A 202847-nucleotide genomic window follows, 5' to 3' on the forward strand; every position below is an offset into this window, starting at 1 on the left:
ATAAAAGGCTCCGTCTGATCAGGCACTTGGTGCTGTGGCACCACTTGAAGCCCCTTGCACCACAGGACCATCCTGGGTCTGCTCGTTGTACAGCTCTTTGAGAAGGCAGAAAAGTTGTCCAGAGCTCGGGTGTGTGTCTGGCTCAGCGTGAGCAGTGCCATGACTTCTGCCTCAGTGCCCAGATGTGCCTATGGCTGGTGGGGAGCATGCTGTGCAGGGGGCAAGGCAGTCCTACTCAGGGCTGGCTGCAGGGAGACGTCTGTAACAGGATGCTCAAGCCCCTGGGAAGAGGGAGGAAGGGGCCCTTGGGAGGAGTGGCTGCCTGCTCCGTTGTCTTCAGGTAGGGACCATTCCCTGCAGGGTCATTTCAAAGGAACCCAAGGCCCGTGCATGGCCTGCAGCTGGAGCAGGAGCACTGTGGTACCACCTTGCCTGCTCTGGGCACTCTGGGTCACTCTCTTCTCTCCTCCCCCAAGGCTTGACGTCATGGTCTGCAACCTCCTAGACCAGGGTGGTCAGACTCTGGCACACAGCACCACCACAGTGTTGGCTGGAAGGGGCTGCTGGAGGTTTCTTATCCCTCCCCCCTCGGAGCAGGACTGTTGCTAAGTCGGACTGGGCTGTATCCAGCCAAGTCCCAAAAAACCTGCAAGGAAGTGGCTCCACACCATCTCTGGTGAGCCGATATAGTTCTGCACTGCCCCCCGGGAGAGGAGGCTCTCCTAGCATGCCATTTGAACCCCTACAGGAAGACCATTTTGGGTGTTAATCTCTTACTGTTGAGTTTCCTGTGGAAGGCTGAAATTCATTGCTGCATTTTCTTTCCACTCCACTTCCCAACCTACATGCACACAAACCACATGCAAGCAAAAACCCCACCCAAAGCAGCACCTCAAGTGTTACAGGACAAGCGGGCATATATAAGCCAGCGCAATTTCTTCTTCAAAAGATCATCAGAGTAAGCTTTTCCCAGAACCTTTTCAGGGTTTGATAGGCAGAGCAGTATGCTGCAGAGAAGAAAGCGTGAGCTGAGGATTTTATTCCAGTTAGTAATACCAGACTTGGAATCTCTACACAACAAGGACAAAAATCCTGGTTTAAGTGGCACACAATCAGAGCACTGATACATCTTCACAATGCTGGGAGGACCTGGGAGATATGCATATGGTACATTATTCAGCACAACAGCTTATTTGAGGGTGTAACATATGCCAAGCAGAATGACATCAGATCTCAAGAATCTACATTGCACATTGCTGAGCTGATAACCATGACAGTTCTGAAAAGTGGGAGGAAAAGGATAAATAGAGTTTTGAGCAGAGGGTGGCAAATGAATTTCAACAACTGGAATATAAGAGAAGAAAAAAGTTTACTTGGTGAAATGAGGGAACTCGAGTAGCTGAGGAGTCTGTCTTCTCGGGGTGTCAGAAAATTGCAGGCATCTAGAATGGGGTTTGGCCACTGTTGCAGAGACTAAGCTGTGTGTTTAACTGGCTTGTTTTCAGTGAAGAGAGATCTCATTTCTTATGGTTAGCATAAGCACGAGTAACCTTTTCAAGAACTAAACATTTACTATTAATAACGTGTTGGAGTTACTATAGATCTCTGTCATGAGCTGCTGGTATGTTGAGTAGGACACTATAAGCCCTACGCTGTGTTTTACAATGAAGTATTTTCCAGTTTTGCTGGCTTGCTCCCTTCAGCATGGATTTGTTCAGCGTTGCAACCCCAGTAGTGATGGTAATAGCTTCCACTGAAGTGGATCCAAGTATATGCTACGTAACATCCTTTCACCCACCACTGGGTGTGAAATAAAGGAATTGTTCAAGTGTATGAAGTAACTATTTAAATCAGATTTGAACATGAAATGAAAAATCATTCTGTAGCCAAGTGAAACAGCGTGGAAAGTTTGCAGAGCTAGATGGTAAATGCCTGAATTGGAATCCAGCCGGTAAATCCAAGCTAACATCCTGATGCAAAAGCTTTACTAGACACTCACTCCTACAGAGAGAAAGGCAATCCTGAAATGGGAACAGCAATAAGCAGTGAAGACTTCTCTTTCATGCCTCATGTCAAAGACAGCATCACTTGCAGCACACTCCCATCATGCTCTTTCAAAGCAGACTTTGCTTATTCAGCCAGTGCCACCACAAGTTGCAGCATGCAAGTTGTCCTTGGAAGGCTCTCACCCAAATACTCTCCTGCTTCATCTGCAAGACATGACAAGTGATGGGGTGGTTGCTATTGACATAAGTAAGTATTACTACCTTGCACAGATGCAGTCCAGCTGAAATAGCTTGAAACTCTAGCAGCTCCCAGTCTGGAGAGAGGCTAGGTGGAGGCACTTCCTCAGGGGCAGCACTGCCCAAGGAATTCTGTATGTGGCAGGCAAGGCTGGGCTCACATGAAACACGCTGGCCGAAAGCCAGTGCAGAGCTCCTCAGGCAGCTGTGCTCTGCTGCTTACTAGACACTGAGCTTCTCCTTTTGCTGGAGCAGCTCTGGCAGGTGAGAGTGAACTCATTGCAGAACCATTTCAAAGTGTGGCTCTCACCCAAATGCTCAGGAGGCCAGACCAGCAGGCAACCTTGGACATCCTTTGACATAATGGTCATCACATTACTCCCTGGAAACCACAAAGACCGCAATGAACCTGGGCTTTCCTCTGAAATGCTTAACATAGGTATGATCATGCAGGTTCACACACTGGCTTCATGACAACACCGGGACTCCCACACGGTGAAACTTCTGGGCCAGCATGTCTATGTCCAGCCTGCTAACCATGTGGGGCGGTGCTGAGCACACAGCTAAGATCCTTCCTAATGTGGGTTTTTAGATGCTGTTGCCTCTTAGATATTATGTCGGCTTCATCTCATCTCTATTCTAATTTTCATCTCCCATTGACAGTGGAGACATCTAAATGACACTCATGGTGGCACACACAGCCAGTATTCATGGCCCTGGAAGCCCCATATCAACCTCTCAGTGTGGCTGAAAGCCATAAGACACACACCACACACAGTGGGGAGCTGAGGTGTGGTTAAGTGACTGGCAGGGAGAGGATGACCAAGGCTCACTGCTTAATTATAGGCTGGGGCTATGCACAGAGCTGCATCCCAAGCTGTGAGATCCTGCAGTCCTTCCTGCTGCAGATCCAGGCCACCCAGCCACTGCACACCAGAGCACCTCCATGAGACCAAGCCTCCTGTTTGCACAGCTGTTCGTCCAGAGATGTGGCCAGCCCTCCCTGCCTCACAGCATTTCAAAACCAGCATGACAAGCTCTCACAAACTAGCAGCTAAATTTCGCTGGTTTCACACATTTTTACACAGTAGAATTCCTCCCAGGAGACAAAGCAGCAGCTCTAACCCTTGTCTCTACTCTGCTCCATTGGCTTCCCAGTTTGCCTCCCTGCTTCTGGTAATGTTCACTCCAGGCAAATGGAAAAGAGAGATCACCTCCTAGATAGCACAGGGGGGAAAAAAAACAAAACCCAAAGACGAGGTTCATGCTCCACTTCAGGGTGCTGGCTTCCCTGTGGCTGCTGGTGAGGTCCCCAGGGCCTCTGAGAGTGCACAGAGAGCACTGCAACATGTCACATCTTCTCCTTAGGGACAGCATGTCTTCCTGACTGAGAATCAGATTAAAGATTAATCTTTTTCTGAGCTGTTTCCAGAAAAGGTCCAGTTCACCTGAGCACCAACCTCCCTGCCTACTGAACTTTGCTGGTCTGTGCCCAGAATGTGCACCGTTCACTGGAGGGCTCTGCTCCACGATCTGGACAGCTCTGTGGTATCAGAGAGGCATGGGTAACACTGTGGCTTGCAGGAGGCTGCATTTCATGGGTTGTCAGGTTGGGAGTTTAGGCACATTTTAATTCACTTGGTTCTTTTCAGCAATTGCTGTTCTGACCGACTGAGCAGGGATCTCCATCCTCCCTAGATTAGACCTCTGCTGGGAGATCAAACAGGACCCCAGTCACCTTTTTCCATGCAGACTGAAAAATGTGAGCTGGTGGCAAATAAGCATTTAACACTGTCTGTGGGCCTAGTGATGCTTTTGCGGGGACTTTTGGTCCACAGCATCAGCAAGCAGTTCACACTCTTGGCACATGCTTGCAGGACCCCAGGCTCAAACTCACTTGAGGCTAACTGTGCTCTTGTTAGAGCACAGCATCAGGGGCTGATGCTCCCCATCATCAGTTGGCTACAGTTATAAAGACCACTGGTGTGATTTAGAGGTACCTCAGCCTATAGATTCAAAAAAGAGAAGAAAAAATGCAATAAAGAAACTATTAAGGAAAGAAATAGAGGAAGAATTTATTATCAAGTGGAAAGACAACTTGAGGAATACAGAAACTATATTCCTACTGCAGTCCTTTGGAAACCAGAGATGTTTCAGAGCAGTTAGAAGTTACACGTGTTATTTAAATGGCAGTAGTGCTTTTCTTACGCTCATGTTACCCAGTCAAGAAAAAAGAACTGACACCGCACCTGAAGCTGACAGTGCCTGGCTTTCCAGAGGCTCCTGGCAAATATTTTTAATTCCCTGTTGTCTACCTGGTCTCTTCTTCACGCTGCTGGCGGAATCTCCACAGAGGGATTCTGGAGGCTCTCCTATTCTCAGCGGGCTGCCCCATTCTGTGAACAGGAGTGGGGCTCGTGGTATGGGATGAATTGGTTATGTCAGGCAGCCTTTTCCCTCCAGGTGGAGACAGTGACCAGTTTTGGGTTGTTTTTTTTTTCTTTTTCAAATGGTTCTGGGGACAAAATGTTGCTGTTATGACTGCATTTCTGTCAGTCTCTGAAAAAGCAGATGTGCCATCCGAGCAGGGCTGATTGTTGTATAAACATTCAGCATTTTCTGACAAAAACACCCTTTGCTTCCTCCTAAACAGAACCACTCAGCTGTGTCCCTGCCGCAGGCAGGAACATCAAACTTCTCAAACATCAGCAGTTTTTGAAATTTTGGGAAGTTAACACTAACTGAAAAGGCAATCCAGGTGTTTTCATAAGGTGATCTTAAGTATATGCCTTTGTATTACAAGCCCTTATCATTTCTCTGACAGAAATATAGGCCAATATTCATTTTGACAAGTCTGTCTTTCCAGTCTAGTTAACTTGATGGGACACTGAGCTAAGGAAAGGTAAATACTCTTTTTTTCCAGGTCAGGATTGCTTTGGACACCATTGCAGAGAGTTTATAAACAGTGGAGCTAGTGAGTCCTTCAGCAGCAAAGGAAGATGGGGTGGCAGATCTCCTGGTGGTGTCCTGCCCTGCCTGGCTGAGACTGCAGTGCCCCACAGCAGCCCTCTCCCTGTACCCAGCACATTCCTCCATCCCCAACCCAGAGCTCCCCATCCCCTCCTACAGCAGACATGCTCTGTCTCCATTGCCAGAAAACTCGAAGTGGCAGGGTTTGTCTTGCTGTTCATCGCCCTGCAGGGCATGGTAGGGTCTGGGGATCAGTGCTATGGCAATTTTGCTGCCTCCTCCTGCAAACCTTCTCCCTGGGGCTTTAGATGAGTTGTACTGTACGTAGCAGAGAGTAAAACCTACTGTAAATTCAGTGTGCTGGGCTTGACCAACTGTGGATTTAAAACATGAGCAGATGGAGAAACCCTCCATATTTACTTCTAATTACTTCTCACATTGTTAAAACCCTCCATAGAAAGCTAAATTAGAAGAGATGGTGAGAAACATGAGATTTTAGATTTTACAAGGCACAAAGAGCCTCCCCAGTCAACATGGCTATATGACAATTTTTTCCATCTACCTCAGCATTTAAGGATTATCACTCTTGAGCTAACCAGCTGCTCCATGACCCCACAGTTTGGAAACTGCTATAATAGGAAGACACACATATACCTGTGTACAATGTCGCTTACACTGGGCTGTGTCCTACTCTGTTACACTTGGATTTCGCACCAGCTCTGTGTGCTGTACTTCATTTGACAGTACTGTATCTCAAGGGTTTCTCCAGTATGAATAGGCCAAAAAATAGCATGAGAGTGTTGTCACATACTCGAGATGCCTTGAAAAAGGGAGTTCATGCCTTTTCAGCTGGAATTTCCTCATGGCATTGCTTCTTGACTAGATGAAGACCCAAATAAGCCACTTGAGCAAAGTCAACAGCAGTTCCACTTTTTTTCCCACCTCACCAAAATACTCAGCTACCTTTTTATTTCATCTGCTGTCAGGTGCAGGTTTTACATCACCTGCAGCAGCTCTGAGCTTCTTCCCTGGAGGTGATACAAGGGCTAAGGCTGACATTGTAAACTAAGTGAGGCCTTTCATGGCCCTCCTTATACCAGTTCTACTCTGGTAGAATAAAAACAGATCTGAGCAATCCTCTAGGATCCCAGCACTTCACAAAGAATGAGAAGCTGGTGATGAGCCCCTGTTGTAGCAGTATTAAGGCACCATTGAAATAGCAGTTAATATTGATAACTGCTGACTGCGGAGATCCCACCCTCCTCCAACCCAAACAGCCCTTCTGCTTCAAGATGTGTAATGCAGAGAAGACGCTCAAACCTGGCAGCTGTAGGTAGTTAGCTCTCATAGCTCGGTCTTCACACTCATCCACCCCAGGCTTGGCTCTTTGAAACAGACAGTCCTTCTCTCCATCTGGCCTCAGAAATCCAATTGTCCTGCAGGAGATGATTGTCCTTCATATGGTGAGCTGATCTCCCTTTTGCTTTTCAAGATCCAGACCTATCTCCTGGCTCTGTGCCAGGGTACAGGACTACACTGGTGCCACAGTGCACAGCAGGAGTGATTTCCAGACCACCAAGTACCCTCTGACGTGGCACCTGCTGACAGCTTAAGCCCAGACCAAGGCACTTTCAGCCACCTCACTCAGCCAGGACTGGGGACTCAGGACTCCTGTCCCTTTTGTAAAGCACAGGCAGCTGATAACACAGGAGACAATTTAATAAGAACCTTCCTCGCTCCTACCCAGGTCCTCAGGGTCCAACAGTCCAGTAGCTGTGGAAGATATTTATTTTTCTTAGAATTAATCCAGCTGTGAGCTGGATTAACTGACACAGAGGCCTCTGATCACCACCAGATGTTTGCAAAGTACCCAAATAGCAATGTGCCTCTGCTTTTAAATCTGGTCTGAATTCCTGAGGAAGAGGAAAGAGGGGGATTAATTTGACCAGTGTTGGATTTGTGTGGTTAAGATGATGGATTACAAATTTTGTTTCTGCATCCCCAAATCCAGGAAATGGTCCTTATGACCCATGGCTTCTTAGAGTTTTTTGTTGGTTTTTTTTTTGTTTGTTTGTTTTTTACCCTAGAAAAATGTGATATTCAGAGTCCAAGTCTTTGCTGATGAAAAACCTGTGCAGGCTTATTAAGTCAACGCAGAAGTACTGGTAATGGTTTGAACTCATCTTCAGATGCCTACTGCTTCTTGTCCTGCCCCTTAGCTGGTTATTTTACCTTAGCATGGCCAATGTTCCCATTATTTCTCATCACAGGTTTTGCCTACCTGTGATCAAGTCTCAGGCAATGTATTACTACCTGAGAGCTGTATTACAAAGGACATGCATGGGTTGCTAAGGGAAGGTATGCTACAGTTCCTACTAGAACCAGAGATAAAGTTCCCCTTGAGTGCAATAGGAATGGGCCATCAGTCCCAGGGACTATAATTTGCTACAGCTTTGTGTAATGCCTAGTGCGAAAGGACACCAGCCTAGCAGATGCTCAAGGCACTATTGCCATGAATAATATTGCAGCAGCAGGAGTTTCTGATTAAATGAGACACATCCCAAAATAGGTAAGAGCTTGTAGTTGTGTCAGAGTCATTATGTGGTAATGCGTATCCCTTCAACAGTTGGTGCCAAGCAGCCCAACCTGTCTCGGGATACCTCTTTCAACATCCCCCCTCTCGTGCCATCGAGCCAGGGGAGGGGGAAGGCCTGCACCAATTACAGCAGTTACTCTCAGCGTTAGGAGCAACAGGATTTTCTTTGCGTTAGCCTCCCTTCATCCACTGCTTATAGCCTGTTCGCTCTGGATTTACAGGATAACCTGGCAAACCTGTACCAGTACTGTATGTTCTTAAATAGCAAATGTTGTCCATTTTGGGATACCAATGTCCTTGCCTTACTGATTTCATCATTGAAAAAATTGTCCCATTACCTTGCTTTGGAAAAAGCTCGCTTTCGCTCTCCATCTGTTAACTCCTGTCAACATACACAGTGTAAAAGCCTTGTGGTTTAACACAGCTGTTTTAATATTGATTCAACATATGTCAGCTGGGACTGGATCTCTACCCAATTCATCTATTTGCCTGTCTTATACATCTGTCTATAAATCTAATTTGTTACGCAGACGTTTCATTCCAATATGGTCTTAATATATACTAATGGAACAGCCTTTGCTGATCCATGCTCCAAGCAGAGAACAGCACTTGTGTTTTCAAAAGGGGTTGCAGCCAACAGGGCAAATTGTAGATAACAATAGAGGATGACAGATGAACCAATACCTAAACACAAGGAAAAAAAAAGAACAGTTTTCTTAAATCTCAACAGAAATTTGAGAGTTGATGGAGATAACAGCATGTGGCTGTGCAACATTCTGGGTTTGGCTGTTAAAATAGCCTTGCATGTATTTCCATTCAAACTATTGCAGTCTTTAATACATTATGAAGGTAGTGACAACAATAAAAAATGAGAATAAGGCATACAGTGACACCTTCCACACTAGATTTCTCCATTGTTTTATTTGCTTAATAGCCCATTACACAGAATAAAGAGTGAGCTTTCAAAGCCATGGATTTAGTTAGCCAATCACTGGAGATTTAAAAGGCAGAGATATAATAAATGCCTGGCCAGCATTCTTCAAATGTAACCCCCAGAGATTTTAATTAAAAAAGCTGTATCAAGAGCTGGCCAAAAAAATACTGGAAAGAGTTAATAAACCAAATTATAACATTAACATTTTCAATATTAACTGTTTTATAAGAGTGAAACTATTTTAAAAGATGAGAATGTAGTATATTCCTCCTTCCTGGAATTAAAATTGTTTGTTAGGTTATTATTGAAACATCAAAATAAAAACCAACACTTAAAATCAGTTTTTCAATAAACAGTACCAGCTCAGTTCTATTCCTTTTATTACAAATAAAGTTGTCACAGTATAACCCCAAGATCTACTACACATCTTTGCACGTATAGCCTCTCCAGCATTTGTTGATAGAAAAAGGAGCAAAATGTGCCTGTTAGTCTACAAGCTTTAATTAGCTCAGATGAACAGCACATCCACAGGATCATTTTAAACACATAGGAATAGTAGGTTTCTGAAAGAAGCAAACCAAGGATGACATTTGGATGAATTCTGATGAGAACTCTCTGGGAGCTGAACAGACTCAAGAAAGTCCATATAGCTCGTTCTGCTTTCCACAGTTCTTACACTCATGCTGATACTAATTAATTCCTTTGGTAGTCAAAAGGCAAATGAGAAAAGACATTGAGGTATATTTTACAGACTAATTCTGCAAGGTGTTTAATACCTTAAAAAATAAAGCATTACTGAATCTAGAATGGCCTTTGAGTATATAACACACAATTGAGGCTACGCCAGTTGCAGAGATGGGCTTGGTTGTCATTAGCACAGCAGTCATGGCAACCTAGCGCTTACTAAAGAGCCTGGGTGAGCGCGGCAGTGTTGAGCCCACACGGTTAGCTGCTGCAGCTAACCGGTTAGCTAACTTAAAACGTGTTTCCGTGCACCTGCAGAGGAAGTTCAAATGCTTCAGCTGTGCAAGGTGGCCATCCCTGTGTCCATGCACTGCCTTCCATGGATTGTGTGGGGGCAAGAGCCGAGGAGAGGCTCTGGAGCAGATCCTGCGTGCCTGTGCCCACATTCACTGTAAACAAAAGCACCCTCTTCTCCATCCGCATTACTATGCACTGTCCTCTTTTGTAACAGTCCTTAGGCTCAGCCAAAATGGCAGCAGCTACAAGAGAGGGATAAAAAAGAGAAGGAAGGAGCTGAAGAGTAGTCACCCTCCCTGCTGTTCCTGGACTGAATAACTAATACTCTTTTTATATTCTATCACACTGCCTGTTAGCAGCACAGATGGTAAAAAATACCCCCGAATGCAAAGGAGTGCAAAATAAAGATATAACCATGTGGAACCTAGACAGGCTGACTGTGTGGGGTAAGCAAACAGAGTACATTTAAATACAGCTAAATGGCAAATCATCCATTGAAGACTGCAAAGCATAGTGTAGGTCTGCAGAATAAGGGAACTCATCCCAGCGGTTTGAAGAAGGACGTGGGGTCATGCAGACACTTAGCTAATCGCAAGCTCCCTGTGTGACATGGGGGCCACAAGGGCTAAAAGAAGATGTGAAAATGGCCCTGCATCCAGTTGCAGAGAAGTTGCCACATGTTTGTCTTTGACATTTGGTGCAAACCCTGGAGTGCTCAGCTGGCTCCTGTTGCCTGCAGTTCAAGAAGGATGCTGGTGAATAAAAGGCTGTCAGAGCAGAGCAAGGAATGATTAACAGATCGGAAAATGCCTTTTAGTAAAGGACTGCAGGAGCTCATATCTGTGCAGCTTAGCAATAAAAGAGGGGTTTGGATGTTCTTGATGACAGTCTAAGAATTCTTGTAAGGGCACAGAAATAGGATGTTAAGTTTCATTATTCTGGCGGAGAATGGTATAGGCAGATTCAATGGCCAGATGTTGAGGTGTGATAACCTCAACCAGAAATATGGCACTGTATTCTTACCAGCGAGAATATTTAATTTTTTGGGACCTCTTTGCAATGTTGTGGTGGTTCCACACCCATGGAAACTGTAAAATGGAGAGGGCTGGTTTTCCAACTGGTCTGCTCCAATGCAAGCTGAAATGAATTCAGGATGGTTCTCTGGCCTGAATTTTAGAAAAGCTCGGACTGGATGGTCACGGCATCTCTTTTGGGTTTTCAGCACTGAGACACTTGCATCTTCCCTGGCCCAGTTCATCTGCATGCACATTTCAGCCATACAATTAAGGCTTGGTCCTGGAAGGAGATAGCTCAAGGGATCTGGCCTGCAAATCAAAAGGTTTCAGTGCCTGAAATCAGATATTGCTATTGTCTGTAGCAGCATGCAACTTGTTTGCTAATGAGCTCATTAATCCTTCGCTCTCTGAAGATCTTGCCTTTGAGGTTAGATAAAAGCTGTTCTCTGAGGAGACTTCCTCTTCCTTGGCTGCTTTTCTTCCCCAGGAGCAAAGATGAAGCCCGTGCAGAAGGGTGGGTGTGTTTCGAGTCAGGAGTTTGGCATTTGTTGAAGAGGGCAGCTAGGGCATTCCCTCGACATCCCAAGTGGTGGTAACGTTGGATAATTTCTGATCTTAGCCCCTGAAAGATTTACTTTGCTTAGAGGGGGTGATCGCTGAAACTGTTCAGCAGCTGGAGGGGAGCTGAATCGCATTTGTGAGATCGTGGTCATACTCTTGCCTCCTAACCCTGAAACTTGGATGGATCACAAGATTGTGTTATGGGGCCCTGGGAGCAGGTGATGCAGGAATAAAGCCATGTGCATTACGGACACCAGTATTTCTCTCTGCTGTATCAAACATTAAGAGGAATCCATGTGATTGTTTCCAAAGCCCTCATCAGGGTTAGCTTTTACATGTGGCCCGTTCATGCTGCTGCATTTTTGTTGCCTCCTTTTTGAGGCACTCCAGAGGCCAGAGGAAGGCATATTAGCTGGAATCCAGTAAGGGGAGTGAGACTGCGGTCTATACAAGCCCAGGGACTCCACAGAGACAGGGCAGAGCTGCTGAAGATCTGTACACTGAGAGCTAAACCCCTTACCTATGTTTCTGTGGGCAAACCTGATGTGATGGCTTTGCTACTCCCCAACAACGTACTTGTGTTTCCCTGAAGGGGAGGTTTCTGGCTCTAGATTTGGGGTGTGGGAAGGAAAACAGTTGCAATGCTTTGATGGGGAAGAACTCATCAGTGAAGACCTGATCTTTACGTTGGGGTGGAGGTGGGACTGAGAGGCAGTAGGGGAGAGAAAACCTCAACTATTTTGATACGTTAAAGGTGGCAGGTGCCTATTTTCTGATATTATTACACAACCATTTTACATATCCCTTTTTTCCTGGCTCTTAACATATGGGAAGAACATTATTTCTTCCTTTTTTAAAACAGATGGAGGCTGCTGGTCACCACAGCTCTGTCGAGAGTCAGTTCACTATTTGGAACATACATGGACTTGGTAAAATATATTCCTCTTATGAACTGGCTAATCTTTGAAACTTAAGTTTCCTGTACCATCTTCAAAGAAAAGCAGTTGATGCTTTTTTCCCCCCTCTCAACAATCATGCTCTAGAAGTCAAATAACTCAGAAAACAGGAAATGAAAAGAATTACTGCAAAATCCTGCAGACGATTCTAATTTTGTTTTTACAGCTAATAAAGATAATATGTTTTTATACAAAACTGTAGAATAACTACACTGCTAGAATTTTTTTTCATGTAATCTATTAATTTACACTATTCTTAGCGTCAGAGTCCTTTTTCTGTAACCTTTATTGATAATAAAAGAAAACGGGTATCTTTCATGTAAGGTCTTTGGAGCCTATGTCTCACAAGGACTTCATCACAACACTCTCTGGAAGCTCGGCAGCTTGTCAATGAAATCTTTTGAGCTCAGTGTTCAAGAAATACGCTTCTACACACATACCAGCAGAAACAGGAGCAGTTTTTAAATAAAGACAGGCCCAGTAATGATTCCCAAAAGATTAAGGCAAGAGACCAAAAGGATGGAACTTCTTAAAGAATGAAGAAAGCTCTGCTACCAGATTGAAAGTATTACTACTAGCTGTACCACTCAAACATTTCTGTTTGCTGAAAATGATCAGCATGCCTCTGCTGGGCTGGAGACAGTGTGCCTGTCCCTCAAGGGACCGTTTCGTTATGTATGTGGCATGAGTTTTGTTGGTCTCAACCTATGCAGGTCTCATCTAAAAGGCAGTCATGTCTGCTTCATATCCTGGCTGAAGCTCCAGCAGAGAAGCCAGTTCTGGATGTACACAGCAAATGAACCGACCTGACGTGTGGCTTCCTACAGGCACACTCCTCCAAACTAATTTTCGGTTGTTTTTCTTGGAAGAGACCATCCTCCTCAAGGCCTAGCACCTTCCACAAGTATCAGGAATGTATGGCTTCTTAAAGAATATAAAATGCTACTCAGTATTTTGTGGAAACATGTAACAGTGAGATACCCAGAGTGGGGTTGTATTGGCATTAGCGTGTGACATGGGACTATGCTTAGTTAGTGAGAAAACCTGCCATATGGTATCCCTTGAAAATCTCCACCCCCAAGCTATCCTGATACCTACTGGCAGGTGCAGAGATTTGTAACTGAAATATTACAATTCCAAGATAAAGTGGAAATATGTGTGTGAAAGCATGAGAGAAAACAACAGAGCAAGGGTTAAAAGAATGGCCTGTACTCATAGCCAAGGACATAACTGTAAGTGATAAAGCTGGTAAACACAGAGGAATGTGTGGTTTACACCAAGACCAGAGAGCCTGTGCTCTGATAAAGCCACGCTCTGGTGCCAGGAGGATGACAACAGAAGTACAGCCTTGTGGACCTATCATTCTTCTTCCAGCTCTCCCAACAGGACAACAGACCACAGCTGCACAGATACCCAAAACTGAGAAAGAAAACAGTCAGGAAACATGTCTTGCTGCTTTGGAGTATGTGCGTGTGAGAGTGTCAGTGGATAGAAGCAACTTACACAGAGATTTGTGAAATAAAATCCCACTCCCCTTTCACAGGGTTTTGTGCTTAGTCTCCTTACACTAATTTCCTACACAGACAGTAAATAATACTTTAATTTACAACTGGGAACTTCACCTAAAGGAGCCCACCCCTGAAGCTTTCTTAAGAGGTACTTGCCTTTCTCAACATTAGATCTCAAAAAATAATAATTGACAACCTATTATACCCAGAGTCCATGGGAGCTAGCTCCCACCTGCAAGACATTTTGACTGTCTGTTGCTTAAGAAGGATGACAGAAGGTGGGTTTAAAAAAAAAGTGCATATCTGCACTTTCAAAATGTCATTAGTCAAATGGCTGTCTAGACCTGTAACTCCAAACATGTAAATCAATGCCCATTTGGGAGCTCAGAGCACACACTTCTCTTTTCACCTTGTAGGAAATTACCAGAAGCAGTCAGAAGGAAAACTCCCTGCTGTTCCTGACCTGGAAAGAATGCTGGGGCTGAAATGCTATTGCCTGAGGCGCCAAAACAAATAGCTAGGGGGAAAAGTCAGCCCCACAGCATGGAGGGGTGGGAGAGGGGACAGGATGGGATAAGTTACTGCAATAGCAGAGAAAAGATTCAACACTGCAGAGTTCTGTTCCACTAGTTAGGAAATGGCTTCTGAATGAAGTGAGAGTAAATAAAATGCCAGAAATCAAGCTTTAAGCTTGATATCCCTCATTACTAGCAGGAAGGTACAAAGGCACAGAGAAAGTGCTTATAAAGAAACAGGAAAAGTGCTCATACTTCAGAAAAACAAACAGAAATGTACTTGCTAACCGTGAGGCAGGTAGTCTGAAGTAAGCAAGTAGCAGCAAGGAAGGGAGCTCACCCTGGAATCTGACTCTCTTAGCACTGAGATGTATGCAGAGCAAGTGCTCTGAATCTGGGAGCAGGGCAGAGGCAGCTATGCTGAAGAGCCCACAAAAGGTGAGGTCTGTCCAATCACCAGAAATACAGGAGTGACCCCACTGGAAGACGAAGTAGATCAAAGCAGAGGAAATAGATCCCAAGCAAAGGTGATCAGCATGTCATTCCTGAGATCACTGCTGAATTGCAGAACTCCTCAGGAGAGGTGGCGTCTATAGCTATAGTATCTATAGTATCTGCAATACTCTTTTTATAGTCAAAGCAAAGCTTATGCCAGCTGGATTATAACAGGAAACCTGGAAACTTTCCCAAAGATAAACCTCAGCCCATGACTGGAATGGCTATGGGTCGCTTTCCTCGGTAGCTGAACGGGCAGATAATTCACCTAAGATGATTCAAAACCCTTGACAAACTGCAAAGGCAAGACACATGCTAGGTCTGTACAAAGTCTGTACAGATTTAACCAGGACCAGTGAAACAGAACGGAGGTTTTGTATTGCCCATTTGGCATGAATCCCATTTGTGCACAATATCTATGTGTCACAGGGGTTTCAGAAACTCTTCAAAGGAGTGCAGTTCTCTAACACCAAGAAGGGACTGGACCTCTGTACGTATGTTGTTTAGGTAAGGGAAACCATCACATCTGTAACACGGAGTTAGAAGACAGTTGAGGATGCTGGACTAGAATTATGTGAAAGAAATGCACATCATCCAGAAAAACCAGCTACTTAGGCAAAGAATATTTAGGGAACATACCTATAATTTAGAATTTAAGAATAGTTTCAAAGAAATAATCTCTACTGCTATTGCAGAGGGCACTCAAATGCCCTAGTCATGGAGCAGGGCTCTGTGTGGGGCAGATGTTGTACAAATGCAGACAAACACCAGTCTCCAGTCTCTGTGCCCTCACCCTTGCCATAGAGTATCCTGCAGCCCACGGATACCAACACCTCATCTGACTAAGACCCTTGCTCTGCACCAGAACCATTAGGATTTTTTCAGAACCCTTAGGGTTTTTCCTGTCTTGCCTACAAGCCCTTGTGGTGTGTCCATTTCTAGACCCTCTATCTAGGTTCAGGTTCTTCTGAACGAGACATCTGTTGAGGGGTGAAGGCCTGACTCAGAGGAACTCGCAAAATGGTGTTCAGACAACCTTCCCAGGCACTATCTTGCTCAAGAGATGTGGAACCAATACCGCATGTTCAAAACGGTCATTATCCTTGGGTTGCTGTGAGTTTATATATCATTACCAGTGTCAGTTCTTGTCTTTGTGACTTAGAACAGCATTTGGGTTAAAATTGTTTAAAGGCAAAAATTTATGTGCTACGACAGGAACTGAATCTCTAGTGGTAGTTTTTAAAAATAGCAGATATTCTATCATCCACTATGTAAAGACTCATGACAACTGGAAAAAAACGGAGCAGAATTAACTGCACCCATGGTTTGCAATAAAATCCCATTGTGGATATCAGACATCTGCAGTCATTATCAAGAAGTAGGACATACTATGGCTAAACTCCTCAGCAAATTCCAGACCACAATCTTCATAATCTCCCAGTTTTTCCACTAGGTGCCTGTCAATAAAGCCTAGGGATCTGAGAGGATATGCAGATTTAAAATTGCAATTTCTATTGCTTTAAGCCTGAAAGGTGATACATATTTTTCTAGCATCTTGTAGTATCTGGAATTCTCACTGGTGATCTTTCTGGCACAGCCTTTCTTGGCACAGGATTTATTTGCTGCCAGACTGCCACAGTGAAATTTCAGCTATATATATGCGATGAAATCTAGCCTTTTCATGCATCCATTACCAGTAAGAAGGCAAAACCTGCCCTCCTGAGGGATTCCTGCATCTTCTTGTTATAGAGTCTCTTGCCCACTCTGGCCCTTTCTTAAGTCTAGTACAAAAGCAGTTTATAGAATACATTAAGTGCAAAAAAAGTTCCTTCTCCCTTATCTTTCTGATATCCTCTGCAGGTCTCACAACTGAACGAAAATTGAGACCAGTTGCTATTGAAGACAAAACCCATTTATCTTTTAGGCTCAGAATAACTCCCTCCTTCTCTATTTGCCCAGATGTATCTTTTTCCCATACTTTCTCATCTTCTCTCTCTGATGGCTTATAAATCCAGGTCATTGATTACTGCTATGTTTATACATTCTGTATGGTATAAAGACAGCTAGCACACTAGCACATTACATTTTTAAGGTTTATGACTGGATGGGATTCAACGTGGTAAGAAGCAAAGGGTAAAGGCAGGAAATCCAACCAGCAACTGGTTGGTGGCTGAGGCAAGGGAACATTTCTGCAGGGAGCAAACTAAGAGATGGCACAGGGCTTGAGTTTGCTGTAGCATTCCTAAAGAGAAAGGCTTGGTCAAAATTCCCTCAAAAAGTGGAATAAAAAAGGTTAAAATCTAGACACCGAATATATTTATGTCTGTGCTAAGTGGACAACAAATACAAGATGCTGATCTTAACATTTCTAGGTGTGCTCAACTCTAATACAAATTCTAGATGGTGTGAGTGGGCTGGTGCCCTTTCCATGGTACAAAGGTTTGCAGGAACTTTTAGTTTTCAGGCTCAAGTTTTCCTTGCTTGTGCTCAGAAAACAGCTTCCCAGCAGACCACACTACCTGCTGGCCATGACACAGAGAAGGAGGTCAGGTGAAGAACAGGTCATCATTTTGAACATTTTGGCTCCATTAGGCTCATGTCAAAAGCAATAGGTGATCCAGATAGATGCTTATTGCTGGTTGTTTGAAAAGGGGAACAGAAATTCTCCTTTCCTCTTAATTGCAAATTATGTCCAGAATATTTTCCTATCATGGATGGTGAAATGGAGTTAAAAATCCCGCAACGACCCTTAGATCAAGCAGATGGGTAACAGCTAAAAGCTGACTCGGCAGAGAAAGTCTGCATGATCCCATTCCTCTATTCCCGCTTTTGCTTGGCTTAGGTAGATGTGACAGAGTAAGGGCAAACCACAGCAGGATCCAAGGCAGAAGGGGGTTTGCAGCAGGAGAGCATCTTTCTTGGCACAAATCAGAGCCAAGAAAGAAAGAAAAAAATAAGTAGAGCTCACAAAGGGGATGCATTTTACCAGAAATAGAAAAAAGAAGCGAGGAAGCTCCCCCCATTTCATGTGTGCAAGGAAAGGCTCATACTCAGAGGAGCCCTGTTGCTTGCAAAGCTTTGTCACACCACAGGGGCAAAAAGATGACCAGTTATAGGCTTTAGCAAGGACCCTGGGTCAATCTAATCCAATACAACAGCAATAGAAGGAGTTAGTTAAAACAGAGTACTCACAAGCTAATCAGACTAACCACTTAGGGCTAAGCATGCTTACTATGACACTCTCTCACTTCTTCACCGACCCTTCATCAGGCAGTTTCTCCTTGTTCCTTTCCTGCGGAGCCTCCAGTGTGTCTTCCTGGGTGACCACACTGGGAGCGAATGGTGTTCAAGCACATTTGCTCCTCCATCCTTGCTGCAGTTCCGGGCTTAGCTATTCACTGCTTGGTATGTGATGCAGAAGCATTGGTATATTCAAATTGCTTTCCAAAAGCAAGAGCTATCCACACATTGTGCTGCCATGCACATGCAAAATGATTATCCAGTCATATCAAGTATAGTTTAGCCATCCAGGTTATTTATGTCTAGACTTCAAAGACTGCCTGACTGGGCAGGGGATATTCAGTGGTCTCTAGAACTAGTTATTTAAGTGTTTTCCTTTGAATGCTCTCATTTGACTACTACAAACCCATGAACTATAATGAGACAGCTGTTTGAGGCTGCTACATCCCCGTACTACTACAAAGGATCCACCTTTACTTCCCAGCATGAATTCCCAGCGCACAGTGACCTGTACTATATATTATGAAAGTCAGTCATTTGGGAACACATGCAAAGAGGAAACACTTTGTAGCTTTCTGCAAGCCCAGGAGTATTACCAGACTATGAGCACCAGATTTCTCCACTAATGTACAGACCTCCAGACTGATGGTCCATGGGAAGCCTTAGGTGTTACTTTGGCAAGAATTGGCTTCCAAGAAAAAAAATCAGAGCTCTTTACTGCAATGGCTCAGTAATGAAGAGCACAAGAAAATACTTGGTAAACACATTATTCATGTGGAAGAAACAGCTCTTCCGCAGTTCTGGGAAAAGAAATTATTTAGTCTAATTTTGATGTTGGAGTCTGCAGACAATCACTCTAACATAGTTCCTTTTATCATCATAATAATATGTTTTTTCTTTCCTAGTGCTTATTTTTCTCCCTGGTAGGTGTGACGTATTATGCTCTTGGGCTTCTTTAAGAGCTCTTTTTTTTCTCTCAGTGCTGGTTTCTAAAACCATTCATTTTTATCCTGTCCTCACTTTACTGCTTAAGCATTTGTAATGTTTTAGCATTCTATCTATTTTAATTCAAAGCTTAGCCAATCCAATAAAGGCTGTTTTCTCCCTGTTTAGACTGATGATGTGGCAGGATTAGAATCTGATCCAGGCTGCTATGGGGTAGCTGGCTTATCTTGGTGGGAGAGCTGGAACTCAGTGTTAAATCGCTGTGAGAAGAAACTGTTCCAAAGCCACGCAGATTCCTCACAGCGCTTCCTACTCCAAACATCCTCACTCCCACTGGAAAGAAAAACAATGCAGAAAGGTGGCAGTGCTCGTAAGCTGTGCAACTAGAGTAGCATATTCTCAGAAGAACAGCCTCTGAGTGGCCTCTGGCTCCACCGACTGGCGTATGATACCCCTAATAAAAGTGAAGCTATGAGTGGGCCCTGGCTGATATGGGATGAGGACTTTCCCCCTTGATCATATGTAACTGGTATAAAATCTCCAGTTTAGCGGCCTAGCACTCATAGCTGGTGCTGAATGCACAAGAGAGGAGCTTTTCTGCCTGTCCTGGGGTTGAGGCAAGCTGGAGAGCTGGCATCTGAGGAGCAGAGAGCAGGAGCCTCCAGGAACCTGAAGCACCATCAGGAATGGGAGACGAACAAAAGCCATAAGTGGCTGGTGTTCCCATTTAGCACGGCCCCATTAAGCAGTATTCTTTGCTAGAAATAGCACCGACCTCAAGTATCTGTCCTTGGGAAGTATTCCAGTTAGAAACTTTTCCCAATTAAGTGAGGAAACCAGGGTGTTAAAAAGTGCCCAGTCTGGGCAACACTCAAGTAAAAAAAGTGATGTTGGTGTGATTTAAGCTGGAGAACAACAAATAAATAAATAAGTACAACAGAGACTGTTCACTTTTTAAAAAAAAAAAAACCAAACTGTTTCTCCATAAGACCACCTTTGTGAAAAAGACCTTTTTGTAAAGGGCCTGTTGTATATTGTACCAGTTCAAAGGGAGGAGCAGTTTGCTCCTTCACTGTGTTACCACTTGAGTCAGTGTCCCGTTCGAAGATAGGTACATCAGCAATTTAATTGATATGCTGTGATTCATCAAGCACAACAGTTTGGAGAGAGCTCAGCATTTGGAAAAGGAAGGTTATTCAAATGCTGATGCACTCTAGCTCCAGATGCAATCCCTGTCTGAGGGTGTTGTCTGAAGGTATCCAGACAGAGGAGCTGTACTGAGGTTTTTCTAATGCCATGATGATCAAGTCAGGATCTGATCCCCAGAGCACCCACTGTTCTCACTTGGAGGCTTAGCTCAGCTCTCTGTTATTGTTTATTCTGCTCTTCTGAACTGCCCAGCATCCCAAGACTTTAACCCAGTGAATAAAGCGAAGGAAAATATTTCTCCTTCAAGTATTCCCATAAAACTCTAGCTGACTTCTTAACTCCAATGTGGCATTGGGTAAATAAAGTACCTAGCCTCAGGTATCCAGCATACTGATGTAGTAGGCTGTAGTAGGAGTACCTCTCTATTTTCTCCGTCTGAGTTTCCAGATGGTCAAACATCCTGCACATAGTGGATTCAAATTCCTAGAAGCCAATCTTCTATTTTCCAGAGGGATATGAAGCATTACCTTAGGTCATAAGACACACTCCCTGCATAAGGAACTTCATTCCATGGAATAGAGTTAAAACATATCCCAAGCCAGATACTCATGGACAACAGGTTTGAACTTGGCCTCTTCCAAATGAAGGCTGCGAATAGACAAGGGGTTATCTCAGTACATTACTTTGTTAACTTGACTGTGTCTTAGTTTCCTATGTGACTCCTTCCTTTTTTTTTCCCTGAGGAGTGCTTTTTTTTCCCTCAGTCTTTTGGGGATCTCCACTTGTCTTCATGTTAAGGTGCAAGCTTCTTAAATTACTCATGGCACCTGCACCCCTGCAACTCTTGAGATGTCCCATTTTGAACAGAAAATTAATGCTTTCAGCAAACAAAATCTTTTTGCCTTCTGGGCAGAATATATATATAAAAAAATCTGCCTATTGTTATTTCTTCTTAATATTTTTTCAAAAGAAAACCCCAGTAAGATTCCAGGTCCACATCTGTCAAACATATACACAAACCAGAACCATGCCTGAACAGTAAGCTGTTGAAAAAACTTACTTTCAAAATTTTCTTAATGCATTAAGGCATTAGCTGATATAAAAAGCTTTCCACCTAGCCTGGACACAATTAATTACACCATCAGTAAAAACAAACATCATTTTTCCAGTCAAACATAATGAGTTCAGGCAAGTCCACTCATTTCTGCTTAATAAGGATCCCAAATTGTTTTGCAAGTATACTGGTTTTGTCTTAAATCCTATCAGTGCAAATAGGCAGAAACCAATTAGCAGTTTATTAGTGTGTTAAGGTGTTAGTAATTCTTATTATATAATGAATCAATGTTGCTGCATTAGCCTTTGGTCACTGATTAAGCAACACACTTAAACACAGACTTAACTCCAATTATGGGAACGGTCCTCTGAAGTTAGGCATGTGTTCCAGCATGTAAATTATAAAATGAATGTCATGTTCAGTTTAAGAGCTATAAAACCAAAGGCACTCTGAAGCAAGGAAAAATTCAAGCTGACATGTCTCCTACTGTTGTAGCTTTTCAAAAGGTACAGATACTTCCATTTCTGTTCCTGTCCCCACTACCATGTTGTTAGTTAATGGTAAGTCAATCCAGAATAGCCTTGTGGGGAGAGCAGCAGAGAAAATTGCTGCAGGCCCTAGAACAGGGTGTTAGGTAGCAGTGCAAAGTACACAATGTAACGGTAGTAGCAGAGCCCCTTGCACATCTGCTTGGAGCCCCTTGCACTACCATTGTGGCTCTGAGCCACCCGTGTATCAGAGTAAGCTGAGCAAGGAGTGCCCTAAGCCTGTAGCATGGTAAGGCATGAAGAGGGTACTCTACAAAGAGCTCTGTCTGAATTTGGAGATAAGCAGTATATACTTCTCACTGAGGTTTCAGGCCTCCAGCCCACGAAGAAGACAAGCAGAGCTGAGCAGTGCCTACGGAGCAGTTATGACTCTGGTCAACGCCAGGTCAAGCCAGTTGCTTTCCAGCTGACCCAGCAGAGTTCACCACCACCGATGGTAGGATCTGCAGTCTGGTCAGTCCTGACACAGGCAGCATGATTGCCTGTAGGGTTTCTGTACTACCACACTAGCAGCCTGCCCATATCCATCCCCGCAAAGGGCGGGATGCAGGCAGCCATTCAGAGTTGAGAACAACAGTACCACCTTGCATATGTCTTTTACTTGTCAAAAATGACTGAAGCAGGCAAGTATTACTTTTTTTTTCCCCAAAAAAGAAGAGCCAAAAGATTTCATCTTCTCCCTGAAGTGATTAATTCTGGCAAGTTTTATCCTAAATGCAATAGCAGACATTTAAAGATAGGTAACATTTGCTGTACCAGAGAGTTTCATTGCCTGCCTTTATAGCACTGCCATTTCTTGGTGTTGTACTTTATTGTACCAGTGACCTACTAAATGATACCAGATTAATGAATTACAGTAAATTCATTGCTTTAAAAGCCCTGAACTTGACAGAAATCCTTATGTGAGCAGAATAACACATTTTGAACTAAATAACTCATTTTAAACATGCTTTTCTTATGCCAGTGAAAGGTAGTACCTATTAGAGGACAAAAAAAAAGGTACAACTCTTATCCAGTACTTTCTCTTTGCCATGCCTGTGTTGGCTCTATTTCCTCACTTTGATATTTTTGGGGTGGGAGAATTTGACTCCACTTCTGTATCCACTGGAGAATTCGTGACCTAGCTGATATTCTTACCAAGAGGTAAAAATGGGTTGACTACGGTCAAAAGGGATTTCCTCTGTGTTACTGCTGAAGGCACTCTTTATCGTCTCACTCATTTTCAGAAGAGGGAGGAAAGAAAGCTTCCTTGTCCCCTTAAATCTGTGTTTTATCCACTTAACCAGCAAAACATGATATAGAGGACCACTGAGTTCATCATGTGTTACCCCCTCACCAGGCTCTGAAGCCCCTGAAGGCACTCAAGCACAATGCTGGTCCCCATGGAGACTAAGTGGTTGAAGCACACAGATGCCTGTGCCGCTCAGACCCTCCGAGTCTGGCCCCTTGCCCATGCTTCTGATGTTTCTACGCTTCTTCCACCATAACTCCCAATCCTGCTGAAATGAGAGGAGCACAGTTAACGCACTCACTGCCTCCATCAGTTGGGTTAGCAGTCTGCCTATTAGTAACCCACAGGTGGATAAGCTTCATGGTAGCACGGTGCATCTCTGGCATCTTCCACCTCAGAAATGTCCTTCCAATCCCAAAGTGGTGGGAGGTGGTGTTGGATGGGGAAGCTCTTCACACAGTTCTTGGGAGCCTGCACCACGTTAGGAGTGGTGGAACTGCTGACGATCACCCTGTGTCTGGCATACAAAGCAATTTCATCACTTTGCACCAACGCTTGCCCTCCAGAAAAGCCACTGACAATGGCAATGTTTCAGTGGAAACACATCTTACCTCAGCCACATCAGTTTGGTTTTTATTCCTCTATCACCAACACCCTCTGATTTTGCCGACAACCAAAACCGAAAATTCTTGTTAAAGGCTCTTTTGTTTTTTGACTGTCCCATGATATAAGTACTCAAGCTGTAGTCACAAGGATCTCCTCACCAGATCCATGGTTCTTTCCTCCTGCTACCAGCTCCCTGCGCTGAGCAGCATGCTGCAGAAACACATATGTATGCAAGGGCAGGTGCAGTGCCCACTGCCTGTATTGGTGGCACAGGGTAACTTGCCGCTTTCCTTTCTCATTACCAGACCAAAATTATCACAAGTATCTTGTATGTATGGTTTTTTTCCAGACAATTGTTTTTCTTTCATGGGCTCAAATCAATTGCTTCTTTGACAATAAAATAAAAAATAAAAAATCAGTGAGATGCTTATTAAATCTACCGCTAATCTAAGAAGCATTGCAAGGCTGATAGGCATTGCCATTTTGGGGTCCTGCAACACAGTCTTTTACTCTGTGGCTGTGTCCACCTCAAGATAATCTTTCCCAGTCAGGAGTCAGAATATCTTCTCTGGAGGCCTACTTCAGTACCTCGGAGATATAATAACTATCTCTGTTTCATGAGGTATGACTTTCTCAGGAGCCGGTCTCAGACCCTGGATGTTGCACTTCAGCCATGCCAGGAGCTAGGGAGCATCTCAAAGTTCAATGGTATTTACTCAAAGTGTGAAGAGTGTTTTTTAGAGTTTGCCTTCTCTGATGTGAATACACAGCAAAATCAAAGCAAAACAACCTCCTCTAAACAAGCCTCCAGAGCTCACCAGACCATAAACCGTGATCATACAAGTCTCTCCCTTTGGCAGAGAGGGTGACATATACCATAACTGTTAATTTTCTTTTTCATCAGTTCTGGAAAGTGTTTGGGTGTCAGAGCAGTGCACAGCAGGCTCAGATGCAATGCTAAGTCTATCTCAGCTCACTGGAGGAATGAGGTGGGATTAATTTTTATGCAAACATTCACATCACAGTTACTTGTTACTTGTTTTCACATATAAATAATCAATATACTCTTGGAGGAACTTGCACAGCCTCACTTGGACACCTATCTTAGTGCCTAAATTGGGGATATAGACTTGGGCTCATTGCCACCTATCTTTAATTGTCTGGCTGAGGTGATAAGGCTGGGAATACAAGTGCTCTTTGACTTACTAAAGGGACTGGGGGGAACCTGCAAAGGACAAGTTGGCCCAACTGAAAGCTGAATCATCTTCTCAGCTGCCACCTTTCTCCACTCACCTCACATATATCTCTGGGCAAACACACTTCTAACTTAGGCATCTCAGTCAAATGGGCTTTGCATCATCCATATAGCTCTGTACAGACAGTAGTGACGTATCCAAGGACATGCCTTTAATTGCTTGTCATCAAGCTTTGGGATCAACACCACTAATCTGTGCCTAAATCTTAACCATTACTGTGCATTAAATCTGTGAGATGCAATATATTCTCTTGCTAACAATCTCCTTCTGTCTTGTTGTTGACAAGCCTTCCCTATGGCCTCCTTAAACTAGCACAGGTTAAATATATACAAACTATTTTAAAATAAGAAGCTTTAAGAAGAAGGAAATCGGAGCCTATATTACTGTGGCAGAACATATATTCAGCTGAATGCAAGCAGAGAGCTCATTGCTGTGGGAGGCGCAGCACCGTAGCAGCTACTTGCCTTTCATATGAACAAAGTGCAACAAGGGAAGGCTTCTGTACAAGACATGAGACAAGACACTCTCCGGTGTGCCAAATCTCTGTCCTGAGCCCAAGTATGCCCAGAGGCTGCAGCACTGAACTTGAGATTTAAGAGAACTGCAGTGTGAGGACTGAGGAGGCTTAGGGCACTTTTTGAAGTGGTAGAGCAACCAAAGGTTGCGGAAATGTCCCACAGGTTGATTCAGAGCATCCAGGTCAGGAGCTTCACCCTCTTCACTGAATTGACAGGAAACTGAAAGGGAGAAGCCTGGCTTTAATCTGGATGAGTGTACTTCCCGATACATTCATGTATCTCTGGAGTGCCCATTTCTCATACGAACCTTATTTGTTTTTCTATCTCATGCTCTTTGATCTGTAAAGGATGGAAAGTCCTTGACTGTAGGGCCACACTTCAGCTATTTCCTCCCCATGGATATGTATGGTATGACATTTACAGATGTAAGCATTATGTGCATGCTTACGTGGATGGGAAGTCAGTGGCTAGGCTGAGACACACCTGGAAGTGTGTCCTTACTCTGAGCCCATTTTCTGCCTACACCCCTTTTCCTTTTTGGCTCTCCTGATGATTTCACTCTGATACTATTTTTGGTTTTTAATGTCTTTTCTCCTCTTCCATCCAGTCCTTTCCTTTCATTCACCTCTGTTTATTCTCTAAGCTCCCTGAACACCTTTGTTTCCCACACAGAGGTGGCAGCATAGGGGTTGCTTGTCTATTTTTATTTCCCTTTTGATTTTTTTCCCCCCTCTCTCCATTATGTGTTTTTCTTCTTTTAGTTCCCCCTCCTGAATCACTTTTCTGTTTTGGTCTTTGCAGAACTATTATCCTCTGAATCGTCTTTGCTCTTGACTATTCAACACCCTCTGGGCTGACTCAGCCCAGGCTGTGTGGGAACTGATTGGGAGTGAATCAGCAGCTCAGTGCTCAGAAGGGAATTAACAATCTATTTACTCTCAGATGATTCCTGTCTCTCCACCTCCATCTCCAGTGACCATTTTCCAAATAAAACTATTTATAATCCTCGGATATATGAGCAGGCAGCATGCTAGAGAGGGGCTGGAAAAGTTGCGTTAAGGCAGTAGGTGGCTGAAACCATTAAAAGTTTTAAGTGGCAACAGCTAAAATTAGTCCAAGTGGAGAGAAGATTATTAGCTGGGGGACTTAAGGGTCCTACGCAGCAGGTGGTCTGTTTCCAGAAATCAAAATGTTCTAAAAAACAGCAAATATCTTTCACATTCAAGTGTTATTTTTATTCAACTCTAATTACAAAAATGGTCTTTCCTCATGTAGAAGTATCACAAAGCAGTAACAGCAACAAGTACGTATACAGGGTGGGAAATTTTATAGTATACAGAAACTTTTTGTGATAATGTTTTGAAGTACAGTTTCCGAATACTTCATTTCCAGCACAAAGGCCCTTTTCAGACATGTACTTGGAGAAGCCAAAGGATGAAAACCACAGAACGTGCAGAAGCTATTCTTCAGCAAAGCCAGATTCCTCTACCTCTGCCTCTGGGGAAATGTTCTTGTTAATAGGAAGATTCCTAATTCTTTTTCATAGTTTAACATTATTGTACTGTCTGCTGTTCCCACTACATTGGATGTGTGAACATGCAGGAATATACGGTCTACTGCTGACAAGAGGATAAACCAGGCGCTAATCTATTAAAGTCAAGGTCTTATAATGGCATAAAGGGGATATAAGCGATCAGAGGACTGATTCTGCAGAGGAGAGGGAACAGTTTCTGAATGGCTATTTCTGTAATGGCTGCAGTCTGAATTTGACAGCTGGTCCTCCGGATGAAACTGTGAGGTCTTTCCCTTGTTTGTAATGCAATTGGAATGAACTTGTTCTGGTTTGTTCCCCTTTAAAATTACTGTGATCAGGGGCTCAGAAGCAATTAGAAAAAGCAGAGCCTTGTCATTTCCCTGAGTTTTTAGGCTTAGAGAACAGGATGATCATCCATGAAAAATGCTTCTTGAAAATTCAACAAGACTCTTGTGCTTTGCTCTCTGTGCTTTGCCTCAGTTGAACACATGTCCATGGCTGGCCTGTAATTACAGTACTGCCAAATGAAACAAATTGAAGGGAGAGTACAAAACATAATACCAAAGCTGGAACAGAAAGCATTTGCTTTGAGGAAGCATCCTTCAATTTATGAGATGGAGGGTCCAAACCCTTATTTAGGAGGAAACGCCTCAAAATATTCTCCCTTTGGCATCTGGTAAACATTAAGTTTTTAACCAGTTCAATCTGAAATGGGCTTTGAATGTTAGTTCTAGAAGCAACCCTCCTTGTAAATACACTGTCACAGGCCTGCCACAGAAGAATGACGAGAGACCAAGCCAGCATAAATTGCTAATAACCCAATTACTTGAGATAAAAATGTACCACAGGAGAACCACTTGCTTAGCTTCCACTTTCAAAATGATTCCCAGGTCATTAGAAAGCAGCTTAAGAGAGCTGTGAATACAGAAGAAAAAGAAGACAATATGGTTTGGGTTTTTGACAAATTTTGTGGTGCCCACCAAGACAGGTAATACACTGACTTCAAGAAAAGTTTAGCAGAGAGTTGAAGGAATTACTGGTCCTTCAGTTACCACTTGTGCATCATTAGAGGAGAGGAAAGAGAAATGTTAGGTTTTTGAAGCAGACAAATAATTTCTTACAGGTCAAACCCATTTCAATGTGTTTTACATTTCTGATGCTAAGGTTTTAGTTAACAACAACTGAGCTCTACAGAGCAATCTCTGGAGGAGAACAATTCAGCTGTTTAGAAGCACACTGACCTGCTAAGCAAGTGTCTGGAGGGCTGGAAATAGAATATATTTTAGGGTCAAGAAAATAAGAAATCTTACTATTTTCCTTTTTTTCTTCACTACTTTACTCGAGGAACAATCCCATTACAAACATCATTAGAGAGAAATTGTCTAGCTCTTGCACAAATATATTATTAATGAAAATGTATCCTAAGAAGGCCAGCTAAGGTTTCCAACTGACAGTGTGTTTCAGTGTCACAAAATGTGATTTTGTTGCACACTGGTTACTGAGAAAAAAATGAAAAGAAGGGACTCTGAATTAAAAAAACAGACCTGTTTTCTCAGCAGACAGAACCACTAAGGGATGGACATTTCCATTCAACAGGATAACCAATTGCATTAGACTTTCAGCTGCTCATGGTCCCAATGCAGCAGAAGCAGGATACAGACTCATTCCAGGCTCTTTTCTTCTGCCTGAACGTTTTTTTTGAGGACCATCTGTTCTGCATATCAAATTCATAAGAGAAAAATCTTTTCAGTTTTAGAATTTTAAATCACTTTATCTCCCTCTTCCCTTTTCTTAGTCTTCTTGTTAGTTCTAATTTTAAAGATATATTTGATATTAAAAGTCAGAGAGTATGTTGAAGTGAGCAGTTGTGTAGCCAGTTAGGGAGACTGTATACACTTAGAGTTTAAGAATACACCTTCGGACCTGAGTCCTTTAGTGCTCATTCTGCCATAGCAGAGGCAGTGTCATGGGGCCAGTTCACAAAACCCCACACATAGGTCTCCTGAGGCCCACTGTCTCACATCCCGGTGGGAGGCAGGGACGTGTGTAGCCATATGTGAAGCCAACTAAGAAGCAGCAACTACCTGCATAATGTTTTACTGGGGCTAAAGGTCCAGGCTAGGCAGTACAAATATGAATCCACCATCTCTTCCCAAGGGCTCAACTTCTGTCAGCACAGAGCCTGGCCTGGATTTTCTGAGGCATTTAATGACAAGTGGCATAAGAGAAAAGTCAAATGGAGAAATAAATCAGAGCTCCACTGGTGGTGGCTGCTGCTGCCTAGAAAGGAAGAGAGGCACAGAAGAAAAGAGGTTTAGGCTATGCAGAGGGGAAAGGACATAGAGACTAAAATATCTTTTTATGCACCTGCAGCATTGGGGCATAAAAGAGTCAACTGTCGGATGGCCCATCCCAAGCCTCGGGAATAGGTGCTATGCTCCACACCAAGCTCCCCAGCCCCATGGAATGGCAGAGTAATTGCGAGGTCACTCCTCTCATGCTATTTTTCGGCAAAGGATTGAATTTGTTTTCTCAAAGAGATGATCAGGACTGACTCAGACTGCCTGGTATTTGAATGATATTGGGAAGCTGGCCTCTGTAGAAGCTAACAACTTTAGTCATTAGCATAGTGAAGGTATTTTTTGCTACTGTTCCTGGCATGCATTCAGAAACATTACCATACCACCAAAGTACTTAAATAGTACAATTTGCTCAGAGTGGACTTTCAGATGACAGCAGCTGGAACCAACCAAAACCTATTAGAGACTCGCTTAACAGGTGCAATTCCTGACCTCCAGTTCACAACCACTGTCCTCAGCCAAGTGGATCTGGATACTGACTTTTTCCTCAGATCTTTCAGTCTGTGTCTAACAGAAAAGAGGGTGAGACTGCCAGGGTCTCCTCTGCATGATTTCCCTTCTGGAACTACCACGCAGTGTCTTTTCTTGCATATCACATACTACACGCTTTTCAGGACAGGGAATGATCACTGCTGTCATCTGACAGAGAATGATGTAAACGAATTGTGTGAGTGCACATCACTGTGACACACACAGGACCGCACTACCACTTTTGCACCAAAAAAAAAATGACATGCCATGTCTAGCACAGGTGGACGCCCTGGGTACTGCATACAGAAGAGTGCTATTGGCAGTGCACTGCTGTGTCCCACTCCAAGACTGCGGCACAAGTAAAGGAAATAGGATATGGATGGAACATCATCTTCTGGCTAATCCCAGCTCTTGGGTATTGCTGGCAGCTGGCCACAAAGCTTCTTTATTTTGTGTGAAGGATCAGGCTGGTCCAAGAATGGCAAAGTCACATATGAGCTGGGAAATTATCTTTGCCTCTCCCAGTTCCACACAGAGCACTGCTATGAGAACATAAAGGTGGATTAACTGCCAGTGAGCTGATTTAGATTTCCCTTTCAATACCACTGAGAGGATATTCCTCCTGTAATCTCATTAATTTCTGATAAACTTCTTTTTCCAAAATTGTATAGCTCCAGCTGAACAGTATTTTTGTACTAGTTCTTGATATGGCATACCAGAAAGGAAAAAAATGTTGCCCTGTTTTCTCACAAATAATTTTTTTCTCACCCTCTATGGGAAAGCAAAATATAAAACCAGCACAACTGTCCTAATCGAAGGCCATATTTGTGCAAAATTAAATGAGCTTCTCAACAGCTACCAGACATAATACTCTTTTTGAAAACAATAACATCGTAGGGTTGGGATCCTCCAAATTCCTTCTCAGATGAAGAAAAACAGTGGGAAAAGCAAAGATACACCTAATCTTGGGTCCTGACACCACTTTCTGTGCAGTTCAACAGTTTTGTTCTTCTTGCCATGCATTGCCCCCTTATGGAAAACAGGTGACCAGAAACAGCAACAAAACAGATTCTTGAAAAAACCCTATTATTTATAAATTATTATTGGAAAACACGTTTCTTATCTCCAAAATACCCAGATGGAAGAAGGATTACCGTAAGAAGAAGGAAGTGGGGGCCAGGAGAGTTGTTGTGAATCCTGCTATTCCAGAGCAACTTCAATCGCTTAGATGCTGGAACAGGAGCCTAGGCAAGAGCCTGATGACAGTCACAGTGACACAAGGCTGTTGGAAGACAGAAGCAGAGCCCAAAATGACCCTAATAATAGGAAGAAGGTGAAAATCTTGAAGAACAAGAAGAAATACTCTGAACTTAGGTAAGAAATGTAGTTACGCATGCATAGGATGGGAACAATTTGTTTTGCAGGAGTATTTCAGGAATGGCTCTGTAGGTTTCACTGGATCATATGCTGAACAGCATTCTGCTATTGGACAAAAGGCAAACATTTTACAGGAGTACATAAACATAAGTAAGACTTAAGGAAAAAAACTCTTCTTGACTCAGTACTAGATGGCATTCATTTCTTGTATTAGGCAGTAGATGTCAGAAAAAAAAAATGCAAAAAGAGTAGACCAGTTGGAGAGCATCCAGAGAAGGAAAAGTCGCTCTTCAGAGGTGTAGAAAAATATAACTTCTGAGAAAATAGAATAGAAATTGGATTTAAGCAAAGAAAAGATTAATACAGAGACACAATAATGTAAAAAGTATCTGCAAACTGGAAGGAAATAGATCTTTCTGCATGTCACTTGTGAGAAAGGTCACTGCTTATAGCAAGGAACATTTACATTTGGCACAAGGGAAAATTCTGGAGACACGAGGAACATCAAGTACCAGATTGCTTGTCGGAGAGGTTACAGAATTTAAAATCTTATTGGACACAAGAACCTCCAGGAGCAAAGCGATGATGAATTCTGCACACCAGCCTTCAAGACTGTGGGCCTAAAAATAGCTCCGAAATGTTGCCACAGAGACCATATAAGATGCTAGTTAAGACTGCCTTAATATTTATAGAAGGAACTCCAAGGCAACTTCTTAATATTTACAGAAAGGACCCTAAGAAGTGGCAGAGCAATGTAAGTCACACATCAGAATGGACCTATTAAAGGATAATGAAAATGACAGAAAAACTGAGACGTGTGAGATAAGTTAGCAAGGATGCTATCAGAGATTTAGAGTCAGTTTTTAACGTAGAGAACATCTGAAACACAGCTGAGAAGCACACTTTTTCCTTTTGTCTCCTCTTCATATACAGTGTCTCGTTTTCATGTCAGGGGAAGATGCAATAAGAGGGACAAAGAAAGAGCACATATTCTTTACCCTCCAGAAAAGGTGCAAAGTATCAATGGGAGTCCAACTTCAGGCAGTATTGATAAACCAGGACAAGCGTCTCTTTGCCAGTGATCCTGCAGCTGGAGCATACTCTGAATGGACTGTGTCAGACATCTCTGGAAATGCCCATTACTCACTGGAAAACAACTGTTGCTCCCAGTCTGGCTCAGCAATTGCTCCTTTTCTTCATCTGTCTCTCTCCAAGGCCAGTTCTAGAGCTCTAGAAGATCAGTAGGCACCGCACCTTATGGAGCAGGTCTCCTGTGGTAATTTTACAGGTGAGGGGACAGATTCCCACTACACCAAGCAAGTATTGAGCCTCAGCTGGCCCCAGCTCCTCACTAGGTGCATGGCCAGTATTTCTAAAGGCTGGGCTGATGCTACCTGGACTGAGGAAATGAATAAACTTCACTGAAGTGTATAAAAGAGGACAGACTTTCAGAACAGCCTGGGTTCTGACAGCAGGACTCCTGTTGCAGACCTATAAGCAATAATCTTATTGAGGAAAGAAGTGAGCCTTCCTCATGTCCCCAGAGCAACGGGGAAGCCTGCAAGTCAGTGGCTGGCTCTGAGCTGTGCTTGGTTCAGATAATGACACAGATCATGGTGTGAGGAATAAAGCCATTGGTATCTTCTTGGAGATGAATGTGCTGAGAGCCACTCACTTTTCAGTTTCAGATCTCCTCCTCCTTCCTGGATGGAAGTCACAACAACCAACTGCCAGGCTGCAAAGGATTTGCTTTCTCCTGAAGAAGCTCTTGGTTGCTAAGCAGTAACTATGTGGGCATTAGACCTCCACAAAATCTTGGGGATCTGCCTCACCAGAATGTCATGGTGAAGCTCAAACATCCCACTGAGGTGTGATTACATGCTAAGTTTCCATTATATAGTGCTAATTTTACTGCAGCAGCTTAAAATAGTTTTTCTGAAGGGGTTAGAGAGGAGACTTTTGTTGAGAGCTTGAGCAGGTGGATTCAGCATGGTGATCAATGGTGTGAAGTCTAGTTGGAAGCTGGCAACTAGTGGTATACCCCAGGACTCAATACTGGGTGTAATATTGTTCAACATCTTTATTAATGGACTGGATGATGAAGCAGAGTGTACACTCAGCAAGTTTGCTGATGACACAAAACTGGGATGAGTGGATGATATGCTAGAGGTCAGGCTGCCGTCCAGAGGGACCTTGGCAGGTTGGAGAAATGGGGTGAAAGGAACAATATCAAGTTCAACAACGGGAATTGCAAAATCCTGCTCCTGGGGAGGAACAAGCACCAGTGTATTCTGGGGACTGACTGACTGGAAAGCAGCTATACAGAAAAGGACCTAGGGGTCCTGGTGGTCCATCAGGACTGTGGACCTCCACCTGGAGTGCTGCCCTTGTGCAGAGCCTTGGCTGGCGGGGGTGCTGCGGGTCCCACGCGGCGGCTCTGCCGTGGCTGTGGGCACCACTTGAAGACTCCCAGGCAGTTCCTTCGCCTTCCCTGACCGACTCCTTCAGGTACCCTGTGCTAGCTCGAGTTGTGGGGGTTGTCAGTGGGGAGCGGAGGGGGTGGGGGGCGTTGGACTGTGGGCTGTGTCCCTGGGGGGAGCCGCGGGGGTCAGGCAGGTGAGGAGGGGGCTGGCTGTCCCACAGGGCTGATTCTGCTGCCACTTTTCAGCCCACAAGGAGACCCTTCGGGAGGCCCTTGCCTCCCCTCTCCCACTGCTTTCTGGGACTTTGCTTTTCTGTTCTCAGCACCAGGAAAGCTCTGAACATCTCTCTTGGCAGGACATGGTGTTGGGTGCTGAGGAGGCTCCGGAGCAGAGCGGCTCTGCTGCGATGGCCACCACCAGCCAGCTGCAGCGGGCAGGGCGGTGGGAGGCAGCAGCAGACGACCCATGCTCCATCTGCCTGGGCGAGATCGACAACGCAGCCTACGTCGACGGATGCTTCCACACCTTCTGCTTCGGCTGCATCCGGCGGTGGGCCGCCTCGAGAGCTGCGTGCCCGCTCTGCAGGCAGCCTTTTGACCGCGTCCTGCACACGGTGAGGGCGGACGACGACTACCAGGAGTACACGGTTGGCTCGTCTGCCCGCCGGCAGAGGACCGCAGCCAGGGAGCGGGTGCGCAGCAGATCCCCACAGCAGCGCTACCACCTGCGCGCAAGGCCCACCAACGACGAGCCCGCAGCTGGGAGAAGGGGACCTGCGGGGAGGCACCGAGGGGCGCGGGGTGACGCAGCTCCAAGGTCCTCCAATGCCTCCACCCGGCAGGCTGCAGGCCAGCGCCCGGCCAGCCCGGCGGATGCACCCGTCCTCCGCTACGACCTGCTGGCGCTGAGAGCACGGCTGATTGGCTTCATGGAAATCGAATAAAGATCCAGAAGCTTTTCGGGGCACGTTTCTTTCAAAACCCAAAGCACAAGCCACTGCAGGGCATGCTTTCCAGCAGGGTCACAACAATGTAGGAAAGCAAAAGGGGAGAATTTCCTGGAGTGCGCTGTGAACTTCCTTGACGTGAATGCTGCAACAGAGCCCCTTTCACTCACGCTCTCCACGCCTTCCCCTTCAAAGCACCAGGGCAGGGCTGTCCATGCCCCTTGGCCATCAGCCAGGCTGCCTGTCCTGAAGACCTGCGAAGCAGGGTGCCATGGACAGAGGCCACACTCACAGTCCTGTCCCTGCTGGGCCCTCCTGCCGGCACCTCCACACCCAGACAGCCCCTGCCATCCTCCAGTCACAGCCCCCTGAGCCCTTCTGTGACACTTCCCTACAACAGCAGCCCAACTCCTCCAGCCCCGAGCCCCGTGGCCGTGTCTGGGAGGCAGAAAACATCAGGAAACACTTTTTTACCTTGAGGGTGATGGAGCAATGGTACAGGTTGCTTAGAGGGCTGGTAGAGCCTCCGTACTTTGAGATCTTCAAAAGCCACCTGGACATTGTCCTGGGCAACCAGCTCTAAGTGGCCGTGCTTAAGCAGGGGGGTTGGACAAGATTACCTCCAGAGGTCCCTTCCAACCTCTATCAGTCTCTGATTCTGTGATTCAGGTGATGGAGCTTGTAGATTGGTAGATCTTTGGGATTCAAGAGGAAATGGCACTGTTTCCCAAAGCAGCATATATAATGAAACATACAGACCCGTCTTGTTCGAGTTACTGAGTAACTCGCAATTATAAGGCTCAGAAACATTACCCTGTCTTCTGCTGTTCTCCCTGGAAGTTTCACACAGCCTATTTTTCTGAAAATGAAATACTTTTCCTATCCTCTCAACCTCAGTTACAAGAACTGGTGTGCTGGCATAAAATTGCCCAGATACTCATCGGGGGCACCAGGGTCATTCCAGGAGTGAGATCAGAGAAAACTGTTTTAAAAATTCTTGTGAAGCCATACTTGCATGATGTACTCCCACGCATGCATACTTTGACTCCATAGACTAAAGTAGGATAAAGTGAGAGCACTTCTCACACTGCTGCAGTCACTGAATTAGACACTTGCAAAAACAGAAATCAGTGCTGTCACTATAGGCTGCAGGAGAAATGAGAGAGAAAATGTGATACTTGCTATGGCTGCTAGTTTGCTTACTTGTAGATGTTACTGGTTGTAGATGTTACTTTTGGTGGGTGCAAGGACACTGCAAGCAGAGTATAAACATTTTAAAAGTAAAAAGCAATCATGTACTGGCTAATCCATGAAAGGTAGGTAGGATTGAACAAGCTATCGGGTGACTGTTAGTATGCTTACCACACTGGTGAGCCAACCAAACAGTCTTTGCTAGCCAAGCAGGCATCATTCAGGATGGATGATATACCCTGTACTCTGGTGCCATACCAGAGCTGGTCTGGATTCATGTTACAAGTACCTTCCCCACCTCGGAAAGAACGGGGAAGCTCATAGAAGGGATTACAGTGTGCTAGTTGCACACAGCAAGTTAAGAATTTCCTTATGAAGCAGTTTTTCATTTTAAAAAATCGCCTATCTGTCAAAGCTGGACTGTGCAAATTTCAGTGAGACTTGCAGAACAATAATTGCACTCTTCCAGAATTACCGCAAGAGACACGTAGCTGTGAAATTGCTGTGAGTCAAGTGTACATCACACTTAGCTGCCATTTTCGGCTGCTGTTAGGAGTTGTTGGTTTGTGGAGACCAGCTGTTTCATGTGCCAGCACATTCTGTACTCTTTCTGCCACCTGATTTGAAACTTGCCATTCTGTCATTCCTGGTTTTTTGTTCCCCTAAGTGTAGAAGCCAGGGGTTGAGTGGGGTGATTCAGCAGTTTGCTGCACCTCTGCAGGGCTAAGAAAGTACAACTGCACTCCAGCGTCACGGTCCTTTGTGGTGGCCCCCTTGGTGGCAGTCCTGAGAAAGCTGGCCCTGTCTTTCTTCTCACTGTTAGCCTTGTTTTTGCAGTTTTATCCTCCTTTGTCTACAAACTAGACTGGAAGCCTCAGCTGAAGCATGCAGTGAATGGAGGATGGCTGTTCCACAGCTCTCAGCTGCAGGGGGTATCCAAAGAACCAGACTATGTCAAGCTGTAGTGTGGGAACTGTTGCTCTGGATTCATTTCAGTGCCATGTGTCTGACATAACTTTTGCTTTTCCAACATGTATGTATGCTATCCATTGGGTTCATACACAGTCTAGTTAACTGTACGTTAAAAAGAGGAGTTAGACGTGCTGTTACATGTCTATTGCAGGTTGACAAAAATAAGCCCCTGGTCCTAACATCCAGCATATCTCTCTTGCCTATTTTCTCCTTTCTTAGAATCATAGAATCGTAGAATCATTAACGTTGGAAAAGACCTCTAAGATCATCGAGTCCAACTGTCAACCCAACACCACCATGCCCACTAAACCATGTCCCTAAGCACCTCATCTACTCGTCTTTTAAATACCTCCAGGGATGGGGACTCCACCACTTCCCTGGGCAGCCTGTTCCAATGTTTAACCACTCTTTCAGTAAAGAAATTTTTCCTTACATCCAATCTAAACCTCCCCTGGCGCAACTTGAGGCCATTTCCTCTCGTCCTATCACTTGTTACTTCGGAGAAAAGACCGACACCCACCTCGCTACAACCTCCTTTCACGTAGCTGTAGAGAGTGATAAGGTCTCCCCTCAGCCTCCTTTTCTCCAGGCTAAACAACCCCAGTTCCCTCAGCCGCTCCTCATAAGACTTGCTCTCCAGACCCCTCACCAGCCTCGTTGCCCTTCTCTGGACACGCTCCAGCACCTCAACGTCCCTCTTGTAGTGAGGGGCCCAAAACTGAACACAGTATTCGAGGTGCGGCCTCACCAGTGCCGAGTACAGGGGCACGATCACTTCCCTACTCCTGCTGGCCACACTATTTCTGATACAGGCCAGGATGCCATTGGCCTTCTTGGCCGCCTGGGCACACTGCCGGCTCATGTTCAGCCGGCTGTCGACCAGCACCCCCAGGTCCTTTTCCTCTGGGCAGCTTTCCAGCCACTCTTCCCCAAGCCTGAAGCGCTGCATGGGGTTGTTGTGGCCGAAGTGCAGGACCCGGCACTTGTCCTTGTTGAACCTCATACAGTTGGCCTGGGCCCATCGATCCAGCCTGTCCAGGTTCCTCTGCAGAGCTTCCCTACCCTCGAGCAGATCAACACTCCCGCCCAACTTGGTGTCATCTGCAAACTTACTGAGGGTGCACTCGATCCCCTCATCCAGATCATCAATAAAGATATTAAACAAGACCGGCCCTAGTACTGAGCCCTGGGGAACACCGCTCGTGACCGGCCGCCAACTGGATGTAACTCCATTCACCACAACTCTCTGGGCCCGGCCATCCAGCCAGTTTTTGACCCAGCGCAGAGTACACCTGTCTAAGCTGTGAGCCGCCAGCTTCTCGAGGAGAATGCTGTGGGAGACGGTGTCAAAGGCCTTGCTGAAGTCCAGGTAGACCACATCCACAGCCTTTCCCTCATCCACTAGGCGGGTCACCTGGTCATAGAAGGAGATCAGGTTGGTCAAGCAGGACCTGCCTCTCATGAACCCGTGCTGGCTAGGCCGGATCCCCTGGTTGTTCCACTCATGCCTTGTGAGCGCCCTCAAGATGAACCGCTCCATAATCTTCCCCAGCACCGAGGTCAGGCTGACAGGCCTGTAGTTCCCCGGATCCTCCTTCCGGCCCTTCTTGTAGATGGGCGTCACATTGGCAAGCCTCCAGTCATCTGGGACCTCCCCCGTTAACCAGGACTGCTGATAAATGATGGAGAGTGGCTTGGTGAGCACCTCCGCCAGCTCCCTCAGCACTCTCGGGTGGATCCCATCCGGCCCCATAGACTTGTGAGTGTCCAGGTGGCATAGCAGGTCATTGACTGCTTCCTCTTGGATTATGGGGGGTTCATCCTGCTCGCCGTCCCCGTCTTCCAGCTCAGGGGACCGAGTACCCTGAGGATAACTGGTCTGACTGTTAAAGACTGAGGCAAAGAAGACATTAAGTACCTCAGCCTTTTCCTCATCCTCAGTGACAATGTTCCCCCCTGCATCCAATAAAGGATGGAGATTCTCCTTGGCTCTCTTCTTATCATTAATATATTTGTAAAAACTTTTTTTGTTGTGTTTAATGACAGCGGCCAGATTGCGTTCTAGCTGGGCTTTTGCCTTTCTCATTTCTTCTCTGCACGACCTAACGAGATCCCTGTACTCTTCTTGAGTTGCCTGCCCCTTCTTCCACAAGCGGTAAACTCTCCTTTTTTTCCTGATTCCCAGCAAGAGCTCCCCGTTCAGCCAGGCCGGTCGTCTTCCCCGCCCATTCTTCTTACGGCGTACAGGGACAGCCTGCTCCTGCACCTTTAAGACTTCCTTCTTGAAGATCGTCCAGCCTTCCTGGACCCCTTTGCCCTTCAGGACCGTCTCCCACGGGACTTTCTCAACCAATGTCCTGAACAGGCCAAAGTCCACCCTCCGGAAGTCCATGGTTGTGGTTTTGCTGACCCCCTCCTTACTTCACCAAGAAGCGAGAATTCTATCATTTCATGGTCGCTAAGCCCAAGACAGCCTCCGACCACCACATCTCCCACCAGTCCTTCTCTGTTTGTAAACAGCAGGTCGAGCGAGGCACCTCCCCTGGTAGGCTCACTTACCAGCTGTGTCAGGAAGTTGTCTTCCACACACTCCAGGAACCTCCTAGACTGCTTCCTCTCTGCCGTGTTGTATTTCCAGCAGATGTCCGGGAAGTTGAAGTCCCCCACGAGAACAAGGGCTAGCGATTGAGAGACTTCTGCCAGCCGCTTGTAGAACGCTTCATCCGCCCCTTCATCCTGGTTGGGTGGTCTATAACAGACTCCCAGCAGGATATCTGCCTCGTTGGCCTTCCCCCTCATCCTTACCCATAGACACTCAACCGTACCATCATCACAATCGTTGAGCTCTATACAATCGAAACACTCCCCAACATACAGGGCCACCCCACCGCCTCTCCTTCCTCGCCTGTCCCTTCTGAAGAGTCTATAGCCATCCATTGCAGCACTCCAGTCATGAGAGTCACCCCACCATGTCTCTGTGATGGCGACTAAGTCATATCTCTCCCGCTGCACAATGGCTTCCAGCTCCTCCTGCTTGCCGCCCATGCTGCGTGCATTGGTGTATATGCACTTGAGCTGGGCTATCGATTTCACCCCCGGCATCGGCACGCCACCCCTCGGCTCATCTCTTGCGAGCCTGGTTTTATCCCCTTCCCCCTTCGAACCTAGTTTAAAGCCCTCTCAATGAGCCCTGCCAATTCATGAGCCATGATCCTTTTCCCCCTGTGAGACAGCTGAACTCCGTCTGTCACCAGCAGGCCTGGTGCCATGTAAACCTCCCCATGATCAAAAAAACCAAAATTCCTCCGATGGCACCAGCCCCTGAGCCACGCATTGATCAGGTGTGTTTTCCTGCTCCTTTCGGTATCCTTCCCTGCCACTGCAGGGATAGAGGAAAACACTACCTGTGCTCCCGATCCTTGAACCAGTCGCCCCAGTGCCCTGAAGTCCCTTTTGATCGCTGCAGGACTTCTCTCTGCAACCTCATCACTGCCAGCCTGTATAACCAGCAGCGGGTAGTAATCAGAAGGCCGTACTAAACCAGGGAGCTTCCTAGTGATGTCTCTGACCCGGGCCCCAGGGAGGCAGCAGACTTCCCTGTGGGACGGGTCCGGTCGGCATATCGGGCCCTCTGTTCCCCTCAGAAGGGAATCGCCTATGACAATTACCCTCCTTTTTTTCTTAGCAGCGGCAGTCATAATGCGTGGGGCTGACTGCCTCACCCTAGGCAACCCCCCGGATGGACCTTCGTCTACATCCTCGCTTGCCTTGCCCTCAAGTTCCAGGGCCCCATATCTGTTGTGTAAAGGCAACCGGGAAGGTGAGGGAGGCCGGGCGGGGGTTCGCCTGGCACGCCGAGCAGGGACCCGTTTCCATCCCCCTCCGTCGCTTAGGTCCCCTCTTTCTACCTGGTGGCAAGAAGGCAGGGGATCCTCTGCTTCTCGCGGAGCCTCCTTCTGCTGCCTCTGCCTCAGGGACGGTAGGGTGCAGCTCCACCAATCTATCTCCCTCTCACACTCCCGGATACTCCTCAACCTTTCCACCTCCTCCTTCAGCTCTGCCACCAGGCCGAGCAGATCATCCACCTGGTCACACCGCACACAGGTGGTGTCTCTGCCGCCCTCCGGTACAGCTGACAGGCTCAGGCACTCCCTGCAGCCAGAGACCTGGACAGCTGTATGCTTGCGTGTGAGCTCCGTCTGGGTCGCCACATTCCTTCTGGCGACAGCTTTCGGCCGAGTGGAAACCATAGCCGGTCCTCTTCTCGGAAGCCGACGATTACCAGTTGAGTTGGCCTCTGGAGCCAGGAGCGGGGCTGCGCCTTCCCTGCACGCCCTGCCTGCGCAAACTGCCGCGCAAACTGCCGCGCCACGTCCTTCTGACGCGCCACGTCCTGTTTGCCCGCCCTGTTCGCCGCGCTCCAGGTCGCTCGCGCTCCCTGGGGCTGCTCTTCTCAAGTTCTTAAATTATTTCTAGTCTTTTTTGAAAAACAACAGTGTAATAGTAATGACAAAGACAGAGCTCTGTATAACTGCTTGGGATTTCTTGCAACTCGTTTTGCTGTTAGCAGAGATCCTGCTTTTTTTAAAGACGAGGAATACACTACAAAGCAGTCGGAAAGCATGCTTTCGGTAGCAGAACAACAAATGCTTCCTTACAGTGGACTGGGGAAGAGGACTTTTTTTTTCCCCCTGGTAAATTGAATGTGACCTACATACCTTTATCCTGTTAACTCAAGCAGAAGATGTACCTCAGACATGATTAAGGCCCAAACATGAACGTTTCTTGCAGCAGAAGTACTGTTCAGATGCACCTTAACTGCCGTACTCCTTCCGTGGAGATTTCTAGGGTCCAGCAGCCATGGAAAAATTGCTGGAAGAAAAGCTGATGGCATTTTTTCCACTGTGGGTATGCAGGTGTCCTGGGAATCCCACACTTCAAGGAATTGTCCGATTTATTGGTCTTTAATTGCCCAAATGAGTTACATGTGATCAGCAAGCCCAACCTATTCAGGCTCCACTGAACTTACTGAACGTGTGCAACAATAACTGCAGTGCCATGCAGCAAAGCTGAGTCTCACTCCATTGCAATCACAGAACGTAGCATCAGTTTCTGCTGGAGAAGCATATAATAGAAGTATATGGCCCTGAGCAAAAAAATGCAATTTTTCACTTGGGCTCAGTGACACAACAGGTTTTATTTTTTTTTTAACCACCAAGAAATGCCCTGGTTTAACTTCCAAACTCTGCTTTGGTACTCTAGAGAGTAATGCCCTTTCTGTACCTGGGCAGGCTATTAGCATGTGTTCCTGTGTAATTCTGCTATGACTGAACCACATAAAACTCTTTACCTATCTCAATACACATTCTTTGCTTTGAAAGGAAAACCCTCGGTACATTAAATACCAATACAGATTACTTCCTAAGCACTAGCAGTCATTTAATAGTTATTTATACTGCTAGTTGCACATCTTGCACATAATATTTTTATTAATATGTTTTTCAGATGAAAAAGCCTTCATGGATAAAGAGAATGATTCTGGTAGCCAGTGTGGGACACCAACACCAATGGATGTGTTGGAGTAGCATGTAAAGCTCCCTCTCTTGTTTCAAAGTATTCAGGGTTTATTTGTATTTTTTCTGAAGGCTGTGCTTCATTCTACACATATCATTTTTCAGTAATTTTCTTTTTTTTTTTTCCTTTAAAGCTATCAGGAAGCAGACAGACATATCTAAAACACAATTACAGCATTAGGTAAAATAAATTCTCTTAATTTTACTTCAAAATGTAGTTTTCTTCGTGGAGAATATGAAAATAAGAGTTGTGGGACTACATAGGCACTGTGCCTTCTGAGCCAGGCTCATGAAGTAACGTGAGACAGACTTTTACAACCTTGGAAGGCTGGGCTATATAAAGGGATGCTCAGATAAAGGTCTCCTTTTGCCAGCCCCAGCATTAAAAGCCACACTGGCTTCTTGCCTGCTCAGCAGAAGCCAGTTCTCTCCTGTACCTGTTGTGGCTGGGGTCCAGCTCTCCATTCCTCACTCCTCAGTAGCATGGTGACTGTCTGGCAGGTTGAAATTCAGCTGACCACTGCATTAACGGTGTATGACAAGATATGGGTGCCTTCCACCTCTGCTTGCAGCACTGTTTCTTCATGGTTGAGAAGAGTATGATTTAGAAATACATCTCTGTAATACAAGTCCTGAAAAGGAAGGTGTCATTTCTGCACAGGTATTTTCCAGAGTGGAACTGCACTTGAAATGGTGCATTTTCTAACTGTTGACAAATCATTGCAGGTCTGGGGTGGACATCTGTTCCATTTCCTTCCAGGTTGTGATCCTGTAGGAACTGCAATGCAGAGTGGTCTCTGGATAGCAAATGCTACTTTCCACTACGGTAGAAAATTGGACAAACTCAACATGAAAAATGAAGGTACTTTTCTCATTCAATCTCCCTTCCACAGCATGTGGCTGGAAGTAGAAGAGATGTTTTCACTTTCTTGCTGGTTGTGTGACTATCTGAGCATACTGAGCTTCTTGATAGATAGTAAATCCATCAGCAAAATGACAGTAATGTAATCATGATTCCACCACAGAATGTGATTTTTCAAATCCAATTTAAACCTCAACATGGCAGAGGTCCTATTTATTATCCTGAAATGAGGATGATTCAAAAAGACCATAATTTCATATTATTCTTAAATCTATCTTTACATACCTATTCAAAACCCTACTGTGCTAATAGAAATCATACTTCACATGTATATAGCAGACAGTATCATGGTACTGTGGATTTAGCAACAGTTTTTTTGGTACTGAGCCACACTGGGTCTATGTCTTACAACAGGCTTAGTGATAACATGTAGTTAAGTTCCACAACAGTAGTGGGGAGGGGCAGGTTTTTAATGTACCTATTTCTAAAATAAGGCATCACTAGACCATTTTCAGTACAAACAGTTAAATTTCAGTGACATTTTCCTTTTAAAAATAGCTAGGGCAAGAGCAAAGTTGTGCCTGCCTGCATGCATGCACTGCAGTTTGCAGATGCATTGCCGAGTTCCTCCACCTGACGTTGCATGGAAGCATTAAACTCTCTCTGGAGCAGAAAGACCTGAGCAAGGTTTGTGGATCAATACTACTAATACTAGCAATATTCCAGTTCAGCACTATTTTGACAGTAGAAATTAATGTTTCTCTTTTTACAGTGAGGCCTATATTCTCATCTCAGTGCACAAGGGTTTACGAGCCTAATCTAAAACTTGCTGAAGTGAAAAGAAATCGTTCCTTTTAATGCAATGTATTTCAGATCAGTCCAAATATTTATTAACAATATTTACAGTGTTAGGCATCAGCTTTTGTACGTTCAGGATGAAAATAAACCCCAAATTACTGGTGAACTCTTTTACAGTTCTTTGCGTAACTCTTAAAATGTATTTCTATGTAATTCTAAGCATGGAATGATGATCAGACTGTATACACACACACCACACAACCCTGTCAGCATTTGCACAAAGTCTTAGTTACTATCAGCCAAGCTAACTAACATCCTTTGCTGAAAAATAAGTCACACTGGTTTTAAGGTATTTCTAAATGCTAAACTCATCAAGCGCAAGAAAAATACAGTGACTGGAAGTTTTTTGTCTTTCTCTTCTAGTATATTGTTACAAACTACGATGGCCAGAAAAAAATGGATGCAACAAGCCTCAAAATCTCAATTCATCTGAATGCAAAGTCATATGGACTGCACTGTACATTCAAGCGTCTGTGGATAGTTACCTTCTGGAAAGTGAATTCCTGAACTTGGTGCCACTTTGTGCCCATCAGGCAAGTAAAAGATTGCAGTAGATATACCTCTAGGCTTTCCAAGGGCAGGAGAGTTTGCAACATGTATTATAAGTCCTACCAGCTTAATTGTGGCTTTCAGGATCTGCTTTCCTCACTAATATGAATTTTCTCCCTTTACTGAATCTTAATTCTTGTATATTGTTTTTTGTTTAGTGTGCACTTTGTTTCATTTCTCCAAACAAGCCATTCTCTCCAGGCATTTCTTTATCTGGCATAGCTTAATGCAGACCAGATTTAGCCATTCAAATCAGTACTGTTTAGACTCTTTGACTGACATTTTCAATTTCAAATAATTTATCCAGCTTTCACATAAACAGTAAATAGACTTTTTGATACTGCTCAATCTAAAAGCTGAACCTTGTACAAAAATTAGCAAGAAAAGAGAGTCAGGCAGTTTTTCAAATTGAACCAAATATTTCTAAGAATGAGGTGCCTCCAATAAAAACATTTTACCAAGCTCAAATGTTGCAGTAGTACCTGAGTAATAATGCGTGGCAATAGATGAGGCCTTTGCTTTCCATATTAAGACCGCTATTTACTAATACGCAGTTACCTTCGACAAGGCAATTGCTTCTTGCCTTCATTGAAAAAGCCACCCAAATAATTTCATGTCATTTTGCTCTCCTTCTCACTGGCTGTCCCCTTGGCAATACATCATATTGGTGTCCATGAAGCAATCCCACACTTGGGACAGCAGCGACCAGGGCGAGGAGAACGCAGGTAAAGTTGCCCCAAAGCTGGGTTTTTTCAGGTTTAGTTCAAAGCACCACCTTAAGCTCTGGAGATAGCCAAACCTCTGGTGAGCTTACTGGCTGAGGGAGCCTGAGGAACACACCCTGCCAACACCACTGACCCACCTCTTAGTTTATCACCATCCGCTCTGTGTGAGTTTCCAGCCTGCCTTCTGCCTCCTCCTCCTCAGCCTTCATGGTAACGCTACCCTCAATACCCTTTCTGTCTGTCTTTCCCAATTAATTCTGGACCTTTTTCTCACCATCCTGCACACCTCTACAAAACACTTGCTTGAGCCAACAGGGCACTGCCTTGCTTTTTCATTCCCCTCTCTCCCCAGTGGGGACTCAGAACTGGCACTCTTTAATTGAAATGCCAAAAAGAGCTCTAACTCAAAATACATGGTCACAGGATCTTGTTTATCTTACCATCCTGCCCGAGCCTGCTATGACAGTGTGGAATGTGGCTCCTCTGGGACACCAAGCATACAGCAGGCTAAAGCAGCAAGCACATGCCTTGGTGGTGTTAAATCAGAAATAAAACAGCAACAGCAGGCACCTCCTCTGAGCATAAAAAGCAGAAGCCTCCCTGTAACTCATTTAAGTCCTCTGTTCAGAAGCAAACCCTCTCTGTTAGACTCCTGAAATCTGCTTTACTTCAGGGAGTACAGCTCTTCAGCTGAGCTCAGAAATTAGTCTGGCAGTGTAGTCCCCTGCGGCAGAAATCTCCTGAGCAGGGACAGCATGAAAAGCATTGCCCGCCCGCCTTAAAATTAATTTCCCTCCAGCATTCACTGGAGTTTGGCACCACTGGCACTCGTGCGTTCAGCCCTTGGGGCAGGCGAGAAGGCAGCCATACCACCGATGTGTGAAGTGCTTGCAAAAACAGATTGAAAACGCCAAGGGGGAAAATCAGCGTCCTACTCCTCTGCTGGCACCAGCCATTTTTAGCCTGCCTGTGTTGATGGCCCTGAAACACTGTGCCTTGCTGCTGTGATGCTGGTGCTGGTGTAGATAACAGGAAGGAGCAGGGCAGATGCAGGAAAATGTCCACGAGCCTGAAAATAGGAGCATCAAATTGGTAAGTGCAAAGGTAAAAAGCAGTGATGGAAAAGGGGTGATCCACAAGAAGGTCACTGGCAATTTGACTCTTCTTTAAGGTCCCAGGTGGCAACCTTCCCTTCACCATCGAAACCACCTAGCCAACAAATTGAGGATGAAAAACATAGGGAAGACTTTTACCACTACTATCAAGTTTCCTCATACATGTGTTTCATGAGTACCTATTTACAGGTACAGATATTTACTGACACAAGCAGGTAGCTGTCTGTTAGTCTGCTGTGAGCAGGGTAGGTAGGTGTTGCATACTAAAACTTTACATGACTGGTATGAAAGCTAGTCTGGGACTCACTCATTTTGGAAACATGCAGATTTCTAAGTTTCCAAGTTTTCATAATTTGTGCATTTAAAGAAAAGAGTTGGCAAACAATAACACAAGATATATTAACCTGCAGAATGGTTCAGTTGTTGAAATTTTTGCACATTTTTCAAACGTATCATCTTGGATTCTGGCTCCAACTGTCCTGGCAAATGATGAAATGATGGCTTTCATGTATTGCAGTGAGAGATGTATTTATTTTATACACAGGCTCATCATCAACTTTAAAAAGACAGCTAGCACCGTCATTATTTTGGGAAAAGTACATTTCCCCCCCTCTTAATGTTCATATCTAACAAAACTCTTTTTTCCCCTCAAAAGTACTGCTGTGTATATCACTAGGTGCATGCTTTATCTGAAGGAGTCAATTTTCTCTCCAGGCTCAGGGTGATTACGTGGCTGAGCACTAACTACAATTACTGATGACGTGGGGGAGAGCTCTGTGTGTGGCATTCATTGGTGAAGACTAGACATCCCTCCCTGACAACCCCCTTCCCCTCCCTGTCCCCTGATGCTGTAATTGTCGGTTTTCCTGAAAGTGTGAAGCAGGGGATTAGCTGTGCTTCACGAACTCCGGCAGCTCCATGCCTGTGTGCAGGGTAAGTGCTCCAGGCTTCTCCAGGGCAAAGGCCGGGTGAGCAGCATCAGTGAATTTGTGCCTGATGGCGAACAGCACCAGTCCTCTCTCTGCATTGAAGAACAACAGTCTGCCACCACTGTAATCCAACAGGATGCCGATCCTGGCTGGGTGTTCTGTCACACAGACATCGCTCATCACACCGGTGTGAAGAAATCTGTAAAGAAAGCTACAGGAAAATGGAAACCAGAATACAGTGAGCCTCCTCATGGTGATTTACCAGAAATAACCTACAGCTTAATTCCCACCTATTAACAGGTGGCCGCATACAGCAGCGTATCACGTGGCAACAGCATTTTGCTCAGTATGTAAGCAAAGTGAATGTGGCATCGCTTCAAAGCCCTGCCTGGCATGCTGATGAGTCCTTTCACTTGGCATTTTTGAACTCTCAGGATAAAAGCAGACTTGCTGTAATCATATTAACCTATATCTTCCTTATTACATGTCTTTGTGGGGATTTAAGCATGAGTTCTGCTTTGGCAAAACCCTTTGCATCTCAGATGTTTTATTTAGGTAGTTATGTTCATACATCTATATGATGTCACACTAAAAAAGCACACTTGTTTAGATCAAGAGCACCTTTACACCATTAAGAGGGTTATGCCTTACAAACCTCCAAGCAGCCTGGCACTGGCCTACTGAAGACTACCCCAGTGCCTGGCAGTCCTGCCACAGTGGCAGGTGGGTGCCTGTTGCTGTGGAGGACAAGGCAGGAGAAGGCATTCCCTATGGAGGCTTGACATCTCCTGCAGATGGATATAGATTCTAAAAAGACTGCATTTATGGAAATAAATACACTTGCTGAGATTTTGTGAAGCAGTTCAGGATATGAGCCTGGAATGACAAAGCAGTGGCAAATAAGTTTTTTAAGTTTTATTCACTGGCTGGGTGAAGGGCAGTAAATTGGTCTGTTTGAGATTAATTCTATTTTTTAAGGTGCTTTATAAGATTTTTTTAATTAAGAGGAAGTCTGAAGTACCTTTGTAGTTGTCCTTTTCTTATTACTCAAATTTGCGGAAAGAAAGCACACAGATCCTTTCTGCTCTCGTGCTTCTGGAAGCTGGCCAGCTTTATTCACGTGAAGGACAACTAACTTCCTAAGCAGCTAGACTGACTCAGCTTTACCTGGTTTGTGTAGGACAGCACCGCATGCACCAGGAGGTATCACTCAGCCCCAGGATGCTGCTCTGTGATGTTGCCTTGTAGCAAATCCCAATCCTGTAGCTTCTGCAGGCAGAGACAATGGTTTCCCAGTAATGACATCCCCGAGCAGGCAGCAGTTCACCCAGGACTGAAGGAAACCTGTTTGTGGAAGAGGTGTACAGTAAAGTGAGTGTGGTGGTAAACCAAGCATATTGTGATATTCCTTATAGTCATGTCACGCAGCTGCATCTAAAATTACTAACGGATTGCACTCTGTTCTTCTAACTGCAGGGGTTTATCAAAGATTTGAATGTTGTCACTGAGAGTCATTTCATCTTTACACTGAGATGGACTCATCTTGAGGACTGAAAACTATGCAACTTTACCCAAAATTATATGAGGCTAACAAAAGGTGGAAAAGGTGACTTTGGAGGCAAAAAAGACCAAGTTTAGCCGGCTTTTTCAAACTAGAAAGCATGACTGTTTTAAGTAGACATAGTGACAAACATCTTGTGTGCATTCAGCTGTAACAGTTTTAAAAAGTGCTTAAACCAGTAATACCTCATTACCTTTTAAGAAGTCATATCAGTATGGCACAACTTATACAAGTGGACCTGTGCTTGTGATGGGACTGATATCAGAACGTCAGAAAAACCCATGTTTGCAATGGATGGAGCTATCTTGGTATAACTGTTCTAAAATATCCCAGGAGCACTTCCTAGTTCGCAAAAGCCACAGATGCTTTGGAAAACATTACCAATAATGCCCTCAGTAGACGAGCAAAGTAAAAGGATGGATTACTTCTACCCACAATATTTTCAAAAGTAAGCCCACAAATCCGGCCTTCTCGGGGCAGCAACAAGTTGCTTTGAGATTGAAGTGCTCTGAAGGATTAAGCAGTGATCATGAACTGAGGCAAACCCAGCAGTCCCAGTAGGTACCACTGCCTTTGACTTTCTGGAGGCTCCTCAGTGTGACACCGAACTCTTCCCAGCACCTACATCAATGCTGCTACTGGCTTTACTGAGATATTGCAGTGCTTGAAAGGGGGGTCAATGACACAATGTCCAGGGGTTACATGACTGAAATGATTCAGTTCTACAAAATTAGTGCCATGTGAAAGCTATCTATAGGCAAAAATAAGAGTGAGGGACCCATCCTGAACCCTGCAGGGTGGTCATGCTCATCATGCTGCTACTCACCCAGTGAATTTGGCTTTCTCAGGAAGGCGGATCACTGTTGCATTGGAGGAGATTTGCAAAGCAGGATGGGCTGTGTTGCTCAGCAGGCAAAATCGAGTTCCTGGTACAATTCATGACAAAGAAACACCAGTTCTGAGAGGCTGGCAGTGTTAACACGAGATTAATCATAAAATGTTAAGCAACAATTACTGCTATCTTAGCTGGACAGAGTTGTGTCTGCTGGTAGGTAGGAGTGGCAGAAAATTGGGTGCAAATGCAAGGACTCTCCAAGCTGTGCCCAATTGGGACGGCACTCTATTACTCAGAAATGTAGCTAGGTGATAAAGAAGTCTTCAGTATTCAAGAAGGTTGAATAATTTTCAATCAATTGCTTTTTCAAAATAGCAAATTTGAATTTTGAGGCTGGTTTGGAAGAACCATACATTATTTAACACTATTTATCTGGAAAACTTAAAGTTTAAATGATCTATTACATTTTAAAGCTGTTCTGCATGCTTCCTCATCCCTGAAACCCAAAGTCCATAAGGTTTTAATTGCGGGGTTTTTTAAAGATCATGGCATCTTTTATCAAAATGTGCTCTGCCAAACTCAAGCAAACTGAGATCCCTGAAGAATATTTAACCATTTTGTTTCTCTGACAGAATTAAATGTTTTTGCTTCTGAGGTCACATCAGTTTTACATTGACATAAACCTACCAACTTCAAGAGAAGTAGTCCCTGATTGTGCTGATCTTAAGCAGATAAAATACAATCCCTTTCATCTCAGTAACTTGCTTACTCCCGTATTGGAAAGTTCAGTTATGATTTCCAGAGGAAAATGCCATCTTTCGCTGCTTTGCCCCTTCATCCCATTGTTTTGACATCAGAAAATGGTGATCTACCTTTAGTTGAGATAAGAGCTGCTTCACTTTGTTCACTTGTCCCAAATGGGTTGACAGCCCTCAAGTAGAAGAAATAGTTCACATTGGGCTCCAGGGATACTCTCAGTTCAGGTTTCTTTATACCAGCAAAAGATCTGCAAATTTTGAAGATTTTCATACATGAAAATGTATGCAAATATCCAAACCAGGACAGAATAATTTATGCAAACAGCTAAGCCACCTAACAGTATTGTTAACTACCAAAACAACAGGCACCATAGAGAAACTCCAAATCGGAAAGGCAAATGCTGTTTTCACAAACAACTGGGTTATGTAGGAGCTTTAGCATTTTACTTGAGGTATCCTCCTTACTTCGTCTGACAAATTTTCAGGCCTTTGTTCCTGCGTCACCTTCTCACTCAGTGCAGCCATTTGGTGTAATGCTCACTTCATGTTCATTTTGCAGCATAAGTCATCACATAAAATGCAAGCAGCACAGAATCAAATTCTCATCTGCCTCCTGTAAAAAGGCTGCATTACAAAATGAACAAACTTCTGAAGAAAAAAACCCTTGTAATTAATTCAGTTGCATGATAGTGAATGCGCTTGTTGTGTTTGTACTGATCCAAAAGGATGGATACCCTTATCTGAGACCGCACAGAAACTGTGCACTTCTTATTATTAACGTCTTGCTCACAAATTATTCATCAACAAAGCCTTGGCTCTGCCTCCCTCATGGTGCTGTGCACTCTAACAGGCTGGTTTTGCAAGAGGCAGCAGCAGGGGAACTGCCTTTGCACAGTGCCCTGCTTTGTCTAAGCCTCCCCTTTGTGGTGCCTCAAAAGCTCCAGCCCTCACATCCTCCGCTGCTGATGTCTTGACACACTGCAGGAAAGCTGCTTCACAGGTGCTTTGAAGTGCCAGTGAAAGTACTTTGGATGGCTAGAAAGATGCCAATTTTATATTCTGTATTGTCAGAAGTATAAAAGATTGGCTTAACAAATTCTCATACACTGAATCCTCATTTTCCTCATTTTTGCCTCATATGATAACGGCAAAGCTGGACAGTATATACCCACCGCATTGTATGCCTGCAGGTAAAGACTATTTATCTGTATAAATCAGATCATTTTCTCCCAGAAATGCTTATAGGAATCTTCAGGGTAAGTATTTAAATTTTCAAGTGTAATGCAGGTCTTCTGAGATAACCCCCCTGTCCTCTGCGCTGAAAGACGATAACCGCAGTAGTATGAGGAAGGGCTGAACGCTCTGCTCTCCAGCAAATTCACGAACAGGAGATATGCCTTTGGAGAGCATGCAAGGCACTTTCCCTTCCACCTCAGGTTTGAGAGTGGAGCCCAGGATGGTCTCCCTCCTCCAGGTAATGTCTCTATGGGAAGCTAGATTAAACAAATTACCTTTTCCAGCACTAATTACTGTGACCCCAGAGGAGGTAAGGCAGGCAAGTCAGCAGTCAGGTCAGATCATCGCTATTCATTTGTAGTGACTGTTTTTCCACATATGTGCCACCAGAGAGCAGTACAATCTGAAGAATAATCAGTGCTCATCCAACAGGATTTTTCACATGCCTCTCCGCTGCATTTATCACATAAAGGTAAAATCCCACAGCCCTACACACACCAAATTCCTGCAAACACCACATACAGCTCTGCGTCAAGGAGGATGGCATCCTGAGGAAAGACTGGTGCATCATTCTTACTGGTCTGTAACAGGTATTTTGTACTGACAGCTGTCATTAAAAGTGATTGAAAGCATTGAGAAAAAGCAGTGGGTGCTCCTGTGATCTTTTTTTTTTCAATTTGAAAGAATTTCAGAGAGTTTGGGGCCGTTGCGTGATCAGTGAGGGGCCATGCCACCTTTGGGGAATGTGTTACATTAATGCTGGAACTGATGCAGTAAACAGAAGGGGGTTGCCCAAACATGGTAGCAATTGCACGGTTTGCTTCATCCTCATGACTAACCAAAGCCCCAACCACGAGAGCACTTCAGCAAGGCACTGGGAGTTCAGCAGGCTGGTTGGTTCTTACTGAAAGGTTCAGGGAAGAGGTGCAAGCTGATGAGTTGCCTGATGAGAACCTGAGATCTTTAGACTTGAAAGAGGGGAAAGGCTCATTTGAGTATAGGGGACGAGAAAAAGGAAAGATGAGTCAAATAAAACCACAATATGGGAACTGAGCAAGGAGGCAAATATAAAAGAAGTGAGGGAAAGGAAAATGAGGATGGATGCAGAGTCATGGGAAAAGAAGTGGGCACCTAAGCTTTGAAGAAATTTGTTCATGCTTCCTAGACAAGTCTCGCCCAATCTGTTCCTTAAAAGCACCATCCTAACATTTTTGGTATGAATCTGAAGCACAGACCACTAGAAAGAAGTTTTGAGCCAACAATTACAAGTGAGATGAAGGGAGGATACACTAAGCTATTCATCAGAACTGTTTGTGGCAACATGTAGATCGTGTCTTAAGCACAGTGATCCCCTATATATGGCTCTTTCTTGTCTTCTGGAAAATGCCATGTAAGCCAGTGTTCTTCCAAAGAAATTAGGAGATCTTCTTTTTCACTATGTGCTATTTAACTGATGGCTAGTTAATAAAACACAAAATTCTTTCTAAATCCAAGTAGAAAGGTACATTCTGGTGTAATGAGTGGACCTGGGGTATTCATATTCTGGAGTCTGGATCCCAGAGCCTGGGTATTCAGAAAAGAGTTTGGGTCCAGCCAATTGCAGAATAGGGTCAGCCATCAAAGTTCAGAGTTGGGTCTCTTTCATATCTGAAATTCTCCAAATCAGAATTTGGTTGCATGTTTAAATCTGAGAGCAATAGCATGCCTCTTATAAGTTGTAATAGTGAGACAGAAAAGTCTGGACTTTAAGCAGATCTGGTCAGTAAAACTGATCAGATTTTCAAATAGCATTGTCTGCTTGGTAATCTATTTTAGCCAGCTTTAGGCTGCCTAAGAGTAAGACCCCATCAATTTTAGTTACGATTAAGGCTTAAAAAACAGTCCCGCTGCTGCCAGCTAATGAAAGAGACTATGCCAACAAGAAGGAATCTCATTTGCAACACTGAGCTCACAAGAGGCTCCGTGAAAAGAAGAAATAGATCTCGCTATCGCCTCTCTTCCTGTTTAGAGGATAGGGTGAAGGGGGAAAGTGAATACTGAGGGCTCCCCAGCAATTACTGTAGTTTGTCATGATTCAGGTTGACCCTGCAATCAGTGATAAAAAAGCAAGGATGAGGAGAAGGTATGATTACTGCTTAGCTTACAGCATACAGGTAATGCATAGGAGAAGGGAAGAGAAAATGCATCCTGTCTGTCTTGGGGGAAAGCCTGTTTCATTTCCAAGTTCTTGTAACAACCGTTGCAGATAGATCTTCCTTGAGCTCACCTAAAGTATTGAAGTGTGTAATTTTGGTCATGAAAGAAAGAGAAATCCACCTACACAATTTTTTACGTCAGCTATTTTCTACTTTAAATACACCTGCCCACTTTATAGATGATTGGAAATGTAATAATGTTATTATCAAAGCATGAGGCATCCTAGCCTTTAGCCTAAATGTTATCATATTTGCACTGTCCCCACAATGTCTTGGTATCATGATACAAAATTCAGTGCACAGAAATTCAAGAAATACTTGAAGTTAAATATTTTAAGTATCTCCTCTTAATTCCTCTCTTATAAGAGGAATCTTTAAGTCTCAAAATCCAGTCTCCAAATTTCAGGTACATGCTATTCAAAGCAGAACAGAAAGGACTTACATGTTTCTTTACCTTTAAATTGCCAAGGAATATTATAGTAGCAGTTGTCTGTTAAAGTTGTGATTTTCCTGGGTTGAGGAAAATCTGATGCTGTGTTTTGATGCATATTTCTCTCATCAGCATCCTCATTTATTTCAAGGAAACAATGTCTAGAGCATATTTTTTAATATTGCATGAACCCAGCAAATGATACACCTCGCAGTGATTCAGAACACCGTCTGTGCTGTAATTGTCATCTCCACCCCCAAGATTCTACTGAAGCAGCACCCAGACCTGTGCTGGTACCACTGATGTGGAGTTAGAGCTGAAAGCATGCAAGCTTCTCAAGATATGTGTAGAAGCACACAGAAGGGTTGTACCATGGGCAGAAAAAAGCTCTTGAAGCTAAAAATAAATAACAAACAGCTCTGAGTTTGCTCCCAGCTGTGCCACATGCTTCCTCTCCTCTGTCCCAGCTCTGGCTGTCTTGGGGTTAGATCACCAAAGCACCACCTGCAGTGGTCCTCGCTGCTATCTCAGACAGCAAGCCCAGCACAGCCAGAGGGGAGGAAGATTCCCTATTTTCCACACATTGTTTCCTGAGCTGGCAGAACAGTCATGTGGGCAATGCAACAGGAGGGAGGCTTGCTCTCCTTTTTCCAGCGTTAGACCTGCTCTACGGGTAGACAGAAAATTTTGGTTGCTAGCAGTGCCAGTCTTGCATTGGCAGAGAGGATGACACTCAGTCACTTCCACTTTTACTAACTCAACTGCATACTGTACTAATTTCTGCCTCCCTGAGTCTTACAGATTTCTCATGATGTGATACATGGTTTCCACCCGAACAGCCCACACACCTAATCCCTGGACTACATTTCTTGCAGTTTTCCATCTTCCACCCACAGCACCATTGACTTCTCAACACAAAGAGGCTGAACAGGGAGAAAATAGCAGAGCTCTGGAAACTGAAAGAAACATTTCAAAGCCTCATAAGGACTCTGGAAACAGAATCAACCCAGGAAGGAGCTTTAAAACCACAGCAGCAGGCCAGGGACTCCTTGTTGCAGAAGATTTAAGATGGTTTTATACAAAAACCATGTCCCTCAGGTGGCAAGCTGGCAAGGAGAGAGAACCCAAAGGGGAAAATATAAATTTTTCTTATGGTATTTAGAATGAAACTTTTTATGAGGATTTATTTCCAGACATTCTTCAAATTCTCTACCTGGGGAGCTGGGACTGCTCCAAGGACCTCCTTGGAGATACTCAAAAGCCACCTGGGCAACTGGCTCTAGGTGGCCCTGTTTCAGCAGGGGGGTTGGACCAGATGACTTCCAGAGGACCCTTCCAACCTCAACCATCCTGTGATTCTGTGGCATACCGAAAGCTACAGCAGGCCAGCCTAGACCAGGGTCTCCACACATGTCTCTGGCTGTTCAATGGGGCATTTCTCCCTGCCTGCTCCCTTGGCGGTGTTCCTTGCCTTGGATGAGCTCCCAGAATGACATGTGCAAAAGCAGCCTTGTGGGATGGGACCATGCTGCTTTCTCCAGGACTTCTCTTGGATGTCCTTCCCCCACCTCTGCTTTCCCGCTGTGCCCCCACCACCAGTTGTATGAACTTTCCAGGGCTGCTGAGAAATGTGTTTGAACTCCCACCTGGGGACTGGGAAATTGCTCAACTACAGGGCTGCTGCAAGCATGAGAGGCACAGGCTGTCTGTCAAAGGGCTCCACGTTTGGCTGGTCCCCAAGATGACTATTGCTCAGGAAACCTGTGAAGGACAAACTCCAAGCTTTCAAGGAAAACAACCAGAAGCAACTACAGCATTTCCAGGCCCAAATGCTCCTAGGTGTGCATAAAGACACAGTTTTATTCCACCTGATATAGGTACCAGTCACAGGAACTCTAAGCTCCCTAAGAAGGCAGCTTCTCACTGTATCAGCTACGTAAGGAATTGATTTCTAGTCCTAACTAGCACCTTGGGGGCCTTGGATGGGAGCAATACAGGGAGTAGAATCATAGAATCATAGAATCATTGAGGTTGGAAAAGACCTCTAAGATCATCGAGTCCAACCGTCAACCCAACACCACCATGTCCACTAAACCATGTCCCTAAGTGCCTCATCTACACGTCTTTTAAATACCTCCAGGGATGGGGACTCCACCACTTCCCTGGGCAGCCTGTTCCAATGTTTAACCACTCTTTCAGTAAAGAAATTTTTCCTCACATCCAATCTAAACCTCCCCTGGCAAAACTTGAGGCCATTTCCTCTCGTCCTATCGCTTGTTACTTCGGAGAAGAGACCAACACCCACCTCGCTACAACCTCCTTTCAGGTAGCTGTAGAGAGCGATGAGGTCTCCCCTCAGCCTCCTTTTCTCCAGGCTAAACAGTCCCAGTTCCCTCAGCCGCTCCTCATAAGACTTGCTCTCCAGACCCCTCACCAGCCTCGTTGCCCTTCTCTGGACACGCTCCAGCACCTCAACGTCCTTCTTGTAGTGAGGGGCCCAAAACTGAACACGAGGTTTGAGGTGCGGCCTCACCAGTGCCGAGTACAGGGGCACGATCACTTCCCTACTCCTGCTGGCCACACTGTTTCTGATACAGGCCAGGATGCCATTGGCCTTCTTGGCCACCTGGGCACACTGCTGGCTCATGTTCAGCCGGCTGTCAACCAGCACCCCCAGGTCCTTCTCTGCTGGGCAGCTTTCCAGCCACTCTTCCCCAAGCCTGTACCGCTGCATGGGGTTGTTGTGGCCGAAGTGCAGGACCCGGCACTTGGCCTTGTTGAACCTCATACAGTTGGCCTGGGCCCATCGATCCAGCCTGTCCAGGTCCCTCTGCAGAGCCTTCCTACCCTCGAGCAGATCAACACTCCCACCCAACTTGGTGTCGTCTGCAAACTTACTGAGGGTGCACTCGATCCCCTCATCCAGATCATCGATAAAGATATTAAACAAGACCGGCCCCAAAACTGAGCCCTGGGGAACACCGCTCGTGACCGGCCGCCAACTGGATTTAACTCCATTCACCACAACTCTCTGGGCCCGGCCGTCCAGCCAGTTTTTGACCCAGCGCAGAGTACACCTGTCTAAGCCGTGAGCCGCCAGCTTCTCGAGGAGAATGCTGTGGGAGACGGTGTCAAAGGCCTTGCTGAAGTCCAGGTAGACCACATCCACAGCCTTTCCCTCATCCACTAGGCAGGTCACCTGGTCATAGAAGGAGATCAGGTTGGTCAAGCAGGACCTGCCTCTCATGAACCCGTGCTGGCTGGGCCTGCTCCCCTGGTTGTTCCGCTCATGCCTTGTGAGCGCCCTCAAGATGAACCGCTCCATAACCTTCCCCAGCACCGAGGTCAGGCTGACAGGCCTGTAGTTCCCCGGATCCTCCTTCCGGCCCTTCTTGTAGATGGGCGTCACATTGGCAAGCCTCCAGTCATCTGGGACCTCCCCCGTTAACCAGGACTGCTGATAAATGATGGAGAGTGGCTTGGCGAGCACCTCTGCCAGCTCCCTCAGCACTCTCGGGTGGATCCCATCCGGCCCCATAGACTTGTGAGTGTCCAGGTGGCGTAGCAGGTCATTGACTGCTTCCTCTTGGATTACAGGGGGTTCATCCTGCTCGCCGTCCCTGTCTTCCAGCTCGGGGGGCCGAGTACCCTGAGGATAACTGCTCTGCCTGTTAAAGACTGAGGCAAAGAAGGCATTGAGTACCTCAGCCTTTTCCTCATCCTCAGTGACAATGTTCCCCCCTGCATCCAATAAAGGATGGAGATTCTCCTTGGCTCTCTTCTTATCATTAATATATTTGTAAAAACTTTTTTTGTTGTCTTTAACGACAGCGCCCAGATTGCGTTCTAGCTGGGCTTTTGCCTTTCTCATTTCTTCTCTGCACGACCTAACGAGATCCCTGTACTCTTCTTGAGTCGCCTGTCCCTTCCTCCACAAGCTGTAAACTCTCCTTTTTTTCCTGATTCCCAGCAAGAGCTCCCCGTTCAGCCAGGCCGGTCGTCTTCCCCGCCCATTCTTCTTACGGCGTACAGGGACAGCCTGCTCCTGCGCCTTTAAGACTTCCTTCTTGAAGATCGTCCAGCCTTCCTGGACCCCTTTGCCCTTCAGGACCGTCTCCCACGGGACTTTCTCAACCAGCGTCCCGAACAGGCCAAAGTCCGCCCTCCGGAAGTCCATGGTTGTGGTTTTGCTGCCCCCCCTCCTTACTTCACCAAGAAGCGAGAATTCTATCATTTCATGGTCGCTAAGCCCAAGACGGCCTCCGACCACCACATCTCCCACCAGTCCTTCTCTGTTTGTAAGCAGCAGGTCAAGCGAGGCACCTCCCCTGGTAGGCTCACTTACCAGCTGTGTCAGGAAGTTGTCTTCCACACACTCCAGGAACCTCCTAGACTGCTTCCTCTCTGCCGTGTTGTATTTCCAGCAGATGTCCGGGAAGTTGAAGTCCCCCACGAGAACAAGGGCTAGCGATTGAGAGACTTCTGCCAGCCGCTTGTAGAACGCTTCATCCGCCCCTTCATCCTGGTTGGGTGGTCTATAACAGACTCCCAGCAGGATATCTGCCTCGTTGGCCTTCCCCCTCATCCTTACCCATAGACACTCAACCGTACCATCATCACAATCGTTGAGCTCTATACAATCGAAACACTCCCTAACATACAGCGCCACCCCACCGCCTCTCCTTCCTCGCCTGTCCCTTCTGAAGAGTTTATAGCCATCCATTGCAGCACTCCAGTCATGAGAGTCACCCCACCATGTCTCTGTGATGGCGACTAAGTCATATCTCTCCCGCTGCACAATGGCTTCCAGCTCCTCCTGCTTGCCGCCCATGCTGCGTGCATTGGTGTATATGCACTTGAGCTGGGCTATCGATTTCGCCCCCGGCATCGGCACGCCACCCCTCGGCTCATCTCTTGCGAGCCTGGTTTTATCCCCTTCCCCCTTCGAACCTAGTTTAAAGCCCTCTCAATGAGCCCTGCCAATTCATGAGCCATGATCCTTTTTCCCTTGTGAGACAGCTGGACTCCATCTGTCACCAGCAGGCCTGGTGCCATGTAAACCTCCCCATGATCAAAAAAACCAAAATTCCTCCGATGGCACCAGCCCCTGAGCCACGCATTGATCAGGTGTGTTTTCCTGCTCCTTTCAGTATCCTTCCCTGCCACTGTAGGGATAGAGGAAAACACTACCTGTGCTCCCGATCCTTGAACCAGTCGCCCCAGTGCCCTGAAGTCCCTTTTGATCAGTATGCTCCATCTACCAGTGGGTTCCTTTCTCCTTGGCTTTATGCAAAAAAATTAAATAGAAATCTTAAAAAAAAATTCTCCATCACTGAAACATCATCACCATTATATAAACTTTTGAGGTTAATGTCAAGGGGCTGCTTTTGGAAAAGGAAAGAGGGGCATTGCTTTGAGGGAAAATAAGTGGTAAAAGATAGTCTTTGACACTGTAAAAAGAGGTCAGAGCCATTCTACAAATACAGAAATTTAAACTACAGCAATTCTGAGAAAATTCATGATTTTGTCCTGTGGGAATTTTTCACTTATAGTAAAAGGCCAGCTTCTGCCCACAGGGAGGCCAAAAAGTCACATGTGACTCAGTATAATTACAAACATGTTAGATTTTACACAAGCTCACTTGAGAAAGGGAACGGGTCAGTTCTGGGAGCTTTTTGCCACAGTTATCACCACACAAGCAAACTGCTTGGTGTTATTGACACCTCACTTACAGATTAGAGAAACCAGCACACTTTCTGGTTCAGTTCTGAGAAAAAGAGGTAATTGCAGTTAACAGCAAAGAAACTTGAGGGTAAACACACAGCACAGGTTTTGGGAGCAGCTACATTATCCCCGACCAACAGTGACTTTGGCAGATTGACAGGGACCTGATGGCCTCATGAAATATGTATGAAACAGAGCAGGTAATGGCTGCTCTCTGAGAGGCAGGAGAGCTGGGCAAGACCTCTCCTTGACTGCATTAACACAGCACACTAGTACTACACGGAAAAAACGGTCTCCCAACCCCACAGAAGTTTTTTATTTCAATTTTATCCTACTTTTCTAAGGAGCAAGGTACGCACAGTTTCACTGTCGTACTTGTCTACTAGAAACCCGTGCACACTTTAGTCCACTTAACTAATTTTGATTGCAAGTGGTGGAGCTCTTCCTTCTCTGCCACATCTCCATGAAGTCCATGTGAACTAGCCCCCGGGTGAAGACCCTAATAAGGCTCCCCTGGAGGTAAAGACAAACTGAGCTGGGATGAGGGTCTTCCACAGGGTTCCATATGGCAAGTCACCCCCCAACTCCCAAAGCTTCTCAGTCCTCTGCAACTGTATTTTGCTGGAGTATTGTTGTCATTGTTTTTAAAAAACAACAACAAAAAAAAACCCAAGCCCCAAGGACATACAGAGCACCATATAATTTTCTCTGCATTTCAACACAGTGCATGGTTTCATGGCTCAGCGGTGTCTATGTCCCTCCCTGCCGTCTCCTCTACACAGCACAGACTTGTGTAGGGGAAACCAGAGAAGGTCTGGCATAAGCAGACGCTACCCCCAATTTCAAAGCTGCTCTTCAGGTTGCTTTTTGACGCCTCTGGCATGCCTGCAGAGCCAGGCAGCGCTGGGCTCAGATGTGCTTTGGGAGGGATCTGCCCACACATCCACACAGTGCAGATGGGTCACCAACACTACCGGGACACCCGTATCACCCTCGCTATGCCCCAAGCTGGCTCCTACCTTGTTCACCACAAAGCAGAGGACAAACCCAGCCAGGCTCCTCCACCCTGCTCCTTCCCATGGAGCTCAGCTGCCCTCCCCTGCCCTGCCCGGTGCTGTGGCAGCTGTGGGGCAGCTATTGCTTCCCCAGCCAGCACAGCCCTGCACCTTCTGGTTGATTGCAGACAGCACAACGTCTCCAGGGTTTTGGCCCCAAATGAAAGGGATTGCCCAGTTAAGCAGAATGAAAGGGAAGTACTTTTATGTCTCAGCCTAATCTCATAGATTAGTGTCCGTCCTGTAAGTTCCTCAGCACGCAGAAGCAGATTTCTTCCTTGCGCAGTTGAAGGCAGAATAATCTCTTGCGTAACGACACACAGGCTGGGGGACACTCATTAGCGGCTGCCTAATGCAACCGAGTGGTGCTTGCAACCACGGCACTGACCTGAGACCCTCTCCTTCTGGCGAGTGCTGTCGGCAGTACTCCAGGGTGAAGGACTCTGCCGACGCTGAGCCGGTGCGCCAGCGGACGGTGGCCATGTCCCAACACACCGTGCAGTCCTCGGCCTTGATGGTGGGGACAGCGGGCGCTGGGGACACAGGGACACGTTAGCCGTACCACAAGGAGGGTGCCAGCAGCTGGCAGAGGATGCTCATGAGGGAAAGGAAGAGTCACCTCCCCAAAAACCCACGGGATAGTTAGTTTTGCCCATCCAGCAATGATCTTTTGCTTGTTTGTGTTTCAATGGTAGAGGGCTACATTATGGGGGAAAAAAAACAATGCTGGGAAAATCACTGTGAATATTTGTGCATTTCTGCACATTCTTAGAATGCCCGTGTAGATTTTTATGCCTTTCCTCAAGCACACTTTCCTCATTTCTGCCAATCTTCAAGGAGCAGAGCACCAAGGCAGTACTGCCTACAGCTCTCCCCGCATCACCTCAATCCTGTCCTCAGCAGTCCCTGCATGAACTGCACCAGAAACAAATGGGCTGCTGCAGAATTGACGGGGAGATGCTGACTTTCTGCTTAATTATGTCCTGTTTATTTTTGCAATGCTAAAATTTGGTCCTCTGATTTCTCTTTTTTTGGAGCCTCAGCTTAAGAACTACAGGCCCAACTGCAAGACAGAAAACTGAATGTAAAACAATGCACTGAATGCAAGTAATCAAAAGCTATTATGTGAAATTGCACATCCAACATCATAGGCTGAAAGTGGATTAGTGTATTCACTTGCTCTTTCCCTTTCCAGGGAATAGCAACATAAACGAACCTTACAACCTGTTGTGGAAACTCATAGAAACAGTCTTAACACCAATCCTTAAAAGAAAGATTATTAATTAAAAAAAGATCATAGAAAGTTATTTTGCTTTTAAAGAGATTGGGTTCCAAATAGGAAGCCTAAGACAAAAGTAGAAATTAGACAGTTTTATGACAAGATAATCTTATAGAACTGCAACCAGCATTCCAGATGCATTCTGTTTTGTAAGAAAAATACTTTCTTATTAGTAGAAAAGGAAAGAAGAACACCCACAAGTACATATTGATTTCCTGGTTTAGTGAAAATCAGGAGGTTAGCAGTTCACGATAAGATGTACTTGATGTTTTACAACAGAAACAGCTAATCTAGGTATTCAGCAGAAGAAAGAATCTGTGGGATAGGTTCTCATCTGGTAATAAATCTCTGTAGCTCCCTTAGCAATAATCCCTTAATGCTCTTCTAACATATTTGATTATTGTCTGTTTTAAAATGCCTCTGTTTCTAAAGAATAAAAAATTAATAGCTAAATCCCCTAATACCCACATTCAGCAACTGACATACATACCCACATTTATGTATGTGCAAATAGTATGTCACAAGACATCAAGCATTTTTTATTTATTTGAAATTATCTGTCTAAAGAGTAGATGGAGTCAGCATACCAGAAAAAGTTGTTACTGTGCTTCTGAGATTTTTTTAACAAATTAACTGCAGTTAGAATATATATCTGATTTCCTGGTAATATTCCAGCACTCATATAAGTGATCTTATAAGAGGCAAAGAGCCGAAAAGGGTAAGTTCTTACTCTGTCCCTCAGATACAGGGTGAGAATCACATAGGTTTTGAACAACAGAAGAAGGTGCATACACTCCTATGTCTTTAGGATTGCAAAAAGCCTTCATCTGGAGATCAGCTTGAGAGTGACAGGGAGGAGGGGGGGTAGAGGGATACTTGCTGCCTTCAGCATCATTCCCTCACAGAAAATACTGCCTGGAAACAGCCTGTTCCCCAGGGGAGGGGAGGACAGGCTGTGAGTTTGGGAGGTGGAGGAACAGGAGGCGGGAGGTGCTGGGGGGATGCTGCCACCCCAACTGCCTGCGTTCCCCAAAACTTCCCAGGCCCACTGCCACCTCCACGGATGCACTCCCAACAGGGAAACCTTGTGGGAGTTCCCAACACCTGGAGAGGCACAGCTTTGATCCACTATTAATGTGTATGTTCCTGTAACTGCATATACCAGCAAATTATTTTCTTGTATGTGCCAACTTTTGATCTGAATTACTAAAAATAAACTCTCTAAACTCTTGCTTCTGAGTTCATTGGGCTACTTGAAGAATCAAAGTATTCTAGCTTTATATCAAGGTAGCCGGGCTCACACTGAAGAACTGGTTTCCATTGCCGGTGCTCATCTTTCTGCCTCTGATGTTAAGGGGATGTAGCAGTTTTGCATCAGTCAGTGCTCAGCAGTGTCCCCACAAGTCCATCTGGGGCTCAGTGCACTCTGGAGGGAGTTCACCTCAGCTCGAGGGAAAGTGTTTAATGACCCCTTATTTGATCTGGTTTATTTGTTTTCTTAAAGAAACAGGCAAAAGGAAGGCATCAAAGGCTCGAGGAAATTAACTTCTTCAGAAGGCTACAGTTTTGGGAAAAAGAATGGTGAGCCTGATGCCAAAAGGCAAAGGCAGTTCTTAAAAATAACAGCTTCAGAGAGGTGAGAACCCCTTTTTAAATTATGATTTATTAGCTACTAATAACTCATTATTATTTTACCATTTTGCAGGAATTCTGCACCATGCTCACAATTACATTGTTGAGGACATAAAATTTGAATGTCTACTTTGAATTCTTTTGAAAATCATCTTTGATTAAAATATGAATAGCAAATTGAATATCAAGGAGAATTATCAACAAATTTGAAGTCTAGTGGATTAAGAAAAAGGGTTGAAGTTGTGGTTGCTGCCAAGTGATTTTAACAATACACTCAGTGTTGTACAGTGTTATTTCACCACAAAATTGTTAAATACCCTTGTCTGTATCTTGTGACTGCAAGAACGGAATGATTGTTTTTATCCTGTAGCACTAAAAAAATTGTCTGGCAAGAGGGCCTCAGACACAAGAGGCTTCACCTTGCTCATAATTCAAGAAGCAATAGTTTTGTCAATACAAATTATTAAAGAAATTAAAGCTCAGAAAAATTAATCAGTTAAAAGGAAGCTCATAAACAATACTCATCTAATTACTCATCTTAATTTATAACATTTAAACAGCAGCAGAGCCTCTCAGCCACACCTGAGGTTTGTGTCCCACTGAGCTAGACACAGCATGTAACCTCAGTAAAGCAGGCCTTCCCCTGAAAAGTTAATTATTTAAATCAATGAAACACAGATGTATTTGGGAGGATGGCAGAGAGGCAAAAAAAGCAGCCATCACCTCATTTTCCACAGGAGAAGCAGCAGCAAGGAGCAGCTGGGTGGCTTTCCCAGAGCTGCCCCAGAGCATTGCAGCGCACACAGAAGAGAAATTCATCATGTGCTGCCGCAATGCCCCAGTCACAAGGCCTGGAAACGCCTTCAAATCTGAGTGCCTTCAAGTTTTGTCCCAGGAGCAATTATGCCCCTATCTCTCAGCAAAAAGGGAAACGACCAAGAGTTGCCTGCTATCTGCCAGATGGGCTAAATGAAGCAGTTGCTTCTGTTTCAGTAACACTATGGACTAGAATTGGCCTAAGGACCTGAAGCTTATAATAATCAAATGCCAAAATAATAATTAAATGCCAAAATATGTACATACCCGTTTTAAAAATGGCTTTTTCACTTGGTAAGCTACAGCCTGTGCCATTCACAGCCATGACCCACACACTGTAGCTGCGGTCCGGCTCCAGGTCCTCCAAAATGCAGTGGCTCTCCTTCACCGTCACTCTGTACTCTTCCACCAAAGCTAGGAGGAACACACACATGCACAGGACATCACACACATGTTGCACTGGTACGGCCTATGATTGCACCTCTTAACTAACACGTAAAAACCAGTCAATTAAAAAAATCCAGAAAGCGTTACTAGCCAAGATCTCCATATTTTACTCTGACTCAGTTTTGACAGAAAGTTTCAGACGTGCCCTTGAGTTGAGTGCACTCAATCCCCACTGATGGCAAGGGGACATTATGGCTCTCAGTCCTACTGAGGACTGGGCTGCAAATTTGGGACATACAATCAGCAGTTGTCAACCCTGGTTTCACCGCTCTATAACGTAACAATTTCTCATAATGGACTTTATAGCCCTGAGCTATAAATTAGCTATTATAAAAAGCCCTTAGCATCCATACATACACACATGCACCCACATACACACATGGATTTGTGCAGAGCCCAGTTGCTTAGTGAATTTATGATCGGTCTGAGCTTTTTAATGAATGAGCATTTCAATCCTCTTTTCTCAATTTCATATTTTACATTTCAAATATTTTAATGTCGTTTTGAAAAAAAATCTTTGTCTACATGTGGAAATACTGTGGAAATACTCATTATCTTTTCCTGTCTTTTTTTTTTATTAGGACACATTTCCAAAGTACATGCAGGGCCCTAAAAACCTAATGAAGCCCGTCCCTTTGGGAGCTCTATCTGCAGTCCCCATGAGTCCCACAGGGCAGCATGGACACATCCCCTCTGAAGGTCAGGCTACTTCATAAAAGGGCACCTCAACAGGGATGTTGCTGCTTCTCTGCAAACAGCTGCCCTGCACTTTACAGACCATGATATTTATCTTGCATTTTGGGGGACAAAGGGAAGGAGAAGGAACGGCATCTACCTCACTCTCTCCTCCACCATTACCCATCCTTAGTCCTACACATGATGTCATCACAGCCCCTCTTCTTTCTGCATCCTGGGCCCTCCCCTGCAGTTTGGCCTCTGCTCTACTGACCCCAGACAAGAGCAGAAAGGACTCCTGCGGCTGTGAACGCAAGACCTTACGCACCCCCCGCATCTTTGCTGGCTTGCGGCTCCTCCATACAGTAGACCTGGAAGCAGTCGATGGCATCCCCGTTGTTCACAGCCCAGTAAATGGCAATGGAGGTGCTGGTGGCTGAATTTGGTTCCTGAGGTACGACAGTCGGTGTCTGTGGGACTGAGAGGAAAGTCTCCCGTTGTTATTCACACTCCTGTATCTTCAGCCAAATTACCTACAGGTTCGTGACGCAAGCTGGTTGCTTATTTTCACTCAGGTTGCTTACTTCCACAGAACAAGTACAGCAAGTACATGAAATATAGATAATACTGGTGCAGTTTTAGAGCAATGGGTCCTCCTAAACTAGGAACAGAAAAGTTAATTGCTCAGCATTGGAATCTGTCCATTTCCCTCACAGTCTGGACAAAATAAGATCCAGTCCCAGTACTGGGACCACCTCAACCCTGCGCAAAGCATGTGCCCACCACCAGCGCAGCTCTTGGGGTCCCTGCCTATGGGGCAGGACCATCACGCAGATGAGTCATGACACGGCTGCTCATTTCCAACCTCTGGCAGGGAGGCTCCCAGGGCTGTGGTAATCCTGGACATCCAAAGCTGTCATACAGCTCCAGTGACCCCTCTCCTTTCCCCAGGAGACCTACTCTCTTCAGTCACAGGGAGAGCTCTCCAGCCCTGCGCTCCACTTCGAGGCACACGTGCTGATGAAACCCCAAGAGAATCCTGATAACTTCAGGCCACCTCCTCAGAAAGGCCTGAAGACCCTGGAGCTTAACACAGGCTCCTTTGAGTGACCACCTTCTCCATTACCTGACCTTGCCTTGCAGCACAGGCACCAGAGGAGAGGACACCCTATGAAGAGGATGGTCATGAAAGCGGAAACTGAAAGCACTTGTTGGTAGCAAACAGCACGAGATAGCTCACTGATGGGGAGAGGGAGCTTGCAGAAGAAGAAAGTTTCCTCCAGAGGCAGACGTATGTAGCTGATCCCAGAAAGGTAGGCAAGGGAAAGGACCTGCCACGCCAGGAAGGGATTCATGCAGAGTGTCAAATCCACTGACATTTACAGGAGCAGGGATGTGCTTTAGGTAAAGGAAGGCTCAGAGCTCCTGCACTAACAGCCTGGGGAGCAGGAAGTTCCCTGCAGCCTTGGGTCCACCCCTGCCCAGAGGTGGACTCCTACTGCAGGTGTACTACCAGGTGCTCCCGTTTGGCATGGTCATTTTCCCCACAGGCCCAGTGGACAGAGGATCGTTGGTGCGCAGGTGAACCCAAGCTCTGCCAAAGCACCTGAACCTCATGGGACAACCAGGAGCATCCTTCACAAAGAGTGCTTCAAAGACCTCCAAGGTGCCTCAGATTTCATATAAACTTTGTCTCCTGATCGGCACAGATCCACCCCTGATGAGATATTGTTCCCCTCTATGATTATGGCTTAAAAGAGAAGGAGGGGAAAGAAAGAAGCAAAAAGCCCCAAAAGATGTTCATTGTTAAAGTGATTGCAGGGAGCGAAAATACATGGTTCTATTTCTTCACCCAGCAAATTTCCATATTGCATGAAATATCTTAGAATCTCAGCAGAAAGCTTTTGCTTTTTTTCAGTTGTCTTCACAGTAATGATGATGATCCCCTGTGGCATGAACAAGGCAAATGCAGATGCTGGCTGTTTCCTTATGATTTATACAGAGAGCTACCAGTACAGTAGGATTACATCTGCTTCCCATTGAAAAAAATTATCCTTCTCATTGCTAAAAACAATCTGCATTTTGTCTTTTGACTGCATCTAGAGTTGGTCAATTTAAAAATTGATCATCTTTAGGGAAAGACTTCCTTTCAGTGGACCCAGTGGGGAAACCAGCTTTTTTTTTTCCTGTGAAGTTGCCTAGAAACCACTATTTATCATCATAGAAACCCCACAACTGCGAGATTTATTATTATGCCAAATCTGAACGGAAGCTTAATGAATGAAACTTCTGAAAAAAAAGTTATAAATCAAAATTCAATTTGTTAACATTGAGAAACATTTGATTTCAAATTTCCTGTTGCATAATATGAAAGAAACTTTTGAAAGGAAGTCATTTCAAAGCAAGAAGTTGAAATATTCTCTTCAGAAACAGAACATTTATGTGTTATCAAAGTGCTGGCCCCTTTTTAAATGAATTCTAGTCAAAGAAATGAGGTATTTGTACCACACGTTTGACTAAATCATATTTTTCAACAGAAAAGTGTGACATTTTCTGATCAGTTCAGTTTTCATTGAAGTGCTGCGGTGTAAAAGCAAGCTTTTCCTTCATGCTACCTAATCTCCACATCTCCCAGGAGAAAAAATAATAATCCTAAATATTTTATGGATACTTACCCCTTTCCAGTGTAATAAGAAATAATATTTCCTTGGCTTTGTGGACTTGAAGAAGGACAGCAGTTACATTCCTCTGTGACTTTAATGGAAGACTGTTACAATCAGCAAAGGTCCTCGCCTTCTGGTATAAAAGGGCAGGGCTCATGGCAGGCTTTGGAAATAATCATTTTTCAATTTTTAAATTTTACCCACTCTACTTGTGGCACAGCCTGCATTCCAGCATGCTCAATGGCATGCTGCAGGGGTTTTTTATGCTTACACATTTGTTAATGGGGTGGCTTATGTGAAAGGAGGAAGAATTTGATGGAAAAGGGCTTTTCATTAGTGGATATGGAAAATCTGGAAATGGAGGGTGTTTTGAAGGAAAGATGTTTCTGAAGTGGTGAAATAAAAGTTCTATGAAATCGTTCAGTAAAAGACTATACTTTCTGAAGGAAAAATATGTGGATTGGAGTATTTCATCAAATGGCTTCAGTCAAAATAAATTCTGAGAGTGTCTATCATTTTCCTCCAGTATGTGATAAATGATGTACTCAAGGTGTTCAATTCCAAATGAAGTTTCGTGTAGGCATTTACCTATTTTCCTTCAGGAAGGGTGTAATCTTGAAAAAAAAAAAAAACATATATTTTTTCTACTGCTCACCAAAGTAAAAATCACAATAGGAATTGAAATACTTGGCAGTGGAAATGAAGAATGAAAACCAGGTATTTTAGAAAAAGAAAGAGAAGAAAGTATAAAGGATGAGGAGCTTTGAAGGTTGCTTGCTAATGGACAGCCATTCATTTCCAATTTGTGAAAGCAAACTGGTCTGAAGCCATTTGGTGTTAAGCAAACACAGTAGCTAATGCAAATCAAACTGAAAAGCAGATCTCTGCAGTTTGGGGAAAAACATGTTGGAACGACTAGTGGGAAAAGGAAATACAGCATGACAAAATGGGTCTGTCCTCCTGGATGACCTTGCAGGTAGGTAGCAGCCCAGGAAGAAAGAATGGTTGCACCCATGGGACTGCAAGAGGCAGTTTAGGAACAAAACCAAGACACATAGCACATTTGCACCACTAAGTTAACTCTGGCTGAGAGTGGATTACAAAAAAGATCTTTTTATCTGACTTCCTAAAGAAATGAGGCTGAGATAACGCTGCATGCACAAGTGCCTGTCCAACCTCACCTGAGAAGCTTTGAATGCTGCAGGCAAATTCATACAAATCTGACAAGGAACTTAAGGTCTCAGAGATATTCAGTTCCTCTAGGTCTAATAAAAGTAGCGGTGCGGAGGAGAGAGACGATCTCCCCACAGTGACACTGCTGAGTGTACTCAGCTCTTATTAGACACCGGAGAGTCTGCACAGGATGGCACTTCTCCAATGTCCCATTAGGCACCTGAAAATCCAGCCAGCAAACAAAGCACCTTGGGAAAATCGATGCTTTAGTTCCAGTGCTCAGGGACCAAACACATGAGAAAGAGACATCGCTTGAAAAGCCAGAGAGTGGTTATGGCAGCGGTGGTGCATGTGACGGTGAATGGGAGGTCACAAAGCATGACAGTGAGATGCAAGCTCCCAAAACAAACCTTCTCTTCAGAAAGAAGCACTGGAGTGAGACCCAATTATGAGGAAAATGAATCCACAAATTGGTGCTGACAAAATCTTCATTGACAGCTGTCCAGATCCAGATAATTTCTATAGGTATATGTACAGGCAGAGCAGAAAGCCCACACAGGCAGGCTATTTACAGCATATGAAATATCAGATAGAGATGAATAAACCCCTTTATCATGTGCAATTTTCACTGCTGCCCTCTGAAGCAGAGCCTGTTTCCAGCTACAGTTAACTACTTTCCCTTCACGTCCCATGGGGGTTTCAGGCGCCTCCGTTCACCTGGCACAAGCCCAGGGACCTCTGCCGTCAGCCAGACCCCCTGCACTCCTCCCCATGCCAGCAATGCTGGGGCTGCCCCCCTTGGAGGAAGAGAGCTCAGGAGTCCTTTTGATTGCCTCTTCTGTCTCTGCCTGCAAGGGAACAGCAACTTCTTTAGCCCTGGGAGATTTACAGACAGAGACCTTCTGCTAGGCTGAGGTACAGATATCTTAAATGATGCAAGAATCCCCCGCTTTAGCACTTCTCCCTCTGTTGCTCATCTTAGTGTCCTACTATAAGCCAAACACTTGTGCACAATTAGACTTCATTTTACATTCAACGCTGATTGCTAATTACATGGTTTGCAAATTTATACTTCTCAAATAGATTCTGTTTTTAACTTCATAAAATTTCCAAAGCATTGCCAAAATGTTAGCTTTTGTAAAGACAATATTCAGAGATGCTTACCAGCCACATGTTTTAAGGAGTACTGGTTGCTCTGTCCTGGACTGTCCGCATAGTGCTCAAACAGTGAAAAAGCACTGGGCACCTTTTCTAAAGAGAGATTAGTATCCATTGCAGAAAGTAACCTATTTGGAAGAAAACACATAGCTGTAAAAATCCCTTGTGGCGTCACATAGTTTCCAAAGACCAGAAGACCATGCAATGCATGCTTCTCTAAATATTTGCCATGAACTTGAGGACAACGTGCAAGGAGAAGCTGTTTCCCTGATTTTGAACATTTAGAGCATACTGTGATTTCAGATCAGGAGTGCAGGGAGAGTGCACACGGTCTGCACACACTTGACCCCCTGAGAACACGAGGATTTGAAGTTCACAGCAAGACTCCCAAGAGCACAGGGGTTTGGACTTACCAACTCAGTGCCTTTAAAGGTTACAAACCTTAGAGCTAAACTACCGCAGCTGACTCCAGAGATGTAATGTAAAGCAGCTGCTTGTGGCAAGCAAAAAAACACATGAGAAGAAAGATGGATTCCACTTAATTAGCCCATATTTGCTGAGTTAATTATAGGAAAAAACCCAACATATTTTTAACTCTGAGGCAGAAGCAGCTTCAAGGAAATGAAAGATTTTTTTCTTTTTTCATGGCAACTGAATTTTACCTTTCTCCCCTTCTTTTTTTCAGTCACTAAAGTAGTTAATTATGCATAATCTTAACAAAGCACAACAAATATAAAATATACTTTCTTTAGAAAAACATGCATTGTTACGTAGACTTTTTCTTAACCTTTTTTAGCAAGTCAGGTATTATCAAAGTAATAACCAAACTCATGCACAAAACAGAATAAACTTTAAGTTTAGTGTGTAAGTTAACAAATAAAGACCAAGTATACAGAAAGCCTTGGAAAATCGTTTCGTCACATTATACCTGCTCTATTCTTATGCAATAAACTACATGCAGATATGTGGCCAGACGGTCACATTTTGACTTAGAACAGGGGAGTCCAAATGTATAGTCATAATTCTGCAGACTAATGGGAACCATGAAAGGGTGTTCGGCACATTCTCTTCAGACCACTCTCCTGGGGTTGTAATTTGACTGAGAACTGGAACCCTCACGTCATTCTTATACCCCAGTCCATCAACTTCACACACGTGTCGCTGTGATGGCTGAGGCAGCACTGACAAGGGTATGTTTGATGTACACCACTCAATATTCGGGCCCTTTGGGCAAAGTCAGTGGTGGTGGTGTGGGCAAAGCAGGTTTGGGGGCTTGCATAGGAGAAGCCTGCAGCCAGCCTGCCTGAATATTTGTAGTTCACCTTGGAAAATTTATTGGAGGAATATGGGCTTATAATTGAACACTTCTCTCATAAAGGATGGGTCTCACCAAAATGACTCCCTTGAGGAAATCACACATGGCAGAGAACTGTTTGTGATTGCATGTATTTACTGGTATGTGCAGGTGCGCCAGGATGCAGCTGTGATGAGGCAATAGCCCTCTGACACATCCTGAATCAGGCAGTGCCGGTGAAGAGGTATGGGAAAACATCAGCCCACAGTCTCCGGGTAAGCTTTTAAAAGCTACTTAATCTCATTTTCTTCTGGAATTGTGTTCATAAATACAGCCCAACAACTCAGCCATGTGAGTGACACTTTGCATTATAACCTTTCCGAGAGCAGGTAATACAGAACCAGACTAGTGAAAAAAGAACACACCAGTGATGTCTAAGAGATGGAAGCATGGTCAAAAAGTTTTTTTAGTATATGTGTGTATAATAATAACAACAAGACACATCTGTTTAAAAATGTCTGTGTAGAGATTTAAAATTGAGCTGACATTTCAAAATGCTACTTGCTTAATTGATGTACTACAGAACACGTGCAAAACACTTCAAAACCAGTCAGTTACAGCAACAAGTATAAAACCTCTTAATTTCATTATTTGTAAGGTTTATAAAAGTAGCTATGAATATTAGCAATGTGTTTTCAAAGCTTGTAAATACTAAATGAAGCATCCAGCATGCTAGGCCTAGTACTCACTACGGTGCACTTAACCCATACTTCATATACCTTTTATTCAATTCTTTAGATGACTAAAGGAGGAAAAAAAGAAATGCATTAGCAGTTTTCAAAACCCTGAAAATGTTGAAGAGCCACTCACAAAATTTCTTTACTGAAAGAGTGGTTAAACATTGGAACAGGCTGCCCAGGGAAGTGGTTGAGTCACCGTCCCTGGAAGCATTTAAAAGATGTGTAGATGAGGCGCTTAGGGACATGGTTTAGTGGGCATGGTGGCGTTGGGTTGACGATGATCTTAGAGGTCTTCTCCAATCTTAATGATTCTGTGATTCTACGATTCTATGATCTAACAGCCTTGCTACTCTCCACAGACATAAAATACACATGGCTTTATTGACTTGATGTTGTCTGGGATGCTGCTCATTCACACCAGCAGAGAATTTGGTTCTTTAAGAATATTCCACTTCAAAGCTCTGGCTCAGCAGGCTATTAGAGTCTAAACCTGGTTTTAAACTCCTGAGGGGTCAGTATTCAATATCCAGGTTTAAAGACCAGAGCACAAATACTTTCTTAAACCAAGGCTTTTACAGAAAGAAATCACTTGTACATTAAGAACACTTAGATCCAAATTCTGGCTAAAATCTCCTTCACAACTTCTGGTTCGTAGAACCTGTATGAGATTTGTACTCATGGAGTGAGAATTTCTTCCATGCTCCATGAATCTTCAGCTAACATTTCCTGACTCATTGACAGAGAAGTTCCTGTCCTCTATCACTAACAGAAAGGGGCAGGGAATCTAGTAATTTTCCCACCCCACAAAAGAATTTCAGATTTTGCCAAAGCACTGATCCAGCACCTCACAAAGTCCAGAAAAATAAGATATATTTCTCATCCACCCCGAAGTAGGCAGTCTCCCATGGCATTCACTTGGTTACAGGGTACTAAGACACTGCGTAGCTTGGAGCAGGGGAGAAAGCCAAATATTGCTCCATCATTTCCATAACTGCTGGTATACGGGCTGGGGGCTTATACTTAGAAAGCTGTTTTATTTTGCATGAATGATCAGTCTTTAGACAGTAATTTGAACTTTCCATTTCTTGCACCCCAGGATAGTTTCTCTGCAACTTCCAGACTACATGCTAATTCCATAACGGTACAAGATTATTGTCCCAGAAATCCCATCCCCTTCAAGACAGCTGATAAACTTCTATAAAGGAGAAAGTGTCACACCTCACTTATGGACAAGTCTTGCAGCACAAGAACAATCTTGGAGGACCCAGGCCGTTAATGATTAACCTGCAAGACCCTCTGACACCAGCTTATGACTGACGACTGTATGAGCTAGGTACCTCAAGTCATGCAGATTCACTCTGGATGTTTTTTACATCCAGAATGGACCATTACAGACATGCACTTCACATGCACATTCCTAAACCTAGCCCATTGCCGTGGTTTAACCCCGGCTGGCAACTAAGCACCACACAACCGCTCACTGTTCTTCAGCAGTAAGCATTTATCACAGCCTCAGTAATTTGAGTGCATAACTACTGTCTGTGTCTGCTCATTAAAAAAAAAACCAAAAAAACCAAAAAAACCCCACAACTCAACAACTCTGTTTCCAGTTTAGATAATTTTCAATTACACTTTCTTGTTTCACCTTTATTTTTCATACAGTAAAGTACCTTTTACATAACATTTATTAATCCTCAGTGGATAATTAATTCTAGATAAATTATCATAGTGTCTCTTAGACTTCTCTTCACAAAACAAACTAGAACCATTTTAATGGCACAAGGCACGTTTTCATCCTATGCGTCATCTTTGCAATTCTCTTTGAGCATTCACATGACAAAAGCAAATGATCTAGCAGTTTCAGAGTGGAATAGCTGAACTTGCAGGATTTAGCTATCTTAAAAAAAAAAAAAAAAAGGAACGTAAATTACTCATTCTCAGCCTAGGTACTGTGTAAGTACTTTCCTAACTAGTGTCATAAAAGCTACAGTATGAAAGCCATTTTTACTTACATTTAGGAAAACAAATCCATCAAGTTCTTCCATTTCTTTTACTGTTGTCTCCAAAGTTTTCTTTGCTGAATCAACAGTTTGCTGGAAGTTAACCATCTGCTCATACAGGTACTCCATTTTCATCTTCTTCACTTCCTCGAAGTTCTCAGATTTCTCATCGTATTGTGCTACCACTTTCTTAAGCATCTCTTCATTCTGGTTTTCCAATAACTCTGCATTTTTCTTACAGTTTTTCTGCAAAGTAAAAACAGATGCAAGTTGATCTGCAGAATAAAATCACAACATTTAATGAATACACAGAAACTCTCAAGTACCCATGCATAAGCCATCCACCAGACTCCTTCTGGCATCCTGAGAATAAGAGAACTTTATTTCTGTAAGCAAGCTCATCTGGGAGAAATAACACTAGAGAAATGCATTAAAAATAATGGCATTTTTTTTTCTTTTACTATTAGTGTTTAAAATTAAACTTCTCTATTTAAGCATTGCGACAGGAAGTCTGACTGCAAAATAGCTAAAAATCCATACTTTCAAATGAAATTAATACAGTCCTCAAGGCTTAAGAACTAGGGCATTAAGAAGGTAAGACATTGGGCACAACTCATTTAGATGCTTCACAGAGGATTCTAAATAAAGGCACATACAGTGTGAGCTATTTATAAGCATAAACAAAATTAAGGGAACTTTTTCCTCCAGTTCTTGACAGTCACATAATCCATTTTGCAAAAATGTGCAAAAACCCAATCTTTTCCTTCCCCTAAAGTTAACAACTTCCAGTGGGAGAGGTCAGTTTAAGGACTGGAGAAACAGCCTGTTTTAGTGGAAGCAATAACGCTACAAAACAAGGCAAGCATATCTTAGAAGTAATTTTGTAGATGGAAAGAAAACTAGTGCGATAAAACTCTGGACTTACCTCAACAGAGTTAAAAAGCAATTCAATATCACTCACAAACTCTTCAGTCTTCATTGACTTTTCTTCCAGTGCTATTAGCAATTCACCTAAGTGATCCTGAAATTTAAAATGTTTCAGTAACATAAGCACATTACTTTATAAAGTTTTTACATGCAACTTATTTGGGGTGAATATTTTTGTTTTGCCATGAGCCACCATTGGAACAATTGCTAAATTAAGTTCAAGTATCTCCCTGGCTACGAAGACAAGCACAGAAATAGCAACTGGAACAGTCACAAAACTGTTTCCAAACCAAAAAAAGTGAGGTCAGTTCAACAAGGTGCTGAGTGTCTATACAAGTTGTTGAACGCTATGAATTCCAGTGCAGCTTTGCTAGAGACTGAGGGTACTCAGAGCCTCATGAAGGTCCTCGAGAGATCGCAGAAACAAGCCCATAAAAAGGAAGATAATGCAGGTAATTATGAGGCTAATAAATTATGCAGTGTTGTGCTTTTTTTCATTAGAATTTTAAAGATATTTCCTATAAACTAGAATTCATCAAAATCACTGGTTGAATTAGATGTGGAAACAAAAGCAGTCCAAGGGACAACAGGCGTCACAGACAACTAATTTTTTTCTTAGTCCTTCTTGACCTTTCGTGAAAGCAAGCTGGTCATCTGCTCAGGTGCAATTTATAATTTATAAAAATACTTAGTTTTAATTAGCTGGCATAAATCTAAAAGGAAGGTTAACTTCCTTTGGTAACAGCTTCCTATTATGGCAAACTTCTACAGCTAGATCAGGATGCTGGATCTGCTATCTGTCGTAGCATACGACTTTCCATTAATTATAAAGTCACTTTGGACTGTACAATTGAAGGCTCACTTTATAAATATTTAGGGCCAATCACCAAGATTCAGAGGCAAACTTCTGTTTGTCAAGATAACCTATAAAATCTGACAGATGTCATCCATAGCTCATTTCATTTCCTGTGAAGCTATGTTCCTACAGTTAAAATTCAGGCGACAAGCATTTTGCTATCTTAATGTTTTGTCAGTAGTGATACAGAAGTAACAAGAAACATACAAATGCCATCTCAGAGTAACCTGAGCGCTAGAAATCATGTGAAGCCAAGCCTGTGTTGTGGCCAGATTTAATATTGGCTTCATGTCCATGCTCCACAGCCAGGGAGTGGTGTCATGGGATGTTTATTTGTGGCTTAACTTGACTCGCTGCAATGGAGGTACATTAGAGGGACAGCTGGGGACTGTGACTTTATTACTGACTTACTGGTAGCTTACTGGTGGCTAATTATCACTTCTAAGTCATGCATGTATGGCCACATAGAAAAAGCAACTCTGCTGTCATACATCTGCACGTCATGGAGATAGTTTGTACATACTGATATTTGAAACTGCCACAATGACTCTCCTACTTTTAATTTCTCTTTCTTGCATATGAGTTAACATAAAGATGACAAATACCATCAATACAAGCGCTTCTGGAATTATAATGAAATTACACAAGATCTGTATTACCATCAACCAAACATGTGCCAGGAAAGAGACCTCACCTTTCAGATACTGTGGTGAGATTAAATAGCTGGTAACCAAGAAAGGAACATCTATATACTTGTACATCAACAAATCTGATATGGGAAAAGTGAGACGTCGCATGCTGTTTTCACAAGCAGAACTGCAATTTAATGAACAGCTTCCACAGAAACGAAAGCATTTTCACTAGTATTGATAGCAAAGGACTAGGCTACTGAAATGGAGGGCATTTTTATCTATCTTTTAGAGTGGTACAGCTTAGAGATAGTGGGAAGAAGTAGGACTTGCTAAACTCTTACCCGCGCTACAGCTAAAACACTATTGGCATAGATGAACATGAACTGAACAGAAAATAAGGATGGAGTTTCAACAAAACTGTGTAGCGTAAACTGTGTAACTCGTCTAACATCTCCAAGCAACCAACACACATAACTGGGACGGGGAACAATTTATGATGATACTGGTCCCCACATATGGAGGTTTCTGTACCTTGTCAAGTGAAATGAGCTGCTGTTACTAAAATTTTCTTTTCATAGAAACAACACTCTTCCCATTTTTCCCCCTACACATACAAACCAGAACAAACTTAAACAGGTGAGCAGGCTAAAAGATGGAAAGTCTAGTAACAGCTACATATAAACAAGGTCATTGAAACTTATGAACAAATAAAAATATCAGCTTAGCAAGCCTAGGACTCTAGAGAATACCTTAATAAGTCTCCCTTCAAGATCTCTTACAGGTGTTTGGGAATAGTTTTTATTTTATAGATACTGTGATTTAGCCTCTGGACTGCTCTCTGAAGCCTCTCCCCTGACAACACAGGAGGTCTAGAGAAATTAGCTTCAGTAGCTCCTTCCCTCACCCAAATTAATTCTTACCTTCATCTTGGTTGCAGCATCATCTAGTGTTGTGACTTCATGGTCTTTATGTTCTCCAAAAATCTTGTCAATAGCAGATATTGGGCATTTGCAGTGGTAACAGTATGTGTCTGCTTGCACTTTCTTCAGTTCTCTTTGTGGGCTCTCAACTTGAGAAATGTTTGTTGCTGATTTTTCAGGATACATCACCACAAAGCCTGAATCTTCAAGCTCAATGGGTCTTCTTTGCTCTGGCGCATTAACAAATTCATAACTATCACCAACATGCTCAAAAGAGTCCCTGTCTTCAAATAATAGCTCCTCATGTGTGAATTGAGATGATATTTCATCTTGCAAAAGTTCTTCTTGTGTAATCACATCATAGTCCATTGACTCAGCAAGATCTTCATAAACATCGGGGTGCTGCTCTTCTCTTTGCAAGTCTGGCTTCTCTGTTTGCTGAATGGTAGGGACACGTGAAAGATTTTCCTGGGTATACTGATCATCTTCACTGTCTTCAACAGGAGTCCGGACATAGGGGACATATTTTTCCATTTCAGGAATTGCTGTTAATTCTTGCTGTTCTTCCTGCTTATTACTAGCTTCTTGATATGCAGCTCCCTGATAATCCACTAGTTGACTATACAACACGTGATGACTTGATTGCTCTGGCAACTCCTCAGTTGTTTCTACAGGTACATTTTCTTCTTCTCTTTGTTCAGTTGTATCACTTCTTGCACCTGAAAGAATGACTTTGTTTCCAAAAGGAATGGCATGCATTGGTTTACAAATTGTTGCTTGGATATCACTGTCAACATGGACTTTCTCTCTCTCCACAACACCCCTTTCTGGCAGAACCTCAGTTCTGACACGTTGAACATCACCAGACCCCTGCTTGTGTTTGTCCTCTGAACCCGGAACTGAAATTCCTCCACTAAAGGACTCATCCTCTGGTATCTGATCCTTTTGAGGCCCTATGGCCTTACTTGGAATTTCATCTTTAAGAATGTATTTTTCAAAATATATTCCTGTTCCGTCATCTGTGTCTGAATTTCTGCTAGGGAAAGACGCATTAGAATTACCACTTTCCTCATCAGAAGGAGACTCATCCTTTGTCTTTTCTCCTACTGCTTCTGCATAGAGGTCCTTGTATAAAAACGACAGAGCAGGTGGCTCCTCTAGAAGCTCTGGATTAACTGCAGCAACAGTGGTAGGGAACAACAGAGATCGTTCTAGCACTCCTTCTTCTGAATCAAAGAGTGGGGTTCCTGGTGACTTCCGTTCATCTTCTACATTTGTAAACTTTTTACTGCTAATATCAATTGATTTCTGCAGAGGTAAAGGTTTTGGAGCATCTGCATAGGACTGCATTTTGCTTTCTCCTTTCACAGTACCATAAAAGACTTCATCCAGATCCTCAAGTAAGGAAAATTCCTCTTGAAAAGTATCTACCTCAGCACTTTCTTTAAAAGACGTGGCTTCTTCCACAGGTTCATTGGGATCTTCTGTCACAGGAAACAATGAACTTGGTCTTTCAAAATGTGGCTTAATTGGGGATTTGTCATCAATCAATGTATATTTTTCAAAATAATCCATATCGGCCATACCATTATTAGGATCCAACACTGCATTATTATTGTTTTCTGGCAACACGGGATTTTCTTGTGTTTCTCCAGTTTCCTCAACATCATAATTTTTGACAAATTCTTTTAGTTCATGGCTTGCAGGCTTTCTCAACACTGAGCTTTCTGAAATTTCTGTGGTTGTTCCAGAAGCTAGGGCTCTATGGCCATCATCAGCTAATTTTCTTTTAAATGAAGGATTTGTTTCCAAGTATTCTAGTTTATCTGGCATGTGTTTACTTTCTTCTTGATCAACAGAAGAAATATGTGTAGGAGCATGAATATTGAGTATTTCATAACCTTCTGAAATTATATTAAATAGATCTTTTTGTTCAGTAGGCTCTGGAGCATGCTGACTGTCTTCTACAGCGCTCGCATGTTCCATTTCTTCCTCTTCTCCTCTCAGGTAATGTTCAGGCACTTCAGGCACTTTGTCTACCTCTGGATGCTGCATTGCTTCCATTTTTGTAGGGTTTCCAATTCTAGGTTCACGCTCTGGAACTTTGTCTGGACCTGGATTATCTCCTCCCAGAGATGATAAATCATACCTTTGTGCTCTGTGACTAGTTTCTGAGGACACTCTGTGGGAAATTTCACTTGACACTGAATCAGAAACTCTAAACATATCTCCTTTATTCTTTGTAGCATCATGAACTGTAAGTTCTGTGCAACTTCCAGCTGGGAATTGTTTTGATCCAAAATCAGAAGCTTCATTTGGAGAAAGTTGAATTTCTTGCCTGTTTACTTCTGTAGCTCTTATTGGACTAATTGAGCGAGCTTTCGCCTCTTCCACCAGCCAGCTAGCTAGCCCAAAAGATGGAATATCTGGATTCTGCTTTTCATCAGAACTAGAGCTAATGGACTTCATCTCTGCTGAAGAAAGGCTGCCCCATTCACCAGAATAATGCTGAGTTTTGTGTGTCACAGTTTCATAAACAAGATCTGATGAAACAGCTCCCAGATGCTCTAAGGATGTATGCTTTTGGTCTGCAAAATATGGTTGCATTTCATGTCTATCCTCTCCTTCAGTATCAATGCCTGAAACTATGCTAGGTTGCTTTCCAAGCATGCCTACTACATCGGATGAAGATGATGGAATATTTTGTTTCTCTGCATCATCAGTGAAAACCACTGATACTGACTTTTCGGGTAATGTACGAAAGGGTAGAAATGAATCTGATGACACTGCTTGCCGGTCTGCTACAGCAGTCACTTTTGACTCTGTGGTCACTGACCTTGGCACTGTCTGCACATCAGGTTGTATTTCTTGCTTATCCTGCTCAGTAGTGAATTTGGGGGGACTTCTTAGCTGCTCTGATGACAAATATTTTGTGTCCAACAAACGATCTTGAGATTCTTGCTCGTCTTGTTCTTGTGCGTGTGTTAGAGACATACTCTCCAACTGCACTGTCTTCAAGCTTGCTGATTTAGGTGAATAGAGCTGAATTTTTTGCAATTCTTTTTCATCATGTGTTGGAATTACACGTTTACGCTCTGATTGTGCAGACTGGGGAATAAGTGGCTGCACGCTTTGCTTTTCTTGTTCAGCAAGGGACCATGTGGGAACCAAATAATCAGAGGCTGGTTTTAAAGAAGGTGGAATTTCTTGCTGACATGTTTCATCAGCTGAATAAAACAGAACGGAAGGTTCAGACTCCAGTTTTGAAGATACAGTTAAATAATCTTGACTTTCTAGAGTTTCTGCTTTATCTGGAGAATATGAAAAATTTAATTGTTCAGATTCTAATTGCGCAGCTGTGTGGAAGTAACGTGGAGTCTGTTGTCTCTCTGTTTCAGGTAAAATTACATGTTCAGCCTCTGACTGTGCAGCCACAGGCAAATGTAGATGAATTTTTGTATTCTCTGCTTCTTTTCTAGCAAAGAAGAAACCTGATGCAGGCTGGGCAGTTTCTGTCTGCTCTGTTTTACAGTGGGTGTAAGATAAATCTAAGTGCTTGGGGGACAGGCCTCCAGTTACAGGTGAAGACTTTGGACTTCCTTCTGGTTTTGTTTCAGAGGCAGAATGTGAAACATCCAAAGGTACAGACACTGTTTGTTCAGTAAGAGGTGAATATGGTTGGCTCTCTGCTTCCGCAGTGGAAAAGGATAAATCTTGTTGTTTAGTTTCCAACTGAGCAGTTAGAGATGAAGTAGCCACAGTGTCTCGCTTTTCTGAACGCCCTGCTCGAAGCAGGGCTGCTTCATGCTTTTCTGCTTTGTCAGCAGGACTTAATAAATCTGATTGTTCAAAGTCTGGTTGTGCAGTTCCCTGCTCCTCAGTCCTGCCAAAGGTATATGATACAGGAGATGTTTCTGGTTGCTCTGTTTCAACAACAGAGCACTGCAAATTAACGCACTGCAGTTCAAGTTGAGCCCCATCCCTTTGCTCCATTTCACCCGTGAAATATGATGTCTCTGGATGCTCCAGCTGGGCACTCTGTGGTTGCTCTGCTTTGCCATAGGAGTGCAATAAATCTGGTGGTTTCATTCCATAAGTCTCTGCTTTGCCAAGAGAATATGACAAATCTGGACATTTTGATTTTAGTCGTTCCATTTGCAACTGCTCTGCTTTTCCTGTGGAATATGAAAAATCAGAAGGCACGAACCCTGCTTGTGCAACTTCCTGTTTTTCTGTTTTGCCAAGCGAATGTGATAAACCTGGTTGCACTAAGTCTAACGGTGAAGCTGGTTTCTGCTTTTCTTCACCAAGGGAGTGCAAAAAGCCAGGCTGGGCCATTCTGTTTTCCTCTAGTTTGCTGAAGGACTCCAAAAGCTCTGGCTGTTGCAGTACTTTTTGGGCAGGTTGTGAGTGCTCTGATTTGCCAACTGGATAGGATAAATCCATTTCTTCCACCTCTGGTTGTTCAGTTTCATGGTGCTCTTGTCGACCAATAGAATATGACAAATATTTTGATTTCTGTTGTGTAGCTTCCTCTTCTATTTCTCTAACAGGGTAAGATAGCTCTGGATGTCGCAACTCTGGCAATACCATTTCTTGTTCTCTTTTGCTAGAAAAATGCAACAAACCTGTATGTTCCAGTTCACCTTGCACAGTTTGCATTTCATCTGTTTTACCAAGGGCATGTGTTAAGTCTTGTTGCTCTAAGTCCATTTGTGTTGCTTCTTGTGACAGTGTTTTGCAAATGGAATATGATAAATTGGGAAGTTCCTGCTCTGGATGTGCCATTCCTTGTTGCTCTGTTTTTCCAATGGGATGGGGTGTTACAGGCTGCTCTGATTTCTGTTGTGTAGCCAGTGGCTCCTCTACTTTGTCACTGGAATACGACAAATCTGGATGCTCAACCTCTGGTTGTGCTGTTCCTTGCTGTTCTGTTTTGCCAGTGAAAAGCAGCAAGTCCTGATGCTCTACTTCCACTTGAACAGTTTGTGGCTGCTCTGTCTTCCCCGGGCAAGATGATAAATCTGTTTGTCCTAACCCAAGTTGTGTGGTTTCTTGTTGCTGTGTTTTATCAGTGGAAGATGATAAATCTGAATGCTCCAACTCTTGTTTTGCCATTTCTTGTCGCTCTTTTTTGCCAGAGGAATACAAGAAGTCTGGGAATTCCCCTTCCAGTGGGGCCCTATTTTGTTGCTGTGCTGTGTCACAAGTACTTGACAACATTGGCTGTTCCAATTTCAGTCGTACTGTTTCCTCTGGGTGTAATGCACAGCTTCCCCTCTCCTGTTTGACCTCCGGTTGTGCACTTTGTTTTTCTTCACTAACAGAAGAGGATAAATCAGGGTGCGGTACTTTGCCCATGGCATCTGAGACGGCTGGATGTTCAGACTCCAGTGGGGCAGACCGTGATGGCTTTGTTTTGACAAAAGAATGCAACAAATCGTGTTCTTTCAACTCTGGCTGTGTTGTTTTATGAGGTTCGGCTGTGCCAACAGAGAATGACAAATCTGCATATTCTGATCTTGCTTGGGAATTTTGCAGTCCTTCTGTTTTCCCCATAGAGCACTGCCGCTCAGGGTGTTCTGCCTGCATTCCTGCACCTTCCCATTGCTCTTCTTTGCTGAGAGATGATGAAAAATCACCCGGATGTTCCTGCTCTGGTTGAATCTTTTCTTGTCGCTGTACTGTGCCAGTGGAATGCAATAAATCCGGATACTCCAAACCCAGTTCAGCCATTTGAGGTTGCTGTGTTTCACCAATTGAACATGATAAATCCGTTAGTTCTGCCTCTGGTTGTATGATTTCATGGTGGTCTAATCTGCCAGCAGATAAATCTGAATGGTTTGATTTCGCATGTGCAGTTTCTTGTTCTGCCTCAGTAACAGAATAAGATAACTGTGAATGTCCCAATTCCGGCTGTGCTTTCTCTCCTTGTGCAGCTTTTTTGAAGGAATACAGGAAGCCTAGCGGCTCCTCTTGGGCAGTTTGTGCTCGCTCTGTTTTGCCAGGCCAAGATGATAGATCTGGTTTTTCTAACCCCAGTTGTGTAGTTTCTTGCATCTGCATATTATCAATGGAATATGATAAATCAGGATGCCTTGGCTCTGGTTTTGCCATTTCTCTTTGCTCTGCTTTTCCACTATGAGATGATGCATCTGGAGCTCCTAGTTTCTCTTTTGCAGCTTGTGGATGCTCTGCTCTGCTGACAGACTGTCCCTCATCAGGGCGTCCCAAGGCTGTGTGCTCCATCCCTCGCTGCCCCACTTTGTTGGTGGGGGAGGCCAAGTCTGTGTGGCCCAGCTCCAGCTGGGCAGGTGGGAGTTGCTCTGTTTTGTCACGAACATACAACACATCTGGCTGTTCCAACCCCAGCTGGGTCGTTTCTTGCACTTTGTCAAGGGAGCATGCTAGACCAAGGTGTTCGGGTTTCAGCTGTGCAGTCTGCAGTCCTCCTGCTTTGAAAATGGAATAAGGCAAGTCAGGATGTCCCTGCCCTGGCTCTGCCACTTCTTCTTCTTCTGCCATACCCACAGAATGGGCCAAATGTGGAATTTCCATTTCTGGCTGAACCATTTTCTGTTCTGCTTTTCCAAAGGGGTAAGTTAAACCTGTTTGCTCTGATTCTCGTTGTACTCTTCGTCGCACCTCTGCGTTGTCCAGAGAATATATCACATCAGCGTGTCCTGCCTCTGGTGGGGCCATTTCATCATCCAGCCTGTCAATGGAAAATGATAAATCTGGTTGTTCCAAGTCCTCCTGGGCATGTTTTAATTGCTCTGTTTTACCAGGAGAATGTGATAACTTTTCTTGCTCTAACTGCTGTTTTGTGGTTTGCCATTGCTCTTCTCTGCCAACAGAAATTTTTCTGTGTTTCTGATCCAACACTACTTCTTGTTGGTTTGTCTCATCAGTGCAACGTGACAAATCAGGATGCTTCATTTCCCATGGTGCAATTTCTGGCTCATTTGCTTTGCCAAGGGAATATGTCAAATCTGGATGTTTTGACTCTATTTGTGCAGTTGCTGGAGAAGGTCTTTTTCTGGCCATTTTAGGCAATTCTTGATATTCTGGATATTTTGAATCCAATTGTGAAGTTTCTTGCTGGTTTTTTTGGCCATCAGAACATGTCAAATTTGAGTATTTAGATTCCACTTCCATACTTTCACCTTGTGCTGCATCACCCAGGGTTCCTGGTGAGTCCAAATGTTCTGACTGTCCTTGCGTTTCTCCCACAGAGTGAGAGAGTTCTGGATGTCCTGACTCCTGCACTATGGTGTCACCTGGTTTTGCTTCACCACTGTTGCACGAAAAATCTGGATGTTCCATCACCAGTGGTGCAGTTTCTTGTTGCTTCAAACAAAATGGTAAGGTTGGATGTTTCAACTTTTTTTGTTGTTCAGCTTCGTGAAAGGAATATGACAAATCTGGATATTCTGAACTCACTTCCATTTCCAGTGGAGCTTCTTTTCCACTGGAAGATGGCAAAAATGTTTGCTCCAGCTCTGGATGTACTATTTCTTGTTGCTCAGTTTTGCCAGTAAAACTTGAAAGAAATGGTTGCTTTGATTTTTGTTGTGTCATTTCCTCCTGCATTTCTGTACTTACATAGAATGTCTGTTCTGGATATGCTGGCTCTGTTTGCATTTCTTCTTGCATTTGTTCACTGAAAGAATATGGCAAAGACAGATGCACTAACTCTGGTTGAGCTGTTTCTTGCTGTGCCAAATTAATTTGTTCTATGACCTGTGGCTCTTCTTTCCCCCAGGTTTCTGACAAATCTGAATACTCCATTTCCATTTGCATAGCTTTTTGTTGGGCTGTTTCCTGCTGTTCTAGCTCTCTCTGTTGTTCTTTTTGTTCCATTCTGCCAAAGGAATACGATACATCTGGCTGGGCCACATCCAGTGGTGTGGTTTCCTGTTCCTGACTACCAGCAGTGGAACAGGAGGGAAGCAACTGCTCCTGCTCCAGTTGTGCCATTTCCCAGGTCTTTTCTCTGTCAGTCGAATGGGAGGAGCCCAAAGATCCTGACTCCACTCCTTCTTGCATTACTTCTCCAGTGGTAAATGAGAAATCCTTATTTTCTGAAGCTAGTTGTACATTTTCATGTTGCTCTGCTTCACTAATGAAACATGATGGCTCTGGACCTTCTAAGTCTTTTTGTACAGCTGCTTGTGCTGTTTCTCCATGGGAAGATGGCAAATCTGCTTTCTCCAACTTTGGTTGCAATATTTCCTGTTGTTCTGTTTTGCCAGTGGAATATGTCATCTCTGGCTGTTCTGTCCTCAGCTGTGAGGTTTTATGTTGCTGGTTTTTTCCTGTCGAGTATGATAGAACTGGATGCTCTGAACGCAGTTGAGTAGTTTCTCCTTGCATCCCCTTGGCACGGGAATACAGCTTAACTCCAGGTTGTGAATCCTTCTGTACTGGCTGTGGCTGTTCTCCTTTGTCACCAAAATATGACATAAGAGAATTGTCCACATCTACTTGTGCCAATTCTTGCCGCTTTGTTTTATTTGTGGGATATGGTAAATCTGAACGTGCTGTTTCCAGATACCCAGTTTGCTGTGTCTCAGCTCTTCCGGTGGAATCAGATATATCTGGATGTACCAACTGGAGTTCTGTAGTGTTTTCTTTCTCTGCTTCTTCCATCAAACATGAGAAATCTGAAGGTACCAGCGCAAGCTGTGCTGTTTCTTCTTGCTCTGCTTTTTCAGCGGAATAAGACTCTGGCTCTTCCAGTTCAAAAGGAACAGATTTTTGTTCTTCTGTTTCTTCCCTGGAAAACAAAAACTCCTGGTGTTCCATTTCCAGTTGAGCACTCTCCGATTCCTCTGTTTCTTCCCCAGAAAAAGAAAAGTCGGGATGATCCATCTCCAGCTGTGCACTCTCCAACTCCACCATTTCTTCTCTGGAGTATGACAAATGTGGGTGCTCTGTCTCCAGTTGGGTTCTCTCCAATTCCTCTGTTTCTTCCCCGGAAAAAGAAAAGTCGGGATGATCCGTCTCCAGTTTTGCACTCTCTGATTCCACGATTTCTTCTCTGGAGTACGAGAAATCTGGGTGCTCTGTCTCCAGTTGGGCACTCTCCAATTCCTCTGTTTCTTCCCCGGAAAAAGAAAAGTCGGGATGATCCATCTCCAGCTGTGCATTCTCCGACTGCACTATTTCTTCTCTGGAGTATGAGAAATCTGGGTGCTCTGTCTCCAGTTGGGCACTCTCCAATTCCTCTGTTTCTTCCCCGGAAAAAGAAAAGTCTGGATGATCCATCTCCAGCTGTGCACTCTCCGACTGCACTATTTCTTCTCTGGAGTACGAGAAATCTGGGTGCTCTGTCTCCAGTTGGGCACTCTCCAATTCCTCTGTTTCTTCCCCGGAAAAAGAAAAGTCAGGATGATCCATCTCCAGCTGTGCACTCTCCAACTGCACTATTTCTTCTCTGGAGTATGAGAAATCTGGGTGCTCTGTCTCCAGTTGGGCACTCTCCAGTTCCTCTGTTTCTTCCTTGGAATATGAGAAATCCAGGTGCTCTGTCTCCAGTTGGGTTCTCTCCAATTCCTCTGTTTCTTTTGTGGAAAAAAGCAATTCTGGATACTCTGTCTCCAGTTGGGCACTCTCTGATTCTTCTGTTTCTTCCCTGGAATATGAGAAATCTGGGTGCTCTGTCTCCAGTTGTGCTCCCTCCAATTCCTCTGTTTCTTTTGCGGAAAAAAGGAATTCTGGATACTCTGTCTCCAGTTTTGCACTCTCTGATTCCTCTGTTTCTTCCCTGGAATATGAGAAATCTGGATGTTCTGTCTCCAGTTGTGCACCTTCAGATTCCTCCATTTCTTCCCTGGAAAAAGAAGAGTCTGGATGCTCCATCTCCAACTGTGCACCCTCCAATCCCTCTGTTTCTTCCTTGGAATACGAGAAATCTGGATGCTCTGTCTCCATCTGTGTTCTCTCCAATTCCCCAATTTCTTTGCTGGAATATGAGAAACCTTGATGCTCCACCTCCATTTGTGCACTCTCTACTTGTTTGGTTTTTTCAACGGAAAAATCAGGGTGATCCAAATCTACTCCTTTATTTACAGCTGAACTTTTCTGAGTTTCTTGTGTTTCTGTGTGAACAGGATATGAAATGCCAAAATATTTAGAATCTATCTTTTCAGGAATAGGTAAATTTAGTTTAATTCCTTGCTCCTCGGATTCTGTTTTCTTCTTTAAGTGAACATTTTGGGTTTCTGGTGGTGGGGTCTTTTGACTCTCTTTTTTTTTAGCAGAATACAATAGACCTGAATGCTCAGTTTCTGACCGTGCAGTTGTTGATGAATGACACTCAGTTTCTTGCTTCTCTGTTTCATCTACAGAATGCGGTAATAGCACATATTCAGACTCAGATTGTGGAGTTTCTGATGACTGAGGAATATCCCCCTGTCTTGTTTCAGCTAGAGTAGAATATTTGGGTTTAGCTGATGGAGCACTAGGTAAGTAAGACTGAACTGCTGACTTCTGTGCTTCCCTCTCAGGATGTTCTGACATGGATGCTGTAGGAAAAATAGGTTGGGTGCTTTGTCTACCTAATTTATTAATAAAATCTGCTGAAACAGACTGTGGTGCAGAAGTGGGCTGAATTTCCTGCTCCGTTGGTTCATCCAGAAGATCTGATGCTATCAGCAGGGATTGGTCTGGTTTCTTGTTTGCAGTTTCAGCTGAAGGAAGCAGCACTTGTTTCTCTGATTTAGCATCAGACTCCAATGAAATGGAGGTTGATTGCTCTGTTATTGACGCTTTGGCTGCAGGTGAATAACTTTGCTGCTTCCTGGCTTCTTCAGGAGGGCAGGACTTCAGTGACTGTCCTGATACCTGATTTGGAATCTCCAAAAGAGACTGTCTGTCTTTTCTTTCTTCATGTTGAAGTGCGGTTTCTGCACCAAAGCTTGAAAGTCTGCTTGGTTTATCTTCCATTTTAATGGGTTTAATATTTTCAGATGAAACATGATCTTTATTAGTAAGCTGTTTTTCAAGAGGTGTTGTTGGTGAAGAATAGCTTTGATTTGCATGTGCTGTGGGTTGCTGTCTTTGCTTCCTTCTTCTCTCCGATGGTGTTTCAAGATTTCTACTTCTTGCTCTCTGGAAAGGTTTTGGATGTGTTGCTTCTGAAAGTAAACTGAACTTCTGCGATCTTTCTTTTACTGATGTTTCAAGGAACTCTTCAGAATCTCCTGAAACTGAGCTACTTCTCTGGATTCTGGCTTTCTCCAATGTTTCAGGGGCTGGCTCAGTCCCTCCAAAAATTGAGTTGAACAGCTGGATTCTAGCTTGTACTGGTCCTCCAAGGATCGGCCCTACTTTTCTCAGTTTGCTTTCTCTAAATATTGATCTTATCGGAGCACGCTTAACTGGCTCTTCTGTGATGTTCTCTAGATCTTCTTTGTCCTCCAACATTTCCTCATCTGTGTCTTGTGCTTCCACCTGTTCAATGTTCAACACGGAGCCCTGCACATCTCCTAGAACAGTTCTCGGTTCTTGTCTCTGCATTCCAGAAGAGTCACGTTTCTTACTGCCCTGGCCTCCCTTCAGGTTTGTAGCCATCAGCACCCTATTTGAAGACTTACGCTTCCTTTTCCGAACAATCTTACCTTCATCCATAATAAAGATAACTTTTCCTGGAGGAGAACCTACTGGTGAACTTTCCATACTGTAAAGATCAGAAGTTGTACTAGTTTCTGAGGCCCAGGGAGTAGAAGATCTGCTTGAGCAGGTTTCCCAGGTTATCCCACTATCTTCACTTTGAACTGTTACCATAGAAAAGGAAGGGTTAGTCATGATGTACTGCAGCTTGGGTTTCACATCTTCGCTTTGGATAAGATCTTTTAAACTGAAAAAAAAAGAAAGAAAAAAGAACAAGAAAAAAAAGCCATAAAATCACACAACAAATAAAATTATCGCAAATCTAAATTTTTGCATTAAAGCAAAAATACTTTTCAAAGTTGTAAAAATACTGCATGTGCATAAATTTTGAAACACAAGCATAAGCAAAGTCATATTTCATCTGACAAATGTATTTTAGATAACTTTTTGTAAAGCTGCATGTTGCAAGGTTAGTTCAATGAAGGAAAGGGGTTTTTACATGCTCTTGACAATGCAGGAAAAACAGTCTTTGATCTGACCTTGTTTTGCCAGTGTGAGACTGAGCTGATTCGGGGGCTACTCTCCAGTGCCTGGTAATCTCACAGTATAATTTAAACCTTGCATTAAACACAAGATACTGTGTTTTAATAGCGCCCACACTTGCTTTGCCTAAGTGTAAATGATTATACAATGCTCAAAGGGGTAGAGAATCTATCCACTAGTTTGTTACCAAGTTCTCATGTGTTTCATCCTCTAAGCACTCTACATATTTAACAAAGTAATTTAGAATACATTCAACAATAAAAATATACTAAGCCCTCCCCAAATGAAATAACAATGTTTTATTAAATCTAACCTTAAACCTTATGATGTGCAATCAGTACACCATCATATGCTGCAATTAAATCTCTCTCAGTTAAAAAAAAAAAGGCTGGAGAAACGTTTTCTAGGAAGCGTTAGGAAAAAAAAAAGTCTTAGAAATAAGAGTGTAAAGAATTGCAAAAGCAATTAAAAGACATAATATTATTTTTTAAAAAGTATTTTCAGGGTTACAACAATTACTTCAAAAAAGCATAGAAAAGGTAATCATAACACTCAACTCCAGTATTTCTTGAGTAAACAGTAGTTCATTTAGGGAAATCGTGTTAGTAGCTGATGGAAAGAAAGGCAGAGTATCTGCTGGCAAAGGCAGAGGCCTCAGTACAGCAGAAGAAGTAGTGAAGTCTCTGTCACTCCCATGGAAGGATGCAAACCTACGGCCACACAAGGTCCTACTTCCACTGAAAAGAGGGAAGGGTCACTTTCCAGGTGATTAGGATAAAGCACTTCTTCAGGAAGAGTGAAGAAATCTGGCTCCTGACCATGGGATCAGAGAAGCAGAACCTGTCTGACTGACTGCCACAGGCTGCGACCCAGCACCCCGCGGGAGCCAGAGATGCCTGCAGGCTGCAGAGGTGGGGGACACCCCTGAGGAGCAGTCCAGAGGGTGCCAAGCACCTGGCAGAAGGCAGAGGTTTTTGAAGGAGGAGCAGAGGAAATCCTGAGGAGAGCCATAATCACTCCATCAAGCAAACTCTCCGAACTGTAAGGTTTTTGTAAAGGGCTCTCAGCAAAACCGTCAGCGCCTATCAGAAACAAAAAAGTAATCCTGATACTAGCAGTGCTGGCCTTATCTTTCCATGAATTTGCTCTCCAGAGCACAGCACAAGAAGGGCTGCCCTGGGCTGAGCCCATGCTGAGGTCCATGCAGACTGATGCACACAGCATCTCATCTCTGGTGTCCTCAGTGCCAACTGAAGACTGAAGTCACCCTGCGGGACAACAGCCCGACCAGGAGGTTGTGGGACAACACGGTATTAAAGTCCAGTGATGGCACTTAAAGCCAGTTGTGGTGACTGGGCTGGCCTGGAGACTGGGACTAGCAGGACAGCTTGGACTAAAGCCCACAATTCAAAGCAAGTCTGACAGTGCAATACTAAATAATCACATCTTAGCCAAAAAAAACCCCAAGACCAGCCCTCAAACAAATACAAAACCTCAGCATGTACAGCTGATTATCTGCCTTGGTGTAGTACTCTATAGCAAGGCTAGCTCCATAAGGTAAGATTTACAGGTTCGAGGAAAAGGCAAAGCAAATAAATCTATACCAATTTTGCTGCTAGCTTTTTCTTTGCCAGTTTCATAGCTTGGCATTAGGTTGACTTGAGCATAGCAAAATAAAATACAATAAAATAAATCAATAGCAATAGTACTAAGGAAGCTTTCCGGTCTTATTCGAGTCCACAACAACAGATGCCTAATTTTTTTTAGATTTTTCAAGTTCTAAATAACCCTCATATATTTTTTAACCTATTTTTCTGCACTACCTGGTATTATTAAATAAAACCCCATGCAGAACAGAGCAGCACTCCCACTTCAGCTGATATTAGTGAATAAGAATGGGCTGCCCTCGTCCTGCCTATGCAAAAAGCTTGCATTAGTCACATCATTTCCAAGGTTGCGGTCACAGTCCATATTCCTCTATAGTGCAATGAAGTGGTGCTTTATATTTTTAAGACCAGAATGAAAGACACGTAATTCAAGCATTTTCTCCCAATATACTTCCACATGCTGCCCTAGTTTTGTATACAATTTGCACGCTGTGCAGTAGTAGCTGAAAGACTGCCCCTCTAGTCAGAGGAAGTGTCTGCTATTGCAAAAAGACGTTCACAATGTTTCAGCTCCATAAATGCAGATGTGAAGCCACTGACATCCAGGGGGGAAAGCCAGTGCTGCCTTTTTTCCACATAGATATTTCACACCCAATCCTGTCGGCACGCATGCCATCAGTCTGTTATTTCTGTGCTAGGACATTGGCTCAAACCTTTTATAATTCTTGAAGACGTTGACAACTGGTTTTGTGCTTCCTGTCATAATAGCTCAAAACCAGATTTTTCTTATTGCCTCTTCCTGCTTCTCACATTCCTCTGCTTCTCACTACGACTTCCGTGCTGTGTCTGCTGGGATTTCAAGTTTCCAGTCTAGCCCGGCAGGCTGGGCACACGTTCCCTTATATATCATACTAGGGAAGAGTTTTCACCTCCCCAGCTGCCAGAGCAATCGTGTTCAGACATGCTGAGTGAGGTCTGTCCATCTGTGCTACACTAGCACCATCGCAGAGAAGTACAGCCAGCCCATCAGCTTTCTAAAATCCTCCAGAGCCTCCCTTCATCCACTTCACATCAGACCTTGTCACTCCTGGTATCATCAAAACTTGTTGCTGTTTGCTGCGTAACACCTTGCAAGCTGAAAACACCACAGATAAAATGGCCGAGATGTCAAGCTGTGGCGATGGCCTGCACTGACAGGACCTCTTATCCCCTGAAGGCTCCTACCTGAACCCTGCAGGCACAGTGCAGGGGAGGTGGAAATCGGTACTGGCCAGCTTGCCTTCCCAGTTGAAGGAAATATTTTATTTTTCTGTGTTTGTGTTTTTGTTCTGTACATTCCTGTAGTTTCTGCCTTTACCACGCTGCCCCTTTTCCCTGCAGCAATCAGTATGCTCAGCGAGGTCTCTATCGGTCTGCATTTCCCAGGGCTATAGCTCATCCATCTCCTTCTCCAGGGTAAGAGAATTAGGAGCTACAGAAAGTCACTATTTTAAACCCAGCCTTTCACTTGTTAACCTACTGCTAACTTCCTTCAGTGTTAATAAATGCCCCTTCTGGCAACACAGTGGCTCATGCATGTGTCCAAATTCAAATGAATAATTATCTAAAAGCAGTAAGACTGCTGCTTGCACTGTTGCAAAGCTGATTTTTGTTAGGAGTAGCTGGGAGCTGGGCCCGTCTCAGACATTTTGTTCCATCCTTGATGCTTGCAAATGCCTGGGAAGAGACGCAACCCGCTGCGGTGCTGGTCTCTTTTCCAGACGTCAGGTCATGGCATGGCCTGGTGGCGTTGCCGGTCACAGCTTCACAATGCTGCTTGAGAAACCACAGCAGCTCCGTGCCTCCGCTGTCTGCCTTGCTCCTGCATTCTGGATTCTCCACTGTACAGGTCGTGGAGGGAGAACAGGTATTGAACAAACACTTTGGTCTCGGTGGGAGACTTCATTTACACAGTGATTTAATCACTTTGTTGAGACCTAACAGGGAACTTCTTAAAGTCTGAGTGTTATTTTAGATCCAAACTGCAATCTAGACCTTTACCAGGGATTCAATATTATCTAAAAGGCTGAAGAGAAACAAAACACGGAGTGAAGTGTATTTCCTGGTTGCAGCTGCCAGCGGGGGCTGGGATGTGGGGTGGGTTCACCAGCTGCACCTCTCCCCGCTGCAACGCCCCCACCTTGACGCTTCGCCCCGTTCAGCAGCTCCCGGTGCCCTGTAGCTTGAGCCTCTGCCCCGCTGCACGGGGCGCTGGAAAGCCTCTGCTTCCCGCTGCTCTCACCTTCCCCGTGCACACGCCTGCAGCCGGCGGCGGACAAACAGCCCTGCCAGCCCCTTCCACCCTGGCCCCAGGCAGGCGCTGCCTCATCTAGGAAACTAAAATCACACACCCTTTCCCCCCGTCTGTCTTTCTTTGCTTTGGAGAGAGTATGGCAAACTTTTCTTTGGGAAGACAAATCCCCAGTGGCTTCCCTTCCCATTTGCCATCATTCCACTCCTTCGCTCTCCTGGATGCTGCAGCATCCCCCACGTGGCGGGCTGCCCCCTTCTCCGCTTTGCTTCGCTTCCCCTTTCATCCTTTTTACCACTCTTCCTAAGCTAGACTTGGCTCTGAAGCTTCCACACCTCTGATATTCTTGTGGAAGGACTGCTTCATTTAAAAAAATAAAAAAAATAAAAAAAATTTCCAGAACTCCAGGACTTTCTCCCCATTTCCTGGTCTTAGGTTATCACTAAATGAATAGGTAACATCAGCCCCATACCCATTCCAGGCAAACCAGGTACCTGGGAACACATACAAATTGGCTGCAGAGTCATTTTTATGTAAGCCCTGCACACAGACACATCCAGAGACCTTCCCACTACAAAAGGAAATCAGCTGGGAACGGTCCAAGAGACAGAACTGTGTCAGAGCAGCTCACCCATCACGTAGTTGTTAGAGACTCGGATATTCCAGTGGTTACATAAACCAGTTAACCAGTAAAGTATCTTCCTGTAGCTAGACTTTAATCTCACCATTATCAATACAAAAATACCTATTAACTTCATACTCATTTGCCTTAAAACACACAATACATGCTTTCAAAATATTTTCCCCGTTTAGATGATTAATTCTACATGGAGCCTGAAACAAAAGACATCATGCTTTCAAAATATTTTCCCCGTTTAGATGATTAATTCTACATGGAGCCTGAAACAAAAGACATCTGCCATGATCTGTCTATCTCAGATAGTAAAATGCCCAAAGGCAAGAAAATATTGCATGAACCCTCTGAAGATCAGTGGGTTATTCATGCTGACAAGGACATGATGCCTTATCCCATCTTTGTAATAGGTTCTGATGCCATGTGTTAGTCTCATTACTTGCATAAAAACCTATGTTAGGAAACCAAATTATTTGAAGATTACATCAAAAGGGTAATAAAGATGTGAAACACAAACTTTTCTGCTTTTTATGTGCATGCACCATAATTTTGGAGCAAGTCATAAGTTCTGCTGCAGCTTTTGGGATTTTACTCCCTGCAGCTGCTGCAGAGGAACCGGTGTGGAAGCAGAGTGGGTCCATCAGGGCGCAGGGGTTAGTGTCCTGGGGAAACACCAGGGTCCTTCTGCTTCTGTCATGGGCACTTGCTGACCTTGGGCCAGACATCTTGCTGATAACTCTTTTATAAAATAGGAATGAGGATATTTAGCATGCTTGAAAGATGGAAATAGGAGCCAATGGGGAATTTCCCCGCTGACTGCAACGTTGTACAACCAGGTGCTGTTCAACTGCATGCAGAGGAGGAAGACAAGCAGCAGAGAGCTTGGGGTTGTTAAAAATAAATCAATGACGGCAGGGTGCAGGACAGGCTGTCTTCAGACAAGTTTGCATATTGGTTACATCTCCTCTAAGCCACATTTTCAACACACACATGCGCGCACTCTCTCTCTCTCTCTCTCCCCCCCCCCCCCCCCCCCGCAACAGGGACTTGAAAACCTGTTTGTCAACAAATAGTTAGCTTACAGCCTGAGTAAGTACGTCTCAGAGGCTTGGCCCGGCTGTTTGTGCTTAGCCAGCACCTCCCAGGAGCTCTGCCCAGGCACTCAGGCCGTAAGCTCAACAACCATGCTGACATTTGCAACAACAAAATTTAAGCATTTAAAGAATCAGTTTCATTTAACTTTACTAAGCTATTACTGAGCACTTGGTGCAGCTACAATATCTGTGCCAAACCCCAAATTTAACACCTCCTTTAGCCTAATTAAAATAATAAAATGGATTTAAATATACTCAGTTACCACTGAGCACAGCTGCTAAAAACCTCTCCAGTAGACTCTGACCTCTGTTATTAGTAAGACAGTTAAGGATAGAGATGAACTCTGCAATTCTTAATATAACTGAAAGCTAAAGGGAATGGTTGCTGTGATTTAATTAAGCGGTGAGATGCAGTACCCAAGTTTGCATTGCAGAGGCTGCCAGCCAGAAGCAAGACCTAGCTGTGGGGAGCTGCTAACAGGCACCCATGGAGAAGCCATCCTCCTAGCGCGAGCAGCGAACAACTGCAAGGCTACATAGATTTTCCTCCCTTTAAGGGAAAAGTTAGCCATTTCCACTTATGTTTTACAATTTCAGTTTTATTATTAGCCATTTAATTGCACATTGCATTTAAAAATATCCAGTCAGTTGAGTTTTAGCTGTCTGCAGTGAGTAGCTCCACTCCACTGCCTTCAGCTGGTTTTCTTGCAGGGTTGCACCCATGTGCAAGCAGCGTTTATCAGCACGTAACCCCTCTCTCTGCCGGTACAGGACTGAAGAGTCAACATCTCCCTCAGGAGAAAAGCAGTGTTACACACCAGGGGTGTCCCCTGACTTCTTTGGAAAACCAGCTCTCTCTTCCCTCTGCGAGGAGGTTTTCCTACAGTCCCGGGCTACATTTCCCTGTTTGACTTTCATTCCCGCAGCACTCGGGGTGGTTTAGCCTGCACAGAGCCTCCCCGCCTCTTTTCTGCCATCTTTTTGTCTCCCAGTGACCATCAGCAATGCTAGAAAGCACTTTGAACTATGATACACCCAGAGCGGTTTGTCGACACAGGATGGCTCCACAGCACTGAGGTTTTAGGAACTGTATGACCCAAATTTCTTAAAAAAATGGTTTCTGGAAATACTTTAAACTGTCAACATTAATGTCTTTGGTTCTTCCTACAGTATCCACCCAAAACTGATAGGCTTCACTCAAGACAAGGAAGAAATCTTGCAACACAATACGTGCCAGGGGACTCTCAGGCCTCACGGTCTCTTTTTGAAACCACCAGCGCTGGCACGGCCAGAGGAGTCCACCTGCGTGGATCAGGTTGCAGACGCCTCCGCATCCTGCGCAGGACCAGGGCCATGCGCTGGGCACCGGGCCACTGTCTTGCTCGTTATTTTCCTGATGGTAGGAGTGCATTAGGACAACAAACTGTTTCTGTGCAAGAGTTATTAAGAAAAAAAAATTTTAAAAAAATCAAAGTGATAAAATATTCCTCATCGCAACCCCAAAAATCAGCCACACAAATCATGATGGGCGGTGGCGAGCACATACAACAAGATTTTCCTTTTTTGGGGAAGAAGAAACTGAAGAGGGAGGGACAAGCGGGAAGGGAGAAAGGGCCATAAAAAGGAACAAATTTCAATGTGCCATTACAATCTTTGACCATTTTCTCCCTGACAAGCAAATCTGCAGAGCATTTTAGATCGATATGTGACAAAGAGTCAGCCAGAGAGGGAGGAGCAGAGGGAGATGCCACTTGAGCTGGCACGCCAGAGGATCTTTAAATAGAAAAGCTTTCAGGGAACTCAGGGCAGGCGCTTACTGCACAAAACCTAATTACCTCCATACCCATCTGAAACACCCCCCATTAACAGCCGCCCCCCCCCCCCCTTTTTTTAATCTGCAGCAGCTGGGGAAGGGAAGGAGGAAAGGCACTAAAACCAGCACCAGCCCCCAATCCTGGCATCCCCCCTGGCTTGTGCTTTGGGATGAAGCTGCCAGCTCCCCCCAAGGCTGCGAGTGCCTGGGGAGGCAGTACCTGTTAGTCAGCTCTTCTGCTTCCTCCGGATCCACAGCCTCCTCCTCCTCTTCTTCCTCTTCCTCCTCCTCCTCCTCTTCTTCTTCATCCTCTACAAAGGACGAGGTCTCAGAGGCCCTGTCACACTCGGCGCCGCGGTACCCCTCCATGCCCTTCCCAGCTCAGGCCCTCGCCGGTGATTTTTACCCCCGACCCTGTCCTCCCCAGGGTTGCCTGAAGCAACTGTCATCCCCAGCAGCTCTCGCTTCTCCTGACTCAGGGCAGTCTTTAAATAGAAGGCAGCAAACTTACAGCGCCAGGTCGCTGCTGGTCCTACCCTGGGTCCTAGCACCAACCGGGTGCCAGGACACGTGGCAAAACCCGATGGCCATCTATCCAGCTGCTCGCCCCCTTGGCCTGCCCGCCGCTGCCGATGGGGTGTTTTTACAACAGAGATGGTGCAGCCAGGCAGCAGCAGTGAGGAAGGGGCTGGGGCCCCAGCAGACCTTCCCAAGCCACTTCTAGCCAATTTGGGGTGGACGGCAGAGATGAAGCGGAAGGAGAGTTTTCTTGTGGCCCCAAAAAAAGGTGCATTTAGCATGTTCAAAAGCAAGTTTCAGCCCTGAGCACACCAGGGGACCCAGAGTGCCTCAAATTTGAGCTAGAGAAGTCAAATACAGTTACAAGTGGATGAGCCTAGGGGACACGCCTGTAGTAATTAATACTGTACCGTAAGAGGTATCGGAAGCACTGTAGTTTTTAACAACACAGAGGGAATATATTTGACCACCCAAATTTGTCGATGTGTTGAACCACAGGACATTTCAAATTTCCTCTTTGAGGAATTGTTGACTTGAACCAATTTTAATTTAAAGCAAAGACAAACTACATTACCATGTAGGGTTTAGGTTAAGCCATGTTTACCCTTTGTTATTCTGCATTTCACATAAAATGCAGTGCTTTTCACAGACAAAATGGAAGTATTTCCAACCTGTACTAGCCAAAGTAATGACTTTTTTTAAAATTATTTTTTAGAAGAGGGAGAGAAGCACCAAAACTGACTCTAAATAAATAACTTCCAAGTTATTTCAGGTATAAAACATTGTATACACTGTATAACTCTAATCCCATTTTTTCTTTTTTTTGTTCTTCAAATAAATAGCTGGTTATAAATCAATCAGTGAACTCTTCCTTGTGTTATAAGTACAGAAACACTCAAGCAGGTATTTCTGAGTACAAGCTTTCTCTGCAATGCTAAATTAAAATTCTACTGACAGATTCACTTGAAGTAAAATATTTCCTAAAGAGTACGTATAGATAAAACTTGTCTGCTTTCTTGACCTACTCACTGAGGTACACAATTTACAAGGTCAGAACATAATTTCTCAAAGAAGTGTACTTGAAACAGATACTAACTTAAACTCCAGATTTTAACAGGAGCACAGAGACAGTGTACACAGCACAATGAAATTTAAGGTAGAGGACTTCACATTCTTTACACACGGAAGACAAGAGCATTACAATCTTGTAGAAAAGCTTATATACGAAGCATACATATATTGCACAAGTTTTGATTCGGTCTTCAGCACAGCAAGAGGAAGGTGAGTACCCTTTTAGCAGAACCTCTTCAAATTACTTCCAGACCTAGTGCTCTCCCTTCTGTACTTCCCACAACTTAATTTGACCTATAAGTTGACCAAAATAGCATATTCTTTCATGCTCTTCCTATAAGCATCATACTGTGTAAAATCAATGAGGGAAAGATTTATATCAAAACACACAAGGATTAGAGAAAACAAGACAAACATAACAAAAACAAACACTACAAAATACACGTGAGATAACCCAGAGCAAGCAGAGTCCATTAAATCAAGACTGACATTCTCTGATGGACTTAAATTTAACACCAAATATACTGTGAATTGTGTCCACTGACCCAAGATCAAGTAAAGCATTGGTTTCAAATAAGCATTTGGGACAGTATTGACAAACACTAACTTCAGGTTATCTACAAATTGTCTTACATCCTTTTATCATGGCTGCCCATTTCTCCCAAATAAGCCTGTCACCCTTCAATTCGAGTCTTAAAATTGGTTTATATTGAATTTTTTGTAAGGGATTTCTTAAAAATAACCTCTCATACTGTCAGAACACCCTAAGGTACAGAGAGTACACTTACACAATCACATTTTAGGAGAAGTGAGAGCAAGAGAGCTAGAAGAGAAACTTCAAGTTTCACAGTATACAGCCTATGCCAATTCTGGCACTGCTGTTACTGAATCGGAAGCTCTTGCTAACGTTTGGTGGTCCTATACACCTCTGAGCCTGTTAATTAAAAGCACTGTAGAAGACTGAAGAGAGTTCCTAAAATCCTAGACAAGATACTAGTAGTTTCTGACGTTATATATGTCACTTCTGACAGGTGAGAAATGACAGGCAAACCCAATGCCAAAATGAGTAGTCAAAACTAGTCCTAAAATAACAAACAGAGCTGAACTAAGGCATTTTTATTTCAAGGCAGTAAGAAGCCTCAGAGAAACTAACATCTTGCACACATGCTGAAAACCTTGGTCAACCATGAAAAACACCTTTTACCTAAGGTCTCTCAGGAAAATTTCCTGCTAGGGTGTACGCCAAGGAATAGGTGTGTGAAGGTTTTTGTTTTGAAGCTGAGGAGAAAGGAGAACTTCATGCTAACACTAAGATTTATCATAGCCTTTAGTGGATTTCTCGCTCTGGATATCTGCCCAGAGTAGATGAAAATCCAGGTCATTAAATCTCTGAAGAACTTCAGACTATGCAGAACTGAATCCAAAGTTAGTTAAAGTTCAGATCCTACTCACTCTCCCCAAACTACTTATTTTGTGGTATTTTATCTGAAGTTTTCTGATGAAAGTTGCAGCCCACCATTTAACAAATATCATGTTCACTCACCGTTGTTCCAGTTGTCTGGCACTTCCATGGAAAGTGATGCTGCTCTTGTTTGCCTTGACAGGAGAATAATATAATACACCTGGGGTATTATATTATATACACCTGGTGAAATCTGTTTTCCAAACCTCTCAGATTAATATTTTTTTAATATGTGAGAGCACTGCCACTTTCCGTGCATTTGCCAGACTACCCACTAGCTTCTTTCACTATAAGCTAAACCAAGTTACACCACCTTGCACCTTGCTTAGCTAACACAATAAATAAATGGGGAGTTTTCCATTGTTAGAGAGGATGCAACAAACAGGCTTTTCCCCAAACAGTTGGCGAAAACTACCATCTAGACTTAAAATATTTCTGACTATAAACGTAGCTTATCAGAAGTACATAAACGTGAGAAAAAAACTGCAAAAGGATTCTTTTAAAAGACACAGGCCATTGTGGTTACAGATCTTGGCTTGTATTAAAAAGATCACTGAGTTGGTGGGTCAATTTTTACAGAGTTGCACGGAGGTACCACAATTTTTTTTAACTATTTTACAACAGTTAGGAAGAAGTGGTTTCAAACATAAAGCAGTAATTTAAGGTGTGAGATATGTTGACACCTTAGGTGATGCAATGCAAACTTTTAAGAGAGAGACGTGAATGAAGTTTTGTACCATATATCCAGCTCACTTGAAATACATTTTTGCCAAGTTTAAACATGTATGTCCCTTCTCAGTTAACCCTACGTTGGGAAAGTTTTACATTTTCTACACAAAGAGATAGACAGCACCTTTTTAAAAAAAGAGCAGCCCTCCCCTCTCGCCAAAACCCATCTAGGGCTGGTAGAGCATGTTTGAATCCAGACATCATCCTGTACTAAAAACTTGTGCTTCCATTTTACATAAAGCAGGTCAAAGTGAATTTTTCACTGAGACCAAGTCTACCATCTTATAAAGAGGAAGGGCAGTGAGGGGGAACATACACACGGAGAGAGAACATTTTAGTGGATTGCTAGAGTCGGATTAAAACTGAAAGACTGTTTAAATTGCAGAAGGAAGCTGTTTTAAGAAGCCAAAATCTTACATAGACTAGATCATGAAGTATGTAGTAAGTAACCTTTCAGCAGGCAAATAGTTTACAGTTTCTACAACTTCTAAATTGTAGAACTTGAAATAAATTAGAACTTTAAAAAGTTTGCACAAGAAGAGATAATGCTTGTTATTTTACACAGTTATAAGGGTTTTCACAATCTTGTTAGAGATGGCAATAGATGAAACTTTTACCTGTACACAGACGCAGTGCAGAATAGCCATATAGAAGTTTATGATTTGCAACAGGGGCCTCACCTTTACAGGGCATTTCCTTTTCTACTTAATTATAGGAAATATTTTAAATATGCAGTACAAAATAACATAAACTGGAAAAATAAACTGTATCTTCCATATATAAATTTTATTCCACTGGACACCATACAAAATATTAAACTTAAAAAAATGAAAATATGAATTTGACATCAATGGTAAGTACAGTTTTAACAATGAATTGGTCTTCAATAACAAATATATGAGAGGCACAAATTGTGCTACAGCAGGTCTAAAAGAGGCTTCACAACTTCTTTTTGGAAAAGCTAAAATTTTCAAGATTACTTATTTAAATTCAATTTACAGTAGCTGACCAATTTACAAATATTTACACAAAATCAAAACAGAAGCCTAGCTTATTGTAGCAGTGGTAGTGTTGTGGGGTGTTTTGGTGTGGTTTGGGGTTTTTTGTTTGTTGGTTTTTGTTGTTTTTTTTTTCCCAAAGCAGACATCACTACTACTTCAAATACATAAAAGGAAGCACTAAAAAGTACCTTACCTACTCTGTATGAATATGAAGCATTTATGTATATTGATTTGTCCTTTTCTATTTCAACTTCTTTGTAGTAGAACTGTTGCTTGAAAATTCCAGTTTACAGTTCTTGATATCCAGAACACTACCAACCATAATCTAGCTTAATTTTCATAAATTGTTGCTTGTTGTTCCATGTAAAAGGGAAATAAAACTGGAAAGTGCCAAGTTGAGCAAAAGTGCTTACTGCAATTAAGCAGATGTAAAGCACGGGCTGCCTGTTCATCAAGAAGTGGGTACTGTATGCAATGCCTTAAGGACATAGTCAGACTTGCACATTGTTTAGCTCTGAATGTCTTTATTTCATGGTTAAATGTGTCCAAATTAATGATTACACAGATTATGGAAACAAGTCGTCAGTATATGCCCATACTTTCCTTGAAATGGATTTATTCTTGTGGTTTGCTGTTTGATTTTCTTCTAGAAGTCAACAACGCAAGCATTTTCAGAAAACGTATCTTTGAATGAACAGCTGTATTAACAAATGTCGATAATAAAATATGCAATCTTTCTTATAAACATTTCCTTAACAAAAGTTTACAGAGAAAAACATGTCATAAAAAACCACGGGGTAACTGCCTCTTGATTTTGATACTGTTCTTTATTTCAGCAGGATCCAATAAGAAGGAAGTGAAAGAAGTTGGTTATCTTTTCTGCATGGTTGTTCTTAAAGGTAATATACAGTTCAGGTCTTTCTTGTCTCGTAATACCTGCCAAGACTGGGGGAAAAAGTACAAGGTTTTAAAAGGCTAAATATCTTTGCCATTCATACTTAAATACCATTGTAAGCAGTAAGCCTCACAGATCCACAACAATAAGGTTGACATTTTTCCCCTTCTTGAAAAAGAGAGGGGTTTTTTTGTTGTTTTAAGGGAAGAAAAAATCCAAAAGGTACACAAAATGCAATGAACTATTGAGGAACGTACAGCCTTTCAAGAAGAGACTGGATTTGTGGAGACCAAGATGTTAACGTTATTTAAGCATTACATTGATATTCTGACTGCAAAATAATTGTCTCAAATTCACACATGTCAAAGTTCCTGATACAAGATGTTATACTCTGACATTTCCAGAACTTAATTGTGTCTTTAAAATAGGTTATTTCAATTTTTTTCTGTATTCTAGTGTGAAATCCAGGACACATCTGTCACATCTGTTAGGCCATGAACCTGCAAATAACTGCAGTGACCCTCCTGTCTTTACGCATAATTCATTTAAACCACAATGTGTAACAAAAACCACAGGAAGAATAATCTCTCGAGGGCAATGAGACAAACAGATTCCTCAGGCTTCTTTAAAAAAGTGCAAGATATTAATAAATACTTGCAGTTTTAAGCAACTGTCATTCCTTATGGTTCCTAGTAAAAAGGAAATTTTTTCAGGGCCGTAACACTCTAGTATATAAGGCTTCCAGACAGCTAGCATCAAACAACTGCTTTTACATTTTTCAGAAAACCACACAGGTTTGAAACATACTTTTTAATTGAAAACTCTGAAAAGAGAAGTTCTCACTGATTTCACAGAACAGTGAGAAAGCCCAAAGTACTTTGTAAACCATTGCTTTAGCAGATTCACAAAATCAAATATTTTATGTAAAAGTACGTGAACAGTTCAGTACTTTGTATGCTAGCATGGTTAAATAGAAGGAAACTGACATTTCTGAACAGAATTACAAAGCAAAAAAGTTATCCTTTTCTGACTAAGGCAACACCTTACAGCATTTGTTTTATTACAAGTATCTGGCATTGATTTCCTTTTTACTGGAGAAGCCCTCAAGATATTTAAGGACTTGATTAACTGGACTAAACAGGAGCCTCCAATGACAGCGTAACAGGGGAGTCTAACTGGTTAAAGGTGGAAGCCAGTTCTGTGCACTAATCCCTAGTCATAACTACATTATGAATAGTCAGAGATCTCAGAAAACTAGAATTTGAGCTGCAATTCCAAATGCAATGCCTATGATAGGAGACAAGCATAAAAGAGTTGGTAGCAAGGATTTTTAGAAAAAGGATGTTTAACCAAGGCCTAAATCTTTGCTTGCTTCGAAGTGTCCTTGCCTCCTCCGCTGACTGGAACAGTGAAAGCTCCAGTTTGAACTACTCATGTTCTAAAATTATGAGTGTGGTCTCCCTAAAGAAAAGTAGCAATTTAATTCACTTGTCAAAAACCAGCAGAAAACCATTGGTGGCGATACTTGTTAAAAAAGGCATAGTAAGAAGTATAAAACATTGTTTATTACCAGTCAAATTCATGTAGGAAGAAATAATGAATGAAGATAAGGTTGTAATTCTAAAGCTATTAACTATCATTAGAATTTTACACACAAAAGAAAAATCTAAGACAAAGGGTTTACTATTTCAAGTATCCATTTCAACTCAAGCCTGATGCTTAATGGCAGACGTTAAATAAATTTTCCACAGAATTTTTCAAAAATACATTTCTATTATTTATATAGTACAAAGCACAAAAATATTCATAACACAAACATCAGGAACGGGCAGGTTCAATGACTAGCATTTGTATAACTATCTTGAAAACCAAAGTGACCGGTAAAATTAAATGAGATGTACTTTTTACCTTCAGAAATTCACCTCTGATAATATCAAACTTCTGTTTTTCATGTACAGCTCTAGCAGTGTTTGTCCCATCGAAGGGCTCTGCAAGATCAAACACATACATTAGAAGTGTTAAAAAACCCTAGAGCTAGGCTGTCTTCACTGAGCAAGTAATCAGACAAAACCCAGAAGAGTCAACATATCATTGCTTCCCAAGAGTGTTTTGAGTGGCTGATTCTACTTTGCTCCTCAATCTTTATTTCTACATAACATTCATCCAAAAAAAGCCCCAAACGCTGAATGGTCTAATGGTATGTAATCCATAATAAAGTCAGGTTATTATAACTACTGAAGCACACTATAGTTGTCCTGAATTTATGCATCAGTAATTATTTGTTACTGCTTAATAGTCTGTGATGATGTATCAGAATATGATTTTGCATATTAAAATGTTTTGAAACTTAATACACATGTGCCTCTTGGAACTGTTCACTTTAGATTCATCTCATTCAACACCTTCTCAGTGAAATACAAGGAGTACAGTAAAATATTTACTATAACTTTTTATATAAGATGTATCAACTGCTGTAAAAATATATTTTATCAGTTCATACCTATTCTACAATATCTATTCATAAGTTAACAATTTGAGGCTTCCCCCTTCTAACAGACTACAAATTTATGTGGTATTTTCCTTTTTTTTTTTTTTTTTTTTTTGCTAACATAATTAATACTTTGGAACTTTTTGGGGGTTTGGTTGTTTTTTTTTTTAATTGAAGGATTAAAAAAAGTACTCCTTGCTACTGCTGGGTTGCCAACATTAAAGCAATAGATACTAAAAAATTATGATGCAGAGACTATGCATTACAATGCACTACTAAACAGATTTTATAGTCTTTTTTGCCTTACTAGAGAACTGCTTAAGTAACACAGTGTATTTCACACTGGCAGAATGTATGAAAGTCTTTAAGGGCCAGAGAACCACAGGAGCATTTGCTAGATCAGGTAGGTTTTTTGTTTAGTTGGTTATGAATTGCTTTTATTCAGATAGGGACATATAGTAAAATAAAGCATTAAACAGACATCAGAAGGGCTTATGCCATGATGGAGACTGGGACTTCAAATTTGGAACATTCTCCATGGCATTGGGGTTTTATTTCTGGAAGCTATTTAAATTCGCAAAGAAATTGTTTCATGCAATAAATGTTGTATTTCGCAGGTTTCTAAAAGGTTTCTCTTCAAACTACCTATAAAGTTTTCAGTGGATGTTTACAGGCAGATTTATTTTACTTTAGAATGCATCGCACATTTAGATTGGAACAAAAAACTGGCACTCAAATAGAAAAGGTACATAGTCCTCTAAAGTTAGTGACATAATTTAACACAGTGACCTACTGCCACTAAGAATTCCCTGTCCCTTACCATGTGAGGCAGTACAGTATTTTTTTTGTGTGTCTTAAACATGGTGTTAACCGTTTCTTTAATGCCAGGACCTTTATGTACTTTATGTTGAATCAAGAGATATGTATTTTTTAAAGCAACAAGAGCAAAGCTGTACAATCTTCTGAAACCATCAGCACGAAAAAAGGTAGTCACAAAAGCTGACTCACATCTTCCCTTTATTCTTCCTGCATATTTACTGACAGTCAAAAGACAAACTCATTCCCTGGAGTGCGGCGAGAATAATTTTGCAATCAGCTACCATTTACACCACTACATTTTCTAACCATCAAGACGGTGAGAGTCCATCATAAGTCATTTTGTTCACACACAGAGATGAGAATATTAAAAGAAAAACACTGATGCTTGAGGGAAAGGCTAAAGGGGATCATCTTTCCAAATGAAAATACAAGAAATCACAAAACTTCAGAACTGCTGCAAACCAAGCCCTGAGGAATTTTCTTTAGAATTATTTTTTAACATGTGGATCTGAAAGATTTGAAAGTGCAAGCATAAATCAGGTGCAGCTTAGACAGCTTCTGATCCAGTTTCCCTAAATGACTCTCAATTTAATTGTCTCACAAAATTGCCATGTTTCTAGCTTTTCCAAGCTGTGTCTTTTTCAACAGGAGAGTGATGATATTATTTGATATAAACAAGATTTAAACTGAAACTGGAATAGCTGGTAGCAATTTAGAGTTTCTGACAAGGAATGTTCACAAACATTAGCTAAAAGCAACGTTCTCTGTATCCCTATAATGGTAATAGCCTGCCAGATTTTAAACTGTCTGAAATGAGCATCTCTGCTATATTTGTTTCTCTAACAGCAGAAATACAAGTGAGAATCAGTCTTAAGGCCAATAAAAATTAAAACAGAACACAATTTTTCTTTGAGCGAGCCTAAATACAGTGCTACATGCAGAATTATGGTAACTTGCAGGCACAGACTTGTATAATCTATCAACAAATATATTTAAAATATAAAAAATATATGCAATAATACCAATTACTGAAATTTTTGTCCACTAACTGGAAAATCTGACAAAGACTTGGAAATCAGAATACATTGACATGTTTAGCTAGCTTTTAAAAAGCTTCTTCTCAAAGTACACAGAAGTTTATCTACATACTTCGTTAAACTAGTGCAGCTTAACAGCTGTTAAGGAAAAATCGTATGTAATCAACCCCATTTAATACAAATTCTAAAATGCCTATTTTGTATGCTGATGTTCTATTTTCCAATCTGACAGAAAATCTAATTATTCAACCACTTTGTAATGTCATAAAAAAACCTGAGAGCTTGAAACACACAGCCCCCCCGCAACACAGCAGATCAGCATCATGTGACAGCAGCAGACACAGCTGCCCAGCATTCCCACCTCCCACATTCGGACCAGAGCCTTGGCAATGCCTGCATTGCGCTATCCCGAATCATTTCAGCTGTGCAGATACTCTTAATTCTCACATTTCTCAACTCTGAGACTGCAGAGTCAAGCGTGCAGTCATCTTTCAGTGTGTTTTTTTCCCTATGACTGGTAGTTGATTTTTTCCCCCAAAAGTCAAATGAAGAACAGGAATCCCATCATGTGGCTTCACACTGCCGTCCATATGATTACAGCCAAGCTGGTGAGCTCTGGGACAGAGAATAACTAACTTCACCAGTAGGTAATTATTCTCTGCACAGAGCAGCACAAATGCAGTAAACTACGGGCACACACGCATGGGTGCACTCCCACCCCCAGCAATCCTGAGCAATGTCTGTCCAGCCACAGGACTTCTGCCTTATCCCCCTCCTCCCCCAGCAAAATTCTCCCAGTCTGTAACAACTCTTTCCATACCATTTGGCTCCTGTCCAAGTTCTATTCCTCTTTTATCCTAAAACTTCAAGCCTTGATAACCTGATCCTATTAGCTTCCATTTATTTACAGCCGGGGCCCAGGCCACCTCTCCCATTTCACACCTTCCCTCTTCACCCCAGTGTCCTAAACCACCTACTTCTAATTCTGCTCCCGTTCCACCTTGGTTCCTTATCCACGGTCCCTTGTCCAACCCATTCCCCTTCACCTGCTGCATTCTGATTCTCACTCCCCGTTCTTATCTCTTTGTGTTAACTGTTTCCAGTTACACAGCACCTCTCAGACCCTTCCCTGCTTTTCTTTTCATTCTCTTAACGTCTCACTCCTTCTCTTGGTCTACTATCTTCTCTTTCCCTGGTCCAAGCTTCATCTCCTACACATACTAACTGTTCACTTTCTCCATGTAGATTCCCCACAGCAGTTGAAATGCATCAAAAGCACATGAAGCAGGTTCCCTGTATAGTGCTACTGCCCAGTTCAGCCTGCACTAAGGCGGCTGAGACCTGCAACCTCAAAAGGGAGCCTGGGTTTACCCTCCAGTTCTGGAGGGCATCATACAGACTCTGCAGAAACTGTACATTCACAAGCCAGCCAAAAATAGTAGCCACAAGGGTATGGACATACGCATAATATAGTTACTGCTAGGACTTGGGACATCAGAGCATTTCTAGAACAAAGAATATTCTTAGAGAGGAATCTGAATATGTGCCCACTATGTTTTTTCAGCAGCTCAATCTTGGCAAAACTGACAACTACTTTTGCAGAGCAGGAAAACACACGCTACTGTCATAAAGGCCGTTCCTTGTCAAAGTCCTAATCCCTGATCCAAAAGTAACAGGGCAATGAGTGCTCTTGAAGAAAAGGTCAGGAGAACTATTTTTAAACACTATAGAACTTAAAGCTTCCTTCTCAAATGTTTTTGGCAGGACTGTTTCCAAAACTATTTATGTTGGTTAAACTTCAATTTCTACATAAATATATTATATGTGTGCATTATTAAAACACAACTAAGGAAAAGTCTAATTGACAGATTTATGTATTTAGTGTCTTAACAGTTAAAAATGATAATGCAGCTTTACATTTTACCTTCTACACAAATAAATTTGTTTCTCCATTCAATACCATCAGGTCTTGGAATAGCTTTGGCCTCACGAACTGAAATCATTTGATGGCTCCAACTAGGGAAAAGGAAAACAATTTGCAGAACTTTTAACTCATTATTCTAAATTAATAATATCAGTTTACATTAAAAAATTGTCAAATTGCTATGTCATAAGCCTGGATAACACAGTACTTTATAATAATGAGTAATTTAGTGTAACAGTCTAATCTTCATAACTCACCATATAAGAGTAAGGAATGATGCGTAGGAAACAAGAAAAATTTTCCACAAACAGAAGTTTATTTACGAAAACATTTGCAAAACAGATCACAGGTACTCGTGAGTAACACATATTCATGACACAATAATTTTTTCAAAAAACAATGTCAACTTGAATATGGACACCTACATTTATTCTAAGTTCAAAAGAAATTATAGCCTCAAATCTATCTTCCAGAATTTTCTGTGGGGAGAAAAGGAACGTAAGGAGTTTAAGTGCAGATGAAGTCACATACTGCATTCCATTAAAAAAAAATTTGACAGTATAAAGATATATAAAGATAGCTTGCTTACAGGCCAGCATTCCTGGTGCAAGGAACCTATTATCAGAAAGCACTAACACTTTGTATATGCTGAATTTTAGATCTCCTACAAGAGTAGCAACAGAGCAACAACTCAAATACGTGTTTGAAGATATTCTACTGCTTCCTGCACACAATTTTACAACAACAAAACCATAGGAAACGATCACACTGACAAAGTTTACAGGGCAATATTTACAATGTGCCAAGCATCTTTATGATCTTTATGATGCTTGGCACAATATGCCAAACATAATGGAAGCCAAAAGCAACCACTTGCAGTTTTATGTTCTTACCTACCCATCCAGTTTTCAGCTGCTCTTAACTAAACCAGGGAACTACCATATCAGCGAAACGCCTGGATCACCAACAATGTGTCACCATATGCCCTGACTAAATGGAGCTTAGAAATAGCTGGGTAAGGTGCTGCTAGCTGTACTGGTGTTATGTACACCTGACGTGATCTCCTGACTGAATCAATCTTTTGACATAATGCAGAGCGGAGCTTGGCTGGGTGCATCAACCACCTGCAGTAAATCTGTAAATATCAACTGTAAATCAAAATACAGTCTATAATTCATCAGTTAAATTTGGAGGAACTCTGTGCTCCCTAGGCCACAGATCAGCTGTCATAACTCCATTAAGTCAGCGGTGATAAGACAATTTACACCAGCTAAAAATCCGTGCTTGTAATTCTACAAATTCTCTTGGATACAACTCATGATTAAAACCACTTATGAAAGTGAGCTGTTTGAATAACTGTACTTCCATAGAACACGTACATTATTCTTCTATTTAAGAATATGAATAGGGCCTATTTCGAAAAGGTGCAGGATACAGCATATAAGGCATAGTTTAGGATATCTCAGATTACTTACCCACTGCTGTGTACATTTAGGTTTCTCTTGATATTTTCTTTAGAAAATTAGTACAGGTGTTGATCATTTCTAGCATTCAATAAAAACTAAAGCTTTCAGTCTAACCCATCACTCTCCCTCTCCTTAATTCCCACAGTAGACTACTTTTGCAAGAATTAGAGATACTGTGAAGCACCAAATACTTTCCTATCATGTCTTTTTAATAAACTACCATCAACACAAGTTTAACAAGAAATTCAGATGAATTGCTCAAAAAAAAAACCAAACACAAGAAAAGACAAAAGAGAAAAAGCATGTGACTGGAGCATCAAAGATGCTTAAACTGGAGCTCCAGAACATTGGTCATGAGCAGAAGAAGCTGACAGTTCAACTCTTCTGCTTTTTCTAAAAGCTTATTTAAAAATCAGAGAGATCCAGGCCAACCGGGGGGGTTGGGGGGGGGGGGGGGGGCAGAAGTCACACAACAAAGTATTTGATCTGTGTTTGGTTAAACCAGGCAATATTGTTTCACTTCAAACATGTAATTCTTCTCGACTTCTTTTTCTCTAGGTTATACTTGGCTTGATTCTTCAGCAAAAAGATAAATGTGTTTATAATACACTGGTTTAGCAAAAAGCAACAAAAAAGGTGACATTTCTAGCTATTTAAACAGCTTTTTATTTAAACTTGAAAACAACTACTCTGTCTAATAGTCTCACTAAGCCTTCAGTAACCCTGCCTTGGTACCGAAATCAGCCTGATTTAGAGATTATTTACCAATAGCAAATAATTTGTGTATCAATTTTAACCATTTTGGCTTGCACACAGTAACTTCGTTATTGCCAACACAAAGCAAATATTCTCTGCATACACACTTTCAATCCATAAGTTAACAATAATGTTAACATAAATGTAACGACATTTAAACAGCTATTTCAATTATCAGTCATTTCAGGTGTCACTGCCCATATTAGGTGTGTGCTCCTCATGGAAAAGGGAAGAACTTGAAAGAAAAAGACCAGGCATATCCAGGTTTAAGTGTGTATGAATACACTACAAACAGATTAAAAAGCTTATCTTTTCCAGAGTGTTCTTATATGCCAAAGCCACTTGCATAAACACACTAAGATGGGTACAAATTGCAAGCATATTTAATTCAATATACTATTAAAAAATGATCCCTTTATTACCTGACCAATTCTACCCTGAAGAGAGCTGTGAGCAACTGTATTTTATATTTTGTCACAATAATGTAACCAACCTTTTATGACGTCCACCAAATACAACTTAATCAGTTGCTCATATGCTGCTACATAACTTGAAACAATAAATTTAAGAGAAGTACAGTCCCAAAGGACAATCTCTAGATTCCATAGCAGTAACTTCAGGGGAGCAAGGCCTTGCTTCAAGGTCTCACTTTGTAAAGAGACAGCCAAGTGAAAACCTGCTGCCTTCACTCACGGCTGCAGAAGTGAAATCAGACACTCTCTCCAGAGGGCCTGGTAAACATGGACCAGTTTCCAAATACTTTCTTTTGAGAACACCTCCGTACATTTTTTACTTGGACACATTCACTGTGTGATCAGTGGACCTTTGATAGTTCGAAATACTTAAAATTAAAATGGCGTTATACTTTTAGCTAGCTGTATCATGCAAAACATTATACAGACCTGAACTGTTACGGCAAGCTAATTATACAACCATGTCAGCAAATCAAGCTTTGCCATATGTAGTGTGTAAGTCCAATATATGCAGCAATTTCCAAATCATATTTCTGGTAACTTATGAAGGGGGATAAAAATTACTTCTTATGGACACAGCAAAAATCTCAGAGTAGGACTGTGGAATATGCACTGTATAAATACATGGTAATCAGCAATTTTCTGAAAGAGCTTATATTCTAAATAAATAAAGCAGATTAAAAGCATATGGGAAAAAAACACAGCACAAGGAGATAAACTTATTCATGGCTGCACAGCACGCAAGGTTCCTGTTTCTTCTTTTGTGCCGCTCCTGTTTCTTCCTTTGTGCCCTACTCTTTGGGTCCATCCTGACCTTAAATATTATTCACTACATCAAGTAAAATAAAACATAGATTTTAACTGAAATACCTACTGGCCTTTGCTAGACTGAAGGGGAAGTTTAAAACAATGTATCTCTATCTTCCCTTCATCTTCCTGACCAAGACATATAAAACAGTTGATCAGTTACGCATTCCAGGGAGGTGGTGTCAATGACTTATTCTGTCCAAAATGATGATCTTCACACATGATCTGATCATTTTTGACTGCATGCTGTTCTTTCAGCAAAACAGATCCTGTGTATCAAACCTGGCAGTGTTGTGTCCTACTCCATAGATAGGAATCTACAAAAGTCACTTTTATGAAAATTGAAGTAGTATTCTCTTTAGTAATCTTTTTATCAAACACATTGCAGTTCAATAGTGAAAGTACAGGTCATTTAAACGTGACCTAACTTAATAATCACAATATCTGAAATACAACGTCAAAACTTCTGTACATGAAAACACTAGTAAATGTTTTACAGGGAAAGCAAACACTGAAAAAAGAATATTGATTACAGCAATGAAAATATTCAACACATTCAGGAGTAAAATACAAGTTCCTTCCATGAAAGGCAGAACTAACAGAGTCCTGTGTTCTGTGTATTTAACTCTTATCCTCACTCCCACCCAGCTATAACGTTGTTTCCATCAGCAACCTCAAAGGAAAGATAACAGATACTGTGGATAGCGTGACACTGTACTTGTTCTCATTGGCTGGCTATCACACACACAAAAATCTTTAAATACTATGTTCTGCCCGCCTTTTCTCCAGCATGGGCATTAATTTGGGTTTCTCTTCTCCAACCAATTACCAGTTTTTATGAAACTAGACGGAATTTTAGTATCTTCAGAACACACACCCTGCTCTGAAAGGATTTACAGTTGTCAGGGATACACAGATGATCAAGTAAACAGTACACCTGACTAAGTTTTATTTCTGTAGCAGAAAGAGTTAAAAATAATATAGCTTGCTGCATTAGGTGCGTCATTGCCTGATATGACTTCTCAGCTATGTATGTTTCCAATACAGGAATTCTAATGGCTCTTTTTTACAGTTGTCGTTATACAGACAAGTCGTAAAGGATGCATCTAGTGTCCCACATAAATTAGGAACTTGAGGATATCCTCCAGCAGTGTCTTCTAATTTACCTGTTTAGCAAACAGCACCTTGCCAGCTGAAAAGACAGGTACTCAGGAGAAACTTTTAGGACAAAAGACCATTCCCTTATCTGCAGAGATCATTGAAGGAAAATCTCTAAGAATCAGGCTTAAGCATGCACAAAGTGCAATTAGTTCATGAATTGCCACAGGCCATACGGATTTAGCTTACATACTCCATATGTGGTGCACACCCCAATGATGTTTTCTTATAAGGATTTAATGATTGTTCACTTCTTACATTAAAGTAAAATATGAACTCTTCAAAAATTATGAGTATCCAGCAGTTATACATTTTGTTCCCCTTCCAGGAAATGGATATGATGCAAATACACAGGACAGCAACGTGTATGAACCAACTGCCTCAGAAACAAGTTCTTTAGAAGTTCTTTAAGCTTATTGAAATACAACCATTTAATATTTTATAAGGACAAGCACATTTTCTAAGAAATTCTCGAGTGACAATTTGGCAAAATATTTGTAATCCACAGCCTTCTCAGATGCCCTCCCAACTTCAGCTTCTCCTTCTCTTCTACAAGAAAGTCCAGATGCCAAAATTAAACCCAGATTCTAGCAAACCAACAAGGCTAGTGAACCAACTATATATGGGAGAATTCTTCATTAGGTGTGGCCTATATCGATGTATATTATAGTAAAGTAAGGAGCCAACTGGTCAGTTACCTCCATTGACTCGGGGTGACAGAAGACAAGCGCAGCTATGAAGGTCCAAATAATTCATATCACAATCAATACCTTAAACTACAACTAAGAAGAACAGATTTTTCTCACCCATGGATAGGCAGTTTTAGAATAGTGTAATATAACAAAACCCAGCTATTTTTAAAGGACAAAGCTCTCTAACTTCTGGCAGCTATTTTACAGGATAGGATGCTTGGCTAAGCAAAAGATGTCAGACACTCTTTATCTGCATTCCTGTTGGTCCTTTTTTAGTCTTTTCACCCATTTCCTCTCTGTCAGTTACCACTCCTGCATTACTGCTATTCTTTCTCTTGAAGGGTTATAAAAGTGTTGCTATATTGAATAGAAGGAATCAAAGTTTTGCATATTCTAAAACACTAAGATGAGCTTATTACTTACTCAAATTCTGTGGCATAATATTTGAAGAAGCCTATTAGCAAATCTCCAAGGCTTGATCCATTTTTTGAGAGGTAAGGAGGAATGGTACATGGAGCTTGATGAACAAGATGCAACTGCATAGTAGGATCAAAAGATTCCTGTCAAAATAAAATCAGAGAGTATGTATATACACACACACACAGCGCCTTAATCTAGGTGCATATATTTTTCACAAAAAAGTTGCCTATGATTTGCTTATTAGAAGTTCAAGGACACCTTACAAGCAAAGGACTCTATTTCTCTCGTGGTCCTCTGTTGGATACTAGTTACTCCCCCTGAACTCAGGTAGAATCATCTTGCACAGGAGTGTCCAAGACCATCCCTTGCCTTCTGTTTGCTAAAGAATTTTAACATGGGAGAATCTCTGAACTGGACTTGCATTTACATGCTAGTAAGACCACATGAGCAGAAGCTGATTAAGATAGCCTGCACTTGAGCTGGCTGCAGTTGAACTGAGATAGGGTAGGTGAAGCTAATGAACTTATCGCCAAGTTCCCATAACTGTGGTACGGAAACAATCCTAAAGGAAAGCCTGATTTATTTTTCTCACAGCACAGAGTTGAAATTGCATATCAAACCCACTGGCTCTAATATGAACCTGCATCCTCCCACATAATGAGTTCAAAGACTGCAGCAGCACCTCCTCTAGCCAACCTATCTGAAAGAATAAAAAAAAAAGTTATACAAAAAACCTGAATACACAGAATGCAGCATTTAAGCTGAAGTATGCTTTTCTTCGGGGGCAAGGGGATGGGGGAAGTCAGGTTTGCTATAAGCAAAAGTCACTATTGCCAGCTTAAAAAGGAATCTACACAAGACTAAATTAACATGGTTTTAGACCTGCTATACTGTTTGGGTGTCCATTGCATCTTTTACGTTATTCTGAGAGACTGGGGTACATGGAGAAAAACATATCTTCTCTTGCTAAAGATACAATTTTTAAAACCTGGTAATACCAGGATACTACATTTTACAGCAATGTTGTGTATTTTAAGGAAAATGAACCCAAGATAGAAAAGAGCAAGCTTTACATTCACATAAAGAAATAAATCTGTGTAAATTCAGGAACCTATTCAGTCATTAGTGTATCTCCACTCCCACTACTTTGTTATTTTAAAAAGCAGTGTCAGGCATAACTCAAACTTTCTAGTACTAAATATCACTGGAAGCACTATACACTGTAATACTATTTCCAGGTTCACAGCTGGCAGTGTCCCTCTGAGAAAAGTATGGTTAGCATACTTAGCTAGCAATCAAACCAGTAGGACTGGAAAGTTTGGGACTCCCGTCCTCTTTTGCCAGTTCTGGCAAAACTTCCTGGAACCTTGCACAACACCTTCTGGGAAAAAAGGCCATTCTTCCAGCTATGAAAAATTTCAAGTCTTCTTCTCACGTGATACAACTTTGCATATAAAGTATTATTATAGTTAGCAGAGCTCAGAATTTAACAGCTCACAATCCAACAGAACACACCAAAAACACGGAGACAGACAGACATAAAAAGCAGATATGCAGCATATAAAGATCTAAAAGGGGAACAGTCTTTCCTATGTTATACAGTATATACAGTTTTAACCCCAAAGGTAATCAGACATGTATAGAGTGAAAGTCACTCCTTGCCCATCCCCACTCTTCCCATAGAAGAGTCACAACAAATGAATTTAGTACTAGCAGTATAACAGCTCACGAAGAAATCGACACAGGGGGAAAAAAAAGAATGAGAACAAGGGCTGCTGATCTCCAAACAATACAAAACAGAAACACAATGATATTACTATAACAGATGTCTGCTAAGACTAATAAGTAAATGTTTGGAGGCAGCAGACATTTTTGAAAGGGAAAACAAGATTTTTTTTTTTTTTTTTTTTAATGCTTTGAATGTTCAAATGCCTGAGAACTTCTCAACTGCAAGAAAAATCTGCCACCACAGTGAGGTTGGCATACTGAGCAGCTAAAAAGTTAGACTTTGGGATATTATTTTTCAGAATAATAAATAAGCTATTTTCTTTAGCACTATTACTACTATATACTTAGAGAGGATGTTGCTTTTTCTTATCAATCTTGGCCTTAAGTACATTTTATTTATGTTTCATATATTGATCACAATTAATTAATTTTTATAAGTGTTTGTACATCATTTGAATAAGAAAAAATAAATCAACAGTTACACTAATAGCAAAAGACAATAAATCAAATATAGTTGTAATAAAACTTACAGCAAAAAAAGGAGAATACATATGTGCCTGTGTGTGTATGCTTACATCCAGAAAAAATGAAAGGGCAAAAGGATATCAAATACAACTTTATCCAAAGATATTTTTTCAACAAGATTTGTTAGCAGTTAATGAAATAGGAAGTTACAAAACCTTGCAGAGTTTTAAAATCACAAATCTGTATTTTGAAAAGGGTGATTATGATAGAAGCATAGTCCAGATGAAGGCATTTTTCAGGATATTTAGTTTGTCTGTTTCTCCACTGAGTTTGCAACTGATCAAAAGTCATGCAAGCAGCAGTGGTAAAACTGAAAGACTCCTCATTTGAGGAGCAGGAAATGCACCACATTCCAAAGATTCCCACCCATGGCAGAAGAGATAAAATTCCTAACCTGCATTAGAAGGCAATTTTCTAAATCTTCATCTAGTAATTAGGATTAAAAAACTCTTCAATTCTGCAATCTAAAATTATGATGTTTAGGGTTTTTTTTTTCCAAAAGCAAGTTCAATTTCATGAAACCTACAGTTCCAAGTTTTACCATGTATATTAAATACACTTGCCTCACAAAAGTCAGGCAAATCAGTTTGCCTTACTCAGAAAGGCAAATATTCAAAAAATAAACACATATTATTCTATACAAGTGCTCTAGTCAAAACGCAAGTTACAGTCTATAGCAGCTAATAATTTAAAAACCCAACCACCTAGTTTAAGAGACACACATATAAATAATTCCCATCTCCACTTGTTTTAGTGCTTATACCACTATGAAAATGACTCTTAAAAAGACAACCAAGTATTACAAAATGGAAAGCATGATTGAAACTACTTTTCTGGAAGAAAAGAAGATTTTTTTATACTAAGTAAAGCAAACTGTTTATCACGTTTCTGATATTGTTAGTCAACTTATTTTTTTAAATACTGCAAGTTGCTGATCACCACGTGTAGAAGGAAAAAAAAAAAGGAAGTGTTTCATCTTTCTGAAATACAGAAAATTTGTTATGGAAGAAATTGCTATTACCAGATTAGAATGCTTTACATGTAAAACCAAATTAATTATTACTTAAAATTGAGTATGGGGAAGATTTAATGAAAACTTCTGTCAAGATATACCAATATTCAATATATCAATAACCAACAATGTAGTTTGTTTAAAGTCATTTCTTAACAAAGCAATCACTCAGTGTCCAGTGAACAAGAGGTCAAACCAGCCACAGGATACCTAGGCTCATTTTTCTGCTTTGCCACAGACGACCCATGAAAATCCATTACACTCAACCCACCCTCGTTCACCTATTGTAAAACAGGGATAACAGTACTTTTCTTCCTGCCAGAGGGACTCAGGGCATAACTAGATAAGCAGAACAAGGTACAGCTTATAGATTCTGCACATAAGGGAGGTTGGTAATAGAATTACAAAGCATCCTTCAAACTAGCTTAATTTTGAGTAGACCTTCCCTGTAAGCTTTCCCTTCTTAACTTGCTCTAGAAGGCAAAAAATTCAGCTTCTTTTAAAACTAATCCCTAATTTGCTTGCTGTGTCTTTGCCTCATGCCATCTTAAGAAATGGAAAAGAAATTAATGATCTGATTGAGCAACAAATACAAATGAGCTATCCATGATTTCAAAATACCCCAGAAAAAGGGACCCCAAAATCTTTTTTCCTTTTCTGCTAGATCTCTAATCTTTACTTTGGTGGGCTGATTTCTCAAGGAAACACTAGCATTCAGCAACATGTTGCTAAGCTACATAATGCTTACACATATGCTCATTCCATCTTACACACTGGCAAGTAACACAAGTGTACATAAAAAAAATTTACATTTGAATATCTTGATGTATAATGAGTTTAACTCTGACTGTACAAGATTCTTCCTTCAAAAAAGTTTACAGTGGCAACATCATTGTAGTATCTTGCCATTTTTGATAGGTATCTATATTTGCAGACATAAAATAACCTTCCCCAGTATTACAAATGGACATTTAACTCATATTTGTACTTTAAAAAAGTGCAACTCAGAGTGAAGCAAACTGTGTCTGTCCAAGGACTGACTCCCTTGCATGAAGGACTGTTGTGGTTTAACCCAGCAGGCAGCTAAACACCACGCAGCCGTTCACTCGCTCCTGCCCTCACCGCAGTGGGATGAGTGAGAGAATTGGCAGGGGGGGGGAGTAAAATTTGTGGGTTGAGATAAAGACAGTTTAATAGGACAGAAAAGGAAGGGAAAATAATAATAACAATAACAATAACAATGATAAAAGACTATACAAAATAAGTGATGCACAATGCAATTGCTCACCACCCGCCAAACAATGCCCAGCCAGTTCTCGAGCAGCGGTCACCGCCCCCCAGCCAACTCCCCCCAGTTTATATACTGAGCATGACGTCACATGGTATGGAATGTCCCTGTGGCCAGTTTGGGTCAGCTGTCCTGGCTGTGCCCCCTCCCAGCTTCTTGTGCACCTCCAGCCTTCTCAGTCGGTAGAGCATGGGAAGCTGAAAAGTCCTTGACTAGTGTAAGCACTGCTTAGCAACAACTGAAACATCGGTGTGTTATCAACGTTATTCTCACACTAAATCCAAAACACAGCACTGTACCAGCTACTAGGAAGAAAATTAACTCTATCCTTGCCAAAACCACGACAAGGAGCTACAGTAAGCACCATCCCATCTTCTGCCCCACCCTTTGCAAGATATGACTGCTCATGAAGCTGAGGCAGCAGAAACAAAAATGTGCCCATGCTGGAGTCCACAAAGTTCACAGTCCAGAGCACTAGTGGAGACCCACCTCCATCTGGATTTAAGCTAGTACACCAGGCTGCTCTGGAACATTGGAGACTCAGGCACACATTCCCTTCTGACTCGCAGTTGCAGCAATGTTCACCTCTGGCAAACACACAGGCAAAACAACCAGAAGCCACAGTGGCCTAAGACACCACAGGTTCTCCAGAGCTCATTTGTAAAAGTCCTAACTTGGAGGCAAGTTCTATATAGACTTCAGAATCAATCACACATTTTGTGGGCTACTCTCATCTACCCCATCTGGCTGGGGGGGGGCAGGAATCCAACCCCACATCTGATATGGTCTAATACTCCCTTTAAACTAAAACACGTCATCTCAGTGCCAGCTGGAGGCTCCCCCATGGCAACCGAATGCATAGGTGGGCAGATCTGGTGGCTTTCCAGGACTTCTCACCCTTCACATCTGCAGTAGGGATACAATGAGTCACAGAATCTGCCTTTTGTTTCTCGCTCAAGGTAAGCATGTCTCTTTTACACAGCACCTACAATTTAAAACAAGCAGTTTCCTTCAAAGTGCAGAAGTATTTTCAGGCTGCAGAAAAAGCTGCAGATTTGATTTTGAAAAAAACAGATTGTATGTAGGGTGGTTTGTTTCTGAAGGGGAGAAGCGGTATTTCTGTGTAGTACTAGGATGGAGACACAGCTTTGACCAGCTACAACCACAAAACACATGGTTTCTTTGGATACTGACATTTGCTCATGTTTTGTAATTATTACTGCAAGCTACAAGACCAGAGTTGTTGTGGTGTATTTCTCATTTTCATTTTAAATTTCTTCGCAATATCAGTATTCAGAAATTGTAACTTTCACAATTTCTAAACACTTAATTATTTTCCTAATGGAGACAGTAGACCAAAAATATATTTGCAAATTTCTAGCATAATTTTTTAAAAATCTTAATCCATAATTTTGATTTGGTTTTATAGTAAGCATGTATAAAATATTCTTTTTATTTTATTAACAATACTAGAATATTTAGTCCATCCTCCAAAGGCAAGATAACAAACAACAACAAAAAAATCTACGTTGACACAGGGTAAAAAATGTTATTCTTAAGCAGTGTTCTAGAAACACAGGAACCTGCAAGTGATTTACCACTTCCACATGACACAAGATAAAACCTTACATTTAGTACAAATTCATTAGATTTTTCAGCTTATGGTATTGTATACTTTTGCTTTAATCATTTAAGCCATTAATATTTGTATAGTGCTCTGAGGGCCTTTATACAGTTCAAACACTACAAATATAAATGTATGCATTATTATTACAAGAGTGAAAAGTTACCAATTCTTAGCTGTTTTCTTTAAATTAGATGCTACGCAAAACTTAAAATACTACAGCATATGAGCTTTAAGCAAACATAAGTAACAAATTTAGCAATTCAAAAAACCCATCAGATAAAGCTAAGTGTACAAGAAATTTAAAAACGGCTTCACATGCTTTTGAGCACTAACAATGAAGAAATTAGAAGGTATATAGCACAGTAAAAAATCAGAGGGAAAAATAAAGACCATAAAAATTTAGCACAGGTATGCCTGAATAGGTTTACAAAATAGAAATAAAACTGCAGTGTACTATAGCTCAAAGCTTTCTTCTGCATCTTGATTATCCTAATTACCCCAAATGGCTGACACCACAGTATTCTCTCCCTGATGTACAGTGTCATCAAATATTCCCATTTCAGCGTTATAGGAAATATATGCAAAAGAAAGACAGGCTTTCTGATACTACCTCAGCACAATTATCAGCAACACTAAAACCCATACATAGACAGGGACATCAAACTATGGAAACTATGAATAAAGAAAAATTTAAAAAGTGACACATGAGAGGAAAGGTAAGGAGGAAGGAATTGAGGAATTTCTGTAAATAAGTTATAGCATAGAACTATTCCGCAATAGCTCTTTTATTCCCAGACAAATATTTAAGAGGGTAGCTCTTATTTCTAGATAATCTTCCTTAGATTAAGTCTCACTAATTACAGTCCTAATTCTGCAGAGGATCAAAGGATCACAGAGTTCTCTGGAAATCAACAGAGTATGATCTGAACATAACAGCAAAGTCCCAAAAAGGTGTTTTCTTGTTGGACTGAAGCCCAATTTTGTAAGGTCTCAAAAGTCTCCTTAGTAAACACATATCATTCACCCTCTGCACCCAGAAATATCAGGCATCTTAACAGCTGTGGGAAGTATGGAATTCTGAAACACCACAGTTGGATGGAAAAACTACTTAACATATTAAGAAATAAGAATCAGAAAGTTACAGATGACACAGGGATATTTTCAGGCCAGCATAAAGAGAATTAGGTCAGCAGCTCTCATTAGCACTCGTTTCCAACTGTGTGTGAAATCTTCTCATATATAATAGACTGTTTTCACTAAAGAAATTATCAAAAGCAGCAAATAACCTTTTTCAGGCTTATGTTTAGTGTATCAGTGACCAGGCTTACAGACTGTGTTTAACTTAATCTATTAGAGATACTTAAGATTTCATATATTTTAGATAAGCAGCTTCATACACATATATGATGTAGTAAATTCATAAGAAACACTTACTGGGTAATTTTTTTGAAGGGATGGAAGGATGGGTTCAGGTAGGGCTATAAAAAAAAAGTTTAAAGTTGCTGTGATTCATGTAATTCACAGGAAACAATATCATATCAACTACAAAGGGCTGGACTGAAATTCCATCTCAAAAACATCTATCAAGAACGTCACTTTCATGCATTTTGTAAAATAAAGGTTATTCACCAAATCTTTCTATTACTATATTTTGTACATAGTAGTATAAGGAGTTAATTCAGCTAAGTGAAACTGTTACTAAGATACTACTATTTGAGGAAGACATGAAAAATTCTGCAGCAGCTGGGTATGACTTCACTTTTAAAATTCATATTAATTCATGGCTATAAGAAACTCATCTAGATTTGCTAAAGGAAAAATCAGAGCTTCACTCTTTTTTTTCCTGTATCTAATACAATATAATTCTGTCACAGCATAGGAAGTCTCCAGATACTGCAAAAGTACACATTCTTCAGCTGCAAAATATTACATACTGAGTCGCCGAAAGTAACGTAAAGATAAAATGCCCAACACATTTAGTAGGCATTGCTAGCAAAATCCCCATAAAATACCTAAATACAGTCTAATGCTGTTAGCTGGTTTACTAAATGGCAAACAGGTTATAAAGATTATGCAGACATTAATGATACTAACAAACACAAAATTAACTAAACAATTACAACTTTTATGAAAGTCATGGATAGGGAGAGCATCTATTGCACAATACAAATGACAGGGAAAAAACCTTATCTCCCAGGTTAGGTGGTCCTACAGGTAGACAGAAAAAAAATCCCAAAGTATTCACATCCCACTCAAGCCTTAGAGCAGCTACAGAACTGTCAGAGCATTCCTCATACTAAAACTTTAACATCATGCCTTCAGCATATTTTTTTTAAATAATTGGTCTACATCATTCACTGGGGAGAATGATAATTAAGTTCAACACACAGGACTTTGACTTGGGACTTAATTCACCCTTCAGACAAGGTCTCACAGGGGATGAGATGTTGCAGAATCCTTCTTCCATAGAGACTAAGAATCAGAACAGAATTCTCAGAACATGCTTGGGATATCTTCAAAGAGTATACTATATTAACCAGCAGGACTGCTAAGAATATGATCACAGCTGCTTTAACAATATTTTTATTTTGTTTGTGGGTGTTTAGAAATATGCAAAAGCATCTTATTTCTGCAACATCTTGGATAATTTCCAGTTCTCTGCCACACTAAAATAAAAGGCAACAAAATCTGAACAATACAAGCAATCGATATTTTATCTGGGTCTGTATGCTATACTAAAGTTAAAAGAAGTTAAGGGGAAAAGTTACCACTTACCACTAGCATTCACCACATGCGTTTTCCTTTTGTTAGTGTACAAGATAGTTGGACCTGTTACCTGGAGGAAAGTTCATGTACAAGACACTGATGTATCTACAAAATAAACTCAAGCTGCACTAACCTTAGGTCCAAGACATACACACGAGTGTAAGACTATGGAAATGGATTAAGTAGTAAAGGAAATAAATTTGCCTAGTGAAGACAGAGACACTATGTACTGCAAAAGAAAGCTTTTGGGTTTTTTTTCCCCTCCCAGTAACATCAACAATAGCTCTATTAGAAATTCTATGACTAGGACACAAGCTAGTTTGCCGTAGCACCACATCCATGTAGCAGAACTAAAAAAAAAAAAAAAAAAAAAAAAAAAAAAAGTTTAAAATCTGCACGAATAAAACATCAGAATCTAAACAGCTGATACTAGATACATGTCCAGAGCCACACTTCAGCCTTTTTTAGCAGAAAAGACTGATGAAGCACAGGTAAAAGGCTTCTCTTTGGTCTGTGGAGTGCTGATCCTTCCCAAGCAGCTGGCTGATCAGTTTTGCATGAAAAGGATAATTTGAACTTTTTTTTCCCTTCCCTAGACAGCTGTGGCAACTGCCACAGATGACTACAGCAAATGCCCTCATGCTTGCACGGCTGTTAACATTCTGGCAAGCCTACACGCTTATACTTCCTTGTAACTCCTACTCTCTTCCCTTTTGTGCATTACTTTTATGCACAGCTCAGTAACTGGCTATCCATGACTGCACACAGCACCCAATACAAGTCTCTAGAGTAATTGTGATACAATGAAAATAGATTTGGAGAATAAATTTCTAAGTGAAAAGGCTTGTTTCCATTAAAAGTGTAACACTAACTATCAAATGCTTCTTATCAAATCACTGTTAAGATGGTCACTAATTGCTAGACCACGTAAAGATGCTTTTTCTCCTCTCCTGTTTGTGCTTCACCTTTGCATAGCAATCTTTACATCCAGTAGTTCCCAACATTTCCAATCTTATATCTAATAATCACTTTGGCATTTTTAAGTTCATTGCCATTTCATCTCCTCCAAAGCAACATTTTTTGTTTAATTGATTTTTTTTCCCCCTCTTGTGTACTAAGGATCTACATTGAAGTACTCAGTCACCTACAGTACGATTTCAGAGCTGTGACAACAGACTCGGCCACATTTTCTTTTCTTTTCTTTCCACAGAAACAAAGAAATCCATGGAATTCCACTATAGTAGATGGAGAGGAAAAAAAAACCCCATAGTCACTGGATAGACTAGCTTATGTCCTACTGTCCTCATGATTGGTACATTAACAACATGCACACACTATGGGCATCAAAGAATTCAGAAGTAACCCAGCCAACTGGATCCCAAATACACAAAACACCCTCCTAGATCCTCTACTACAGATATTGTTCAGCTGAAAGAAAGCCACCAGCTTGAGTCAACTATCATAAAAAGCTTTCCACCCTAGTACAGAGTGGGTGTAGCGTGATCTTGAAACTAATAAATAGTTGGCTACCCACTCTACAGCAAGTGTCTACATTCCAGGCCAAACAAGCTGTCAGACAAGCTAAACACTGTTTCTACCTGCTTTTAAAAAAATTTTTTTTCTTAAAACGGGAAAAGTCTAAAATGAGAGCCTATGCAATTTGTCCACAGATATGGTCATAAAATCTTAAGAACCAGTTGTCATTAAAATAACATGAAAAAGAATAATCAGCACAAAATCAGTTACCAAAAAAATTAAAACAAAGGTGTAGAATGAATACAAGCAGCAAAATACACAGTCTACACATGAACTGACAGGAATTAAGAAAATACTTCTACAGGCTTGTTACTCCACAAGATGTACACTTCAGGGGTTCCTTGTCTTTCTTGCTAAAGCTACTTATCTCCCAATAAAGAACCAAGAAACTCATACTGAGCTAAATGATTTCTTAAATGATAATCCTTAAGTCTTAAGCAAGAACTGCAAACTACAAAAAACAAAAGTGGACTTTCTCTAATGAAAGAAATAAATAGGGGGATAAGCTCATTTCAACCTATTCCTCGAAAACATTTCTGCATTGCATGGGAATCAACAGGGATTCTCAACAGGGATCTTTAGTTTCTCAGGTAAAGCTCTCCAGCTCCATACAGATGTTCAATGTTTCAATATATTGAAGTCACAAGAAAAGATACTGCCACTGGCAGTCAAATATCCCAACTTCTAATGGTCTTCGACATCTGTCACCTTACAGAAGACAGTAATCAGCGGAAAAATCTAACCACATGGTATTGCTTTCTTGCATATGCACCTCACCCATGTTCAGTCCTTTGCTCACCAGAAGACAGAAGAATGACCCCACAGCATTTGTTGTCCCTTTGAATTTTCTTGGAAGTTCCCAAATAAAAAACAAACAAACTACAAACAAAAACACAAACCAAAAACCACTGAAATTATGTTTAGGTTTTTGCCTTTGTTAAAAGGCAGATTTCCATTAACTAGAGCTTGAGTTTATTTTCCCTTTGTTAAAAGGCAGATTTTTGTTAACTAGGCCTTGAGTTTATTTTATAGTTACACAGTGTCCTGCAGGTACATTGATTTATTTTTTTTTTTTAACCTTTTTAAAGCTGGTAACTCTGCCTCCAGAGAAGAGGTCCACTTGTTAAAGAAAAATGCAGCACTAAGGAAATGGAGTAAACCCACTTTATTCTCAGATTTTTCTGTGTGGAAGATGACTCCTGCTGGTGTTTAATTTTATTAAAGAGGAAAACTACACAAATATGAACTTAAAAGGGACAGTTTCAACACGTTAAAAAATACTTACTCTGTAGATAGTGCAAAACCATCAATACAAGACTATAGCTGCTTAAAGTACCACGACTGGCATCATTTATGTCATGAAAACTCGCCCACTTCTTAACAACAAGTACTAATGGACGAACTCGATTCTCAACTGCAAGTAAAATAAATACATCTCAAAAAAAGCACATTTAACTAGACAGCAACCAATCAACATTTGTTCCTCCTTGATCAACATGATACTCTTGTATTCTAAGGTTACGTTTTGCAACCATTTTATAGAATTTACTTAGTTATTCTACAACTACTATCCATCTTGTAAAAATCAGAAAAAATATTTGCATTTGCAAACAGTCTTTTAAGTAGTAAGATCCACAGACACATTACAAGGGGTATGCCAGGTAACTTGCAGATAAGACAAAACTGGAGGCATCAGTCAACGCAGCAGTGTCACATTCTACTTTTAAGTTCTCTCCAGTTCATTGTAATAATTTTCCCTGAATTAACTTGCTGCCAGGACAGACCACATCTAATTTTTTATTTATTTTTTTATGTTATATAAACTTTGAGGACAGAGAAAAGAATTCTCCTGGTTGGAGGACACAGAGCTCATTGTTAAATTTTCCTCAGGATCCATGAAAGCAGTAACCCCTGCATACAAACACTAATTTTAAATTTGCCTTGTCCTAATAGCTTTTGATGGAGATAAGATGTTAGATACAATAACTCATTAAATCAAGACATATGCTTTTCATGAGGAAAGACATAAATACAGTCATATTCCAGGTATGATCTTCTGAATTTCTGGGGAATGTAGATAGCCTTCTAATGAAGGTAGTAATGTGTTGTAGGGAGATGTCACTCACCACCACCTCCTAGGGACCTTGCAGCATACTTATTATTTGCAGATATGTGGAAGCAGATCATCAGCTAAGTCAAATGCCTTATGATGGCCTTACAATGCCTTATATGTTCTGGAGTATCTTTTCTAACCCAACAACATTGTGCAAAGCTTTGTGTTCTGCACATCAGGACAGGAATGTATCAATAGGTAATCACTTCATCCAGGACAACAGACATCATACAACAGCACCAGTTGGGGTACTCTCTGTTATTCTGAAAATCCTATCAAGCATGTGACTTTCTCACAACCGGTTCACAGTGGTTCAGCACACAGGTCCCTGTAAGTGGTACTCTTTTTCTCAGCATGAATGTCCTAGATCTGGAAGACCTCTTAGAAACAACAAAGCTGCTTAAAAGCAGTCTCCTCATTCCCAACATTATGCACCAGTGGTTGAACTAAAAAAGTATGTTTAGTACACTAACTCTGAGATGCAGAAGAATTACTGTACGGACATCATATGAACATGCATTAACTGAAATAGGATTTTTCCATGAGAGAAAAATGCAAGTAAGCTAAAATTCCAAAAAGGATTCTTTTGTGTGTGTGTGTCACAGTAGAAAAGACACTTTTTAGTTGACCTTATCCTGAGAGAAGGTTTTCTCTCTGCTAGTGCCTGTAATTAGTATATAAGAAAGTTAGTGTGCAACATGGCCAGTGAACTTTTCCTGATACTCTTTCATCAGTCAACAACCTACCCCCTCAAGAAAATGCTCATTTGCTCAAAGGTCCAGCTTCCACTAATTGAAAAATACCTACCATCAATTGCTGATTTAATTGCAGACATGCCTCCTTAGGCAAACAACTGACAACACAACAGCATAGATTTCAGTTTCTAGCTCTGCTTCATCTACCTACATTTTCTGTGGACATTCTGCTTCACTTTGCCATATCATCTTTGATGTTTTCTACAGCACCTATGCACCAACATAGAAGGACTGATTTAAAAAAAACCACAAAGGCATCCACAGAAATATTTATGAATATTCTTTTTTATCATGCCCACTAAGATAACCAGTCCCTTGTTTGCCTGAGCATCTAACTTGTTCTAATGGAACAGAGAGACCCATACATCTTCCACATGAGAGGTAATTTGATCTTTTTTTTCTCCCATGCAGGGTGAAGCCCTTCAGCCACAAATTTAAGTTACTGGGCTAATACTTTTAATGCTATCCACCCTGGTTGATATGCCTTCTAAAAGTATGTAAAGAGACTGTCCGATAAAAGTTTCCATTTACTTTTGTTTGCCTTATGTCATCTGAGAGTTTTCTGGTCCAAAGAAGACAAGACAGACTACGCTTGATGCAGTTTGCCTATTTAAGAAGGTATAGCACATTGAGAAGAATCTTTTCAATCACAAGTCTCCCTTAGCTACTAACTCACTCCTTGACCTGAAGAAAATTACAATATTTGTCCTTCATCAGGAGACATAAAGTTAATTTTGCTGGCCTTATAAAAGTGGGCACCAAGGCAGAATGGAAGAAAAGGTGGGAGACTAGGACCCCTTCCACTGCTCTTTTCACATCTGGACTCTTGTCTGCCCTACAGTGATTTGCTGAGAGGAGTAAGGGAAACCTGTGGCACAAGTTAGGAACAACTATATCTACATTAGACTTGGTGAAGTGACCCCTCACCTGTAGCCATGAATGACAAAGATTATCTCCCTAACCTTTTTAAGCTTGGAAGGAAATCCTTCTCCAGGCACATGCCTTCCTGGATGTATGAAGAAGTTACAGTTAACCAACTGATGCGGAGCAAGTTGTAGAATCTCCTAGTAACGTGAATATGGAACACTGAAACTACTCTGACTGAAATATTAGCAAAAATTCACTAGTAAAGGTAACTTCTACTGATAACTTCCTATGCTAAATAGAAAGGAATTCCTGTATGCAAGAACTGAAGAAGGTGGGAAAGGAAGAATCGCAAATGGAGTAGAAGAATTAGCCTGAGGTCCACTCCTGATGTATTTATCTGCCAAATGATGCTGTGATGCTAAGTAAGAAAACCCTAGTTTAGCACTAAGTGTGCTGTTCTTATTACTTCCCCTTCAGAAGTCTGTTTCACAATCTCTCCCTAAAATGCAAACTCCTGAGGAGATAGAAACCAGTTTTGTTTTGGGGTTAGTATAAAAACTGAAGCAGTATTTTAGGTTTTCCAAGGAAAGACTCTGTAGCAGCATACAGACACAGCTAGCTATCAGCCACACATACCTATCAGTGGCTGTAAGGAAATAAAAGAAACTGGAGATTATACCACTAGATAATCATTAGTATAATGATCTCGTTATCTGCAGAATACTGAAGCAGCCCTTGTAGCAGATATGTGGACCTTAATATGAAGAATCTTCATTATCTTCTGAATATTATAATATTGGATTAAAAACATACCTAGCTGATATATCAGTTTTCTCCATATGTTTAGAGTGAGCAACAAGAAGTTATCTTAAAGCTATCTAATGCAGCTCATTAGGTACTTATATATATAGTAACCTAACATATTCAACTGACTTTTAATAGTCTATAAACACCAAAACACAAATTTAAAAACCAAAGTTTATAGAAATAAGAAAATACATTAAAAACTTACTGTATGCATAGGTTCTCAGAAGGAATGTATTTCTTATTCCTACAACATTGTTTACATTCAAGTCAAACTCCACACAGCTATTGGGGAGGAGAAAAGAAAAAGAATCAAGTTTCATGGTATTCAGTTTCAGGATATGTATTACCTACTTAGTGACAGAGGTGGAGAAACGTAGCTTTCAGATAATACTCTAGAAACTTTCTTCAAACAGAGTTTTGATGCCGTGATTTCTACTCTGGTTTTGTTTATAGTACTTGAATTGCTTGTAGACTTGAATTCCATTGTTTTGGATTGTACATCCAAGTGTACATTACATTTACGTTCCATGTAAAAATGTAATTGTTGTTTTATATAGAGAATACATGTAGATCCAAATTTAGACCTTAGGACAACTTAATATATCTAATACGTTTTGGATTTTTAACGAATCTTTCTCCAAACTAGAGTTGCACTACATGATTTACTATGGACAACTTTTGATGCCAGGAAGGATTCTCTGAGGTATCAGTTTAGGAAATCATGCCAATGAACTGAGAAGGAGAATTGGAAGAGGTCAAAAGGTAAGAATCTCTTTTCTGCAATGATGGTCAGAGATAATCAGCAAGCACTTTGAAATGAAAACTGTTTATTAGTAAACACTGGATGTTTTGTGATAAAACAGTTTTAATAACTGTTTCATGCTGTTAACAGCAAATAAGAACAAGGCAAACAAGCACTACCTATGTTATTTATATCACACCCCGCCCCAAAGTTTGAATTTCATACTGCATATAGAGCTTAACTACTCACAATACTCAAGAAACGATATTAAATTCATAGTTAATAAGCTATAGCAACACTGTTAACTCACAAGATGAGCCTATTACTGACAAAGAAGTAGCTATCTGCAGTGTACAGCTATTTCCATTTTATACATCCAAGCCTCATTCACATAGCATTTGTTTGCCTGAATATTCCTTTGGATTTTCTTGAATTATTGTAAGGGGAACATGGACCTGGAATTTATTAAACTAGATAAAACACATTAATTTGATGTTTACAAAAGGTTTTTGACATCATTAACTACATTAAAACATCATCAATGCATCAAAAATATTACATAATTTTAAACCTGAGTTAATATCAAGTATGACTTTTTAGATGTTTTAAGAGCATAGTACATAATAGCACAGGAAATAAACAAGCTTGAGCGACTGCTTAATAGTTGTAAAAATAAGCATAAACACCAGTAAGAATATTAGTTGTATGTGTTAATATAATAAAGAAATATGTCAGGCTGCATGTGTAATTCCAATTAACCCCAACTGACAAGATTACTATTTACCAGATGCTGATTAAGCAAGTTCTATTGCAGTTATTTTGTACTTTAATATGCACATATAATAGATGTATGGTAAGTGAAATTATGGTAAGTGAAAAGGGTTTTGTACTGTTGGGACTCAATTTCTACCAAAAGCACTAAAAGAGAGAAAGAGTCAACTGATATCAAATGTAGCAAAAGAGGAAGCTTTTGCATCCTCTGTAGTACAGAAATCTTGTTAATTAATCAAAGGCTTGTCTGGTAGCAGAGCTGGCATTGGAATTATTTCCTGGGAAAGACTACAAAAATAAAAAGATAGTAAGTCTTTAAGTGCAATGGATCTTCCCTTACTGTTACAGCACTAAAAAACCCTTTAAGAAGAACAAACACAAACTGAATGCTTTCTTGTTCTCCAAATCTAAGTAAGTGGGAAATGGCAACTTTCAGGTATATATGGACCATTGGCAACACATTAGAATCCAGATGCAGATACCACCCATTGAATTCTACCGTCTTCTCCCAGCAGCCGGGCATCAAGAAAACTGGCTTTCACAGGAAGCTTGTCATGTTTAGTTTCTGGTTTTGGCTAAAACAAACTTAGTGCCCTGGTACAGAATATCCAAACCATTTTTCAAGAACTCTGTGAAAAAAATGAATGAGTGTGCATGTATGTATATGTATGAGCCTATGAAAGACAGAGGCCAATAAGAGATTGGAAAGAGACAGGCGCTTAAACAAAAAGACAAAACATGGGTGGAGGTGACAAGTTACCTAAGAGAAAAATAACTGGAAAGAGATAAAACAAACAAACAAACAAAAAACTCATCCCAAAGTCATGTCATTCCCCCCCGCTCCCCTCTTCCAAAAAAACAACACAGGAAACCAGATGGTGAACAGTACTGTTTTTTTCTCTGAAAAATGTAATGGGCAGCTTCTAGTCTAAGAAGATTATACTTTGATTTAGTAGGAAATAAAGAATTCTTTAAATCTTGTCTGTAAGGTATATGAATATCATGACTGGTACTTTTTTTGCAAGTGACCATAGTATGGACTATAAATGTCTACAAAAAGACACCAATCTTCTGACATAATCACTTCCATACTTAAGGTTACTTTTTAAAGTTTATTTTCTGATTTTAAATTGGAAAAAAATATTCTTGCTATAACTCCATGATATTCAATATTTGTACTAGGAATTTACCATTTAGTGTATCTATGAAAAGACTAGCATTGTTATATGTAGCTAAACCATTTAACCCAAATTTTAGCTTGACAAGTTTAATACTTTCAGAAAGCATGGGAGAAACAACCTTCTGTACTGTCACAGGAGAAAGTTACTAGATAAAAATTATTCAAAATTTTAAAAGGTAGGCAAGTATACAGAAGTAAATATGGGATTAGGTGTAAATGGAAAAAAAGTATAAAGCAAAAACCCTAACAAGTGTTACATAATCTCAGATGCAAGAAAAGCTTAAATGGATGATATTTATTAGTTCAAATTGTAAACATGACAGATTCAGTTTTATCACAAGAGGGTTTCTGCCCTGATAAAGGTATGTTGTGATAAAAGCACATTGTGATATGCTTTTATAAAGAGAGGCCAGAGAAGTGGGCTTGTTTGTTTTTAAAAGACAGGGACAGGGTTGCAAAATTTTAGAAGCGTATAGGCAGGATAAGATAGTTAGATACAAGAGAGTTGTTCAAAGTCCTATTTACAAAGAATAGTCAAGCTATGTTATTACATGAAGGTGATCCACATAAGTCTTACAAAATCTAAGCCCATAAGTATAGGAAGATTTGAACATTACTCAGACTCCCAACCAATTTGAGTGCTTTGCACAGGTTTTTTTAATCACACACAATAAGAAATACATTGTTCTCTGTCCTAGTACATCCCTTTTGATTATTCATTTTCATGTCTTCATAATGAAGATACAATGAATACAACAACATACAACACATCCACTTCTCTCCAATTACTTCCCCCTTCTAAAAAAAAAGTCATAAAATTAGTACCTAACGCTGTGAATAGAACACGTAATACTACTTTGTTAAACACAGAATACGTCCCTAGAAGACAGCAAAATATACTCTTCTAAAATGGACAAAAATTTTTTAATCAAGAAAACATCATCACAAGAAACCGAAGTTTTAGTGTTATTTGTATAGTGTAAATGCTGCAAATTAGTCCTTAAGTAGCTCAACAGTTATGTTTGCACAGCAAGCAAAATTGTCTTTCACAATAGTTTTCTTCCCACCATTGTTTTTCTGTCATGAACCATTTGTCAACTGGAGTCCACTATGTACAAATAACCCATAGAAATACATTATGTACTGCTACTAATTCACATCACAGAAACTAAACAGCACCTCAACCACAAGAGGTGTTTCAGGCCATCAAGGAAGTAAGCTGACTTGCCACTGCACGCTAGCTGTACAAATTTGCAATACAACTATAGTACGACACAAATAAACAAAGCATGACTTCAGTGGGACTACTCGTATGGACAGTACATACATACAGTACTTAACCATGTCAGAGTCTAAAAAACAATGTTGAACACAATACTTGCCTGACTTTATCCCTGAACTTCACTATCGGCACTTTTGCTCGAATCAGCTGAGGTCGCTCAATGTAGCTTGCTAAAAGGGAGAAAAATATGCAATTAAGTTTCATGTAAGATGCTGATCTTAAAATAAGACCCTAAAGTGGAGTCATATTGACTGATTTATAGCAAATAGTAGCTTATTAAATTTAGCAAAAATATTCTCAGAAGGGTTGTGCTAAACTAAGGAACCTTTAGCAACTGCAGCAAAAATACAATCTAGGAAAGTGTGTGGGAAAAAAATGCACTAAACATTAGAGAAACACATTAGTGGAAGATTTTTCTGTGGGAAGTATATTCAAGAAATTTGAACATAAGGAATGCAGTTCTAAAATGCTTTCACTGAGCAGTACTTGTAATAGAAATCCTGAATAGATGTAATTAAGGTTCAAAAAGAAGGTAGCAAGAACATATCCATCCAGGATGGCCAGACACTTAAGCCCAGCACTACATTGTAGCAACAGGCACATGATCAGCTGCATACTTTTTAATCGTGTCTAGTTGTCTACAGTTGAAATTACGCATTTCACTGATCAAAAAATATTAACATAACTGTATCTTCACTATGCACTGATTATGCTTAAAACGTCCTTTAAAAACTGTTTATTCGACTGATAAAGTACATACCAAGAAATACATTTCCTATCAAATTGTTACTGAAAACAGGACACCACTTTCCATCAAAGATGGGATAAGCGTTATTTGCCTTTTGCTTTAATGGTGGTAGGACATGCAATAAATAAACAATCACAGGACTGCACCTCAGATGATTATCCACACAGTACAGACACACAGGCTCAATGCCAGACCATCCAAATCCAAACATACTAAGCTCTGCCAGACTCATACAGCACCACCAGATGCACCTTCGCACTCAGCTCCCCAAAACTGTTGGGTCAGTCATGTTATCTGTGATTTCCCTATTCTCGACGATATCTCAGGCTATATTTAGTAGTTGCCCATAATCCTGAAGGAGAAATGCACCCAAGAAAGTAATGGAAAAGACAAAGAAAAGCAGAGCCCATAGGTTACATGGTATGAATTTGGGCAAAAAGCACTATTTTAGTAACTTCTTCTGTTGCAAAATCTAGGACCACTTGAACTTGCCCACATGTAACATCATACATTTTCCCCTTGCTTCTATAAATTAACCTCAAATTAGCATAAGTAAGTATGACAAAGCTAGAAGTAATACAGGCTAAAAAAACCCTTAAATAAAAGCTGATCTACTCTTTCTGGGGGAGGAAAAAAAAAAAAAAAAAGAGGTATTTCTATCAGTTTGGATAGCAACCTTGATTAAACAGTGTCATCTCCATTGCATTCAGATGACAACTTCAGGTTTGGTAAAACCCTACCGTGCAATATTCAATTAAAACAAATTTTACCTTTTTTTTTTTTTTTTGAGACTTTCTGAAAGTGTTTTATGGATACGCACATTTAGATAGATTTGATCTCAGGTAATCCTTTATCTGGATTTGAATGCATTGTATGATCCTAAGCAACACACAGACTGGCACTCAAAAAAAGAGATAATCTTATTAAACTTACTAATTTTAAAGGAAGAATCTTACAGAACTCCAATCCACGTTGACTGAACATACAATCTAGTACAACTTACACAAGCATCCCCTCTTTCTAGCTGCATCTACAGACACATCCAAGCATCACTCCTCCAACATCCCAGAACATTCTGAAAGCGAAGCTATAAAGTGTGTAGAGCTCTCTGCCTTCTTTCCTTTCACCACCAAATTTAAGACAAAGATGCCCAACGCATTAGCACATGGTAGACAATGGTGGGTATCTATCTTCATGCCACAGCAATTCAACTTTCCACTATGACCTTCCTCAGGTGCCCTTCAGAAGTTAACTGAACTCATTCTAGTGGCAATCCACTTGCAAACACATCCTTGTCTGCAAATGCCTCCCATGGATGGATGGGATGGATGCTTGTGCCAAATTAGTTGTCTAAGAAAAAAAAAAAAAAAATCCCAGAACATAATCCCAATCTGTTTCCCAGGGTGAAACAAAGCAAAAAGGATGTTAGCAGGCAGTTAACTTGCTGCTGGCACCCTCTTTCTTGGCTCACACCGATGACACTGTTAGCAGAATCTCTATTGTACGTTAGATTGTCATACATACAAGGAAAGAAACAGTCAGAAACACAGGATGTGGAATTCTGAAATACATACAGGTTGAGTAAGTGCCTTAGTAAACTGACTATCTGACCTTGAAGCTATGACCAGAGGGGCTACACCAAAATACACATAATGAATTCCACATTCAACTCCTCCACAGTTTTGGGCATATCTATGAAAAAGTCACAAATGCCACTTCAGCTGTAGTGGAAAAGAACATAACCACTTCAAAGAAGACTAAGCAGTTTCATAAATAACTTACTCATGCAGAATTTCAGATTAAACAGCTTAAGTCTCTCTTTTCTTTTACAGAATAAAAGATTAAGCAATTGTACAAAATATTAATCCCAAACATGGTATATGCCAAAAAAATCTTTGGCATCCTGCACGTGTAGCCTGCTCTCATTGATAGGGTTATACTACAGAAAGAAAAACTGGGCGACACAGCAGTCTGAATCCAGAGTCACGAAGAATCTAGGAGGGTACAACCCAGCACAGGATGAATTAATTGTTGATGTTTGGAATTCACTCACCCACCTACACAGTCCTTCAAGGTCATTCATATGAGTTCAAGTTCCCTTGCTTGTCCTAGCTGTTGCACGTTCCCCACTAGACAACTGTTAGGCATATTCCACTCTGATATCCTAGTCTCAACACTACTGCACCTCTATGTATAACTAAGAGAAAACGAGCTCTTTGTTATTTATTTAGATAATAAACACCAGTCAACCCAGTACTGCTAAACTGTTTTTCAAATGAATCCTGCCTAGACGAATCTGAAGAGAGTAATCAGTTTGACGTTTACTCTCAGTGGTTTGGATTATACTCTCTTCAATATGTTGTAACAGTTATCACCCTAAATTCGTTTCACATTTCACATTTCTAAAAGACATTGGCTTGAGCATACAGGTCTGGGAATGTTAGCCAATATTGTAAAAAATAGGTATGTGCAGGTATCTGAACAAGTAAGTGAAAAAGTTACACATACTCTGCTAGTCTTTGAAACAGAAGATATATTATTGCTAACCTTACATCTCTCTACTCTAGAAGAAACACAATACATGCCTTTAAGACTAACATGTCCCACAAAAACAGTGAATAAATATCAGAAGCTTTTTCCTACTTTACTCTGTGACTAGACTATTCAAAAAAAGAACACATCTTCATTTCAGTCGGTATTCTAGATGCAGAATGACAACACAGAAAAGCCTGTGCTCTAAGACTTTAAATCTGATGGGCTCAAATTCCTTGCTCACACTTGTTACCTTTTGCAAGCCTGAAACTGAAATAAGCTGGAGTTTAGATAAATTTTGAATCCACTTCCCAAACCTTCTAGAATGAAACACTAATCTAACAATCACAGTTAACTGTATATAAAGAATAAAAGAGATGGCACTTAAAGTTCTGAAGATGATTTACCTAAAAGAAATTGTGAAAGACACTGATCTAATCTGCACTTGGAATGCTTCCTAATTTATCAATCAATCATGGAATTAAGGTGAAATAAGCAGAGAATCACACTGTTTTTATAGCCCTGATTTTGGAACGTACAGGAACACCACAGAGTGCAAGAACAAAGAGGAAGATCTTAGGAGAGTGTCGTTTAACCCCGTCGGCAACTAAGCACCACACAGCCGCTTGCTTACCCTCCTCCTTCCCCCCCGGTGGGATGTGGGAGAGAATTGGAAGAGCAAAAGCAAGAAAATTCGTGGGTTGAGAGAAGAACAGAGAAGCACAGCTAGAAAAAACTTGTCCCAACTTTCTGAACTGAAATGATCTGAAAAAAGGTTAAAAAAGTTCTAGAACATTACCTATTCCACAAATCTCCTCCTTATTTCTTTTTGTCCTTTAGCTCTTTCACAAAACCAGCCTGAGAACTTCGTTTTAAATAACATCTTATCTTTCCTCCCCCTTCTTGTTTCTCTTACATCTTGGCACATACTTCATTAGCTTTCATGTTTGGCCCAAACTATGTTTATTTCTGTTCTCTTGTGTGAAGCAAGGAATAAGTTTAATGACAGCTCACACACTTGTTGAGAACATGCTGCAGTCTTTCTTCTACAGAAGAAAGAAGGAAGGAAATACTTAACTAGTGTTGTCAAAGAGCAATTACCTTAAGATTACAGATTAGCATCATACGCATTAACTGGACAACACAAAACTTAAAAATAATGATCAGAAGAAGGTTCATACCTTTTAGGCTGTTAAAAAGCACATGCAGTAAAATACAGGATACTGTTGGAATGAAATTGCAATTCTTAAAGAAGGTTGGTACAGACAAGTCTTACACTTGCTCATACACAGCAGCAGCATACATGCACTGCTAACCCTTTAAAAAGTTGCAAATCTAGAATTCTGGTTCAAGTTGAAGTAACATCTCAAAAGAATTACAATTTCTGTAGGCTTTTTATTTAAATGTATGTACTTGTAGATCCCCTCCTTGATGGTTAAGCGGCAGCTGACTTCTGAAGACAGTAGAAGGTAGGAAACCACTTAAAAAACTGCAGTTCTATTAAAAAAGAACTTAGCAGCCAATCTGAAGCTGACAATGAACAGTCATTTCTAAGCATGTAAACTTGACTCCACAAACCAGCAGGAGTGCCAACAGGACACCACTGAAGCGCATATTGCTAAGATCGTTTCCCCAGAGGCAAAGAAAAAGCATATGAATCTATTAGCTTCTGAAGTCTAGCCTGGGGGGACTCCCTCCCCACCCCCAAGCAAAACGAACCCAGAAGCTACTTTGAAATTATGGACGACAGCAATTATATTTGCCTAAATAAGCTTTAATCAAAATAACTGGGCGACCCCCTTGTTTCAGAAGTACTGAACCTTAGCATAGTTGAGCTACAATTGGTAAATGAACTAAATCCAAATGGAAAGACCCATATGGCAAAGCCTTTTAATTTTGAATCAGTGAACATTTTCGAACAACTTTTGTCTATCAGTTCTATCCACAGAACATCCATACACAGGCACAAGGACAGATGGCTAGGTGTAGGAATTCAGGCCCATAGTGATGTTAAGATTATGAAGAGATGATCTAAGAGGTCTACATACCACAACTAAGAGAGTCTGACAGGAGCAGTAGTATCAGCAGTGTTTTGTCCTGCCTCACCTTCCAAAGAACATTTTGATTAAATGAAGCTGACCAAAGGCACTTGCAAGATAACAGAGAATTAGGAAAGCATCAAAAAGGAGCAATGGCACAAAGAAAAACCTTCAGGGATCGCTCCCACATGACCATCATGTCTTTCTGATACTCATATTCCCTGGCAAACAAACTTGATTTTGTCTAAAGCTCTGTCACAGAACACAACCTCTTCAAAAAAGAAGAGGGTGATAGCTTATTTAGATGCTGCCTTTCTGATCCCTGAAAACACAACTGTTTTAATCGCTGTGCATCTCAGAAAGCACTGGAACGACTTGCATCCTAGGCAAACCCAGACTAAGTTCTGGACTCCTTATGCAATCATCAATATACAGTAGTAATAAGCCATTAAATATCAGATGCCTACTCTGTGATGGATCTATCAAGTCTGTCTTCAAGCAAGCTCTTGAAATCTGGGTATGCACACTTGCCAATGAAGAAATTTTGAAGTCTGCATTTAAACTTATGGTTTGTTCCTTTTACCATTGCAGGATTGTTCAGAACAGCAATATAAGGAGCAACATCAAAGAATGTATCACAAGTCTGAGAGGTAGGGGGACAGAGTCATTGATACCAATAAATGACAGGGTCTTTCATAATTCAAAGCATGGTACAAAAGCCTCTTTGAAGTAGGAGGCTTTCACATTTAAGTCAAGAACTGCCCACGTGAATTCTTCATCTGAAGAGAGTCTAAGCAACAACTTATAAGAACTATGAATTGACCTGTTTCTCCTATATGTGCTGGTACTGTCAACATTTAATATTTTCTTCACTAAGCACCTAAGTTAATTATTTCACTGGTATCAAGGTGTCGTCCCCCCCCCAAATAAATTCTACACTGTCTACTGTGAGTGACATCTTCTTTTACAAATTCTTAGAGTATTGTCCGCAGGAAGGCACTGCAATCTAAAAGAGTAGGAAGAGTTCACTAACAGAGGTTTCCCAAACAGAAATCAACTTCCACTCCACCACCCCAAATTGTGGTTCACAATTCAAAAGTCATTTTAGATGCTACCCGTTCCTGAAGTCCACTAGTTTGCAAGGCAACCATTATGTTTTTCTAATTACTATCCATCAGCACCAAGATAAGTAACATTACTAAATATTTATAGCTTTTCTCCAAACAATACTGTGATTAGAAGCTAGACAAGATGCAATTACATAAATTAGTCACAACTGTGCATCAATAGTTCTTCCAGAATTGCCAATAATCTTACCACCTCACTGTAGCCAGGAACTTACAAAGTTTAGTACTGAAGAGTTTTTGGACTAAGCTGAGTATGTGCCTTGCTTCAGTCTTCTGATTTACCTGAAATACGATATTAAAGAAAAAAGTTGGTATCTCTCATTTAGATGTTCCAAGTAAGCATGCTTTACTTTTCAAATAAAATCAATTCTCAGAATAAGACATGAACACGTATACCAACACATTCCACAGCCTACACATACATTTAGTGCAGCAAAAGCCAGACAGAACAATTCATATTCAGTACACAAAGTAACTATCAGACATTCACAGATCATAGAACCTGATGAAAACCTATCCCCACTTATACAAAAATGTCCTTTCCTTCCTTTTCAATGATGCTTCAATTCTTTTAAAATTATGCTCTATTTAGATTTCTTTTTTGTTATGTATTTTCTCTCAACCTAAATTTTCTCTCACCAAAAATACTTAAGAAATTTTGCATGTCAAAATCCTTCTTATGCCTGCTCGCTAAAATTAGTGGCTATGAATCTAAATAACGAAATAAAAAAAATTGTACTTCTTTTAAAAGTTGTTCCTGAATCTAAAATGAGTTAGAGTTCTCTAAACAATTTTCTTCATGATTCTAGGCAATTTACTTCGCTGCTTTGCTGTGTTTTTTTCATTTATGGAGTGAAGGTAATGCTTATTTTTTTAATGTTTTCTTGGTTTAAAGGGTTTATAGGGTTAAATTCGTATTTTCAACATTATTGGGCCCACAGTTCATACCTATTTTGAGTGCAAAAGTATGTTATTAAATCAAAAGGGTTTGACCATTTGTTTCTCATTTCAGAATCCAGCCTTATAAAATCACATATGTTTTAAAAACAGACTTTGTTTTAACTATATACGTTTTAAATTACTTACTGGTTCTTCTTTAACCACCAGGCACAAGTCACCATCACTGCTACGAGTGCCAAACCCATTCAGCGAGGACCCAACCAGAAAGAGCCTGCTCTCTGTAATAGAAGAATCACAGAATAAAAACTGATGTGACATATCATAGTTTACGAGGAAGGAAGAACCGCGAACCTGAAGAACATTCAAACTGATATTAAGTAATCAAATTCAAAACATACGTGGAAAAATTCGCTGAATTTCTCTCTGGAGTTCTGTTCTGCAGAGCTCTTTTCTGTTCAAATCATAGGTCTGTTGCTGACATGCTTGAAACAACTCCAAAACCTGCTGACTTAACTTGACAAACACATTCAAAAAGTAAAGATACAGAGAATTGAGCTTTCTTTCCTGCCAGAGATGCAATTACATGAAACACAGAAGATGGCATTAAAAAAAAAAATCCAGCATCATTTCATGCAACCTATTGCATTGTCTAGAGTTTTACCGTACTGGAATTCATACTGAACTTCGCAGAAGAAATTTCTGCAAAGTTTTTAAATTTAAATTTGTTCCATCTATTATAAAATGTCTATCCATAGAAAATAATTTTTGCCTCTGTTGTGGTTTAACCCAGCAGGCAGCTAAACACCACACAGACGTTTGCTCACTCCCCCTCCCCAGCGGGATGGGGGAGAGAGTCAGGGAGAAAAAAAGTAAAATCTGTGGGTTGAGATAAAGACAGCTTAATAGGACAGAAAAGGAAGGGGAAAAACAATAATAATAATAAAAGAATATACTAAATAAGTGATGCACAATGCAATTGCTCACCACCTGCCAGCCAATGCCCAGCCTGTCGCACAGCAGCGGCGCCCAGCCAGCTTTCCCCGAGTTTATATACTGAGTTCATTAATCTAGGTGATTCTTGCTGTAATACTGTTGATACGGCATATAGCCACCATAGAAGTGATGATATACAGCATTATACAGCAATTAACATCATACAGTTTAATTTATTGGCTATTCTCACCCAAAATCAAATCCCCTTGAGGTACACATTGGACTTCCCCAGCCTCTCACATCACCCACCAAGTGCACCCACAATGTGGCAGCCCAGATGGGTTTGCCTCTGCGCTGCCAGTTCTGGCTCTGCTTCCATTGCTGCAACTACCCCCACAGGGCATTTGCCACCATCCATGAGTCAGTACAGAGATAGAGCACTGGCCACTTTTCTCGGTCAGCAATGTCTAAAGCCAGCTGGATGGCCTTTACTTCTGCAAATTGGCTCGATTCACCTTCTCCTTCAGTAGTTTCTACAACTTGTCACATAGGACTCCATACAGCAGCTTTCCACCTCCGATGCTTTCCCACAAGACGACAGGACCCATCAGTGAACAGGGCATATTGCTTCTCATTTTCTGGTAGTTCATTATACAGTGGGGCCTCCTCAGCACGCGTTACCTCCTCCTCTGGCGATATTCCAAAATCTTTGCCTTCTGGCCAGTCCATGATCACTTCCAAGATTCCTGGGCGACTGGGGTTTCCTATTCGAGCCCGTTGTGTGATCAGTGCGACCCACTTACTCCACGTAGCATCAGTTGCATGATGTGTACAGGGGACCCTCCCTCTGAACATCCAGCCCAGCACCGGCAGTCGGGGTGCCAGGAGGAGCTGTGCTTCAGTGACGATCGCTTCCGAAGCAGCTCGAACCCCTTCATATGCTGCCAATATCTCTTTTTCAGTTGGAGTACAGCGGGCCTCGGATCCTCTGCATCCCCGACTCCAAAACCCTAGGGGTCGACCTTGAGTCTCCCCTGGTGCTTTCTGCCAGAGGCTCCAGGTAGGGCCGTTCTCCCCGGCTGCGGTGTAGAGCACATTTTTTACATCTTGTCCCGCCCGGACTGGCCCCAGGGCTACTGCATGAACTGTCTCCTGTTTAATTTGTTCAAAAGCTTGTCGTTGCTCAGGGCCCCATTTAAAATCGTTCTTCTTCCGGGTCACTTGATAGAGAGGGTTTACAATCAGACTGTAATTTGGAATATGCATTCTCCAAAAAACCCACGACGCCTAAGAAAGCTTGTGTTTCCTTTTTGCTAGTTGGTGGGGACATGGCTGTTATTTTATTGATCACATCCATCGGGACCTGATGATGTCCATCTAGCCATTTTGTTCCTAAAAATCGGACCTCCTATGCAGGTCCTTTGACCTTACTTTGTTTTATGGCAAACCCGGCCTTCAGCAGGATTTGGACTATTTCCTTCCCTTTCTCAAAAACCTCTTCTGCTGTGTTGCCCCATACGACGATGTCATCAACACACTGCAGGTGATCTGGAGCTCCACCCTGTTCCAGTGCAGTCTGGATCAGTCCATGGCAAATGGTGGGGCTGTGTTTCCACCCCTGGGGCAGTCGGTTCCAGGTGTCCTGGATGCCCCCGCAAATGAAAGCAAACTGTGGCCTGCACTCTGCTGCCAAAGGGATTGAGAAAAATGCGTTAGCGGTATCAGTTGTGGCATACCGCTTGGCTGCCTTTGACTGCAGTTCGTACTGAAGTTCTAGCATGTCCGGCATGGCAGCACTCAGCAGCAGTGTGACTTCGCTCAGGCCACGATAGTCTACTGTCAGTCTCCACTCTCCATTAGACTTTCACACTGGCCATATGGGACTGTTAAAGGGTGAGCGAGTCTTGCTGATCACTCCTGGGCTCTCCAGTCGACGAATCAGCTTATGGATGGGAATCAGAGAGCCTCGGTTGGTGCGATATTGCCGCCGGTGCACCACTGTGGCGATCGGCACCTGTTGTTCTTTGACCTTCAGCAATCCCACAACAGAGGGGTCCTCCGAGAGACCAGGCAAGGTAGGCAGCTGTTTCATTTCCTCCATCTCCAGGGCAGCTATACCAAAAGCCCACCGGTACCCTTTTGGGTCCTTGAAATACCCTCTCCTGAGGTAGTCTATGCCAAGGATGCACGGAGCATCTGGGCCAGTCACAATGGGATGCTTTTGCCACTCATTCCCAGTTAGGCTCACTTCGGCCTCCAATACAGTTAGCTCCCCCCGTCACTCCAGAAATACAGATGGGTTCTGCCCCTTTATAGCTTGATGGCATTAGGGTACACTGTGCACCAGTGTCTACTAGAGCCTTATACTCCTGTGGGTCTGATGTGCCAGGCCATGGAATCCACACAGTCCAGTAAACCTGTTTGTCCCTTTCCTCTCCCTGGCTGGAGGCAGGGCCCCTATAGTCCTGGTCATAGTATCTGTTACTCACTTCTTGTAAATGTGAATCAAAAATCCCTTTATTAAGATCGGAAGTAAAATCAGCCCTTCTACCCTGTCTGGGGAACTGCCCGCTGGAAGCTGGAGCAGCAATTTTCCTGGAAGAGCCCCTTTTTGTGATTGTTTTTCCTTGTAACTCACATAACCATGCCTCTAGGGTTAAGGTAGGTTTTCCATCCCACTTCCTCATGTTCTCTCCGTGGTCATGCAGGTAAAGCCACAGGGTGGCCCGTGGTGTGTACGCACTATATCCTTTCTCTTGAGCAGAGGGACGCTTACTCCTAATGGCTGAGGTACTGGTCTGTACAGGTGGGGAGTAGGATATATCCTCTTTGAATTGGCGGAAGTCCCAGGACAGTTTTTCAGACAGTTTCTCCACAGCCAAGACACAGGCCCGTAGGGAGGAAGAGAGACTTTCTTCATATTGCCAGAGTTGGCCAGCCACTTCATTCACCGTTTATTCCTCTCCGTCTTTCCAAGTCATTACTGCCAATGAGTTGGCATATGATGATGGTGCACCCCTTACAAACTTCCACCACATGGGTCATGTGCACTGGACTTCATCTGGATCTTTGGATAACTGCTCGTTGTCCAGGTCATCATAAATCACCTCCAGCACAGCTAATTCCCTCAGAAACTGGATACCTCTCTCCATGGGGGACCCCTTGCCTGGGTGACATATAACATCATCCTTGAAGGGATACCTTTCCTTCACGCTTGACAGGAGTCGCCTCCAAAGGCTGAGGGCTTGTGCCCCTTTTCCAATTGCTTTGTCAATGCTCCCTTCCCTGGAAAGGGATCCCAGCTGCTTGGCTTCCCTACCCTCTAATTCCAGGCTACTGGCCCCATTATCCCAGCATCAGAGCAGCCAGGTGACAACATGCTCGCCTGGACAACAACTGAAGTCTTTTTACATATCTCGCAGCTCACTCAGGGATAGGGATCAGGTGGTTACCATCTCATTTATGGGTTCTACCTCTTCCTTCTCTTGTTCTCATGATGGCCCTGGTTCATCTTCATCCCTTACTAAATGAGCTGATTTTCTTGTGTATTTCTTCTTGTGTATAGGGGCGACTGATACCGGCATGGGTTGGTTCTTTGGTTCAGCCGCAGTGCCTGTCACAGGGGTTGGTGTAGCTGCAGTGCTTGTTGCCGGGGTAGATCTCTGGATGGTATTCTTAAATAGTTGTTTAATGCTAAACAAGGCCTGAACCACATTCAGGAGACATAGCAACAGAAACATGCTGGTGTAAACATCCCAAGGATATTCAAAATTCTCAAGACCTATTGTAACTAGCCTGGAGGAGAAGGGGAAGGTAAAGGAGTGGGGGAAAGTGTCCCCCACTGTCTTCCCCATAGATTGGTTCTCCGAGGAGAAAAGGTAAAGAGTGTAATTATTAATAGTTTCCAAGAGGTGGTTCCCGAGGTACGGAGATGACAGCAATGCTGAGTACAAATACCAGATTAGCCTCACAACCAGCCATTTTATCATATCCTAAGCCAGTGCTACAAAGTACAGCAAAATGATAACCTTGACCCAGCTCCCAGAGGTGATAAACAGCACAACAGGGAACATATACCGCAAGTAAGGTGTTAAATAACACAACTCTGAGAGCAAATAAATCAACATTGTGACCATCGACTATTAACCTAATATAATGAATGCTTACAACAAATTTGCCTTAACATGCTCTGGTCAGATCTGTCGTTATCTCAACCCATCGAGCCCCACGTTCGGCACCAAAAGGACTGTTGTGGTTTAACCTGGCAGGCAGCTAAACAACACAGAGCCATTCGCTCACTCCCCCCTCATTTTTTTTGTTCAGCATGACATCATATGGTATGGAATATCCCTTTGGAGTGTTTGAGTCAGCTGTCCTGGCTGTGCCCCCTCCCAGCTTCTTATGCACCTCCAGCCTCCTTGCTGGCAGGGCAGTATGAGAAGCTGAAGAGTCCTTGACTTAGTGTAAGAACTGCTCAGCAACAACTAAAACATCGGTGCATTATCAACTTTGTTCGCATTCTAAATCCAAAACACAGCACTGTACCAGCTACTAGGAAGGAAATTAACTCTATCCCAGCCGAAACCAGGACAGCTTCATCAGTATCTGCAGCCTTTCAGGGAATAAGCAGTGAAAGACCAGAGATACCTTTAACATCAACAGTTTGCCTACCAGTAATAGGGAGAAAAATAAATATTAAACTGATTTAAGTTAGCTTTTTTTATTCCATACAAACTATTAAAGAAGTAGTCAGATCTTTGGTGGAAGGAGATATTATCTCTTTCTCTTCACAACACTGTTATATGCTATAATCAACAGGCATATTTATACTAAAAAAATCTTCTGTTATTTTGGTGCAGATGAAGTATGGAGACTGATTAGCCACATGCCTTTTTTTTTTTAATTACAAAAGAACAAAAACCACAGTTCCAACTCCACTGTCCACCTAAAGAAGACATCCTCTTCTATATTCCAGAACAGCTAGGACAGTAACTTTTGTCTCCTTCTGAAGAGAGGCAGAGGACATTTTTACAGGCTCAATACTGTATTTTTTCAGAATCGGCTTCTCTCACATTACTAGGGTGGGGGTTTTTTCCCATCAGGATTCTCCCTGCCCCCCATCATGTGACAAATGGACCATCCCTCCAATTTCTACTTCCTGGAGCAGACATGTAGGTTTCCTGACATTAGTATGGAAACCAAACAACACAAGCAAACACCACACCTACCCCCAAAAAATGCTCCAAACTCAAACACACACAAGGAGGCTACACAGGACCCTACTGGCAGCTACATTTATTGATATTCCTTCTAATGATAGTTCAGCGATAGAGACCCCATGACACTGTCAAAGAACCTTGCAGAAATTTTTGTGGTCTCCCACAGCACCATTGGACCCTACCTACTCAGAAGGCAGATGTAAAGCACAGGCACAGAAAGGTATTACCTTATCTTTGGCCACAGGGAGCGTGGTTTCTATAGGGTCTGGAAACAAAGTATCTCGCAATGGAGGGACACATCCAGTTAAATCTGGTATGTAATGTGCACGGAACAGTGGAGATTGAATTGATCCTGGGAAGGAGCATCTACGTTCTTCTGGTAAAGGCACTGCTTGGTTAACTACAGTTGTTTCAGAATGATGTGAATGAAACCGCTGCCGTTTGACATCATGTGGAATACTTTGTTCACTTAGTCTCCTAAAAACAAAAATAAAAAAAAAGAAAAGAAAAAAAGAGAGAGACAGTAATTCCTCTAGTTTGCAAGCTCCAACCTATGATTAAAAGACAGTTGCTACAAAGTACAAATGCCAATGCTTAATTATGTGACTATTTCACTAAAAGCAAGTATTCTACAGAACAAAAGGCGTGCCCATCCTAGATATTAGGTGAAATAAACTTGGAATGGGAAAAGAGAACACACAACTGCAAAAATGCAGCGACCCTTGGTGAATTGATACAACTGCTTTACAAGAGTGTCTGTATTAACCAATTGAAACCTAAATGGCAAGTTCGGTTAAGCAGGACAGCTCAGAAAGCTGGTCATACTATTTCAGTGATAACATAATTTAAAAAAAAAAAAAAAGATACATACAGACTATGTAAGACTATAAGACTATATTTAAATCAATGTAAGTGCAATGAGAAGTTTTGTGAGTTCTGAATACCCAGTGATGAAAAAAATAAATTTGGTAGTGGGGAGGGAAGAAAAAGAAACTTATCACAATAACCATTCAAAATGTAGCATTTGTCTGTGTCTTAGATTGTACAGACAGTAAACTGTAAGCTGGGCAAAAAAGAAACATTATTCATTTGACAAATCAAACTAATGATTGTATTAAGCTACACAGGTCATAAACCTAATGTCTCATTTTCAAACACTAGTCTGTATCTCCTCATTAAGTCATCTGTCACAGGAATTCAAATATATTTGAAGAGATATAGTGACCTTACAGACAGCCCCCCCAGATCTTACAGAACACTTCATCAAGAAAAAGTTGTACTGAAAGCTGACCAGTGGTTGAATACGGTGGTCCATCCACGGTAAAGAATAAGAAAGGACATTCGTGTTTTAGTTATACATCAAGTATTGCCTAAAGTTAATCAGTGTGGGGGTACTCACACATTTTTTTAATTAAGAAGCATGAAATCAAATGTTCATATGTATCAATGAATTAACTATTCATAAAACTACAGTCATTTCTTGTAGTCAGAAAAGCTGGCATCAAAGTAGTTTGGGGACCTGGACAGATAGTATTATTAATAATAAAAATTTAACTGAAGAGACCTGAAGTCATCATTTTAGTTTGCAAGACTGAAAGAAGTTCTGATAACATTACCTATCCGCAATCTTAAAGGAACTCGTAACGTTAAATCAAAACATAATACTGTTTCAGCCTATTTTGACTGAGAAGAACTTGCATGAACTCGTGTTCAGCAAAAATACCTTCAGAAGAGTCGACTCAAAATCTAAGGATTAACTAGTTGACTGCAAATCTCCCTACACAGCATAGCTTTCCATAAACCAGGCTGGTCAAGAGGAAAACATGCATGCAGCATAAAACCAGGAACTTCTTTAGTTCATGTGATAGTTATATATTCAACTATGACTTAATACCATATATTTAATTGTACTTATTTTCTCATCTGTTAAAACTGGAAGAGAAATAGAATACAGGAAATAGCTTTGAAGACAGATTACATAAAGCTTCCTCCCTATCAGCTGGTTGACAGAATTATTACAAACACATATCAACTACTATTTCTGAACTGATGAGGAGAAGTGATTTTTTTCAAGAACGTTAAAAGAAAATACAACCATACATTCATCTCAAATTCCTCTTTCTGTTGCAACAAAGGTAACACAGGGAGTTATCTAAATTCAAGTAAGTTTAGTTTTTTGAAAAGTAGAAAAACTATGTTTCCATAAAATTCCTCTTGAAAAAAGAACTTACATATGCTTGAATTTAGCACTTTGTATTTTAAAAATAAAGCATCACATAATTAAGAAAATCAGGAGAAACATCTAGTATGTCATCAGAAAAACATCACAATTCCCATAAAACATGAAGGGTGCGGTCTTACTCTTAACTTGACAAATTAACAGGAAGAGAACACTCAATTTATTGACACAAACCCTCTTATAGTCAAGCACACACAGACCACAATCCATTATAGTATTAAATAAAACACTTAAGTCACAGTTCTGTAAGGCTACGGCTGTTGGAAGAGAGAAACTACACATTCTAAGTCACTAAAACTCACAAAAGCAGGTACATGAAGGCTTTAAAGAGCCACGACATGCCCTGTTTCATCAAAAAACATTTTATTCAGTATTCTTGCAATTTCTAACAAAATTCAGGTTGCACAAGAAATTGGTATTAGACAAGCTTCGCCATGAGTACATTACAACCAGAATTAATCACACACACAAAGAACTTACTTTCTTCCTCGGAATAACGTGGGAGCATCAGACGTATGTACTGGACTGCTATTTCCATACGTCATCGGCTGCGGAGTAACAGCTGGAATAGGTGCAAGGTTCCGACTCAAAAGAGCCCTGGAAAGACTATAGTCCATAAATGTTATTCATATGATAACTAAGATGCTTTTTATGGGTTGGTAGTTTTTCTTAAGTGAATATGGAACTCAGCAGGTCCTGTTATTTTTTTCTTAGAAGAAATACATATGTCTTTTCTATCCAAAATGAAGAGATATTTCAGCACATAATATATTTTTCATTAAAAAAAATGAAGATGGTAATTCTTCACAGCACACGTGTAAGAAGAGGTTAGCAAACAAATTAACTTAAGGCACTGTTAAACTTAAGAGCCTAAAGAACACTATGGTGTCTTCAAATCTAGCCCCAAGAATAAATGTTTCTTCTCCTTCTCATCTCCTCCCTGTTTTCCCCAGTAAACAAATACAACTGAAGATCTTTAAAGCTGAACTGTGGATTATTAACTCTAATCAGCGCAATGGCATCTCATGCACTATGCATAATGCAGGAGAGCATTAAAACTTGCAGGTCACCAACAGAAATGATAAAGCTCTGGTTTACACATAGACAGCTTCCTATTTTTTAAAGTTTAATGCAGTTTAATGTCAAAAACAGTGAAAAACATCCTCCATAAAAAGAAATACTTTCAAAAGACCGTTAACTCTCTTTTTCAACCCAATCCCCACTATCAAATCTTACTGTACTTACGCTGCATTCTGAAAATTAAACTGAGCATCAATAATTTGCTGGTGAGAGAGAAGAGTAGGTGGCATATTCAGAGGAAGCTTATTGAAGAAATTACTCTGTTGTTGATGTTTTGGAGGGAAGGGTGGACGACCCAAGTTGGAGGAATTTGGGAACATGCTCCTTTCTACTTGAAGTGAACATGTATCCTTTTACCTACATTTAAAAAAAGAAAAAAAAAAAAGAATCAAAATTAGGCAACAAGAAATACTAGTTACCTTTTAAAATCTTGGTTTAAAAATTCAAATAATCTAGAATGTATTTCCAGAAATTGTTTAAAAGAATTGTGATTGTGGGCTAGTTTTATCTCCTTTCAGGACAACACACTAAATAAAAATACTATATAGTCTTAAGTTTCACAATTACTACTTAATTTATTTATGTTTAAAAGTGAATTTTTATTTGCTCCCCTCCATTTTAATTTTAGAAAAATTACATGGCACAAAGGTTTTCATCTCAAGGAAAAGTAACATATTACAGTGGAATATGTTTCTTATTTCAAACATTCCACAATGAGATTCACAATATATGGGAGGAAACACTTGACTACATCATAAGAACATGAAGATGCAGCTGATCATGAACTATAAGTAAAATTAATTTTTTTTTCATGATATGGTATGCAAAGAACCAGCCAAATGATGACAGCAATTGGGAAGTAATCTACTCATGCTTTAAGAATTTCATATATATAGTGTCATTTTATGCTTATACTTACTGAATGGATTCTGTGGTAGAAAAATGTAGGTTTATTATCTTTTACATTTAAAATTGGTTCTGGCACAACTGACTGCTGTTTGATTTTGTATCATTATATGCATTATACATTAGCAGAAAGGTTGGATGAAAAAGAAAATCTTTGCCTCTACAGTAGGTTAAACTGTGTATTGCATCCATTTTGCAGATCATCACTATTTTACCTTAAGCTCAACTTATATGTTGGAAACAATGAAAGTTCAGACTTTACACTGGAAAAACCGTATCAGAAGATTTTTAAAACCAGTTATCAGTACTGTACATATCTCTCAGCTGCAGTGAAAACCTGACATTATTTTCAAGTTTCTTCATTTGTTTTTTACTTCAGTCTTAAATAAGAACCCTGCAAACAAAGAAGATGTGTCACTGACAAACACAGTTGTATATGATTGATCTCACTACTCTGCGTATGAATATTTATCCAATTAGCGCAATACAGGGATTCGAATACAAGAGGAATAAGTTTTTTCAAACAACTTTTAACCGGAACATTTACAAGTCATAAGAGCAACGGCAGTATTTCCCTAATTATTACATAAAAACCTTTTTATCAACCCAATGCTTCAGTAATACAGTTGGAAAAAGTACTGATAGATCCATGCCCCAGCATGGAAATCCTATCACCACACAGTAGTCTAAGTTTGGAATAAAATTAAAGTATCACTTTTTAGGGTCTCTCTATGAAACTAAAAAAAAATAAAAAAAAAATGTTCTATATATATAAAAAATTGTATTAACAGTTACATTAATAGGCATTCTCTCATACACTGAAATAAAATCGGTTATTCCTAACTTTACTGTAGTAAGGTCTCACTGTTACCACAGCCTTGAAGCCTTCTTTCACCTACCACTATGGACTGTTGTCATGTTTTAACCTCTTCAGACAGCTCGGACTGTCATTGCAGGCAGCATTAGCACGGAACATAGGCAAATAAATACCAAGGAGTTTATTTGCTCAGGTCTGACTTCGTTCCTTACTTCCTGTGATGACAACCCACACTAGTGAAAAGCCAGGACTACCTACATGGACATTGCTGTACTAGCTCCAAGAAAGAGCTGTCAAGATTAATGCTCTCACAGTTTTTCCTCTTTTTTTTTTCTTTTGGGGGGGGGGGCAGGGCACACAGGGGAGAGCAAGTATTATGTATTAGTGAAAGCTATTTTTGGGATGTTTACTTTCAATTCTGCTGAAGAAACAAAACCGAACTGCATGACAAGAAAGTCACCTGACATTTACATTTAATCTGAATGATATTTATGTGCAGTCTAAATTTTTCCACTTCTAGTACAGACAGGCTATGTAGCAAGTGTTGACACACCCCATTCATCTCTACGCAGCCCAGGCACTCTCGGCATCACGCACCGTATACATAAGCAGTTTATGGATATAATTCACCAGTAACAGAACCGTGCGTCTGAATTGAAGACTGAGTTGCAAAAGTAACGCGTTCTTTCTAGTCTTTGATGTTGTAAACACCAGAAAGAAAAGCAACGAAGGAGTTACCTTCCTTAAACCAAACCAAACCAAACCAAAGCAGCGCAGTAATGCTGCTGTCTCACAGTAGCGATCTATAGCGGCGTTTACCGTGACTTTCCGCAGAGATTACCTCGGCGGCATTGCCAGGCTCTCCAAAAGGAGCTTCATAATCGTTACAATTCAGGTACGCTTGTCCCAGTGGGCACTTTTTCCAATGGAAAAAGCGTGTACTTTACTGTTAAGCGTCTACTTTCGGGGGAAGCACACAAGCAAATGCCGGCACGCTTCCCGCGTAGGCAAGCCCAAGCGCACACGCCGCTCCCGCGGCGACCGGAGCCCCTCCAGCCCCCCACCTCGGCCCCCGGCGGCCCAGCGGGAGGCGGCCGGGGCCACCCTCCACCCCTCGGGCCCCGATCCCCCCCCCCCCCCCCCCCGGCGCCCCTCCCCGCAGACAAGAGGGGACTCACGCCGGGCCTGGGCGGAGGTAGGTGGGGCGGGCCCGCCGGCGGCACCGAGCGCCCACCTCGCCCGCGGTCTCCCCGCGGCGGCGCGGGCCGGAAGCGGACAAGGGCCGCTCCAGCTGAGCGCTGCCCTCTCACCCGGATGCAGAGACGCCGGCAGGAAGTGGCCGCTCCGCCCGGCGCTGGCGCCGCTTCTTCCCCGCGGCGCGCCGGGCCTCCCTCCCCCTAGCGGTACGGCGAGGCGCGTGCGCAGGGGCGGCCCTGCGGCGGCGCGGGGCGCGCGGCCACGGGGTCGGCGGCCGTTACCGGCGGCCGGCCGGCCAGGGCGGCCGCCTCGCCGGCAGGCTGGCGGCGTGCGCGGCCCCCCGGCGGCGGGTAGGCCCGAAGCCGGGGCAGCTGCCCGCCGAGGTGCTGGCGGCGCTGGGCGGCGCTGGGCGGGGGGGTAGCGGCGTGCGGCCGCCCCGTTCCCGCGCAGTTCTGTCAGGCTTCGGGGGGTACCGGCTCGGTCCTTATGCTGGGGCTGCGACAGCATCACGTCCCCGTACGGGCGGAAACCGAAAGCCCGGCCTCACGGCCTGTCTTTTCTCTGTCCCCGGCTGTCATGATTCGCAAGTGGCTTGTCTGACAAACACCTGACGGCGTTTCTGTGCTGGCGAAGGAACAAAAGGCAGAGGTTACAGCTCACGGTGCTCCATTGACAACCAGTTCTGGCTAAGGCCAAACGATAGGAATGACAGTGCAGGTATTTTGCTTTCTAAAGTTACTGATTGCAGTTGAACAGTGTGTCAGTTCAGAAGTGTGTCAAAAAAGATAATATTTGAATAAGTAAGTTAGGATTTGGCCACCAGAGATGGTGGGTGTGCTAAGATAAATCCAAAGTCAAGAACGGGCTGAAATGCTTGCACCCTGAAGGATCAAGAGTTCAGAAGATATGAGCCAAATCAAGATTTGATTCCTTCCTTTGGAGAAGGACAGTTACCATAAGTGAACTCTTGGCATTGAGAAGGTACCAAAACAATGAGTCTGTGCACACACAGAGACACTGTTGAAGCTTCTGTTTTTTTAAAGGGAAGTGGTAGGTTAAGGGCTTGCTCAGCTGAGAGCTTCTTGCTTGAGGGCGTGCTCAGCCGAAAGCAGGCCACAGCCGGAGTTGTCATGGCTTAAGGCTCTGGCCACTCATAGACAGACTTGATGGATAAGAAAGAGACAAAGTGCAGGGGCCCAGGTGAAGTGGGGCTGCAAACGGACCGGCAAGGGAAGGTTTGGACTGCCAAAAGATCCTTCCCTCAGGACTTTTTCATCTTGGCCCTTGGGGTCCTTGTATAAGGGTCAGCCCATGGCTATGGTTAGCATTACATTATGAGAGACAAACCCTAGTGGCATATATGGAGTGAAGCTGCAAAGGTAGTGCCAAAGGGAAGTTTAGCTGCAAATAAATGTCCCTTAACAATTTTTTATTTTGGCGATTTTTATTATTACTATTACGTTGTTGTTGCTGTTGTTGTTGCTGTTGTTATTTATTTGAGGTCTTAGGGTTAGGCTCAGCACATGCCTTGGGTTAAGGCTAGGGTTGAGTTCGGAGAGAGACAAAGCCTAGGGGTCTTGGTGGAGTGGGACTGCAGAGAAGCTGCCAAGGGAAGGTTTCCGTGGCAGAAAGTGGGTTCCGGGCAATTTTAGGATTAGAAGAGAGACAGTTCCTAGGGGTCTGGTTGTGGTGGATCTGCAAAGGGGCTGCCTAGGGACAGTTTGGTCTGCAGAAGCAATGCCCTCAAAGACTCTCATCAGGGCCATGTTTGGGTTTACCTGGGGTTGAGGCCCTGGGCACATTTAAGGTGAGAAGAGAGGCAGTTCCTAGGGGTCTAGTTGGACTGGGGCTGCTGGGGAAAGGACTGGGCTGCAGAAGGAATTCTTTGGGTACTTTTTTATCTGGGCCATGTTTGGGGCTGTCTGGTGTTAAAACTCTATGCGCTTCCAGCATTAAGGTTCAAACAGAGACAAAGCCTAGGGATCTAGATGAAGTGGGGCTGCAGACAGGCTGCCAAGGCGAGGTGTGGGCTGCCAAACCAGTTCTCTCCTCAGAACTTTTTATCTGTGCCATGTTTGGATTTTCTGGGCTTAAGGGCTACCTGGCCACTTTTAGGGTTAAGATTAGAAGAGAGACAAAGCTGAAGGGTCCTGCTGTGGTGGGACTGCAGAAGGGCTACCAAGGGCAGGTTTGTGCATCACAAAGAATTATCCCCTGAGAATTTTTCCATCTTGGCCATGGTTTGGGATATTTGGCTAAGGTCAGCCCACAGTTAAGATTAGGGCTAAGGTAAGGGATATGGTTTATAAATGTTACAAAGTCCTGGTGTGAGTTGTTTGGGGGGCAGGTGCTGATAAGGATTTGAAATGGGAAGTATTGGGATGAAGAAAGAGTTCTCCCCTGCAAAGGAATTCAGTCCTGAGAGATCCTAAACAGAGGATGAGTAGTATAACAGATCTTTAGTTTCATGAGAATCTTACCAGTGCCCAGTTATGCAGGACTTCGTGATTTTAATCTGGAACTCAGCCCTCTTTATATGCTATTTGTTTGGAATCAAAACTTAACTTTCCAGTTTCTGCTCAAGGCAGAAACTTCATGTCTTAACTGTTAAAGTCAGTGATATAACTCCTGATAGCTGGAGTTCCCCATTTGACCCATTCAGACAGTGTTCTCCAGACCATTTGACCATTCTTCTCACCATAATATACCCATTAACCAATAACGTCATTCTTCAAGGTTTCTCATATTTGCCATGGGGCCTACAATAAAGGTAACCCGATACAATCAATATGCCTGGTAACAGGCAATGTTTATAGCAGTGTATTAAGCATCAACATTTTTTGTACAGCAAACAAGAAAAAAAAAGATTGAGAAATACATTTATCTGATCAAAGTAACTTGTGTTGCTATGTTTTTCCTTGTCTCCTTTTCCTCCGCTCCTTGGCACAAGGCACCCTGATATTTTGTGTTTGCCTTAATCTAGATACTAAACCTAACCATTTTTTTTGGTACAGGCTATTTATTCTTAAGGATTTTTCCCCATGTCTTGCCTGCATCCACTTGTCAAAATAGCTACACGTTTCAGTGAGGCACCTGAAATAACCTGATGTTTTACAAATCACCAACAGCCTTCTGAGACAAATCTCTGTGCTTTGACGTGCTGAGAGCTATTTTTTTCAATATGTGCCGCCTTACTTCCTGACCCTGACTGTGATCTCAGAAGGTTAACAGATTAGATTCTCTCCTATCAGAAAAGACCTACAAAGCCTTGCTTCTGGTTTTAGTCATTCAAGCAAAGAATCAGACCACTGGTCAAGAGATACTCAGATGAACAACTGTACAACAAGGAATTTGAGAACTAGCACTAAAGATTCCACCAGATCTCCCAAAACAGAATAGGATTAGGACTAGTCTTGTGTTTCTGGCTCCGAAGAGAAATACTGCTTTAGAATAAAAATGGTATACTTACTGTAGCAGAACATTTTGTAAAACTAATTTATTGGAACATCAACAAAGAAACTGAATTACCAATGAAAGAAATTTATGATCTATAATAGAAGCAGAGGCTGAATTCAACCTCTAAAAACTATAAACAATATTTAGTTCTGATGGGTAGAAAAGAGAATGGCTTCCAGAAGTCATCAGCAAAGAGGTCTCTGATAAACCAGCTGCAATCTCTCTCATAGAATGGAAACAATTATGCAACATCGAAGTTCCTGTTTGGTGCTATTTGCAATTTTCTGAAACTTTTAGAGCTGAAGGCCTCCAGGTATAGTTGCTGTCTGAAAGTAAACAGTGCTGGAAAGTTTGGTCAAAGCAGCTCAACGTTCGATAGTTCAAGGAGAAAAAATGAAGGAAAAAGCCCTATTGCTCTATGGAAACCTTTGTCTAATCTTAAAAAGTCTATAGGCTCTTTTCTCTATCTCTTGGCACCAGCGAAGGCCTCTGGGAACGGAGACAGGTGTGTGTTTAGAATGTGCTTTACCATAGCAAACAGCCTTATGAAAGAGCATTTGATACTACCGCTTTTAAAAGTGTTATCTGATTAAGGGTGATTAAAAACATGTACTCGTGTACTCATGCTTTCCCTACTGGGAAATTACTCAACTTACTTGAAACATTTCTCAGTTTCAAAACCAGATGTAATATATGATCATTTATGATGATGTTAGTCTCCAGGACCAGGTCTGAAATAATGAATGAAATGAATGAATGCATGAAAATGAAACTTGTATCAGTACAGTGCTTCATTTTAAGTATGCCATTTTCATATTTTGTACTAAGACCAAACATGGCAAGTATATTAAAATAAGAAATGTAACTCCAATGAAATAAATGGAGCTATAACAGGGATTAATATGGTGCAGGATCTACAGTGAAGACTGCAGCTTTTTAGTGATGATACCCATATGATATGCTTTGCAGTTTGTTTAGAAACCAGGATATTCTGGGATTGAAGCCAAACCAGAGACTTAGGTCTAAAATAAATTTTATGTACCAGGCAAAAAGCAGCTTTCCTCAGGAAAACAATACAAGATTTTAATAATAATACAAAGAACTTAAATTAGACGTACATTAAGAAACAATATTAAAAAGGCATAAATCAATTGCTGAAGGTTGGCAGGTGTCCATGTAAATATCCACCGCATTAAAAGCAAAATTCAAAAGTTTAGCAAGTAAATACTGAAGGAAAAATTAATAATTTTCTTAATTAAACAAATGCAGTATTTTTTCCCCACTGTGCAGCATCCTAGTTCTGATGTTCAACGTTCAGCCAGGTTCAATGATGTTCATGTATGCCTTTATATCCTTTCTTCAGTGCTTTTTGAGTGAGAGATCAGTTCATATATTTAAAGTACAGTATTTATGAAATGTCATTAGTGTATCATAGGCATTGATATGAAAATGTTAAGTAACTATGCAAACATGTATGTTGTATCTATGAATTCCAACTTAAAATTATAAAATACAGATTTTATAAATCTACTGTGCTGATTTATAGCAAAATATATATTTACAGTTATCTTATTTGGGATGATCTAAAAACATGTCTACATACGAATGATCCCTGTATCTGTTTCAGATGAGTTGTTTGTACTATGCCATTTTAGTTTACTGTTGAAAAGACAGTATTTGTTTTTGATGACAATTAAGGCTGTTGTGATAAATGGTTAATGCTATGCACTGGTTAGATTAATGAGTGTATTTGCTAGTAATTTCATTACTTCAGTGCTTTGGTTTTGTAAATTTTGTAATTAAACTCCTTTAAATACAACTTTTTTAAAGGAAGGTCTAAGTTCTGGGTTTTCCTAAACTTTAGTATTTTCTCTTTTGTGTGAATCAAGACAAGTTTTAAAATAAATAAACAGGGTCGTGAATTTTGATTGAAAACAGTGGATGATGCCAATTAATTCTGCACAACTCTACAAAACTGTTTTTTTCACTTAGTTTTGTTTTAATCCATTGTACTCTTGGGAGGATATTCATGTGCCCCAAGTCCTAAACTAGTCAGTAATGTTTTTGAAGGTTTTGCCTGATAAGTCCGTTTCTGAGAGTTAAGTATTTAAGAAGGAATTTGATTATTGTTACAAAGGTCTAGTGGATATTTCACTGTGGCCCAGTTTTTATCAGTGGCTGGGAAAAATTGATTTAGGGTTAATGGCTCTGGAGGCAATACCTACTTATTAACTTAATTTTGTGCATATATTAGCATCCCCAAACTGGGGAACAGACAGATGCAAACTTTTTTCTCTCTTGAACTAAGCATTTTATAGAAACAGTAAATATTACCTCTATTTTGTACTTGACTTTACTAAATTAAGTATGCACTTAGAAGTTACGAGGTCTCAACGAGCCTATTGAGACTTGAACAAGTTGGGAAGGTTCTACCATGAGTTAATAAATAAAATATAACTTGCGACCTGCTGTCTTTTTTCCTAACGTTTCCTATGTGCACTGCCAAAGGTTGAGTAGGGTGCGAGAGCTAATTGTTGGTGGTCAGCTTAAATTCTGTTGTATTACATTTCTTCTCTGTCCTCTTCAGGATTTCATGTCTGGTTTTGATTGCATCCTTGTTTGTGGAAAGTGCATCTGAACACCCAATTTATTTGATTCAGGAGTTTTCCCATGTTTAAGAACTAAATTTTGTCAGTTGGATGTAAATGATGACAGTATTTTATGGAAAAAACCTTTATGTAGTGGCTTTGCTGGCAAACGTGTGTGCTTATTGACTAAGAAATTCCTTAATCTTATCCCCCCGGAGCAGATTAGTAAAGATATTACTATTCTGGGTATTACAAGTCTCCTTACGCAAAAGCTATTGTAAAGTTTGCCAAATTTCAGATACATTTTGCAGAATGAGGAATATTTTCATGTACCATAAAAACTTTGGAATAAAATGTACTAGTGTTTAAGAGTTTTTACTCAAGAAATCAGAACATTTTTGTTAACAGGTTTAAAGATCACTTTAAACTTTACAATATGTGTAAATGTGTTTTTTTCAGGGCTTTTCTATGAAGCCTTACAATAGGAATAACTAAAAACATGGTTTCTACTTAGCATTTAAGTAAAGCAGCCTACAAAGAGTTGGACCTGTGTACTTTGGCTTTAAAAACCCAGGTCCCTCTCTCTCAAGTTGCTAGCATTTATGTTACTAGTAAGCTATAAAAATGACTTTCATTTTAAGATGCAGGCAGCCAAGAGATGGACACATATCTGTGTGCCCATACCCACTCTTGCTGAATTCAGTTACAGAAGTCTAATCAAAAATTATAGGTTCAAAATTGGAACAATTCTGTCTAATGCAGCAGTAATCCACAGCGTTGCTTTTATTCACAACCAGCATTTTTCCAGGTGCACTTGGTATATGTTCTTTAATGAGTTGTAATTCAAATAAAGTAATTTTCCCCATTTTACATTTGCAGACGTGTTCCTTCTTGCCTTCAGTTTTAATCTGGCATTTTTCAGGCCAGTTGATAGTTTTTCAGCCAGTGTCATAGAGGAAATGAAACGGGGCTCCAAAGGGAAGCTGCCAGCACCTTACCTATGAAGAGGCTACCACATACCCATAATACATTACATCAGCTTGAGGCAAGTTCAGTCTTTGTTGTGAGCTATGTATTAGTACAGTTTCTTCTGAATAATTTATAATGTTGCTGTGCAAACTGGGTTAGTATTAGGAGCCCTAGAAATGTCAGGTTTCAAAATAATCCTTTTATTGGTAAAAGTATTCAGTGTGAAATACTATATTAAAGCAACACTGAAGCTGAGCTTTTGAAATCACAAAAGGCAGGAAATGCAGAGTTAAGGTTGCCATGGAAACCTTAACTCTACACCTTTAGGTAGGTAGTATGCTTTATACAACTCTATATAGGTGTTCTCCTTTTATTATGTGAATTCTAATTATATTGAATGCTACTTATAATACATAGTAATTGCACTGGCTACTCAGCAAACATTAGAAATCAGGCGTTAGCTGTGGCTGACTGTATCTTGCACTCTTAATATTAAGGTGATTGTATGATGTGTATCTAGAAAAGAATATTATGGCTAACTTATTGGCCAAGGTATTAAAAAGTGCTTTTTCTGTGTTAGAATTGCACAATGTGGCCATCACATTAGAGAGTATCATCACAAGAAGAGCAAAATCTTAGAAATCACAGGCAAGTTACAGGAGGTAAACTGAAAATGGTACTTTATGGAAATTTAACCAGGATGATGGTACGATTCTTCACCAAAGCACCAAAATACAGCATTAGTGCTTTACAGATGTGCATTGTTCCCTCCAGTACTTCATCTTGTACTTCACAGTGCATAGCTCTTGCTCCTTCTCCTCCAGTTTCCTTCCCAACAGCTTGGTGAGCAGTATGAAGCCTCTGCAAAGTTTGCATTAGGCTACAAACCTGAAAATTCTCCAGCCCAATTCAGAATTCCTGTATCTACCTGCTAAAGGAGCAGATTTATATGAAGTTTTGTCTTCATTTAATTAGCCCTTGGCTTGATTGACATGCAAGGAATGCCCAGATGTTGAACATTAGGAACCTCAAGTCGAGAGACCTGGCAGCAAGCTAACATCTTTAGTATGGTATCTTGAAAGGTGTGGCAAATTGTATGGTACATTGCTCAGAAAAAGTTCTCTGTCCATGACAGCAATTCATATGATGCCTGGGAGACTGTTTCAGTAGAGGGCATGCTTGCAACTAAAATTTCCAGTACGTTCATTAAAGTTTGGAAGATTGTTGAAACAAAGTCGGTACCGAGCCCACACCTTCCGATGCTCCTCACAGGAGGAGGCCCAATCGGGACGGTTTTTCTGAGATAAATAACTCAATAACAACTAGTTTGTTATTAAGCAGGCATTCTTTAATACAGCGCTGCACAGCACTGGGGATAGCTCCGCCATGAGTGCTCCAACAGGTTAGCAAAGTACATCAGTTTCTATACAGAAAAATCATACATATTCATCAGATTTCCTGGAAAAGGTGATGAGCGATGAGTTCCCGGAATTCATTTACATAGTCCAAGCATGTGCAGTAAAATTAGGGTTAGGGTCTTTTCACCCTCTGGTGGTCATCCATAGTCTTCCTCACTCTGTCCGCTAGTTGAACTTTGGGCTTCCTTTGTCCATATATAGTCACTGAATTAGCTTATCAGTCCTTCAACTCCAGGATGTTACAAGGGGGTCAGTTTAAACTAGTTTTTTGGCACTTATCTTGACACAATTGTCCTGAGTTCCTGTTATCAGTGATTGACACAGGAAGCTTAACGAGCTAGCTAAAGGCCTGTTTAATCTTGTCAGGCAAGAAGTTACCTTTCGAAATGTCCCACCATCAACTTCATTGACAAGTAACTAAAAACTATGGAAGTGAAGCTTTTTGTGTATCACAGCAAGGTTTTGGCCAGGGATTGTCAGGGATTTAACCCTTTCATTGTAATAAAAGTAGTATAAATAAAAGGATGCACTGTGAGAAAGATGTTAAAATGAGCATCATTAATTCTTCTCAAACTGCTGGTAGCTCTTCTGGCAGCACTGTTCGGGTAATAGTAAATGTATTTCTAGAATGTATAAATATTAAAACAGGTGAGCATGATATTCAGGTAAAGTAAAATCTTTATATCTACAGTTTTCATTGGCAACTACTTCCTAGAAAGCCAAAAAACAGGCTTTAAATGTGAAAGCATCTCACTGCGTCCTGATGGCCAGGGTGGCTGCCCCTCCGAGCCCGCTGCCAGCCGCCTCACCAGGAGGACCTGACAGCCATGTTGAGGCAGGCCACGCGTTTGCCCACGGCATTGTCGCACCAGTCATCTGCTGGCGGCAGCGGCTCAGCGCTTAGCCTTGCTCCCGCCCCTCTTTTAAAGCGCTAAGTTTTCCGGCCTGGTCCGTCATGGCCACTTTTAGTACAGAGACCGGCGGGGGCTGGCTGCAGGGGTGGCCTCTGCGAGGAGGGGCTGGGGCTGCCCCACGCTGGACACGGCCGGTTCCAGCCGGTTCCAAGGGACCCACCCCAGGGAACAGCTGAGCCCCTCAGGGAAGCCAGTGGTGCCTGTGTGAGGAGGTGTTCAGGGAAGGGCACAAGGCTGCCCTGCCCCCCGGAGCGTGTGTGGTGGGGCGGTCGGTGCGTTTAGGAAAAGAGTTTATTCAGCTGTAGAACCGCAAGAACTGGAACGGTTTAACCCCGGAGGTCACTGCACAGCATCATTGCAGGGTATGTATCAAAAGTTTTAGATTTCCTTCTGTGACAAGTACCAGGGTATCTGTTGTGTGGTTAATTAATACGCTGGTTCCGAAAATGGGATTCGGCCTTCCAGCTCGGATTTTTTTCTCTTAATTTCTCAGAGTGCGAGTTGCGCTCTTCATGGTGCTCCCCGTGAGGCAAAGACATAGATTTACACAAGAAGGCCTCCTAAGGCTTGTATAGTTCCTGTGAAGTACGTGAATCTGCTGTCAAAATTTAAAGGGCTAACTGCAGTAGAAAGCCGGGTGGGAAGGGGAGGGGTTCTTCCCTATGGCATCTCTCAGGGTACTGCGGCCTGTTTTAACTTTCAGACTACATGTACTGGTCAGTCGGTGTGTAATGGAGTGTCTGCATTTAAACGGCTAAAGTTAGTATTGAGCAGCACCCAATGAGATTTAAGGCTGGAAGGTGAGTACTTCGTAAAGGTGGTTCAACCTGCGCTGTCCTGGCGGTTTGCACTGATTTTGAGCACTTCTGCCTGAGGTGATAGTGGACAAACAAGGGCCTATGTGTCTGGCAGCCTGCAGGCCCAGGAGAAGGCATGCCTCGGCCTTTGGGGCTACATCTGGCTGGCGACCGGTCACCAGCGGTGTTCCTCAGGGCTCAACTCTAGGGCCAGTTGCGTTCAATGTATTTACCAACGATCTGGCTGCAGGAGTTGAATGCACCATTAGCAAGTTTGCCGATGATACCAAACTGGGAGGTGCTGTTGACTCTCACGAGGGACAGGCGGCTTTGCAGGGGGATCTAGATAGATTGGAGCATTGGGCAATGATTAATGGGATGAAATTTAACAAGTCCAAATGCCGGATCCTGCACCTAGGACGGAGTAATGCCAGGCACAAGTATAAATTGGGAGAGGAGGGCTGGAGAGCAGCCCTGCAGAAAGGGACCTGGGGTGCTGGTCGACAGCAGGCTCAGCATGAGTCAGCAGTGTGCCCTCGCAGCCAAGAGGGCAAACCGCATCCTGGGGTGCATCAAACACAGCATAACCAGCCGGTCAAGAGAGGTGTCTGTCCCACTGTATTCAGCGTTGGTGACTGACTGCTATGTGTCAATACAAACAAACTTCCTGCAAAATCATAACCTACAAATAATTACTAATGTGTTAGTGATTGATTGTATGAAAGGTTGGAACATGACTACAGGATATAAAATGGCAAATTCAAATTATTTTCTTGGTTTCAGCTTCTCTATCTTACAGGAAGAGTTCATATTTCCTTAATATAACCATTACAGATGCTGGGGAATTACAAGGTGAAAGGACGACGATAAGTGGTCAGGCTTGCATGCTGTCTCTTCATAGCTTCTCCTTCCATTTTTGAGACAGAATAAGGGGTAGGTGGACTGCTGGTCTGTTCTAGTGTGGTATCCACTATGCTCTTAATCTGTACTATTCAGTGGCTCTTTCAACAAAGATGAATTGCACCAGGACTTCTGCTGTTACAAGTTGACGATTTCATTCATTTCAATTTCATTGATTTAGTTTCTGTTTCAACCACTGATGCCATGTCAAGCTTAACTGTAGCTACAGCCCAGATTTTGTACACAGGAGTTTCATCTAGATCTTTTCTTAATAACTCAGAAAATGGGACAGACAGATTTTAATGGCCATACAACTTCACCCTGTATAAATCTTTCCAAGTCATCTGTAAAGAAAATTTGCTAATAATGAACAGTTCAAAAATGGCTGAAAAGGCAGATCCAGTTATTAATACGTTGTTTCCAGTTATCAAGATGAGGCTCAGAGAAAGCCTCATGTCTGAAAAATTCTTTTTAATATGATAAAATTACAAATCTGAACCAGATCTGAGCAACTTTCATGGAGCTCTTGAGTCAGCAAGGCAGTGCACAGATGTAAGCTGGCACAAGGACCGTCCAAGCAGTGGCTAAGACTGGCACCTGCTTCAGGAGCCCTTCAGGTTGGCGAGGCACCTGACAGCCAGCACGTGAGCAGAACAAGGGAGAAGACTGCTATTATCTGTAGTCACAAGAGTCCAAGTACAAGCGATCCTCCATATGATATGTCAGTCTGACTGAAGACAGTCCTCCTCTAGGTTAATTTATTAGAAAGGGAAGGGCACCAAGTTGGTATCTGACCTTAGGCTACAAAATTCACATGAAATCTGGTTTGCATTTCAAGTGTCATAGTCATTAACATGGAATCATGAGAAAAAATCACAGCCTGAATCTTCTATAGTTAAAAATTACTGTTAAGGAAAGCACCTGGGCAAACTGTAAAGTGGGGATTTTAGAGCATTAGTCGAGCACTAACAACATTTGACTCCCAGTATTCCTCAGCAGAGTAGATTACTTGTAGTAGAATCTTAGGGCAGCACGAAGAAAATATCAGCAAGAAACAAATACCTGCTAGGTTTCGCTATTCCCTGCTGAGAGCTTGCTATGTATCAGCGGAGGGAAAAGCTTAAGAGTGCTAGAGAGGATTTTATTAAAAGAAGGATCTTGTTTCCACTTTTCTTGCTAGCAAATGTTGGGTCAGAAGTTGACATCTCCCCACAGAGATACTGCTTCTTCACAGTATCTACACAGTCTCCCTTATTGAGCACTACTGCTATATTCCTTCAGGGGACCAAGTGCGCTCTTCGGTGCCCAGTCCTGTCCCAGTAGAGATCCTGTTGGAATACACCATTGCTCCTTCTGTGTCTGCACACCCAGATTTCCTAAAGAAAACCAGAGCAACTGGGGCAAAGAGGGAAATGTTGCTTCCCAACAGGTATCTGGGCTGTGGCCAGGGGACATGTCTGCCTCCTAGTGAGATCTAGGAAGTTCTCTCAAATCCCCCAGTTTAGATATGTCCAGTGGCAACGTGAAGCACCTCCATGGAGCCTCTGAAAGAAAACTATTTCAGAAAGACTAGTTTCCCCATACTGCCTCTGCAGTTAATGTATGTTTCTGTAGAGCAGAAGGCTAACATAGCTCCATGTTGTGAACTTCATCCATGGCAGGATTACCTTCTGTCTGTAAGCATGAGCGAGAATCTAGAGAAATAAACTTCCCTGAATTTATGTAAACTTACAGAAACATTCACAAAAACTAACAACAATGAACCAACCTATACTCTTATTACCTTGCCAGACTTTACAAAGTATCCAAAAAGTTTTATTACTGCAAATGCCCTAGAACCCTACACTAACCTTTGCCTATTTTGCTTTTATATTTAATCAGATATCCCAGAAATGACATCTTAAGCTAATAATAAAACAGGCCCTTCAAAATATTCCGTGTAAGTGCATGTCGTGGTTTAACCTAAGCCAGCAACTGAGCACCACACAGCCGCTCGGTCACTCTCCCCCTGCCTGCAGTGGGATGGGGGAGAGAATTGGAAGAGTAAAAGTGAGAAAACTTGTGGGTTGAGATAAGAACAATTTAATAATTGAAAGAAAATAAAATAGTAATAATAATAACCATAATAAAGAATATACAAAGCAAGTGATGCACAAGGCAGTTGCTCACTGGATCTCCTATGCAGGTCCTTTGACCTTACTTTGTTTTATGGCAAAACCAGCTTTCAGAAGGATTTGAACTATTTCCTTCCCTTTCTCAAAAACCTCTTCTGCTGTGTTGCCCCATACGATGATGTCATCAACACATTGCAGGTGTTCTGGAGCTCCACCCTGTTCCAGTGCAGTCTGGATCAGTCCATGGCAAATGGTGGGGCTGTGTTTCCACCCCTGGGGCAGTCAGTTCCAGGTGTCCTGGATGCCCCCGCAAATGAAAGCAAACTGTGGCCTGCACTCCGCTGCCAAAGGGATTGAGAAAAATGCGTTAGCGGTATCAGTTGTGGCATACCGCTTGGCTGCCTTTGACTGCAGTTCGTACTGCAAGTTCTAGCATGTCCGGCATGGCAGCACTCAGCAGCAGTGTGACTTTGCTCAGGCCACGATAGTCTACTGTTAGTCTCCACTCTCCATTAGACTTTCACACTGGCCATATGGGACTGTTAAAGGGTGAGCGGGTCTTGCTGATCATTCCCTGGCTCTCTAGTCGACGAATCAGCTTATGGATGGGAATCAGGGAGCCTCGGTTGGTGCGATATTGCTGCCGGTGCACCGTGGTGGTAGCGATTGGCACCTGTTGTTCTTTGACCTTCAGCAATCCCACAACAGAGGGGTCCTCCAAGAGACCAGGCAAGGTAGGCAGCTGTTTCATTTCCTCCATCTCCAGGGCAGCTATACCAAAAGCCCACCGGTACCCTTTTGGGTCCTTGAAATACCCTCTCCTGAGGTGGTCTATGCCAAGGATGCACGGAGCCTCTGGGCCAGTCACAACAGGATGCTTTTGCCACCCATTCCCAGTTAGACTTACTTCGGCCTCCAATACAGTTAGCTGTTGGGATCCCCCCGTCACCCCAGAAATACAGATGGGTTCTGCCCCTTTATAGCTTGCTGGCATTAGGGTACACTGTGCACCGGTGTCTACTAGAGCCTTATACTCCTGTGGGTCTGATGTGCCAGGCCACCGAATCCACACAGTCCAGTAAACTCGGTTGTCCCTTTCCTCCCCCTGGCTGGAGGCAGGGCCCCTCTAATCCTCATCGCAGTACTCGTTTCTCATTTCTTGTACATACGAGTCAGAAGTTTCTTCATTAAGATCAGGAGTAAGATCAGCCCTTCTACCCTGTCTGGGGAACTGCCCGCTGGAAACTGGAGCAGCAATTTTCCTGGAAGAACCTCTTTCTGTGATTGTTTTCCCTTGCAATTCACGTACCCGTGCCCCTAGGGCTGAGGTAGGTTTTCCATCCCACTTCCTCATGTCCTCTCCGTGGTCACGCAGGTAAAGCCACAGGGTGGCCTGTGGTGTTCACCCACTATATCCTCTCTCTTGAGCAGAGGCATGCTTACTCTTAATGGCTGAGATACTGGTCCATACAGGTGAGGAGTAGGACCTATCCTCTCTGAGTTGCTGGACCTCTCAGGACAGTTTCTCCACAGCCAAGACAAGGGAGGAAGAGAGACTTTCTTCATATTGCCAATTCATTCACTGTTTATTCCTCTCCGTCTTTCCAAGTCATTACTGCCAATGAGTTGGCATATGATGATGGTGCGCCCCTTACAAACTTCCACCACATGGGTCGTGTGCACTGGACTTCATCTGGATCTTTGGATAACTGCTTGTTGTCCAGGTCATCATAAATCACCTCCAGCACGGCTAATTCCCTTGGGTACTGGATACCTGTCTCCATGGTGGTCCGCTTGCCTGGGTGACATATGACATCTTCCTTGAAGGGATACCTTTCCTTCACGCCTGACAGGAGTCGCCTCCAAAGGCTGAGGGCTTCTGCCTCTTTTCCAATTGCTTTGTCAATGCCCCCTTCCCTGGAAAGGGATCCCAGCTGCTTGGCTTCCCTACCCTCTAATTCCAGGCTACTGGCCCTGTTAGTCCAGTATCGGAGCAGCCAGGTGACAATATGCTCACCTGGACGACGGCTGAAATCTTTTCGTATATCTCGCAGCTCACTCAGGGATAGAGATCGGGTGGTTACTGCCTTGTTTATGAGTTCTTCCTCTTCTTCCTCCCCGGCAGTGGCCGGCTCTCCTCCTCCTGTTCTCGTGATAGCCCTACTCCGAGGTAGTCTGCCTTGTCCACTTCTTCCTCTGGCTCCCTTTTAGAAGAAGCTTCTTCCTCCCTTACTAAACAAGCCGACTTCCACTTCCAAGATTTCTTCTTGTGTACAGGGGTGACTGATACTGGCACAGGTTGGCTCTTTGGTTCAGCCGCAGGGCCTGTCACCGGGGTTAGAGTGGCTGCAGGGCCTGTCATTTTGTTGTCAGATCCAGACACCTTCTCTTCCCTTTGAGGGTACTGAATGGTGTTGAACACGGCTCAGTAGGCATGGGCCAGGCCCCAGCACGTTGCAGTGATCTGTGTCTCTCTGGAGTTGCCAGGGTGACAGCATACTTTTTCCAAATATTCTACTAACTTTTCAGGATTCTGCACTTGCTCAGGGGTGAAGTTCCAAAACACTGGGGGTGCCCACTGGCCTAGGTACTTGCCCATGCTATCCCACATACCCTGCCACTCATAACTGTCCAGCCTTGGGGCAGATCTCTGGATGATATTCTTAAATTTCTCATTAACCTTAGACAAAACTGAAACAATATTCCCAAGAAATACCAATAGAAGAATCGTAACTACCCAAGGATGTTCAAGATACTGAAAAGTTATTGTAATGAAGGAGGAAACATCATAGAAGAAGGTAGTGATGCTGCCATTCTGTATTTCCTCCTTTAAAAACCTCTCAGAGGAAGAACTGTAATTGCTAATCATCTCCACGAAGTGGTACCCGAAGTACAGTAATGGCTTCAGTACAAAGCTCAAATACCAGATTAAGCTCAAGGCCAGTGTTTTAATACCAAACTCCCAGGCAAAACATCACCAATCACTGCAGACCACAGCAAACTGCAAAAACCAACACTAATCTTTAGCATGTACAGCAAAAAATAGAGCATGATGCAGATCAGATAAACTACTATCAAGAACAGATGAATCAATATTGTGACCCACAACTGTTAACAGATATAAATTCCTTAATGCGCACTGGTTAATCTGTTATTATCTCAAACCCTTTGTGCCCCACATTGGGCGCCAAAAAGGACTGTCGTGGTTTAACCTCAGCTGGCAACTGAGCACCACACAGCTGCTTGCTCACTCTCCCCCTGTCTGCAGTGGGATGCGGGAGAGAACTGGAAGAGTAAAAGTGAGAAAACTCGTGGGTTGAGTTAAGAACCATTTAATAATTGAAATAAAATAGCAATAATAATAACAATAATAATAAAAGAATATGCAGAGTAAGTGATGCACAATGCAGTTGCTCACCACCCACTGACCGATGCCCAGCCAGTCCCCAGGCAGCGGCCCCCTGGCCGGCTTTCCCCAGTTTATGTACTGAGCATGACGTCATATGGTATGGAACAGCCCTTTGGCCAGTTTGGGTCAGCTGTCCTGGCTGTGCCCCCTCCCAGCTTCTCGCTGGCAGGGCATGAGAAGCTGAAAAGTCCTTGACTAGTGTAAGCACTACTTCGCAACAACTAAAACATCGGTGTGTTATCAACATTATTCTTGTACTAAATCCAAAACACAGCACTGTACCAGCTACTGGGAAGGAAATTAACTCTATCCCAGCTGAAACCAGGACAGTGCACCTAAGCTGTTGCAGTTCTACTGGTCTATTCAATGTAACCAAACAAGATCAAGACAGTGAATGCACATCCTGTAATGTACTGCATTTTGTGTAGATAATGCACCACTCGACTGGTGGTGATGTGCATACTTCTCTTTCTGAGTCTATATCCACACATTTTCACAATCAGCACAAAGGATGAACTAAAATAAAACATTTGCTCTGTATACCTTTTGACACTAATTTCCTTGTACCATAATAGATTTGTTTCTTTGTAGTGAGATTAAATGGATCTAAACTTGGACACGATCCAGATGGTTTATTGTACTAATAAAATTAAAGAGAAACAACAAAGAAATAATACCAGCAGTGCACACATCAGCAAGGAAAAACATTTAAAGAGAAGTAGTGTGGCTGACTTCACAGGCCATTAGTTTGGGCCTCAGAACACAAGGGCCATATTAGTAGACCTGCTGGTTTCTGATGACCTTGGACAGGGTTATTCATTCTGTGATTTTTTTACCCTGACTATCTGTTACATGGGATAGTGATACTTAATCTAAACGTCTGAAATTTCTTAACCTCTGAGCTAACAGCCACATCTAAGAAATATTATTGGAAAATGTAACTGAATTATGTCATGATTTGTATTTGGAAACAAATATGCTATTTCATCTTTCTTCTTAGTTTCCATGGGACATTAGTAAGGATTACAGAAAACATGAAGTTTTATCTTTTATTTCTTTTTTTACCTAATCCACTATATGCTGACTAACATCTTGAAGCTAAGAATTTTTTTGGTTTTTTACTTCTCTTCCCCTGCCTAATCAATATTAGAAAAAACATGTATTTTTTCTTCCCAGAAGAAACTGTTGCACCTTTGTGCTTCCATAATAACGCACTTACTGAAACCCTAGCCCACTTAAGTCAGTAGCAAAATTTCAGTTTAACAGGCTAGTATTCTCCTTAAGACTGTCTTGCTCTGGAGGGAGAAGAAAGATAAAAAGTTGTCAAAGCCTTTGAGTTCTCAGAAAACTATGGAATATGTTTAAATATAAAATTAATTGAGTCAGCTTTTCTTATAAAGTTATACCAATTTTTGTATGAAAAAAATTCCAAGATTGTTGATAAATAGCTTAGTTATTTTAAAATTTAGTTTGAAGAACTTTGTTATCTCAGCAAGGTTTTTCTCTTATAGGACACCGTCCTTCATACCATCACTTCAGGCCATAATAAATAGCCACAGTGGAAGAAAGTATAAATACAGTCCAATTCACCATGACTAAAAACTGTGCTTACAATCTTCATCATCTCCTGCTGAAAGGCTTGAGGGTGGTGGGGAAAATGGGACTGGAAGAGGAGAAACAGTATTTTAAGTGATACTTCAAGGTGAGGAGCCGTTACAGCTAACTGCAAAACTGGTATTCTCCTCCCACATTGTAGTGCTGGAGTTATTTTTTGGCCCTCCTGCTGAGTACTGAAGGATGTATCAGAGGTTCTTTTGTGTCCTTCCATGCTCTTTCATATCAGCCAATGCTTACAACTTTGTTTGTAATTCATCCATGAGCTGCTTTTTCTATTCCCATACACTGAATAACCAGCTGAGCAGGTATGTATCTAGTTTCTTTCTTTTTATTCTTTTTTTCTCTCTCTTCTGACAGTGGACAGTGGAGGTTGCTCTTTTCTTTTTTATACGGAACTGGCAGCCTGTCCTTGTTTCCTGACAGAAGCAGGAAAAAAGATGCCTCTAACCCTTTGCCAAATTCAAACCCTTTTCTTTCTCCAAGGACAAATACTTTGAAAAGGTCTACCTGAAGTTTTCACAATTATTGAGACGCTTCTTACTCATATATAGGATCTAATGCAGCAGTACTCCAACTTTAAAGGCCTCCTTTTCTGTAAGAACGTTCACCCACCCCTCTGGTATTTATACATATGCTCCATCTTCTGCCCTTGCCCAGGGTTTTTTCTCTCACCGTGTCGATAACTGTCTCTATTCTCTGGTCTGCTTTCTACCATGGCGGCATGCACTTCAGTACTCTCCTCTTAATGTAACTCTCTCCATCACCTTTTCTCTCCCCAACATCCTCAAAACACCAACCCACTAATATGCAAAACTTTCAGTAAAGTCTATCCTGATGCTGTTCAGTTCAAAACCTGTGCTACCCACCCCAGTTTCCAGCAGATGATCAGCTTCTTCTACTCCTAGTAACAAACACTTTCCTTGCCCCCACTGAAATCCTACCTGTTCCACCTGTCAGGCCTCCTTCTCTGTACTCTCAACCTGCTCCTCTGCTCATAACACCAAGTTACCCCAAATGAATCAGTTTAATCTCTTTTCTTTTGTATCAGAATGAATTTTTCAGATGTCTCTGTTGCATCATACTTAAAAATTAGATCTTCACTTATTTATTATTTCCTTTCCATCCAGGCTACCTTTGGTTACCTAGGCATGGCTGGAACAAATGTTCTACTGTCAGCCAGTGCTTGTCCCACAAGATAAGAAACAGAGAAAAAGCTAAGAAACTTCAAATCACATGGCTGTGGAGTCAACATGAGGACTGAGAAGACCATCTAGCAGTGTACCCCGGGGTCAATACTGGGTCCAATATTGTTTAACATCTCCGCTTATTAATTGGATGATGGGGCACAGTGTTTTCTCAGCAAGTTTGCTGATGACACAAAACTGGGAGGAGTGGCTGATACTCCATGAGCTGCCATCCAGAGGGACCTTGATGGGCTGGAAAAATGGGCCGAAAGGAACATCATCAAGTTCAACTAGTGGAACTGAGAAGTCCTGCAGCTGGGGAGGAACAAGCCCATGCACCAGTATATGCTGGGGGGTGGCTGACTGGAAAGAAGCTTTGCAGAAAAGGATCTGGGGGTTCTGATGGACACCAAATGGAAAACAAGACAGCAATGTGCCTTGGTGGCCAAGAAGGCCAACCGTCTCCTGGGCTGCATTTCGAGCAGTGTTGCCAGCAGGTAGGGGGAGGAGGGAGCTGGGGCTGCTCAGCCTGGAGAAGAGAAGGCTCGGGAAGGATCTCATCAAGCGGTACTCTCAGCCTGGAGGGAGAGCGTAAAGAAGAGAGAGCCAGGCTCTTTCCACTGGTGCCGAGTGACAAGAGGCAACGGGCACAAATGGAAACACGGGAGGTTCCTCCTGAGTATCAGGAAACACTGCTTTACTGTGAGGGTGATGGAGCAATGGCACAGGCTGCCCAGAGAGCTGGTGGAGTCTCCATCCTTGGAGATCTTCAAAAGCCACCTGGACATGGTCCTGGGCGGCCGGCTGTAGGCAGCTCTGCTTGAGCAGGGGGCTTGGAGAAGGCGACCTTCAGAGGTCCCTTCCAAGCTCTGGGGCTTTCCCGTGGCAGACAAGGGGCGAGTCCTTCTTCCCTGACAGCCCTTGGAGGAGCCCAGTCTCAGGGCACTCCATTGGCACTGAGGAGGCCACCGGGGTTCCCTGCCTGCATTACTGGGCTGCCCATTGCCAGGTTTGGGGGGCAGCCCCAGAGACTCCTGTGATGTCACTTGGGGGCAGCTGTGACAGCCCCAACCTCACTGCTCTTCAGCAGCCGCAGACTCTGTCCCGGCGCCTTTGGTCCAGGGCTCCTGCGAGTGCACACGCACAGCGTGCAAGCTCCGTCAGGACTGTGGACCTCCGCCTGGAGTGCTGCCCTTGTGCAGAGCCTTGGCTGGCGGGGGTGCTGCGGGTCCCACGCGGCGGCTCTGCCGTGGCTGTGGGCACCACTTGAAGACTCCCAGGCAGTTCCTTCGCCTTCCCTGACCGACTCCTTCAGGTACCCTGTGCTAGCTCGAGTTGTGGGGGTTGTCAGTGGGGAGCGGAGGGGGTGGGGGGCGTTGGACTGTGGGCTGTGTCCCTGGGGGGAGCCGCGGGGGTCAGGCAGGTGAGGAGGGGGCTGGCTGTCCCACAGGGCTGATTCTGCTGCCACTTTTCAGCCCACAAGGAGACCCTTCGGGAGGCCCTTGCCTCCCCTCTCCCACTGCTTTCTGGGACTTTGCTTTTCTGTTCTCAGCACCAGGAAAGCTCTGAACATCTCTCTTGGCAGGACATGGTGTTGGGTGCTGAGGAGGCTCCGGAGCAGAGCGGCTCTGCTGCGATGGCCACCACCAGCCAGCTGCAGCGGGCAGGGCGGTGGGAGGCAGCAGCAGACGACCCATGCTCCATCTGCCTGGGCGAGATCGACAACGCAGCCTACGTCGACGGATGCTTCCACACCTTCTGCTTCGGCTGCATCCGGCGGTGGGCCGCCTCGAGAGCTGCGTGCCCGCTCTGCAGGCAGCCTTTTGACCGCGTCCTGCACACGGTGAGGGCGGACGACGACTACCAGGAGTGCACGGTCGGCTCGTCTGCCCGCCGGCAGAGGACCGCAGCCAGGGAGCGGGTGCGCAGCAGATCCCCACAGCAGTGCTACCACCTGCGCGCAAGGCCCACCAACGACGAGCCCGCAGCTGGGAGAAGGGGACCTGCAGGGAGGCACCGAGGGGCGCGGGGTGACGCAGCTCCAAGGTCCTCCAATGCCTCCACCCGGCAGGCTGCAGGCCAGCGCCCGGCCAGCCCGGCGGATGCACCCGTCCTCCGCTACGACCTGCTGGCGCTGAGAGCACGGCTGATTGGCTTCATGGAAATCGAATAAAGATCCAGAAGCTTTTCGGGGCACGTTTCTTTCAAAACCCAAAGCACAAGCCACTGCAGGGCATGCTTTCCAGCAGGGTCACAACAATGTAGGAAAGCAAAAGGGGAGAATTTCCTGGAGTGCGCTGTGAACTTCCTTGACGTGAATGCTGCAACAGAGCCCCTTTCACTCACGCTCTCCACGCCTTCCCCTTCAAAGCACCAGGGCAGGGCTGTCCATGCCCCTTGGCCATCAGCCAGGCTGCCTGTCCTGAAGACCTGCGAAGCAGGGTGCCATGGACAGAGGCCACGCTCACAGTCCTGTCCCTGCTGGGCCCTCCTGCCGGCACCTCCACACCCAGACAGCCCCTGCCATCCTCCAGTCACAGCCCCCTGAGCCCTTCTGTGACACTTCCCTACAACAGCAGCCCAACTCCTCCAGCCCCGAGCCCCGTGGCCGTGTCTGGGAGGCAGGAGGGGGTTGCTCTTCTCTTCTGGGGACAGGCTGCCTGCTTCCCAAAAGCCATTGCAGGGGAATGAGGCCCATCTGTTGATCTGTACACCTTGGCTTGGTCTCGGTCAGGAAAGCAAAGCTCCAAACCCCGAGCATCCTGGGATTTCAGCAGCCATCCAGAGGCAGACTGCCATTTGAGCTAAGCACGCTTGTGCCACGGGCTGAAACGCACTGCTTCTCCCGCATCCAGCGGGACCCATCCCAGTCTCCCACCTTTGTGCCTTCCCCCAGGAACCCTGGCATGAGCCTTGCACATTTCCACAAGCCCCTGAACAGCACCCCCTCGTAAAGTTTGGGCACCCCCAAGTGCTCTTGCCCCCCATCCCACAAAAACTCCCCCAGCCCTGCAGCCAGTGGCCCCCTGCAGCCTGCAAGGCCCCTGCACTGCGTTTCTGCAGGTGACCCATCTCAGCTTTGCAGAAAAGGACCTGGGCGTCCTGGTGGACACCAAATGGAAGATGAGCCAGCAGTGTGCCCTGGTGGCCGAGAAGGCCAACCATCTCCTGGGCTGCATTTGGAGGAGTGTTGCCAGCAGGTCGAGGGAGGTGATCCTTGCCCTCTGTCGTGGTTTAACATCAGTCGGCAACTAAGCACCACGCAGCCGCTCGCTCACTCCCCCTCCACCCCCGGTGGGATGGGGGAGAGAATTGGAAAAGCACAAGTGAGAAAAACTCGTGGGTTGCGATAAAAACAGTTTAATAATTGAAATAAAATGATGATAATAATAGTATGATAATAATAATAATGCACAAAGCAAGTGATGCACAGTACAATTGCTCACCACCCGCCGACCGATGCCCAGCCAGTCCCCGAGCAGCGGCCCCCCCCCCGCCAGCTTTCCCCAGTTCAGGTACTGAGCATGACGTCACATGGTATGGAATGTCCCTGTGGCCAGTTTGGCTGTGCCCCCTCCCAGCTTCTTGTGCACCTCCAGCCTTCTCAGTCGGTGGAGCATGGGAAGCTGAAAAGTCCTTGACTAGTGTAAGCACTGCTCAGCAACAACTGAAACATTGGTGCGTTATCAACTTTGTTCTCATCCTAAATCCAAAACACAGCACTGTACCCGCTATTAGGAAGGAAATTAACTCTATCCCTGCCGAAACCAGGACAATATCCACCCCTTATTCTATACCATCTGCGTCATGCTCGTCTCACATTTTCCAGTACATTTTCATTAATCACCACCCCCTTTTTTTCAATATATATATATACACACACAGAGATATCATTCCCTTAGTCTGTGGGCCATCCCTCTAAAATGTTCGGTGAGTTCATTTAGTCCATGACTTCGGGCTCCATCTGTCGTAATAATCTTTCAGGGCAGGAAAGATGGAGATGGTGTGTCGTGTTGGATTGTTTCATGTTGAAGTCAGTTCTGGTACCATCATCACTGTGCTTTGCTTGGTTTCACTGAAGTTATTCTTCATTAGTCTGGGTGATTCTTATTATAATAACATTAGTATGGCATATAATATTATTAGTATTATTAGTATATCTGTGTATTATTAGTATAACTATGATAACCATAATTAGTGCTTAACATCACATAATTCAGATCATTGGCTATCCTCACCCAAAATCAAATCCCCTTTAGGTACACATCGGACTTCCCCATCCTTCCGCATTATCCACCAAGTGCACCCAGGTCCTTGAGCAAAAGCAATCCCACGGATGCATTTGCCTTTGCCCAAGGCAGGAATAACCCAAACTGTTTTCCCCAACATATTTTTTATGTGCACTACAGGGACTTTATTCCCATCTACAGCACGTAAAAGTTCTGACTGGGCAGGGCCAGCTCGATTGGCAGATCCCCTTGTGTTCACTAACCAGGTGGCCTTTGCTAAATGCGTATCCCAATGTTTGAACGTCCCGCCACCCATTGCTCTCAGTGTAGTCTTTAACAGTCCATTGTATCGTTCAATTTTCCCAGAGGCTGGTGCATGACAGGGGATGTGATACACCCACTCAATGCCGTGCTCTTTGGCCCAGGTGTCTATGAGGTTGTTTCGGAAATGAGTCCCGTTGTCTGACTCAATTCTTTCTGGGGTGCCATGTCGCCGTAGGACTTGCTTTTCAAGGCCCAGGAGAGTGTTCCGGGCAGTGGCATGGGGCACGGGATATGTTTCCAGCCATCCGGTGGTTGCCTCCACCATTGTAAGCACATGGCGCTTGCCTTGGCGGGTTTGTGGGAGTGTGATATAATCGATCTGCCAGGCCTCCCCATATTTATATTTCAGCCATCGTCCTCCATACCAGAGGGGCTTTAACCGCTTGGCTTCCATACAGCACATGTTTCGCATTCATGGATAACCTGTGCAATAGTGTCCATGGTCAAGTCCACCCCTCAATCAAGAGCCCATCTGTATGTTGCATCTCTTCCTTGGTGACCTGAGGTGTCATGGGCCCATTGAGCTATAAATAATTTAACCCTTATGTTGCAAGTCCAGATCCACTTGAGCCACTTCAATCTCAGCAGCCTGATCCACCTGCTGGTTGTTTCGATGTTCTTCAGTGGCCCGACTCTTGGGTATGTGAGCATCTACGTGACAGACTTTTACAACCAGGTTCTCTACCCGGGCAGCAATATCTTGCCACAATGCGGCAGCCCAGATGGGTTTGCCTCTGCGCTGCCAATTGCTCTGCTTCCATTGCTGCAACCACCCCCACAGGGCATTTGCCACCATCCATGAGTCAGTATAGAGATAGAGCACTGGCCACTTTTCTCGGTCAGCAATGTCTAAAGCCAGCTGGATGGCCTTTACTTCTGCCAATTGGCTCGATTCACCTTCTCCTTCAGCCGTTTCTACAACTTATCGCACAGGACTCCATACAGCAGCTTTCCACCTCCGATGCTTTCCCACAAGACAGCAGGACCCATCAGTGAACAGGGCATATTGCTTCTCATTTTCTGGAAGTTCATTATACAGTGGGGCCTCCTCAGCACGCGTTACCTCCTCCTCTGGCAATATTCCAAAATCTTTGCCCTCTGGCCAGTCCATGATCACTTCCAAGATTCCTGGGCGACTGGGGTTTCCTATTTGAGCCCGTTGTGTGATCAGTGCGACCCACTTACTCCACGTAGCATCAGTTGCATGATGTGTACAGGGGACACTCCCTCTGAACATCCAGCCCAGCACCGGCAGTCGGGGTGCCAGGAGGAGCTGTGCTTCAGTGCCAATCACTTCCGAAGCAGCTCGAACCCCTTCATATGCTGCCAATATCTCTTTTTCAGTTGGAGTACAGCGGGCCTCGGATCCTCTGTATCCCCGACTCCAAAACCCTAGGGGTCGACCTCGAGTCTCCCCTGGTGCTTTCTGCCAGAGGCTCCAGGTAGGGCCGTTCTCCCCGGCTGCGGTGTAGAGCACATTTTTTACATCTTGTCCCGCCCGGACTGGCCCCAGGGCTACTGCATGAACTGTCTCCTGTTTAATTTGTTCAAAAGCTTGTCGTTGCTCAGGGCCCCATTTAAAATCGTTCTTCTTCTGGGTCACTTGATAGAGAGGGTTTACAATCAGACTGTAATTTGGAATATGCATTCTCCAAAAACCCACGACGCCTAAGAAAGCTTGTGTTTCCTTTTTGCTAGTTGGTGGGGACATGGCTGTTATTTTGTTGATCACATCCATCGGGACCTGATGACGTCCATCCAGCCATTTTGTTCCTAAAAATCAGACCTCCTATGCAGGTCCTTTGACCTTACTTTGTTTTATGGCAAAACCGGCCTTCAGCAGGATTTGGACTATTTCCTTCCCTTTTTCAAAAACTTCTCCTGGTGTGTTGCCCCACACAACGATGTCATCAACGCATTGCAGGTGTTCTGGAGCTCCACCCTGTTCCAGTGCAGTCTGGATCAGTCCATGGCAAATGGTGGGGCTGTGTTTCCACCCCTGGGGCAGTCGGTTCCAGGTGTACTGGACGCCCCTCCAAGTGCAAGCAAACTGTGGCCTGCACTCCGCTGCCAAAGGGATTGAGAAAAATGCGTTAGCGGTATCAGTTGTGGCATACCGCTTGGCTGCCTTTGACTGCAGTTCGTACTGAAGTTCTAGCGTGTCCGACACGGCAGCACTCAGCGGTGGTGTGACTTCATTTAGGCCACAATAGTCTACTGTCAGTCTCCACTCTCCATTAGACTTTCACACTGGCCATATGGGACTGTTAAAGGGTGAGCGAGTCTTGCTGATCATTCCCTGGCTCTCTAGTCGACGAATCAGCTTATGGATGGGAATCAGGGAGCCTCGGTTGGTGCGATATTGCCGCCGGTGCACCGTGGTGGTAGCGATTGGCACTTGTCGTTCTTTGACCTTCAGCAATCCCACAACAGAGGGGTCCTCCGAGAGACCAGGCAAGGTAGGCAGCTGTTTCATTTCCTCCATCTCCAGGGCAGCTATACCAAAAGCCCACCGGTACCCTTTTGGGTCCTTGAAATACCCTCTCCTGAGGTGGTCTATGCCAAGGATGCACGGAGCCTCTGGGCCAGTCACAACAGGATGCTTTTGCCACCCATTCCCAGTTAGACTTACTTCGGCCTCCAATACAGTTAGCTGTTGGGATCCCCCCATCACCCCAGAAATACAGATGGGTTCTGCCCCTTTATAGCTTGCTGGCATTAGGGTACACTGTGCACCGGTGTCTACTAGAGCCTTATACTCCTGTGGGTTTGATGTGCCAGGCCACCGAATCCACACAGTCCAGTAAACTCGGTTGTCCCTTTCCTCCCCCTGGCTGGAGGCAGGGCCCCTCTAATCCTCATCGCAGTACTCGTTTCTCATTTCTTGTACATACGAGTCAGAAGTTTCTTCATTAAGATCAGGAGTAAGATCAGCCCTTCTACCCTGTCTGGGGAACTGCCCGCTGGAAACTGGAGCAGCAATTTTCCTGGAAGAACCTCTTTCTGTGATTGTTTTCCCTTGCAATTCACGTACCCGTGCCCCTAGGGCTGAGGTAGGTTTTCCATCCCACTTCCTCATGTCCTCTCCGTGGTCACGCAGGTAAAGCCACAGGGTGCCCCGTGGTGTGTACGCACTATATCCTCTCTCTTGAGCAAAAGAATGCTGACTCCTAATAGCTGAGATACTGGTCCGTACAGGTGAGGAGTAGGACCTATCCTCTCTGAGTTGCTGGATCTCCCGGGACAGTTTCTCCACAGCCAAGACAAGGGAGGAAGAGAGACTTTCCTCATATTGCCGGAGTTGACTAGCCAATTCATCCACTGTTTGTTCCTCTCCATCTTTCCAGGTCATCACTGCCAATGAATTGGCATGTGACGATGGTGAGCTCCTTATAAACTTCCGCCACATGGGTCGTGTGCAGTTGACTTCATCTGGATCTTTAGATAGTTGTTCATTGTTCAGGTCATCATAAATCACCTCCAGCACAGCTAATTCTCTCAGAAACTGGATACCCTTCTCCACGGTGATCCACTTGCTTGGGTGACATATGACATCTTCCTTAAAAGGATACCTTTCCTTCATGCCTGACAGGAGTCGCCTCCAAAGGCTGAGGACTCATGTCCCTTTTCCAATTGCTTTGTCAATGCCCCCTTCCCTAGAAAGGGATCCCAGCTGCTTGGCTTCCCTACCCTCTAATTCCAGGTTACTGGCCCCATTATCCCAGCAGCGGAGCAGCCAGGTGACAATATGCTCACCTGGACGACGGCTGAAATCTTTTCGTATATCTCGCAGCTCACTCAGGGATAGGGATCGGGTGGTCACTGCCTCGTTTATGAGTTCTTCCTCTTCCTCCTCCCCGATCAGCAGCCGGCTCTCCTCCTCCTGTTCTCGTGATGGCCCTTCTCCAGGGTAGTCTGCCTCGTACACTTCTTCCTCCAGTTCCCTTTTAGAAGAAGCTTCTTCCTCCCTTACTAAACGAGCCGACTTCCGCTTCCAAGATTTCTTCTTGTGTACAGGGGCGACTGATACCGGCACAGGCTGGTTCTTTGGTTCAGCCGCAGGGCCTCTTGCTGGAGTCTGAGTGGCCGCAGTGCGTGTTGTTTTACTGTCAGAGCCAGAGACCTTCTCTTCCCTTTGAGGGCACTGAATGGTGTTGAACACGGCTCAGTAGGCATGGGCCAGGCCCCAGCACGTTGCAGTGATCTGCATCTCTCTGGAGTTGCCAGGGTGACAGCATACTTTATCCAAATATTCTACTAACTTTTTTTTCAGGATTCTGCACTTGCTCAGGGGTGAAGTTCCAAAACACTGGGGGTGCCCATTGGCCTAAGTGCTTGCCCATCCTATCCCACACACCCTGCCACTCATAACTATTCAGCCTTGGGGCAGATCTCTGGATGATATTCTTAACTACCCAAGGCTGTTCAAAATACTGAAAACTTACTGTAATGAAGGAGGAAACATCATAGAAGAAGGTAGCGACACTGCCATTCTGTATTTCCTCCGTAAAGAAACTCTCAGAAAAGTCACTGCAATTGCTAGTTGTCTCCACGAAATGGTCTCCGTGGTACAGTAACGGCTTCATTGCAAAACTTACATACCACACTAACGTCAAGGTCAATGTTCTAAAAACAAACCTCACAAGCGAGACATCACTAATCACTGCAGACCACAGCAAACTGCAAAACCCAACACCAATCTTTAACATGTACAGCAAAAAAAAGAGCACAATGCAGATTAGACAGATCAATACCGAGAACAGAGACACCAACATTGTGACCCACAACTACTAACAGATATAAGTTCCTTAATACACTCCGGTTAATCTGTTATTATCTCAAACCCTTCGTGCCCCACGTTGGGTGCCAAAAAGGACTGTCATGGTTTAATCTCAGTCGGCAACTAAGCACCACGCAGCCGCTCGCTCACTCCCATCCCCCCCACCCCCGGTGGGATGGGGGAGAGAATTGGAAAAGCACAAGTGAGAAAAACTCATGGGTTGAGATAAAAACAGTTTAATAATTGAAATAAAATGATGATAATAATAGTATGATAATAATAATAATGCACAAAGCAAGTGATGCACAGTACAATTGCTCACCACCCGCCGACCGATGCCCAGCCAGTCCCCGAGCAGCGGCCCCCCCCCCGCCAGCTTTCCCCAGTTTATGTACTGAGCATGATGTCACATGGTATGGAATGTCCCTGTGGCCAGTTTGGCTGTGCCCCCTCCCAGCTTCTTGTGGACCCCCAGCCTTCTCAGTCGGTAGAGCATGGGAAGCTGAAAAGTCCTTGACTAGTGTAAGCACTGCTCAGCAACAACTGAAACATTGGTGTGTTATCAACTTTATTCTCATCCTAAATCCAAACCACAGCACTGTACTAGCTACTAGGAAGGAAATTAACACTGTCCCTGCTGAAACCAGGACACCCTCTCCTCAGCACTGCTGAGGCCACACCTGGAGTTCTGTCCCCACCCCTGGGTGCTCTGGTACAAGAGAGGCATGGCCATACTGCAGGGAGTTCAGCAAAGGACCACGAAGGTGATGAAGGGACAGCAGACCCTCCCATAGGTGCTCCCATAGGACTAAAGGCTAAGAGAGCTGGGGCTGCTCAGCCTGGAGAAGAGAAGGCTCGGGAAGGATCTCATCAAGCGGTACTCTCAGCCTGGAGGGAGAGCGTAAAGAAGAGAGAGCCAGGCTCTTTCCACTGGTGCCGAGTGACAAGAGGCAACGGGCACAAATGGAAACACGGGAGGTTCCTCCTGAATATCAGGAAACACTGCTTTACTGTGAGGGTGATGGAGCAATGGCACAGGCTGCCCAGAGAGCTGGTGGAGTCTCCATCCTTGGAGATCTTCAAAAGCCACCTGGACATGGTCCTGGGCGGCCGGCTGTAGGCAGCTCTGCTTGAGCAGGGGGCTTGGAGAAGGCGACCTTCAGAGGTCCCTTCCAAGCTCTGGGGCTTTCCCGTGGCAGACAAGGGGCGAGTCCTTCTTCCCTGACAGCCCTTGGAGGAGCCCAGTCTCAGGGCACTCCATTGGCACTGAGGAGGCCACCGGGGTTCCCTGCCTGCATTACTGGGCTGCCCATTGCCAGGTTTGGGGGGCAGCCCCAGAGACTCCTGTGATGTCACTTGGGGGCAGCTGTGACAGCCCCAACCTCACTGCTCTTCAGCAGCCGCAGACTCTGTCCCGGCGCCTTTGGTCCAGGGCTCCTGCGAGTGCACACGCACAGCGTGCAAGCTCCGTCAGGACTGTGGACCTCCGCCTGGAGTGCTGCCCTTGTGCAGAGCCTTGGCTGGCGGGGGTGCTGCGGGTCCCACGCGGCGGCTCTGCCGTGGCTGTGGGCACCACTTGAAGACTCCCAGGCAGTTCCTTCGCCTTCCCTGACCGACTCCTTCAGGTACCCTGTGCTAGCTCGAGTTGTGGGGGTTGTCAGTGGGGAGCGGAGGGGGTGGGGGGCGTTGGACTGTGGGCTGTGTCCCTGGGGGGAGCCGCGGGGGTCAGGCAGGTGAGGAGGGGGCTGGCTGTCCCACAGGGCTGATTCTGCTGCCACTTTTCAGCCCACAAGGAGACCCTTCGGGAGGCCCTTGCCTCCCCTCTCCCACTGCTTTCTGGGACTTTGCTTTTCTGTTCTCAGCACCAGGAAAGCTCTGAACATCTCTCTTGGCAGGACATGGTGTTGGGTGCTGAGGAGGCTCCGGAGCAGAGCGGCTCTGCTGCGATGGCCACCACCAGCCAGCTGCAGCGGGCAGGGCGGTGGGAGGCAGCAGCAGACGACCCATGCTCCATCTGCCTGGGCGAGATCGACAACGCAGCCTACGTCGACGGATGCTTCCACACCTTCTGCTTCGGCTGCATCCGGCGGTGGGCCGCCTCGAGAGCTGCGTGCCCGCTCTGCAGGCAGCCTTTTGACCGCGTCCTGCACACGGTGAGGGCGGACGACGACTACCAGGAGTGCACGGTCGGCTCGTCTGCCCGCCGGCAGAGGACCGCAGCCAGGGAGCGGGTGCGCAGCAGATCCCCACAGCAGCGCTACCACCTGCGCGCAAGGCCCACCAACGACGAGCCCGCAGCTGGGAGAAGGGGACCTGCGGGGAGGCACCGAGGGGCGCGGGGTGACGCAGCTCCAAGGTCCTCCAATGCCTCCACCCGGCAGGCTGCAGGCCAGCGCCCGGCCAGCCCGGCGGATGCACCCGTCCTCCGCTACGACCTGCTGGCGCTGAGAGCACGGCTGATTGGCTTCATGGAAATCGAATAAAGATCCAGAAGCTTTTCGGGGCACGTTTCTTTCAAAACCCAAAGCACAAGCCACTGCAGGGCATGCTTTCCAGCAGGGTCACAACAATGTAGGAAAGCAAAAGGGGAGAATTTCCTGGAGTGCGCTGTGAACTTCCTTGACGTGAATGCTGCAACAGAGCCCCTTTCACTCACGCTCTCCACGCCTTCCCCTTCAAAGCACCAGGGCAGGGCTGTCCATGCCCCTTGGCCATCAGCCAGGCTGCCTGTCCTGAAGACCTGCGAAGCAGGGTGCCATGGACAGAGGCCACGCTCACAGTCCTGTCCCTGCTGGGCCCTCCTGCCGGCACCTCCACACCCAGACAGCCCCTGCCATCCTCCAGTCACAGCCCCCTGAGCCCTTCTGTGACACTTCCCTACAACAGCAGCCCAACTCCTCCAGCCCCGAGCCCCGTGGCCGTGTCTGGGAGGCAGGAGGGGGTTGCTCTTCTCTTCTGGGGACAGGCTGCCTGCTTCCCAAAAGCCATTGCAGGGGAATGAGGCCCATCTGTTGATCTGTACACCTTGGCTTGGTCTCGGTCAGGAAAGCAAAGCTCCAAACCCCGAGCATCCTGGGATTTCAGCAGCCATCCAGAGGCAGACTGCCATTTGAGCTAAGCACGCTTGTGCCACGGGCTGAAACGCACTGCTTCTCCCGCATCCAGCGGGACCCATCCCAGTCTCCCACCTTTGTGCCTTCCCCCAGGAACCCTGGCATGAGCCTTGCACATTTCCACAAGCCCCTGAACAGCACCCCCTCGTAAAGTTTGGGCACCCCCAAGTGCTCTTGCCCCCCATCCCACAAAAACTCCCCCAGCCCTGCAGCCAGTGGCCCCCTGCAGCCTGCAAGGCCCCTGCACTGCGTTTCTGCAGGTGACCCATCTCAGCTTTGCAGAAAAGGACCTGGGCGTCCTGGTGGACACCAAATGGAAGATGAGCCAGCAGTGTGCCCTGGTGGCCGAGAAGGCCAACCATCTCCTGGGCTGCATTTGGAGGAGTGTTGCCAGCAGGTCGAGGGAGGTGATCCTTGCCCTCTGTCGTGGTTTAACATCAGTCGGCAACTAAGCACCACGCAGCCGCTCGCTCACTCCCCCTCCACCCCCGGTGGGATGGGGGAGAGAATTGGAAAAGCACAAGTGAGAAAAACTCGTGGGTTGCGATAAAAACAGTTTAATAATTGAAATAAAATGATGATAATAATAGTATGATAATAATAATAATATACAAAGCAAGTGATGCACAGTACAATTGCTCACCACCCGCCGACCGATGCCCAGCCAGTCCCCGAGCAGCGGCCCCCCCCGGCCAACTCCCCCCAGTTCAGGTACTGAGCATGACGTCACATGGTATGGAATGTCCCTTTGGCCAGTTTGGGTCAGCTGTCCTGGCTGTGCCCCCTCCCAGCTTCTTGTGCACCTCCAGCCTTCTCAGTCAGTAGAACATGGAAAACTAAAAAGTCCTTGGCTAGTGTAAGCACTGCTCAGCAACAACTGAAACATTGGTGCGTTATCAACTTTGTTCTCATCCTAAATCCAAAACACAGCACTGTACCCGCTACTAGGAAGGAAATTAACTCTATCCCTGCTGAAACCAGGACAATATCCACCCCTTATTCTATACCATCTGCATCATGCTCAAGTCTCACATTTTCCAGTACATTTTCATTAATTACAGTGGCAGACGAGGGGCGAGTCCTTCTTCCCTGACAGCCCTTGGAGGAGCCCAGTCAGGGCGCTCCATTGGCACTGAGGAGGTCACTGGGGTTCCCTGCCTGCATTAGTGGGCTGCCTATTGCCGGGCCCTGTGCTCAGAGGCACTAGCCTCTCAGCATGGGACCTGAGAAATCTGAGATTAACACCTCCCTTGCCCCCCTGCCCAAGGCCACAGGAAGTTCTAGTGGCCTTCTACAATTTAAGTAGACTAAGTGCATTAATGGACCACAGAAGAGCTACTGATGTCATCTACCTGGACTTCTGTAAGGCCTTTGCTACCATCCCCCACAACATTCTTGTCTCTAAATTGGAGAGATACTGATTTGATGGATGGACTGTTAGATGGATAAGGAATTGGCTGGATGTCCACATCCAAGGAGTTGCAGTCAATGGCTCAATGTCCAAGTGGAAACCAGTAATGAGTGGTGTCCCTCAGGGATCCGTACTGGGACCTATACTATTTAATCTTGACATTGACAGTGGTGTTGAGTGCATCCTCAGCAAGTTTGCAGATGACACCAAGCTGCGTGGTGCAGCTGATACGCTAAAGGGAAGGGATACCATCCAGAAGGACCTAGAAAGGCTTAGGGATTGGGTCCATGGGAATGTTATGAAGTTCAGGAAGGCGAAGTCCAAGGTCGTGCACCGAGGTCAGGGCAATCCCCAATATCAGTATGTACTGGGTGGTGAATGGATTGAGAGGAGCTCTGCAGAGAAGGACTCAGAGGATACTGGTAGATAAAGAATTGGATATGAGCTAATCGTATCCTGGGCTGCAGAAGAAGCATGGCCAGAAGGTCTAGGGAGGTTATTCTGCCCCTCTACTCTGCTGTCGTGAGACCCCACCTGGAGCGCTGCATCCAGCTCTGGGGTCCACAGTACAAGAAAGACATGGACCTGTTAGAGGTGGTCCAGAGGGGGGCCACGAAAATGATCAGAAGGCTGGAACACTCATCCCAGTCTCTCACTTTTGAGCCTTCCCCCAGAAACCCCAGCATGAGCCTCACACATTTCCACAAGCCCCAGAAATTCATCCCAACTTTTGAGCGTGCCCAAGAACATCTCCCCTAAGAGGAAAGTCTGAGAGAGTTGGGACTTCTTCCTGAGCCCCTTTTTCTGGATCACAGAATCACACAATCACAGAACGTTTGAGGTTGGAAGGGACCTCTGGAGGTCATCTTGTCTAACCCTCATGTTCCGGATATCAGTGTGTATAAATACCTGATGGGAGAGATTAAAGAAGACAGAGACAGCCTTTTCTCAGTGGTATTCAGTGACTAGACTAGAGGCAATGGACACAAATTGAAATACAGGAAATTCTATTTAAAGATAGGAAGAAACTTTTTCATGGTGAAGGTGGTCGATTCAGCAATTTCTGAAAATGTCTGGCAGCTGCTTATGCCTGTCTGTATTCAAAGTTTGTACACAAGAGATGAAGTTCAAATTTGTGCAAAATATTTCAATCTTTGGTCATAATTATTCAATTTTCAATTATGTTGAAGATGCTAGCCTTCCTTTTAAGCTGAAATAGAAGGAAAAGGAGGGGGCATTAGTGTGCATTAAGCATCTTTTTGCCCTCTCTGCCTGCTGACTGATCCTACTTTCCCCTTCCATTTCTACTGTACTGTGTAGATCACCAGGAGAAAGGAAGGATCATGCTTAAAAGGTAATCTACAGACCAAAACATAGGAAGATGCGAAAAAGGACACTTTTATTTTACCTTATATTACTTTCTTAATCAAACCTTAAAAGTGTCAGGAATTGATTAGCAAGGTCCTGGAAGGAAGAAATGGTCTAGCCATGTCTTCCAATCTTTTGCTGTAGGGGGAGGGTCATTACCCTTTATCATTTTCTGTCTCTGCCCTGGTACTGGGGAGAGGAGCCACCAATACTTTTTCTGTGGAATAATCCTGCAGATACTTTTTCCTCAACTGCATTTTTTCATTGAACTTGGAATATATGAATTTATTTGCTAATGTGCCCCTGAAAAAATATATTAAACAAAGATCTTGGCAACACCTATCACACGACCATATAAGCTGCTGCCACACATCCTTCTCATGCATGAGATTTCTTTAGCGTCCCCCACAATGCAGGTTCTGAGAAGCTGTATTTCGTGTACTGGCAGCACCGAGCCTTGGTGCCTGTCACGAGGAGGACATGCTAAGCACAGCTCATTTGGTGATTTGACTCCTACCATGGGAGAAAAGCTGCAGCACTGCATAGCAATGGGGCAACGTGTGCAGTATAGCAAGGTCTTACATTTCCCTGATTGCAGTTGTGTCCTTCCCCCTGTGATGTACCTGACACTAGGATTGCATGCAGTGGGTAAGGAAAAGGTTGATGTTTATAACTTAGTTACCTAAACGTTGTAGATTAAGTAGAGTTTTGTCCACTTGCCTAGATAAAGCTAAGAGATAAGTTAGTGTAAGGGATGTATCATACGAGTATCACTGATGGTATGAATCATAACACAAAATCCATAGTTCTAAGCAAGCAAAATGCCCTTCAGGAAGTATAGGGAGATAGATAGACAGACAGACAACTTTTGTTCATGGAATTGTGTTTAGAAGGCTTCCAGTACAACGTAAGGTCATTGGGTTTTTTTCTCACTGAGCAAAGTTTACCTGTATTTCCCTCACTACCCCCTTGCTTACTGCCCATGAATCATAGAATCATAGAATCATAGAATCATTAAGGTTGGAAAAGACCTCTAAGATCATCAACTGTCAACCCAACACCACCATGCCCACTAAACCATGTCCCTAAGTGCCGCATCTGCACGTCTTTTAAATACCTCCAGGGATGGGGACTCCACCACTTCCCTGGGCAGCCTGTTCCAATGTTTAACCACTCTTTCAGTAAAGAAATCTTTCCTCACTTCCAATCTAAACCTCCCCTGGCAAAACTTGAGGCCATTTCCTCTCGTCCTATCGCTAGTTACTTGGGAGAAGAGACCGACACCCACCTCGCTACAACCTCCTTTCACGTAGCTGTAGAGAGTGATAAGGTCTCCCCTCAGCCTCCTTTTCTGCAGACTAAACAGTCCCAGTTCCCTCAGCTGCTCCTCATAGGACTTGTTCTCCAGACCCTTCACCAGCCTCGTTGCCCTTCTCTGGACACGCTCCAGCACCTCAACGTCCTTCTTGTAGTGAGGGGCCCAAAACTGAACACGAGGTTCGAGGTGCGGCCTCACCAGTGCCGAGTACAGGGGCACGATCACTTCCCTACTCCTGCTGGCCACACTAGTTCTGATACAGGCCAGGATGCCATTGGCCTTCTTGGCCGCCTGGGCACACTGCCGGCTCATGTTCAGCCGGCTGTCAGCCAGCACCCCCAGGTCCTTTTCCGACAGGCAGCTTTCCAGCCACTCTTCCCCAAGCCTGTACCGCTGCATGGGGTTGTTGTGACCCAAATGCAGGACCCGGCACTTGGCCTTGTTGAATCTCATACAGTTGGCCTGGGCCCATTGATCCAGCCTGTCCAGGTCCCTCTGCAGAGCCTTCCTACCCTCAAGCAGATCAACACTCCCACCCTTGGTGTCGTCTGCAAACTTACTGAGGGTGCACTCGATCCCCTTATCCAGACCATCGATAAAGATATTAAACAGAACTGGCCCCAAAACTGAGCCCTGGGGAACACCGCTCGTGATTTTTGGATTTTTGAAGAACCATAGTGGTAAAAAGGTATTAAACCAGTTCTTCTTGAAAGGACACATCATGCTTTTCCTTCCTCATTTGAACATTGTTTTATACTCACAACTAATTTCACACTCAAGATGTAACATTACCCTAAATACATGTAGCTGGAACATAACTACTGCAGCCTTCAGGATATGTTTCTTTTCCTGCTGAATAGGTGTAATTCTTTAAGATCTTAACTGCTGCCATGACAACATTCTGGTACAGAGGGTAAGCAAATAAATAAAGAATAAATAATAAATTTAGTATTAGCCTACAAGAAATGGAGAGGCGAGCTAGCTATAAAATGAGGACATATCAAAGAAACAACTCAAATGCCAAAACAATAGCAAAATATTATTTGCTTTCTTTTTAAACAACTAAGACGACATGCATTAAGACTCTGAACTTTATTGCTTGCGGAGGATTGAATCAGTTTGGATTTATTAAAAAATACAGTTTATTTCCTACTCAAACGACAGAATTTTTTGATAATTGAGTTTTCTGATGTGTCCAGATAAAACCTCTAGAATGTAAGAGAGAAAAGGAATTTTTAAGGAGGCCCTTTAGGAAATGCTTGTTTCCTTTTTTGTAAAAAAAAGCGCATGCCTCTTTCGCACAGCCACCTGCAGCTGAGGACAGGGTGCGTTGCTCTCCCTTGTAAGAGGACTGACACAGCTCCATAATGAACTCTTGCAAAACTGCCTTTCCCAGCGCTCACGAAGATGTTGCTGCTCTGAGTGCGAGTACAGCTGTGGACAGAGAGCATCTCGCTGCATCCTGATGGCCAGGGTGGCTGCCCCTCCGAGCCCGCTGCCAGCCGCCTCACCAGGAGGACCTGACAGCCATGTTGAGGCAGGCCACGCGTTTGCCCACGGCATTGTCGCACCAGTCATCTGCTGGCGGCGGCGGCTCAGCGCTTAGCCTTGCTCCCGCCCCTCTTTTAAAGCGCTAAGTTTTCCGGCCTGGTCCGTCATGGCCACTTTTAGTACAGAGACCGGCGGGGGCTGGCTGCAGGGGTGGCCTCTGCGAGGAGGGGCTGGGGCTGCCCCACGCTGGACACGGCCGGTTCCAGCCGGTTCCAAGGGACCCACCCCGGGGAACAGCTGAGCCCCTCAGGGAAGCCAGTGGCGCCTGTGTGAGGAGGTGTTCAGGGAAGGGCACAAGGCTGCCCTGCCTCCCGGAGCGTGTGTGGTGGGGCGGTCGGTGCGTTTAGGAAAAGAGTTTATTCAGCTGTAGAACCGCAAGAACTGGAACGGTTTAACCCCGGAGGTCACTGCACAGCATCATTGCAGGGTATGTATCAAAAGTTTTAGATTTCCTTCTGTGACAAGTACCAGGGTATCTGTTGTGTGGTTAATTAATACGCTGGTTCCGAAAATGGGATTCGGCCTTCCAGCTCGGATTTTTTTCTCTTAATTTCTCAGAGTGCGAGTTGCGCTCTTCATGGTGCTCCCCGTGAGGCAAAGACATAGATTTACACAAGAAGGCCTCCTAAGGCTTGTATAGTTCCTGTGAAGTACGTGAATCTGCTGTCAAAATTTAAAGGGCTAACTGCAGTAGAAAGCCGGGTGGGAAGGGGAGGGGTTCTTCCCTATGGCATCTCTCAGGGTACTGCGGCCTGTTTTAACTTTCAGACTACATGTACTGGTCAGTCGGTGTGTAATGGAGTGTCTGCATTTAAACGGCTAAAGTTAGTATTGAGCAGCACCCAATGAGATTTAAGGCTGGAAGGTGAGTACTTCGTAAAGGTGGTTCAACCTGCGCTGTCCTGGCGGTTTGCACTGATTTTGAGCACTTCTGCCTGAGGTGATAGTGGACAAACAAGGGCCTATGTGTCTGGCAGCCTGCAGGCCCAGGAGAAGGCATGCCTCGGCCTTTGGGGCTACATCTGGCTGGCGACCGGTCACCAGCGGTGTTCCTCAGGGCTCAACTCTAGGGCCAGTTGCGTTCAATGTATTTACCAACGATCTGGCTGCAGGAGTTGAATGCACCATTAGCAAGTTTGCCGATGATACCAAACTGGGAGGTGCTGTTGACTCTCACGAGGGACAGGAGGCTTTGCAGGGGGATCTAGATAGATTGGAGCATTGGGCAATGATTAATGGGATGAAATTTAACAAGACCAAATGCCGGATCCTGCACCTAGGACGGAGTAATGCCAGGCACAAGTATAAATTGGGAGAGGAGGGCTGGAGAGCAGCCCTGCAGAAAGGGACCTGGGGTGCTGGTCGACAGCAGGCTCAGCATGAGTCAGCAGTGTGCCCTCGCAGCCAAGAGGGCAAACCGCATCCTGGGGTGCATCAAACACAGCATAACCAGCCGGTCAAGAGAGGTGACTGTCCCACTGTATTCAGCGTTGGTGTGTCCTCATCTTGAGTACTGTGTGCAGTACTGGGCCCCACCATTTAAGAAGGATGTTGAGGTCCTTTAATGTGTCCAGGGGAGGGCAACAAAGCTGGTGAAAAAGGGCTGGAAGGCATGTCCTGTGAGGAGTGGCTGAGGACTTTGGGCTTGTCTAGTTTGGAGAAAAGGAGGCTGAGGGGTGACCTCATTGCTCTCTACAGCTGCCTTAGGAGGGGAAGTGGAGAGGGAGGTGCTGAGCTCTTCTCCCTGGTATCCAGTGACAGGACGTGTGGGAATCCTCCCAAAGCTGCGCCAGGGGAGGTTTAGACTGGACATGGGGAAGCATTTATTTACTGAGAGGGTGGTCAAACCCTGGAACAGGCTTCCTGGAGAGGTGGTCGACGCCCCAAGCCTGTCAGTGTTTAAGAGGCCTTTGGACAATGCCCTTAAGAACATTCTTTAACTTTTGGTCAGCCCTGAAGTGGTCAGGCAATTGGACTAGATGATCGTTGTAGGTCCTTTCCAACTGAAATGGTCTATTCTATTCTATTCTGTTCTGTTCTGTTCTAACTGCGGGACACTGTGCAGTCTCTGAGCAGCAACGCCCTGTCCTGTCCTGCCAGGAGGCCCTGGCCAAAGGAGGGGGAGGTTGGACAGGACAGCACTGAAGGCTGCATCGGCTGCCCTACCCAGCCCATGAGCTATGAGTCTGACTAACAGAAGACAAGGCAGAGTCGCTGAAAGGGCAGGATGAGGTATTTGGCCCCATCAGGAGGAGAGGGGAAATGGATTTTCCTTTGGGCTGTTTGAAAGCAATGTGAGGGTGGCAGTGTCCTGGCTGCTGGCGGAGCGAGGCAGCGGGCACTGGCACAGGGCTATTACAGAGCTTATGGTCATTAGATGAGCAGGATCAAGAGTGTAAAAGTACACTGAAAAGACAAAGGGAATCATAAAAGACAGAAGAAAATGGGAAGAGAGATGGAGGAGGAAGGTAACATCCCAGTCTGATTTCTCTATTTCACTGATTTGTGGGATGGAAAACCTCAACCCCTTTACATAAATCTTAGTCATAGAAAGAACTATGCCAAACTACGCCAATAGAGTCCAAATGTAAAGGCAAGTATTCAGGGTTAGGAAATGACAGGAATGAGGTTGCTTGTGTAATTTTAATTCAGCTGCTTTGTGTGTATGCATTATGCTCACTTCATACCTCCTTCAGTCTGCTGAAACAGAAATCCTGTTAACAATCCTAATGGCGAGTATTCCCAAAATCTCGAGTCTCCCAGAAGATGGAGAGCACTCATACCAACTTTAGAGTCGTCCCTCGGCTAGAATTACACAAGTATTGTAGCAAGGAGTTAGGTTCCCCTGAACAGAATTCCGCTACTATAACTATGAAATCATCCTCTCTTTCCTTTCATTTCTCTTCCTCTTCCACTTAAAACCTACTTCTGTGGCTCTTCTTAGAGCCTTTATAGTACAAGCCTTTTGTTCTAGGCAGGTAGGGACTAAGTTTCCACTACGAAATGCGTACATTCCAAGTAATGCAATGCACAGGGCTTCTTAGAGGGAGGTTTTCCTTCACTGCAGATCGTCTTCCAAGCAGATCCATCCTATTCATTGAATGAGGTAGGAATTCTGTGCAAAACATATGTACGGTCATGCAGTTACTTTATTATAATGTATATATACACAAGGAAATTACAAAGTTTGCCTGTGCATCCTCAGTTGTGGAATTTCTAAGCCTCGAGAGTCTAATGATACAAACTTTCAGTGCAATCTCTGAATGTCCTTGAAAAATCTGAACTGTAAAAGGCAGATCCCACCCTGTGGCATCATATGGTCCCACGCAGGCCACCAGCAGGATGGAGTCACTCGACTATTCAGAATAACTAGTATGATTTACGGTTTACTACTGTTATACGGACAGCACTGGACAGGGGTGAAATGCAGATGGAGCCTGTGGGTTTCACTGCTGTTTTCTGACAGCAGAGGAATGACATGCTGGATCCTTTACCCGCATCTGGAGGAAACGCCTGCCCTGCTGAGCACACTACCCATCCAGTTTCACCCGTCAGATTTGAACAGTTCTGTCCCCTCTATAACACCCCCTTACACTCTCTCCTCTTTCTACCTCTCAGGTCTGTATTATCTTTGACTTGCCAGTTCCAGCTTCTAAGCATCAGACTTCTCTATTCACTGCCCTACCTCTCTGAAGCCTCCCTTCTACCCTCCAGTTTAGATTTTCCTCATCCTAGTTATTCATTCAATCAGTTTCTCTGCCTGTTAATCTTTGTCAAGCTTCTCTCACTGGATTTTAGCCCTGGATCTTTATCTGATCTCTGTTTCATTCTTGATTCACTGGTTCCCACTCCTTTGCCTGCCATTTCTCTCTCTGGTCCTCTAGTCATGGTTTCTACTTGGACTTCTGAGTGTTTTCCCATAACGTGAAAAGCTGGTCTGACTTTTTATCAAGATGGTCCCAGTCTCAAAGTCATCCTCTCCGTTAAGCCTGAGCTGCAGAATGGCACTTTAGAAATTTGTAGGTAAATTCCCAAGTGTGTGTGAAAAGTAATTTTTTTTCAAAGTTTAGCCTGTTGTAATTTGGACCAACCTGCAAAGGAATGGAAGAAGACTAAAAGTGAAAAAAATTATATTCAGAGTGTTTATGGCCAAATTTCATTTTTCTGTTTCACAGTATGAAGATGTTAGTGCTTCTCAAAGCTTGGTCAAAATTTTCTCACATGGAGGAAAAAATGTTGTATATGCTAGGACTTCATTCTCAGCAGCAGCTGAAGCCCAGGTGCGTGGAAGCTCTGTGGAAGTAGTTGGAAATTCTGGATGTTCTTCATGGAAAGATTTACAGAAATACAAGATAATTTTCTTCAAATGTGACCTTTTCAAAGTCTCAGAAGAAGTTACCTCTAAGAAGGAAAACTCAGGCAGAAAATTAAGCAGTTTCTTCAAATATTCACAGATGCTATTGTTAGAACATCTACAAGAACGTTTAAAAAACAAGTAGGAAAGAAGAACTGCTAAAAACAGGAGCTAATTATTCTAAGGCAATCTCATATTCACTAGTGAATGAGTACTTCATACACTACAAGCTTTCAGACCCTGAGAAATAAAAATATTAACCTATTACTTCAAAGATAGGAAGAATGGATATAGAAATCATGGGTGATGTTTGGAATTTGTTAGTTCTATTAGAAATCAACTTGGTCTGGTTTGGCAGGAGTGACCAAAAAGAAAAATGCCATATGATTGCTATGACTTCCTCTTTCTGAAAACACAGACCACATTGTCTATAGTGTAAATATGACCGAAAAAACTTTATCGGTATGTGGTTTCTCAGATGTAATCCACGGAGTACACACTATAAAAGACGACTCATTGTGTGCAAGTACAGTTTTGCCACAAAAGGAGTGCTGTTGGAGAGGTTTCATATCCATAATGCCATTACTGCTACATTTCAAAACTCATAAGTAAAAAATACACTGGTTTTTTGCAATATTTTCAGCATCTTCAGCTGAAACTGCAAAAATATCTGCAAGGATTTTGGGAAGCAAAGCTGAGTGATGTATCTAGATAAACTTGGAGTAATTAGACAGAAATGACAAGCTGACATAATCAGTCTGCTGGCATAAACTGTGTTTTCTGTATGGTCAAAAAAACCACTGGAGGAAATAACAGCTACTGATAAACCTGACTAAGAAATGAAAGTGTTACTCGGGGCTCAGTATCTTTAAAAAATTCCTGTAGGGGTGTAGTGCCGCAGAGCTGTGTAGGAGATGTGCAATCTATTTCTGGTGGTAAGACAATGAAATGTTGGAAGTGGGTGCCGGAAAACTGGCACTCACTGGCAACAGGACAGCGTTAGAAATATTGGACCATAAGGCATCTCAGGGAATTATGTCATACAGTTGCTTTCAAAAACAAACCTAGTCTTACTTTGAGAGTACCACATTTACTTGACTATAAGGCAACACTTAGGTTTCTTCATCTATTCTAGGAGAAAAAATGGTGAATGTAAATTCTTCCAGAATCCCTCTAGGCCCACCTGATACGACAGTGAAGATTTTTCTAGACTGATGAAAATGCAGACAGAAACCTTGGGCTTGAGGAAGAGGATGCCATTTACTCTCTTCCCCTCTTTTCTCTACTTCGTTTATAAATTAAACACAGATCCTGCAAGGGAAAATGATGGAGAAGTGATCCCACTCACTGAAAGAAGCATGTGTGTGGGGAGGGAGATTTGTGATTAGACAGGAGAAAGGAGGGCAAGGAAAAGGCATAAAGGAGTAGGAGGAAGGAAGAGACACAAAATAGCAGCAACGCATGAGAAGTGAGGGAAGTGTGAGGTGCTGGCTCCCTCATCTTCAAAGGGAATAAACATCCTCGGTTTCCTTAGGGATTTAGGAATTTACACTCATTTGGTATTAAACCAAATGACAGCTGATGCAAGGGAGCAGCAGTAGCACCCCAGCCCAGAGCCCTGGAGGGAGTAGTGTCTGCCGGCTGCGAGCTGCTGGATGAAGGATGTCTCTGTCCTTCCAGCTACCTTCACCTCCTCCCACGGGGAGGCAGTGATGGCAGCCATCTGTGATTACTTTTCAGTCATTGTTTCTTTTGCACCCAGTCCTTATTTTGGAAGGTTGCTCTTGAAGCTACCAGCTCCTTGAAGATCAACAACCTTTGGAGTGCCAGGAAAAAATATTTATAGCGAGTTTATGCTCATTTATTCTTTCACCCTTTAATAGCTCTTTTTGCTCCCTTGCTTGTGTTAACCTCACCCAAAATATTTGGAGAGCATAATAGTATGTCATACTGGATTTTAGTTTGATAAGCCAAACAAGCCAATTTTTATTTTACTACTCTCAGATAATGGCTCTGAGGTTCCCTAAACATCCTTAGAGTTTCTCTCTGGTTTTGGTGCAGCTAGAATTCCTTTTTTTTTAATGTGCTGACTAGAGCTGAACAAGGAATTGCAGTTCAAATATTTTCAGTGCTTTATCCAGTGAAATGGGATCTCCCTGTCTCTTACAAGCACGTTTGTCTTCTCCGTGGGAATGGTAACTCCTAACCAACATGCGATCAACCAGTACAGTTCTGGTTTTGCATGGAGAAAACAGAGGTAGTGTGGAAGGTTAGACAAAATGCAGACCCTTGTGGTGCTTCTTGCTTTTCCAGCTCTGTTCTGCGGCTCTTCCAGGACTTTGGCCAGGCCAGTGGCCCTGTCGATACTCGGCAGGCTTGAGATTCAGACAGCACAGCCATCTGTTTTTTTCCCATCTAGAAGTATCCCACTGGAAGATTCAACCCAACACTCCTTTCAGAAGTATTGATAACTGCTGCCAAGTTTACAGGTGTTGTCCCAGCTTGTTGGCCATTCAGGGCGAGGGTGTCAGAACAGGGTTTGGCAGCTCGATCGTTGGCTATGAATATACATGCCAGGAGTATGCTACTTCAGAGCAGCAAACAACAGTCTTTCTCCTGCACCACCCTGTGCTTTGCCCTACCTGAAGCCATCCATCTCTTGTTTGTGGCATTGCTTGATATCTTTGCCAAGTAACAGCCACTGATATGCTGATAGTTTCCATCGGGCAGCATACTCTACAGTTCAAGACTGCCTCCATCAGAGTGCTCTAGACAAAGAAGTATTTGAAAATAGTAGGGAAAAAAAACAAAGCAACCAACTTAGAGCTGAGCCTCTTGTCATCACTATTAAATTTCTCCATGTTATATTACTTCAGTCTTCAAGATGAGGTGATTGTGTATTGTTTCTCCTGTTAATGTCTATGATTTAATTGCCTAGCTTACTTTCTTTGTATCTGCATGTACAGTTCAGCCTTAGCTGATGGATGTCACCATGTTTTTGTATCATATATTAATTTGGGGAATGGCAAGACAGAGAATTGATTTCAGTAAGCTTGACAAGCATAAACAAAGGCTTTTTCCACAAGACAAATAATGTTAACTCAACCAAATCAACCTGGAAACTGATCAAAATTGTAAAAGGGTGTAATGGAGACAAAGCTTAAGGCTTAGAGAAAGCTCAGTCAGACCTGGAGGAACAGTGACAATAAATATGGAAGGGAAGTAATCAATTATGTGAAGCTTCTACGCTTAACTGTGATAATCAATTAACACTGTTTAAATGAAGAATCAAGAGGAAATAAAGATGAACCATGAGATTTACTTGGAGTGATGCTTTCTTTGTCCTTACAGCTCTGTTCCCCCACCCAGGATCTTATCTGTCCCAGTACTCATATTTTATTATAGAGGAGCATGGAATATAGAGAGCATTTCACAAGTCAGTAAAGAAACTCTTGGTGTCCCACACAGGGTGGTTCTGAGGACAGCAGTGTTTCTTTGCCCCTGAATCCGTTCACACCTCTCATTCTCAAGTGAACACGCAATTCTTTCCCCCAGGGCTCAGTGTGTGTTTGGTTTCTTTTATATTTTTTCTTTTATCTTCAGTCTCGGGGATTTCTGATTTTGCACCCATAAGGTTGGAAAACATACTACATGCAAGCCAGATATGTGAACAAGTTGAAAGGCAGAGACAGATGGAGCCATCTCTGTGTTATCTAAACAAAATACTTTGGACATGAGGAAATACTAAAGCATTTGCATTAGTGTGTGAGCCTGAGCTGAAAGAACAAAAATGATGCAACAGAGTTACTCATATGTGGATTTAGAGCCTTAGTTTCTTTGCTCTTGACCTGCCATTACCGGATGCAGAATGTCATGTGGGACTTCTAGAAGCTAATGAATCTAGGCGCCTAGCTACTTGACATCAGGGAATATATTTATAAGCTGTGTGTTGTTTACGCTTGCCTAGTCTGAATTATTTTTGGTCATAGTCTTTCACTCTTATCACTCTTTTCATATGGAGGAAAGAACTGTTGTGGATCTTCATCTTTCCCCCACCAACACTGGGGACTGCCTCAAACAGTTTTACTGATAGAAGCCTGTACATCTAATTTGATTTTTAGTGGAAAATACATAGAGATTCATATGTTTCAGAGTTAGCACATGAAACCCAACCGAGAAGTGACAATGGCAGTCCAGAAAAGTAATGCAGCCTCATCATAACTATGCATGTTCTGAGCATTGCCCACAACAAACCTTAGACTGTTGCCACTCAGTCTAAAGTTTTTGTAGCTCAGTGCCTTTACTTTAGGTTATGAGGTAGTGTGTGAGAAACAGGAAGCTGAGGAAGCTGTTGTTTTCTGCCTTGTGAGGCAGTCTGCCTCACTGCTACTGCTAGGAGTGATTCACGCTAGGTTTCTTACACTTATTTTTGTTCAGAGAAGGTTTCCCTTGATACTTAATTTGTCATCTTCACTCTTCCCATAGCCGATTACTTTTATAGGTCAAAATGTTGAAGCAAGGGTCTGTAAAACACGTGCATGTGTGAATTAAAATAACTTTTGAAAATGTCTGTCCTTACTCTGGGGAGATCCGATTGTTAGGTTAATCCTTTCGCTGTCTTTCATTCCAGCCTCTTCCTGGGATACGCTTGGTCCCAGGTAGCAGAGATCTTATGAGAGGACAACCAACCTTTTGTTAAAGCAACAGCTGTGAACATACCATTGTTGGTTTTGTCATGTTTTATAATGCCATAACATCCATTGGTAAAACTTGGGTCTTCTTCCATTTTTATGTGGGGATTGACATCTAGTATCTTACTGATATCTCCCTCTTACGTTCATTATAGTTTAACACACCTCTGGTGGCCACAACATAATAGCAGCAAAATACCATGAAACTATTGAAAGTGGTCCTAGAAGTAGCAAGGAGCTGGGGTGCATGTTCCACCTGGGGTATCCCAATGCCATTGGCATTGTCTAGGAGCAGTTATACCTAACATTTATAAATTCAGTAAAAGTTGGAGAGTTAATGGAAGTATTTGCTGAACCGAAGATGAGGTAGGTGCCCAGCAAGGTAGGTGGTGGTGCTGGAGGTTGGGCTACTCTGTTGAATTTGAAGCAGCAACACAGGCTATCTGTTTGCATGGTACCATTGAAGGACTGAGCCAAAAATGGTAGGATCTGGCAAGCCCACCGTGCTGGCTGTTTCTTTGCAATACTGCTAGCAGGGACGTGCTGGAATCTACATTTCTGGGGGCAGTTTTAGAATGGCTGCTGTGTTTCCTTCCCGTTTAGTCAGTAACGCCGTCGGGTTTGAAGTGTTCGCAAAGCAGGGGGATGCGGGCATGTGTTTCGGACCGGGGACCAGCTGCCTTTGGAGTGGGGCGCCCTGCCGTCCCCACCCCCAGGGCAGAGGGCTCGAAAGTTGCCGCAGCCGCATTCCGGGGTGGGCTCCGCGCCGCCTTCACCCGTGGCTCCCGGGCGCAGGAGCGCTCACACCCGGCTCTCCCCGCCGATCCGCCGGGCGCACCGCCCGGGGCGGGCGCGGGGCGCCGGGGCGGGCGCGCGCGGCGTTGCCGTGGAGACGGCGCCGCAGGGGGCGGGGGCGGGAGGAGGCGGTCCGGCCGCCGCCAGCGCCCCGAGGAGGCGCACGGAGGCGGCCGCGCCGCGGCGGGCCCCGAGCTCTCCCCCCGCCGCCATTCCCTATTATAGAAGAGCTTCCGGCGGCCTAGACCACTCTGACATCATCCCCCGCACCCCGGTGACGTCAGCGCCGGGAGCGGTGCGTGACGTCGGTGCGTAGGGGAGCGCGGTGACGTGTGCTACTTAAAGCTCCCCGGGCGGAGGATGGAGGCAGAGCGAGCAGGTGCCGCCGCGAGCAGGAGCAGGAGCGGGCTAGCCGCGTGCGGCGGCGTGCGCGGGGGACTGTAGGGCGGGGCGCGGCGGCCGCGGCTCGGCTCGGCTCTTGCCTTGCCTTGCCTTGCCTTGCCTTGCCTTGCCTTGCCTTGCCTTGCCTTGCCTTCCCTTCCCCCGGGAGGAGCGGGACGGAGGCGCGGGCTGCGCGCGGCGGCTGCGCCTGCCTACCGCGAGGGGACGGGCGGGCGGTGGCGGAGGTGTGAGGCGGAGGCGGGGGATGCGAGCGGGCAGAGGCAGCGGCTCGGGGGCGCCGGAGCAGCCGGGCACCGCCTGACGCGGCGCTCGCTCCCTCCCTCCTTCCCTTTCCCTCCCTCCCTCCCTCCCTCCCTCCGTCCCATCGGCGGGGCTGAGCCCGCGGCCCCGCCGCAGAGGAGCGCGGGCTCGGCGGCGGCAGCCCCTCCCGCAGCCCGCTGGCAGTGCCCGACCCGCCGCGTCTCCGGACGATGCCCGCCCGCTCGCCGCAGAAGAAGGCGTGACGGCGAGGAGCGGACCCGCCGCCGCGGGAAGGAGGAGCGGCGCCCCGTATCTCCGCATCCGGGGGTGGGCGGGCGGGGGATCGGGGGAGCGCGGCGCCCCGGTGCCCGCGGGGGAGGCGCGGCCGCAGCCCGCCGCTAGCCGCCTCGCGCCGGGAGCCCGATGCCAGCGCCGGTGCCGCGGCTCGCTCTGCCTCCTCGGGAAAATGCATCGGTGCCCGCCACGCTGCCGGCGGGGGTGCTAGGGGGAGCGGCGGCGCGGAGTCCTGAGCGCACCGCCTGCCCCATCCCGCTCCGCCTCTGAGGCGCACGGAACCCTCGGCGGCCGCTCACGTCCCGGCGAGAAGAGCCGCAGCCGCCGCCAGCCCCTCGCGGAGAAGGC

At 43.4% G+C, this 202847-nt stretch overlaps 2 protein-coding genes across 4 annotated transcripts; both read right to left on the reverse strand.

Moving 5' to 3' along the window:
- Positions 1-43896: 43896 nt before the first annotated feature.
- CMYA5 (cardiomyopathy associated 5) lies at positions 43897-98293 on the reverse strand. Its single transcript, XM_076362961.1, has 13 exons — positions 98031-98293; positions 78214-90076; positions 75804-75899; positions 74891-75124; positions 72918-72940; positions 70851-70972; positions 66179-66328; positions 64996-65142; positions 61390-61534; positions 50476-50609; positions 49595-49694; positions 48375-48551; positions 43897-47418 (listed from the first exon to the last, which is right to left on the reverse strand). The coding sequence occupies exons 1-13, from the start codon at positions 98177-98179 to the stop codon at positions 47166-47168; spliced, it is 13593 nt and encodes a 4530-aa protein (XP_076219076.1). The 5' UTR covers positions 98180-98293; the 3' UTR covers positions 43897-47165.
- A 4803-nt stretch (positions 98294-103096) lies between these two features.
- Positions 103097-154325, reverse strand: TENT2 (terminal nucleotidyltransferase 2). Of its 3 annotated transcripts, none has more exons than XM_076362324.1 (15): positions 154245-154325; positions 151509-151700; positions 150744-150860; positions 148252-148501; positions 142271-142385; positions 142059-142150; positions 141188-141254; positions 134627-134696; positions 130757-130833; positions 127295-127423; positions 123142-123185; positions 115531-115667; positions 109756-109847; positions 105396-105475; positions 103097-103537 (listed from the first exon to the last, which is right to left on the reverse strand). In XM_076362324.1, the coding sequence occupies exons 2-15, from the start codon at positions 151661-151663 to the stop codon at positions 103463-103465; spliced, it is 1500 nt and encodes a 499-aa protein (XP_076218439.1). In that variant the 5' UTR covers positions 151664-151700; positions 154245-154325; the 3' UTR covers positions 103097-103462. The 3 variants fall into 3 exon arrangements, with proteins under 3 accessions (XP_076218439.1, XP_076218438.1, XP_076218440.1); XM_076362323.1 differs by having other exon boundaries at positions 150744-150869; XM_076362325.1 differs by lacking the exons at positions 103097-103537; positions 105396-105475; positions 109756-109847 and adding an exon at positions 114732-114964 and having other exon boundaries at positions 150744-150869.
- Positions 154326-202847: the final 48522 nt, after the last annotated feature.

The sequence above is a fragment of the Aptenodytes patagonicus genome, chromosome Z (genome assembly GCF_965638725.1).
Source record: "Aptenodytes patagonicus chromosome Z, bAptPat1.pri.cur, whole genome shotgun sequence".
Taxonomy (NCBI): Eukaryota; Metazoa; Chordata; class Aves; order Sphenisciformes; family Spheniscidae; genus Aptenodytes; species Aptenodytes patagonicus.

Coding starts and splice junctions, on each gene's coding strand:
- CMYA5 (XM_076362961.1), bottom strand. CDS start 98,179: ATGGAGGGGTACCGCGGCGCCGAGTGTGACAGGGCCTCTGAGACCTCG. Junction 72,941..74,890: donor ATGGATTTGTTTTCCTAAAT/GTAAGTAAAAAT, acceptor TTCCTCCTTTAG/TCATCTAAAGAATTGAATAA. Junction 47,419..48,374: donor TGCTGTCCTACACAAACCAG/GTAAAGCTGAGT, acceptor ATTTTCCTGTAG/CTTTCTTTACAGATTTCTTC.
- TENT2 (XM_076362323.1), bottom strand. CDS start 151,663: ATGTTCCCAAATTCCTCCAACTTGGGTCGTCCACCCTTCCCTCCAAAA. Junction 123,186..127,294: donor GGTTTTGCACTATCTACAGA/GTAAGTATTTTT, acceptor TTTTTTTTATAG/CCCTACCTGAACCCATCCTT. Junction 115,668..123,141: donor CCCTTCAAAAAAATTACCCA/GTAAGTGTTTCT, acceptor TTATTTTGACAG/GAATCTTTTGATCCTACTAT.